The following is a 288,358-nucleotide window of genomic DNA, read 5'->3' as shown; positions in this document are numbered from 1 at the left end:
ATGGAAATCAGCAAATGTTACTACTCAGGCTTTTGCTTATTCTGGTTTTGTTGTTGTTCCTTTGTTTTCAGAATATGACTATTGAATATTTACCAGCATACCACTGAATTTAATGGTACCTACTTAGAGACAAAAATAATTCAAATCAGAATCACCGCAAAATAGTTTCAGTAATCATGGTGTTTGTAATAGTGTTGGTATTGTTATTCTGAGATTGTCTTTTGTGTAGTACAGGATAAACAAATGAGTAATTATGTTGCTACTCTTAAGAGCTGGGATTTTGGAGAGTGGGAGAAAGAAGACACAAATATAAGAAGAGATTAAGTTAAAAACACTTAGTACTAAATTTCAATTGGAAATATCTATGTGAACACAATTTTATTTTTATCTAACATAATCATGGGAGTGGAATCAGCAAAATCCAAACTGTGGAAACTCTAGGGCAAACCACAATTTCTTCAACAAAAATAATAACAACAAAATCACAAGACAAATAAAAAGAAATGGAAGAGGGTATCTATTGATTAAAAGAGACGTAAAAGATATTTAACTAATCTCACTGTATGAACTCTTTTAGATCTTGATTCATACCAAAAAAAAAAAAAAGGAAAGAAAGAGAAGAGAATGCATTCCTAGGACAATTAAGGAAACAGATACTGACTGAATGTCAGATGTTATTAAGGAATTTCTATTCTGTGATTATTGTGTATTATTTTGTGTATTGTGATTATGTTTTAATAGTGTAGTCCTTTTCTTTTAGAAATACATTCTAAAATATTTACATATGAAATTATATTATTGATATGCCTAGGATTTGCTTCAAAATCATCAGGGGTAGGAGTAATAGGAGGAGCTATAGAGAAATAAGATTGATCATAAACTGACATTTGTTGAAGTTTAGTGATAGATACATAGGCGGTTAACATATTAATTATTTACTTTTGTATTTGTTAGGAATTTTTCTTCAAATGCTTTTTTAAAGATGAAGATTCCTACACTCCTATGTCTCCTAGATTTTGCCTTTCCCAAGTTTCTTTAAAAATATAAACATACTTTTATTGAGATAAGTTTCTGGGTATGTTTTTACTGTTATCATCTACTAAAAATTCTTTACTAAGTGCCTCATGTGTGCGTCTCAATTTAACAAAATTCACTTATCACCAAACACAGACGTAAAACCATATTGAATTAGTTAGGAAAAACAAGTTAACTCAATAGAGTCAATTTATAGACCAAAAGGCAGCTATTAACGAAATGCTTAATTAAGAACCACAAACACTTTCCAATCAGCCATCAAAGCTTCTTACAAAGTCACATGCCTTTAACAGGGTGATTGCTGCTATATAACACTACATAGGCCCACACAGAAAGATTCTTAAAAACATCTGGGATCCAAGAACATCTGCTACAGGTGAGCAAACAGAGCCTCCATAAAGCCACAGAATAGACAAAACAAGGTGACCGACCCGAGGGGCACTTTTATGAATAGCCCTTTAGGAAGAGGCATAGACAACACTCCTACCCACTGTGCATTTCTCAAGAAAATGAAATCACATAGAAGTACAAAGAGGCACCAGCCAAAACCATCCCCATTTGCTTTGGGTGTGAAATATCCTTTCCCAATTCAGACAGACAGCAAATATTTAACAAGGAAAGAAGAGAAGCAGGTGCAGAATTTGGGCCCTCGGTAAGGACTCCTCGCACCTTTTTGAGTCAGCGGTGGGACATTTAGGTCAATGACCTTCAGACACAGGTAGTGCTTTTGATGATTATAAAAAGTGGAAGCCATTTTAAGAGGAGATCCAACCCTGGCCCTGGCCCCAGAGTTAAAACCAAATACAAAATCCACACACCATAGTAAGTTGGTGGTGAGAAACCTTGGCCACAGCTGAGGTAAAGTAACTCAAGTAAACCCTCAAAATGTCCTGAAGACAGACTTCAGGTGAGAATCCACAAGGTGTTGACTTTTGGAGCTCCTAGTTGGTATTTTGAAAGCCTCAAGTCATGCAAAGAGAACAGTTTTCTGAATGACTCCAAACCAATGTCCCCGCAGATATGTCTACTGGGCCACCTGCATCAGAACCACTTTGAGGTAATGTTAAATACAGACCGTCTAAATCAGAATGGCAAGCATGACTAAGGAACCTGCACTTTTAATAAGCCCCCTGAGTGCCTTTTCATGACCATTAAAATTTGAGAACCATTATATTAGACCAGGCTTGAACAGTAACTGTTGTTACAGGTAGCAAAATGCACGACAGCAGAAGCAAAGGCTTATCATTTTTCCTTTATGTACAGTATGTGTAAAATCATTTTTAATCACATATCTCAGATCTATAAAATTTGGTGGGAGGATGGAAGTTAGGTTTGGGGGTTATTCAGGGTCAGAGACTCTCCCAACTCCCTGTCTTCTAGATAGATTTCTTGTCGTTCTACTCCTTGAGTCATCCAGGTTAAGAGTTCGTGTTCATAGAAGGACATTCTGACACATCATTTTTATTGATTATCTATGGTATAGAGTATATTCAAACCCATATTTAAATATTCAAGGGTGCATTCTTTTTTTTCCTTTTTTTTTTTTTTTGCGGTACGCGGGCCTCTCACTGCCGTGGCCTCTCCTGTTGCAGAGCACAGGCTCCGGACGCGCAGGCTCTGGGGCCATGGCTCACAGGCCTAGACGCTCCGTGGCATGTGGGATCTTCCCGGACCGGGGCACGAACCCGTGTCCCCTGCATCGGCAGGCGGACTCTCAACCACTGCACCACCAGGGAAGCCCTTCAAGGGTGCATTCTTGTTGCCTGCTATGGAGAGATTCAAACCCTCACCCAGATCAGTGAGGGCTAGCAAGAATCTAGAGCAGGACTCAAGTGCCACTCCTCAACTGTATGGCTTTAGATGGGTCACCTCAACTTTCTGAGCATGTTCTCCATGTTTAAATTGAGAACAATGAAAATATCTACCAGCATGTTATGAGGAGTAAGTGAAGCACTATATGAAAAAGACTTTTGAAATCTGCTTAATACCAATTGAGCATAAATTGTTACAATTACTCATTCGTCCGATAGCATTCAGTCATGTAATTAATACCAAGCATCTACTGTATGCAGACTCTGTGCTGGTAGGCATTGGGCTCTTGCCATTCAAATAAATCAAACGTAGTACTTACATGACTATGACAGACAGGGCGGGGTCCTCCACCCAGAAGGGGTTTTTGAAAAGGACAATAGAGAGAATTGTTGAGCTGGGAGAGGGGCACACTGAATGTTATGTTTGCTCTGTCCATCCCATGGGGAGGACAGTCGATACAGCATAATCTGTCCCCCAAAATCATTTATCCTTAGGACGCAGAATGCTGTGGCAGATTCTGGGTCAAGATCTCTACTTGTGGAAACTTGTAGGGATCCAGCTTTGAAATCAGCAAGTGACTAGAAGAAGAGAGTGTACTTCCTTTCCTGGTCTAGGGATTTAAAAGAAAGCACTCTCTCCTCATCAGTTCTCAATGGGCAGTTTTTCTTGACTTTTCAAAAACCATCTTGTACAATTGACCCTTAAATAACACAGAGGTTGGGGTGCTACTCTTTTGTACCCCAAAAATTCAGAGTCAAAAATCTGAACTTATAGTCAGCCCTCCCTACACTTGGTTCCTCCGTATCCCTGGTTCTGCATCAGTGGATTCAAACAAGCCAAGGACTGTGTAGTACCACAGTACATAGTTATTGAGAAAAGTCCACGTATAAGTGAACCCACGCAATTCAAACCCTTGCTCTTCAAATGTCCACTGTGTTTCTATTTATCAGGAACCAGTCTGTGTGGGTGATGTGACTTTCCTCTTCTTCTCCATTGGAAAGTGGATATAACCGAGCAAGGTGGGCTCAGAGAGGTCTGCTTGGTTCGCCGCAGTGCCCAGACCTCCCCTTTCCATATCCTTTGCCACCCCTCCTTCTCCCTTTTCTCAAAGCCCTGTATCCTGAATCTGTCCTAGCAGAGGGAGAAAACTGATAAATCACTAACATGATTTTGGTTTAGTTTACTGTGTTACCTTTCATAGTGCTGTGTGTGATTTAAAAGAGGAAACCAAAGGAACGTACAGATCTTCTGCGACTTACGATAAACCCATCATAAATTGAAAAAATTGTAAATTGAAAGTGCTTTAAATACACCTAACCTACCATACATCATAGCCTAGCCTAGCTTAAACGTGCTCAGAACACTTACATAAACCTACAGTTGGACAGAAACATTGAACACAAAGCCTATTTTATAATAAAGTGTTGAATATCTCATGTAATTTATTGAATACTGTACAGTACTTAAAGTGGAAAGCAGTATGGTTGCACAGGTACAGAATGGTTTAAGTGTATTGCTTGTTTACCCTGCTGATCACATGGCTGACTGAGGGCTGTGACAGCTGTCCTGCCCAGCATCGCGAGATGGTACCACGTACGGCTAACCCTGGAAAAGATCAAAATTCAAAATGTGAAGTATGGTCTCTACTGAATGAGCTGTGCTTTCACACCGCCATAAAACAGAAAAAGTCGAACCATCCTAAGTCAGAGACCATCTGTATTCCTCACAATGGAATTTCCGGAGGGGATTTCTGGGGTGGCGGTGGGAGAGAGATGATCCCCAATCACAACGGTGAGTCACTATGCTCACACGTCTGGAACTCAGGGCCAAGCTGCTCGAGTCTCACGCCCTGGCCATGCTCGGTACTTCGTCTCCCTGAGGTGCTACGTAGCCAGGCATGACTGTCGTTGTTGACCCTCGGTCATTTCTTCCTTCAGGAAAAGCCAAAACTTGCCATCCTCCCTGGAGCCCTCCCACCTCTGCCTGATGAAGAACTACTTTTGGCTTCCTAAAATCATTAAGAATGACATAAACACATTGGGCCTGGCACTGGGAAAGGGAAACACTGAGAACATAAGTTGTTACCCAGGGACAATGGTGAAACTGTCTTACCCCCCTGGGAATTCCCCTAATTCCCACACCTCTTTCAAGACTTAGCTCAAATCTCATCTTCTCATGGGGTCTGCCCAGAGCAATCCTATTGAGAACCACACCTGTTCCCAATTATTTTTTTTCTTTCTGCCATAACATTTATCAACATTCAAGATACAGTAAAATCTATGTGCTTATATTGTCTATTGTTTACGTCTTTCTTCTTCCATGGGTTGTAAGCTTCATGAGGGCAGGAATATTTATTTTGTTCATCAATGTATGGCAAGCAAGCGTGCCTGACACATAGTAGGTGCTCAATAAATAGTTGCTGTTACTATTAATAATATAATAGATACAATATAACTACATTAATAAGCAGATTGAATTACAGTTGACCCTAAAATAACACAGGTTTGTACTGTGTGGGTCTATGTATACACAGATTGTCTTCCATGGTGAACGCTATAGTACTACACCATCCGTGGTTGGATGAACCCAGGGGTGTGGAGCCTTGGGTATGGAGGGGTGACTCTAAATTACACACGGATTTTTGGCTGCATGGAGGGACAGTGCCCCAACCACCACATTGTTCAAGGGTCAATTGTAATGATATAATTTAAATTCTTATAATAATAATGGTTGTGTGTTGTTGATGGCTAATCAGTATATTTTAAAAGCACAGCTGTTAACTGGAGAGGTGAAGGGGCGGGGGGACCCGCCCTGTGCTGGGCACTGCACAGGCATCCATGTTTATTAATACAGAGTTCCTCATCCCCACAGAATTTCTAGAACAAAGACCTTTAACTGACAAGACCCAACCTGACAGTCAGTCCTAAAGCTTGGCCTGGGTGGCAGCAAACAGGAGAGCTAAAACGTATTGATACCTCCTCCCTAAGACTCCTGGAAGTTCCTACAGGGATAAAGAAATGCTGCCCCACTGGACTTACACCCTATGTGCCCCCCTCCACCATTCCATCCTTGGTTCATTAAGAAAACCTTCAAGGTGTTCAGAAACTCCAAGTAGCTCTTGATCGGAAAGGCCTAGGGAGTTGCCATCTGTTCACCAAGGGCCCTGCAGCAGGCCTGGACGCAGCTCATGAGTCCATCACCACCTGCCATAAAGTAGATAAATCCAACATGGTCTGGGCCATTAAAACTGCATTAAAAACAATACACATGAGCAAATGGAGCCCATGAGACAAAAGCAGGGTTGCTGGAAAAATCATCGGCTCAGAGCAAGGGACTGGGTTTGGCCCCTGCATATCACCAGGCCTTAGTCAGCCCCAATCACTCAAATCCTCCTTGTCTCCTAAAATCTAAAACAGTAGCCTCAGCACTTAGGATCCTCCCGCCTTCTGAGATGGAAGGCAATCTGTCCTGGAAAAATTCCAGAAGGGCATACACTCAATCGTTAACAACAGTCACCTCTGAGACAAGAGCTCATAGGAGAAGCGGAGGGGCTGCTTTTAAACTCATGCACTTCTGAATTTTATAAATGTGTCAAAACAAGCATGTATTAGGGTGGAGGTTGTGAGGATGAGGATACATGGGCCAAGTTTTATTGCTTTTGTAATTAAAAAAAAAAATCTATCCTGAGTCTCTTGTTTTAGGAGTTCTATATTGGAGGATGAAAGGAGACAGACGTGCCGTGATGTATGTAAATTCTCAGGGAGAGACAGCTCCAGCCTGCTCCGGTGGGTAGCCTGGAAAACACATACCTCATCCGCTCGGGGACCCCAGAGCCACGTCATCCCGGAAACCAGAGTCTCACCTCTCAGATGGGGCTCCACACCTGGGATTCTCCTGTGTGTCTTTAGCCTCTACGAGCCACATTCATGTTCACTTTTCAAACAGTCTACCCCAGAAGGCAGCCTGCTGTGTCCTCTGCAAGTCAGCCTGCCCGGGACTAGGGCTACTCCCAGTCTATCTCAAATGATCCTTTGTTTGCAGGACACCCAGAGTTCTGCTGAACAAACTGGTTTAAACCCTCAAGCCTTGTTCCGACGGGATATAGCAAAGATATTTATGAGAAGTAGCGTCTGGAGGCAAGAGGAAAATGTGGGTAATAGAAGCAGAGGCTTCTGCCTGTGGTGTGGAGCTAGACGTCTGCCCCAAGACCAGGCGGGGAGCTGGGCCATGCTACATGGGCTCCACAGAACCACAGTGGCCCCCATTCAAAAAGCCACACCCCGTGGCCCAGAGGCTCCGTGCTGAGGGCACCTTCTCCAAAATGTGGCAACTCAGACGTGTAACCGGAAAGAGTGCATTTCCCCGTGGTGTCTGTGACTGAGAAGGAGGTGAGACTGGCGTTGCACAATGACTTCCAGAGTTGGAAGTGACTATGGCGTAGATTCAAAGGGTGATTTAAAACTGGGCTTCACAGAGTCCCCGGAGTCAGGGCCGGCATCTCAGGGGACAAGGGTGAGGCCAAGGGGGTATCTGAGCTGCCCGTTCTGCCTTCTTCGAGTGGTTCCGTATTTACCTGTTTTCTATCTGACTTCTGCCCTGTGAATGCCAGACAGCCTTGTGGTCCACCCTCAGCATGGAGTCACGTTCAGAGAAACAGCTGTCCATCAAAACTATATAATCCAAAGCAATACAAATCTCTACTCAGCCTCTAAAGAAAAAGCCAAAGGGGTAAAATGCATTCCTAATGAGCGCCAAGATATCTTTCAAATCCATCGCTCCCCATCTCTGCTATTCTCAGTATCCTCTACACAGATGGCAGCTGCTTCCTGAAATCTTACTCTCCTTCCTACTCCCAAAGCCAGACCGAAAACTTTCCATGACATGAAGCCTGTATGGTTCACCCCCGCCTCCCCCTCCCTTGTCTTCTCCATTCTGTATCTCAGCTTAGTCGCTCTGGCTCCACTGGCTGGGGTTTGGGGGTTTCCCCCCTTGCCCCATACCGGAAAGCCCAGACGTTAGTGCAGGGAGTATGAATCCTTCTTCCTTACAAGGCAGGGAAAATGGAGACAGGCTATGAATTCTAATAGAGTGGGTTGTTTTTTTCTTTATTGTTTCGAGATCCTGCAGAAAACTTCATTTTTAAAAGGATGCCACTGATCCAGTCCATTCTAAGTGGAGCCTCTGTGAAAACTCTAACTGGTAATCATCCTGCCTCTATACATTCAGCAACAAGTTTATTACTTCACAAAGCAATATGCACAATTTGGGGCCAGTTTTTATTTATGAAAGGTCTTCCTTAGCCAGATTTTTGGTGGGGCTTGTGGTCTGGCCAAAGGTCCTCTGCTTGAAAATATTTCTCTCCATCAACCAGCAGAAATGTCTCAAGTCTAAAGTTCCCACACTGACTTCCCAAAGACTGGTTACATATAAATATATCCCCTAAAACAGGTAAACCCTTCAGTCACTGATACCAACCTCATTCTCTGAACTCAATTCTCAAATTAGCCGGTCAGGCAAGCAGCCATACCTTGAGGCGTTCTATGAGGCACGAAGAAGAAGATGCCGAAGTGCGAGGTGACCAAGAGGCAAGGCCCAGAGAGAACACACAACAAGGTGGAGGAGGAAATGAAGCAGTGGGAAAGGACAGGTCCAGAGACGGGCCTGAGCCCCAGCCCCCAGAGTAACAGGCCCTGACCCACCAGACACGGTGTACTTTTTGTTTTAATTTTTAAATTTTTTATACGATTTTAAAGGCTACTTTCTATTTACAGTTATTATAAACTATTATCTATATTCCTCATGTTGTCCAATACCTCCTTGAGCCTATTTTACACTCAGTAGTTTGGCCCTTCTACTCCCCCTCTCCCCGCCACTGGTAACCACCAGTATGTTCTCTCTCTATCTGTGAGTCTGCTTCTTTTTTGTTATGTTCACTAGTTTGTTGTATTTTTTTAGACTCCATATATAAGTGGTATCATACAGTATTTGTCTTTGTCTGACTAATTTCACTTAGCACAATGCCCTCCAAGTCCATCCATGTTGCTGCAAATGGTAATATTTCACTCTTTTTTATGGCTGAGTAATATTCCATTGTGTATGTATACCACATCTTCTTTATCCATTCATCTGTTGATGGACACTTAGGTTGCTTCCATGTCTTGGTAAACGTAAATCAGGCTGCTATGAACATTGGGGTGCATGTATCTTTTTTAATTAATGTTTTTGTTTCCTTCAGGTATACACCCAAGCGTGGAATTGCTGAGTCATATGGTAGTTCTTTTTGTAGTTTTTTGAGAAACCCCCATCTTGTTTCACACAGTGGCTGCACCAGGTGTACTTTTGGAGCGAAGACACGTCCTCAACAAGTGCTTCAGCTAACTCACTAACTCTTCTCTCTTCTCTAACAACCCCACCTGCCAGCTTCCTCACCTGGTTCCAAACACCACCCCCATCCTGTTATCCCTGCTCTGTCTCTGTTCCCACCTGCTGCACCTCTCACCTCCTGGTGGGCTCCAGGGCCTTGCCCTGACCCAGCCCAGACTGTGCCCAGAACACAATAAGCTCTGGCTCTCCAAGCCTCTCCCCTCCACCAGGCCTAGTCGTCTCCCACGTGTCTCTATTTGCTCCTCATAGCTAGACCTCGTGTCCCCTGACTCTGATGAACTTTAGTTACCAAACAGTTTACCCAGGAATCCTTTCCCTGCCTAGCATCACAAAACCCCACTGCTGAATCCTGCATTTAGAGAGTGAAAGGGCTCTCTAAATGTGTTCAGTGAGGGAGTAAGTAAATGAATTATGAGTAAATGAGAAAAAGTAATGAGAATAAATGAGTGAATGAATAAATGAATGAATCATTGAATGCTTTATAAGATCTGGCAGGGAATGTTGTGAAAACTACCAAATAGAGGTTCCCTTGAGTGACACAAGTGTTCACCAGTAACAACAATAGAAAATATCTTAGGAAGTTAATGTCCTTTATGTAGCTGTCCTTGGAGCCCTATCTGACTCCAGGATCTATGGACATTCATTGTTTTTGTCCAATTGGCATCCATTCCCTTTCTTCTGATTTTCCTTGGGGATGGGATATCAAGGCACCCGTGACAAAGAGATGAGCTGACGGTCTGACGAGGCTGTGCGAGCCTCTCCCCTCCAGGGATTTGCCTCTTGCATTGAATGACCCAAGAATTGAAATAATTGGAGCAAATTCCTCCAGAAGGCTGTGTCTTGCAGAGACCGGCCAATCGTTTAAGAGGCAGGGTGGCACCATGTGCCCTGGACCGAACAGGGATCTACCATTTATTCTCCATGTGTCTTTGGATTAGAGTTACATAACTCCTCACTGCCTCAGTTTCCTTTGCTGTATAAAAACAATATGCAGGGCTTCCCTGGTGGTGCAGTGGTTGAGAGTCCGCCTGCCCATGCAGGGGACACGGGTTCGTGCCCCGGTCCGGGAGGATCCCACATGCCGCGGAGCGGCTGGGCCCGTGAGCCATGGCCGCTGAGCCTGCGCGTCCGGAGCCTGTGCTCCGCAAGGGGAGAGGCCACAACTGTGAGAGGCCCGCGTACCGCTAAAAAAAACAACAAACAAAAAAACAATATGCAATGCCCATACTGGTCTTCTTAGGTTCAGATAAAGATTCAGACTCACAAGACAGCAATAGGCTCTGCACTTAGCATCGGTTTCTTCAGAAGCATATCAGATGTTCCTCTTCAGCCCAAGAGCCCTTGCAGTAGTCTACACAGTACATTTCAGGTACAAGGAGCCAGGATCCACACCAAACGGGACAGCTCTGGCTTAAAAAATTACAACCTCCCCTCCGGGAGCTAGTAGTTCCTATGACAGTTCCTTAGGCATAGCTTGCAAGTCTATACATTAAAACATGCCAGTTGCAAGAGGCATGGGAACCCAAAACGGTATGTGTAGATCTCCCTGTGTCAGAGCCAGTTACCGATCAGGGGTCATTTTTACCATAATGAATGTTGCCTGGCATTAGGGTTGACAAAAATCATTATATCTCGTCTCCAGAGTAGCAGTTAAGCAGCTAACCTAAGGTCAGATTTCCATATGCTGCAGGACAATTGAGTTTGTGAACCCTTTCACCCACAGGATGATAATGGTACCCACCTCATAGCATTGCTGTGAGGGTCAGATGAACTATCCCCTGTCCAGGGCTTAGAACAAGGGCTGGAGCCTATAGTAAGCCCTCCATAAGTGCTACTGTTACTGTAGATTTCAAGAGCTGCCTGCGTCTCCCTCCTTTCCAAAACACGATTCCAGTTGTTTTTTTTTTTTTTTCTTCTCTTAGCCATCAGTAATCCTTTCAGTAAGTTAAACTTTTGCTTCAGTTAACCAGAGTACCTTTCTACTGTGAGTGATCAACTCTGGTTACCCCAGACAAAAAGGAGCCTGTCTGACCCAGGTGGTCTAACACGACCTGGCTCTCACACCCTCCCCTAAGTGCCAGGTTTCTAAAATGACCCCATGAGAGCCTGAAACATCCAATGTCCTTCTGGCCCACGGTGACCAGAGCCTAAGGTGCTTTTGTCGTCAAGGATGAAAAAGGAAGAAGTGTGTTACTGGGCTTCCCTCCCTCTGAGATTTCAGGTCACTGTGTCTACTAGTGACTTGAAGGCAGAATGTTGTCAGAGAGCACAGGTCTAGGAGAGAGCTGCTCAGAGACGGTGAGCTGTTGGAGCAGCTCATTAGGAAGAGTGAAAACTCAGGTAAACAAGACCAGGATGCTTCCCCTGGGTGACCCTCGGCCAAGCACAGACCTCAGTCCAGGGAGAAGTCAGTTACAGTAACTCTGTCCATAAAGGAGACACACCACAAATGTCACGTTCGTTTCTTTCTCTTGCCATTCAGTGCACAGGAATGAAGGCGTCAGCAGATCTGTGTCCCTCCATTTCACTGAGGTAACTGGTGCAGAAGCAGGATGACTCACTTGAAGACATTTCTCCTCCTGTCTCCTTTTCATGGTCATGGTGTCTGGGTTTTGAATTGATAATTCCTCCCCTGGTCCCAGTTTCCCCAAGTCCCTTACCTCCAACATCCTGTGTCAGGTCTGGCTTCCATCTTCCTGCTTCTGACACTCAAACAAGTAGAGCGAGAAACCAATGCGGCTTTCCTGTCCTGGGTCTGGTTGGGGGACAGTAACTGTATTTCTTATTTAAAGCAAGTTTTCATGCCTGCTCTCTGGGTCTAAGGAACATTGCCTGAGAAGATGACTTATTTAGAAAAGGTGAGAGGAGAAAAGGATACAGAAAACTAGCACGTGTCTTGATACAAGCTGAGACTCCACTGCCATCTTTCCCTTCAGAAAAAAGTCAACCAGGTGAAGCCCACCTGTGCAGCCCACCCACTGAGCTCAAATTTCTTTGTGCCACTGTCCTTCCTGGTATAGATGAGTGCTTCACAAGTGCCAATCATTTTCTTTGTACAGTTGTCCTTCAGTATCCCCGGGGGATTGGCTCCGGGACCCCCAGGCAGGTACCAAAGTCCATGGATGCTCCAGTCTCTTATATAAAATGGCGTAGTATTTGCATATAACCTACACACAACCTCCTCTACACTTTAAATCATCTCTGGATTACTTATAATACCTAATACATTATAAATGTTATTTAAATAGTTGTAAGTACAGCCTAAATGCTATGTAAATAGTCGCACGTGCATAGCAAATTCAAGTTTTGCTTTTGGGAACTTTCTGAAATTTTTTTCCCGGATACTTTTGATCTGAGGTTGGTTGAATCTGTGGGTACAGAAGCCCCGGATACAGATTGCTACCTGTTCTGTTAGTTACCTATTTTATTTCAACATTATTTCAAACATGAATTCCTACTCACCCTCTCCAAACTCAAAAGAGTCATGCAATCACAAGTTTAATGTGCTATTTGTATTATTTCCTTAACAAACACTTAGAGAATTCTTACAGTACCTCAGCTCCCACTCTAAGTGCTTTATAAATATCAGCCCATTGAATCCTCACAACAACCCTATGAGGTAAGGGCTGCTGTTATTCCCATTTTACAGATGAGGAAATTGAGGCTTAGATTGATGAGGAGGGAGTCACACAGTAATTAGGAGAACTGGGATTGTTCACCCGGTAGGAGGGCTCTAGAACTTGAGTTTCACCTGAGTTAAACTAAGTTAACCTCTATGCTATTTGGCTATATCTATTTTAAAAACTATTAAAAAGTTTTCATTTTGATTCATACACTGCCTAAAATCATCTCATGGACCACCCAGTGTTATATACCTCACTTGGAGAAGCATCAGCTGAGTGGAAAAGAACGCTGGACTCAGAGAAGACTTAACTTCAATTCCTTCTTCACTACTTACTTGCTGTGTGGCCTTGAGCAAATTTTCTGACCCGTGTAAGCCTCAGTTTCCCCACATGGTGACTATAGACAAGAATCCCTACCTCTCTCACCAGTGGTTGTAGAGACTAAAGAAATCACACCATTGCAAGTGCTGTGGGAAACATTATGGTCACAAGTCAACATCATCCCCTCTGATGATGAAGAAATATTTAAAATTAAGGAAAGAGTGCCCCTACTTTTTCACTACAAGCAGCCCTCGCTGGTTGGAAAATATTTCAAATAAAAAGTAGATCCTTATGTTCCTTTGTGTTGCAGAGGTTGTTGCTTCTGCTGTCAGTCCAAAATAAATTATTTCATGAAGTAAGGTCTGTTTATATTATTCCACTACCTGATAACTTCCTGTGTATAACATTCAAATGTGAGCATCTCAGCCAAAGGCCCATAAAGCCATTTTCCCTCACACTTCACACTTCACCGTGCTAAACATCTGCTTTTCTTGGCCACCTGAGCTGATGAGTTTCACTTTGCACCACGGTGAGGTCCAGGTGTCAGGCGAGAGCCCAGACATATTCTCCCCTCATTGCCTCAAGAGGGGTCTGGTTTATAGCCCCATTTCCCCCACAAGAGCTGGAGGGGGAGGGAAACACTGCAGCTGGGCGTCATTACCCTCAATCAACGGCCATGACATTTTTTTTGAAGGTAGCAGGCAGGGCCGAAGAAGGTTGCATTCTCACATTTTCAGCCAGGTTGAAGCTGTGGCCATCTGGAGAGACGGATATGAGTATAAATCTCAATGAGGGAACTTTTATTTTTCCTTCTTTGGGAGCTCCCGCAACTTAAAAATTCCTTGGGTCCTCACCCTGGGAGGAATGTGTTTTTTAGACAGAGCCTGTGAATGTGGACAGGGGTCTGATCACTGTTCCTTTTTGCTCCACCTCATTATGCATATGGATTGAGAATAAGGAAGGCAACACTCATGGAGTATTTTGATATCCTGGTAGGGACCGTCATCTGTGATGAATCAGTGAAACCCCAATATCACAGACGCCCTTTGGGGGGATCTCCTACCTGATTCCAAAAACCCTTAGGTATCAAAGGACTTCTTTTGAGTCCTGTGTCCATTTTCACTGTGGGGAACACATCTCAGTATGAGAGAACTTCACCTGATAACTGATCACCATGAAAGGAGAGGCAAGATACACACAGAGGAAACGTCTCCTAAATCCTGCCTGGCTTGTCCCTGTGCCTCCGTCAGCCAAATCAGAGCCTCCTAACATGGAAAGAAAGCAACTCTCTTATTGAAACAATCTGGATCGTCTTTTGAAGGCCAGAGCTTATTAAAGAAATGATTCAAAACATGTTGCCGCTACACCAATACACTGATATCCCAGGCACGGCCCTTCACAGCTTTTGTACTTAATAACATGGGGAACTTCAGGGTTTGATAACACCTCAAAGGATGGTGGTACAAATGGAAAATGAACGAAGAGCACAAGCTTACATTCTCTCCTGAAAGGGGTTTGCACACAGGGCGCCCTCTGTCTGACGCATTTCCCTGCTTACAGTCAGATCCCGCAAGGAATTGTCCTCAGCCACCTCCATTGCCACTAGAACAGATCACTTTTTTTTTTAATGGTCCAGGTTGACTGTAAATAACTGTATTCATTTAATTGCTTGGAATTTTCTCTTCAATCGCCCCTTTATTGCAGGAATATATTAAAAATGTATTTTTAATATTGCCGTCAAAATGTGACCTGTCCTTACCTGTATACAATGAAATACTACTCAGCCATTTGCAGCAACATGGATGTAACTAGAAATTATCATACTAAGTGAAGTAAATCAGAAAGAGAAAGATAAATACTATATGAAATCACTTATATGTGGAATCTAAAATATGACACAAATGAACCTATCTACGAAACAGAAACAGACTCACAGACATAGAGAACAGATTTGTGGTTACCAAGGAGGAAGGGAGGTGGGAGAGTGATGGACTGGGAGTTTGGGGTTAGTAGATGCAAACTATTACATATAGAATGGATAAACCACAAGGTCCTATTCTATAGCACAGGGAACTATATCCAATCTCCTGGGATAAACCTTAATGGAAAAGAATACCAAGAAAAGAATGTATATATGTGTATAACTGAGTCACTTTGCTGTACAGCAGAAATTAACACAACATTGTAAATCAACTATACTTCAGTAAAAAATACCTAAAACAAAAAATGTGACCTGTCCTTCCCACATCTCCCAATATCACTCACTTTATCAGCCCACCCCAAGCACCCTTTTCACTACTGTATTTTATGTTCCCAGGCTATGGGCCCAGAGAGCATCCTGTCCCTCAAACCTTCAGCCTTTAGATTCTATCCACCTTTCTTTTTTCTTTTTTTTTTTTCAATTGTAGCTGGAAGAGAAGCACCAATTTTTTTTTAAGATGTTGGGGGTAGGAGTTTATTAATTAAATTATTTATTTTTGCTTGTTGGGTCTTAGTTTCTGTGCGAGGGCTATCTCTAGTTGTGGCAAGCGGGTGCCACTCTTCATCGCAGTGCGCGGGCCTCTCACTATCGCGGCATCTCTTGTTACGGAGCACAGGCTCCAGACGCGCAGGCTCAGTAGTTGTGGCTCACGGGCCTAGTTGCTCTGCGGCATGTGGGATCCTCCCAGACCAGGGCTCGAACCCGTGTCCCTTGCATTAGCAGGCAGATTCTCAACCACTGCGCCACCAGGGAAGCCCTGTCCACCTTTCTTTACTAGAGTTGCTGCTTCAGGCACTGTGTCAAACACCTTCCCACCCACTCCTTCATTTGATCCCCAAAGCTTTATGATAAGCAGAATGCCCCCATTTCACAAGCAGCAAAACTCAGGGAGTGGGGGTAACAGAACTTGTAGCGGTTGACCCAGGGCTTACAACCGGGTCTTCTCCAAGTCTCGCATGCTCTCTGTTAAATAGAGAACTTCAGCTCCTCTCCCCTCTGCTCTGAGCTATCTCAGCCAGCATCATGAGTTGACTTACTTTCCTCTCTGCAGGAAGTGTCCTCTCTCCATTCTATCCACGCTTAGAAGTCCAGCCTCCCTGAGCTCCTCCCTCTGTCTCCTTTCCTATCACAGCCAGATTCCTGAAAAGCCAGCCACACTCTTCCCACTGCTCAATTCCCATCTGCTGTTCACTCCTTTGAAATTGCCCACCAAAAAGACAGCTTCATTTCACTGTTGGTCTTTTCCTTTATTTTTACTATGTTCTGATTCCATCCAGACCTCAGCCAAACAAGCATATGCTGATTCGTATGCCAAGAGGAGATATACTCAGATACACATCCTTATCCACAAAATATTTAAAGCAACTTACTAAATATTTTTCTGGGTCTTTATTTTTTTCCTTTTAATTGTTAAGCAGTTCAAGCTACCTAGAAGAAAGGACTATGTCCTCTTGTTTCCAGTGGTGGGCCTCAGGACATGAATGCAATCAAATTAGAATCAAATAGAATTCAAACCACTTCTACAAAACAAAATCAACTGCACTTGTTCTTCAAATACCAAAGCTTCCATAACTTCAGAGAACAAGAGTAAGAAAAGTGATGTTATTTAGGAAACAACAATTTTTTGCAAGCTAGCTAAGATTACATGGAAGTCCCATTTTCCATAGATGGAGGAGGGATGGAAAGAAGAAATTGTTAGCTCTGTTAAAAACTTGAGTTAGGGCTTCCCTGGTGGCGCAGTGGTTGAGAACCTGCCTACCAATGCAGGGGACACGGGTTCGAGCCCTGGTCTGGGAAGATCCCACATGCCGCAGAGCAACTAGGTCCGTGAGCCACAACTACTGAGCCTGCGCGTCTGGAACCTGTGCTCCGCAACAAGAGAGGCCGCAATAGTGAGAGGCCCGCACACCACGATGAAGAGTGGCCCCCGCTTGCCGCAACTAGAGAAAGCCCTCGCACAGAAACGAAGACCCAACACACCCAAAAATAAATTAATTAATTTAAAAACAAACAAACAAAAAACTTGAGTTAATTGTGTTACCAGGAATGGGGTGGGTGGGTGAAGCACTCTGCTGCTTGGCTGGTGTGAGTATAAATTGGTAACACATTTTGGGAGGAAAATGTATTAATATATATCAAAATTTAAAATGCATATACTCTTTGACCCAGAAATTCTACTCTTTTAGAACTAATTCCACAGGTTTACTCATATCTCTGCACAAAGAAAGGTGTGTTGTAACATTGTAGCATTTAAAAAACGAGGCAGCTTAATATCAGATGAAATGATCTCCAAGATATGATATGCAAAAAAAGGAATATGCAGAACAATGTGTATAATGTGCTAATGTTTGTGAAGGTAGGACACACACACACACACAGCCTTGCATTTGAAAAGACTATAGACCTATAAACAGACACACATTTGGACTTGAAAAGACTGTCTCTGGCTGCTTGTACCAGAATATTCTCTTAGCACTTGTTTTGGCGAGGGGACTGTAGACCTGGGGTGGGAAGAAAACTTTCTTTCCCTCTAGATTTTTATGTGCTGACTTAAAATTTTTGTTTGTGCAAGCATTAAAGCAAGCATTAAGCTTTTTTTTTTTTAATTTTTAAACAAAAAGAAAATTTTTAAAGCTTGGGTTAATTTAAACATCTTTTTTCCCAATTAAGCGTTAAGAATGACTGTAATTTAAACACTTTAAAATGCAATTTAGTGGACTTCCCTGGTGATCCAGTGGGTAAGACTATGCGCTCCCAATGCAGGGGGCCTGGGTTCGATTCCTGGTCAGGGAATTACGTCCCGCATGCATGCCGCAACTTAGAGTCCTCAGGCTGCAACTAAAAAAGATCTCGCGTGCCACAACGAAGATGCCACGTGCCACAACTAAGACCTGGTGCAGCCAAACTAAATAAAAAATAATTTTTAAAAAATGTAATTTAGGGCTTCCCTGGTGGCGCAGTGGTTGCGAGTCCGCCTGCCGATGCAGGGGACACGGGTTCGTGCCCTGGTCCGGGAAGATCCCACATGCCGCGGAGCAGCTGGGCCTGTGAGCCATGGCCGCTGAGCCTGCGCGTCCGGAGCCTGTGCTCCACAACGGGAGAGGCCACAACAGTGAGAGGTCCGCGTACCGCAAAAAAAAAAAAAAAAAAAAATGTAATTTAAACATTTTCAGTTAAGTGTGAAGAGTTGCTGTAAGATTTGAAAGGCATGCGTGGGCCGACTCTGAACTGAGGTGTATCACAGCCACAATCTAGGATGAAAGAGAATGTTCTGTTGCCTCCCACTGGTTTTGAGTTTCACTGTCCTCAGAACTTTTAAATGAAGTGTTGCTATAAAGAAGGCACAAATTACTTAATCCAGACAAAGAGCCAGAGTCTCATTAGTGCATATTCGGTTCTCCTTGGTCCTGCAATGGTCATCAGCTATACACAGGAGATGTTTCTAGGGACAGTCTCATTGCTCCGTGAAATACGTTTCCGTCTTCCAGGTTCTGGGTCTCTTTCACCAGCCACAGTCCAGTCTGTCTTTATATAGCAGGTAGAAGGAGGCATCTTCAGGTCAATAACGCTTAAGTCAATATTACTCCATCATTTCAGCTATCCCTTCAAGCTCTCTACTCCCAGCACTCAGTTGCTAGTTTATGGTACCAGGACAAGTCCAGACCTTCCATTTCTGGCTCAGAATAACTGCTATCTTCCCTCAGGAGTCCCCCTAATCTGACATCTTCTCAGCAGTCAACCTCACACCCCAGGAGAGAAGGGGAAATTCTGGTGACAGGATCGCCTGAGCCAGGGGTCCCCAGCCCCCAACCCGTCCACGGCCTGTTAGGACCCGGGCTGCACAGCTGGAGGTGAGTGGTGGGCAAGCGAGCGAAGCTTCATCTGCCGCTCCCCATGGCTCCCCATCGCTCACATTACCGCCTAAACCATCCCTCCCCCTGCCGCCCGGTCCGTGGAAAAATTGTCTTCCATGAAACTGGTCCCTTATGCCAAAAATGTCGGGAACCAATGCCCTGCGCCATCTAGGAGGCACCAGAAGACAGCCATCAGCAGACATCCTGGGACCTCAGGCAGTTCTGAGGTCCTCTTAACAGCTATTATTGGAAAGGTGAATTTACAGTAGCCACTGTTGCTGAGTGGAAATAAATCTTTAATAATCAGAATACAGCAGTGGATTGACACTTTGGTTCTTCTGGAACAGCCATCCAGGGATATTCCAGCCTTAAAGTTTTATCAGTTCAAGCCAAAATTGATGTTTCCACCCCACCGGGGAACACTTCAGCCCTTCTTCTCTTACAAGCAGAAGTGGACGTGAGAACAAGTGGCAGGTGAGGACCTGGCCATTGCCAGGTAGCCTGTGAGTGAGTGACCACTGAGTGATTGAGAACCTTCTCTGTGTCTCTGTCGCAGTCTTTCTTTACCACTAGTCTTTCTTTACAGCAAAGACTAGTCTTTCTTTACAAGTTTCCTGTAGGTGTGGTAAATCCAAACGCATGGTTCTCAGAAGCTATAAACTCTCGCTTTCTCTGGGCACCAAGCAATCTTAGAATGTTAAGATGCTTTTAACAGCCCACTCTTCCTTCTCAACTTGAGCTTCTGACATCGATCAAGAAAAGGAGACTGGGCTTCCCTGGTGGCGCCGTGGCTGAGAGTCCGCCTGCCGATGCAGGGGACGCGGGTTCGTGCCCCGGTCCGGGAATATCTCACATGTCGCGGAGCGGCTGGGCCCGTGAGCCGTGGCCGCTGAGCCTGCGCGTCCGGAGCCTGTGCTCCGCAGCGGGAGAGGACAGACCCATTTGCCCTCCTCAGTCTTGTTATGTGCCATCAAAATGCACCTAAAAGTATAAAAACTAGTTATAACCACAAATCACATCTGGCTTTTAAACAATCTCTAATGCACAGATTTAATTTAGCCACACTTTGTGCCAAAAGAGTTTGGATGGTTTTTAAAAGAAGGTTTGTTTCTTCTTCCTCCCTTTCTTCAGACTGATGTGTTCAAGTTCCATGGTGCTAAGACCTCGAGTTAAGTGAACTACTGTTATTCATGATGGATTTTCAAAAATTCAAGTGCAAGAGAGAATAGAAAGCTCTCCACCAATGTCTGCCTGTTGAAGGAAGAGGAGAAAAATGAGTAAGCAGACAGAGCTTTATGATTCAAAGCAATGGCTTGTGCTAAATTCTTCATAAACAGGTAAATTCTCAAGGGTCACCTTTCAACCCCAAGACTAGAGGTTGATCTTGTGTATGACTACTCCTAGGATTCATGATTCCATGACTCAGAAATACCAGCCCGTTTCGGGCACATTGCTTCCCCCACCAATATCTATGTCTCCATCTTTAAAAAGCACGAATTTCTTTCCTATTTTTACCACTCAACCTCAAACGGCCTCGTCTGGTCTGAGCTATGAGATCAACAAAAACTAGTCAGAACTGACGTTTCAGATGTTGTATTTTTCTTTTCTATCTTTGTGAGAATGCTCTGGTGAAAGTAAAGAACATGTGGTCTCAGAAAACCATTACTGTGTAGGGTTTTCAGTGCACAACTCTCAGAGTGCTCCTTTCACAAAGACGGTCCTCCTCGTCCCCCTCCACATGTCCAAGTCCTTCCCACCCTCCAAGTTACATTAAGGACTGTTCTAATGACACTTCTTGCCCTAAGACCCAGCAAAGAGCCAGCCCCACATGAGCACTCAAAGGACTGTGGAAGGGTGAGGCCATGCTTTTCTGGTCTTGAGGGAGCTGCAAGTCATAAGCTTTCATGTATCCACAGGATGCAGCTCAAGGTAAGGCAGAGGTTAAAAAAGATGACCCTTAGGTTAATAACATTTGGTCTAGGACTTCCCTGGTGGCACAGTGGTTAAGAATCCACCTGCCATTGCAGGGGACACGGGTTCGAGCCCTGGCCCTGGAAGACCCCACTTGCCGCGGAGCAACAAAGCCCATGCGCCACAACTATTGAGCCTGCGCTCTGGAGCCCGCGAGCCACAACTACTGAAGCCTGAGCGCCTAGAGCCCGTGCTCCACAACATTCTGAAGCCACTGCGATGAGATGCCTGTGCATCACAACGAAGAGTAACCCCCTGCTCGCCGCAACTAGAGAAAAGCCTGTGCCCAGCGACAAAGCCCCAACACAGCCAAAAATAAATAAATAAATAAAACTGTTAAAAAACAAAACAAACAAACAAAAGGGCACCTGGTCTAAAGCTTAGCTGTAACTCTTTTCTGAGGAGGTATGTCCACTCACAGCCTGTGGTTAAACACCCTTTCCCGCTTATCCTGAAGGCTACCCACAGACGTTTCATCCTGGCTTTTTGCAGTAGTTTGAAGAGGAAGTTACCGATCAGCTTCTTTTCCTCAAAGTACAGTCTGTTTCCCAAAACAAAATGTTATTATTAGATAATCAAACATATATGAGTGGAGAAAAAAATTGTAAAAGACTTTGAAATGGTTCCAAACCACTACAGGTTGCCTTCCATGGAAAACTTGACATTGTGGAAGTGTACACTTCCAGGTTATCTGACTTCACTAGGCCTCTGTGCCTTTCACTGACTGAGCTATTTTTATAGCTCTGTAAGTTGTGGATAACTGATGGTAATGCAAATGATTCTTGTCCATAGACATGAAAACGAATTTTAGTCCCTGAAAATACAATTGATTATTCTCTCCTACTGTGGAATGAGCCGGTTTTGCATCTACTTGTAAATTCATTGCTGCATTATTGCCCGGTTTCTGAATTCTCCTTTGAACCAGTTATAACATCTTACTGGTGCCCTCATTCATTATTTAAATAGCATCACTAATCCATGTTCAGTTTGCGTCTGAGATTCATGATGATATTCTCTTTTGAAAATTATCCATTAACACAAGTAATCCAGAAGACAGTACAAAACTTCTCTTCACTTTCCTCACTGAGGAATCCACAGAGTCCTCTCAGGTGGGCATCAACGAGCCCCTCCTTCTCTGGTCTCTATCCTTGTTCTCTGCCACACTTACCCCTAAAGTCTCCTCATTATTTTTAGTCATTTACAGCCCACAATGGGCTCCCAGCCAGCCAGTTCCATCTAAAGGGAGGAGAGAAGAATGCTCTGATTCTTCAGTTTCCTCAGCATATAACAGCTACAGAAACAATTAACTTTTCTATCGCTAGTGTTAATGAGACCCGAACTTCAGTGTGTTACACTAACTTCAATTTTCAAAAATTACCTCTAAGAAAGAGGGTGGGAAGGAAGGGCCTAAAACTGTGTTCTGCCACTCTGTATTACGTTTCTTTTCCTGTTAAAAAGGTATGTTGCTGTAATAACTTATAAGGGCAAAGAACCTGAAACAGAATATATATATTTAGCTGAATCACTTTGCTGTACACCTGAAACTAACACAACATTGTAAATCAACTATACAGCAACAAAAATGAGGAAAATAAAGAGATGTTGCTAATTTATCTTTCCACCAATGAAGATGGTTTCTGTGCATCCACTCTGCTCTTTCATCCTGTTTCTTTCACGGCTCTCAATCAGTTCTGTGAAACAGTAATTGCGCATTCGCTCCACGGCAGGCAGCATTCTATTTTCTGGACATTCACAGACTTCAAAGGGCTCACAGTTTTGAGAGAATCACCTGCACGTGAATGAAGAGTCATAAAACAAGACAGCAGTGTGGCAATTAATAAACCTGTACACTTTCAGGGTGTCTGTCATGAAGAAAATGACCAGCCTGTAGCAACTTCACACAGCTAAAGGCGGAGTGGAGCACTCAAGCCTAAGGTCCTTGGGTTTTTTTTGTTTGTTTGTTTTTTGCGGTATGCGGGCCTCTCACTGTTGCGGCCTCTCCCGTTGCGGAGCACAGCCTCCGGACGCCCAGGCTTAGCGGCCATGGCTCATGGGCCCAGCCGCTCCGCGGCATGTGGGATCTTCCCGGACCGGGGCACAAACCCGTGTCCCCTGCATTGGCAGGCGGACTCTCAACCACTGCGCCACCAGGGAAGCCCTGTATTTTTTTTTTAATTTTTATTTTATATTGAAGTATACTTGGCTTACAATGTTGTGTTAGTTTCAGGTGTACAGCAAAGTGATTCAGTTATACATATACATATATGTATTCTTTTTAGATTCTTTTAAGCCTAAGGTCCTTGATTTCTTTGGCATTAATTTGAATAAACCCAACCATCTCAGACCAGAACCTATCTGAACACAGAGATCAGGTACTTCAGATGGCTAACTATCAAGTTACTACTCACAACCCAGAAAATGCCACTGCTGGGACTTCCTTGGTGGTCCAGTGGTTAAGAATCCACCTACAAATGCAGGGGACATGGGTTTGACCCCTGGTCGGGGAACTAAGATCCCACATGCCGCAGGGCAGCTAAGTCCACGTGCCACAACTACTGAGCTCACACACCTCAACGAGAGAGCCCATGTGCCACAAACTACAGTGCCCATGTGCCCTGGAGCCCATGCACCACAACTAGAGAGAGAAAAACCTGCACGCCACAACTAGAGGGAAGCCTGCATGCTGCAACACAAGATCCCGCATGCCTCAACAAAGATCCCGCAAGCCGCAACTAAGACGATACAGATAAATTAATTAATTAAAAAAAAAAAAACAGAAAAATGCCACTGCTTAGTTTGCCTTTCAAGATGACAATTCATGACATACAGGATTAAGAAAGCTATCTTGCAGGGCACGTGAATGATTGGGACACTCTGCATTGAGACTTCACATTTTGGGGGGCAGTTCTGGTTGGGGATGCCTTTCTAAAGTGAGTGGGCAATTTATTCCTCCGACCTCCAAGAAGCTTCCAGAGTTTGTCATGCTTTATGAGTCATTTTTAAAGTACATTCTAGACCTCTCTTCCTTTCCAGTCACTCAGGCTTCACTAGGCTTTTGAACTTTCTGTTTCATTACAGTACAAACAACTCTACCAGCCAGCCTCCCGCTTCTCCCCTCAGGCTATGCGGAATTATTCATACCCAAGGTCTAAAGAGGAACATCCGCATGAAAGGAAAACAGACTAAGGACTGAAAACAAATTAGCAACCAAAACAGCCTTCTCCCTGCCTGTCACTGAGAAGGCCTTTGGTGTCTCCTCCCAGAGTCAAGGGGTTTTCTGAGTCGAAGATTAAAGGATACATTTTCAGGGCTCGGAGAACAGACTCCGTGAAATGTATATTCACCGGAGGCAACCCGGACAAATTACGCATCTGCAGAACCAGGGCATGTCTTCAGCTCTGCAGCGGTCTCCACGTTGGATTAGCCTGGCGTGAAAGTTTGGTATTCTGCACCCACCAGGAACAGGCCAAAAAGCACAGTTCATATTTTCCTTCATGCTTGGATAAGAAGAAAGGAAAAACAAGGAAAAAGCTAGATAAGCCAAAGAGAGATAACTCTCTTTGGGTGAGTTGTAAAACCTTATCTTAAAGCAGTAATTCTCAACTGGGGTGATTTTGCCCCACAAGGAAACATTTGGCAATGTCTCAAGATATTTTTATTGTCAAAACTGGGGGTGGGAGGTGCTACTGGCTTCTAGAGGGTAGACAACAGAGAGGATGCAGCTAAACACACTTTAATGCACATGGCTGCCCCCCCGCAAGCAGGAATGATCTCATCCGTGTGTCAGTAGTGCTGAGGTTGAGAAACTCTGCCTTAAAGAGACTAAGCAGTGAAAACAGAATTTTTACAAGGCTTCTCCCTCTCTCTCCCTCTGTGTGTGTGCACGCACGCACGCGCGCACACACACACACACGCCTGGCGTCACGCATGTGCAACACGTGCAGATTCTCAGACCCCCATGCTCAGAAGAGTCCCTGCACTTGATAGAATCCTCTGCTGTTGCCATCTTGAAATTATTAATAATTTTGAATGAGTCCTTGCATTTTCATTTTACCCTGAATCCACAAACTATGCAGCAAGTACTGGTGCAGATGCACGTCACCTAGGAGAGTCAGTCCTTTACTGCAGCAGAACCATATGTTCTCCACAGCACCCCCTTTTCACCCCCAACATTCCACTTCAACATAGCAGTGCACGTTATTGTTCTGTTTTTTTTTAAAACCCCTGTTTGGCGTATGGCAGAGCTGAAACTTGAAAATATACCCATGTCGTGGATTTCAAAATGCCTGCAGTTTCCCCTCTTTCCCATCAAACTGTCCAGGAAATCCACACAGGGCACCAAGGGGCAGGCAGTGAATTGTGTGACATAAATAGACATTTTCTCAAGGAAAAGAAGCTGTAGGGACTAGAGAGGGTGTTCTTTCCTGCAAGGGCAGTAGGGCTCTGCTCCAATAACCCTTGGAGAGAGGACAAAAACAACCCAGGGCAAGCATCTCACTACCTGTAATCAAAGTCAGCTTTCACATCTATCTTCTTCTTGTGAGTCATAGAACATACAATGTTCTCCATTTCTAACAAACCTTTGAATATGCTTAAAATGCCCTATTCAAAACCTCAGTGAGATAAGACCCATCACTTTGCTTCTTATTAATCGCCTTTAATCTACTCCCTTAGGTCCATCAGCAGCAAATTACTGAGCAGCTGTGAAGGGGATGGAAGATCCTGTCCACAAATAATCTTGTTCACTTTTCCAAATGGATCCTTTAAAATGTCCTGTTTGTGAGATTATCTGCCATGCTTACGTTTAATAAAAAATAAAAAAAAAAAAACCATAAGAGCAACAACAAATTCAGTTTTTGATACTGGACCAGTCTGAGGAACCCTGCCGAAGAGGTCCGGTTCCCTTCGTAGAGACCTGCACGATGCGTCTCTGCTGCCACCTACTGATGACACGTCCAGCACAGGCGTCCATTAGCATCTGCTACTCGGGAATCTGCCTGAGCGCTTTAGAACTGCACTTGCAGAGTAAATAGGCTTTGAAAACGACATTAAAGCACAAATCACAGTGGCTGCCACATTAGTAAACAGTCGAGACCATCAATAATAATTTCCAGGTTTGCAGGCAGTCTGACTTAAAACCGTACAAACAGCAGAATTCAACTGCGTGGTCTGGGAGCTTGGAGCGGCGGGACTCGGGAGGGACCCTCACAAGGACTGTGGGAAAGGCCGAGGGAGAGTCCACAGGCTCTGATCGTAACAGCTTGAAGTCTTCAGAGATTTTTTGTTTTTTATCTGCTCCTATGGAGGAGAAAAGATCAAGAGCCGTGAACCCACTTTTCCAGGTAAAGTAGAAATATAGTCCATCACCTGAGACACGCCTAGCTCTCCTTTCACCTTTGTACACAGCAACCCAGACCAGATTTGCAGTAATAGTAATGATAGTGATGAGGTAGATTCCACAAAGGCACAGACTTGATTCCACTCACTGCTATATTCCCACAACTAGAACAAAGAAATGGTCATAGCTGTCATTTATTGATCATATATTTTATGCCAAGTCCTTTACCATTCTTATCTCATTTCGTCTTTGTAATAACCTATGAGATATCTATTACTATCCCTGTATTATTGATGCAGAAAGTGATATTAAGCAGACTTTGTAATAGCCAGACCAAACAGGGGGAATATTCGTATTATATTACCGGTGGCCCACGGGGAGGTGACTGCATCATCATAATAAAATCAGTTACGAGTAGTTACTTTGTGCCAGGACGGTGCTCAGCATCATCTTATTTACTCCTAACAACAGCTCAGAGAGACTCTGCACTTGCTGTTCCCTCTGACGGAACTAGTCATCCTTCAAATCTTTGCATGATTGGCTGTCACTCATCCTTTACATCTCAAACGTCCTCTCTCAGAGAAGACATCCCTGACTGCCTTATGTAGAGGGGTCTAGTTCTGCTCTATCTCATCCCTGTTCATTTTTACAGTCCTTATTGTAATTTGTAGTTACCTTGTTTATTTGTCTACTCTTGTCTTCCGTCTTAGAGACTGGGTTTAATGTTTTCTTTATAATATACTTATAATTAATTAAACATTTGTTTGTAATGAAAGAGTGAATGAAAACCCACAGAAATCCCAACATTTCGAGACTAGTTAGGAAGGGATCTAGCAAAGGAGACTGAAAAAGAGCTATATTCCTGAAAACATCTCCAGAAAAAAAAATTAATGGGAACAATAGGATGCCAGTGAAGCTGTGAAAAACCTGACAATGATTTTTTATATTTTACTGAACGAAAACAATAACAATAGCACGCAAAGCAAAGAGATTATCAATAACATTTTGCAGAACTGAAATTCATAATATTGGGTATGACATAATTAATTTCCCCACTTGTTATTCTAGTTTGAATTCAACATTTGGGGATTTCCCTCACATAATTCTAAAGAGATGCTCATAAATTTGTTCTGTCTGGTGTGAAGGTAATATGAATCAAAGAAGCACTTTTCTTATGGGTGTGGTTCTCCATCCAAAGGTTGGATGGTTTTCTAATATTGACTATCTCAGAGTCATTGGGTCACTTTTCCCAAGTTATGACCCACAGAGGCTAACAATTCATGTATATTCTTCCAAAATTCTTACTGTTGCAACAAAAAGAATAGAGTATTGTAGCCTCAGTTGTTTGAGGATAGCAATGAGGAAGGTTGTCCATACTTCAATTAAATGAGAGGCAAGGAATGAACGATGGAGGAAAGGAAGTAGTTGGGCAGATGTCCTGGAAGATTTAGATCTACAACTGCCCAAGTACCTGTTTTTTATCCCTCCATCGTGCCTAACCATGCGGAACCATACTGTCTCAAGATTCTGACTCAGGAGGTCTTCAGGGAGCTTTAGAGATCTGTACATTTGTAACTCCAGAAACATTCTGACATGAAGTCAAGTTTGGAGAAAACCTTTGTAAGCCAGGCACTGTGAAAAAAAATCGAGTCACAGAAGTAAAAAGAGGACCAGGATTTGGTGCCATCCTAGAGGAATTCCCTTCTGGGAGCAATAGTTTTGTAAACAAGTATTTCAATGCAATATGATAAACATTGTGAGCACGTTGCTATGAAAGTACAGAGGGAGAGCTGTCTCCGAGTCTGAGTCATACTTGTTCTGAAGAATGAGGGAATTCTGAGGACTAATGGAGAGCAAGAGCTCTCCAATGTTTGCAATTTTCTATGTTTCCAAATAACTTTTAGTGATCTGTCTTTTGAGAGAGAACCCTCTTTACCACCCGTCAACAGATCATAGAGAGTTTGAAACTGGTCTTAACTGGCCCATGTACCTTTAGTGCTCAGTTTGCTACAATTATAATGATAATGAAAGGAAGCTAAAAGGACCCGGCAAGTTTTGTTAAATGGTATCCCGGACTATATACTATGTGAAGGAAAACCAACTTGCCATGGTTGGCGTGGGGGGTTGCCTGGGGTTGCTACAGGAGGGATCAGGGACTTTAATACAAGTAAGGAGTGATAGGTAGTTTTGAAGATAGGAGACAATAAGAATTAGCAGAATCAAAACTCTGACACAATTTGAGCTTGCTATAGCAAGAAAGTCTAACCTATTCCGGTGTTCTCTTCTCCGTGAGACGAGCCGTTATATAGGCTTAAACAGTGTTAAAAAAAAAAAAAAAAAAAAAAAAGAATTAGCAGAGCTTTCATTTAAAAATATTTGGGTTCTGTGAATGTAGTGAGATCTCTAGGGAAACTCTTACAGGGGTATTTTCAGGTTGGAAGTGCCGGCTGGAGGGGACCTTGTACTATCCTTGACATTGGACTGTGTGCTTCCAATTGTGTACCAGTTTATAGCTTCCCAGGGATCGCAAGTATATCCTGGTTGTTCTGAATTTTTTTATAGAATAAAATGCTTTAAAATATATACACATTTACAATACACACAGCTATTATAAATCTATCTTTAACTAAATTTAACAGTAAAAAGCTTTTGAAAATGTATATGCGGGGTTGGTCTTCAGAAGAGAATTAGCTATTCAGACATGCAAGCAGAAATCAAGTTGAAGAGTACTGTCATACAAATACTTTTTGGAAATAGAATTGGGTTTGAACCAGACTGTACCATCAATTAGCTGCATCAATCTGGGCAGTTCCCTAGCCTCTCTGATCCTCAATTTCACTATCTGTAAAATGGAGATAGTAAAACCTGCCTAAGAGGAAGATTAAGGCTAAGATAATTATGTAAAGTTTGGTAGTTTTTAAAGTGATGAGATAGTTCACGGGGTGTGGTTTACTAGTCTTTCTACTTTTGTGGTAAAACTTTTTTTAAAGTGAAGAGTTTTGGTTTTTTTAAGTGAAAAACAAGTAATGGAGACAAAACCATGGAGGCAGTAAAAAGATCAATGGCGGGACTTCCCCGGTGGTTCAGTAGTTAAGAGTCCTGGCTTCCACTGCAGGCGGCACAAGTTCGATCCCTAGTTGGGGAATTAAGATCCTGCATGCCTTGAAGGGTGGCAAAAAAGAAAAAAAAAGGCCTAGAAAACTTAAGCCTTCCATCAACCTTCAGCCCCCACCATCCATGAAGCCTTCCGTTGACCGATGGGCCTCAGTAAATTCAGCACATGAACATGCTTACAAAAAACAAAAAAACAAAAGGGGCTTCCCTGGTGCGCAGTGGTTAAGAATCCACCTGCCATTGCAGGGAACATGGGTTTGAGCCCTGGTCCGGGAAGATCCCACATGCCGCAGAACAACTAAGCCGGGGCGCCACAACTACTGAGCCTGTGCTCTAGAGCCCAAGAGCCACAACTCCTGAGCCCATGTGCCACAACTACTGAAGGCCGCACGCCTAGAGCCCGTGCTCTGCAACAAAATAAGCCACCACAATGAGAAGCCAACACACCTCAACGAAGAGTGGCTCCCACTTGCCACAACTAGAGAAAGCCCGCGTGCAGCGGGACCCAATGCAACCAAAAAGAAAGAGAGAAAAAATTTAAAAAAAAAAAAAAAAAAGATCAGTGGTCACCAGTCCTTAGGGAGGAGAGAGGGATGAATAGCACAGAGGATTTTTAGGGCAGTGAAAGTACTCTGTATGGTACTACAATGGTGGATCCGTGTCATTGTAAATTTGTCCAAATGCGTAAACTGTACAACACCGAGAGTGAACCCTCATGTAAACTATGGACTTTGGGTGATAATGACATGTCAGTGTAGGTTCATTAGTGGTAACAAAGGTACCACTCTGGTGGGAGCTACTGATAATGGGGGAGGGTGTGTGTGGTGGGGGGGAGGGAGTGTACGGGAACTCTCTCTACACTCTGCTCTATTTTGCTGGTGAACCTAAAACTGCTCTAAAAAATAAAGTCCATGAAGAGAAAAAAGTCCATAATGCCACCCGCAACCTGACCTACTGAGTAATAAAGGCAACCATTAGGCATATATCTGATTATGATTTTCAAATAAATGCCAAAGGTGGAAACAATCTGGGATGTCACAGAACTAGAATAAGAAACAAATAGGTTTGAGGGAAACTGGAGTCTCTTTTCCAGCAAAAACTGTTAGATACAAAAATGATCTTATTTACAAGCCCCGTGTGGTTAGTTGACATTCATACCTCTTCATCTTTCCATTTTCTGCCAATTGTCAAATGTTCTCTAGAAAAAGACAATTTTTTTTTCTTAGTTTTTCTTTAATTGCGTCTCCTCACAGAGGCCAGGGGAAATCTTGATGCTAACAGACAGCAGAGTGAGTCAACAGTGGCATCTAGTGTTCAACCATATTCTTTCTGCAAAGCCTCTGGACAGAGATAGGAGAATCCATGCGTTCATTTAAGATGCAAATCTGTTACTTTTAACCAACTGAGATCATTGAGACCTGAGCATTTACAGTGCTGTTTCTACAAATGTTCACAGGGAAAGGACGCAGGTCGTCCTAATTCCAGAGACACCCAACATCTCAAAGCCTTGGAGCACACCTCAAGCTCAGGAATCGGTCCATCCCTTCTGCCTCAGCCTCCCCTCTGTCCCACGTTCAAAGACAGGATGGTAAGTCTGAGAGTCCCAGAGGTGAGAGCCCAGGGTGATTGTTTAACAGCCTTCTCTTGGAGTAAATTGAATAGATCTTGTTAACTTGGGGAAATAATCCTGGTTTTGCATTAACTTTATCTTGACATCCTGAACTCCTCAATGAATAGCAAATTCTGGGGGGAATGATTTAACCTATTGCATTCTATAAATAAGGGGCTATTTTTTAATCTATACATGCCAGTGGTTTTCTTTGTTTTTCCAGGTTTATTGAGATATAATTGACATCCAGCACCATATAAGTTTAAGGTGTACAGCATAATGATGTGATTTACATACATCATGAAATGATTACCAGGATAGGCTTAGTAAACATCTATCATCTCGTATAGGTACAACGTTAAAGAAATAGAAAAAAAATATTTCTTTTCCTTGTGATGAGACCAGTGATTTTCAACATTTTTTTTTTTTTTTAGTCGCAGTGGAAACCTTTAGGGGAAAAAGTGAAATATTGTTTGGAATGACAATTTACAAAGCATAGATAAATTTAAATAAAACTAGATAAGATATAGCTGCTCCATTTAAAGCAAGGCTAGGTGGAAGAACGGGATCCCCAGTTTTCAGGCTTCCTGAACCCTACCCTTCTCTCTGCCACTCCCTCCACATCCCTTACTCCATGCCTACCCCGACCCCAGCTTCTGGGGCTTTTCTGTGGAGCCCTAGGTCCTCCCAACACAAGCCCTTTAAACTTGAATCTATTTCCCCTAGGTGACAATTGACAGAAAGTTACCTGCAGACCTACACTAAGGCTACAATGTACTTTAATACAGGTAAAGATGGAATTTACTTAACACAGAAAACTATGAAGGAGGCTGGGCAGCATTTTATCAGTTGGAAAGATAAGCTTCCCTTTCTTTCTATATCCATGTAGGTGCCCTACCCTCATCCTCATGCTTTTGCTGATAGCACCACATCTTTGGATGAGGATGCCATCAGGTCCATCGAGAAACTCTCCTTTGCCAACCTTCTGGGACATTTTCATACCATTCTGTTCCGCCTCCCCCAGCACCCCCCCGCCAGGGCTATCTGCCTGTCTTCTCACAGGAGCCAGTAATTAGTGACAACGCAAGCAAAATTCTAAAAGTTTACTGGAAGGCGAGCCAATGGTCAGCGTCCCAAGGTCAATTTCCCAGAAGTAACATCCCCCTAACAGACCCATGCGCCAGGCCTGTCTGCGACATATTCCTAAAACTTTGTACCTTGGAGTACATAGTTTCTCTATAATTATCAATTCATTCACTAAGAAGGTATACCGGAGCATCTTCCAAACCATCCAAATCAAAAGATCGGCATTTTTATGGTTGGGAGTCATTTATTTTTCTTGATAATGAAATTAAAAACATCTTCTAAACAAGAAACTGACAGCCATATCTTACAACTGAAATGTCATGTGTATGGGTTCATCAGAAAATAAAGTGAGAAAAGTTCCTCTTGGCCCTTTTCACTTGCTCAAAACAAGCATGAGCACTTGGTAAGCTCTATGTGACAAATGCATTGTCATTTCTACTCAAAGTTTATTAATGAGCGTTGACACTGAGTGATTTCTGCAAGACAGGATTTCTTCTCAATACCTTATCTTAGGATCTCTCAGCCTCAGCACGATTGCCATCTTGGACAGTTCTTTGCTGTGCAGGCTGTCCTGTGCATTGCAGGGTGTCTAGCAGCATCCCTGGCGTCTTATCCATTAGATGTCAAATGCACGTTCTCTAATTAGGACAACAAAATATGTCTCCAGACATAGCCAGATATTCCCTGGGGGACAAAATTTCCCCTCTCCCCGTTGAGAATCACTGCCTTGTATGAATTAATTGTACAATTCTTGCAAAAATCCCTATGAATTAGGTTTACTTCTCCTATTTAACAGGTGAGGAAAGCAAAATTTGCATAATTTCCCCAGCTTTATACAACTGGACTCAGTTTAGAGCCCAAGAATCCAACTCCAGAGTGCGTGCTCTCATCTACTCTGCTATATCCTCCTCGAAATTCCTAGTCTGCTTCCTGCCCGGGATCAACAAAAATCTCAGGCGAGTTGGCAAGTTCCCTGCTGCTGCTGCAATCTTGTGAAGACTTGCTGGCCCTTCTAGAGACTTGTGCAGTGAAAAGAAAGACAAAATTTAAATTTGATCACGTTCAGGTTTGCCGTAATGTGTGAAACTATACTCCTCAGGCCTTGTCAGCTTAGAGGTTACTATAAATTTACAAGAGCAGTCACCAAACAAAATTTCTCTACCTCCATTTCAACGCACTGTGGAATTCCACCATCACCTTTAAATGCCTTCCAGACTCTTCCGGTTCCCCTCCACAGCTGGAGCCGTCACAAGTGGGATCTTAGTAGATGCTGCCTGTGTTGATCACTTTCCCCGCATGAGCTCACTGAAACTTCACAACAAGCATTTTACCCATTTTCTGTAGAGAAAATTGAGGATTAAAGCAGTTGAGTAACTTGTCCAAGGTCATGTACCTTGTTAGTGACAGAGCTGAGGTCTGAATGTTAAAGCCTGTGCTTTTAACCCTTAAGATGTGCTTGTCCCCTTGGCCACCTATGGTGTCACCAATCTTTGTGGTGAAATTGCAGCTCTCCCCACCCCTCTCCGCCTCTGCAGAAGCCACAACCAACAGGCTAAGACTATGGCCATTGCTGTAGAAGGCACCAACCTTGCATAGAGAGCTCGTTCTTATGAGCTGTCAATGCCACTGGTGTCAACATTGCAAGCATCTCCCAGTGTCTCACGGGGGACACAGAAGATAGCTTGTTTAGTCTTTTCCTTTTCTTTTTGAATCTCCTCACTTTAAAATTCAAGTATGATCCTAGAGTGGGAAAGAAGAAGGGAAATGTCAGTGGCAAACAGAGCGAAGCTCAGAATGCCTCCCCTCCATCATTGGTCCTTTGTCCTTGAAACAAAGTCTGCCTCTTGACTCTCCTCCCTCAGGATACAGCCTTCCTTCATTCATTCTCTCAACCAATATTACTTAATATCTTCCATACACTAGCCACTCTACTAGGCACTGGGAATAGATCAATGAGCAAAGGTAGATGTGGTGCCTACCAGCTTCATGGAGTTAGCAGTTTATGGAGTAGGCAACCATTAATCTAATAATCACATAGCCAAATTCAAGATGATGGCTCTGTTAAGAACCATGGAAGAGGGACTTCCCTGGCGGTCCAGTGGTTAAGACTTTGCCTTCCAATGCAGGGGGTGCTGATTCGATCCCTGGTGGTGGAGCTAAGATCTCACATGCCTCATGGTCAAAAAACCAAAAACATAAAACAGAAGCAATATTGTAACAAATTCAATAAAGACTTTAAAAATGGTCCACATCAAAAAAATCTTTTAAAAACCCCAACAAAACCTATGGAAGAAAAGTGCATGCTGCTCTAATATGATGTATTTTACAGTGGGTCTAAGCTAATCTGTGGGCTTGGGGAAGGCTTCGTTGATGAAGTTGTATTGAACTGAAACATGAAGATCTGAAGAATGAATGGAAGGTAGGAGCAGACAAGCTAAGAGGGAGATGGAGTGCAGGGAGCTGGAGAGTGTTCGAAATAAAGAACACCACGCGCGCAGGCTGAGAAGTGGGAAGAGCGAGCAAAATGCTTTACGGTTTCCACTACTAGAAGGAGGCCATTGGAGCCGGCTTGCAGAGTGAAGCTGCAGAGGCAAACATGTTTAGGATTTTGAACTTTTTCCAAAGGATATTGCTTTAAGCAGGAGAGGACATGAACCTATTTGCATTTTTAGAAGATCACTTTGCTATGAAAGAATAGAAAGGAAGGATGAAGAAAGGGCATGAACTATTTGCAGAATATAAACACGTTTTTGGTGGCAGCTTTCCTGAAACAGATACTGCTGATCGCCCACTTAATAGCCATACTCCCCTTCTTGCTAACTCACAGGATTCTACTGTTTTGTTTTTTTTTTTTTTTGCAGTACGCGGGCCTCTCACTGCTGTGGCCTCTCCCATTGCAGAGCACAGGCTCCGGATGCGCAGGCTCAGCAGCCATGGCTCACGGGCCCAGCCGCTCCGCGGCATGTGGGATCTTTCTGGACCGGGGCACGGACCCGTGTCCCCTGCATCGGCAGGCGGACTCTCAACCACTGAGCCACCAGGGAAGCCCCAGACTTCTTGTTGAGTAAGACAAATAAGGCCTTATGTGTGGGGTTCTCTATGACTCACAGCTGGAGCATTAGGGAAAAATAAAGGAAATGTGAATAAAGTATGGACTTTAGTTGATAATAATGTATCAGTATTGATTCACTAGATATGACAAATGTACCATACTCATGTCCAATGTTAATAAAATAGGAAACTGGAAGTGGGGTATATGGAAACTTTCTGCACTATCTTTACAATTTTTCTATAAATCTGAAACAATTCTAAAATTAAAAGTCTACTAAAATGAATATTCCCAGCCTCCATGCTAATCCTACAGAATCATACTATCATGAGTGGAACTCAGGTACCTTCATACCCTCAAGTGTGAAAACTACTAGTATAGGCCTAATCTAAGATCCCTGCTACATTTGAAAGGCAAGACCCTTTAGGCCACATTCTTGGCTGCCATAAGGAAAGATGCAGACTCTTCAACAGACAGGGGTATTCAGGATATCCAAGAGTAAATGTTCAGCTTCTAGAACAGAGCAGGTAATTCCTTTTTTGTGTGTATTTTATTAACACCAAATGCCTTTGGATGGAAATCACTAGTTCAGTGTTTTGCCCCCAGATTGAATCTGAACCTCTGCAATAATGATGCTAATAGAGTTACCTCTAATAAAATATCTGGACTGCATTTTTGTGCTTCTATCATTAATAAAGGAAAACATTTGGTGACTTAATTTGTCTTACTTCTTTACAAATGACCCAATTTCGTTCCTTTTTATGGCTGAGTAATATTCCATTGTATATATGTACCACATCTTTATCCATTCACTTTATTATATCTATTCACTTTATCTATCACTGGACATTTAGGTTGTTTCCATGTCCTGGCTATTGTAAATAGTGCTGCAATGAACATTGTGGTACATGTGTCCTTTTGAATTATGGTTTTCTCAGGGTATACACCCAGTAGTGGGATTGCTGGGTCATATGGTAGTTCTATGTTTAGTTTTTGAAGGAACCTCCATACTGTTTTCCACAGTGGCTGTATCAATTTACATTCCCACCAACAGTGCAAGAGGGTTCCCTTTTTTCCACACTGTCTCCAACATTTATTGATTGTAGATTTTTTGATGATGGCCATTCTGACCAGTGTGAGGTGATACTTCATTGTAGTTTTGATTTGCATTTCTCTAATAATTGGTGATGTTGAGCATCTTTTCATGTGCCTTTGGCCTTCTGTATGTCTTCTTTTGTAAAGCAATTTTATTCCAATAAAAAAAAAAGGAAAAGAAATAATTTTTCTTACTTCTTGGCTCCCACTGTTACCACCATAATCTCTTGGAGTAAACGAGTAACAAAACCAATATTTATAAAGGTTTTCCATGGCTCTCTGAAAATTTTCATCAGGCTTGAAAGAGCAAAATATTTTCTGTAATGGATTTCTGATGTGAGTATACAGAAGTGCAGTCATTCATTAGTTGAATTCAGATATATCAGGATCAAATTATAGTGCAAAATGTAGCAATACACGCAGCGGGAGAGGAAGGCAGCATGGTGACACGGAAAGAAAGTTAAACCAGAGATCAGAGGCCCAGGTGGTAGATGGTGGTGCAGTTACTTGCTAGCTGTGTGGCTTTGGAGAAGTAATCTGGACTCAATTTCACATTAGCAAAATGAGCAGTTTGGAATGGATGACTTGTAAGACCCCTCTGAGCTCTGGAATTTTGAGTATGGAATCTCAAAGCCAGGAGTTAGTCTTACACCTAATAACACAACATTAAGATTGTATTTGTAAATTCAAAATAATTCATAACTAATAATTCAGAAACCAATCACAAAATATAGGTGTAAAACTTCAGCAGTCTTAATCCTTGAGAATTATATCCCACACAATGAATTAAAGAGACACAGCCAGTATCAAAGCCTATTTAAAGATGCCCTTCAATTCATTTTGCCACTATCGTGGATGCTGCCAGGTGAGACAGTGAAAGCCCCCGGAATGAAAGCTGACAAGTAGAGAAAAGCAAAGCCCATAAAACAAGATGTTTTAAACATGAAGCAGGTGTTGATGTTTATTTATACCTGGTTGCTTTATAGACTGACATTGTTACAATTTCAAAGTAGGAGTTGTCCCCATAGACAAAGGACAAAGGAAACAAATAGACCAGTCACAAAAGAAATAAAAGTGGTAAACAAGAATACGGAATAATGTTCACCCTAACTAATAAACAGACATGCAAATTAAGTCAACAAGGAGGTACCATTTTTCTTTCTTTGCCAATTTTTTCCCGGTATACCCCTGAATGATGACAAACATATGGTGAAACTATATTCTCATACATCGTTGCTAGAAAGAGCATAAATTGGTACAAACCTTTTGGAAATATTTCATGATGTACATAAAGTATGATTTAGATATTCATGTTTTGATTCTGTAATTCCACTAAGAACACAGGACAAAGCAATGTACATGAAGATGTTCATTGCAGAGAAAAATTGGAAACAACCCCTAAATGTCCAAAAATAGATGAAAGATTGTAAAATTTGTTACATCTACTCAATTTAATATGCAGCTTTGTAAAAATGATGCTTCCAGAGGGTACTTAGTAACAGAAAATGTTTATGATCTGTGAAATGTGGTAAACTGTCCTTTCATATATGTATATACATCTTTGGCTAACACAATATTTTTAAATTTAGTAACCAGTATTTTTAAATGGATAAAATTTACATAAAAATCATGTTTGTTTGGCTCTTGCCAAAAAATCAGAATAACTGGCAGAACTGAGCCCTTTTGCATGACAACAATCATTTGGAGCTAAGTAATAATTGTTCCCTTTTTTTTTTTTTTAAGGTAAGAAGTGGATTTATTTAGAGAGAAATACACTCCACAGAGTGTGGGCCATCTCAGAAGGTGAGAGGCTGTAACTGTTCCCTTTAGAGTAAGGAACACAACTCTCTTTGGTCCACAGTCCCTACCCAGTTACCCTTGGAGGCATTTGAGCTCATGAACCCTCACCTAAATTTAATAATCAGGATAGAAAATTGTACATACAAATTGCAAAGATGCACATAAAAAGTGAACCCTCCCAAAATGTTATAAATGATTATAATAGAATTCTAGTATTATGGTTGGTTTTTTACTATTTTTAAATTTTCTGCATTACTTTTATATTTTTAAAAGAGGATAGTAGTTGACCTAAGTCACTGTGACCTTTCAGCAGATGCCCAGGCTTTTAGTAAATATCAGTGATCTCCAGCAATTACAAGAAGAAGGTGAAGGTGATAGGTCTCATCTCCCATAATCTTGCAACCAAGTGAAAGCAAATCTTAGCTCAAATTCTTCTAAACATACAACACTCATTAACCAGGAATTATGCATCTGCTTCCTGTAATCCCAAAGAAGTCCCCTTCTTTCCTTTCTCAGAACCCACAATATTGAAATAAATGTTTGAAGGAAACTTGAGTCAAAGTTTCATTCTTAGGCAGACACAACAGTGTTCTGATAACCAAATCAGACAGCTTGGTGTCAGGCCTTTGAAGTAGGCAGACAAAGGTGCTCTAGCCCTTCAGCACGTCTGGAAACGAAATTGAGCTATTTGTAATGAGGTGGATAGACCTAGAGCCTGTCATACAGAGTGAAGTAAGTCAGAAAGAGAAAGACAAATACCGGATGCTAACACATATATACGGAATTTAAGGGAAAAAAATGTCATGAAGAACCTAGGGGTAAGACAGGAATAAAGACACAGACCTACTAGAAAACGGACTTGAGGATATGGGGAGGGGGAAGGGTGAGCTGTGACAAAGCGAGAGAGAGGCATGGACATATATACACTACCAAACCTAAGGTAGATAGCTAGTGGGAAGCAGCCGCATAGCACAGGGAGATCAGCTCGGTGCTTTGTGACCGCCTGGAGGGGTGGGATAGGGAGGGTGGGAGGGAGGGAGACGCAAGAGGGAAGAGATATGGGAACACATGTATATGTATAACTGATTCACTTTGTTATAAAGCAGAAACTAACACACCACTGTAAAGCAATTATACACCAATAAAGATGTTAAAAAAAAAGAGATTCTTAACACCTTCATCCTGCAAAGATGATGGAGGCCAGTCAGTCTTTCCTGTTAACCACTTACCCTACTACTCATTTCATAAATGGAAAATCATTCCTAACACACTTTACGCAACTTAATGAATTTTCTGGTATAAATTTTGATAAAGATGATTGAAATGATTAAACAACCATCTTGGAAAGTAGGTTCCTGATTAGGATACTTCAAATGCTAAATACACGTCTCTAGGATATTTGATCAACTTTACTTACACATTTCACACTACTAATGCGGAAGAATTTTTAAAGTAAATTGCTACCTAAAAACTACAGCTTTTGGGGCTTCCCTGGTGGCGCAGTGGTTGAGAGTCCGCCTGCCGATGTATGGGACACGGGTTCGTGCCCCGGTCTGGGAAGATCCCACATGCCACGGAGCGGCAAGGCCGGTGAGCCATGGCCGCTGATCCTGCGCGTCCGGAGCCTGTGCTCCGCAACGGGAGAGGCCACAACAGTAAGAGGCCTGCGTACCGCAAAAAAAAAAACACTACAGTTGTTGGTTTTTGAAAGAGTACTGATTGATTGGTCTGTGCTTTATTTAGCTCTTATAAATCTCATAATTTTACTTTTGTTCCTTTTATAATATATTATATATATGTATATATACATGTATACAAAATACTGTTCTTTCTAAATTTAATCTCACTAAATACTTAGAATATAGATGAGTAGCAAAATCAGATATATCCCATTTAGTTACTAAATGATTAAAGGATGAGAATCAGTTAAGACTTGGTTCCCTGACTCAGTTCTCCACAGCCCAGGTTTCTAAACCCATAAGCTAAGAGAGATGAAAATTGAAATACCATATGTCCATTTGTAGTCTGTCAAAGCAAAATATAGAATAATACTCTGGAAGCTAATAATAACACTCTTTGAAACATTGTAAATGAAAGTTCAAAGTGGCTGGCCATTTTCACTCTGTACACAGTAGTGATTTGGAAATTATGGGTATATTCCTTTCAATGCAACTTACTCAAATTCAAACAGATTTCTTGTGATGTTAGTAACAGAAAGTGACCTGAGAGAATGGATAAACGCATTAATCCAACAGAAAACAAGCCATCTTTGTGCCACGATCCCTCTTTGATCATTGGGGAATAATCACATAAACTAGTTTCTGCTGTTGTCAATGCGGTCCTCTTCCAGAAGTTACTGACTTTAATTTCTCAGCTAAATGAAAGTTAATTTCATGATGATCTTTAAAAATGATTTAACCACTTATGTTAAACGAATTTACAAATAACAACAACTACCTAATTAACATTTTTTAAAATAATGCCCAAATACCAAAGATAAATACATATTTAATATATTTTAATGACTCATAATGAAATAATATGTATTTCAATAGATAAATGCTCCAGCACTAATGGAGAATCACTATGAATGTGTTGGCTACAATTGCAGACTTGTGTATTTCATTGTTGACTCAAGATACTGTCACGATGGGGTTTCCTGAAGAAAAGACTCTGAAATGGAGATTGGCGTACAAGAAGTTTATAAGCAAGTACCTACGGAGGAGAGAGGAAAGGCAGGGTTGGGACAATTGTACTGAGATGTCACAATAAAGGCCTCAGTCAATCTAATGGGGAGCTCTAGAGCTAGGATAACTCTTTCTAGCCCTGCAACAACTAACTAGTCAGTAGAGGCAGGATGCCCCTAACAGGGGAGCGGCCTTGGACAAGGCAGCTCTCACTGGTTGAGGTCAATTCCTACAGAGACCCGGCTGAGATCTCAGACACCAACACTGCCAGAAGCTGAGGAATGAATAGTTCAGTCCCAAAGGGGGCAGACCCGAGCAGTACTCCACATCATCTGCTACAGTGCATCCCTGTGTTGCTTGGATCCACTTGCCTTTTTTTTTTTTTTTTTTTTGCGGTACACGGGCCTCTCACTGTTGTGGCCTCTCCCATTGCGGAGCACAGGCTCCGGACGCACAGGCTCAGCGGCCATGGCTCACGGACGAAGCTGCTCCGTGGCATGTGGGATCTTCCCGGACCGGGGCACGAACCCGTGTCCCCTGCATCGGCAGGCGGACTCTCAACCACTGCGCCACCAGGGAAGCCCCCACTTGCTTTTTATGGCACACCCTGGGAGAGGATCCTCTGGGAGTCTGGGGCATTTCTTTTCCTGAAGAAAGGCTAATTGAACAACTTACAGCCCCACTGCTACAGCTGGTCTCAAGGCCACAGTAATACGTATCATCTCTCTTCTAGATTCCCTAACAGTACTCCTCGAAACTGTCAAGGTCATCAAAAGCAAGGAAAGTCTGAGAAACTATCACAGCCAAGAGGAGCCTAAGAGAACATGATGACTATATGCAATACAGTGACCCAGACAGGATCCTGCAACAGAAAAAGACATGAGGTAAAAACTAAGGTATTGGAATAAACTATGGACTTTAGTTAATAATAACAATAATGCATCAATAGTGGTTCATTGGATGTGACAAATGTACCATGCTACGGTTTGATGTTAATAATAGAAACTTGATATGAGGCATATGGGAATGCTCTGTACAACCTTTGGAACTTTTCTGTAAATCTAAGACTATTCTAAAATTAAGAGTTTATGTTAAAAATAACAGAGAAAAAGTAGATTGTTGCTAGATTTTGCACTCATGCCTTCGTGAGTCTGACAAAAACCCAACTCGTGATAAGCAGTTTTTCAAGTAATGTGTAATTATCCCTTGCAAATGGCATGGCCTTACTCCAGAACCCGAGGAGTCTGTGTTGTCATTCTCCTATTGAGTTTTCCATAAATTCCACATAGCAGCTTTTCTTATCACTGACTTTTAATACTAAGGGGTCCGCAGGTTCCTATGATACAAGCGTCAAGACACTTGGCCATAGCCTGGACGTGCTTTGGAGCCCTTTCTTGCCCTGGACCTCATTCAGAGCTAGCAGCTTTTCATCTCCCCCAGTTAAATGGGATGGAGCAGTATTTCTAGGTGACAACATAAGCCTACCAAGCATTCTGCTGGCTCCGTAGAGGTGGGAGGTGTAAGATGAAATAACTCAACCTTTCCTTTGAGGGGATGTTTCAGCCTGCCACAGACCAATGGACCCCTGAAAACTTCACCGAAGTGACAGGCCCCTGAGACTCTGTACAATTTCTCTCATCCTTTGAAGTGCATGTCTTTCCTTAAGGTCTCCAATGCATTTGCCACTTGGTACTCATCGGATCTAAGGTTACCGATATAGTAACCGATGTGATATTCTGCAGAGTCCACATGGTCCAGATCCTTTGGGGCTATAACAGACGGCAGGAGAGTTTAGACAGCTCTGGAGCAATACCGTAAATGTATACTGTTGTCCATCTCAAGTGAATGCAAACACTTTCTGACCTACCTTTCTGATGGGTACGGGAAGAACGCATTTACCACATCAATAGTCCCATTGTTGCTGAGGCTTGTTACTTTATTCTCACAAAGATCCCATCTCTAGCTCAGCAGCTGCAATTAGGGCTACTGCTTGGTTGAATTTTCAATAATTCACTTTCATTCTCCAGTGTCCATCTAGTTTTAGGGCCAGAGTGGTGAATTAAATGGAATTATAATCAGGACCAACACTCCTGCATCCTTTAGGTCTTTAAGGGTACTAATCTCCGTCACCTTTCTGGAGTGCAATATTGATTTTGGTTTACTATCTTGGCCAGGGGGTGAGGCAGTTTCAGAGCCTTTCACTTAGCTTCCTCATTAAGATGGTTTTTAACCCACAGGCCAAAAAATGAATGTTGGTTGTGCCGAGTCCCAAGTATACTCAGCCCAATAATTTATTCTGGAACTGGGAAGGTGACCACTGGGTAGATCCATGAACTCAGTGGACCTACTGTGAGTCAGAACTGGGGTAGGACTCCATTTATTATTTGAATTCCATGTACCCTCCTTCTAAATGGCACACTGTAATGACACTCTTGTCCTTGGGTATCAATGTCAACTTGGATCTTGTGTCCCATGTCTTCAGAGTGTGTGTGTATACTCCTTTCCCCAGTGTACAGTTATCTCAGCAAATGACCATAGGTCCTTTAGAGGCAGGACTAGGGGAAGCAGTGCCACATACACTTGCAGTGGTGTTTCAAAGTCTTCCTTCTTGGGGATCTAGTCTTTCCTTTAGTCAGTAGTTTCTGGGTCTAGAAAATAGCCAAGGTCTGGAAACTTGGCAAGAGATCATAACTACTTATTATGTGGCTGTGGCTGTGTCCTATCTCCTGATCCTCCATCCTTGAGATCTTTCGACAGTACAGCCTCAGCAATACTCTTATTGGCTACCCATCTATTTTGCCCCTAGGGATGCCATGATCCATCAACCATCTCCAAATCTCTCTGCAAGTAACCCTCAGATCTGGCCATTTCTTATGATAATTGTGTCCACTTGTCTCCTGACAGTGAAGCATTGCCACTGGGCCCCTATTCTGCCATCCCCATTGTTACCAGTGAGCCCACTTCTGGAACACCCTCTGGCCTACAGGGATACTACTGAGTTTTCAGTGATGCTGGTGACTCCTCACCAAAGCATTCTTTATCACTTTGGCCAGTGTGTCCACTGTGACTTCCTGGGGTCTCCTTTAAGAAAACATAAATACTTTATTATTTGTTGCAATAATTTTTTTATTGCAACAAATATTATTTGTTGTTTCATGGAATAGGAAATCAGGCGTTCTATCTGCTAATTACAGGGTTTTCCCCCTGGTGCACACTAAAGTAACTATTAATATAAAATTTTCCATCCATCTACCACCTGAAACTGCCCTGCAGACACACATGAACCTTTGGATCCCAGTTGTGCTGAGCACCTTGTGACCTGAAGTGGTCATGTCAGTCACCCTCAAGTCTCTCTCATGTACTCCTCAATGGATTTGAGCACAGATCTGCCCCTTGACTAGCTTTAGAATGATGGGAGGTCCTTAAGCCCATCTATCTCTCAGCCTCTTTACCCTTTAATTTAAAGGAATTATGGAAAGAGTACCTGTTCCTTCTTAATTCTCAGAAATATGACACACATTCAGCTGAAAAGTAAACACAGAAACCTTTTAATCCTTTGCAAGGCAAATTTCCTGGATAATTCTATGAGTTTTTATAATCATAGAGACAATTTTATCCTTACTTATTCATTACCAAAAATAAAGACTATGGTTATAATGTATTCTCCATAGATGCAAACAATCTCATCTATTTTGACACCAAAAAAGGGCAGAAAGACAAAATACAAATTCCAAAGACAAGGATGAAAACAATATGATTTTCAAAGTTTTTTATTTGTTTTGGTTTAATTTATTGTTTGTTTTTGTTTGTTTGTCTCACTGTTTGTATGTTTATCTTGCAAGAGCCTATAGATGTGAGGGAACATATCTGCAGGCTAATTTTAAACAACATGAGAGAGGTACTAAGTACTAAATAAAACAAAATAAAAAATGTCTTTTTTATTTTAAAAAATAAAACTTTTAGTTTACTTATTAAACTAGGAAGAATATTCCTGAAACATGTGAGTTAAATCGGTCTGCAAAGCATTCATAAATGGAGAACATGTATCTCCTCTAACAAATATTTTAAACATTGTGTTCACTACCAAAAGAGCTAATCAGGGTAGGGAAATTGTGAAGTCACAATCCCCCGTGCAGACTAAATACAAGTTACTTTTTAACTTGAAGTCAGAAAAGTAAAATCTGTAAAAGTAAAAATATTGCCATTGTTCTCAGCAGTCTACTGACAAATACGACAAGCTCTCAAAGTCTTTTCAACAAAATGAACCCTGATTTCGTGGCAAGCTCCTTGCTTAGGTGGCAATTAACTTTTTTTTTTTTTTTTTTTTGCGGTACGCGGGCCTCTCACTGCCGTGGCCTCTCCCGTTGCCGAGCACAGGCTCCGGACGCGCAGGCTCAGCGGCCATGGCTCACAGGTCCAGCCGCTCCGCGGTATGTGGGATCTTCCCGGACCGGGGCACAAACCCGTGTCCCCTGCATTGGCAGGTGGACTCTCAACCACTGCGCCACGAGGGAAGCCCGGCAATTAACTTTTGAAACTGGGCTGCTCAATCTGTGGATAGACGCAAACTGTATTGACAGAATTGCTCCACTTTGAAAATCATTTTCAGGATGGAAGCAAGTCCAGCAATGACCTTCTTCAATGCAACACTGCCTGAAGAGTTGCTACTGCTGCTGCTGGTGCCTCGCAGGGCTAAGCCCCAGGCTGGCAGGGCGAGCACTGACCCCAGTGCACTGTGACCACGGGCTCTCCGTGCCCACTCTGGGTCCTGGGGCTGAGGCCACGCTGCATGAGAGATCCCTGGGCAGGTGCAACTCTCAGTCAACAAGCTGGAAACAGGTTAAAGAGAAGAGAAGACAGTAAAGGTCAAATAGATGCTATCCCAGATCAAATATCAAGGGCTTGTGGACTAGAGCTGGACAATATGTAAAAATGAGGTAACCAGATATCAATAACGTTGAGAATTCAAGATGCTTGTACCACAGCTGAAGACACAGCTTTTCACATGGAGCTGCAGGAAGTTCTGCTTGGGAGCATTCTATTTAGGATTCACTTCTGAGCAGCACTCCTAGATAGTCCTCTTATTTGGTACATCTAAACTTCTGAATAATCTCAAAATGATGCCTCCAACACCTCCAAGGTTCTGCAGGTGCTTCCAAATCAAAGGAAGGTCTTGTCACGCCTGGTATTATTTTGGTGTTAGCCTATATTATTTAAACAATTATTTAACAATTATTTAAAAATTGGTAATCCATATTTGGGCTCAATGATAGCTCTATTAATCTTATTTTATTAACTAGAACATCCTATTCTCCCAATAGGATTAGTGGCTAGAGCTTATTGTACAACCAAAACCAAAATGGGGGCAATGGGTTCTTGGAATCTAATCACCCATGATGAAATATCCCACTGACCCACTCTCTGATGCAAGATCACCAGGGCGTTTCAACGCAGCCTCAACTTTCATATAGTCAAGTCCTCATGATGAGCAGATATCCAAACGCTTAGACTTTTGTAGGACTCAGAATCCTTTTTCTCTTAGCTAGCCTCTTCTTGCCCATTTTCTTTTACACGCATCTGTCCAACTTTGGTAGGCTGTTGAGTTCCAGTAAGAGAAATCCCATTCTGCCTCGTAGCCTCTCCCTTAGGGACTTGGAAAGGGAAGGTAGTGCAGTCCTTTCTGGCCATCTGCCTGGCATGGGACCCCAGGCTTCTTGGGGTACGTCTGACTGGCAACTTTAAAGAATTCTTCCGCAGCATCGAGTGCAATGAGACGGTCCTGCCAAAAAATTAAAAATACAAATGTTGTCAAGATGGGAACCAAGCCATGTTCGTGGGAAAACCAATCTAAAAACTACAATATCCATCCTAGAAATAATGATGAGTGTGTAAAACATTTATTAAATTTTTCCCAACAAATTGAGAGACACTCCTTAGCCCTTACTTACATTATCCAAGAAACATTCCACTGCTCTTAGTGTCCTTTCAAATCATATTTCAATCTTAGGTTATACACACAATATTTCTCACATCTCTTTGACCTAGAAATGGTTCAAAAAGCTGACTGCACAGCTAAATTGGCTGAAAAATACAGACAGATTCTTGAACCACAATGCAAGTCTCAGCCAGTCTAAGTGCAATCCAGAAACCTGAATTTTTAAAGCCCTCCAAGTGATTATGATGTGCTGGCCACTGGGTACCAATGCATAAGATGCCGGAATCGTCTGCCATACCTCATACCATGGTGGAGCTGGTGGTGTGAGAATGCTGAGAATATGGACTAATAGAGAAGCAAAACTTTAGAGCAAAATCAGAGCAGGTGGAGAAAGACATCCACTTACCACAACAAAGAGATATCTCTCCGAAAGCTCCCAACCGGTTGGGAAAATATTGGTCTCTTCAGCCAGTCTCAACAATATCTCCCGAGCCTCCCTTGTGTTTCTAGAATCACTGATAGTGCTGAGTTTTGTCACTGACAACAAAGAGTCTACTTCCTTTTGAAAACCTAAGGTAAAGAGATTGAACCCTCACGTTAATTAGTCACAAGGAAATGATGGTCCTGCAGGAGATTAAGGGACAACAGTGGATTAGAAATATGAGAAAACTGAAGCCCAAGGCACCACTGCCTGTGCTGCTTCCCAGCACAGTGAGGTTGGTGGGGTCCTTAATTAAAATTCCCTTGCGATTTCTTCTTACCAGGTTTTCTTTGTTAACTTTTTCCTCCGAGTTAAGCCTCAGATACTCATCCACTGACTGCCTGCTGCCCCTTTTCTTGGTTTGGAAACACTTCTCCCACTCCCCACTCTTCACCTCCTCCCCTGTTTCCTGAATTCCTACTTCCCCTGATACCTGCACAATGGTCACCTTCAGGCCCTACTTCTCCAAGCCCAGATTGCCTTCCCCGGGGCAATATGGCTGACTGGTTAAATTACTTACTGCAAAGGTCTAAAAGACTCATAGATTTACCCTTCCTGGGATAACTTACATCATAAGGAGGAGACTATGAAGTCAGGACAATACTGGGTGAGTAAAGAGGGAGAGTTCCACCCCACCCCATCATATCCCAACTAAAGCAACAGCGGCTAGCAACTTGGTACCCCACTTTTGAAAGGTTATGATGCCAAGGTGTCATGTTCTCTTTCAAAGCAGAAGGACTGAGGACTTCAAAATTGATAAATTCATTATTCTAAAACATGAAAACAAGCTTACTTTGTAATGTGAGGACCATGTTTATTGTATCACAACCCTGGAAGATTTAAGAAAAATCAATACCCAATATCTACTCTAATACCACAGGTATTTTGCTGTCTCTCTTACAAATAATATTTCTCCCCATCTGCCTTACCTTATAAAGCTATGATTAACTGGCCAATCACTCCCACATAATGCAATCAATGTACAATGCCCAAAAAAGTCAATGGTGGTGCCCATATGATTCCACTGCCCTATGCTACTTGATACTGAGGACAGATGGAGTAACACACGGCAAAATATGTCCTCAAGACAGGGTCTGGTGATAACAGAAACATCAGATATTTATCTGAGGATACAGGGAGGACGGGATTGGGAAAATAATTAGTACACAGTAGCCTTAATCAGTCAGTTACTGACATTCCTTTCATAAAAACCATGCTGGAGAAAGTGAAGAGGAATGCTCACAACTGGATATTTTTACCATTTCATAATCACTTTCAGACTCACCTAAATCTTCTAAAATGCGTTTCCATCTATTTCTCACTTCCCTTCGAATCTGTCGCAGGGTGTAGATATCGTAGTTGAGTTTTTGCCACTCCTGTAGGAAAATAAAAATTCAGTTTTATTTTTACATTTTGGCCTAAATCCCTAATCCCCAAAGTTAAGCTGTTTAAGCCTGTGGTTCTCCTCTTCACTAATCTTCAAAACAAATCCCAAAAGAACAGAAGGAGATGGGAAGATGACATCAACAGGAATACATCAGCTCCATGTCTGGAGAATCTGCTGTATACCAGGTGATATGACACATTACATAAATTATCCTAATTAAACTCTTCACATTACCTATTCTTTCAACTTCAGTGATAACACCTGTAAAGTAGGGATAACAAGAGTGAACATTCCATTTAAGATAGTTATAAAGATAAAAGGTATAAAAAAACCTTTATATATAAAATACCTGCACACAGTGAGCACCTAATAAAATCTATGTATTACTGAAGCCATTTTATAGATAATGAAACTGAAGCCAAGAAAGGTTAACTGGTTAATCCAGTATCATCCAGCTAACGGGTATCAGAATTGGTGTTTGAATTCAGATCTTACTCCAAAGTTCATGAGAAAAATGACACACAGAGATTTCCCTGGCGGGCCGGTGGTTTAAAAATGGTCCATATCAAAAAAAAAAAAAATCTTTAAAAAAAAAAAAGAAAAATGACACACAAAGAATTTGTGTCTTTCTTTGTTATCAGAATAAAGCAGACCTGAAGTAGATCCCAAGTTTCTTGACTTCCAGCCAGTTTCTTTCACCATATCTCAGCATTGTTCTCATTCATTTATGTTCCCATTATAGGATGAATCTTTCAAGCATTCAGCAGAACTATTAAAAGATTATCATTCTGAAAACTTCAATCTTATGAGTAGTAGGTCCCCAAACAGAACTTGAACCTTTCAGGAGCATCAGAATCTTTACTGAGCTAGGCATTTGTTTTAAATGCCATGGAAATTTGTTTTCAAGGAGACTTCTCTATCGAGAAGGGTCATTTTATAGAGTATACCTTTTCCTCTTGGCAAGAGCATTAACCACACAAGTATCCTAACGCACAGCTTAAAAGAACATCATTTTAAATGCTCAATTCTGACTCCACTAACCGGAAATGTTTCAATGATGCCATTATTTCCCTACCAAGCTCCTTTTAAGGCTTGCCTCGCTCATCCCTAATCAACTGTCATGACTGGTTAAGAGAAATCAATTTAGCTGCCATTCCCAAACATTTATAGATACCACTTTGAGAAAGAAAAGCTAGCAAAATAAAGCGCGTTTTGTTATGATTGCATTTTAGATCTTGGATCTGAAGATACAAAGGCATCAAAAAGTCATGGATTTCACAAGACTATAATTCAAAAAGATACACGCACCCCTCTGTTCATAGCAGCACTATACACAATAGCCAAGACGTGGAAACAACATAAACGTCCATCAGCAGATGACTGGATAAAGAGGATGTGGTACATATATACAATGGAATACTCCTCAGCCATAAAAAGAATGAAATAATGCCATTTGCAGCAACATGGATGGACCTAGAGATTATCACACTAAGTGAAGTAAGTCAGAAAGACAAATACCATATGATATCACTTATATGTGGCATCTAAAATATGACACAAATGAACCTATCTATGAAGCAGAAACAGACTCACAGACAGAGAATAGACTTGTGATTACCAAGGGGGAGGGGAGAAGGGGGAGGGAAGGATTGGGAGTTTGGGATTAGCAAATGCAAACTATTACATATAGAATGGATAAACAACAAGGTCCTACTGTAGAGCACAGGGAACTACATTCAATACCCTGTGATAAACCAAAATGGTAAAGAATATGAAAAAGAATGTATATATATGTATAAATGAATCACTTTGCTGTACAGCAGAAATTAACACAACATTGTTAATCAACTATACCTCAATAAAATGAATTTTTTATAACAAGGTCATGGATTTCAGCAATTTTCTAGAAATCAGGAAGTGGTGAATCTGAGTACTCTTTCCTGGTCCTCTGTTTTTGACCAAAGGTGTGTATACACATGTGTTTGCATAAGTGTGCAGTGGCTGGGGTCAGGGATGAAGCCTGTGACACTGGAAGGCAACGCTGACTGCGTCATCTCAGAAATATGCAATCCTGACCTCATCTTCAGCACCATGTTAAAGCACTCCTATCTAATGCCCCGCAGACTGTGTAAGTATTCAATACAGTATTGCCATTTTCATTGGATGGGTCATTCAGTATATACAGCATTTTGGAAAAGAGGATGGGTGTCAGAGCCAGACTTCCCAGGTTTGAATCCCAGCTCCATTATTTATTAACAGCCTAACTTCGGGCAAGTTCATAACCTCACTGTGTGTCAGTGGCCTCATCTGTAATATGGAGATAGTAACACTACCTACCTCTCAGGCTTATTGTGAGGACCAAATGCTTTCATGCAAGCCCTGAAAATGGAGTTTGGTGCACATTCTCCTCCAAAGCAGTGTAGGCACAGTTAAGAAACAGTCTTCCAAGACTCAGGATGATTTCTATTATGAGGATTGAGGACACTATACATGACATTAGGCAGTACCTCATTTGTGAGGACGTCCAGAAGAAAATTTTCTCTGCTCTTGACATTAGGTAGGATTTCACTTTTCCTAAAAAATGTTTCACTGTTCTGAACATTGTGAATTTTATAACTGATCAGTTTCCACGCTTACCTGAAAATGTCGAGTCCTTTCATGGAAAACATATAGGATTTTTAAAGCATTTTTGAATTATCAAAATTTGTACTACTTTTTATATCTTTATGTTTTTTCTCTTTTCTCATCTTCTTCTAGTTTGTGCCCTCATTGTATTTTCATGTACGTTACCTTAAGTCCTTTTTGATTAAAAAAAAAGACTATAGGGCTTCCCTGGTGGCGCAGTGGTTCGGAGTCCACCTGCCGATGCAGGGGACGCGGGTTCATGCGCCGGTCCGGGAAGATCCCACGTGCCGCGGAGCGGCTGGGCCCGTGAGCCATGGCCACTGAGCCTGCGCGTCCGGAGCCTGTGCTCCGCAACGGGAGAGGCCACAACAGTGAGAGGCCCGCATACCGCAAAAAAAAAAAAAAAAAAAAAAAAAAAAAAAAAGACTATAAATAAACAAAAGATTACACAGAGCAGCACTGTGCTTATTCTCAAAGAAATTCGCCTCAGACTTGATTAGAGACCCACACAGTCAATCCACAGATGAGATGCTTTACATATTCACACAACCTTAAATGATGTAACATACCACTAGGTGGCTTCATTAACTTGCGATTAAAGGTCTCTCCTATTTTTCTTTTAGCTCCTTAGGCTGATGCCTCAGAACTTCTGTCCTGAAGGAAGTGTAGCCAAATCTCTATTTTTCAGAGACCCATTCATCACTGGTAATCCAGGCTTCAGACTTTTTTTTTAATCTTTCTTTTCTTGCTGTCCATCAGTTATTTTGCTATTCCTAAACACTAACACGGAATGTTATACAAATCCATTCTGTTTCAGTGTCTGTTCCTCTGATAAACTGTTAGATGGTGAAGCAACGATGTAACATTTTAAAATCCGCTAAGGATGGATCCACACACGATGCACGTGATAAGTACCTGTTAGGATTAACAGAACGAAACGCTGCATTTCATAAATCCATATTATAACTGTCTTCTTTTGACAGAATAGTCATGGATTGGATAATCATATATGAAAGTATTTGAAAGTTCTGTGCAAAATTTAAAGCTCTAAAACCAGAAGAAGCTTGGGCAGAGTTTTAACTAAGTACTGGCTTTTGAAAAAAGAAATAAGAGGGGAATTTGAACTCCTCTTTAACATACGATCCCAAAGGACAGAATCTAAATATAGCAAATGAGAAACGGTGATGAACAAAATCTTACCCACAACTAAAGAAACTCATTTATTCCCTGGTATTAGAGAAAAGCAAGTCTTATGATGTCCTTCTACATTTTAAAAATTGTACCAATTTTCTTTAGACAAACAATTTGAAAATAACAAGTTAAATATTCTTCACAAGTGACTTGATGCTCAAATCTATTAGACATCAGAAGTTAAGCTCTTATTTTAAAAAAATCTTTGTTTGCTCGTAATTTCTGAAGTAATACATTGTGGTCTTTGTGATGCTGCAGCCCGAAACTTTTAACAATGAATACATTAGCAGAGGTGTAATAAAAGAAATCATGCAGATTTAATTTCATAAGGTACCTGGGAACCAAGTCAAACTGAAAAAATGTGATTGAAAACAAGTAACTGAAGATGCTTAGCTTAATTTTTGAGGTTTTTTCTCCTCCCTAGTTGTTGGCCAAATAAGATCAGGGTTGCTAGATAAGAAGGATGAGGCCAAACATGAAAGGAGAACAAAGCTCAACCTCCTGCCACCATCAGGAGCTCGGTCTCCTGCAGCTTTCCATCCCATGAGCTTGCCTTGACCTTGAGTCGGGATCATTTTCTCACGCATAAAATTAAAACATTTTATTCATACCTACACTGTGTTAGTGTGAGGTTGTGGAAACATAGCACAATCAAAAAGTACTCTTACTTCTTGTTAAAAAGGTGATTTATACATTTAAAGAAATGTATGCTAACAATAGGTGACATATATATATTATTTGTTATATTCATATTTATGGTTTATTAGTGAAAGCACACAGATTAAATTCAGTAAAGCCAAAAGGCACATAGAGTGGAGTCCAGGAGAGACCCAGGAACAGGCTTCCAGTTGTCTCTCCCATGGAGTCATATAGACGGTACTTAGTTTTCCTAGCAATGATGTGTAACAATAGGTGACATATATTTTAAAATCATCTTATACTCTTAGGAACAACTTCAAGAGATTAATTTATTTTTAATTATAAAAATAATATAATCACATAGAAATAAAAATTCAAAGAGAACAGAGGGTATAAAATGAAAACTAAAAGTTTACTTTCTCATTCTCTATTTTTGCCTTATTTTAGAAGTAGTTACTTCTGAACATTTTTTTTCTTCCTCCTCCCCTCCCTCTCTCTTCTTCTTCCTCCTTCTCCTTTCTTTTCTTCTTCTCTGGTAGCTACTTCCATAACTCCTCCAAATATTAGGTTTACACTTCCAATCTCATATGCATTGACTTTAAAATTTCTTTGTGCTCTCTGCTATGGACAAAGAGAGCTATTTAGCTCTTCCCTCTCTCTCTCTCTCTCTCTCATTGCAAGGGAGACAGGACAAGTGGGGACACAGATTCTCATTAGTCTTTGGACAAATCACGATCTATCCCCTGGGGCTGGTACACTGTGGCCCCAAACAAAATCTGGGTTCTAGTAGCAAAAAAGAAAGATGTGATACAGACACTGGGGCAACTGATCTGTCTGCCACGAGCAGACATTTGACGTTTGCTTCTCCAAGATATATTTTCCCCTTCTCTCATCAGTCTGTCAAGTTTACCCCAATTTTCCTTTAGAGAACAGTTATATTCTCAGCTCTAAGACTGGACACTGATTGGCTTAAGCTAATCAACTCAACCTTGCAACATATTAGAACCAACAGGGAATATTTTAAAATACCAATGCATGGGATCCACCTCCCAGAGCAATGAAATCAGAATCCTTTGAAGGGGTGCCAGGCTTGAAATCCAATAACTTAAGCCAATCAGCATATCCTATTGGCTCAGGTATGGGCACAGTACCCAGTTCAAGCCAAGGAGAGGCAACAAAATCCATGGGGCTTCTGGGATGATAGGGAGTGGTGTTCTCTCCTCCCCTGGAGGATGGGGTGTGAGGGTACAAAACCGAGAAACGGTCCCATCACTTGTACTACACTGAGAAGAGCCAGCTTAAAGAAAAATCAACATTCAGAAGAGGACAAAGACGAAAGTATCACATAGAGGTAGAGCCTAAGGCCATCCTGGGCCTCAGGATCAAACTTCATCTGAAGTCAGTCCTGTTTCTGGAACTCTGTTACCTAAGCTAATTCCATTCTGGTTTAGACAACTGGAGTTCTCTTTCTGGTCCTTACGTCTGAAAGATTCACGTTATAAAGCCCACTCATTGAGTACATACACAAAAAGGTAATTATAAATAGAGCACAAAATATTAATCTCATATTTTCCCACCTCTAACCCCTGGGGAAAAATGTTCAGCATATCGAGCTGTTTAGCTGGGAATGGATATGGCTTACAGAGAATGCAGTATTAATGGCTCTACCTAGGGTTCAACCTTTCCGTCCCAGGAGTGACTTAGGCAATGACACAGATATAACAGCAGTCCTTTTCTGCATCCAGGGATTGCTTTATGGTGCCTCCCCTGAATTCTGTCCACCAGAGCAGAGCTTCTCAACTCTCACAAGACTGTTGCTATAACAGGGGAAAGGAGATGGCGTATACCTCATTGGCTAATTTCTTCCAAAAATCCGGAGGAGAAGGGTCTAACTATCATTTGCTTAACCACTCAACTTCCTTAATTGCAAAGACATGTTGAACACTTTTGGCTGGATATAATGATCTATTCAAAGTTAACTTTTGATTCATAATAACTTTCAGCCAAAATCTATTCACCACCCGGAACCCAAGCATTAAGATGATCATGTCTTTTGTCTTTCTTGGATAGTGAAAAGCCATCTTCAGAGGAAGATGCTCATATCCAGGCTTAAATCTGCTTCATCTGCTTTATTTCATACCCTCAAACCAGATCATCACAAACTTAAGTTTAAGGAACGGTCCTTATTATATTTGATCTGCATAAAAACCCAGCCAAGAAGGTCTTTCCCAAATTTTACATGAAGTGAGGTAACTTTCCCTACGTTCAACTGCCAGTAGCAGCCAAGTCAGAATTCAAATCTAAGTACATCTAATTCCAAGACCCATATACCCTTAATAAAAGGAAATAAAAGCGTAACTACTTATTGTTGCTTCCCTGACCCAGCTTCTTTTTCCTTATGCATTTATTGTTTGTTTATTTAAGTTAGGTAATACAGTCATATGATTCACAATTCAAAATGCACTACAGACTGTCCCTCAGCCACCAGTGTCCTCTCCACAAGTAATAAATGTTACCAATTTCTCCGGTACCCTTCCATTTTTTCTCATAAATGGTAGCAAACTATACCCTGCACTTTTCACTTAATAATATATTTTAGCAATCATTCTGTACCAGAATATAAGGTTCCAGATACTTCTTTAACTTGACTTTTTGACCGTCTGGTATAGACAGAAACAAAATTACAATAAACATATATACTTGTTTTATAGAAAATGGTCTCGTAAAAAAATTACAATATTTTCCTAAATGTGCCTCAAAAGTAGAAAATGCCTTAAGACATTTTTACTTCCTAGTCATTCTTTCTAACATCACTATCAAAAAGTACCAAGTAAGGACTTCCTTGGCAGCCCAGTGGTTAAGACTCTGTACTTCCACTGCAGGGGGCACGGGTTCGATCCCTGGTTGGGGAACTAAGATCCTGCATGCCATGTGGCACAGCCAAAAAAAAAAAAAAGTACCAAGTACCCACATGTATCATACACTGTATACATCCCTTTGGGAATTCCCACTTCAACTCAACACTGACATTAAAAGAAGACTCCATACAATTGTGGCTATAATAACACTGTATTGCAAAAATTAAACATCGAAATCAGGGAACTGCAAAATGAAGAGTAACCAAATACTTTTACTTGAAAGTGATAGCTTTTTGGTAAAATGAATTCTTTGAACATTGTAACTGTTATCTCTTCCCTTTCAACTTTCACTAATTCATATCGTCTTATGCTACTCTCTATTTAAAATGAAGAGAGAGTCTCCAAAAGATAGAAAAACCATATTGACTTCTTCTCCCATTTTGCTTTCTGCTTTCCATTCTGCCTACAGCTTTCTTTCATTTTGTAGGTAGTGGGAAATTTCAGATAAGTAAGAGAAAGACATGTACTACATGGGAGGGTGGGAGGTATATCTGGATTTTAACAGGCCCCTAACAGGTTCTCTCATGTTTGCTTTTCACAGAGAAATGTGAAATGGATAACGCAGGCGCGGGTAGTTTTGCAGCTACTGAAGAGTACTCAAAACTGTTGATGTCAGCCTGGAGGAAGGTTTTTAATAATGCAGGAAAGGGCTCGGGGTTTCCGTTTCAGGGCCTAGTCATTTTTATCAGTGACTTCATGAGGTCAAAGGTCACAAAAGTAGCAGAGATAACTAACCCACGGAATGTGAGAATCAAGGTTTGAAACATATAACAAATAAGGCCTAGGACATTAAAAACTGTAGGTCGAAATTTATTAGCAGCAGTTCATGTGGAAGACACATCCTTGCATCTGGTCCTTTGGCTATGTTGACATTTTTCAACCTAAGAATCGGATGTATTTTTATTTGCTCCTAATAACAAGAACTAATAACTTTATTTATTCCTTAGTCTGCTAAGCCTTGTTAGTGTTAGTAGAGCCCCAGAAAGAAGATCAATGTTGGAAGGAACGCTCTATCCAGAATGAAGGTTTTGCAAGATGATGAGCTCTCCATCACTGGGGCTGTAAGCTATAATTTCTATACTTTGGTAGAAATGTATAATTTATATTTCATAACTTCTAGAAATTTATAAATTGTATTTTATACTATATAACTTATAACTTCTAGAAATATATTTCTATAGGCTCTTTCAACATAATATATTCTTTCTGTGTCACCTGGAAAAATCCAAAAAGGATCTGAAGGAATTTACAACAAGAGAGAGAGAGAGAGACAGAGAGCACAACAGACAGACAGATAGATAATATTTACAGAGGACTTACTACTTCCCAGATACTGCTCTAAGCTCTTTATATGTATTTACTTAGTTAATTCTCATAATATGACGTTACTCCATGAGATGAATATGATTAGAACATCTGAAGAACAAGGGAACCGAGGCTCAGGGAGGTGAAGTGCTTGCTCAGGTGTGCACTCCAGTAAGTGAGGAGCTGGGATTTCAGGCCCAGGCAGTCTGGTTGTAGGGCCAACACTGTCCACACTGCCCCTTCAAACTGGAAGGGAGGGGGTGTGTGCGCAAGGTAGGAAGCGAGGGAAGGACGAAAGAGCAAATACTTAGAACAGAGACCGACCTGAAGGAGGAACTAAGAAAACACCATTGAAATCCTTGAAGCAAAACAAACTTTTCTAGAAGCAAAGTATTCCCAGGCTCTAGCCAAGACTGCAGCCAGGTCCAGGAACGTCCTTCCCCACGGCTGACTCCCTGGGACGTTGTGCTCCGGTCCTTCCTTTGGGGACTTCGGTTCTGCTTCCCCTCCTCGGAACGGGTGGAAGGACCTCAGCCACCTCCCACTTTCCCCACCCCCGCTCCACAGGCCCTCCCGTCCACCTGGCTCCAAGTCATCTCCGAGGAGTGAGACAAAGGCAAAACCACTCCCTTCGAGATGCGGACAGGGTGGGCAGCTCACTGCCAAGGTCTGAGATTATGAAGACAAAGTTGAAAAGGTGAATGTTTGGAACCGGGCTGTGCTTGTCTGCAACAGAGGGAGCTGTGAAACTGCTCATACTTTTCTGAAACTAAGCTCCAGGCTTCAGGACTGGGGAAAACCCTGGGTTTCTTAGACTCACCTACCTACTGGGTGTTTCCTCTGCTCCCTCCCTTGATGCCCCGTCGCTCATTTCAGAAGGAGACCCCTGGAAAAGTCCCCGGAGAGCTGGCGGCCCTCTCCTCCCAGGCTTACAAGATGACACGGTCACAAGACGCCTAGTTCAGAAACCCAGCCAAGGTCCCGACGGCCACGGGCTCAGGCGACCAGCTGCAGTTTCCCTGGCTCTCGTGACGGGCTTCCACCTTCCAGAGTTGAGCAGCTGGTACCTTTGAACAAACACCCGAAAGCTTGAACCTCAGATGCCGAAGCCAAGAAAAAGAATTCTGCAAGAAACTAGCTCCCTCTCCCTGAGAGGACAGCTGGTTTCACTGACGCACTAGCCAGGAAGCCCTTCCCTTTACCCCGAGGCTTCCTCAAATGCCACGTCGTTCTCCACCCTCCCTTCTTTGCCACGTGGCTTCAAAGGGAGCTTCCATAGCTGTTCTCACTTCCTCCTCAGCTCCTTACTCACCAGTCCCTGGCAATCGGCCTTTCAGATCCGCAACCCATGGCAAGTGTCAGAGTACTGTCCCCACCTCTCAGCTCACTAGTGACTGAACACGGATGTCCTTTCCTAAAGCACTGAATGCTGATGGCCTCCCCTTCTTCCCGTGCCTCCCCAGGTTTCTGCGGGAGAGGTGAAAAGGAATGAGCGTCTACTAAGTACCCCTCAGGACACTTAGTGGGGTGGACGTTAATCCCACCATACTTGGGAGGAAAGGTCTGGTGCTTCCCTGGAGTCAGCCAGCAGGAGGTCTGAGATTCCGACCGTTGCCTCTAAGACGCCTCTTCCAGCTTATCTCCCTCACCCTTCTTCTTCCCTTTGCAGGATCCTCTTCTTCCTCTGCCTCTTCTTTTCATGCAGTCCTTTCCCAAGGCTCTGTCTTGGACCTTCTCATCTCCACCTGCCTGGATAATTTCCCCTAACTCCCTAGCTTCTGTTGTCACTACTTCCCTGCCGGTGACTCCCAAGTCTCCTTCTGTTGCCCTGACCCCAAGCCTCAGCTCCAGGTCTCCAATGCACCCCTTCTGCTGGACACCTCCACATGTGGATGGGAGGCTGACCAGGCCACTCGACAGAGCCCAATCTGACTCCCCACTGGCCTCCACCAAGCCAGTGCCCGCCCTCTGACACTCCCGACGTGGTCATCTGCTACTCACTCCCCTTCCATCCCACCTTCCACATCCAAATCCGTCACCGCATCCTGCTGCTTCGGCCTCTGTCACAAGATTCCTGTCTTTTCTCTCCCCACTGCCGCAGGCTTCATGGGACTGAACGGCTCCAATAAAGGTCCCTCTGCTTCCAGAAGCTAACTCCTCCAGTCTCCTCCCAACCAGCTATCTTCCCAAAGGTCAGACTGGGTCATTTCCCTCCCAGAGAACTCCAGGGGTGCCCCACCACTTACTGAAAATTTCAATCCTGGACAGGACCCTCCATCTTGACCCTGTGTGCCTCTGACCACGTTCACTCCCGCCCGCGTTTCACTGCCGTCTCTTACTCACTCTTCCAGGCTCAGCTCAAATGCCACCACCTTGAGAAGCCTTTGCCTTTCTTACCAGTTGAAAGTAACTGTCGCTTCTTTTGAAATTCCTCGGCCCCTTTATGGGAACTGCTGTGGAGTTATTTACTGTCGAGATAGTTATATAGGCATTTGTAACGTCTCTTTTACCGCTAGACTGTGGGCTCCATGGATACAAGAACCTGGATTCCTCCACGTTGTATATAGTCCTCTGTACACAGCCGGCGTCCCGATGGGTTGGCTGAATGCAAGTGAATATGACAATTCACGGAAAGGCCACCTTCTGCTGGTGACTGAGTGCCTGCTTTGAACCTAGAAAGCAGCACTACATTTATCAGGAAAAGCCACGTGGCTTCTAATCCATGTGTATTCTGAACAAGGCAGGTTTATATAATCAAGATATTTTGATCCCCATATTTTTGGGAAACAGAATAAATTCAAGAATGATGAAATAAAACAAAATCATCCATTCACCTCTCCTGCTCTGTGCTGATCAAGCATCTGATATTTGAAAAGTACTTTTCACGGGTCTCTTTAAATAATAACAGATATGGAGGCTGCACTGCGAGGCAGGCACCATCCCGGGCCCTCTACACGTGTCCTTCCTTTCATTAGAAAATCCGACGAGATGGGTTTATGGATCCCTTTCTAGAGACGTGTTAAGTGAGACCCCAGGAGGCTAAACAACTCAGCTGCAACCTCACAGCTATTAAGTGGGGAACCTAAAATTTAAACTCAAGTCTGTCTGACTCCATAACCTATGCTCCTCCCAGCACCCTAAGCTGCACCAATTAGGCCCAAATTTAGCCCATTCCATTGTCCTTCCCTGTCACCAATGTGGAAACTGGGACACAAAGAAAGAAATGGAACACAACGTGCAGGGACTTTCATTCCAAAAGCAGCTCTGGCATGCCACTTGGGTCCAAAGGACGGACAGGCCCGCCCTGCTCTCCAGCTGCCCCTGGCCACGCACCAGTCACTGCCCAGCAACCAGATCCCAGTGTGAGGGGCCGGCGGGGAAGGGAGGAGAGAGGAGATCGTGCAGAGGAAGCTCAGAGCTGGTCTGGACAGTGTCAAGGCCACCCACCCCAGAGAGGCATCCTCTGTCTGGACCGGAAAAGCCCATTCTCTCCGTCCTCCACGCATGGTGTATGAGCAGGGAAGGTGGGATGGTATCTCACTGTTCCTACACAGCCGCTCCACTCATTCGCCTTCTGCTCTCACCTCGGCCCAAATGGCACAGATCAGATGACAGAAAGAGAAACTCGGCGTATTAGAGGATAAATCACAGACCAGACGAACCTTGCAGGAGGAAGTAGTAGGGACTGGAGGCCAAGGAGAAGCCAGTGCCCGGGGGTCTGCAACTTGGTCCTCGGGAGCTCCAGAATTTGGAGGACCCTCCAACTGCTCTCAACATGGCTTGGCCTTATTGAGACAGGAGGTTAGGGGACAGGGCACGACCTTTAAAAGAATGACATAGCTGTTGAGGAGACAACACGAACTGGTTAGCATCTACTAGGCCCAAGATGGTGGAAGATTCCACTTCCAGTAGACCTGGAGCCTCATCATATGCTCATTGTAATACGTCGGCATATGCTAAGTGACACACCCACCGGCACCATGACAGTTCTGAGGTGGACCATAAAAGGCCAAAGAGCGGGTGGTGGCCCAATTCCTGGAAATCTCCACCCCTTCTCCAAAATAGTTGGAATAATCCACCCACTTGTTAGCCTGTGAAATTACCCAGCCCATGAAAACTAACCACCCCCCGACACCCCGGGGCCTCTAGCCTTCTGAGACGGCTCATGCTCTGTCTATGGAGCGTGTATCTCCCTAAATAAACCCGCTTTCCCACTTAGTTCTCGGGGCAGAGCTCTCTTGCCTGCCCGCGTGTATCCTTCACGAGCGTCCTCTATCACGAGCGTCCTCTATCAATAAATCCACTTCTTGCCTGTCACTCTGCCTCTTGCTGAATTCCTTCTCTGCTGAGACATAAAGAGCCTGAGCCCCATTGAGTCCTGTGACCAGGTGTGTGGTTTCAGCTGGGAGATTGTGGGTTCGAGTCCCCGCCTAAACCAGAGATTGTGGGTTCAAGTCCCATACAAAGGAGTGCGGTTAGAAGATTGTGGGTTTGAGTCCCAACTGAGATGTAATTGGGCTCGAGTCCCAATCTGAGGTGTGTAGTTTCATTATTGCTTCTGCCTGGACATGTCACTACTCTGGAACACGCGCACTACAAAAGGCCCGTCTGTTGGTAACTAGGGCCTACGGAAAGGAGCATTTTCAGTTGGGAAGGTCAAACTCTGCTGTGGTTCTCTCTCCCAGCCTTCTCAGACCCACCAATCCAGTGAGAGAAGAACAAGCCTGTGGCTTACATGTTTGCATCTGGGTCTCCTCCTTACTGACCTTCCAGAGCTATTCACTTGCCTTTTCTCTGAAGCCCAGGGAAAGCTGGGCCTTAGTGGGGTGAGCCTGCTTCACTGACCACTAGGCTCTGAGAACCCCACCCCAGATGCTCTAATACTTAAAAGATAATAAAGTGAAACCTGACTAAAGTCTAGCCGTTTGGGCAGTTTGACTCAACATACCATGCAGAGCCTCAAACCCCAAATATCATCCTGCAGGTCCTGCTTGAGGCGCCTCGGAAAGGCACATCCTCCCCTGGTTGCTACTGCAGTCCCACTGCCTTTTGTGAGCTCCTGTGTTATGACCTAGAACCAGAGCTCGAAGTTTGACCTAGAACAACTCAAATGTAAATACCAAGTAATGCTTTTCCGACTCTCCCTGCTTATTTTTATTCCACAGCTCCGCTGGAGTTCTGGAAACAGCCTGTTTTGCAGCCAGAGGCCCCTGACCTAATTCTTATCTGGTTTTAACCAGATTAAAGCCAAGGGATAGCTCGCAGCTCCGGCTGGGAACCCTGCCAGCAAAGCCACGGAATGGGGCTGTTAAGCAAAGAGATTTCAAGTCAGTTTTGCCGAATTTGGGGGGTTCCAGCCCACGTACGGCTTTAGCGATGGGAGAAGAGCCAAACTCAGGATGTGATTTGGCTAACGCCGCCAGTGGGAAGAACTGGGCCTTGATGTTTTCCTGTGATATCGTCATTCCTAATCAATTCGCTGGAACCCATTCCCGATTCTGCTGCTCAGGCCACTGCAGGCAAGAGAGACAATTAGTTGCTGTCACCAAAGGCAAAGGATAATAAGATTAAATTCCTGTTCATGGAGAGGAAAGGGGGACTTGAATTTCTGGCAAGATAGAAACAGCCAATTATTTTAAGCATGTACCGTCAAGGAAGGCTGCTTCTTCAAAGTATGGAGGGCAAGTTTGGACGTAACAATGGACAGTCTGAATGCAGAGTCTAGAGGACATCTCAAAGGTCTGTCTACCTCTCAGCATCCAGCCCTGGGCTGTGCAATACGGCAGCCGCTGGCCACACATGGCAAGTCAGCAGCTCAAGTGTGGCTCGTCCAAACCGAAAAGTGCTGTACAAATGTCAATACACACTGTGGCAAAGTTTGCAAACGGATGCCTCTTTACCCAGACCTACCAGAAAACACTCTTGCGTGTGTCCTTAAGGACTACAGGTTCTTTCCAGGTGACAGTGAAGCGGGGAGGAGTCACTGCTCCTATTATAGGTAGTGTGTCTTTCACTGTCTAAAATGCTTTCGTACCCATAATCTCATTGAACTGATAGCTACACCAAGATAAATGTATTACTTTTAAAAGACCTCCAAGACAACAGAAAAATATATAATTTGACAAAATAAAAACCTGAAACTTTTAGTCATGAAGAAAAAATAATAATAAAAAGGCAAGCAAAATACTGGAAAAAATGTTTGATACAAATACAGCAAGGGGTGAATACAGAAAGAAAAATCATATTAAAGAACAGAACCCGTCAAGAGATAATTCACAAAAGGATCAGTTAAGAAATAATATCCACCCTTCAAGAATTCTCAGTGAATATTACTCAGCCATAAAAAGGAACAAAACTGAGTTATCTGTAGTGAGGTGGATGGACCTAGAGACTGTCATACAGAGTGAAGTAAGTCAGAAAGAGAAAAACAAATATCGTACACTAACACATATATATGGAATCTAAAAAAAAAAAAAGTCATATAGAACCTAGGGGCAAGACGGGAATAAAGACACAGACCTACTAGAGAATGGACTTGAGGATACAGGGAGGGGGAAGGGTAAGCTGGGACAAAGTGAGAGAATGGCATGGACATATATACACTACCAAACGTAAGGTAGATAGCTAGTGGGAAGCAGCCGCATAGCACAGGGAGATCAGCTCAGTGCTTTGTGACCACCTAGAGGGGTGGGATAGGGAGGGTGGGAGGGAGGGAGATGCAAGAGGGAAGAGATATGGGGACATATGTATATGTATAACTGATTCACTTTGTTATAAAGCAGAAACTAACACACCATTTTAAAGCAATTATACTCCAATAAAGATGTTAAAAAAAATTCTCAGTGAAACAATGAATATTTTCTTGTTGTCCAGCCAAATTATCTATTAAAAATAAAAGAAAATGAGAACGTCCAGTGCTGGGAAGGGTGTGGTGAAAGGGGCTCTTTTGTATTAAGACTGAGAGTTACAAAATTGGTGTTACTTTTTTTCCTCAAGGATAGTGAAAACTATTTGGCGGTATGTATCAGAATATATAAAAATGGGTAAAATCTTTAATCCATGAATTCCAGTTCTAAGAATCTATCCTAAGGAAATAATCTCAAGTGCAAAAGAGTGAATGCAAATAACGTGCTTTAAAGCATTGATTATAAACACAAAAAAGGTGATGAAAAAAGACTTAAATGATATATTAGTGATCAGTATTAAAGCAGACTATATATATTTATTACAGCATATATTTTTTTGAAATAGTGTGTATATTCACAATGATATATATATACATAATATACACATATACATACACATAATATATATAATATATAATAGTGTATATACATAATATATGTATAGTATACATATGTATATATATTTCATCTCAAAAAAAAGCAGAAGAAAAATTCAATGAAACAGTATAATAGGGGCTTCCCTGGTGGTGCAGTGGTTGAGAGTCCGCCTGCCGATGCAGGGGACACGGGTTCGTGCCCTGGTCTGGGAAGATCCCACATGCCGCGGAGCGGCTGGGCCCATGAGCCATGGCCACTGAGCCTGCGCGTCCGGAGCCTGTGCTCCTCAACGGGAGAGGCCACAACAGTGAGAGGCCCGCGTACCGCAAAAACAAAACAAAACAAAACAAAAAAACAGTATAATAGTGTTTTTTTTTCTCCTATACTTTCCAAATTTTCCACAATGGTCATATACTTCTTTTATCAGAATAGAAACTTTAAAATCCCCAAGAAGGATTATTTTTAAGGGCTTCCTTTGTTAACGTGACCGAGTATCTGATTACCTCAATAACAGAAAACTCTAGTTATGGCTATTACTGTAAATTGAATTTATTTTTAAAAGTATTTACTGTGTTCTGGATGGCAATGCACAGACCTTAGCTCATCTGATTTCAATGAATTCTGTTAAACTGAAAAGCCTGTCAATAAATCTGCCAAGTTCCTGTGTATGTCGCAATATTTAGCCGCAAACACTGCTGCTTCTGTGAGGCATGTACTCTGTATTCAGGAGCTCTGCCAGCTTCACAGAGGAGGAGGACCTGGGAGACAGAGCAAGGACAAGACGATGACCAGGAAGGGGGTGTGATGCCCTCGATACTCAGCAGAGACACAGGAGAGAGGAAGGAAGGAAAGAAAGTAGGAAGTTATCATTCGCTTTTAAAACTAACAACCCCCCAAATCTGAAAGTTTCCTATTTTTTTAACCAAAATACTTCTCATTATAGTGATAATGCTTTTTGTAATTACCCTTCCTCCATACTTTATCACCAGGGAAACAAATTATAGTTGTTCTTCCTCTATTCGAAAGCTGTCAAGCTGTTTATTTCTGCCTGACCCCGACCGGTCCTTTTCACCTTCACCCCCCAGTAGGAAGGACTTAAACAGCTGACCTGTGGTCCATTTACTGACTCTGTGCATGTGTGTGTGTGTGTGTGTTGGGGGGTAGGGGTGGATAAGCCCCCCCACCACAAAAAAAAGGAAAGAAGGCAGGTGACCCTATCTAATTTCTTTATCAAGTGAACCTCCAGGTAACTAGACTAACGATATTTGCTAGGAAGAAGCCTTGACTACAGAATGCCCTTAGCAGGATGTCTCTGCCCAAAGGAGGACGTGGACTCAAGACACCCAGCATCTTTGGGGTAGAGACCCTGGAGAATGCCACATATTCGACAAAATAATGAGAAGTATACAACAGAGCTCTTTCATAATTTGAATGCTTTGCACTGTGTGAGGTAACCCAGCGGACCTGATTGAGACTCATCTAGTATTCTGAGTCAGAGGTGCAGGCCCTGCGGGGACAGGGGCCCTAGGGAGACATTCTCAGGTCCCAGACCTCTCTCTGCTTCTCCTGAGCCTCTTGGTCGTCTGTGTCTTTGACAGTATTAGTAAAGCTTGATACTGGGTATAATCTGTGACCCATGTGCATCCGATTTGACAGTCTGTGTTCTGCTCACTCCACCTCTCCCCCATCACTTGATTCCTACTTTGTAATTTTTCGATATTTTCATTGTCTACTCCAGACCTTCTCTAAACTATCTCTATCCTTTTTAAGACATGTACCTGGAAACTAAACCACTTCCCTAATCACTCCAAGCACATCTCCAGCATATTATACCCCTATGACAGAGTCACATTGACCCTTTCAAAAGAGGCACAAGGGACTTCCCTGGTGGCGCAGTGGTTAAGAATCCGCCTGCCACTGCAGGGGACACAGGTTTGAGCTCTGGTCCGAGAAGATCCCACATGCCACGGAGCAAGTAAGCCCGTGTGCCACAACTACTGAGCCTGCGCTCTAGAGCCCGTGAGCCACAACTACTGAGCTCACGTGCTGCAACTCCTGAAGCCCGCGCGCCTAGAGCCCGTGCTCCACAACAAAGGTAGCCCCCGCTCGCCGCAACTAGAGAAAGCCTGTGAGCAGCAACAAAGACCCAGCACAGCCAAAAGGCACAAAATGCTTACTCTCTCTGTCACCTGCCAATGACAATAGGGTTCCTGTAATAGTTGGAAGTTATTATTTAGATTCAAGCCTTGTAAAACATTTTCCTTACAATTTCAGCATCTCATTTGCTGTCCACGTTTTACTCCCCTACAATCTTCAGTGGAGCCCCCAGATTCCACCTCCCCCACTCAAGTGTTTGGAGGTTACCCTGACAAAGCCTCAAGCATGACGTAATGCCGCGGCCTCAAGGCAAAATAATTGCTTAAGTGGAAGCAGTCCTGTAATTGCCTGGAAACTCACTGGTTAACGCATGGGTTATAATTACCGCAGTCTTTACTGGCTATTATAGACACATGGATGACCCTTTGCCGAGCCCATCAGGAAGCTGCCTCATGAATCCTACATTCAGCAGCCATTTCCAGTTTTCAAGACCTTTCCCCTGTCAGTCATCCGCCTTTATCCTTATCAACGTGGCAGGCTTTAATTAATTCCAACAAAGCCCCTAAAACAATTCCTCTGCATTTAAAATCCCCGAATGGGAAGGGAAAACAGTGCTGTGGCATTAGTCCATGGTACAGTTAACAAGCTTAGAAACTGCAGTTATTTTTTAAAATTTTGACTGATCTCACATGATACATAATTGTATAGGCATTTTTCAAAAGAAAAGAATCATCAGTAATTGAAAGATGTTTTGCACCCCGTAAATGAAAAGGCTAGAAGAGTCTCTCCGTTTCCAAAGAGGATGTCTTCTTCCAGAGTATCATGAAGCAGTGGCTATGGGTTCCCCCCCTTAAGGGGGTTGGTTGTGTAGCCTTGTTGTATGAAAAATTAAATTCACACAAGCATTTGAGCCAAGTCTACTGTGTGCCAAACCAAAGGCAAAGCATGGCCTCAAGCCAGATACTAAATATTTTAGGGTTTACAAGACATAAGGTCTCTGTCACAACTACTCAACTTTGTCACTTGTAGTACCAAAGCATCCAGAAAATACACATAAACAAGGGGGCGTGTCTGTGTTCCAATAAACCTGGATTTGGCCCCTGGGCCACAGCTTGTCTAGACTGTGGAGGAAAATGTGGGGTGGAGGAATCAAAGCCACCTGATTTACTCTCAGATATGCCCCCATCCCCATTCCCATATTGAGTGCATCTCACTCAAAGGGCGTGAATGAGGTCTGGATCTTTAAAATGCAGACACCCAGGACTACAGCACAATGTTTCTTGGGTTAAAAGCCACATTACTGCTCCATAGTTCACAAGCCTTTAAGTACAGAGACTTTTAAGACCATGTCCTTCACATCTCCCTCTGGCCTGGTTGAGAAAACAGGCCCAGAGAAGCTGCGTGACCTGCCGAAGGTCACACAACACATTAGTGGGAAAGTTAGGAGACAGTAGTAGAGCTGGGTCTGAACCCCAGGAATCCTTTCTGCTGTGCCCCATTCCTCCTTGGACTCTATGAAATAAGCATCTGCTTTTGTGTTGAATACCCACTGCCAGAGCTCCAGGTAACAGAGTAAAGAAGATGAGCTTTCAAACTTGTTTCTGTGGGAGAGTCATTTTTCCAAATGATACCTCACACAGAACCCCACCATAAAAGATATGTGAAAAGGAACGGTGCCCCTCTCTCTCTGCCAGACCCCACTCAAAGCTTCTGAGGCAACTTGAAGGGATAAGGATCAAGGAAACCAAGTAGTTCAAATGGGATTTGATTTATCATCTACTCTCTTCTCAGCACCTCTGGTTTATAGCGTTCTCCCTTACAGCCCTGCCCAAATACCCAGGGCCCACCACTGCAGTGCCCCCCTCTCCCAACCTCCCCCTCCATAGCCTGTAACTGAAACGTATTAAACCTGGAACTCATTCCTCAAAAAAACGAATTTGTGCTGACCTATTTATGACTGGGAAATTAATTTTTTGCTAAGACATAACTGATCTATCTCTGATAAGAATAATGTATTATTGCTACCAGATATCAAATTTGAGTTTTAAAGGGGCCTTTAGTAGGTCAACACAGTGTTTCTGAAATTATGTTGGGTGGCTTTTCCAAAGATGCCTGGGGGACGTCCTGAGATGGGGAATCTAGGTTCTTGCCTTTACTTAGACCAAGGCAGCTTTAATTTGATCAGTTTTCTGGTAGATTTCATTCGGGGTGGGGTCAGGGTTCCAAAAATAACAGAAAAAAGTTTAAAAAGCACACATATGCACCAAAGCACGGACCCAGGTCAAGCTCTCAGTCATGATGCCAACATGAAAGCTATTTTAAGGGTGTCAAGAATTGTGAAGCATACAAGATTTGACTAACAAGCTAATACGGTCTGGTCTCCTGTCACAGTTTCATGGGTGCTGGCAAAAGACATGAGACTCCAGGGTCAGAGACAAAGGACTCGGCAATAGCAGATCAGCATTCTTTTTTTTTTTTTTTTAATTTACATTTTGGCTGCGTTGGGTCTTCGTTGCTGCGTGCAGGCTTTCTCTAGCTGTGGCAAGCAGGGGCTACTCTTCGTTGTGGTGCGCAGGCTTCTCATTGCAGTGGCTTCTCTTGTTCCGGAGCACGGGCTCTAGGCACGCAGGCTTCACTAGTTGTGGCTCACAGGCTCAGTAGTTGTGGCTCTGGGCTCTAGAGCACAGACTCAGTAGTTGTGATGCATGGACTTAGTTGCTCCACGGCATGTGGGATCTTCCCAGACCAGGGCTCGAACCCGTGTCCCCTGCATTGGCAGGCGGATTCTTAACCACTATACCACCAGGGAAGTCCCCAGATCAGCATTCTTCATGCCAGATCCCACACAGTAATGGGAAGAGGGCCAAATGATGCCTGCACGTACATCATTTGCACGTGGAACCCTAAACTCAGGGGACCTGACCTTTTAAAATGGGATAGGCCTGCCTGCCTTTTGCTCCAGAGGGAGAACTAGCTATACATGCTAAGGCTGCTCACTGTAAAAACACCCTTGAAAAGACAGTCCAGACAAAGGGCAGACAGTGCCTCTGCCCACAATGCATGCAGAGACCAAGAGACCCCTGGAGACGTATCTCCCAACAGGGAGCGGGAGGCATGGTGTAAGGCCAGGCCTGCTCAGGACTCCCAGGGAATGTGAGCTGCCCAGATCACAAGTAACCGGGCCAGAGGAGAACAGATCTTGCAAAGGGACAAATAAGCATTTTCTACTTGATTAGTTCAAAAGAACTCCCCACCCCTCTTAGAACAAACTCCAAAACCCTCACTGTGCCTACCGGGCCTTCGTGGTCTGGTCCTTGCCAGTTTGCTCAGGGTCACACAGCACAGCTCCTTCCGTTGCTCTCTCTGCGGCAGCCACACGGGCCTCCTTGCTGTCCCTGGCACATACCACGCTCATTCCTGCCTCAGAGCCTCCACACTTGCTGTTTCCTCTGCTTGGGATGCCCTTCATAAGGCTTATTTCCCACCTCATTCAGGTCTCTGCTCCCCAGCCCAAAGTCACTTTCTGTCCCTTCATATTATCTTATTTTTCTTCAAAGTGCTTATCACAGCCAAAATACGTATCTTCGGCATAAGGATTACCCCAAAATACGTATCTTCGGCATAAGGATTATTTTGAGCTAAAGGCAATCAAAACCCAGCAGATTCAGGAAAAGCTCTTTACCTCCCTCTCAACTGCCTAAATTTATATTGGAAAGGGGGCCTGTATCCATAATCATTTTTTATCTGGGAAACTTATCTGCATAACAGGGAAACTTGTTTTTCAAACATCTCCTCTGCCTTCCCATGAATGGCTTTCCTCCCCTTGGTACCCCTGGACGCCTACCCCTTTTCTTAGCTCAGGATGTTACAGAAGCCTCAATTATGTCTTCACATCTTTATGGGAATCCTGTATATACATAATTAAGTTTGTTTTTCTCCTGTTAATCTGTCTTATATCAATTTAATTATTAGACCAGCCAAAGAACCTAGAAGGAAGGGAAAATTTTTCTGCCCCTGCACGACCTACATTATAGTTATTTGTTGTCTGTCTCCCTTCAATAGAATGTAAACTCCCTGAGGGGAGACTCTTTCAACACACTACACCCACAGGGTCTACATCTGACCACCAAACCAAGTAAGTATTTTTAATCCTATCAATGGCGTGCCTACAATTAACGGGTTGACTTGTGTCCCCGCAAAGTGTATATGCTAATGTCCGGTGCCTCAGGATGGGACCTTATTGGGAGACAGTGTCTTTACAGTAGTAACCAAAATCATTAGTAATGATCACTAGGGTGAGCTCTAATCCAATATGATTGGTGACCTTTTAAGAAGAGGATGTTTGGGCTTCCCTGGTGGCACAGTGGTTGAAAGTCCGCCTGCCGATGCAGGGGTCACAGGTTCGTGCCCCGGTCCGGGAAGATCCCACATGCCGTGGAGCGGCTGGGCCCGTGAGCCATGGCCGCTGAGCTTGCGCGTCTGGAGCCTGTGCTCCGCAACGGGAGAGGCCACAACAGTGAGAGGCCCACATACCGCAAAAAAAAAAAAAAAAAAGGAAGAGGATGTTTGCCAGATACAGTGTCAGCTGCCATGATTGGCTAAAAAAGCAATAGTGCCAACTGCAGTTCACACAATAGAAAACCATCACTCTGAAACATTTCAGTGCGTGTCTTTTGCTATATAGTCAAAGGTGCTTTCTATCCCCCAAACATCACTTTAAAGCAGGCAAAAGATACATACCATGTCATGGATTAAAATATGAAGGTGAGGACGGAAGCATCAATGAAATGCTGTGTTTTCGAACATTCAGCGATTGAAAGCCTAGATACATTTGGACCTGAGTGAGTTCCTCTCAATGACTAAATCTTACCCAGCATCGGCTGAGACGTTCCCTTTAAAGACAAGCACTAGCTAGCTCGGTGCTTTGTGAACACCTAGAGGGGTGGGATAGGGAGGGTGGGAGGGAGGGAGGGAGACGCAAGAGGGAAGAGATATGGGAACATATGTATATGTAGAACTGATTCGCTTTGTTATAAAGCAGAAACTAACACACCACTGTAAAGCAATTATACTCCAATAAAGGTGTTGAAACAATAATTGCTACGATTTATGTCAAAAAATAAAAATAAGAAATAAAGACAAGCACAGAGAGAGGTGAAAATAAGAGCAAGCAAAGTGGAGAAAAGGATGGATGAAAAAGCAGGTTCGGCTTGTTTCCCCACCTGGGTGTTTTACAAAGCCCTGCCCTCGACTGGAAGACAAGTCAGGAGCAGGCAAAACAGGAGAGGAAGAAAAGACCTTTCCAAACTAGGGCAGAGGAACAGGCAGAGTGAGTGGTAAGAACGGCAGCCAGTGTTTCAACATCAGCAGAGGATCTGCCAGCTCGAAGGGGGATTGTTTCTCAAATGCCACCCCTTACCTGCCCTCAGATTGCTAAGCCATCCAGGCACCCCTGGCTAGTTGTCCACATTCGTGTGCAACTCAAGGGTGTTCTTCTTGTGCTTGATGCTGACTGCCAGCTCACGCCAAGGTCCACCCCTTTCAACAATTCAGGCCTTGGGCCCCACAAAATCCTTTGGGACCAGAAGCAGTCTGGCTCATCCAGTGCCTTGGCCTCCACCCTCAGGGCCCTCATGCAGGACCCTGTCCCTATCCCAGGAAATCTCACACGGCAAGTTTCTGGCGGTGTTTGCAACGTGATGAGGCTGCTCCAATCCCAATTCAGGAAAGACCGAAAATCACAGTGACGATAGGCATGAATACATCTGGAAGCCCCGCAGGAAACCACTGAGCTGAGCTGCCCTCTCTGCTCGGAAAACCTCTCCGCTTCCTCAGATTTCACCAATGATGATAAGATTGGGGTCCCAAGTGCCTCCTTAAATCATTCATACTCTTCACTGAATTCCTCTGGTTTTGAACTAACACCTGCTTCTTTCTAAGTTCCAGTTAAGCTGAGCCTACACAGAGTAAATGGACATTGAATTGGGTGGAAAGATGGGAGAGAAAGTGTTAGTGATGGGATACTTGGAGAGGGCTGGGGCAGGCTGATGAGCCGCCAACAAAGGGGACATAGCCGTAGGGTAACATGAGAAGAACCCTGGGAGGGGGCCCTCCAGAAGTCAATGGGGGCCCCAGAAAGGCAGGGAGAGGGTTCTGCAGCCTTCTGCCCATTTTGCAGGTGACAGTACATCCTTGGGTAGCTCAGTCCTACACCAGACAGTCCACCGCATCCTGACACATCACCCCTTCCCTCCAGACGTCTGCCTAGAGAAGCAAATGGATGATGGCTTAAAAGCATGGCCTACAGTCATTTCCCAGTAAAAAAAATACGGAAACCGCGCTGACTTCCGATAGACAGATGACAGTCTATGCAATACAAGATGACAGAGGTCATTTTTAAAAGTATTTTCGCCGACTGTCAAAGCCAGGCTGGAAGAGCAGGCACCCTGACCAGTCCTTGGTCAGAAGGTCTCTCTTCTTACGAGCTGTTGCCGTTCCCACTCATAGCTTTCCTCGGAGTCCTTCTGTGCTGGCAAAGAGACAGGGACCAACGGGTAAAAGCATGTCCCTGAGTACGTCCTGTGTTTAACAACAAACTCAACGGCAGGGGGGGTTTATCTCCACCCCTTGTACCTGGTTTCAAAACTTCCTGGTAAATTCGCCAAGGCTGGCAAAAAAAGTAAGAATAAAAATCAGTGCCAAGAGACAAGTACACTCAGCTGCACAATGAAACAACAAGTATCTCTGAGGACTTCCTCCTGCTCGCCCCTCCCTGGTGACCGCCCAGCACCTGGGCCTGGGGAAGCAGCACGAGCATGTGGATCTTCTGGTTCCTGGAGCTACAGCCAGGACTGACAACACGGGGTGCAAACACACACTGCCCACCTGTGTGCGGCCTCCTAGCGCAAACTGCATCCGTGTAGAAGGAATGAGGTGAACGGTGGCTCAGGTCCACTGAACCTGGCTCCAAGCTGTTTATGTTTTTAAGCTTTGTCTATGCTTACTTTACTTTTTTTAATATTTTAATTTTATTGGAGTATAATTGATTTACGATGTTGTGTTAGTTTCAGGTGTACATCAAAGTGATTCAGTTATACATATACATATATTCATTCGTTTTTAGATTCTTTTCTCATATAGGTTATCACAGAATATTGGGTAGAGTTTCCTGTGCTATACACAGGTCCCCGTCAGTCATCTATCTTATATATAGCAGTGTGTGTGTGTTCCTCCCAAGCTCCTGATTTATTCCCCGCACCCCACATTTCCCCTTTGGTACCCATAAGTTTGTTTTCGATATCCGTAAGTCTGCTTCTGCTTTATAAATAAGTTCATTTGTATCTTTTTTTAAATTAGATTCCACACATGATTGATATCATATGATAACTTGTCTTTCTCTGCCTGACTTACTTCACTTAGTATGATAATCGCTGGGTCCGGGCTCCAAATTACTTAATAATAACAATGACAACAGCAACGTGGTAAACAAGCTTGGATGTGACTTTACCTCACCTCTCTTCTAATTCAACAGGACGATTATTTCAAGAGGGTAGACTCAGTTTGTATTCATAAGCCACCTGACCTGTCTCTCCTATCGCAAAACCATCAGAGGGCGCAGCTCCCTCCAGGGCGGTAAACAGCATGGTGTCATAATCATGTGACAACAGGTACCCAGGAACTGGGTACCTAAATGGAAGGGTGGTTTCATAGCAAGAAAAATACGGTCTCCTTCCAGAACACTTCGGCGATTTTAGGACTGAAAAGCCACAGATCTGGGCCCCCATCAGAACCGGGCAGGTGCTGCCATTCCCCCTCGGCATCCACTCAAAACCAAAAAGCTGTACTTATGGAGGACTCCTCGTAAGCCTTCAGAGATTCCCCAGCTGAGCACATTCACACCGTGGAGACCCAGCGCACCAGTTTCCAGGGCTCTAGCGGGCTCTGTGCAATTAAGAGCCATTTTCAGTTATTCTAAGATGAGCAAAAGACCAATCAAAGGAAGAGGCGGGGGCAGGGTGGTGGGGAGGGTGGGGAAGAATCGAACAAATACGTCTCTGTTAATTACCATGTGAATTCACAGGCAGCTGGAGGGAAGGCGAGCTTCAGAGAAAGAGCCTGATCTACTAGATGAATCTTATAATGTTCAAAAGATAAAACACCAACTGACTGCTTCATGCACATTCTGCCATTCAGTCCATTTGGCAGGATTCCTCAAAGTGTGCTCCAGTCCTCCTAAACTAACTCTCATTTTCTCTCTCTTAATCTCTCTTTTTCTCTCTCTTCCTCCCTCCCTTCCTCCTTCTTCCCACCCCTTCCCCTTTCTCCAACATACCCACACTAAAACAAGACAGATTAGAAAGACCTAAGGCAACAGCCACCACAAAGTGTGCTGTGAAATAATTATTTTATACGAAGTATATGTATACAGAAGCAATACACACATATAGTCTAAAATTGCTTTCAAACAGTACAGAAGACCATAAAGTTAAAAGAAAGTGAAAGTACCCCTTTCTCCATCCACTTCTACTCCCCAGTGGTCACCAAGGCTAAAAAAAGTTCATAGGTAACCTTCCTACGAAGAAATCTTATTGCTGTATATTAGCATACATATGCTTTTATACAAATGGGATCTCTTTCTACACAAATGGGATAATATTATACATGCCCACTTAGCAATAGATCATAACTATCTTTCCAAGCCATTATCTATAAATCCTACCCTGTTACTTTTTAACCAGTACCTTCATCAAATATTTTTATTTCCAGATTTTTACTTTTCAAAACACTACTGCAGAGAACGCATATCTTTGTTTAACTGTGTGAGAATATCCATAGGATGGACTGCAAACACTGGAACTGCCGGATGAGTTAATATAACTTAGATTCAATATTTAAGCTACTCCAGGGACTTCCCTGGTGGTCCAGTGGCTAAGACTCCGTGCTCCCAATGCAGGGAGCCCGGGTTTGATCCCTGATCAGGGAACTAGAGGCCACATGCCGCAATGAACACGCGGCACAGCCAAATAACTAAATAAATAAATATTTTAAATATATATATATTTGGGCTGCTCAACCTTAAAAGAATTTCAAACCAGTGAATGGGGCCAAAACAACTGTTGCGAAAGCAAAGGAGCTATTTTGATCACAAGGGATGCCACTCTGAGGCCACCACTTCCCCTGGGCTCTCTTGGGTCTCAGCCAACAGGAAAATGTAGAACTGTACTGAACGCTGCCACAGGCTGGGCAGAGATTCCTCAAAGCGCAATAGCCTCATCAGCTTCTATGCCTTCAGTCCAGCTTTATCTATTAAATAATAAATCAAGAAAATGAATGTGCCTTCAACTGGAGAGGTGTAGCTGTCCATGGGCAACAGAGATGATGTCATTATTGGATTGGGGAAATAGTCAAGAGGTTCCAAGGGAGAAAATGGGAGAGTAGGACTCGCCGGGCCTTGGCAATGCATTAAATTCTACTGCAGTAATCCACAGATTATTGCACTCGGACTGAAATGTCTAGAGAGCCCTATCTTCCACTGCTAATCTGCTGGCTCTGTTTGGATAACTGCCTAGCCCCTTCAATTTGAGCCTTTATTCGAAATATCTCCCTTGGTCTCAGTCGCAGATTCGTCTCATATTACACGGTTCTGGATTTCCCTTGATTCCATATTCTGCTGCCTGCCCTCCCGAATCCCTGCCTGTGTCCAGTTCCTGAAGCTACAGTTCACCTGGGGGTGATGTTCAGAAACCTCTATCTACCACCATCAAGGGGCAGGGTGTCCTAACCAAATCACAGGAATAGCTTTATACTGGAGATGAAAGCACCAGGTTATCACATCTGGAGGCCAACAGCAGTTAACACTGTGTATGTAATATACTTGGAGCAGCACCGGGTACACAGTAAGTGTTCCATAGATGGCAGTTGCCATCGATCTCTGATCCCTCTTTCCCAGTCACCTTCTAGTGTGGTCACTCGTTTCCTTTACGTATTTCATTATAGGGGAGAGGCTGGACGGACCGGTCAAGTTTATGGCCCATCAAATGGTTACGTGCATTTGAGTTTATACGGCAGTCTCTTGCAAATTTGATGAGCGTTAGTAAAATCCACTATGATGGTTCATTTTATGTTCCAACTTGGTTGGGCCACAGTGCCCAGATATTTGGTCAGTCATTATTCTGGATGTTTCTGTGAAGGTGTTTTGTGGATGAGATTAATATTTAAATTAGTACACTCCAAGTAAAGCAGATTACTCTCTATAATGTGGGTGGGCCCTACCTAATCACTCGAAGGCTCTAATAAAACAAAGATTGGCCTCCTCTCTGCAGGAAGGAATTCTGCCTTTGGACTTGAATTGCAACTATTCCCTAAGTCTCCAGCCTGCTGGCCTCCCCCATCAGATTCTGAATTCACCAAGCCTCCACAATTTTGTAAGCCAATTCCTTTAAAAAAATGTAAATAGACAGATGATAGATAGATAGATAGATAGGGATGACAGAATGATACAGATAGATAAGATAGAGAAATAGATAGATATAGGTATAAGTATAGAGATAAAGAGCTATAGAGATACCCATAGTATCACAAGCCTGTGAGCTTTGCATGAACAACCAACCAGGCTCCCTCACGCACATGCCCATTATGTTGACCTAAGATAGTTGTGAAACTGAAAGTGGGTCCTTATTTTGATGAAACCAGAAATTCTAACTTAATGGCAATAGAAATCAGTTCGTCCTCCTATTGAATTGAGAGGCAGGGGATGTAGGAAGAACAGAAAAGAGTTTTCCACATTGTTGACCCTAAATTAACATCAAGACTAAAAAATATTAGACTCTCAGGGATACAGAGAACTGAAAACACTCATTACAAACCAAGCCTGCCTAATTGAACATTAGACACATTGTTTTTAATAAAATTAACCAATAAATAGACACATCAGGCAGAATTTGAACTTTTGTTGAAACAAATCCTGTATATAAAATAGCACAGATACATTTGAAAAATCAATCACACACTGTTGTTTTCTAAAGAAGGAAATAAGTTGGAAAGTGCCTTTTTTTTTTCTATAGAGTTCTTTTACCACATGATTATTCCTGCTCACATTTAAAATAAAGGACAAAGAAAATCATTCAGTTATCTGCCCTAAATCCTCAGATCCTTCTAGCTTTCCTTCTCTACCCCAAAGGGAAGGCATCGAACCCTGAATCAGAAGCCCATTTCTGGACACTATCAAGAAGAAACCTCTTCGGGTCTCTCTCTCACTGTCTTTTTTTTTTTTTGCGGTATGCGGGCCTCTCACTGTTGTGGCCTCTCCCGTTGCAGAGCACAGTCTCCGGACGCGCAGGCCCAGCGGCCATGGCTCATGGGCCCAGCCACTCTGCAGCATGTGGGATCTTCCCGGACCGGGGCACAAACCCGCGTCCCCTGCATCGGCAGGCGGACTCTCAACCACTGCGCCACCAGGGAAGCCCCTCTCACTGTCTTTTAAATAAATAACTCATCAACATCAAAAGACTGCTGTGGAAATCCAGGCAATGCATGGAGGAGGCACCCTGACTCTATGACAGGCAGGCATTTCTGATGACCTCACTTGTTCTAGAAAAAGCCAAAACTATCACTGGGTAGGTCACTGGAGGCTTAACTTGGTATTAATCCCTGTGTTTCAAATTTACAACTAGTCAACTATAATTTAAAAAAAATACAACTCTTGAGGCAGCTTTACGGTTTCTGTTTCTTCTCAGGCCCAACTGGTTTATGCAAGTTGCAAAAAAAACGAATGGAGAGATAGAATTCCTTATCAGTGAATTATCCTGCATATGCGCGCCAATAAACATGTGGTCTGCCTTCTGGAAATCCACCATCACAAGCACAATAACTCAGAAAACCCAGAGGTGCAGCAACCTGTTACTGCAACAGTGAAGTTCTAGTAATGGAAAGAGATGGCCAGCTCCCTGCCCTTCTCCTACAGGCATGGCATCTTCCTGGAGGTCCCCAGTGCGTTGTACACCCTCTCTGTCACTGACCTGTCAGTACTCCCAAGGTGTACTATCTACTATCTTTCTGGGGCTCCAGGGGAAGAGGGCCAATGAGGACAGAACCTAAAGAGCAGTAAAAGAACCAGGGCCTGGCCATTACATTTTAGTATATGGATGCTTGGAAAAAACAGAATAGAATTCAGGTACAAAGAGCTCCCCCAGTTTTCTGACCTATTTCCCTTCCATGGACAGGCAGCTCAGAGGGAGGCTCTGTCAAGATATCAGCCTCTTCCGGGTTTACATCCCTAAGGCTGATATTCAGTGGTGGTGACTGGCCCACAGTTTCAACTGTCTCTACTCCATGTGGATGTGAAAACTGATCAATATGAAGTCATCAGCTGTTTTATTGATCAGTTTAGAGGTTAAGAAAGGTGATCTTAATAACAAGTGTTGGTGAGGATGTGGATAAATTAGAACTCTCATGCCTTGATGTTGGGAATGTAAAATGGTGCAGACATTGTGGAAAACAGTATGGCGGTTCCTCAAAAAATTAAACATAGAATTACCATATGATCCAGCAATGCCACTTCTGGGTATATACCCAAAAGAATTTAAATCAGGGACTCAAACAAATATTTGTACACCCACGTTCAGAGCAGCATTGCTCACATAGGCCAAAAGTTGGAAGCAACCCATGTGCCTGGTGACAGAAGAATGAATAAACAAAATGTGGTTTATACATACAATAGAATATTATTCAGCTTTAAAAAGGAAAGAAATTCTAACACATGCTACAACATGGATGAACCTTGAGGACATTTTGCTAAGTGAAGTGAGCCAGTCACAGAAAGACAAATATCGGGCTTCCCTGGTGGCGCAGTGGTTGAGAGTCCGCCTGCCGATGCAGGGGACACGGGTTCGTGCCCCAGTCCGGGAGGATCCCACATGCCGCGGAGCGGCTGGGCCCGTGAGCCATGGCCACTGAGCCTGTGCGTCCAGAACCTGTGCTCCGCAACGGGAGAGGCCACAACAGTGAGAGGCCCGCATACCGCAAAAAAAAAAAAAAAAAGACAAATATCGTATGATTCCATTAATATGCAGTACCTAAAGTAGTCTAATTCACAGACAGAAAGTAGAAAGGTGGTTTCCAGGGACTGGGGGAAGGGGTTATAGGGAGTTACTGTTTAATGGGTATGGAGTTTCAGTTTGGGAAAATGAAAAGTCCTGGAGATGGATGGTGGTGATGACTGCCCAACAATGTGAATGTACTTAATGCCACTGAACTGCCACTACAACATGGATAAAATGCCAAATTTTATGTTATTTATATTTTACCACAATTTTTTAAAAAGGTGATCATATATCCAGGCTTGTCTAGGGCAGCCCCAATTTATATCTTTGGCCTGCACTACTCCATATGAGCACCCCCCTTTCTTCTTAGTTAAGACCTTGTGACTGTGTCCCAAACTGGACAATAAAGAGTATGATCTCCCCGAGTTTAAATGACTGTTCAGTGTCATCTCAGGACATGGCAGAGCTATGACTCTCACCCGCAACTGTCTCATTCCAAAAGGCATGTTTTTCAGCACCTCACATGCTACTGAATATCTAATGATTTTCCCCTTGCCTGCATCGTTTTCTAATATTTGTTGTCTCAACTCTGTTGGCTTACACAGAGCTTTGATGCGCTACCTACTCGGTAAGAAACATGGATTACCTTAATGTTAATATCCAAAAATACTTAGATATTTTTTTAACGTTGAGGGTGGGCAAAGAATAGAAAAGAACCTCACAGACAGACAAACAATGTCTTCCGGTGGAGTCCAATAGATTTTTGTACCCAGAATGGTGCCCAAGGCGTTAAAAATTCCCAAGCAGCATCACCTAGAGGATGTTACACGCACTGCCCAATACAGGTTGATACTAAATAGATACTAAAGTCGTCCACTCGGTGATTCAGTCGGTGCAGGGTGAGTAATGGTTGACAAATACACAGACCAGAGCCGCTGCTCGGCAGGAAGTTAACACCCATTTGGTAACTTTGTCTTTGACCAAAAAGATTCCACTGAGACTCTTTCTAAGCTCAATAGAGACACGGGGGCAGCGTTTCCCATCATACAGGCTTCCAGGTCATACAGACTGAACTACGATCCCAATTCCCCCACTCCAACACCCTGGACAGAGGACCAAAAGCCTCTGATCTTATGTGTCACAATCCCTCTTTCACAGGGGTACTGTGAGGCTTCAGTTCTTGCCTGGAACACACGCATTAAGCCGCATGCTACTGCTGAGAACCCAACATAATCCTCCATAAGTATTATTACCCAGAACACAGAGGGTAAGACGGCTTGACTCTCAGATCCTAACGAGTGTTTTTATTCTCTCCCCCTCTAACCCAAACAGTCACTAACAAAGTCAAATAAAGAATGGTTGCATTCAACAATCTGGATCATCTGGACCCCAAACAAAAAGGCCTTTTGAGAAGCCCAGAATGATCTAGAGAATTGCTTCAATTTTCCACTGTTACTTTGCTCCTTCACGCTTGGCGTAAAACTTGCAGTTCTATCGCCAACCATGGCCAGTGTTCACCCACTTACAGAGAAGTCAGATGGCCTGACCAGAGCGAGCCTCGTCCAGCGAGTGGAGACTTGCTAAGACGGAGCCGTGCAGAGCCCAACCGGAACATCCCACCTCCAAGCGCTGCAGAGCGATGTGGCTGGTACCCGCGCTCTCTCCCACCACCTCACATCCTCCAACCAAACATTCCAGTTAACTCTGTTTTACCCTTTGCTTTAGTACCAGGGATATGACAGGCTAAGCCTATAATCCAGACATTGCAAACAAACCCCTGGGAACTTCTGCTGCTATCTTAAACATTGCATAGGAACTGTTTACAATGCCTGGCAACACTACGCCAGCAGGGAGTCCTGACACACAGGAAGAGCAAACAAATTGTAAACCAGGGACATTTTATGTTTTTGCCTCTATAGTTTTAAAAAATAATAACATGCAGCTGTTCCCAGGGGTTCAGCAGAGGGAGGTTCTCAGGTTTTCACAGCATGGCTTGAGCCACACAAGCATCTGGTGTTCACATGGTTCCTGCCAGTGTATAAATACTGCTTTGCTCAGTGACAGGCGCTCATCATCAGAATGACAAACATTTCCGAGCATGCAATTACTTAATAGCTTTAAAAATAAGCCTAGAATTTCTATCACCGATTATGTCAAACAAACATCACCTATTTTGAACCAGCATAGTCCTTAAAAGTGTTTATGAAAACGATTTGATTTTCAGCACTTACATTCTTAATTTTATTTACTTTTTATTTTTGGCTGCGTTGGGTCTTCATTTCTGCGGGCGGGCTTTCTCTAGTTGCAGCCAGCGGGGGGCTACTCATCGCTGTGGCCTCTCTTCTTGCAGAGCACGGGCTCTAGGCACGCGGGCTTCAGTAGTTGTGGCTCGTGGCCTCTAGAGCACTGGCTCAGTAGTTGTGGCTCACGGGCTTAGTTGCTCCGCGGCAAGTGGGATCTCCCTGGACCAGGGCTCGAACCCGTGTCCCCTGCACTGGCAGGTGGATTCTTAACCACTGTGCCACCAGGGAAGCCCAGTACTTACATTCTTAATCAAAAATGTAAAAGCCTTCTTTAACAGAGTAAAAATCTTGAAGCCATGCACGAACTCCTGAAAGAACTATTACCGAACCTTCAGAAGGGGCACCAAATAACACGTCAGAGAACACTGAACAAAGAGATGAAGGGATGGGGCTTCCCTGGTGGCGCAGTGGTTGGGAGTCCGCCTGCCGATGCAGGGGACGCGGGTTCGTGCCCCAGTCCGGGAAGATCCCACATGCCGCGGAGCGGCTGGGCCCCTGAGCCATGGCCGCTGAGCCTGCGCGTCCAGAGCCTGTGCTCCACAACGGGAGAGGCCACAACAGTGAGAGGCCCACGTACAGCTAAAAAAAAAAACAAAACTGAAACCCTGGGTTGCAGTCTTAACCATCTGTACTCACTGTGTAAATGCATAATTTGGGAAAAGTGTATTATGACTGGGACCACTTCCTGAACTGCAATCACGATCCCCAAACCAAACATAGTTCTTATTCCACCGATGTGAGAGTCCCTTTCATATCATTGGTTTCAAAAAGTCACAGAAATAGGCTTTGGACAGATTCTGTTCATGCATTTTGAAAGCTACATGGGATCACAGACAATATCTAGTCCCCTCTAACAATTTCGATCGTGGTGCTCATTATATATTTTGTCTCTGGATTCATAAAGCCCAGATTCAAATCCTGACTCCATACCTTCAACTGTGTGGCCTTGGACAAGTTGCTTCAAATAGAAATAATAACGGCACCCACCTCACAGTTGTCGTGTAGAGGACTTAATTAATCTATGTCAAGTGGTTGAACAGTGCTTGTCACTGTTTTCACTATTATCTTGGAGGACAAGATCGTTCAATGTGAATAGAATTATTTATACAAAATAAGTAAATAAGGCACAGTGATATTTCATTAACCATTATTAAGCTCCCTAGAACAGAGTGCTATGTGAAGTACAACTACGTTGATGAAAATGAACATAAGGATAATGATGTAGTGACATGATTTTGAGGTTGTTTACTATTTCTTCGGTATGCAGGCCTCTCACTGTTGTGGCCTCTCCCGTTGCGGAGCACAGGCTCCAGACGCGCAGTCTCAGTGGCCATGGCTCACGGGCCCAGCCGCTCCGCGGCATGTGGGATCTTCCCAGACCGGGGCACGAACCCGCGTCCCCTGCATCGGCAGGCGGATTCTCAACCACTGCGCCACCAGGGAAGCCCAATGTTTACTATTTCTTAAACATAAAGTATTTTACAAAGTCAAAGACGAGAGCAAAATTTTTTCACTACTTGGAGATCTGTAAATGCATCAGTTATTCTGCTGACAGTCTTCAAGCTTTTGAAGGCTTGTGTAAATAAAAGTGGATTATATTAGAATTAAATAATGTTATTATTTTATTTTCTGACACTGCAAGTAATTTTAAGTTCATGCCTTTGCTTCATTATTTGCTCTCCTATATGTCTTCTTTTCTGATTTTTTTTTCCAATTTGGGACAACACAGCGAATGTAGCTTTAACTATATTTGCAGCCCTTCCTCCACCAGCTCCAGATTCAGAAAGGGAATGTAGGCAGTGCACACACTGTTTTCAAATTACTCTTCATTTTTCATAGAATTCCAAATATGGACGTTCCTGGGTCTTTCACGCTATTGCTACTCAAGAAAAAACATAATGTTCAGTTCTCCTTAACGCCTTGCTTGAGCTTCTAAATTGTATCATGCAAAAATATCTAGGGTTTCTTGTTCCTTAGTAGGTGGAATTTGTTTTTCCCTCAAAACTAAAATCCTCCGTTTTATTAAAATTTGTACCAATTTTACCCTGCATGAAAAAGAAAATAAGCAATATGAATGTTCAAACTTAAAACAACCCCAGCTTCCCCCTTCTACCTTTTAAATCAATGGTGAGTTCATTTTTCAATCATACTGAACAAAATAACAATAATATCAAGTAGTAGTGGTCCTTATTGTAAATGTTCCTTATATATCAGTAGCCCATAAACGTATTTTGTTTAGCTGACACACTTTTTTAATGTGAGCTATCATTTAAAAATCTGGACATTTTATATGTAAGTTTGGATTTTTAGCTTCTCTTAAAAATCCAAAGTTCTGGCAATTCCATCCTCAGCATGGCAAACAGCTATCTGGAGCTTAGCAGCTGCTCCTCTTAAACACTGAATGAACTCCCAATGCTAGTGAGTTTTGCACCCTGAAGTGTTTTTCCTAGGTTCCCCCAAGAACGAAGCACTGTGACAATTCCAACATTTTAAATACACACATACTCTTTTTTTTTTTTTTTTTTTCCGGTACGTGGTCCTCTCACTGTTGTGGCCTCTCCCGTTGCGGAGCACAGGCTCCGGACGCGCAGGCTCAGTGGCCATGACTCACGGGCCCAGCCGCTCTGCGGCATGTGGGATCCTCCCGGACTGGGGCACGAACCCGCATCCCCTGCATCGGCAGAAGGACCCCCAACCACTGCGCCACCAGGGAAGCCCCACACATACTCTTTGATCCAGCAATTCTACTCCTGAAAAAATAATGGCAGGGCATACAAGTATATATGGATACCCACTGTAGCATTGCTTCTGCTCCTAATAGCAAAAAACCTGAATCAACCTAAATATGAATAGGGACTGGCTGAATAAATGATAGTGAATTCATGCAAGAGAATACAAGAGAGCCCCCAAAACCACTAAGGTAAATCTACACATGTTGAAGTGAAAATATGTCCAAAATATATTATTAAGTGGAAAAAAAGCAGGGTACAGAATGATATGTAATGTATGATCCAATCTGTGGGAAAATGAATAGATATATTAATATCTATATTCTAATATTCTAAGATATATTAATATATGCTTTTTATATGCATTTCAAATTTTTGGAAGAAAATATATGAAACATTTTTTAACCATGTATATATATGATGTATGTATGTATACATACATACCTTAAAATATATATTTTATATATACCTTGTGTATGTATATGTTTTTTTTTTTACACCTGAAAAAAAAAGGAGCACCATGAACGGAGACATTTCACATCATTTCATGTAAAATCATCATCATCACATCTTCATGTTATTGACCTGACGGCCTGTCCTGGTTGCAGAGTTCCTCTAGAGTTAAACTCGACTTCATTTCTTAGGCAAGGAGAAGAAAAAGCCTTTGGGGCGGGATGAATTGGGAGATTGGGATTGACATATATACACTAATATGTATAAAATAGATAGCTAATAAGAACCTGCTGTACAAAAAAATAAAATAAAATTCAAAATAAAATCTCTGGGGATGGGGTCCAGGAAACTTATTTTCAAAGTAATTCTTATATACGCTCAAGTTTGAGAATCACTGTTATAAAAAGTTCCCAAAAATGGGACCTGTAGCCATTTAAAGTAGAGGTAAAGTGTAAGACAGAGACATGATCCGTGCCGCTGAGAAGTTTACCAGTCAAACTATGTACAGAACATTTTTACATCTGGAACTCACTCATTGTACACTACTCCATTAAATATGAATGTGAGGTGCTGTATATATACATGTTACACAGCATTAAATGGCCTAGATGACGAAGTAGTGGTGTACTTGTATTCAGATCAAGAAGAGGTTTTCTCCAACATATTGAGGAAAATATAGGAGAAAAGACATTGCTTCTATGCTTACTTATTTCTTCTGTACCAGAATAATAGAGGATTGAATTTCAGCTAATAAGAAAAAAAAAAAAGAAGAAGAAAAAGCCTTCTGGAAGGCCCTTCACACAGGTCCAAGAGCAGCACAGAAGTGACACGGTGGCTGCTTTGGAAGCCATGCTTATTCAGAGCGCTTTGCAGCTCACGTTGCCTCCTCTACTGCCTTTTCAAAAGTAAAGACAAACAGGGCGGAGAGACAGGAGCTCCTCCAGAGACAGCTGCCAGGCTCAGGGCAAACACCCTTCAAGCCCCTTTCACATCTGGCCTGAGGCCCTGCGGAGACAGAGAAACGTGTGCTATATATATGTATATCACTTCCCTATTGCTGTCACAGCTTTGCACAGAGTGGAGAAAGAAAAGGAAGAAAAGAGAAGAACTAGTTCCATTCTCACCAGCAGAAACCCTAACTGGTCAGCCCAATACAGCAGGGTAAGGATTAGCACTTCCCATTAAAGGGAAAACAAGGTCATGCAAGAATTCCTGTCCATATGCTCAGGAAGGGCAGCCAGGATGGCTATTCCTGGCCTGAGCAGCCTTTATGATGTCCTTTAAATGTTACCAGTGGAGGAGGGGATAGCAGGGGGGAAGCCAGGGGTAGCGCAGTGCATGGCCACTAATATGTTATGCCTCTGACTTAAGCGCTGTGATGGATATCTAGCAGGAGTTGTCCCTACTAGCACTCCACACCCAAGAAAGGATGCTCATCAAAGCCACTGCGGGACTCTCCAGCCTACTCTTGCCCCAGGCCTCAAGAATCAGAGGCAACTGTCATTCCCCGCCTCTCAGCCCACCTCCAACCCCCCAAAGGCATCCCAAGTCACACCAGAATAAAAGGACCGGGACACACGACTCTTCTAAAGTTATCATCTCCTGCTAACGCATGTTTTCGGGGGAAAAACAGTTAACAATTCCCCCGCAATAAACCTGCTCCCATACATACACACTCTGGTGCTTTTCTTCATAGCCTAAGCCTGAGATTTTAAATGTCTCTGTTCTTCTCAATTACTATACGATACAAAGGAAAACATAAAGTGATATCTAATATAGGCATCTACTCAGAACTAACAGATGAACACAGAAGTTAGAAAACTTAGGTTGTATTACTTGGAAAATGATACACATAATATTATATTGTATTATGATAGTACTATAATACTACATTTGGAATAAAGGAGAAAATAAAATATCATCCCTTTTGCTGTTTTCTCTTCATTTATGAAGTTGTCTCCTTCTCAATATTCTGGTGTTCTCATATCAATGACTTTGATTAAAAGTCCACTAAGAGTGGTTTCAAGCCTTATCACAAAAATCACCTCAAATATGGCAGATATGCTGTTTGATCCATAAGCACAATTTAAGAAGATACAAACAGAAAAAACAAAAAAACAATTCAGGCCCCATTAATTCAGAAGTAGTGATGATGCAAAGTACCTCTCAACCTTCAGTCTGAATCTTTAATGGTGGCTTGCTAAACAGTTGGAAAGATTAGAGATGGACTGGTTAAGCCATTTAAGACCATAAAGTATTTTCACGATCTGAACAGCACTGCCTTGCTGTTTCCCTACGGCTGTAATTTGTATCATTAAAGTAACAATTAGAAATCAGTCTTATCTGTGTATTAAACAGGTGTACCAAGACCAGCTAAAATTAGCAACTAGATGCTGCTAAAAGACCTGCCCTACGTTTCACACATCTCATCCTTCATTCTTTTCTCTATTCTAAGCTGGTCTTCTCCGTTATTGCTGTTTTTCACTGGACATTATCACCTGTGCACAGCAAGATCTCAAAAGGTGCTTACCTCTGAATCTTTGGCCTGTTGATTACGAACAACGATCAAATTGTAGAGGATCCTGTCATCGTCTGCCTCTGTGTGGGACACGTCATGAGGCACACTCCACAGATTCTTGTCATCATCCCTCGCCAGCGTGGCTCCAAAGGAAGAATATGGATTATCGCTATGGGATAAAAGAGGGGGTATAAGGGCTTTGTAATATATATTAAATATGATATATACATCATATGTAGCTAATATATAATATAAATTAAAATGTATATAATATAACATATAAATATATATATTCCTAACAAAAGAATCTGAATTGTCTTTAATAATTAAGTATAACACAATAGAACAACAAAGAAATCACTTTAAAAACCACAGCGGGACTTCCCTGGCAGCGTAGTGGTTAAGAATCCTCCTGCCAATGCAGGGGACACAGGTTCGAGCCCTGGTCCAGGAAGATCCCCCATGCCGTGGAGCAACTAAGTCCGTGCGCCACAACTACTCAGCCTGCGCTCTAGAGCCTGCGTGCCACAACTCCTGAAGCCTACGCGCCTAGAGCTCATGCTCTGCAACAAGAGAAGCCACCGCAGTGAGAAGCCCATGTACCGCGATGAAGAGTAGCCCCCGTTCACCGCAACTAGAGAAAGCCCACGCACAGCAATGAAGACCCAGAGCAGCCAAAAATAAATAAATAAATAATAAAAACAACAGAGGACAGATACAACAGGATACCTGGGCAGAGGAAATTTTACTATGTTAAGCGTGAAATTTAGCACAGAGTACCCCAGCAGCTAAGAAAAAAAAAAAAAGAAACAAAGAAATCCAATGGGGAATAGAATTCTCATGATTAAAAGAAGAAAACAATTAACATGAAGAGATGAACTTTTTACTGGCTCTGAATTCAAGGAAATGCAGTTAATGTAGAGTGCAATGGTATGGAGTATCTGTCAAATTCCCTACAACAAGAAAACTAATAAATACGCACATCCAAATACTTTCAATAAACAATATGGGATGTTGCGTAAGGATTTCAGGAGCCCCGTGTTGTATATCTGTCTCATGGTTTACCCTCTATGAGGCAGTATCCATGCTCGGGCTTAGGAGGAGCTGAGTGGCAGAGCATCATCCCTAGGACATGCTTATACACAGACCTGGTAAACTTCCGTGGGACTGGTCAGGTAGGATCATGCAGGTGTTATCCCCATCATCTAATGATATGCATGAGGCACTGACCCCATGTTAATTACAGGGCTCAATAAAATTGTGAGCAACACGGACACGGTCCCTATCCTTGGACCTCACTAGAGGGAAACACAGTAATGAATGATCACGTGACTATATAATTAAAAACTGTGAGAAGTTCTATAAAGGAGGAGTTCAGGGAGCTGTGAGAGCTAGCGAGGGTAGCAACAGGCAGGCATTGTGGAAAAGGGGTGCTTGAGCTCTAAGCTGAAAGACAAGAACAGAGTTCCAAACAAAGGAAATGGCATGTTCAAAGGCCCTGGGGTGGGAGGAAGCAGGATGTATGCATGAGAAGAAGGGGGATGTTGGCTAGTGAGTGAAAAAGAAGCTGAGGAGGCCGTTGGGGCCAGATAGCCCTGGCTTTGTAGGCCGTGTTTTCTAACATTCTTCAGAAATGTGGTCTTTATTCCTAAGAACGAGGTAAGATGAGGAAGGGTTTTAAGCAGGACTGTGATGTGACATGAACAGTATTACATCTTGAAAGATCTTTCTGGCTAAAGTGTGGAGAATGCCACAGAGGGGTGAAGAGTGGACTTGGGGGATTCATTAAGATGCAGCTGAGGTAACTCAGGTGAGACAGGATCGGTATCAAGATCAGAATGACAGCGTGCAGCTGCAGAAAAGTGCATTATCTGGGAGCAGGAGAGGGTAGAAGCCCTCTGGCTTTTCACCTGTGTGGTGAGTGACGCCCTCGTCTGAGGCAGAGCTAGGATGCCCCACGGCCAAGGGGTGGCAAACACATCTGCAGGTGTGACATGAGTGAAGAGCAAATCAGGACAGACAGTGGATACCAGATAAGCAGACAGCACCTGGGAAGGAGGGATGAGAGTAACTGACAGCTGGACTGAAGGTGAATGTTAAGGTTTAAACAAACATGAAATACTCAGAAGTTGGCACTAAGGAGATCTTGCCACTGAAAGCAAAGTCCTGGTCACGAAATTGGGGCTCAGCACAGGAACCCTCCCATCAAGGGAAGGGCTCCAGTGCTTGAGTGATGGGGTACAGGTCAGGCTTGAGAGAGCCAACCACGGCCCACTTGTGAAAACTGGGGAAAAGAGGGGATGGGATCTTGGAACCAAGGCCGGCAGGAGGCCAGCTACCTAAATGGATGCTGGAAAGCGCTTTTTAAATCCCTCTAGCTGAGGTTCAGAAGTGGAGGGTCTGAGACTGGGCAGTGATCGGAGTTATGGAGAAAGAGTGACTTACAGGGAACCAGACACAGCTCGACCACCGTGTTCTCAGAACTGCCGGGTTTTCCCTTAGCCGCCTGGCACCGCAAAGGCTGAAGTACAGAGAGACCCACTCCTCTTAAGAATGATAAGCCAGTGAAAGAGGAGGCGAATGAGGCCTTGGTGCCCACATGGGCTTTAACGAGCACGTCAAACTCATTCATTCATTCATTCAGTTGTTTGTTTATTCAACAAGTGTATACTGGTGCCGGGATGGGTGCTCTGCAGACTCGAAAATAAAGAGCACATTGTCCCTGCTGCTGGTGTGACTATAATGGAAGGAGGTAAGTATTTTTTCTTCTTAAGTGCAAACAGGAAATTGTAGGAACAGGGAAGGAGTGACACATTATGTTTGATGAGAAGGAAGTTCGAGAAAGGTTTCGCGGAGGCGACGACATCTAACCCAGACCTAAGGAGTACACAGTCTTTCCTCAGGAAGAGAAGCATGGGGAAAGGTGTTCCTGGCAGACGGAACACCACCAGCAGTGTATGGAGGCTTAAGGTGCCGGCAGGGCTGGGGAATTCCAAGTGTTCACGCAGGCCCAACCACACAGGCCCAGAGGGAGGGAAGAAAAGGTGATTTGGGGTCAGACTGAGGATCTGCTGGAGTTCAGCCTTTGTTCTGTGAATGGTGACCAGTTATCAAGGTGGTTTTGAGCCTTGTCGGGTCTGGGTTTTACAGAAACAGCCCTGGACAGAGAAGGAACAGAGAGATAGCTTAGGAGGCTGTCACAATCAACTGTCACAAGAGGGTAGGTGTGGCTTTCCTGCCATGTTCTTTGAGTTCCTAGTGTCAGGGGGCCTCAGGACCACTGTTGGGGAGGAGTGGGGCAGGAGATGGGCAGGGCTGCCCGGGCAGAGAGAGAAGGAAGCCGCTCTGTTTAAACCTCATTTGTTAGAGTTACAAGGAAGATTTCTTTGGGGCATAGGAAAGGTGGAGTTCTATTGATAAATAAGTACAGGTTTAATTCTAAACGTTTCAAAATACTGGTTGGGGTGAGAGTGAAGGAGGGTGTGGGCTCGAGAACAAGAGGGGGGAATAGCTGCGAGAGGATGGGTTCCAGCAGCATCACAGACTCTCAGACGTGGCCGCCTGAGACGGTGATGGGTGGCACAGAAGTGGGAGGAGAGGAGTCAGTGCTGACCGTGTGAGGGCGATGCCTTTCCCTGGGACGGCTCGGAGGAAGCCAAGGCCGACCTGCAGGCCTGCAGGACGTGCAGACAGCAATCAGGATCTGGGCTTAGGAGTGAGGACAGGGCGGGAGATCGAGACTTGGGAGAAATGCTCGTGCATTTCCATCACTGCAGAAGCCAGGGGATCAGAGGAAGCGTCTGGAAACAAGCAGGGAGTGACGAAAGGAGCAGGGGTGGAAAGCAGACTGGAGAGACCAGGGGAGCCCAGAGAGAGAGAGAACACTGGGACAAAGACGAGTTCCCAAGAGCAGGCAGCACTGCAGTGTCAGGGCGTGAAGAGTATTAACACCAACTTCTTTTTGCCTAAATAGATTTTGCAGCCAGGGATAAACCACACGGTGCTCTACCCAAGGGCCTCCACGCTCCATCCCTCCTGTCATACAACCATCTGAGGTCAGAAGGATGGATGACGCTACCGCCCTTTGCAGGCAGGAACAAGCCTAACAAGTTGTTTCACTTCTCCCGAGACAGGCAGCCAGAGGACAGTCCCCCACAGCACGAGGTCCTCGATGGGGCGTCTCCAAGCAGCCACGGTCATGAGACTGAATCCAAGTGCTGTGACGGAGATACACCCACAAACGCATGGGCTCGGCAAATTCCCCTGGGGCTTCTCCTCAAGGCATCCAGACCCCGGGGACACAGCTCTCACCAGGAGCTGCAGCCACTGGCTGCTGACACCACAGCACACATCCCTCCTGGGTCCTAAACCTCGAGTGCGTTCCAAAACCGGTATTTTATTTTTCCCTAAGTTTGTTTCATCTGTATGAGTCTTGTCTCTTCATCAAGTTGATACGTTCCTCTAGGGCAGGGATTGTACCCAGTATTTCTTTCACATCCCACATCACCTGGCAGGAGTGGGCACAGAGTAGCTGCTTTAAAAGTATTAAGTATCCAATACTTAAATGGAACAAACTGAGCTGTGATCCCGACGTGCTAAAGGAAACCCCAGACATAGCTCAGTAAAGCTTCCGTAGACCAGGAGGTTTAGACGTTGGCCGGTACCCACCTGAATAATCAGGCATAGACAACATTTGACCAAGAATAAGCTATCTTGGTCCCTATCTACTTGATAACCCACAGTTTCTTTTCATGCTTTGAGAAGACAGCCGCCTCCCTGGTCAGTTGCTCCTACCCTCTCACAACCAATCAATCAATCAATCAATCAATCTCTCTGTCTTCTCTTTTTCTCTCTACTCCCCCCACCACCCCCATACACGTGTCTCCAGCCAATGTTAAACAGTAGCTTCTCATCCTTAACTTACAATTGCTGTAGGAAGGTCAGTGTCGGGCCTGTGTGGATGTCTCCAGACAGGTAGTGCCTCCCCAGCTCCCCCTAATTAGGGGCAGTGCTCCCCTGAAACAGTGTGAGCAATGACTCTCACCCAGGGTGATGCTCTCAAGCTTGGGGTCTAGGCTGCTGTCCTCTGCAGTGCAGCCCCGACTCCGCTTGGCTGCCTACCTCACCTGGACCTCGCTCCCACCACCTTCTTCTCATCCGTCAGAGTTACAAGTCAGGGTTCTTTGGGGGCACAGACATGGTGGGGTTCACTGCTAAATAAATCATTAATAATTTCACCAAAACACCAGTCAAGGTGAAAGTGAATGAGGGAAGGACCTGTCAGACCAGCCTGGCTCCTGGGATCCCTGGTCCCCATTCCTTTTGTCCTGCTCCACCATCCAGTCAAGGCAGCATCCACTTTGTTGGGGTTTTTTTCTTTTTTTTTAAATTTAATTTTATTTATTTATTTTTATACAGCAGGTTCTTACTAGTTATCTATTTTATACATATTGGTGTATATATGTCAATCCCAATCTCCCAATTCATCCCACTACCACCACTGCCCCCCCACCCCTCTTTCCCCCCTTGGTGTCCATACGTTTGTTCTCTATATGTGTGTCTCTATTTTGAAACTTTAGGATGAAGAAGAGACCAGAGCAAAGAAAGGCCTAAAGTAAACAACTAAAGAAGCAGCTTGGGAACCTCTGTGCTCCTGAAACTGTGAAGGACTGTGGGACCTGTGTAAAGAAAGCTCCGTGCAAAGGCCCTGGGGTCTGAGCCCGAAGCCCCGGGGGGACAGAGGAGGGGGAAGAGGGCACTGAATCGGAGCTTCACTTTCCCTCCCTCCCCCATATAATGACCTCTAAAAGGTTCTGAGGAAAGTGAGAGTGGCCGTTTTGCCCCCGGCCACCATCTGCTGATGATAAATATTTTATTAACCTCGGGCATTTGAGAAGCGGCTCTGAAGTTACACACAAGCGAAGCAGAGGCTGCTTTGACTCCCAAAAGGTAGGATAAGCAAAGTCTCAGGTTCCACCCCCAATCCCACCTAGGGCGCTGGACCAAATCACTTGGGAATCTTTTCTTTCAATACCATCTAGGGCTAAAAGGAGACTCCAGGCTTACAAACACTGGACTCCATGCCCGGGGACTGCATGCTAAGTGCCACTCAGCATTACAGCTGCTCACAAGGGCTTCCCGTGAGTCCTCACTACCAGCAAAGGACCGTGTATGAAAGCTTCTGGAAAGCCCCACAAAACACGCACTCACAGGCCGGCTGCTGAGGCCAGTGGTTCCAGTGACTTTACTGCTCTCCCCACAGACAGGCTGGGCGTCAGCCCTCACTGGTCCAAGACTGAAGCTCTGACAGTGAAGAGAGAACATCTCCAGTAAACAGCAAACAAAGGTCTCAAAAAACAGACCCCAGAAGGCTGTTTAGTGCGACCCCCTTGACTACCTAAGGCCTCCTGTCTGATTCCCTACTAGGAACTGGCCTGCCTCTTTGCCCCTGGCTTCTAGACTTTTCCCCTCCTCCTTCTGTGGTGACTTCCTGGTGAAGGGGCAGGAGAAGCGAAGGTCCTTACCCTCTCCTTCTTTTTTTTTTTTTTTGCGGTACGCGGGCCTCTCACTGCTGTGGCCTCTCCCGTTGCGGAACACAGGCTCCGGACGCACAGACTCAGGGCCATGGCTCACAGGCCCAGCCGCTCCGCAGCATGTGGGATCTTCCTGGACCGGGGCACGAACCCGTGTCCCCTGCATCAGCAGGCGGACTCTCAACCACTGCGCCACCAGGGAAGCCCTAGCCTCTCCTTCTTTTACTCCCTCCTCTATTCTCTGCCTCCTCTCTCCCTCCTTTCCTCCCTTCCTTCTTCTCCTCCCTTCCTTCCTCCCTCCCTCCCTCCCTTGTTCTTTCCTTCCTTCCTTCACTGCTTCCAAGACAGATACTCTGACCAAGTTAATTCAATGTCTAAACATTATTTAACCCCAAGTCTAAACATCGGTCCATAGATTCTGGAGGTTTTCTCATTGTTAACTACCAAGGCTCATCATGACTTCCTTCAACACCAGGGGCATCAACCTTCTCAAAGTACAGGAAGAAAAACTCTGGGTACTTTTCTGGCCCCTCTCCCTGACATGTTCCCACCCTTCATGCCTTCTCATCCCAAGGCTGAAACAGAGCACCGTGTGATCACGCCTTTCATTCATTGCTTTAAGTGCTTTAACGCCTTGAAGATGGTCCTGACAAGAAGTCTGTGAAGTAGGAAGGGGAAACATGATTTTTATGTCTCCCAGCTGAGGAAATGCTGGGGGCTCAGGAAGATTAGACTCAGCCCTTGGTCTCTTCCCTGTTTATATTCACTCCCAGTCATGTCACACCAGTCTCATGGTTTTAAATACCATCCTCTCGAGGAAGATTCTCAAACCCATACCTGTAGCCCCAGTTCAGACCTCGCCCCCAAGTCCCAGACTCCTGCATCTACCTGGCTTCTTCCCATCTCCATATGGATGGCTAGTAGACAGCTCCAGCTCAACATGGTGGACCAAGCCCCTGACCTTCCCTCCAAACCTCCCCACCAGCAGCCTCCCCACCCAGATGATGGGAAATCCAACCTTCCGATAGCTCAGGCCAAAATCCTTCAAGTCATCCTTGGTTCTCTCATCCCCAACATCTGATCCAACAGAAAATCCTATTAACAATACATGAAACAAATACCCACCTCTACCACTACCCCTTCCCAAGCCAAGGCACCTGTGTCTTGCAAAAGAATTCCTACATTTTTTTTTCACTGATCTACCTCTTTCTGCCATTGCCTCCACCAATTCGCAGTTCTTAACACAATCAAAGGGATCCTTTTAATATGTAAATCAGATCATGTCACCCCCTTCCTCAAAACCCTCCAGTGACTCCCATTTGACTTAGAATATAAGCCAAGGTCATACAATGGTCTATAATCACCTCGTGACACACCAGCCACTCTGGCCTCTTCGCTGTTCCCTGAACCCACCAGTCACACTGCCGTTTCGGGGCCCCTGCACTGGCTGCTTCTTCTACCTGTAATATTTTCCCCCAGAAGTCCATATGCCTCACTCCCTCCCCTCCTTCATATCGCTTTTTAAACATCCCCTCCTCGATGAGGCCTACTCAGACCAACCTATTTAAAATAGCAAGCATGCTCCCCTGCCCCTGCTCTACCTCCACTTCCATGAGTTCTGTATCCCTGGGTTGGGGGAGGTGGGGGGGATGAATCCCCTGCAGATACTGAGGGACAACTGGACTTATTTATCCTCTAATTTACTTATTATGTTTACTGCTTATTGTGCCACAACCCCCGCCACGCACGCACACACACACACTCTACAATAAAAGCCCCCTGAAGACAGGATCTGTATCTCTTTTGCTCAGTGATGTATCTGGAGTACTTAGAATAGGACCTGGCACTTAGTAGATGCTCAATTTGCTGAATGAATGAACTGCAATTTCCCAACTTCACAGGGCTATGAACGGTAGAAATGAGGCTGGAATCGACTCTCCAGACAAGTTCTTAACATGTTTGAACTGCTTAAATTCATGAAGGTGGGGCTTAAGAATCTTCCAGAGGAAGCAGACAGTAAGTACATATGTTTACGTCTGGTGGTGATCTGGGCTCTGAAGGAATACACGGTGACTAACGGACAGAGCAAGGGCAAAGAGTACTGTTTTAAAGAGGATGGTCAGGGAAGAATTTTCTGATAAAATGACTTTGAGCAGAGACCTGAATCAAGTGAGGGAGTTTCCCAGACACATAAGTGGAGAAAGAACCTTCTAGGCAGGGAGGACTCTGAGACAGCATGTGCTTGGTGTATTTGAAGACCCAGGAGAAGGCCAGTATGGCTAAAGGATGAATAATTTCCCCTTATGTGCTGACTTTAAAATCGAAACCATGCGTAATAGCCCCGAACTGGAAACCACCCAAAAGTCCACCAACAGAAGAATGGGTGAACCAAAGGAAATATACCATAAAGCAGTGAGAACCACCAACTACATGCGCCAACTTGGATGGCGAGAACATACACAGTTTGATCCTATGTATGTAAAGTTGAAAAGCAGGCAAAACTAAAGAACATTTTTAAGGTGCATATATAGGTGGTAAAGCTATCAAGAAAAGCAAGGAGATGACTATCACAAAAGTCTAGATACAATCAGGGGTGAGAGACGTGGGGCTGCCGATAGCTATCTCTTGCCTTGGGTGGCGGTTACAGGAATATCCACTTGATAGTTGTTCTTTACACTGTACATATGTTTGTATGTTTTCAGTCTCTGATATACAAACACAAAACTTTAAAAGTTAAGGAACAAAATAAGTGAGAGACAATTCAGTAAACTCTTATTCCTTTCCAGGGAGTACAGGGGTACCTTAGATACATACTGTCTCACCAAAATTATTTCCTAAAAAAGACACCAAAGAATAGAGTGCACAGCATGTTATTGGTACAAAACGAACATGTATTAACCAGACTGAAAAGGACTTCCACTGCCAACGTAACAAGCTATTTTACCCAACATTTAAGCAGAATTCACTTTTTAAACAAAGGTGTAGTGGCAAGATCACTTCAAGATATCTAGAGAATAAAAAGTTCCAGGAAACCTAGATCAAAGGATATGTACGAGAAAGAAATATCTTCTCAGGAACTTCCGATGTCACCAAGACTGACTAACACAACACAACTCACAAAAAGGGAAGAAGGATGGTGGGGGTTGCCTGGGAAGCAAATCTTTAAAAGTCATCCTCAGGGCTTCCCTGGTAGCGCAGTGGTTGAGAGTCCACCTGCCGATGCAGGGGACACAGGTTCATGCCCCAGTCCGGGAAGATCCCACATGCCGCGGAGCGGCTGGGCCCGTGAGCCATGGCCGCTGAGCCTGCGCGTCCGGAGCCTGTGCTCTGCAACGGGAGAGGCCACAACAGTGAGAGACCCATGTACCAAAAAAAAAAAAAAAAAAGTCATCGTCAGATGAATTCTGAGTCATACCAAGATGAATTCTTGGTAAAGTGTGTACCTCCTACTTCTTGACCTGAGGCCCAGTTTCTGGGAACAGCATGCAAGACCCTCCCCCATCTCTCCTCTGTCTTTCAAGAAAGTTAAAGTACAACTCTTGGAGTGGATTCTTCCAGCCAGGAGCACCTTCCTGCAACAGGAATCCTTGATGCCTCTGCAGTCACTTCCTAAGAGTCACTGCCTGGCCCAGGGCTACGGGCCTTGGAACAGGGCAGTGCAGAAAGACCTGGGTGAGTTAGCTGCATCAGCTCAGGTAACCCAGCAGCAGATTACGGGATAAGAGTCAGGCCATCTGGGCCCCAGTCTGAGAGATCCCACTGACACTAGCATATTAGTCAACATTTTTTAAAGCCTTCCAAAGGTAGAAGACAATTTGATCAGCTTGGAGGTCATGTGAGTCCACATGGTGAAATGAAAGATTCTACACATGTGAAAGATTATTGTCCTAGAGTTGATTCTGATCACCTCTTAAATGTCTTCAAGCCATGACCCTTCTTTCCCACTGGCCCCTGGCTTCACAGCCTTAAGACAGAAAAATAAGCCAGTGTCTCTGGACCCCAAGCTATAACAATTCAGGGCAGGTCTCAGACTTCAAACACCATGTCTAGAACACACCACATAAGCAGCTAGATACACACCTCCCTGCACCCTAGGAGGGCTCTACTCTTTCTATGGAACTGAAGTAGAATAGGACTTGAATTCCAGCTCGGCCATGAGTGCCCCTGAGCAAGCTACTGAAGTTCTTGGGCCTCAGTTTCTTCTGCTGTCAAGCAGGGATTACAGATGTAATTACAATCCAGCCTCACTATTCCCAGATTCCATATTTGCAAACTGGCCCACCCACTAAAATGTATCTGTGATCCCCAAATCAATACTCGTGGTGCTTTTGCAGTATCCGAGGCACAAGTTCTCATGTTTCCACTCTTGTACTGGGAACAAGTGTCCTTTTTGTGGTCTATTAGTGCCACGTTTTTTTGCATTTTTGTGCTTTTTGTTGGTGATTTCGCTGTTTAGCTCCCAAGCATAGTGCTGAAGTGCTAAAACAACATGTGTTAGATAAGATTCATTGAGGCATGAATTATAGAGCTATTGGCTGTCAGTTCAACGTTAATGAATCAACAATATATATTTAATAAGGTGTCTTTAAGCAGAAACACACATAAAACAAGGTTATATACTGACCAGTTGATGAATTGGCTCTCAGGGACCTAACCCTGGATTTTCCCCTTGGAGCCATGATTCTTTATTTCAGTATTCGCAGTGACCATAGACTGTAACTACTATGACTCACAAGAACTGACCATACCTCATAGGGTTATGGAGAGGATTTAATTAATAGATATAAAGCACTTATGACAATGACTGGTACGGCATAAGTGCTACAGACAACCTATAAAGGATCAGCAGAGACTTTTCCATAAAGACATTCTGTTTGGCATTTCAGCTAATAAGGGTCTTGGTGCTCTGGCCGGGTGTCAGGACTGAGCCTCTGAGTGGGAGAGCTGAGTTCAGGACATTGGACCCGAGACCTACTGGCCCAACGTAATATCAATCGGCGAGAGCTCTCCCAGAAATCTCCATCTCAACGCTAAGATCCAGCTCCACTCAACGACCAGCAAGGTCCAGTGCTGGACACCCCATGCCAAACAACTAGCAAGACAGGAACACAACCTCACCCATTTGCAGAGAGGCTGCCTAAAATCATACCAAGTTTACAGACACCTCAAAACACACCACTGGACACGGTCCTGCCCACCACAAAGAGAAGATCCAGCCTCATCCACCAGAACACAGGCACCAGTTCCCTCCACCAGGAAGCCTACACAGCCCACTAAACCAACCTTACCCACTGAGGACAGACACCAAAAACAACTGGAACTACGAACCTGTAGCCTGTAAAAAGGAGACCCCAAACACAGTAAGTTAAGCAAAATGAGAAGACAGAGAAATACACATCAGATGAAGGAGCAAGGTAAAAACCCACCAGACCAAACAAATGAAGAGGAAATAGGCAGTCTACTTGAAAAAGAATTCAGAGTAATGATAGTAAAGATATCCCAAATCTTGGAAATAGAATGGAGAAAATACAAGAAATATTTAACAAGGACCTAGAAAAACTAAAGAGCAAACAAACAATGATGAGCAACATAATAAGTGAAATTAAAAATTCTCTAGAAGGAATCAATGCAGAATAACTGAGGCAGAAGAATGGATAAGTGACCTGGAAGATAAAATAGTGGAAATAACTACTGCAGAGCAGAATAAAGAAAAAGAAATGAAAAGAATTGAGGACAGTCTCAGAGACCTCTGGGACAACATTAAATGCACCAACATTCAAATTATAGGGGTCCCAGAAGCAGAAGAGAAATAGAAAGGCTCTGACAAAATATTTGAAGAGATTATAGTTGTAAACTTCCCTAATATAGGAAAGGAAATAGTCAATCAAGTCCAGGAAGAGCAGAGAGCCCCATACAGGATAAATCCAAGGAGAAACACGCCAAGACACATGTTAATCAAACTATTAAAAATTAAATACGAAGAAAAAATATTAAAAGCAGCAAAGGAAAAGTGACAAATAACATACAAGGGAATCCCGATAAGGTTAAAAGCTGATCTTTCAGCAGAAACTCTGCAAGTCAGAAGGGAGTGGCAGGACCTATTTAAAGTGATGAAAGGGAAAAACCTACAACCAATATTACTCTACCCAGCAAGGATCTCATTCAGATTTGACATAGAAATTAAAACCTTTACAGACAAGCAAAAGCTAAGAGAATTCAGCATAAGCAAACCAGCTTTACAACAAATGCTAAAGGAACTTCTCTAGGCAGGAAACACAAGAAAAGGAAAATACCTACAAAAAACCCCCCAAAACAATTAAGAAAATGGTAATAGAAACATACATTTTGATAATTACCTTAAATGTAAGTGGATTAAATGCTCCAACCAAAAGACACAGACTGGCTGAATGGATACAAAAACAAGACCTGTATATATGCTGTCTACAAGAGACCCACTTCAGACCTAGGGACACATAAAGACTGAAAGTGAGGGAATGGAAAAAGATATTCTATGGAAATGGAAATCAAAAGAAAGCTGAAGTAGCAAATCTCATATCAGACAAATAGACTTTAAAATAAAGACTATTACAAGAGACAAAGAAGGACACTACATAATGATCAAGGGATCAATCCAAGAGGAAGATATAACAATTGTAAATATTTATGTACCCAACATAGGAGCACCTCAATACATAAGGTAAATGCTAATAGCCATAAAAGGGGAAATCAATAGTAACCCAATAATATTAGGGGACTTTAACACCCCACTTTCACCAATGGACAGATCAACCAAAATGAAAATAAATAAGGAAATTTAAGAAAATTGAAATCGGATCAAGTATCTTTTCTGACCACAATGCTATGAGACTAGATATTGATTACAGGAAACAAACTGTAAAAAATACAAACACATGGAGGCTAAACAATACACTACTAAATAACCAGGAGATCACTGAAGAAATCAAAGAGGAAATCAAAAAATACCTAGAAGCAAATGACAATGAAAACACGATGGTCCAAAACCTATGGGATGCAGCAAAAGCAGTTCTAAGAGAGAAGTTTACAGCAATACAATCCTACCTCAAGAAACAAGAAACATCTCAAATAAACAACCTAACCTTACACCTAAAGCACTTAGAGAAAGAAGAACAAAAAAACCCCAAAGTAAGCAGAAGGAAAGAAATCATAAAGATCAGATCAGAAATAAATGAAAAAAAAATGAAGGAAATGATAGCAAAGATCAATAAAACTAAAAGCTGGTTCTTTGAGAAGCTAAACAAAATTGATAAACCATTAGCCAGACTTATCAAGAAAAAAGGGGAGAAAACTCAAATCAATAGAATTAGAAATGAAAAAGGAGAAGTAACAACTGACACTGCAGAAATACAAGGAATCATGAGAGATTACTACAAGCAACTATATGCCAACAAAATGGACAACCTGGAAGAAATGGACAAATTCTTAGAAAAGCACAACCTTCCAAGACTGAACCAGGAAGAAACAGAAAATATAAACAGACCAACCACAAGCACTGCAATTGAAACTGTGATTTAAAATCTTCCAACAAACAAAAGCCCAGGACCAACGGCTTCACAGGCAAATTCTATCAAACATTTAGAGAAGAGCTAACACCTATCCCTCTCAAACTCTTCCAAAATATAGCAGAGGGAGGAACACTCCCAAACTCATTCTATGAGGCCACCATCACCCTGATACCAAAACCAGACAAAGACATCACAAAAAAGAAAACTACAGACCAATATCACTGATGAACGAAGATGCAAAAATCCTCAACAAAATACTAGCAAACAGAATCCAACAGCACATTAAAAGGATCATATACCATGATCAAGTGGGGTTTATCCCAGGAATGCAAGGATTCTTCAGTATATGAAAATCAATCAATGTGATACACCATATTAACTAATAGAAGGAGAAAAACTATATGATCATTTCAACAGATGCAGAAAAAGCTTTTGACAAAATTCAACACCGATTTATAAAAAACTCTCCAGAAAGTAGGCATAGAGGGAGCTTACCTCAACATAATAAAGGCCATATATGACAAACCCACAGCCAACATCGTTCTCAATGGTGAAAAACTGAAACCATTTCCACTAAGATCAGGAACAAGAAAAGGTTGCCCACTCTCACCACTAATATTCAACATAGTTTTGGTAGTTTTAGCCACAGCAATCAGAGACGAAAAAGAAATAAAAGGAATCCAAATCGGAATAGTAAAACTGTCATTGTTTGCAGATGACATGATACTATACATAAAGAATCTTAAAGATGCTACCAGAAAACTACTAGAGTTAATCAATGAATCTGGTAAAGTAGTAGGATACAAAATTAATGCACAGAAATCTCTTGCATTCCTATATACTAATGATGAAAAATCTGAAAGAGAAATTAAGCAAACACTCTCATTTACCATTTTTGTAACAAAAAGTATAAAATACCTAGGAATAAACCTACCTAAGGAGACAAAAGACCTGTATGCAGACAACTATGAGACACTGATGAAAGAAATTAAAGATGATACAGAAACAGATGGAGAGAAATACTATGTTCTTGGATAGGAAGAATTAACATTGTGAAAATGACTCTACTACCCAAAGCAATCTATAGATTCAATGCAATCCCTATCAAAGTACTAATGGCATTTTTCACAGAACTAGAACAAAAAATTTCACAATTTGTATGGAAACACAAAAGACCCCAAATAGCCAAAGCAATCTTGAGAAAGAAAAACAGAGCCTGAGGAATCAGGCTCCCTGGCTTCAGACTATAATACAAAGCTACAGTAATCAAGACAGTATGGTACTGGCACAAAAATAGAAATATAGATGAATGGAACAGGATAGAAAGCCCAGAGATAAACACACACACACGGTGTGGAAAAAAGGGAACCCTCCTGCACTGTTGGTGGGAATGTAAATTGATACAGCCACTGTGGAGAACAGTATGGAGGTTCCTTAAAAAACTAAAAATAGAACTACCATATGACCCAGCAATCCTGCTACTGGGCATATACCCTGAGAAAACCATAATTCAAAAAGAGTCATGTACCACAATATTCATTGCAGCACTATTTACAATAGCCAGGACATGGAAGCAACCTAAGTGTCCACTGACAGATGAACGGATAAAGGTGATGTGGCACATATATACAACGGAATATTACTCAGCCATAAAAAGAAACGAAATTCAGTTATTTGTAGTGAGGTGGATGGACCTAGAGTCTGTCATACAGAGTGAAGTAAGTCAGAAAGAGAAAAACAAATACCGTATGCTAACACATATATATAGAATCTAAAAAAAAAAGGTTCTGAAGAACCTAGGGGCAGGACAGGAATAAAGATGCAGACATAGAGAATGGACTTGAGGGCACAGGGAGGGGGAAGGGTAAGCTGGGACGAGGTGAGAGAGTGGCATGGACTTATATACACTACTAAATGTAAAATAGATAATGGGAAGCAGCCGCATAGCACAAGGAGATCTGCTTGGTGTTTTGTGACCACCTAGAGGGGAGGGATAGGGAAGGTGGGAGGGAGATGCAAGAGGGAGGGGATATGGGGATATATGTATACGAATAGCTGATTCACTTTGTTATACAGCAGCAACTAACACAACAATGTAAAGCAATTATACTCCAATAAAGATGTTAAAAAAATAAAAGGATCAGCAGAGCTTGATGGGAAGGCGCACATCACAACTTCAATCTCTTGCCCACTTCGACATGCTGGTGCAGTATGACTCACGCGGAACCATTTCTTTTTTTTTTTTTTTTTTTTGGCTGCACGGCACGGCATGTGGGATCTTAGTTTCCAGACCAGGGGTCTAGGGATGGAACCCGCTCCCCCTGCAGTGGAAGTGCGGAGTCTTAACCAGTGGACCGCCCGGGAAGTCCCAACTGAACCATTTCTTTATCATCAGGAAAATTCAATTCTGTTGCTGACACTCACAGGCCCCGATCAGTTCCTCCTCTGAACAGCCCCTCTTTATGGGCATAAAACAACCATCAAGAGCAAACTGAGGTTTTATTTTCTTTTCCCCTAATGGGAATTCCAGGCACTGGAGAAAAATAAAACACTGACATCTGTTCTCCGTTCACTGCCCACAAATGTGTGCATAAATTCTGTTATTAGGAATGGAAGCTGCAGGTGGGTATTGAGAAGAGCAGGGAGCAAAACAGATTTGGAAGATTGTTAGGTTCACTTAGGCAGCTGAAGAGAGAGCCACAAATAAAAATTCAACCATGATTTGCTCATTCTTTCCCTTTCTTCTTCTGCTTTTGAACAACTGGACACGTGATGCTTATCAGTTATTAATAGCCAATAAGTCAGAGAGTAAGAATTATACTCCCCTGAAAAGTTCCAAGTAAGCCTCGTGGAAGATGCTTTAGCGAGTGACATTGACACTGCACTTCTTTCCATTTTAGACTTCTCCAGGCCTCTGATGTCCATATTGTATGGCATCTGGTGATAGACTTTCTAGTGGACAGAGGATTTGGGCATCTCTCTGCTTAAAGATGACTGCAGCTGTGCCTCCAGAATCACATAAATTCAAGGGGCACAACTCATGCTTAGGTGTGGATTTTTACAAGGCAAGAGAATGCTTTCATCACTGATGGAAGAAAGCTCTGCTATAAAAGTGAAATAAAAACCAATGCGTGGGCTTCCCTGGTGGCGCAGCGGTTGAGAATCCGCCTGCCAATGCAGGGGACACGGGTTCGAGCCCTGGTCTGGGAAGATCCCACATGCCGCGGAGCAACTGCGCCCGTGAGCCACAGCTACTGAGCCTGCGCGTCTGGAGCCTGTGTTCCGCAACACGAGAGACCGCGACAATGAGAGGCCCGCGCACCGCGATGAAGAGTGGTCCCCGCTCGCCGCAACTAGAGAAAGCCCTCACACAGAAATGAAGACCCAATACAGCCTAAATAAATAAATAAATAAATTTATTAAAAAAACAAACCAAAAAAACCAATGCTTTGAGCTCAAACATCTTCCCAAAAGTACCCTGCAGTGGTTGACTAGTGTCCCCCCAAAAGACATCTTTCAGTCCTAATCCCCAGTTCCTATGAATGTGACCTTATTTGGAAATAGAGGCTTTACAGATGTATCAATAGTTAGTTAAGCATCTTGATACGAGATCATCCTGGGTTTAGGGTGGACCCTAAATCCAACGGCTGGTATCCTTGTAAGAGAAGAGAAAAGAAGATTTGAGACCAAGAGGACAGAAACATGGAGGACGACGGAGGTAAGGACTGGAGTTGTGCTGCCACAAGCCAAGGACACCAGGAGTCACCCAAAGCTAGAATCCATGTCAAATAGAATTTCAGCTGACACAAGTCCACAGAAAGATGAGAGTCTGCATCAAGCCTGGAACGGCCCTTCAAGGCTGTATCTTAAAGTTGGATCTCTCCATTGGACAGAAGAAGAAATTAAAGTTCTAGGAAGTTAAGAGAGTTCCCCAAAATCCCACAGCCTGTTAACAGATGAGACGAGGACTCAGGTCTCCAAACTCCCCCTGGGCTTGGCTCTCAGGGCCAGGTTGCTCCTACAACTAGGTAGAAGAATTATACTAATGAAGGACATGGAAGAAGGGCAGGAGAAAGGGGCCACAATGGGCAGGAGCTAAGGCTAGTGATATCCACCAGTGTCTAATATATAAATATTATCAGTTAATGTTGGACACTGATAGTTTTCTGAATTTTCTGCAATGCAAGGCATGGACTCTAAAGTCACACAGACATGGATTCAAATTCTGCCTCTCTGACTTATCAGTTGTGACTTTGAATTAATTATCTGAATACTAAGCCTTGAGTTCCTTATCTATAAAATGGGGATAAATAACACCTATCTCATTTGGTCATAGCGACAATTAAATGACAGATTGTATGTAAAAAAAAAAAAACCAACTACATACAGTACGCACCATTTATATAAAGTTAAGAAGGCCAAACACAGATTCAATTTAGAGCTCACCTATGCTGGGGACGGGGTGGGGGGAGCGTGCAGTCACGAAGGGATACATGGGGGGCTTCCACTCTACGGTTAATGTTTTTTTTTTTTTAATATTTAGTCATTTATTTATTTTTGGCTGTGTTGGGTCTTCGTTTCTGTGCGAGGGCTTTCTCTAGTTGCAGCGAGCGGGGGCCACTCTTCATCGCGGTGCGCAGGCCTCTCACTGTCACGGCCTCTCTTGTTGAGGAGCACAGGCTCCAGATGTGCAGGCTCAGTAGTTGTGGCTCACGGGCCTAGTTGCTCCACGGCATGTGGGATCTTCCCGGACCAGGGCTCGAACCCATGTCCCCTGCATTGGCAAGCGGATTCTTAACCACTGAGCCACCAGGGAAGCCCAATGTTTTCTTAAGGTGTGTGGTGCTGGGTATGTGGGTGCTTATGCTGTTATTCTTCATAACATTTTGTTTTAAATACATTTCTTAAAATTTACACATAGGAAGAAATTAACGGCTATTATAATTTCTATTAACCCAAAAGTATTTATTCAGTTCTTACTTCATGTGGGGGACTGTGCAACACAATAGCGAATGCTAAGGAAAGATTCATGCCCCCCCAATCTAGATTAGAACCTCCAGTTTGGCAGGGGTTGCAGCACCCACCTTATAAGTGTAATAGTACCAAGCAGAATGCAGTAAGTGACTTGAGGGGTAAAAAGAAAAAAGAGACACCATAACTGCTTGGAGAGACCTTCTAAGACTTCATCATACAGGGGGCAACTGAAATGTGCCTTAAAACCTGAGTAGAATCTTCAGCAGTAGAGAAAACAAAAAGATGTCTAGCTAACAATTATGCCATTAACAGAGGCACCAGAAGGGAAACCAGAATGATTACACAGATCACGGGCACAGAGACTAGAGAATGTGAAATCAGAGGCCAGGGAAAGAAGAAATGAGAAATAAGGCCAGGATGGTCAGCACAGGGGTACTCGTGTACAGCCAGGAAACAAGAGCAGATTTCTTTCTCTTGAAACTTTCAAAAGAACAGTTTTCATGTAATCATGCAGGGGAAAGAGCGAAATCTCAGGATGAGTGGGAGGTGAAGAAGGAGGTAGGGGTACAGCTGACTATGCTTTAGAGACATTTGCACCTGCTGCAAAGGACGGTAGCTAAAGAAAATGGCAATATCAGGATGAATTTTTAGTCAAGGGAGGCCCCAGCATACTTCCAGAGAAAGGGCAAAGAAAGAACTAGTGGGACATCTAAATATACAGATGCAAACCAGACAAGCGACCGCCATTCTCTTTCACATACAAGGTTCCAGAAAAAGCAAAAGGAAAAAGGTCAAAAACACAAGTGGCAATGTCAGATTGGCAAATGAGCTGAGATTAAAAATTGGTTTTCTTGAACTAACGAAGAGTCCCTGGTCCATTTTGGAAAAGGACTACAGGTGATCAGGCACACAAATGACCACACCCCTTCCAGGCACTATTACCTTGGGGTATGAAATAAAACTTGAAAACCACTGTTTTACCATAGAATAAAGGATTTAGCTGGGGGGAGTAGATATCTGTACAAAACCTTTTTTATAAATGAAAAAAAATAACATGAAGAATGAAGTTCTTAATAAAAAATAAAGTTAAGACCATCTGACCATATCATTTCACCACATCAAGATTCCAAACCAGCCACTATGGAAAATAGCCTGGCAGCTCCTCAAAAAGTTAAATGTAGGGGCTTCCCTGGTGGTGCAGTGGCTGAGAATCCGCCTGCCAATGCAGGGGACACGGGTTCGAGCCCTGGTCTGGGAAGATCCCACATGCCGCAGAGCAACTGGGCCCGTGAGCCCCAACACTGAGCCTGCGCGTCTGGAGCCTGTGCTCCGCAACAAGAGAGGCCGCGATAGTGAGAGGCCCGCGCACCGCGATGAAGAGTGGCCCCCCGCTCGCCGCAACTAGAGAAAGCTCTCGCACAGAAACAATGACCCAACACAGCCAAAAATAAATAAATTTATTTTAAAAAAAAAAAGTTAAATGTAGAATTTACCGTACGACCCAGCAATTCCACTTCTAGGTATATACCCAAGAGAACAGAAAACATACGTCCACACAAAAACTTGTACACCACTGTTTGTAGCAGCATTATTTATAAAAGCCAAAAAGTGGAAACCACCCAAATGTCCGTCAATTGATAAATAAAATGTAATATATCCATACAATGGAATATTACCCAATGACAAAAAAAGAATGAAATGCGGATACACCCTACAGCATGGATGAAACTTGAAAACCTTACGCTAAGTGAAAGAAGTCAGATGCAAAAGGCCACATAATGAATGATTCCCTTTGTACAAAATGTCCAGAATAGTCAAATCTCTAAAAACAGAAGGTAGGTTAGTGGTTGACTGTGGGGAGTTGGGGGGTGGGGGTGAGTGGCGGGGGGGGGAGGGCAGGAAGTGACTGCCAATGGATATAGTGCTTCTGTTTGAACTGATGAAAACGTTCTGAGTTAGATAGTGGTTACGATTGCACAGCTTTGTGAATGCATTAAAAAGCACTGAACTTCACACTTAAAAAAAATTTCAAACTAGACCTTCCAATGACTTGGGCAGGAAAGAACATGCCGGTACACACACACACACACACACACACACACACACACACACACACACACACACGTCACTGCTCCACACACCCATTAATAGGCTGCTCTTCCCAAATATTATACTGAAATGATGCCAGAATGACACTAAACAACAAAAGACCAGTCCACCCATATGCACATGCTCAGAAGAATAGCAATGATGCTTAATAATAACTAAAATTCATTGGCTGTTTACTATGTATCAGGCACTGTACTGAGCACTTCACATGGATTAGCTCATTTTGTTTCTCACTTCATCCCTTTGAGGTATTACCATGCCCATTTTACAGATGAGGAAATTAAGGCACAAAAAAAGTTTCATAACTTGTGCCATGTCACCCAGTTGGAATTTAACCCCAGGCAATCTGATTCATGAGCACTATGTTATTCTGCCCCAACTGACTCTGTCTTCTTAAATCACTTACAAAATTCACTGACTTACAGTGTAAACCAAGGCAGGGGAGGGTTGAGGTTTTAATACAACCAAAACTGGGCTTCCCTGGTGGCGCAGTGGTTGAGAGTCCGCCTGCCGATACAGAGGACACGGGTTCGTGCCCCGGTCGGGGAAGATCCCACATGCCGCGGAGTGGCTGAGCCCTTGAGCCATGGCCGCTGAGCCTGCGCATCCTGAGCCTGTGCTCCGCAACGGGAGAGGCCACAACAGTGAGAGGCCCGCGTACCGCAAAAAAATAAAAATAAAAATATTTTTAAAAATAAAACAACCAAAACTATCATCTTAAATAGCAATTCTGGAAAGAATACTGGAAAGACCCAAGGCTCTGAGAATGAGACCAAGCTGAGAGCTGTATTTCATGTTACTATGAATATTGATAAGTTGACTGTAAAACCCAAGCATGAAATTCCAGATTGTTACCCACTACTTTTAAGACTCATGGTAGATTACTGGGTTTCTCCCTGCCCGCAACAATATAATAATCTAAGTGGGAACACCACTGCAAGAGCAAACAAAAACATTGGGTATTGTGTGTATGACTTTATACATAGAATACAAACAGGACATGTTTACATACATGTGTGCTCACTAAACAGTGAGGGGCAGATGGCAAGTTCTAAACCCTATGTTATTGGAGAGGAAGATGAATAAGGGTAAAAAAAATCAAAGAAGACTGCTTGAGGAGACCTTGAGAACTAGCATTTAGGAAGGGGCAGAAAGAATAAAGGTCACTACTTGAAGCAAGCTTGGAGGGAATAAGGAGGTTGGATTGTTCCTAGAGCAGTAAGGATGCCTGTATGATTAAATCAAGGAGTGTATAGTGTGTAATGTACCAGAAAATAATAGTGGACAGGAGGGAAGGGGTTATGTAAGATCTCAAAAATCAAGGTAAAATGTTTGGACTCGATAGAGTAAGAAAAGGTAAATCATGCTTTTAAAAAAGTTGTGAGGGACTTCCCTGGTGGCGCAGTGATTAAGAATCCATGCAGGGGACACGGGTTCAAGCTCTGGTCCAGGAAGATCCCACATGCCGAGGAGCAACTAAGCCTGGGTGCCACAACTACTGAGCCCGTGTGCCTGGAGCCCGTGCTCTGCAACAAGAGAAGCCACCGCAATGAGAAGCCTGCGCACCGCAATGAAGAGCAGCCTCGTGGCAACTAAAGAAAGCCCTGAAGACCCAACACAGCCAAAAAAAAGTTGTGAAAGCTTTATCATACTAGTTGCATACTTCATAACAAACACTGGCTTCCACGTTTGCTTACCCAACTCTGGAGTTCTGCCTCATCTACTATTTCCTAATTTCATTTTAAATATTTTGTTTCTGTCATATCTACCTCCAAGTCATGCCCTAGTGAAACCTTAATTTCATCAGAGTCAGGATATAAAATAATTGCTTACAGTCACCGCCCTGAACAAAGCTGTGTTGGATGGTGCCTTCACAAAGCCACTTAGCACATCGCTAATGTGCATTAAATGTCCTCACACTTCATAGCTTAATCTGTAATGAATCAACGTCCCAGTGAATAAGCTGTCCCTTGAGAAAAATATGTACTTTTTTTTAATGTGAAAAGTATTGCCTTGCACTCAGTCACTGCGATCGTCTTCTTTCAGTAATAAAATTGAATGACAACGTATCCAACTTTTTTCCTGGGTGAAACAGAAATTCACAGTTGCCCATTTCACTGAAACAGAAATAGGCAGTCACAGTTGTATTTAATCGGACCCCTATGCAAACTTCTCTCCCCTACTTCTCTGCGGGGTCACTGCAACCCGAATTCTTGCCGTTTTCCACAGGCTTCCAACTTGGGTCTCAGGTGCCTCCGAGGATCTGTGCTTTCAGGCAAATATTTTACCCGAGGAACAAACCCAAGGAGCAGGATCTCCTGTAAGGAACCCAGGGGCTTAGTCTGCGCCTCAGTGTGACCTTAAAGCAAGCGCACGTCCCCAGTTCTGACGAGCACACGAGTATCCGCACTCCGCGGCGCCCGGCAACGGTCAGGGAGCTCCAGATCGCGGCCGGGGCGCGCACCCACCTGACCAGGGGCTCCTTCTCGGGCACGGCGGGCTCCTCCAGGCACCCGCACGGGCAGCAGCAGCAGCACACGGTCCTCAGCCAGGCCCTCAGCCCCATGGAGAGCGAGGTGCCCCGCCGGCGCCGGACGACTCCGAGGAAGCCGCGGCGGCGGCGAGCGAGCGCGGCTGCGGCGCGGCCACCGGACCGGCGTCCAGGTGCGGGGACAGTGGCGGCCGGGGCGTCGCGGGCCGGTCCGTGCGCATCACGCTGCGGCCGGGGACGCGGGCAAGGCGGGAGGCGCCTTCACGGCCCCGGGGCTGCAGGGCCGCGCGCTTTCCTCCACTTGGGTTTTGTTTAGGGCGCGGGTTTTGTTGGGGCTTTTCTTCTCTCGCTTTAATTCCCCGGGCGCAAATTGGGGCGCATGCGTTCCCGAGACGCTTCGCTGCTGCCCTCTAAAGAGGAAGCAGGGACTCCAGCCGCCAGACGGCAAAATCCGAGGGCACCGTGGGGGACGGGGCTGAGGGAAGGAGGGGCAAGCCCTCGAGTCACTGAGCACGAGGTTGGGCTGGATCTATTTATACGTTTTATTGGCCTCGCTCCCCGAGGAAATAAAAGGTCCTCCTTCCCAGCCCCACCCTTGCCTTCAAAGCGGAGGTTAGGGCAAATTTTTAACATGTCAGTCCCACAAAGAGTAAAAGTTAGCGAAAGAATAGGGGTGATGCATTACAGAAGTGAGTTTTTTTAAGTACTATATTCACAACGAACTTTTAAAAATCGTTTTCAAGTCTCCCAGTCCTTGAATAATTCCCTCAAAAGAGGCAACCTCTATCATCAGTATTTTGCGACTTTGCAGAGCTATTTATGTGTGCGTGTGTGTGTGTATATTTACTTACCCTTCTGCACACTTGTAAGTATAGGCACCCATAGTCCTCTCCCTTTTTACCCCAACAGTGGCATACTCCACACATTTCTGTCCCTGACTTGTTTCACTCCTTTTACGATGGAGACTGTTCCACCCACTACATGTATAACTTCCTCTATCGTTCTTTGCATTTATGCATTTATGTAGTTGCATTTATGTAGCTGATGCCCTTATGTTATTTTAACCAGATCCTTATGAATGGACATTTAAGTTCATTCCAGCCTTTTGATATTAAAATAATGCTGCAGTGAATATCCTTTCACTGTGTTTGGATATGTGTATCCCTGCAGTGACTGTCCTTTCACTGTGTGTTTGGATATGTGTATCCCTGCAGTGACTGTCTTTTCACTGTGTGTTTGGATATGTGTATCCCTGCAGTGACTGTCTTTTCACTGTGTGTTTGGATATCTGTATCCCTGCAGTGACTGTCCTTTCACTGTGTGTTTGGATATGTGTATCCCTGCAGTGACTGTCCTTTCACTGTGTGTTTGGATATGTGTATCCTTGCAGTGACTGTCCTTTCACTGTGTGTTTGGATATGTGTATCCCTGCAGTGACTATCCTTTCACTGTGTGTTTGGATATGTGTATCCCTGCAGTGACTATCCTTTCACTGTGTGTTTGGATATGTGTATCCCTGCAGTGACTGTCCTTTCACTGTGTTTGGATATGTGTATCCCTGCAGTGACTGTCCTTTCACTGTGTGTTTGGATATGTGTATCCCTGCAGTGAATATCCTTTCACTGTGTGTTTGGATATGTGTATCCCTGCAGTGAATATCCTTTCACTGTGTGTTTGGATATGTGTATCCCTGCAGTGAATATCCTTTCACTGTGTGTTTGGATATGTGTATCCCTTGAATAAATACTTGGCAGCTGACTTTCTGGGTCATAGGTAAGATGCCTTTTTAAATTCTGATGGATCTTGCTAAATTGCCCTCCAAAGAGGTAATTCCCATTTACACTCTGACCGGCAACATATGAAAGGATGTTTCCCTAAATCCCCACCAATACTATGGAATTTTCATCTTTGTCAATCTTATTGATTCAACAAATATTTACTGAAAATCTGTTATGTGCCAGGCATGCTCTAGGCTCTGGGAATACAGCAATGAACAAAAGAAACAAAAATCCATACTTTCTTGGAGCAAACATCCTAGTAGGGAAGTTCCACAAACGAAACAATACATTATTGAGTGCGTTAGAAAGTGGTATGTACTATGGAGAAAAATAAGGCAGGGAAGGGGATAAGAAGTGCCAGGAAGTTGTGTGTGTGTGTGTGTGTGTATGCGTGTGTGCTGGGGAGAGGGGTGGTGGCTGCAGTTTTAAATGGGGTGATCAGGGAAGACCTCCCTATATGGTGACACTTAAGAAAAGACTTGAAGATGATGAGCAGGGCTTCCCTGGTGGCTCAGTGGTTGAGAGTCCGCCTGCCGATGCAGGGGACACGGGTACATGCCCTGGTCCAGGGAGATCCCACATGCCGCGGAGCGGCTGGGCCCGTGAGCCATGGCCACTGAGCCTGCGCGTCCGGAGCCTGTGCTCCGCAACGGGAGAGGCCACAACAGTGAGAGGCCCGCGTACTGCAAAAAAAAAAAAAAAAAGATGATGAGCAAGCTAGCCCTGATTTCAAGGGGAAGAGCATTTCAGGGAGAGTGAAAGCCGTGTGCAAAACCCCAGAGAAGAGAGAATCAACAGCAGGGTGCCTAAGAAAGAGCAGGGATTCCAGGGGCCCTAGAGAGGAATAGGCCAGGAGGAAGAGTAATAGGAGATGATAGAATGTGGGGCCTTTGGGGACATGGCAAAGACTCTGGACTTTGTTCCATGTGAGCTGAGCAAACCTTTGGAGGTTTTCGAGTAGAGGGAGAGAAGTGGTCGACCTAGATGGCCACAGGATCCACTGGTTGCTGTCTTGAGAAGAAACTGGGTGTCAAGGGCTGTTTTAGGGAGAGGCAAATGGAGGCCATTCTAATGACCCAGATGACCATGATTTGGACCAGGGAGGAAGCAGTTAGAGGTGGGCAGAAATGGCTGGACTCTGAATGGAATTTGAAGACAGAGCCAACGAGACTTATAACAGATTGGAAGTAAAGTATAAAAGAAAGAGAGGAGGGAGTTCAAGGGTTGGGGCTTACAAGCTGTGAAAGTCGAACTGTCACTGATTGATTGTGATAAAGGACGTGGGATAGGCAGGCTTGGAGGGCTGAGGAGGAAGAGCAAGAGTTTATTTTCAGAAGTGTCAATTCTCACGGGCAGTGTGTTCATTTAAAAGTGTGTTACAGGGCTTCCCTGGTGGCGCAGTGGTTGAGAGTCCGCCTGCCGATGCAGGGGACGCGGGTTCGTGCCCCAGTCCGGGAGGATCCCACATGCCGCGGAGCGGCTGGGCCCGTGAGCCATGGCCGCTGAGCCTGCGCGTCCGGAGCCTGTGCTCCGCAACGGGAGAGGCCGCAACAGTGAGAGGCCCGCGTACCGCAAAAAAAAAAAAAAAGTGTGTTCCAACACGTAAGCTTATCCTGTTCTGGCTACATTATGAGGCTGAAGGAACTTATCAAGTACATATTCATTGAGAGGCTGGCTACTGAGAGTTAAGGAAGGATAAGAGAAGGTCCCCGAGGGCTCTGACTTAGCTGGGGAGACAGGATATGGACCCATGATGAAAAGTTGAGAGGACATGACAGAGTACCAGCTGTCAGCAGGCAGCACAGGGCTGTGGTATCAAGCCCAGCACCGCGTCATTTATCATTTGCAACTGTGCCAGGATGGAGTACTATGTACTATGTTCTGAAGTTGGATTTTGGATTTGAGTTCACCTACCTAGGTTCAAGTAGAAAGTGGGCCAAGGGGTCTGCCAGCAAGAAGATGAAAGCTAGGGTCTGACGGCTTCTGTTAACTATTGGAGCTGGATTTGTTGAGAATGGAGAAATTAGAGAAGGCATTCAGCTCTTGGAAAATACAGGTACTCTGCCCCTTTACTAACCTTGATCTTAGACAAGTCACTTAATTTTTCTGAACCTCAGTTTTCTAATTTGTGAAATGGAGATGATGAGTCGAGCCCTACCGACTAGAAAGTTGTGAGACTCGAATGAGATCATTTGAAAGCCATAAAGTACTATAGAAATAGCAGAATTCAACACAGTTGACTAAATCCAAATAGTATAGGCCTGTTGAGCAAATGTCAGTTCCAGTACTACTTGGCTTACATATGACAGTATTTCTTTTCACGTTTGTACCTCTGCCATGTGTGGGCATCTTTCACGTGGTGGGTTTCAGACAAGATATTTCTGGAAAGCCATAGAACCATGTCTATATAACAAACTTGCTCAGGAGGTTAACGCTCTCCTTTGCTAAGGACCACATGTAGTGTTTGCCTGCTCTAACGACTTATGAATATTTTCTTTTAAAATTAATGTTAAGTGTTAAAACTTATAAATGAAACATTCCTCTAAAAAATTGAAATATTACAATTAAGGTTCCCTCTGATCACAGTCCTGTCTCCTTTCTAGCCTCCTCAGGGTAACCGTATGCTACAAACGTATGCTACAAACCTTTTTCAGTATGCTACAAACCTTCTTCTGGACACACATACACATAGGTGCCCCGTGATGTATACATAGCATCATTGTGTATGTTGTCATTTTTTTTCTGGCTGCGCCGCACAGCATGCAGGATCTTATTTCCCTGACCAGGGATTGAACCAGCGCCCCCTGCAGTGGAAGCGCGGAGTCTTAACCACTGGACTGCCAGGAGAATCCCTATGTTGTCATTTTTGGTAGTGAGGTTGGTTTTAATATACAAGGTACGCATTTATCTACCTGCAGGCTTTCTCCACTTAATAATATGTCTTGGAGATCTAGCCTTATTAGTACACATAATACTACCTCATTCTTTTTAACTGATGTGAGTATTCTATTTATTAGTTTTCTAAGGATTATTATGTGTGTTTTCAAAGTATTCATCTTCCCAGAAGTTAAATACCTTCATGATTTCTGGTTTTTGGAAACTTAAGGAACGACAGCCTACCAAACCCCGCAGCTTTAGCTTGCAGGTATCTGAGACCATATTCTGTCACCCCCATCTCCCGTTTCGGACTTCACTAGCAAGAGAGCAGCAAGCTTTCCTTTTTTTAGAGTGATGCTAGATTGTTCCTACAGCCTGAGTTGACGCCAACACCACCCACCACTGGCAGCAACATCTGGCATTTACCAAGAGCCCTTGGGCACCCGATGTCAGGGGAGCGGCAGTCCCCTGAGGCAACTGGTGACTCATAGACCCATTAGCTGTCTGTTTACAAGGCAGAACTGCCAGTCTACAGTTTCAGGTTTCTCCGTGGCAGGGAAAACTCTAGAGTTTGCTTTGAAAACAAGTAGTACAGTTTGAAGTCCTCTTTGAGAACTTACTGATGACTTCTGAGCGTTGGAGGAAGAACGGGACGGGAAAAACTAGAAAATCAAAATTCTTAAGTTCCAACACCACATCATTAGTGCATTCCACAGAAAAGCTATGCTTGCAGCAACATAGCACAAGCTGGTGTCATTCAATTATTCATTCAACATGTATTTACAGAGCCCAGTACTAGGATACAATGGTGAACCAGAATGTAGATTCCGTTCATGAAGACGGGGACTTGGTTCTTTGCAATATTCCAGCATCTAAAATAGTACAGACCTATCAGAGAGACTTACTAAATAGAAAGATACACTGTATCACAACTTCTAGAACAGTGCAGGCACGCGGTAGACACTTAATAAATGTGTTGAATAAATATGTGTATGAAAACAGAAAAAGAGCTAGTGAATGCAGAGTTTGTATTATGCCAATTTCTGAAGTCTATTAATGAGCTGCCCAAATCCAGTAGAGAGTTAAAAACCGTTGTCTTCCTGAGAGAAAAAGGACATCTTCTGAAACAAGCCAGCACCCCAAGCCAAGGCCAGCATTATCACTCTCCCCAAGGGGCCCAAGATGGCCAGCCCACATGCCTCTTAGGGGACTCCAGAAAGGTCCAGAGACAGGACTGGATGTCACCAATGTAAAAGCCCGCCAAGAGTCCCCGTTGGTCTCTTATTTCTGCCTCTGTAGTATGCCTCAGCCCTCCTTTTGGTAACAGCTCTTTGTTCTCCTTTGAGGAACACCCCCCTCCAATTCCACGAGTTGGGCAGACAATGAAGGCACTCCCCCCATCCCTCAGCCCCTGACCCCCAACAAGGGATGGGCAGGTGACCAAGATGCGCCAGCCCAGATACTCCTCCTGAAATTTGCAACTTAAGGGCAAGGACCCAAAGATGGAAAATGGCTTGAGTTGAGATATGAGTTATTCTGGGGACAGCATCTTGAAGAGGAGGTCCAACAGCAATGGGCGTTTTCATACCTGGAACTTTCCTCTTCCTGTATTTTCCAAAATCTAGTTTGTCTAGCTATTTAGTTTTCCCGTCATTCTGTGGGTTACTCCATAACTTGATCAGTACATTTTTTTTTCTTTTTTTGCTTGAGTAAATAAGAATCAGATTCTGTTGCTTTCAGAACTAAACCCATACAGTCCCACTGCGGGAGCTTACAAGGCAAGAAAAGGGTACTTGTGATGGGGCGGGGTAGGGGGAGAGGGAGAGAGAGAGGGAGGGAGAGAGAGAGAGGGAGGGAGAGAGAGAGGGAAAGAGAAAGAGAGAGGGAGGGAGGGAGAGAGAAAGAGAGAGAAGGAAAGAGAGAGACAGAGAGAGAGAGAGGGAGAGAGAATTATGAAAGAAGAGTTCGCTCTCAAGCCAAGCACAACAATCCAGTTTGATTTAATCAGGTGAGATTTTTTTTTTTTTTTATCAGGTGAGATTTTTATTTCTATTTCTCTACTTGGCTTCTTCCTGAAGAGAAACAGATATTGTCTGCCATCTGCAAATCCTTCAGTTTTATCACTCTGTGGTTTCCCATAATGCAAAATACTTTCTAAATTTTCAAACTATTTTTATTTGGTATAGTTTGCTGGTCAATTTCACTTCCTTCCCTCCTCCCAAATGTATACTCTGAGAAAACCTTAATGATCAGTTCTTGTTCCTTCTTTAGTTTTAAGCAACAAACATCTTGCGTCCTCAAAATTTACTAAATAACTTCATACTCAGGAATGTCTAACCTTTTCAAAGGATGCCCTTGGAGAGAATAAAAACACATAAAGTAAGCTAGAACAGGTATAAAGCATATGGAGAGGATCTTCAAGAAAACTGGATTCTTTTTTTCTTAAGATTTATTTATTATTTACTTATTTACTTTATTTATTTTTGTCTGCATCAGGTCTTAGTTGCAGCACGCGGGATGTTCGTTGAAGTATGCAAGATCTTTCAGGATCTTTCGCCGCGGCACGTGGGCTTCTCTCTAGTTGTGGCACGCAGGCTTCAGAGCACATGGCTCTGTAGTTGTGGCGCGCGGGCTCCAGGGTGCGTGGGCTCTGTAGTTTGCAGCACACGGGCTCTCTAGTTGAGGCGTGCGAGCTCAGTATTTGTGGCGCGCGGGCTTAGTTACCCCTCGCGGCATGTGGGATCCCAGTTCCCCGACCAGGGATGGAACCCACATCCCCTACATTGTAAGACAGATTCTTTACCACTGGACCACCAGGGAAGTTCCTGAAAACTGGATTCTTATAGTCCCAACATGAAGGGAATCTAACCCTGCTGTGTGTCAACTCCTTTTTTGTCTAGATCTTTGTGACCTCTGTGATAACCCTCTGGGTATTAATCAGCAACTAATTGTGAATGACAAAAACATCACTCAGACTAGTTTAAGTATAAAAGGAAATTTACTGGCTCAAGTATCTGGAAAATTCAGGAAGTGATGCTAGCTTTAAACATAAATGGATCCAGGCACTCAATAAGGGTTGGTCTCTGCTAGAGATGGAATGTTTGTGCCTCTCCCAGACTCATATGTTGAAACCTAATCCCCAATGTGATGGAATTTGAAGGTGAGGCCTTTGGGAGATGATTAGGTCATGAGGATGGAGCCCGCATGAATATGATTAGTGCCCTTATAAAAGAGGCCCCAGAGAGCTCCCTCACCCCTTCTGCCATTTGAGGACACAGTGAGAAGATAGCTGTGTATGAACCAGGAAGCAGGCCCTCACCAGACATTGAATCTACTGGTGCCTTGATCTTGGCCTTCCCAGCCTCTAGAACTGTGAGAAATAAATTTCTGTTGTTTAAAAGCCACCCAGTCTATAGAATGCCCGTTACAGTAGCCCAAACAGACTAAGACACTCTCTTATCTTCTCTGGGTCTGAGTTGGTGACACTCACAGGCCCCTGGTAGCCCTGGATTTCACCATCTTTTCTGCTGATAATCTCAGCAGAAAGAGAACAGCTCCTTCCCAGTTGATCAGCAGGCCTGGGCCCAACTTTAATTGGCCTGAATTTTCAAAGGGAGAAATACACCTACTGAGTCTCATGTACACTCCTGCAGTGCTCAAGTGAAGAGGAACGGGGGAGACAGAAAAAGGAGGCCAATTGTACTAAGAGTGGGAGAGCTTCCTAAGGAAAATCAGATGGAGCGACGAAAAAAGGGAATGGATGCTGGCAAGGAAAAGCAACATATGCCAACTACACTCAGCAGCGGCAGCTGCTGATGCTCTCGTCCAAGCACGGTCATGTGTGCCATACAGAATGGACAGAAAGGGCTGCACAAAGAAGAGCCACTCCATGGTTCCATCAGGTCCAATGCACAGAAACTCAGAGCACAGGAGCTGTCTGCCAGAGGGACTTCAGTATCCCACTGCAGTCCCTGAAAATGCAGATGGGCAAGGGATGAGTTCAGCAATTCTACTCCCAAAACCAAAGAGAAAAACAGAAATTACTTTACTGGCTGTAGAGGAACTCTCACATGAGGCTGTGGCACAGGCAGAGTTTCTCAAAGGGTGATCTTAAACTCCTGCATTAGAATCCCTAGGGGTGCTTACTGAAACTCCAGACTCCTAGACCCTAGTTGAGATCATCTGACTTGTAAGCTCTGGGGTTGGGGCCCCAGAATCTGCCATTTGATCAGGCTGCCAAGCAGGGCTGGGACTGAGGTGCAGCTAATGAGGTGCTTGGGGTGCAGCAGTCAAGGGGGTGCTCACTCTGGGGTCAACCCTGCACCTGTGCAACACTGAGAGCAAGCAGGTCCTTAGGAGTTCCACCCTAGCCCCTCACTTCCCTCACCCTAGTCCTGGCCCTGCTCCCAAGGCTTGGGAATTCTGAAGCACACTGTTATAGACTGAATTATGTCTGCTCCAAAATTCCTTTGTTGAAGTCCTAACCTCTAGTACCTCAGAATGTGGCTGTACTTGAAGATAGGGCCTATAAAGAGGTAATTAAGGTTAAATGAGGGCATTTATCCAACATGATTGGTCTCCTTATAAGAATACGAGATTAGGACACAGACACAGACTGAAGACCATATGAAGACAAAGGGAGAAGACAGCCATCTATGAGCCAACCTCAGAATAAAATCAACCCTGCTGACACCTTGATCTCGGACTTCTAGCTTCCAGAACTATGAGAAAATATATTTCTGTTGTTTAAGCCACCAGTATGGTATTTGTTATGGCAGCCCCAGCAAACCAATACACATACCACGTTTGAGAACCGGTGGCAAGGCTGTTGAGAGCAGGAGCTCTGCTATCATACTGCCCCTTCTGTGGCTGCAGTCAGGATTAGGTGAGATAATCACATAAAGCACTTCATACAGTTTCATGAAAAATGGGAAGCAGGCACCCTGTAAATGCTAGCTATAATCATTGTTGTTAATAAAACATATGTACTTTAGTCAGCTTCTAACCCATCACGTTACACAGCCAATTGTGACCACCTAAAATTATTCAACTTAGCAATACTTATTGGGTGTCAACTTTATAAACATAGCACTGTGCTCAACCTCTTCTGGAACCAAAGATGAAAAATGAGCAGTAGTCATCTTCAGAGCGCTACCAAGAGTAAAAACTGGAAAATTATGAAACTGAAATGTCCATCTGTGCTGCAATGCACCCATCATTTTGATTCCTGCAATGTGCCCTTCCTTAACTCACTCCTGACTTTTCCATGTTTAACAAGACTGCCATGCCTAACTCCTATGGGAGTTAGCTATACTCCCATAACTAACTATCCTGTCATACCTTTACTAACTATACCCCCATAGCTAACTATCCTGCCATGCCTGCCTATACTCCCATAGCTAATTATACTGCTCCCTCTGACAATATTCCCACATCTAACTATACGTTTATCTAACTCTACTGTCATAGCTAACTATCCTGCTACAACAAACACTTTTCAGATGCCCAGAACAGCCTCAATTCTCACATCTTCAGATGTGATATGGACCTTTTCCCACCTCTGGAAAACTACCTCCCCCTACAATCCCAAGAATTCTGCATTCTCCAAAGTCTCTCTACATTCTACCTAACTAAATTAAACATAAACCCAGACCCATTAATCATGCCACATTTATTCCTAATTCAATTAAACTCACCTTCATAAACATTTATTAAGCATCTGCTGTACACAAGGTGACACAAAGTTTTAAAATAAAAGACATGCATAAAAAACTATAATAATGGAGAAAACATTACCACCGTTCATATTTGCTATGAAAGGCCCCTAAAGGTTTGTCCCAACTTACACCCAGATCCTACCAATACGAATGTTAATAGACAACAAGAATTATGCCAATGGGTTTTTAGTTTCCCACTCATTTATAGTACTTCTTTCTCCATAACACTCACAGGGATGCAGAAACAGGTCAAAACCCTGGAAATTTTCCATGCGAGTTCTACAAATGTAAAAGGACCAGGTAAATCTTCCCCTATAAACCCTCCTGTAATTCTCCATGCTGCCATCTCATGGGCTTCCGTTGTAAATGAAGTGCAGTTTCTTCGGAGATGGGACTAAGGATCTGACATAGGTTAGAAAGCTTTCTTTCACTCAACACAGGGAAAGTTGCTGCAGCAACAAAGCCTGTGCAGACTGAGATCTTAAAGGGCCACTGCAGTACTCAAATTGGAGGTTTAAACAGGCTCGAGGCTGAACTCTAAACCTGTCAGGGCGCTGCTAAATTGAGCAGTAAGCCCTCCCTTCTCTTGACTAGCATAAGCCAAACTGCACAATTACTGTCTAACTCTTTCATTTGATCTCATTAAGCATTGCTACTTGATTTATTAGCTTGAAAACCATGGAAAAGAGCAGAGGCTATTACATATATTTCCTGACTCATCTAAAAGGAGTAATTTAAATAAATGATTAAAATGGAAGCGTTTTGGGCTTCCCTGGTGGCACAGTGGTTGAGAGTCCGCCTGCCGATGCAGCGGACACGGGTTCGTGCCCCGGTCCAGGAGGATCCCACATGCTGCGGAGCGGCTGGGCCCGTGAGCCATGGCCGCTGAGCCTGCGCATCCGGAGCCTGTGCTCCGCAGCGGGAGAGGCCACAACAGTGAGAGGCCGCGTACCGCAAAAAAAAAAAAAAAGAAAAAAGAAATCTGGAATCATGCATTGGGTTTCCAGGGAAGCAGATTCTGAGATGGAGTGAGCTTACAGAAGGTTAGCAGGAATTATTTGTGGCTTACAGGAGGCCTAGTGGGGAGTACTCACAGGTTATAGGAGGCCTAGTGGGGAGTACTCACAGGTATAGGAGGTCTACAGGGGAGCACTTACGGCTTGCAGGAAGCCTACTAGGGGGCACTCGTGGCTTACAGGAGGCCTAGGGGGAAGCACTCATGGAATCAACACCTGTGGAAGGGAAGGGAAGAAAAGGGAACAGGGCTGGGCTTCAGCCAGCCCTAGGGGAACTTCATGGCTGAGCGGTTTGGGTTGGTAAGAGAGGGCTGAGCCTTTCTACTCCCATGATAATCAACCTCTGGATGAGGGCCACCTGGGAAGGGAACATGACCTTGGCTAGGGCAGCTCTCTTCAGCTGAGGCGGTCCAGCAGGGGGCTGACAGATGAGGGCTGTCTGCTGGCAGCACTTCTAGTAGCCGGCCCAGTAACTCTCCTCCTGAGGGAGGATCTGTGTGGCACGTCATAGCATCCAATGCCCAGCAGCCCCTAGACCTAAATGCATCCCTGTGGTTGTTCCACGAGCTCAGAATTTCCTTCCTCTGGAAATGCAGGAATTCTTTTATCAGATTACTTTAAAATAAAATAGGCTGAACTTTATGTTTTTCCTTCCTTTATTTTACTGTGGTAAAATATGTTAAGTCCTCCAGGCATTATCACAAAATCCTTCTGCTCTTAGGAGGGAACATTCTAGAAATCAAGGCTCAGAGAATTCTGTCCAACAGTGGAGGCAATGCCACCTATGTTAAATTGATTAAAAATACATGCTGCAATTTGGATGAACCTCAAAAACTTACGGTAGGTGAAGAAGGCCAGACACAAAAGGTCACATGTTGCATGATTCCATTTACATGACATATCCCGAGTGGGTAAATCCATAGGGATAGAATTCCACCTGGTTGTTGCCAGGGCTGCAGGGAGGAGAAATGAGGAGCAACTGATTAATAAATATAGAGTTTCCCTTTGGGAATATTTTGGAACTGGATAGAGATGGTGGTTGCAGAGCACTGTGATATACTAAATGCCACTGAATCGTTCATTTAAAAGTGGTTAATTTTATGTTATGTCAATTTCACCTCAGTTTTTTAAAATGAGTTTTTAAAAAAATCATCTTCTTTGGAGGCAGTCTGTTATATTAAAATTAACCCTCTACTGGAAATTCCCTGGCAGTCCAGTGGTTAGGACTCTGTGCTTTCACTGCCCAGGGCCTGGGTTCAATCCCTGGTTGGGATTGAAAAAAACAAAAAAAAGAAAGAAAGAAAAAAAATTAACCCTCTACTGTAGGAGCCTCCCGCTTTTGAGTAACTGGATATTACCAAAACATTGTAACTCTGTCCTCAGAGTAAATTTAGATTACATAAGGCAAGTCAGGTAAAACTCTGTATTTAAAGTCAAGCATCCTACTCAAGTAGATACTGAATAGATACAAAATTATGTATAACTATAAGCAACTGATTTAAACGGGGCAAGTAATTTCTGTTTACAACTAAAGGATATTTTCCTACAAAAGGAGTTTGGAGTATTGTGATTAATACAGCCTTAAAAATTTTTTGAAATAAAAATAATGTTCAGATATTTCAGAATCTCCAAAATGATTTGGAAAGGCACACTTCAAACAAACAATTTTTTTAAATACTTGATGAAAAACATTCATCTTTTACTGGTAAAAACATGAAGAACTGCATCTGAATACTTTGCTTTAATATGTCTGGTGTTTGGTGACAAGAAAGACAGAGTAACAGTGTAAATATATTTGTTTGAAGCTAAACGTTATGTGAATTAAGCTATATTTAAACAAATAACTCCCTTTACCCCTACGACCACTCCACCACTATTACCCAGCATAGTCTGAAATTCATAAGAGAAATTTAACTTTGAAGTAAAAGGAACAGTCCAAAAGCCATGAAACAGTTAAGATACCAGGACCTTCAAGTGTCGATTTAAAATATGCCTAACAGGGACTTCCCTGGTGGCGCACTGGTTAAGAATCCGCCTGCCAATGCAGGGGACACGGGTTTGAGCCCTGGTCTGGTAAGATCCTACATGCCGTGGAGCAACTAAGCCTGCGCTCTAGAGCCCATAAGCCACAACTACTGAAGCCTGAGTGCCACAACTACTGAAGCCCGCGTGCCTAGAGCCCATGCTCCCAACAAGAGAAGCCACTGCAATGAGAAGCCCACACACCGCAACGAAGAGTAGCCCCCGCTCACAACTAGAGAAGCCCGCGCACCAGTGAAGACCCAACACAGACATACATACATACATACATACATACATTAAAAAAATACGCCTAACAGCAAAAGTCCATGTTCTAGGCAAGTGAGTGTCAAATCAATTATCCTCTCCCCCATCCTCTCTGATAAAAGAACCATTTATAAATTTCATTGTTTTTCTAAAGCATTCCAAATTTGAAGTTTCTGTACAAAATACTTTCTGAATTTCAAAACATATTTAAAACCTATTATATAATGAAATTTAAAATTTTAATGTTTATCTGAGTTTTCAAGAATGCAATTTTCTTTTTTTCTCTTCAGTACAGTTATTCCAGACTAAAAATTTTAAATTTGAGACATGGCATTTTGAATTCCATACAAGAATTTGTATTTCTGCACTAAAACTAACAAGCTAAAGTTTCATGTAAATATGATATAAAACATGTGCTTTATATATTTTTTTAAACATCTTTATTGGAGTATAATTGCTTTACAATGGTATGTTAGTTTCAGCTTCACAACAAAATGAATCAGTTATATATATATACATATGTTCCCATATCTCTTCCCGCTTGCGTCTCCCTCCCTCCCACCCTCATGTGCTTTATATTGAAATAAACTACATTTGAAGTGTGTTATGTTTGTAAACCAAAGTTGTCTTTTAGAAATTGACTCCAAAAAACTTAGTCCAAAAATATATACAAATCAACAGCAAAGTTTCCACTTGATCTTTCCAGGCAGGATTTAAATGTGTCATATCTTGATGTTTTCCCAGTTATAGTGTATTAATTTAATTCTGCTTGATCTTGATATATTCTGGATATTTTCTCAAATATACTTGAATTTTGAAAATTTGAATTTGTATAGCATCATGGAAGGTGATATAAAGAAGGACTGAGGCTGCTAAGTTAGGGCAGCCAAGGCAAATGATTAAAACCAGGCAGGAAGTGTAATAAACAATTCCCACTGCCAAGAGGCTGGCGCTCCAGGTCTAGCAACTCAAACCTGTTTGCAGGTGTAGAAACTCAAACTTGTTATCCAGCTGTCCAAAGTTCTCAGAATTCAAGGATGCTGAATTATGTTCACAAACTCACCAGAAATTGAAGGATGTTGTCTAGACTTACATAAAACTCTCAAGCACGGGACTTCCCTGGTGGTATAGTGGTTGGGAATCTGCCTGCCAATGCAGGGGACATGGGTTCAATCCATGGTCCAGGAAGATCCCACATTCCGTGGAGCAACTAAGCCCGTGTGCCACAACTACTGAAACCTGTGCACTCTAGGGCCTGCGAGCCACAACTACTGAGCCTGCATGCTGCAACTACTGAAGCCTGCATGCCTAGAGCCCATGCTCCACAACAAGAGAAGCCACCAGAATGAGAAGCCCGCACACCGCAACAAAGAGTAGCCCCTGCTTGCCGCAACTAGAGAAAGCCCACGTACAGCAACAAAGACCCAACGCAGCCAAAATTAAAATTAATTAATTAATTAAACTCCCAAGCTGGCTGAAAATTCCTATGGGCCAGAGCAGGCCATTAGCTCCCTTTAGCAAAGCTGCCCAGAAAATCAAATTTTTGAATTTATTTTTGGACATGGTTTTGGAGGAAAGGGAGATAGATGGTTTAATGAATTTAGCACTGAGAGTCTGATGCATCCTTCTGCAAAAGAGGGATGTATATGCCAAGCAAAGTGAACATTTGTAGCCCTTGGATGGGGCATGTGCCTTATGGCTAGTGGTAGGTGGGCACTACTGTTGGTGGCCACATGGGGTTTTCTTACACTACCACGGTGGATCACTCTCCCACTTTTGACAGTGATATATGTTTTTCTGTTCGCATTAATATTTTCAGTCAGATTAAAATTAACTTTCTGTGAAATGGCAGGACATTTGGAATCTACCCTAAAATACTTAAAACTCAAGTAGGGGAGGGGGCTTCCCTGGTGGCGCAGTGGTTGAGAGTCCGCCTGCTGATGCAGGGGACACGGGTTCGTGCCCCGGTCCGGGAAGTTCCCACATGCCACGGAGCGACTGGGCCCGTGAGCCATGGCCGCTGAGCCTGCGCGTCCGGAGCCTGTGCTCTGCAACGGGAGAGGCCGCAACAGTGAGAGGCCCGCGTGCCGCAAAAAAAAAAAAAAAAAAAAAAACTCAAGTAGGGGAGAAAGACAGATTTGGAAAAATATAGATCATCGTTAAAGCTGGGCAGTGGATATTATTATATTATTCTCTTTACTTTAACGTGTGTTCGAATAGTTCCATTAAAGTTTTTTTTTTTTAATTATTTCTTGATGTCTTGGTTCTGGTCTTTCTCAGTATACTGCATTGGGCACAGGCTCTAAAACTAAACTCCTTTAGTTCAAATCCCACTTCTGCCATTTGCTAACTGAGATCTTAAACAAGTTACTTGATCTGTTTGTACCAGTTTCCTCATTGTAAAACACTGGTACTGATGAAATCTACCTCATGTGGTTTTCATAAGGTTAAAAATAATATCATGCATGGAAGGTGCTTGGCTGTGTCTGGCATATAGTACTAGCTCAATAAATGCTACCTATTATTATCTATCACGTACTGATTCTATAGTTTAACTTTGTGGGCATTGTATTTCTACTCTCCAATATGAGCTCATAAGCCAACTACAAGGCCCATTCCCACACACACACACACACACACACACACACACACTCACACACACACACACACACACACACTTTGCTAGCTCATCAAAATCTGCTCTTCTGTATTCCACTGAAATCTCTGTAGTTTCATTCCTCCAAGTAAAATAGTAAGAACTAATTAAAAAGAATCAGATAAAGGCACCCACCCTCCCGGTCCCCTAATCTCCATCCCAACAATACAGGAGAACGTTGCTCCATCTCTTCTTCCTCCCCTCCACAGTCAATCCCACTAACACCAAATCCAGACTCAATGCCTTACAGGTGAATCTTCCTCCCGGAAGAAATAGACTATTCCTCTTGGTTCATCTGAAAACAAGAAGCTGAAGAAATCTAAGAAAACAAGCTTTGATATACAGCTCTGACTTCAGAACATTAAAATTACAGGGTAAGGAATTCTGAATTACATCTACTCTGAATCACCCATAGAAATGACTTTTTAAAAATCTTTGCTATTTAAGTCCACGATGATTATTAGCATTTGAAAGAAGGTGACTCTGTTGAGTCACACTTAGAACTATAAACTAAATAAATTTGTGCTTCAGTCAGGACAGATGAAAAAGAAACTGAGTGATCAAAACATGCACGTGAAACCAGGAATATTGTTTTTACTTTGCTGATTTGTTCGAGTTGTTCCACATTTACCAATTGGATATCATCTTCCCATTCGATACATGAACTCAAGTACATCAACGCTACCAGAATAATTGGACTAGAGTCCATCTCTGGCAAGCCTCCATGTGTACTCAACTGACTTGTGCTGGAGCTGACTAATTGGTAATATTGACTAAGCCAGTGTGGGAGGCTGGCCAGGAGCGTGTGGGTTATGTCCAGGGTCTGCAGGGCAGAATTCAGTTTAAGAAGCAATGGCTTTGTACCACTAAATACATATTCCATATTGAAGCTGAGCTTCCACGCCCTCTGCCACACCTGTGTACTCCCATAACCACTGGCTGTCCAGTGCAAATTGCCTCCTGTTTCTCCCAAATAACCTTTATTTATAACTGACTAACTCTTGTCCATGTTACCCTCTACCCAAGTAATTAATGAGACCATTTTTATTTTATAATTTTTTATTTTGGGAATTTCTAAACTTATCCAAAGGTAGAGAGCACAGTAGCATTAGCCATATAACATATAATGTATCTGCCACCTTGCTTAAACAATTATTACCACGCTTCCAATGTGGTTTCACCTGCTTCCCCCCCCACCACCATTTTTTTCTAAACTGGAGTATTTTAAGGCAAATCCCAATACCAACATTTCTTCCCTAATGGGTAAAGGTATTTTAGAAAAATGTAACTGCCATGCCATTAGCACATCTAACAAAATGACCAGTAATTCTCTGACATTACCTACTAATACCCAATCCATATTCAAATTCCTCAATTGTCTCAAAGCTGTCACAAGAGCAAGTAAGTGGTAGAAGCTGGGATTTGAACCCAGGCAGTTGGGACTCCAGCAGACCCTAAAATCTATAACTCACGGAACGAGAGAGTTCACCAAGAGCTCTGCATAAACAAGACGAAAAGACAATCCTCAGAATGGGAGAAAATATTTGCAAACGAATCAACAGACAAAGGATTAATCTCCAAAATATATAAACAGCTCATGCAGCTCAATATTAAAGAAACAAACAACCCAATCCAAAAATGGGCAGAAGACCTAAATAGACATTTCTCCAAAGAAGACATACAGATGGCCAAGAAGCACATGAAAAGCTGCTCAACGTCACTAATTATTAGAGAAATGCAAATCAAAACTACAATGAGGTATCACCTCACACCAGTTAGAATGGGCATCATCAGAAAATCTACAAACAACAAATGCTGGAGAGGGTGTGAAGAAAAGGGAACCCTCTTGCACTGTTGGTGGGAATGTAAATTGATACAGCCACTGTGGAGAACAGTATGGAGGTTCCTTAAAAAACTAAAAATAGAACTACCATATGACCCAGCAATCCCACTACTGGGCACATACCCAGAGAAAACCATAATTCAAAAAGACACATGCACCCCAATGTTCATTGCAGCACTATTTACAATAGCCAGGTCATGGAAGCAACCTAAATGCCCATCGACAGACGAATGGATAAAGAAGATGTGGTACATATATACAATGGAATATTACTCAGCCATAAAAAGGAACGAAATTGGGTCATTTGTAGAGGCATGGATGTATCTAGAGACTGTCATACAGAGTAAAGTAAGTCAGAAAGAGAAAAACAAATATCGCATATTAACGCATATATGTGGAACCTAGAAAAATGATACAGATGAACTGGTTTGCAGGGCAGAAATAGAGACACAGATGTAGAGAACAAACGTATGGACACCAAGGGGGGAAAGCCGTGGGGGGGTGGGGTTGGTGGTGTGATGAACTGGGCGATTGGGATTGACATGTATACACTGATGTGTATAAAATTGGTGACTAATAAAAACCTGCTGTATAAAAAAATAAAATAAAATTCAAAAAAAAAAAACCCAAAACAAATGTGGCCAATGGTAACTTTCACAGGTACAGCATCTAGCCCCATGGCAGCCATGAAAATGCACTGTTTACATCTCCTGCCATGGGGAACAGAGCTGACTGACAGCTCCAGCTGCGGCACCGGTGGATCCACCACTGCATTTGCCCTTGGGCTGCTCCCACCTAGACTGAGCACAGCTAAGCTGTTAATTCACACCCATTCCTGAGAGACCAATGGGTGACTTTGGCCCCAAAACTTGGGCAGCAGATGCGTCAGCCTGGTGGACACTTCCTCCGACTGTGCGGCGGTCTGAGACTCTTCCTACCCAGGCCTCCTTCCTTCCCTCTCTCCTTCACCATTGTCAGAACTTCATTATAGCCACATTCAGGGGTGGCCCTGTAAGACAGTGGAGTGGGAAAAATCTTTCTCAGAGGCAGTCTGCAGGCCGTGCAGCTGGTATCCACACTGGAAAAAAGGAAGCCCAAGGTGAGAATGTACAGATTCCTGCACAGTGGCCCAAGGTCTGGTTCTTTGGCCAAGAACCTGGAAGGAAAAGGACTGAAAGATTGGAAACCAGGGGGTCTGAGGTAGAGACATATGGATAAACACAGAGGAGTGGGCACAACGTTTTTTTTTCTGTCTCACACAGTAATGCTCCCCAGAAGGCATCCACCATGGAAGAGGCACAGAACAACCAAGCAGAAAAGAAGACTCAGCCCATCAGTGTTGCTCGGGCTTCCTCGTCGGCCACCGCAGAACTGGCACCATGGGCTCAGGGATGGAGGAAAGCAGAAATCCAGCATGTAACCCCGATTACCCAAGGCCCATATAGTTAGTGCTGCCTCTGAATGTCCAATCTGTCCACACAGAGACCAACGCTGAGCACCGAGATGGCACATTCCTCGTGGTGAACAAGCGCTGCTGGACGGCAAGTCGACACGTGAGCCAGTTATGGATGTATTGCTTCTCTGCTCCTTGAAAATGGATCCAGGCCCTTTACGTAGCTCCTCCTTTGCCAGCTAGCACCAAAGCTTTGTCAGTAGAGGGCGATGGAGAGACGCGGGAGGAAAAGGGTTTTGCTTCTTGACTCCTGTACTGCCCGCCACCTGGCAGCCCCCAGGCAGCAGTGCACCTTGGCCAGCAGCTGCAGCAGCTGCCCCCCCCCCCCGGCACCCTAGAGGGCAGATTTCTAGCAAATTCCACCAGCAGAGCACCACAGATGACGAGTGACTTCTCTGCCATCCAGTGAACCACAGCCATGCCCTCCCTCAGCCCTTGGGCGGAGGGGTGCGTGGATGGGCAATTCTCTTTCTATCAGCCCTGTATAGCTACTCCTTCTGTCTACTATTCCTGTATCCTTTAAAGTTCTCTTTACTTCCTACTAGCCAATCCCCTGTTAGAGTTAATAATTCTTTATATTAAACTTTCCCTGTTCAAATGATTGCATAGTATCTGTGTCACACCTTACAGTGAGAGAAGTGGTAGATACCATTCCAGGTAAGAGTTTGCCTTTCCTGTTCACAGGAACTCAGACATCACTGCTATCTAGGAGCTTATATAAGATGGGATCCACAGGTGTGGAATCCTGTGCCCCAGCTTCCAACCAGGTGATCAGAGTGGATCATGGAACCATTGATTGTGTCACACCCCACATTTCGAGAAGCAGCCAGCCTCACAGAGGACTACAACAGCCAAGGCACAGCTGAGGTGCCACCCACCATCTGAAAGGATGGAGAACTGTTCTTCAGGACGCGTGTCCCCATTGGCTTTGGGAACACACTGGGAACTGAGGAGTGGAAGAGGGAGTGGCTCTACTTGCCATCGCTCCCTAAGATCCACCATGGGACTCTGTCCTCCCCGTCCCTGCAATTCTGGGCTCTGCGGCGTTGGAGGTCCTTGTCCCAAAGGGGCAACTCTTGTCAAGGGACACAGCAAGGTTCCATTAAACTAAACTGTGTCTGATTCTAGGGCACTTTAGACTCCCTGTGACCAGGTACCAGCTGGTGAGAAAAGGAGTTGCCATCACCGGCAGAAGGAGTCAGAGCTGCTCTTCTACAGTGGGGACAGGGAGGGACAGGGAACCAGGTGACCCACTGAATGCCTCCTGATACCCTTTTGCCCCACTGTGACTGTGTTTGCGCACGTGTGGCAACCGTGGCTACAGTCCAAGGTGTTTCCTGCCCATTCCTCTCTTCCTCCTCTTTTTTTTTTTTTTTTTTGCGGTACGCGGGCCTCTCACTGTTGTGGCGTCTCCCGTTGCGGAGCACAGGCTCCGGACGCGCAGGCTCCGCGGCCATGGCTCACGGGCCCAGCTGCTCCGCGGCATGTGAGATCTTCCCGTACCGGAGCAGGAACCCGTGTCCCCTGCATCGGCAGGCGGACTCTCAACCACTGCGCCACCAGGGAAGCCCTCTTCCTCCTTCTTTTACAAGTCTCAGACTCCATCACAGTCTGAAGGCTGTGGATGCCTTCTCAGGCTCCCTGCCCTTTACGCTCCACGGGCACATTCCCCAGAAGTCTCAAGCACATCTTACTCTTCCCTGGCATCTTCTTCTCTGAGGACCTGAACTAACACAAGCCACGAACCTAAAGAGCAGTGTGTGTGGAAGGGGGTGACAAAGGTCACCTTATCAACAACCTCTTTTAACATGATTATAGAATTGCTTTTGTTTTTCTCAAGATGTCTTTTTCTTCCTGTTATATGCCTTTAGTACCATGACCTTATCCTCTGTAGCACCTAAAATAATGGAGAATTCTATGCTGGAGAGGAGAAAGGGAATCCTCCTATCCTGCTAGTGGAAATGTAAATTGGTGTAGCCACTATGGAAAATAGCATGGAGGTTCTTTAAAACAACTAAAAAGAGAGCTGCCATATGATTCAGCAATCCCACACCTGGACATATATCTGGAAAAGATGAAGACTCTAATTTGAAAAGATACATATACCCCAATGTTTACAGCAGCACTATTTACAATAGCCAAGACATGGAAGCAACCTAAATGTCCATCAATAGATGAATGGATAAAGAAGATGTGGTACATATATACAACAGAATACTCCTCAGCCATAAAAAAGAATGAAATAATGCCATTTGCAGCAACATGAACGGACCTAGAGATTATCATACTAAATGAAATAAGTCAGACAGAGAAAGACAAATATCATATGACATCACTTACATGTAGAATCTTAAAAAATGATACAAATGAACCTATTTACAAAACAGAAAGAGACACAGAAAACAAATTTATGGTTACCAAAGGGGAAAGGCGGGGATAAATTAGGAGTCTGGAATTAACAGATACACACTAGTATATATTCAATATCTTATAATAACCTATAGTGGAAAAAGAATCTGAAAAAGGATATGTGTGTGTGTGTGTGTGTGTATGAAACTGAATTGCTTTGCTGTACACCTGAAACTAACACAACATTGTAAATCAACTATACTTCAATAAAAATAAATAAATAAAACAAAAAAAGATTATTTGGGAATTTTAAATTTCTGTGCGTATTTTTTTTCACTACTGAACTCCCACCATAATGCTGAGCACATAGTAGGGGCTCCAAACTATTAGCTGAATGAATGAGTCAGGCTGTTCAGGAACATCCAATCTACAGCAAAATTTACCAAGTGCAGTAGCAGAAGAACATTATTGACAAGACATTACTATGACACACACAGAAATCCTGGAGAGCAGACTTATATTTCTAGAGCACAGATAATGATCAGCTGTACAGTGACAGTCGAACAAGAAGATCTAATAAGGAGCTGGAGCTGAGTTTAGTGCTACGTAGGGCAGCCTCCATGTCTTAAACAGAAATAAGCAAATGTCAACCTATGGAGATATAAGGGGTTGTCAGCAGTCACCAACACGAAGCAATTTGAAAAGCAAGCCCTGCTTCTTCCATCTTCCGCACCAACCTGTGCCGGGGCCACAGGTTGTAATTCTTAGAAGCTTGTAATTCTTAGAAGCTGTGATGTTATCATCTCCAGAAGGCTACTGTTAAAATGTAGTCTAGGAGGAAAGGAAGATTTCTGATCTTTCCACATTCACAGAATGAGGACAACGTTTAAGTGAACATGGGCTCACTCTCAAGGGTGGCCTTGCACTTGTTCACTTCTGAGAGTGAGCACCTCCTTACATGGGGCCCAAACCAAGGCAGCTCATTGGCCTCATCCTAGTCCGAGACCTGCTTGGGATGCTGCAAAAATTACAGATTCTGGGCCCCCCACCCCAGAGCTTGGTCAATCATATACTTTGAACTGACTGTTACTGATAAAGAAACTGCTTCACTTCAAGAGGGAATAAGTCTCTTTAAAGAGGTTTGATTAAGAGGAGAAATGAACATACAGAGTTTGTAGGTGGCACGTCATAAATCGGGACTGATTGCCAAAAAGGATAAACTGAAGGAAGAAAGCAGAACCCTAATACAACTGCATAAATTTTAAATAAAAAATTTTTTTGCGTAAAAAGGAGAAACATGGAGAAAGAGGAATCTTTTGCTAAGAAATCAAGACACATATCAAGCACTGCAAAAAATACTACTTGTGACTTTATTTTTCTTTTTAATTAAGAGGGTTTACACAAAATTGGCTTCATGAACAAACCACACAGCAATAATTACATAAAGCTTTACTGATCCAAAAGCATTATATCTGCCACCAAAAATGATTCTTTGTATATTTCTGTTGTAAAAATCATAATGATGCCACAATTTAGATTTACTGCCTACCTTTACAATTAAATATTAAATCCTTTTGGGAGATCATGATACCCCTACCATTAAATTGAAATATTTCACTTTTCAAATACCATTCTTAGAAATAAAAAGTATAATCATAAAGTATGTTAACTTCCATTCCTAAAAATTTTTTTGATCACAAGCTAAAGGGCATTGGTTGGGACTTAAAAATGCATTTATTTCAGGAATAGTTTTTGCATAGATGTAATTGATAACATTAAAAAATCAGAATGTAAGTTTTCCATACAGATTATATGTTCCTGTAAAGTATAGAAGTGCATTGTTGAGATGTTAAGGTATTTGGGGACAAAGGACACTTCCATGTTTCCTTAGCCAAGAGCTTGCCTCTTTGCTTAGAAGACTCTTTAATCCTTTTGACAAAAGAAAGGTCCCCTACTCCCTCGGGCCAGTTGTCATGATCTGTTAAGTAAGTGGAAAACCTCAGGTCAGACGCAAATCTATTAACCTCATTAGTCCTCTTAGTTTCCACCAAACCATTTTGTCATTTTCCCTGGTTCACCCCTTTTCTCAGCAAGAAAAAAGAAATTACTGGGACGAATGGCAAAGGTTTTGAAAAAAACCTCAATTTGAATCCCATCTCCGCCACTTAGTAGCTTTTGTAGAAGTTACTTCTACAGATTTGGAGAAGTTACTCTTCCTGTGCCTCAGTTTCCTCATCTATTAAAGGGGATAACAACATCTATCTGTTAAAGTTGAGAGAGTTAATGTGATTCCTATGTACAGTGCTGGACATAATGTAGACATTCAATCTTACGTCCTTAATAATAACATCTTCTAAAACATGCTTACTTTGTACCAGACACTTAGAGTTGCCCACACCCCCAGCAGCCAGTCTCCCATCTCCTCTCTCCAACAGCCTCAGTTTCCATTTAGAAAACCATGAGGTTCTGGGGAAGTGACCCTACTCAGATCAATGACTGATCTAAGTCATAAGTGCACTCTGTTCCCCTGGCTGGGGTTAGTGGTTGAGGATGGACACTTGCATAAGCTGGTCCCAAGCAGAGGGAGTCTCGGAATTTGGTTAGAAATGCTGAGACAAAGTCATTCCCTCCCCTCTGTCTCTGTCCAGGTGGATGTGAACAAAGAAGCCTGTAGCTGCAGGTGCAGCAGGCAGCCATCCTGCTACCAGGAGAGTCCATCTTACAATATGGCCAACATCATAGCAGCAAAAACAGAGGGAAAAGGAAAAAAATGCCCTTGATGAGATCACTGAGCTGCAGTCAAGTCTCACCTGTTATTTGAGACAACAAATTCCTTCATTGCTTAAGCCAGTTTGAGTTGTAGCTAAAAGCATCCTATCTGACACAGGACTTTAAACATGCATTAACTAATCTAATCTTCCCAACAGCTGATGAAATGAATACTATAAGGGACCTCACTTTATAGAAAAGAACATGAAGGCTTCCAGAAATGAATTTTCCCAAGAACATCAGCTAATAAGGGTATAGCCAAGCTTCCATCCCAGGCATTCTCACTGCAGGGCTGGCAATCTCACAGAAAACTTTAGAAGGAAAGGCTGACTATGCCTGCTCATTATTTGGGGGCAGTATATTCTTAAAAGATGGGTGTGGCTGCTTTTTTCAAAAACTTAAAACCTGTTTTTTGTACTGATGAAAAAACTGTGTTAGAATTACAAAAGAAAACCATTTCACTGGAGGCCTGGAGAAGCACTCACCTCGAGTTTTTTTTTCTTCTTTAAAAAGGAAAAACGATGTACCTCACTTTAACAAATACTGACTCAACTCCACTGGTGAGGGAAATGGAAAGATTTTCCCCCCACCCTTGCTACATTAAATACTATCAGAAAACAATACTGTATAACCATGTAGGCATTTCTGTGTTTCCAAATGAGATCCTTAAAGCCACAGTATCTTATGCACATCACCACACTGGTGCTATTAGTAAAGAAATATACAGGAGGGGAAAATAATAAGTAATATTACAGATCCAAACTAATCAGTGATTAATGCAAAGAAGGTCTGAACCCTTGATAAGACTATTAGCACATAAAAGAGTAGGTTGAAAAGAGTAGGTCCCTGATGTTAAATTCAAGTACACATATGTTACATCAACCACATTTTAATTCACTAGCAGCCATTTAATCAACTATCTTTAGCAACAGTTCAAATACATTTGAATTTCATATTCTTTTCTACATTTTGGGAGTGATTAGCTTGGACATGCCTTGAATCCATGGATGTGTCTTGTCATTTGTTAAATCAGGATGCTGGACAGATTTTTTAGGACCCTTCCAACCCCCAAGTTCTATGGTCCAGCCATAAGATAAACACATACACACAGATATTTGTGTGTAATATCTACATTTGGATGAGTCTTATAAAACTGCTGTTTTGTACATCAAAAATGAATGAACACGGCAAATTCATATGGTTTCATTCAATCTATAACGCAAAGATAGTATAAAATAGCACCATATCATCCCTCCCCACCTAACAGGTCTGATTCTTCCGCTCAGATACACAAGCCACTTACTGGAGAAACAAAGAGAAGTTCACTCTCAAAAGTATGACACCTTCTTGCCTCCGTTCTATCTCTTCCTTGTACGTATATACTCATATTGAGAGTATTTTTCAAGGTTAAAATTTACCAGCCTATGCACACACAAACAACTTTTTTAATATGTAAAGCTGTGTGCTATAATATATTCAGATATTTTCTGGACTAGGAACACTGCCTTGAAAAATCATATGATGGGCTTCCCTGGTGGCGCAGTGGTTGAGGGTCTGCCTGCCAATGCAGGGAACGCGGGTTCGTGCCTCGGTCCGGGAGGATCCCACATGCCGCGGAGCACCTGGGCCCGTGAGCCATGGCCGCTGAGCCTGCGCGTCCAGAGCCTGTGCTCCGCAGCGGGAGAGGCCGCAGCAGTGAGAGGCCCGTGTACCGCAAAAAAAAAAAAAAATCATATGATAACTATAAATATTTTGTACATTTTTGATGTTCTACAAGAAAAAAAAAAGCTTATCTCTTAAGTACCTAAAGAACTTTTGAAAACCTGAACAGAAGAAGGTGTAAAGTGAGTGACTACTCATTTCTTAGCTGCTCACCTGGTATCTCAAATGAGTGTGTGTACAGAGACTGGCCCCCATCCACATCCACCAAGTGTCCGGTGATAAAGGAAGCTGCAGGAGATAGCAGGAAGCACACCAAGGTGGAGACGGAAGCACACACATGTATACGAAACATCAGATACTCCTCATTTTGGGCTGTTTCACATTCCCGAGTAAACGCATCTGAAGTTACAGGTCTGTATCTTGAATCCTACAGCCTAGAATGCCAGTCTGTGTGTGCTATAACCTGAAGGTGCATAGACAGACACCTTTTTCTATTTGAGCATCATTAAAATTAGGTACGTGACTAGGGTGAAGGCAAGATAAAAAGAGCCTCGGACAGAGTCAAACGAACTACACAATGTGAAGTAGCCAAAAGTGAACGCAGTGCTCAGTGTCTGCTCTCTCCCATCTCAAATAATTCAGTTCTTTGCACATTCCTCATTGTTTTTGCGGTACGCGGGCCTCTCACTGTTGTGGCCTCTCCCATTGCGGAGCACAGGCTCCAGACGCGCAGGCTCAGCGGCCATGGCTCACGGGCCCAGCTGCTCCGCGGCATGTGGGATCTTCCTGGACCGGGGCATGAACCCGTGTCCCCTGCATCGGCAGGCAGACTCTCAACCACTGCGCCACCAGGGAAGCCCCCACAATCCTCATTGTTTCAACACCACCACATGCCTTTTATAGTTTTCTCGCTGAAATAGTCATTGTGTCTGTATAACAATAAACTGGCTTTCTAGTTTGTTTAGTCCATGGTCCTTTTAGGCCCAAAGCCCAGCAACTCAGAGCTTTCTACCAGAGGGACCTAAGAATCCCACTGCAGCCCCGAAAAGTACAGATAGGTAATTGATGAGTTTAGCAACATCTACTTCCAAAACCAAAGAGAAAGACAGAAATTATTTCACTGGATGTAAAGGAACTCTCAGATGAGGCTGTGGCACAGGCAGAGTTTCTCAAAGGGTGATCTTAAACCCCTGCATTAGAATCCCTAGGGGTGCTTACTGAAACTCCAGATTCCAAGACCCTACTTGAATTGCCTGAATTGGAAGCTCTAGAGTTAGGGCCCCAGAATCTGCCATTTGATCAGGTTGCCCTGGGACTAGGGTGAGGCTAACAAGGTGTTTGGGGGTCAAGGGTGCAGCAGTTAAGGAGGTGCTCACCCTGGGGGCAGACCCTGCACCTATGCAACCCTGAGAGCAAGTGGGTCCTTAAATATTGTGTTTGTACCTTGCTTGCCTCACCCCAGTCCTGGGCCTGCACAGAGCACTATGGCATGTTTGTTTACATGGCCCTGCCTCTCTGAGACTCTGAGACCCTGGAGGGAAGCATAGCCTTCTCTCCATCCTTGTATCGCCAGCAGCTATTACAGGACGGCACTGTCGAAAATGGAGACCACTGGCCATATGACACAACCAAAGCATTTCCATACCGCTCGTCTGAATTGAGATGTGCTGTAAGTGTAAAACCACACATCAGGTTTTGAAGACCTGGTGTGGAAAGAAGAATGTAAAATAACCTCATAAATAATTTTTATAATGATTACATGTTAAAATGATAATGCTTTAGATATACTGGGTTAAATAAAATATATTTCTAAAACTAATTTCACTTCTTTTTAAAACTTTTCCTAATGTGGCTATTATGAAGTTTAACATTACATATGTGACGATTATCACATTTCTATTGGACACAGTTAGTATAGAATTAATAATTTATAAGTTCCCATATTCCTGGGGAAGGGCTGATGGGGCCTAGTCACAGGTGGCCATCAGAACTAGTTTTACCCTGTGTAATCAATCAATGACAACTGGCCCTGAGAACACGTTTTGTTAGTCAACCAATCAGTGAGAGCTCTTTGACTCTGCAAGTTAGCCAATCCGGAAGACTCAGTCCAATAAGCTCCCTTCTGAGTGTCAGCCAAACAACAACCCTCTCACCCAAGTAACCATGGCTTCTAGAAGTCTGCAAATCTCTAAAACCATACTTCCCCCCAAGGGGGGGGGAATAAAAAGCCTCAAGAGTCTACTCCAAGAGACTGTGGCTGACCAGCAATAAATGTGGTTTTGTGCTGAGTTTTGTTTCAATATTGAGCAGTGGCTCCATCCTTTGGCAGTGTTTAGCATAAAATAACTACTTAATAAATGCTGACACAGGGAAAGAATCTTTTTGCACCTCTCTCCCTCAAATAAAGGGATTTTTCATTGCCTAGCTCTCAATACAGTGTTTTGCCAACAGACTAGGCACCATTAAATAATACTGAATTGGACTGAAAGTACCTGTGAGGTATTAATAAAAGACATAAATATTCATGACACCGGATTTACTTTTGGAACTCAACATGCAGGTAAAATGAACTAAAAAAATTTTTATAATTACCAAATTGAGCACTATTATAATACCTTCAGATAGATTCTTCCTAACTTTCATTTTAATGGAATCCATTTGACAGATGAACTTGAAGTACTAAATCGGGCATGTTGTCAATCAATAAACACTACAGGAGCCTAGCAACTTGTATCCACGTCATCTATGTGGGTAACACCTCTTTTAGCTCAGTTATCTGTTTACTTTCAGCTCTGTTTATTAAAGATCACAGGGGTTTTATTTTATTATTTATTTATTTTTATTGGAGTATAATTGCTTTACAATTGCTGTTCATTTTTGCTGTACAATGAAGTGAATCAGCTGTATGTATACCTATATCCCCTCCCTCTTGGACCTCCCTCCCACCCCCCCCACCCCAATCTCACCCATCTAGGTCGTCACAGAGCACCAAGCTGAGCTTCCTGTGCTTTATAGCATGTTCCCGCTAGCTATCTATTTCATGCTTGGTAGTGTACATACATCAATTCTAATCTCCCAATTCGTCCCACCCTCCTCTTCCCCCCACTCCCGTGTCCACATGTCCGTTCTCTACATCTATGTCTCTATTCCTGCCCTGCAAATAGGTTCATCTCTACCGTTTTTCTAGATTCCACATATATGCGTTAACATACAATATTTGTTTTTCTCTTTCTGACTTACTTCACTCAGTGTGACAGACTCTAGGTCCATCCACGTCTCTACAAATGACCCAATTTCGTTCCTTTTTATGTCTGAGTGATATTCTATTGTATATATGTACCACATCTTCTTTATCTATTCATCTGTCATTGGACATTTAAGTTGTTTCCATGTCCTGGCTATTGTAAATAGGGCTGCAATAATAAGTAGACTTGGGTTTGAATCCTAGTACCATGACCTGAGTATGGCCTTAGGCAAATTACTGAACCTCACTGGCTCTTGATTTCTTAATTTGTAAAATGAGTGTACAGGGTAAGTATAAGCCGTCTGAAGGGCCTGCCAAGTGCTGCGCTCCCTTCTAAGAGACGTTGAGGGCACCGCAGAAGTCCTGGCAGTTCCTTTTAAAACTACAGCTACACTGACCCTCCTGACTCAGTCCCAGGAACTGTCACTGAAAAGAAGACAACTCACTGATAAGCAGTTCACCAATAGCCTGTTGTGAAAGTTCTGCCCCCAAAAAGGGCATTAGTGATTAGCTGGGGCAATCAGAGTAGCTTGGAAACATGACCTCGGGATGCTAGGACCCTGTCAAGCAGAGGCTGAAACGCTCTCCTTATTCTGCAACTCATGGCAATTCATCACCTCTTCTTCCCCTTACAAGCAAACTTTTTGAAGGTATTACCTACGTTAGTCACAGCACGGTTGGCAAAACCCTGGGCATATCTAAGAACTTTTCAGGGGATTTGCGACGTCAAAACTGTTTTCATAACCATACTGAGTCCTTATCTATCTTTTTCACTGTATTGACATTTGTCCTAATGGTGCCAAAGCCGTGATGGGAAAAATGGCTGCAGCCTCAGCACGAACGTGAAGTGGTGATCATTATACTAGCAGTCATGATATACGTCACCAGCAAGCACTCCCGGTGGGAGGAAGTCTCTTTCACTTTCAGATGTCCTCGATGAGCACTGAAAATTATTAATCATATTAATCTCAACTACTGAGTACATGTCTTTTTAATATCCTGTGTGACGAGGTGAGAATCACACCTTCAGCTCTTGTGCTGCACATGGAAGGATAAAGGTTGTCTCAGGGGAAAGAACGTGCGCTTGAGCTACGAACCGAACTAGTCACTTTTTTTACGAAACATCATTTTTTACTTGAAAGAATGACTAACAAGCTATAGTTATTCACACTTGGGTATTTGGCAGACATTTTTTTCAAAAAATGAACCGAGACTGCCACTTCAAGCAGCTGAAAACAACTGACAGTGTTTGTCAATGACAAGATTTGAGCTTTCAAGTAAAAACTAGAATTTTGGAAAAGTTGTACATGTCACTGTGAGTTTGACAGTTTTCTAATACTTGAAGATTTTTCAGAAGAGATTGGTGGTGATATTAACAAATGTGAACTTTTGATACTGTATCATGAATTGTGTGTCAACATTTAGAAGATGTCTGTAATTCAGTGAACGCATATTTTCCAAAAGACCAATGTCTGATGTTACAAAATCATCTATGGGTGAAAGACCCAGTAAAAGTGCAAGGAATACCAAGGAATTTTAATGTAACAGAGTAAAAAAGTTCACTGACATGGTTTCAGATTCCACATTGCAATTAATCTTTAAGAAACTGCCACTTGGGGCTTCCCTGGTGGCACAGTGGTTGAGAGTCCGCCTGCCAATGCAGGGGACACGGGTTCGTGCCCCGGTCCGGGAAGATCCCACATGCCGCGGAGCAGCTGGGCCCGTGAGCCATAGCTGCTGAGCCCGCGCGTACGGAGCCTGTGCTCTGCAATGGGAGAGGCCACAACGGTGAGAGGCCCGCGTACCGCAAAAAAAAAAAAAAAAAAAAGAATGAAATAATGCCATTTGCAGCAACATGGATGGATCTAGAGATTATCATACTAAGTGAACTAAGAAAGAGAAAGACAAATACCATATGACATCACATATATGTGGAATCTAAAATAAAACACAAGTCAATATATCTATGAAACAAAAACAGACTCACAGATATAGAGAACAGATTTGTAGTTGCCAAGGGGGAGGGAAGGATTGGGAGTTTGGGATTAGCAGATGCAAGCTATTACATATAGAATGGATAAACAACAAGGTCCTACTGTATAGCACAGGGAACTATATTCAATATCCTGTGATAAACCATAATGGAAAAGAAAATGAAAAAGAATATATATCTGTATAACTGTCACTTTGCTGACAGCAGAAATTAAATACAACGTCGTAAATCAACTATACTACAATAAAATTAAAAAAAACAAAGATAGATTTGCTTTACCTCCTTGTCATTACAGATGTTGCATTTTATGGGAGTGACTTGAGCCTGGCTGGTAGGAGGCAGACAGGCCTTCAGTTCATCTGCGGCAGATTTTAATCTATCAGACTCACGGGATGCAATGACCACATTAAACCCTGAGGAGACAACAGCCAAAGAACAACTAAATATGTTTTCACTGGTTGTCCAAGTTCTGAAAGTAATAATGTTTAGAAAATGTTCCATATGTTCTTGTAAAAACAGATGAATTAGGACTTCTGCATATGGTCAAGATGGAGTAATAGGAACTGAACTTACCCTCCAGCCCAAAACAACTAAAAAACTGAACAAAATATACGCAATAATGATTTCCAGGCACTGGATATCAAGTAGCACAGGCTAGTGATCCCAGAGAGTGAACACAAACAATGTGAGCCCTATTATTATTCCAGATTGCTGCCTAGAGAGAGTCTTCAGGCTGCAACATAGGGAGGAGGAACACATGCAGAGCCCAGCAGTCTCCTGGGTAGAAGAGATGAAGTTGGGAGTCCAGGGAGGCCAAGACAGCTAGATTACACAGGGCACAGAGAGAAAGGAGGTACACAGGGGGAGAACTCCAGAGATCCGTAGAGTTCCCTCAGATCTTCAGCTGAGCACTGATCAGTACATACGAGTAAGGAAACAATCTGAGGCTGCGGAAAGATTGTTCCCAAGCTCTAAAAATTTTCAAACTGTTTCCAAGTAACTTAATTGCATCACAGAACAAAGTTCAGCAATATTTATAAGAATACAAAAAAACTAGCCTGCAACAAGGTAAAATTCAAATGTCTGGCATCCAACAAAAAGCCACAAGACCTACAAAGGAGCAGGGAAATACAACCCAGAATGAGGAGAAAAGCAAATTAATAAAAACAGGCTCTGGGGCTTCCCTGGTGGCGCAGTGGTTGCGAGTCCGCCTGCTGATGCAGGGGACGCGGGTTCGTGCCCCGGTCCGGGAAGATCCCACATGCTGTGGAGCGGCTGGGCCCGTGAGCCATGGCCACTGAGCCTGCGCATCCGGAGCCTGTGCTCCGCAACGGGAGAGGCCACAACAGTGAGAGGCCCGTGTACCGCAAAAAAAAAAAAAAAAAAAAAAAACAGGCTCAGGAATGGCACTGATGACATAATTAAATAAACCAATGATAAAGAGAAAAATATTAAAAGCAGCCAGATGAAAAGAACACAAAAAAGACAAGGAAGACAGAACACTTCTTTTCAGAAACAATGCAAGCCAGAAGATAGTGGAATATCTTGAAAGTACTGGGGATGCGGGTGGCGGTGGGAGTTTTGGAACCTAGAACTCTTATCCAGTGAAAATAGCTTTCAAAAGTAATGGCAGGGCTTCCCTGGTGGCGCAGTGGTTGAGAGTCTGCCTGCCGATGCAGGGAACGCGGGTTCGTGCCCTGGTCCGGGAAGATCCCACATGCTGCGGAGCGGCTGGGCCTGTGAGCCATGGCCATTGAGCCTGCGCGTCCGGAGCCTGTGCTCCACAGCGGAAGAGGCCACAACAGTGAGAGGCCCGCGTACAGCAAAAAAAAAAAAAAAAAAAAAAAGTAATGGCAAATTAAAGACTTATTCACACATACGATATCCAGAAGAATTCATTAAAGTAGACTTGCACTACAAAAAGATTAAAGGAAGGTCTTCAAACAGAAGGACAATGATACCAGATGAAAATCTAAATCTACAAAAGAAGAAAGAGAACTGGAAATGGTAATTAAGTGAGTAAATAAAGTAAATATGAAGTCTTTTCTTATTTCTATTCAATTTCTCTAAAAGGTAGTGATTGTTTAAAGTAAAAATGATATCAGTGTATTGTAGGCTTTATAACATAGGTAGAAATAAAATGTATGAGCATTTAATTGTTACACAATGTCCAGGAAGGGTGAAGTAGAAGTATCCGCAGTCCTTGTTTTGCTCAGCTCTAATACACGCTAATTTCAGTTACCTTAGTTTAAATAACACCAGACCCCCAACAACACTGTTCAGATTCCAGTTACCATGGCAGATTAACTGTGAGTAATTGCATAAAATATAAACTGTACCACCAGTACAAATCCACAGACGAGCATGCGAATAACAGATGCACGTCACTGTCAGTGACTAATTGTTTCACTTCTTTCACTGTCTGTAAGTGATTGGCCACTGTGCATCTGTTCAATTCGTGTACAGACGGCAAAGAATGCAGTTGTGTTGCCTCCTTGTCTCCCAATGATAAACCCATGTGACATTTTACAAAACCAATGACTGAAGGAGAGACTGGCCAACAAAGGTGAAAGTGCAACAAAGAAATAAAAATTGGTAACACTGAAAGTGAAATTAGAATTGTACATAAATGGAGTTATAAAAGGAAGAGCTACCCATGGGAATGCTGACACTCCACCAGTGCTTTCCTTAAGTAAAAATATTAAGCTATGAGACACTGGACTATTCATTTATCTTACTAAGTAATCCTGAACCTTATTGCTCATTGTTGCCTCACATGTTAGTTTATCCTAAAGAGAATGCTTCCTTCTTTTCATGTACAAATATAAAAAGCAGAAATACGTGCCAAGACAGCCTTGAAACAGAGAGAGGGAAGAGCCTCACCACCTCTGGGAAGCTCAGATGTATATGGCAGATTTAAAGCGAACTATATTGATAATCACAACTATGTTGACGACCCTCCTTCCTCTCCCTCACTGAGCCCAGGTTGGCAGCTCCTTCTACGTGCTCCCATATCCCTGACCTCACTCTAATACAGCATTTAAACCAGTATTGTATGATAATTAAGTCTCCCCCCACTCACTATCATCTCCTGGAGGTCTGGGACCCTGTCATTGTAATTATTACACTCACAAACAGTCCACATTCAATATTCATGTATGGAATAAATGACACTTAGAAAGGTAAAGAGTAAAACGGCTCTCTGTTTGACCACAACCTTTCTAGTTGTACGTGATGAGGTAGCTTCTGCATATTAAAATAAGGCACTTTAAAAAACTATTTTTCAAGATTAGGTTATAATTTAGTGAGTTACAAATGCAGACAACTTTTGGAAATTCTGATAGGCAATCTGAGAGATTTATAAAGCAAATATTAAAAAGATTCACCATGAATTCCTTGCAAGACAAGACTAACTTTAAAATAGAATTCAACTTATCAAAATTGATGTATAGGACTTTCCTGGTGGTGCAGTGGTTAAGACTCCGCCTGCCAATGCAGGGGACACAGGTTCAAGCCCAGGTCTGGGAAGATTCCACATGCCATGGAGCAACTAAGCCCATGTGCCACAACTACTGAGCCTGAGCTCTAGAGCCCGTGAGCCACAACTACTGAACTGGCATGCCACAACTACTGAGGCCCGCGTGCCTAGAGCCTGTGTTCTGCACAAGAGAAGCCACCGCAATGAGGAGCCCATGCACCTCAACAAAGAGTAGCCCCCTCGCCACAACTAGAGAAGTGCGCAGCAACGAAGACCAAACGCAGCCAAAAATAAATAAATAAATTTATTTTTAAAAATTGATGTATAATTTTCAACAAAGCATATATTATACTGTTAGGATAACCGTTATTCCTTTCTTCTGTTTCCAGGAGGAAGCTTCTACTCCCAGGTGGGGAAAGAACTGAAATACACATTTCTAGCCCAGGTCCAACGCTCAGCCAGGTTTCCCTGAATTAGGAGGAATAGCTAATCTCATTCATAGAATGGAAAGGAGAAACAAGTTCCCCTGGATTAGCCACTGCCTCTGCCCATCACCTTTTCTCTGATCTTTCTGCCTTAAAGATGGGCATTAACTGCTCTGGTTCCCAGAGCAGAGCACAGGCTGACAAGGCATGGAAATCTGACATCTACAACTCTTCCTGAATCCACATTAAGAAGTTAAGCCTCATTAAAAAAAAAAAAATCCTCAAGAATACTAAGGTGATTAATGCCTGACTTTGTCCAAGGCCTCAAATAAGAGATATAATGAAAATATAAATAGGATTATTCACAGGAATTATCGAATTAGAAGCTTACTAAATTATCACTAATTACTATCTGAACCCTGAAGGCTTCAGGAAAGTTATCTAATATTAGCAGAGCTATACTGGGACACAACTTTAAAAGGCTATTTATTTTAACTGCTATATAAACTTGAACCAGGGGGCAAAAGTATTACAAGCTGGAATGCTGCAGTGCTGGGTAGAACTAGAAACCTAAATTTCCATTAAAGGAATGGTTAAATAAGTTGTTACATATCCATACAATAGAATACTATATAACTTTGAGAAGAATGAAGTACTACTATATGCACTAGCATGGAAAGAAAAAATTACAGAACAGTAAGAATACTACAGTCACAGTTTTGTAAATAACAAAATACACACAAGTGTATATGTGTGCATGTGGGTGACTCATAGAAAATCACCAGGAACGGGATTTAGGAGATGGGCAGAATGGGAAAGCTCATTTTTTTCTTTTATATACTTCCATACTACCTGAATTTATTGCAATGCTCTTATTTTATAATAAACTAGAAAATTATTAGACAATATCCTTCTCCTCACCCTTACGCTAAATGATTTAGATGGACTTTTTTTGTTGTTTATATGAGTTGCTAGAGAAATTCAGAAAGCTTGATAAACTTACTTAGAACAAGGTACAGAAGTAACTAGCAAATAATGAGTTATTTCCACATCAGAGGCATTTGTAGCCAAATATATTGCTTTTCTGCTTGGGCTGATACTGATTCCTTTCAATCTTCAACTCAGAGTGCTACATGTAAGCGCCTTCTAGGTCCCTGGTGTTGATAAGAGCCTAGTCACCAGAGCAAGAAAGAGTGCTGTCTTGCCTCACAATTTCCACTTGCAATTCCTACTTTCATTTCACCCACTGTCAACAGAAAGAGAATGACTAACTTAAGGACAGAGACAAAGATTTAGCTTGAATTCAATGTGAATGGTCTTAGGTTCAATATTCTTTGATGGAATCAGGACTCCTCTGGTCTAAGAGCATCTGTCAAATAGAGGAAGAGGGTTTCAATTCTGTTCCCTACATCCTGCCCTTGTGAGCTAGGGCTTTCAGCATCCTCTCAGAAAAGGGACAGTCATCATTGGATGTGAAAGACATCACAATAATCACTTTAAAAAGCATGCCTCGGGGGTTTCCCTGGTGGCGCAGTGGTTGAGAGTCCGCCTGCCGATGCAGGGGACACAGGTTCGTGCCCCGGTCCGGAAAGATCCAACATGCCGCGGAGCGGCTGGGCCCATGAGCCACGGCCGCTGAGTCTGCGCGTCCGGAGCCTGTGCTCCGCAACGGGAGAGGCCGCAACAGTGAGAGGCCCACGTACAGCAAAAACAAAAACAAACAAACAAACAAAGAAAGCATGCCTCGGACTTCCCTGGTGGCGCAGTGGTTAAGAATCCGCCTGCCAAGGCAGGGGACACGGGTTCGAGCCCTGGTCTGGAAAGATCCCACATGCCGCAGGGCAACTAAGCCTGTGCATCACAGCTACGGAGCCTGCACTCTAGAGCCCGCGAGCCACAACTACTAAGCCCGCGCGCCACAACTACTTAAGCCCACATGCCTAGAGCCCATGCTCCGCAACAACAGAAGCCACCGCAGTGAGAAGACCACGCACTGCAGCGCGCAAAGAGTAGCCCCCGCTCGCCACCACTAGAGAAAGCCTGCGCGCATTAACGAAGACCCAACGCAGCCAAAAATAAATAAATAAAATAAATAAATTTATTTTTAAAAAGCATGCCTCAAAATCCAACTTGTAATTCACACCAAAAAATAGGAGCCTTCTCACTGGAAACTGAATTGGCTAACATTTTATTTTATTTGCCCAATTTAGGTTTCTATAACAATTTTCAGGAAACAGCCATTAATCCTGGAATAAAAAAATAAAGCCGAGCAAGTCAGAGTAAAAATTATTTGTATACTCTTTCACTGAAGGAAATGCATTTCCAATACATTACTTTTTTTTTAAGTACATTGGAAGGTTGAACCAGGATCTGACCAATCTGCTGTGAAGCCTGGTATCTGACCTTCACAGAAAATGATAACCGATTCTACTTTTCTAATGGATTTCCCTGAACAGGGTTAGAGTTTTGGTGTTGGAAGTAAAGTGGGTAGTAATGGTGATGAAGCTACACCAGGGTCAGATTAAGAAATGCTAATTTTCTTTTTTTTTCTTATTAAGATGTATTTTTTCCTTTTTTTCAACATACTTTTTTTAAGTTCATATGCTGTGCCGGGCATGAGAAACACAATGGTAAGCAAAGACAACTTACATGTTCATTAAAAAAATTTGAAAAATGAGTACAGTTTAACCACTCATCATTCAAATCATTTCCAGAAAAAGTAGTTGCTGATAACAATATTACAAACTTCTTTTCACTCTTCTTCTGCATATATATTTTTCATTAACAATTAAATTGGAATGCTATATTTTGTTTAGAATCCTGATTTTTTTCAATTATATGGTATGCATTTGACAACAAAATCTTCAATAGCAAGATGTTTAAATAGCAGCATATTTCATTGTTACTGATTTAGTCTTTTCCCTTATCATGTTTCACTATTCAACACTACATTCTTGTACACAAATCCGTGCTTGTCCCTGATTATTTCCGAAGAGTAAATTCCTGAGAGAGGAATTACTAGGTCATACAGCACAAATACTGTTAATACTTTTGGATTTTTTTTCCCAAACTGACCTCTAGAAAACTTGTAATAATTTACATTCTTGCCTGCCTTCTCACTTCCTCATCAACACTTTCATTTTCCCCAATGTTTTAAAATTCTGTTAAAAAACCAATGGCACCTTTTTATTGCTATATTTTGCATTTCATTGCCAAAAAAGTTGACTATTTTTTCATATACTTACTGCTTTTTTTTTAGTTCTTGATTTAAAATGCTTGGCCCATATCAGAAGCCTATCTTTCTATCAGTTGTTAGATCTTTTCCTTATTTATTTATGAGATCTCTTTATATAATAAATTTGTTGTACATTGTAAATGTTTTTCTTCATGTTCCTTCAAACTTTATTCACATATATTTTTTAATTTAATGAGGATATACACCTTCATATTTATCTATTTTCCCTTTTGTGGTTTCTTTCCTTGTTTATTGCTTGTCAAGTCCTCCCTTCACCCAAGTTAAGGTAACTATTACAAGAGATTCGAGAAGATTATATGATGGGAGACTTTTACCTTTTCCAGTTAAATGAAGTCTTCCCATGTTTCCTAATCATTCATTAGGCAATAAATAGAACTTATTTATTTATTTATTTATTTGGCCCAGCAGCACGGCTTGTGGGATCTTAGTTCCCCACCCAGGGATCCAGCCCAGGCCCACCGGCAGGAAAGCCCTGAGTCCTAACCACTAGATCGCCAGGGAATTCCCTAGAAAGAATTAATTTTAAATTCACATCCATAATTAGTTCCATAGCATGATTCCACACGTCTCCTTAATCCCCACCTCGGACACAGTATCTTTGGCTCTAAATTTTCCCTTTAGTTTACAAATAGTGGTTCATCATCCACCGCTTCTCCACAACTTTTCTTAGAACTCTCCTCTCTCCACTCTCCCTCGCGGTTTAAATTTCACCCACAGCTACACTTCCTTTGCTTTGCAACTTCACGCTCTCCTAAGTCCGCCTCTGGCCCCCTGGCTCCCGACTCCAGGTTCCGCCAGCTTCTAAGGCTCTCTCTCTCGCTCTGAGTAACCTAGCCCAGAGGCCTGCTCACGCACCTAGATGCAGGAGCTCGGTCGCGATGGCCTTTCCGATGCCCGTACCCCCGCCGGTGACGATGGCCACTTGATGCTGCATCAAGCCTGCTGCCAGGCAAACTCACGGCCACGGGACATTTGAGTGATGAAGCGTAGGCCAGGTTAAGTCAATGGGCCCACGCCGCCTTATAAATATGCCGGACATAGGGCTCACGCCGACGTGACCGCCCGGGCCCCGCCCCGCCCCGCCCCGTCCCGCCCCGCCCCGCCCCGTCCAGTCCACTCGCGCTGCCTCGCGTCGCCCCGCCCCTCTCCATAGCCCCGCCCCACCCCGCGCGGCCGCCTCAGGGGCTCTCTATTCTCCCAGCGCAGAACCGCTCCCCCAAGGCGGCGTCCTTACCGTTCAAACTGTCCGCCTGCCTATCTCCCCGGCACGTGTAGGTGAGATTCTTTGTTCCTTGTGTGTGTGTCTGTGTGTGTGTATGTCTGTGTGTGTGTGTGTGTGTGTGTGTGTGTGTGTGTGTGTGTGTGTGTGTTATTTCGATGCTTTGGGGAAAGGGAGGAAGACAAAAAGCGGGATTGTGCTCTATTTTGAAAAATTCAATCCTCAGTGCTATAGCTCTCACGGTTAATTAAAATTAAATCTCCAGTGCATCTGGGTAAAGAGAGGCTGCAGCTCGGGAGCCTCCCGTATTGCCTTCTTCCTTGCTGCGCCCGCCCGCATTGGAAGTCCAGCGATGCTCTGGCTCCAGCTGCTGTGTGCAGCTGGCTGGGAAGGAAAGGGGCAACCTTAGCTGAGGACGGAGAAATCCGGCTTCATCCTCCGGAAGGGATGGGAATGGGGGGGGGAGGGGGGAAATACAATTGTAGTTATCCAGAGAACCAAGATAATAAATGATTTTTAGAAAAAACTCAAGCCCACCTCCACCTCATCTCCCTCTCCTCACTGAGGAATGAAGGGAAGAAGGAAACTTTACCAGATTTGAGATTTGATACATTTCTGCTGGGCTGCATAAATTGATGAGTCCAAAAGATCTTTCCTCGAAGGGTGTATGCTTCCTGCAAGAATGCATCTGTAGGTGTGTGTTTGAGATCCTACCCTCTAGTTCATTCCTTATGCAGGGGAGCGAGCCTCCTGAGGATGGGGGAAATTTCTCATCCGTGTTTTGGTGCCCATTAACAGTGATTTATTATTCAAATGCTCCATCTTGCTTCCTGCTGTCAACCCACCAGAGTGGGATTACACCTGGACTAGCCTGGGGAGACTTTGCCTGAGAACTTGACAAATCTAGGGAATATGTCAGGTGCTGTGGTCTTAACAATCCAGGCAGGATCATGTTTCTAAGTCTGTTGTCAGAGTGTTGCAGGAAGGGGGACCCTTTCCAGGGCCTGAGAGTGGGCTCTTGTCTAACACTGGGAAAAGAATTGTTGGAGGAGACACATGTGCTGACAAAGCAAGAGATTTTATCGGGAAGGGGTGCCCGGGCAGAGACCAGTAGGGTAAGGGAATCCAGGAGGACTGCTCTACCACGTGGCTCACAGTCTCAGGGTTTTACGGTGATGGGGTTAGTTTCCAGGTTGTCCCTGGCCAATCATTCTGACTCAGGGTCCTTCCTGGTGGCTTCCACATCACTCAGCCAAGATGGATTCCAGCGAGAAGGAATCTGGGAGGTTGGTAGGACATATGGACTGATGTCTCCTCTCTCGTTTTGACCTTTCCTGAATTCTTCCAGCTGGCGGCAGCTTGTTAGTTCCGCGTTCCTTACCAGGACCTCCTGTTTAAGATAACTCATGCAAGTGGTTACTCTTGAGCCTGGCCAGGGTGGGTGGTTTCAGTCAGTGGTTCCCCTAACAAGAGTACTGTATTTTCCCCAACAAGATATTAAAATAATGTAAAAACAAACAAATGCCATCATTCTTTTGTTGGGTCCACCACTGAGTTAGAGTGAATTGGAAATGGATCTGGTTGAGAGTGGAATCAAACATCACTTCCTCCCTGTTCCTCCATCCCCCTGCCCTCCTCTGACCTCCTCTGAGAAACACCTCCCCCTCTGTCTTTGTTGCTGACAGATTCCAATCAACACTGCTTAAAGAAGGGAAGCTATCTCTTCCACTTCTCATTTGCTGGATAGTTTATCAAGGAATCACTTCTACTAACTCAGTTCTAAGAGGTTTCTTATTCCGAAAAATTCCAGGCTTTCTTTCTTGGGAGGAAGGAACAATTTAAATTTCTTTCAAAGGTACTTTTCTTGAAGATCTAATTAAATGTGATTTGTGACCTGGTCTGGACTTGGGGATTTATGGAACTCTGCCAGGGCGGGTCAACATGGGCCTGGCTGTAACTGCAGCCTCTGTGTGGTGGCTGAGTGGCCTCAGAGAGGGATTCTGCAGTCCTCCAGTGAAAAGGTGACTGGACTGGCTTCAAGCCAGTTTTGCTTGCTGAGGATGGCAAGGAGCCATTCCTCAGCCTCAGGGAAGCTATGAGCAGTCAGAAAGCTCATTTTCACAGTCCAAAGAGAGCCTGTGATTAAGGGAGATGTGGAGTCTCTTCAAGAGATCTTTCGTTAAAAAGAAAAAGGCGTGTCCTCTCTGCCCCTGCCTCTGACCTCAGTCAGGGTTTGAATGTCTGCTAACCCCGAAAGGCCTGGAGGCACAGGAGTAGTTCTGCCTCTCGAAGGCTCTTTGTTTCCAGATTTTAGCTCTCACTCTTGGTTGAGCCCTCCCTTCTCAGGGCATCCGTGCCCTGCTGCAATGACTGTCCCTTTGGCCAAATCAAATACTACCTGGCACTCTGCATCCCTGCCCCCTTTGTCCTGGGGAAAAAGGCATCACCATGGCTGTGATCTTGCCACATTCCCACTCTGTCATACCCCTTAGCACTCCCTCCATTCATCTTCTGAGATGCTCTTGCTTCTCACCCATCTTCCACCCCTCCCCCACCCCATCTGCCTAGTAACTTCATTTTCTCCCCTTCAGGAAGCAGCTGCTGGCTCAGATTGACAGGGGCCTGTGGGATTCTCAACATTGAGACAGAATCTCGGTGCTGAAGGAATATCAGTGAGGCATATCTAGCCCCGCCTGCCTTGATGTAAAAGCAGTCCTGAGCCAACTTATATAAGTAAGATTCTTAACCAGTTCACAATATTCAGCCAATATTTATTGAGCACGTGTCTATTCTAGACATGGGGGTTACGGTACAGTGGACAAGATGGTTAGGTGTCCCTGCCTTGGTAGAGTTTATGTTCTAGGATGTACACATGTTGGTAGTTGGGGGTGGAAGGAGTATGTGTGCCATGAGAGGTAGGACAATAAATAAACAAAAGATCAGACAATAAAGATCAGATCTAACCGCCCTTACACTAAAGCTACTCAATCAAGCTCCTTATACCCAGCTACCTTCACTATCGGGAAATATTTCCTCTGTAGACAGTCAGATGCTCCCGAGATGATGAACCAGCCTCAGTATGGGAGCCTTTCAGGACCAGGAGACAAGAGAAATGCTGCTCACAGGACCACAGAGGAAAAGGCTGCAGCCTGACTGTGCTCACAGTCAACCACAGCAACGGGCTGGAAGCTGCAACTTCTAAGCTGCCATCCCATCATCGTTCCAATCACTCGATACTGGTCTGAACCAAATTTCCTTTCATCTTTGCATTGGTGAGACGGTCTCTCTGGGAGTGGCTAATAGTAATTTTCAGTGGTAAAATGGCAAACATTTTATTTCCTGGTGGCCTAGCACCTCTAATGGTGGCAAACCAAGATGCTAATGGGGGAGTTTGGCCACCCCAGACAGGTGATGTGTAGCCCTCTGAGTGACAGATACACAAGTCAGAAAAGAACTGGAAGAACAGCAGGGCTGGAGCAAGGCACAGCTCACTGTAGTAATCGTAAATGAACTTGAAAATGATGATTCTTTACCCACTTAGCCCCGGTTCAGGTGCCCTGGAAGAGGCAGATGTGTTAATAGCAGTGAAGGTGCAAAAAGTCAATTCCTAATTGTACTTAGTTAAACCAGTGGAGCAGGGCACCCTAATTTGGAAGCATTATAAGCCAGAGACAGCAGAATGGCAGCCTATCTATGATTTGTTTTGGTTGTTTGTCCACGTGGTAATTTATTTAAATTTGGACTAATTGCAGTAATTAAAATCAGGAACTTTCTCATGAAATTTCAGGCAACCCATACCAAATGGACCTGAATTTCTCTATGAAAGCAGTTGGCTTGGTGGGAAGAAGAGAGGAGAACAGTAACTTGCTATTTCAGATGAGACCTGAGTGAGCTTTATGTTTACCACAGCCCCCACCATTCCCTGTGTCCAGTTGCTAAGGCTTGGTGTCATTGCCATTTATTAGCTTTTTCCAGCCACTCTTCATCCATATATGTTACTTGCCTCCCTGCAATTAATCTGAGAGCAGAGGCTTCAAAACTCCCTGGCTTCTCCACCTACCAAGCCCACAAGTTCTGCTGAGTATCTGGGTGGGTTTGGAGAAGGCCCTGGATCAGGTGTGCTTCAGTGACCACCTAGGAACAGAGAATCATGAACAGACTCCAGGGAAATCATGCCTGATGCTGAGAGGTCCATGAAGCAGCAGTGAGCCACCACTGTGGAGGTGGGAGTGGGAGTTAGTGACAAAGTGACAGGATGGGAGCAATGACCAGACTTCCTGCTGATGACTCAGCTCTACCAAGGCACTACACCTGGGTAGGTAAGTTCATTTTGTGGTGTTGTGAGTTTGGGGGTGTTCACTGACTGCTTAAGACCTGTTGGGTTTCTTTTAATAAAACTCTAGAGGAGTACATAGGCAGCTAGTGTGATTGAAGCGTTGGAGTTATTCATGAGGGAGATGGTATAGCCTAGGATGGCAGGACAGGGAGAGGCCAGATCACACAAGTCCTTAGGACACATGAAAAGTTTGGATTTCATTTTATACCAATGGGAAGTCACTGGAGGATTTTAAGCAGAAAACGGCCTGATTTTATGTATGGTTTCAAAAGATCTTTCTAACTGCTAAGTGGAGAATTGATTTGAAGACAGCAAGAGTAGAAGCCAGAAGATATGGAGCATTTTTAGAACCTTAGTAAGAGATGATGGCCTCTTAGACCAGAGTGGTAGCAATGAAGATGGGGAAAAGTGGTGGATGCATTTAAGAATTATCTGGAGAATTTTCTGCAAGGGTGGCTTAAAACCAGTTATTTTATGCGTAAGTTCCAGAGTCTGAGTATATACTTTAAAACCTATTTTCCCCCCCAGAATGACTGAGGAGTCAGAGCTAATGGTGGATTGAGGTTAACAGTCTGCAGTATCACATTCGTTAATAATCTTTGGACTGGGGGTGGAGGTGGAGGATGGGCGAAGCCTACCTTCCAGGAAAAAGAGCAGAGTTCTGTGTCTTCTCTTAATTCTATTGACTAAAACCTTGGAAACTAGAGAAATTTTCTTCCTACCCTCTCTCTTATGATATGTAAAAGAAAGGAGAAATGTTCAAAACCTGCTTCGCAGCTCAAATGCTAACAGCATAATAAAGTGTACAGAAATGAGGAAAATAATTAAGCCTTCCTCTCTTAACCCTTGTTCACATCATATTTACAAATAGGCATTTTCCCTTCCCCTTTGCCTTACCGGGTCAACAAGTACGTACTGAGTATCTGCTACATGTCCAGCCCTGGGGTTTTCCCATTAGAGGTAAAGAAGTGTAAGACAGTTCCTGACTTCTAAAATTTTATAATCTTCAGTAGGGAGATGAATGAAAAATCATGATGCCATTCATAATCGGTTCAAGATGATATGAAATGCTGCATAATTAAGCATAAGAGAGTATGGTACAGATGACAAATACTACTGGAATACAGAGTAGGAGAAGGCAGAAGAAAGGGATTGGAAACTAACATCTATGAAGCATCAACTCATACTAGGCATTGGACACTCGAACACTCATGTCATTCTCACCTCCCTCCTACAACAACAGGATTGGGGTCGAGGAGAGACATGTAGGCTGGGGTGGTCACAGAAGGGAACATGAGTGAGTGAGTCTCTTGAGCCAGGCTTGAAAGAGGTGGAGAAGAGTGAAGAAGGTGAAGGAACCGACATAAGTAAATGTGTCAACCAGTCATGTTATGGGGAATGGGAAAAACTGCTGTGGAACCCTAGGATGGAGCATGAATATGGAGAGCCTCAAACACCAGGCAGACCCCTGTGATATATTTTAGTCAGAAATGGCAAGATAGTGATGATTACTGGACAACATAAAAATATCTTGTGTCATTAATCACCGTTTAAAACGGTAGAGGAAGAATTCTGAAATGGAAGGCAGAGGAACTTACGTGGAGGAAGTAGTGTAGGGGCTGTATCCTAGCATATGGTGGTAGTAGAAATGGAAATGAACACATTACCAAAGAGTCCATAGGAATGAGTGGCAGGACTTAGAGACTGATTAGTAATAGGGACATAGGAATATATCCTTAATATAGGAGATGGCTTCATCAAAGACAGCCCTAGAGGTTTAAGTATAAAATCTGGGGTAAATGTTGGCAGGCAGCAAAGCATGGTAAATAAAACATGGGCTCTGAAATTAGCAAAGCTGAGTGTGAGTCACAGCACCATTACTATGTAACCTTGAGCAAATTACTGCTCTGCATGGGGATAATAATAGTACCTCCTTCCTTGGTTTGCTGTGAGGATTACACAATAATGATTATTGAAAAGCACTTAGAACAGCACCTAGCACACAGTCAACATCCAGTAAGTTTTAGGTATTACTATTATTAAGTCCAGATGTCCTCATCGCAAAATAGTGCTTGTTCTGTTAGGAATTGTGCACGTTAGGCTTAACTCCAGTTCTCTCACTTCTTTATTTAACATGGAAGAGCTTAATAATGTCAAGTGAGGACATTAGAACCTACTTTATCACAGAAAGCTCCTGTATTCTGGATCTTCCCATTTTTAGAACATCATGTGCTCTTAGAGACGTCACCAAATGAATTTCATAGTCCAACAAGCTCCATGCATAAGAATGTGAAGGTAATGGTACTTATTTTGTTCAAACAGGCAAAGTCAGGCTGTGAAGATTTAGTGAAACCTTAATTCCACCTGTGGGCGTTTTCAATTCTGTCGCTGAGCACCTCATTTGTTTCAGTCACTGGGCTATGTGCCCAAGATACAAAGGTGATAAGACCCAGTACCCACCTTCCATCCAGTGGGGAAACAGGAAAGAAAATTAACAATTAAAGGATGAAGGAGAAGTATTTAGGTGATGCTTGGACAATGGAGGAGAGCTACCTGCTGAGAAGGTTGCTCAGACTTCGGGGAGTTTTGCCATTTAAAGAAATGTGATAGAGTCAGTCTTGGTACCTGGTAATACAGAAGGTGCATCATATTAAGACGTGGAATTTGCTTCAAACTGAGTGGCATTTAGCGCCTAGTTAGATTTTTGTCTGTTTCATAATCCTCCTCATTCCCCACCCTGCCCTGACTGGGCCAGTCCACTAAACGTTGGGGCCATTTAATACAAATAAGAGGAGAAGTTTTATTGTTTGGGAGACAGAGACACGAAAGAGTGTGCAGGTGGCCTTGAAAGAAAGGAAGTACTCAGCACTGAAACAAAATGAAGATTTGAGAATTGGGAACAAAAGTAACAAAAAGCTGGCATCCTGGAGTTACTGAGGGTAAACAGTCTCCGGGTGCCTGGGGCAACCGAACTGTGAGTAGAGTCTGCTTACAGTCTACTACAATTCTCAATTATAAGTACAGTTATTTGGAAATTAGGACATTTGTTTGGTAAATAATTCAGAAACATTTCATATCAGTAGAAGCTGCCACTGTTCTCATTAAAGAAAGGTATTTAACAGTATAATTGACAATAATGTTATATAACAATGGCGCCACTTGCCTCCTCCACTAAGTTTAAAACTGGGTTTGTTAAAAGCACATGAGGGACTTCCCTGGTAGCGCAGTGGTGAATTTGCTTGCCAATGCAGGGGACATGGGTTCGATCCCTGGTCCGGGAAGATCCCACATGCCGCGAAGCAACTAATCCGTGCGCCACAACTACTGAACGTGCGCGCCTAGAGCCCGTGCTCCGCAGCAAGAGAAGCCACTGCAATGAGAAGCCCACGCACTGCAGTGAAGAGTAGCCCCCGTTCTCTGCAACTAGAGAAAGACCGTGGGCGTCAACGAAGACCCAACACAGCCATAAATAAATAAATTTTTTTTTTTTTAAAAAAGGCCCATGAGAGTATTCTGGCTAATAAATAAAGAAGAAATGAGAGAAATAGAATGTCATCATTTTTGTAACACCTAATGAACGAATGGGTCTGGCCGATAGTCATCAATGGCTACTAATTTCACGGAGTCAAGCAGATATTAGCTACCTTCTGATGGAAATACAAAACACCATCTATAACATCTTGCCAAAACAACCAACCAACCAAAAAAAATTCTAACCCAAATCTGAGTAAGCCTCTTTATTTAGCTACCAATTTATAGGAAATATGTGGTTCAGAGGAACATACTATGGGGGTTGCAATCCTCAAGATCTAGGCTATGAGAATCTGCAAGGTAAATGACCTTTCTTTAACAAATAAATAGAAAGGAAAAGGAAAAAAAAAATTGGTTGGGGAACATATGGACCTGTTCCGTCCAATATAGTAGCCAGTAGCCACATGTGGCTATTTAAATTTAAATTGGTTAGAATTCAATAAAATTTAAGATGCATTTCCTGGGGAATTCCCTGGAGGTCCAGTGGTTAGGACTCCACACTTTCACTGCCGAGGGCCCAGGTTCAATCCCTGGTCGGGGAACTGAGATCCCACAAGCTGCTCAGTGTGTCCAAAAAAAAAATAATAATAATAATAAAAATCATTTCCTCAGTTGCACTAGACTCATTTCAGGTGCAATGGCAGAAAGTTCTATCGGACAGCGCTGCTATAGACAGAGGTGTGCGATCTGTTTCCATTGCATAGATCTTATTTGAATCCTAATTCAAGAAAATAGAATTTAAAGTTTTAAACAGGGAAATTTGAACTGACCAGATATTTAATGATATTAAAGAATCGTTTAAATAATTAGGTGCGATAATGGTATGGTGATAATCTCTTTTTAAAAAGAGAGTTCTTATATGTAAGAGGTACATGCTGAAAGAGATACAGATGAAATGAAATGATATCTGACATTTGCTTTTTTTTTTTTTTTTTTTTTTTGCGGTACGCGGGCCTCTCACTGTTGTGGCCTCTCCCGTTGCGGAGCACAGGCTCCGGACACGCAGGCTCAGCAGCCATGGCTCACGGGCCCAGCCGCTCCGCGGCATGTGGGATCTTCCCGGACCAGGGCACGAACCTGTGTCCCCTGCATCGGCAGGCGGACTCTCAACCACTGCGCCACCAGGGAAGCCCTGACATTTGCTTTTAAATAATATGAGGAGATAAAACAAAATTGGCTACTAATATTTTGATTATTGTTGAAATTGGGTGAGAGGTACAGTAACAATTCATTCGAATTATTCTCTTTGCTTTTATAAATGTTTGCTACTTTCCCTAATAAAAATGTTCTCATTTTACATGTTTGAAACGTTCCATAATATAATAACATTTTTTTAAAAGAAGCAGACAAGCAGCTACCTGTTTTTTTGGCTGTGTTGGATCTTCGTTGCTATGTGTGGGCTTTCACTAGTCGCGGCGAGTGGGGGCTACTCTTTGCTGCAGTGCGTAGGCTTCTCATTGCGGTGGCTTCTCATGTTGTGGAGCACAGGCTCTAGGTGCACAGGCTTCAGTAGTTGTGGCAGCAGACTCAGTAGTTATGGCTTGTGGGCTCTAGGCTCACAGGCTTCAGTAGTTGTGGCGCACGGGCTTAGTTGCTCCGTGGCATGTGGGATCTTCCCAGACCAGGAATCAAACCCACGTCCCCTGCACTGGCAGGCAGATTCTTCACCACTACACCACCAGGAAAGTCCCGCAGCTACCTGTTTAAATGCGACTGGCTGGGTATTTGCTAAGTGGCACCTCTTTAGCAATAGCACTCAAAACATTCCGTTCCTCTTAATGGCTCCATGTACCAAAAACACAGACCGATCAACTTCTTCCTTAAAAGATGTTGTATAGACTCTCTTCTCTCCCACCTCTTTTTACCTGGAGAACAAGAGGAGAAAAGTGTTGCATGAAAAGTGTGCATTCTTTCCACTGGTCTCCCAGAAGGTGATAGTATGGATCCCAGCCGTTCTGGGATCTTGGGCCAACAAGAAGCCAGGAGACAAGTGTCTTTATAGAATATCAGAGAAGGCATGGTTAGTGGAGTTGTGCCATTGTTGGGTGGCTTGTTCAAAGTTGCATTCAACCATTTGAGTATAGTTGTAATGGCTGACCCAATAGCCAGAAGCCTGGAGTGCTGGTGCCCACCATAGCAATCTCCATCTATGGTGAGAGGAAGAATGGTCCTTAATCTGTCTGTAAGGCTTCCTCTCCCAACTTCCTTATACTTGGCATCCCCCAGCTAGATTGATGAGTTTTGCATAATATATGCAACACAAAATATGGCAACACAAATAATATTTTATTAACAATGATTCATTCCTGTAAAAGTATTTCCATAGCACTCCCAAAATAAACTTTTATGAGAAATAAAGGGGGGCAAAGGCTTCTGCCAAGTTGAGGACCACTTCCTAAACCCCTCTCCATCTCACCCTATTCATTCCCTGTTGATGATTTTGCTTTCCTATCTTTCAAGTGCAACTCATCGTCGGAACGTCTTTGCATAGCCCCATCCTGGAAGAAGCTCTGTGATGTGTGGATCGTGAGTTTGCTCAAGCAAATTGGACTCTTTACAAGGAATAGCTAGATTTGAAGACTAGGATGGAAGAGCCAGCACCAGTGGAAGGCCAGGGCCAGCTCCCAAGCCCCCACCAGGGCTCTCTGAGGAAAGCCATGGCAGCTGCCCTGGCCCTTGATGGGGAATCCACACTGGGTCGCAGGAAAAAGAAGAAGAAAGAGTCCCGCCCAGAATCTATTATCATCTACCGGTCAGAGAGTGAGAAACTGGATGAGGAGCCTGGGGAATTAGAAGGTGGAGATCAGCCTAAAGAGGAGGAGGGAGATGATTTCCTAGACTATCCTGTGGATGATGGTAAGTCTCTCTGGGGCCACCTACTTAAAGCCACAGGAAGGAAACCAAATGAGGATCCTCCAGAAGACAGACAGGCATTTGCTCACTGACGTACTTCTTATTGATACATTTCTTCTCGCAGTGTTGCAGTCTTCATTCAACAAATCGATAGTATTTGTTGAGCATTTATTATGTTCTCTTCTAGGTGATACAGAAGAGATCTCTGCCCTTTTGGAACTCCTTGTGTAATGGAAGAGACCGATTTATACACAAAAAATAGTAATACAAGACAACCATGCTAACTATTTAATACATGTAAGATAAAGAAACTAATATTTGACTTTCATAATAATCAGGAAAATGCAAATTATAACAATGAGTTATCCTTCACATGTAGGATGGCCAAAAATTGGGCAAAACATGATAACATCAATGTGTGGAAATCGATATATTCTCGTATACCTCATGTGGAAGAGGAATCCGCTTCAGGGAAATCTGTCAATATCTATTAAATTTAAAATTCAAAATATGCATAGCCTATGTCCAAGAAATTCTCAGTATCTACCTCATGCCCATGTGCGTAAGGAAGCATGTATAAGAATGTTTGTTGCTCTTAAGGAAACTGTGGAGTGTCCATATTAAGTGTCACTACACGGCAATAGATGGATGAGGTAGATCTCTGTGTCGATGGTCACCCCTAAGACATATGCCCACGGTGAACAAGATGAGCAATGCCCCTGCCTTCATGCAGTTTACCTTCCAGTCAGGGGAAGACAGACAGCAAAAAGTCAGCAGATAAGAGACAATTACAGGTAGTGGTATGGGTTCCAAAGACAGTAAACCTCAGTGATGGGAAGATGAGCAAGTGAGGGAGGCGGGTGGAGGGAAAGATTGCGTGGTTGGGGATGCCTCTCGGAGGAAGGGACGTTTGCTCTTGAGGCAGGCCCATTCTGTCCATGTACCAGCCAGGGGGCTAGGAGTCCACAGGGCCTGGGGGACATGCCAACCGAAAGCCTATACCCTCCTCCCATCCTCCACTTCTAGACTACACTTCACATACTAAGGACTGTGGACTTTGCTGTTTCACTACCTGCAATCTCACTGCTGGGATGGCCAAAGAGTGGCTGTTTGGTGAGGGTGGTGGTGATGGTAGTGATGATAGTGGTGGTGACGATGGTGATGCTGGTGGTGGTGACGATGGTGATGCTGGTGGTGGTGACGATGGTGATGCTGGTGGTGGTGATGATGGTGATGCTGGTGGTGGTGGTGGTAATGCTGGTGGTGGTGGTGGTAATGCTGGTGGTAGTGGCGGTGATGCTGGTGGTAGTGGTGGTGATGATAGTGATGCTGGTGGTGGTGATGGTGGTGGTGATGATGGTGATGCTGGTGGTGGTGATGCTGGTGATGGTGGTGGTGGTGGTGGTGGTGATGCTGGTGGTGGTGGTGATGATGGTAATGCTGGTGGTGGTGATGATGGTGATGATGGTGGTGGTGATGGTGGTGATGCTGGTGGTGGTGGTGGTGATGATGGTGGTGATGGTGGTGGTGATGGTGGTGATGCTGGTGGTGGTGGTGGTGATGCTGGTGATGCTGGTGGTGGTGATGCTGTTGCTGGTGGTGGTGGTGGTGGTGGTGGTGATGGTGGTGATGCTGGTGGTGGTGGTGGTGATGCTGGTGATGCTGGTGGTGGTGATGCTGGTGATGCTGGTGGTGGTGATGCTGTTGCTGGTGGTGGTGGTGGTGGTGGTGGTGGTGATGATGGTGATGCTGGTTGTGGTGATGCTGGTGATGCTGGTGGTGGTGATGCTGGTGGTGATGCTGGTGATGATGCTGGTGTATTTTTGTTGGGGAATGTGTGTATGTTGTGCGTGTGTATGTGTGGTGCCTGTGTGTGTACAGAATTTGGATATGAAGGCTGGGATGTCCACCAGCATATGAGGAGGACCCTCTCAGAGAAGCATGGGGTTAAGAATGAGGAGAGAAGAGGGGTGGGCTGCTCATCAGTATAACACACACACAGCACCACCTTTACACACAGTAGCTGATACTCAGAAACAGTATTTTCACAGCACTTGTAAACTAGAAATAAGGTCACTATGAAGTAGTGTCTGTGGTAGAGTTCCTCACTCCCCTCCATATCACAGACATGATAGAGGCCCAGAAAAGTGGAGAGAGAATGAGAAACAAGTTTAACCTGCTTCAGGGCCCTGATGTGAGAGTTTACCATGGGAGTACTAACCCCTCCCCTGAGGGAGACCCATTCAGTCCATCGTGGAAACACTGATTTCGTACCATGTCAGGGTGTACCGTGTCAGGGGCTATAATAATGGACATTCTTGTACTCAGCTCCAGTCTCAGAGGATGACACTCTGATGAAATGTCTACTCTTCTGATCTTGACTTTCCCCTTTTTATGCCCTGCAGGTATGTGGAACATGCCTGTGGACAGCCGCTATGTCACATTAACTGGGACCATCACCCGAGGGAAGAAAAAGGGGCAGATGGTGGATATCCATGTCACGTTGACAGAGAAGGAGCTGCAGGAACTCACCAAGCCTAAAGGGTCTTCAAGGGAAATGGCACCTGAAGGCAGAAAGGCCTGCCAGCTGGGAGCAGACCGTGGGCCCCACGTGGTCCTCTGGACGCTGGTCTGCCTGCCTGTGGTTTTCATCCTCTCCTTCGTGGTCTCTTTCTACTATGGCACCATCACCTGGTACAATATCTTTCTTGTGTACAACGAGGAGAGGACCTTCTGGCACAAGATCTCATGTTGCCCCTGCCTCATTCTCTTCTATCCAGTGCTCATCATGGCCATGGCCTCTTCCCTGGGCCTCTATGCTGCCGTGGTCCAGCTCTCATGGTCCTGGGGAGCATGGTGGCAAGCTGCCCGGGACATGGAGAAAGGCTTCTGTGGCTGGCTGTGCAGCAAACTGGGTCTGGAAGACTGTTCTCCCTACAGCATTGTGGAGCTGCTTGAATCTGACAATATCTCAGGCAATCTGTCCAACAAGGATGCCACCCAGGAGGTAGAAACATCCACTGTCTAAACTCCCAACAACTTACTTGATTCTCTGGTCTCAGTAGCCTGTATATCATCTTCCAATTTCAGAATATTCCTTCTTTAAATTATTCCTCCCCCGCCTTCCCCCGTACACAGTTCTTCTGGAAAATTTTAGCTCACACTGATCTGTCCTACCATCTTGTTGGTTTCCAGGAGGGCGGAAAACAGAAAAGCAATCTGTGCCCAGATAGTCCATCCAGTGGATAAACTCTTCTTCATTCCTTGACCTAAGATGACCATTTTTCTGAGACAAGGGAGCTCAGGTGTGTGTCAGTTCAGGAGCTTGGAGGTGTTCCTGGTGCCTGGAACCCAGGGGAGATGTGACTAAATGTGACAGGGAGAATAAGGAGGCTCACGGGAGACCCAAGTCCACCAATAAGATAATAGATAGGGATGGAGTGAAATATTTAAGAAGCAGGCTGCAACAGTGTAGCAGAATGTAAAGATATGTGTGTATCACTTAGATTTTGATTTATATATTAAATATAATTAAAATCCAAATATCAGTAGTTTAAACAAGATAGAGGTCTGTTTCTTTCCTGTATAGAAGAAGTCTGGAGGCAGACCATCAGGGAAATTGATGAAGTCATCAGAATCCCAGGCTTTTTTTATTCACCAACCCTCACTGCCTTTATCCTCAACACCCAGTGCTGACTACATCTCCAGTCATCATATCCCCGTTTCGGATAGAACAGAGGAAAGGGCAACGAAGAGCACATACACCCTCCTAGGCTAAGGCGGCTTCTCAGAAGGCCCCCTCAACGCTTCTTGTATCTCATTGGCCAGACGGTAGTCACATGACCTCACAAGCAAGAAAGCCTGGGAAATGTAGTCTTTTGGCCGGGCAGCTATATTCTAAATGTTTGGGTTCTGCTAATTTAAGAGACAAGGAAATAATGGCTATTTTGGTAGGCAAGTAAGAATCTCTGGCTCACAGTAATTATTTAAATACATTCAGATCCAAAACTGCGAGTACAGTTTTATTTATGTATGTATTTATTTATTTATTTAAGCCTAAATATTACACAGAGAATTTATACATAGATACTAGCTAAATATACTATGCATAAACCACACGTAGATATTAGCAACTCATGTATGTTGCAATTAAATATCTATAATGCCATGTGGTTTCAGGTTTTTTAGAAAGGAAGAGTGGATAGTTGAATACAATTATATCATAGTAGCATAGCTTTCTTCCCGGTAGTGAAGGTGGGCCTGTGTGGTGATGTTTAGTTTAATGTACAGATGAAAGACTGCAAAGGGAGGCATTGCATCTGTCAGACTTTCCCCCAGCAAGGTCAGCAGCCCCAAGCACAAGAAGACAGTTAGCTTTGTGTGGTTTGTCAAAACTCACTCAGAGCTTTCTTCTCACAGCAAACACAGTCTTTGCTGTGCTGAAAAGCTTGGGTCTTCATGGACGCTGAGGGTGTAAACCAGATGGGTCCAGATTAATAGATTCTGAACTTTAAAAAAATATTCCTGAGGGTCTCTTTCCAATTTCAAAAAAATCAAATCCTAAGATTTTGCAGATTTTGGAGGTTTGAGTCCTTATAAGAATAGCTGGTGCCCTATTCATGGTTCATGTCTCAGGAAGAAGCTGTTGAAAGAACTGCTGTGAATCAAACCAGACGGGTCAAGCAATGCTGTCCCACAGAAGGCCAGGACATTTGCCTGATGCACGGTGCTGTACTCCACCTTCAGAGGAAACCCCTCCTTTTTAAAAATAACTATTATTAGTTTGAGAAAAAAACAACAACTGTGTCCAACACGTTTGAAGATAATGTTGGTGCTCTCTGGTGCTTTTACAGAGATATAAACAATTGAAATGAAGACAAAGAAAATAAAAATAAAATCAGATTAACGTTTGCTCACTTTGTCTTTGAGTTTCTCCAAAATTGCTTTGAACGCTACAGTTTTCAGAAAAGGTTGAGCGTGGTGACTATTTTATATATGTATAATGATCTTAATATGGGTCCTTATGTCTTGACTCTTCCCATAGACCACCAATTTATGAGGATTCTGTTTAGCTGGATTTTTTCCACAGATCACAGATTTACCTAAGCTTACATTAGGAAGTTGCAGCCACATTTGTCACATTTTTTTCGGGGGTTAAGGAAACAAATGGCCAAGGCGAAAAACAGTCATGATTAGGACAAGGATAAGATGTCCCTGGCAGAATGAAGGAGGGTGGGGTCAGGGTAAGGAGCATGGGATACCTAGGTGAAGTTGATGTAACCCTCACCCTGATTGGGCTCGCCACCTAGTGGAAGAAATAGGCTCATAAAATAAAATCATTTCAAAAGGGCTCAGAGATGTATGTAAAAGCCTAGACCTGAGGAAGGAAAACTTAACCAAACAGACCTAAAGCAATCTCATCCTTGCTGTCAGCAAATACCTAGAGAATTTTAGAGGAGAAATTAGAGAGTTAAATGCCATACTTGAACATTCTGTTAGCTCATAGTTACCTACTCTTCATGGTGAATATCAGGAAGGAGGACTATGCTTTCCAATTGCTCTGCAGCCATAATATTCTGAGCTTGGTAAACCATGTCTGATCCAGTATGATGATGCCAATGTTCCCAAGCCATCTTGTCCATCGACATTAGGCAGCGCCCTTCATTTCAAGTCCAAGGGGACCAAAACCTCTGTTATCCATGATTTCTAATAAAACAAGGTTCTAAATCTTAAGAAGAACTAATTTTAGATGACTTGAAAGTTTCATTGTGTCATTGATACCAGGCCACCTAGGGCTTAAGTTTTACAGTGTTGCAAATGATTAGTGGCCAACATCAGAAATTTTACCCTCCTTGAATGTAAATTGGTGCAGCCACTATGGAGAACAATATGGAGGTTCCTCAAAAAACGAAAAATAAAAATAAAATAAAATAAAATAAAATAACAAAAAATAGAACTACCATATGACCCAGCAATCCCACTACTGGGCATATATCCAGAGAAAACCATAATTCAAAAAGACACATGCACCCCAATGTTCATTGCAGCACTATTTACAATAGCCAGGACATGGAAGCAACCTAAATGTCCATCAATAGAGGAATGGATAAAGAAGATGTAGTACATATATACAATGGCATATTACTCAGCCGTAAAAGGAATGAAATTGGGTCATTTGCAGAGATGTGGATGGACCTAGAGACTGTCATACAGAGTGAAGTAAGAGAAAAACAAATATCTCATATTAACACATATATGTGTAATCTAGAAGAATGGTATAGATGATATTTGCAAAGCAGAAATAGAGATAGACATAGAGAACAAACATGGATACCAACGAGGAAAGGGGGGGCGGTGGGATGAATTGGGAGATTGGGGTTGACGTATATACACTATTGATACTATGCATAAAATAGATAACTAATGAGAACCTACTGTATAGCTCAGGGAACTCTACTCAATGCTCTGTGGTGACCTAAATGGGAAGGAAATCCAAAAAAGAGGGAATATATGTGTACACATAATGCTGATTCACTTTGCTGTACGGTAGAAACTAACACAACATTGTAAAGCAACTATATTCCAAGAAAAATTAATTTTAAAAAAAGAAAATTTCCCCTCTTCGATTAATTTAATTACTAACATGAGCCTGTTGAAATACTTTCTAGGCCCAAGATGAAGCCACTCCTGCCTAGGTGCCACATCAGCAAACCAAAACTTAGGTCACTTTTGCATCCCTTTACATGTTCTGCTTGACCAGAAATGCAGTACAATCGTCCCTGGCATCAGTGGTGGATTGGTTCTAGGACCCCTGTGGAGACCAAAATCCACAGGGATGCTCAAGTGCCTTACATAAAATGGTAGTACAGCCGGCCCTCCATATCTGTGTTCTCCATCCTCAAATTCAATGAACCAGGGGTTGAATTTGATCTGCAGTCAGTTGAACCTGCAGTTGCCCAACCCATGCATATGGTGGGCCGACTGTATATCCAGTCAGCCAACCCCCAAACAGCAAGGCAGCTCGGGCTCTATACTTCTTTCCTTGTTCCTTCTTGCTCCAAACAAGCCTGACTATGTGGCCGCAGCCAATCCGATATTTTCTATTTTTCTCTTCCTTATTCGTTATTATCTATCCTGTAAAAGCTTCCTGCCTTTGTCTCATTTTGTTGTCCTTTGAATGGAAACAGTCTGTTTCATAAAGTGTTAAATAAAATTTGTATCATTGAAATTGTCTTCTTTAATCATTTTTAACAAGCATTTTACATGTTTTTTTAATGGTATTTTAAAATCACATAGAATATGGTACATCACCACTCACATCTTTCTGGGATATAAACTTTTATTTCATATTTGTACCACATTAAGATTTTAAACTAATTTTTCCAATTGCCCATATAAACATTGTTACACCTCTGTCAGAACACAAAGCCTGCACATTTTTATTTTGTATAATGTTCATGAATTCATCACTTATGTAGTTCACTCTCAGAGCAATATCAAACTCAAACACACTTCAGCAACTTCAATTGTAATTTCAAAATAAAATTCTTGACTTGCTTTTGTTAACTACTCTTAAGGGATGCATATTCTACACTACAGCAAGAGTTTAAAATATCCCTATTGTTTCAGTTATCTCTTGTTGCGTAACACGTAAAACTTGCTGGATTAAAATAACCGTCATTTGACTTATTTGCTGGTAATTCTGCGATTTGCTCAGCGCTTGATGGAGATGACTGGTCTCTACTCAATCTCTCTCTAATGCTGGGACAGCTCCCTTGGGGATGCAGCACCTACTCCCAAGATGGCCTCACTTGCATTTCTGCCAAAGTGGTGCTGGCTGTCATCTGGGTGGGCCCCTGGGGCATTGGTGCTCAGTGCTGGTATCAGTTTGCTAAGGCTGCCATGAGAAATACCATAGACTGGGTGGCTTAAACAACAGAAATTAATTTTCTTATATTTCTGGAGGCTGCAAGTTTGAGATCAGGGTGCCAGCATGGTTGAATTGAGCCTGAGGAGAGCTCTCCCCTTGGTTTTCAGATGGCTGCCTTCTGCATATTCATATGACCTCTTCTTTGTGCAAATGGCTGGTGGGGTTGTGAGCAGGGAGTCAGTGCAAGCACACTAACTCTCTTTATAATGGCACTAATCCCATCATAAAGGCCCCACTCTCATGACCTCTACTAACTCTAAGTACCTCCCAGAGGCCCCATTTCCACATACCATCACATTGGGGGTTAGGGCCTCAACATATGAATTTGGAGAGGACACAAACACATAACCCCTAATAGTGCTCCTCCACGTGGCTTCCCACATGGCTAGGTTGGGCTTTCATAGCATGTAGTCTTATGGCAGTCAGTCTTTATATATGGTATCTGGCTCCCACTAGAGTGCAAAAACCAAATCTGCCAGGTACTCTGAAAGCTTTGGTCCAAAACTGGCCCAGTGTCACTTCCACCACATTTTATTGCATTTTAAGCAGGTCCTAAAGCCAGCCCAGATTCAAGGGAAAGGGACTATATAAGGATGTGGATGCTGGGAGGCATGGCTATTGGGGGCCATCCAAATAATGATTTTCCTTTTCTTATTTCATCCATTTCCCTCATATGCCACAGTGGCTCCCATGCACTTCTCTTTCTGTCCAAAATGCCCCTTCTCCTCTACTAGCCATAGCCCATCACCTCTTATCTTTACCCTTTCCACCTAATTCTGTATCACACAAATCTAAACCAATCCTGAACTGACAGGCTGAAATGGAACCAAAAAAGTCAGAATCCTTTCGTTGTGGAGGAAGAAGGGAGTCGCCATTTACACTGTCACATTGGTAATGTTTGTCCCTCACCCTTGATTAATGGAGGCCCTTTGCCAGGAGAAGCAGTGCTTAAAGTCCATATCCATTCTCAACACCATCGCTGCCTAGCTGTCTGGAAGTGTATGATCCTAAAGACTTCTATAAGGACAGTGGAGAGATGCAAACAAGCACACGCACTAGAATTTAAAAAATTTTTCCCAGGAAACAAATCTGTATTGGAGGGTGTGTAGTGTGAGAAAGAGAGGGGGGAGGGGACAGAGAAAGTACAAGAGGAAGAGAAAAAAAGGGAAGGAAATAGAGACTAAACACAAGATAAAATCATGGGCATAAAGCATAGACATTGCCTTCACCATGGTGGGTCTCCAGTAATTCTATTTACCTGTCATATGAAAAATACTTTAAAAATAATATTTCAGCCTTAAAAGAACTCCTTGAATCGAAAACTAGATGAACCCTCTAGGCTCTGAAAGCACCGTCTGAAAGTGTCTGACTCTCCTGGCTTCAGTGTGTTTATAACTTAGGCTCCCTCAAGACCCCTCCCTCCTCATGGCCTCTCCACATCTTTCCAGCTGCAGGCCTGCTTTACCCAGGTCTGATTTTCAAGAGGGACAGAAGCTGATTGGACTTAATGTTCTAGGCTGGCAGACACTTTGCAGGTTCCCAGACCCTTCGTCCAGTCAGCTCTCAGCTTGTGGGTCATCTGGTGCAGAAAAGAGCCTTTTCTGTGTAAGGTTCAACTTGGACCTGCCTCCCTCAAAGAGTCAAGGGCTGCAGGCTGGACAGTTTCCTTTGAAAGGGGGTGGAGCGACTGTCAGGCACCGAAATTGATAGCTGCCATTTCTAGAACATCTCCCTAGATTCGTTTTCTGGAATTAAACTTCACTTCTTCCTTTCCAAGCTAGCGACGCTTCGAAGTATTGGGAGATCGTTAGCAGACGGTGTTTCATGCCTCCAGGCCTTTTTACATCCCATCTCCTTTCCAAGGAAGAATCTTCTTTCCACTTTTGATTGCCTGGAAAACTACTTTTCCTTCGGGAGTTGGATCTAAGGTCATCGCATCTGTCGTCTTTCATTATTTTTAGAAGAAGAAACAGAATTTTAGGGAAGTTAAGTGACTTTTTGGATTCATGCTCATATTCAGGGAAATCTAACTCCAGATATCTGACATAAAACGCTGTAGGCATTATTCTCAGTGTGAGAAAAGGGGAATGAATCTTTCGGAGAAATGATTCCTAACTCTAGCGATTTGGGAAGCCCGAAGACCACACAGCTCCTCAACAAGGGGAGAAACGCATGGGCTCTGCGCATGCTCAGAACGTCGACGTACAGTTTCCCCGCCCCTTCCGGCCTCAACGGAAAGCGGCTCTTCCTGCGGCCCTCCAGCTCCGCGTCCGGCGGAACTGAGCTTCGGCGCCGCAGGTTCCCGCTCGGAAGAGGCGACCAAGGCGCTTGCGGAATGTCAACATGGCGCGGTCGGGGAATAAGGTAGGAACATCTGTAGGCTTGGGCCTTGCCTGTGCCGGGGGTCCAGAAGCAGGAATCATGGGATCACGGTGGTGCCAAGGAGTGAGGAAGAGAGATCCCGGTGGTGGGCTGGATCAGTAGGGCCGGGGTCGAGGGTTGCGCTGTGAGAAAAGCTGGCGGTTTGGTGTCTTAAGGCGGGAATTTGAGCCTCGCGCACTCCCCACCCCCGCCGCCTACTCAGCCCTTCCATCCTCTCACTTCCTCTCCACCGGTCCTCATCCTGCTTTCCATCCCACTCGGACCTCCCCTCCGTACCTCTCTATCCCAGCCTACCCCCGATTCCTCCATTACTTCTGAATCTGGGTTTTAAAACCTGTGAGAATGGAAGTTAGCCACGAAACAAACCAATCCCAGAGGCCTGTAAAACTTCAGAGAAGGATTGAGTAAAATGACTTGAAATGTAAAACGTCTTATTACCTCTATAATAATCTAATATTTCGCATTTACTGCGAAAGCTTACTCTGGTGAGGCACTGATCTAACGCTTTATTCCGGTCTCATTTAATCTTCACAACAAGCCCATGAGTTGAAAACTTTTATCCCCAATTTACAGGTGAGAAAACCGAGACCTAAAGAAAGTGAAGTGATTAGCCCAAGGTCACCCAGTCCACAAGTGGTAGAATCTGAATTTGAACACAGGCTTTCAGCTTTCAGAGTCCAGGAGAATGTCTCTCTTGCTAGGAATCTATGACCCTCAGTGACCCAGGTTAATAACATGATCAATTTTTAAAATGGCATTTTCAATATAGGCAGAGCGTGGTAGTTGTCTCTGAAGGGTCTCTAGAGGGAGGTGTGTTCCAAGGACTTGTTCATTCATTCATCCATCCATCGGTCTATCCATCCATCTATTCAAAACTAGGCCCTTTATTAGGCATTTGGTATACAGATAAACAGGATAGGAGTTGGAGCAGCTGATCCCTAGTCTTCTCCACTCCCCATAGGGAAATGCTGATTAAAATGATTATGAACATATGCCACTCACCTCCTTTATTCCTTTCAGCTGCTGAAAACTTTCAGGGCTAATGAAGCAGCTGTTTATGGCAGGTGGACTTGCAGCAGAATTCTAATAGCCTGTATTGCTTCAGTGTTTAAATGAAGGGTTGCCATGCTGCTCAATTTCTTTCTCCTGGTTTTCTTCCTGCTACCAGAAGGGAGCTTGCGGTATTACGTAGACCATTCTTCTGCTTCCAGATAAGAACTTCCATACTGTGAAACCCTTTGATGCCATTTTTTGGATACCTGATTCCTGGCAAAGGACCTTTAGTCCTCTGATTTAGAGTTTTTTGTTCATAAAAGTAGCTTTTATGAACATATATTAAATAGGTGCAGCAGTGTATTTGGGGACTCTTAACTTTTTAAAGGTTCTTATGCTCAGAGCATTGAAACTATGGGATGTAAATTTTATTCTCAAAGGAATTTTGTAGTTTTTTACCACCCTTTCTCCAAACATACTATTTATAATCTAGAACTCTCTTAATATTAATGCATTATGTTTAATTCTTTGTAAACTAGGGGAAAACTTAAATAGTCTTTCCTTTCCGTGTTTTGCCTTGCCTGAGATGTAACCAAATTAGAGATCATCTATAACGTCCCTGATAGGAGCTCATCTAGGTTTTTCAAACAGTTTTAGGCTCAGGAGATCATTGCTTCATAAAACAGTAGCTCTTTCATTTATTACTTCTAAATATTATTTTTTCTCCCTTAATATGGTGTCAATCTGGTGTCAATCTCTATAGCTTCCATCTGTTTATCCTATTATCTCGTGGAGCTTTTTATAACACAGCTGTCAACTATTTGAGGATAACAGTCAGGTTCCTCTAAATCTTCTCGTCTGGTTCAAATAACCAGTTTTTCCCACCTGTTCCTTAGGTCACGTATTCTCCAGATCCTTCTCTAATCTGCTCATTTCATGTTCAGTTGTAATTAGTGTTTCTCATAAGATGTGATGATCAGAACTGCTCACCGTTTGTTAAGTGTGGTCTGATCAGTACAAAGCACAGGTGAGACTGTCAGTCAATGTCAAAGAATGTTAACTCTGGAAAATACCTTAGATCTCATCTAGTCCAACAACTGCTTCCTGCCTCCACAAATTAACAGTGAATTTAAGTTACATGCCCAAGAATTTAGCTACTTGGTGATAAAGGTGGGACTGGATCCCAGGTCTCCTGGGATCTAGTTTAGTTTTGTTTTTTTTTTAAACCATAAAACCTGTCTTTTCCTTCCTTAAATTTACTACACCATTGATAGGACTGAAAATATTTTGGAGGATGGAATGGGGTAGATGTGGGGAATGTACTCCTGTAGCCATGTCGTACTGGTGACATTTTATAATGTCATTTTATAATCCACCCTGAAATTGACTGCTATTTGTTCAGGTCTCCTCCAACCCAATTCAGTTAAACCTTGGTTGCCAAATACAGAACTTTACATGTATCCATTTTACTTTTAGTTTACGTTTGCCCTATTTCCTTAGTCCCCCTACATACATGATTGCTAGCCAGTGACCAGGTGTCTGTATTTATGTGGTTTCCTCTGCCTAAAACTGCCCTTGTTCACATGACCAACTCCTACTCATTCTTTTTTTTTTAACATCTTTATTGGAGCATAATTGCTTTATATGTTGTGTTAGTTTCTGCTGTACAACAAAGTGAATCAGCTATATGTATACATATATCCCCATATCCCCTCCTTTTTGAGCCTTCCTCCCACCCTCCCTATCCCACCCCTCTAGGTCGTCACAAAGCATCGAGCTGATCTCCCTGTGCTATGCGGCAGCTTCCCACTAGCGATCCATTCTATATTTGGTAGTGTATATATGTCAGTGCTACTTTCTCACTTCATCCCAGCTTCCCCCCACCCCGACCATGTCCTCAAGTCCATTCTCTACGTCTTCATCTTTATTCCTGCCCTGCCACTAGGTTCATCAGTACCGTTTTTTAGATTCCATATATGTGTGTTAGCATATGGTATTTCTTTTTCTCTTTCTGACTTACTTCACTCTGTATGACAGACTCTAGGTCCATCTACTTCATTACAAATAACTCAATTTCGTTCCTTTTTATGGCTGAGTAATATTCCATTGTATATATGTACCACATCTTCTTTATCCAGTCATCTGTCAATGGACACTTAGACTGCTTCCATGTCCTGGTTATTGTAAATAGTGCTGCAATGAACATTGTGGTACATGTACCTTTTTTAAAAATATAAATTTATTTAGTTATTTATTTTTGGCTGTGTTGGGTCTTCGTTGCTGTGTGTGGGCTTTCTCTAGTTGCGGCAAGGGGGACTACCTTTCGTTGCAGTGCGCAGCCTTCTCATTGCGGTGGCTTCTCTTATTGCAGAGCACGGGCTCTAGGCACGAGAGCTTCCGTAGTTGTGGCATGCGGGCTCAGTAGTTGTGGCTCACAGGCTCTAGAGAGCAGGCTCAGTAGTTGTGGCGCACGGGCTTCGTTGCTCCGTGGCTTGTGGGATCTTCCTGGACCAGGGCTCGAACCCATGTCCCCTGCATTGGCAGGCGGATTCTTAACCACTGCACCACCAGGGAAGCCCACATGTATCTTTTTGAATTATGGTTTTCTCAGGGTAATCCCAGTGGTGGGATTGCTGGGTCATGTGGTAGTTCTATTTTTAGTTTTTTTAAGGAAACTCCATACTGTTCTCCAAAGTGGCTCTATCAATTTACATTCCCACCAACAGTGCAGGAAGGTTCCCTTTTCTCCACATCCTCTCCGGCATTTATTGTTTGTAGAATTTTTTGATAATGACCTTTATGGTTTTGATTTGCATTTCTCTGATGATTAGTGATGTTGAACCTCTTTTCATGTGTTTGTTGGCACTCTGTATGTCTTCTTTGGAGAAATGTCTGTTGAGGTCTTCTGCCCATTTTTGGATTGGGTTGTTTGGTGTTTTGGTATTGAGCTCCGTGAGCTGCTTGTATATTTTGGAGGTTAATCCCTTATCAGTTGCTTCGTTTGCAAGTATTTTCTCCCATTCTGCCTACTCATTCTTTAAGGTTCACCCAAGGATCATATCCAGGAGGCTTTTTCAGCCTCCTTACCCGTCCTCTCTCCCTTCCACCAGCCTTGGGTGGATGCCCCTCCTGTGTGCTCTCTTAGTGTCTACTGTATACCTCGGTCATGGAATATTGTGCTGGTATCATTTATGTGTCTGTGCCCCCTACTAGAATGGATTTGGTGTCTTAGTCTTCACTTTAGATTCCCAGTTTACAAACTGATTCAAATTATTGGAGTGTATCATTTTAGCATATATAGATTGTGACAGTCACCTATTGCCACCAAAATGCTTTATAACAAACTACACCCCAAGTCAGTGGCTTACAACAAAAGCATCTGTATTCATACTGTGGGTCAGCATATCAGTTGCATTTGGTTTGATGTATAATATTTTTGGCTGAGCTGGGTTGGACTTAGCTCTAGCCTGCAGGTTGTTTTCAGATCTACTCCCCATGGATTTGTGCTCAGGCTCAGGCCAGGGGAACAGCAGCTACTTGGAGCATGCTCCTGTCCTGGCAGATACTTTCTAGCTTTCAGGAAATATCAGGACTATTTGAAATTTCTCCATAGTGAAAATTTATGTGCCTTACATACACTCTCTAAGTAGAACACCTCCCTTCCCTTTATCATGCATACCCTGAATATCTATGGGTGAAATAAGTAAAGGACATCTCTTTTTCTTTTTTTAATGACCATTAATAACATTTTCTCACATGTTCTTTGGGACTTTTTTTCCAGGCAGCTGTGGTGCTGTGTATGGATGTGCGTTTTGCCATGAGTAACTCCGTTCCTGGTGAAGAATCCCCATTTGAACTAGCAAAGAAGGTGGTGACCATGTTTGTGCAGCGACAGGTAAGATTCACATTGGTCTTGAGCTTGTAACTCGTCGTTTAACTGCTTGTTACTTCCACTTAATAATGCAAGATGCCAGCCTCTTTATGTTGTCCACGCTCAGTGTTCTGGGGAAGCTGAGGGGTTATTCTTCCATGTACTCATATGCTACCACTGGAGCCTGATATGTTTATCTTTTCTCGTTTTGGCTCCTCCACTGGATATTACAACTTTTATCAGAAGCAAGAGGCAATGTGATGTTTAAGTGTGTAAACTCTAGAGCCAGATGGCCTGGGTTTGAATCCTTGCTCTGCCATGATACTAACTTTGCAATCTTGAATAAGTCTTTCAACTACTTTGTGCCTATTCCAGTTATCGTTTACTGGTTACAAACTACCCTCCCCAAACTTAGTGTCTTAAATGACCTTAAAAAATCACCTCTCACGGTTCTGTGAGATGACTGGGCGTGTGATTGGGTGGTTCTCTCTGAGGCCTCTTGTGCAGGTGTGCTCACTCGGTGGCTGGCGCTGAGTCACCTGAGGGCTCGGTGGGGCTATACATACATCCAAGGTGGCTCACCCCTGGAGCTGGTAGTTATGCCTTCTGGGGGCTGTGAGCTCAGCTGGGGCTGTCGCCCAGAGCCCTTACCTGTGGCCTCTCCACGTAGCTTGGGATGCTCACAGTATAGCTGTTGGTTCTAAAAAGGAGTGTTCCAAGAGTGGGTATTCTAAGAGACCTGCTTATGTGGCTTTTTATGACCTACCTCTAGAAATGCCAGGTCATTTCCACTGCCTTCTATTAGTCAATCAGGTCGCTAAGCTATCTCACATTCAGTGGGGTGGGGAGGGGGCGGGAATTAGAGTCCTCTATTGTTTTAAGGGGTAGCCTCCAAATACAGGGAGAGAAGGAATGGATGGAGGCCGTCTTGAAGACTCTCTACCACGGTGCCTCAGTGAATATCTCTAAGATAAAGTACTTAGTACTTGACGTATTGTAAATGCTATATGTGTTTTTATTATCATTATTACTACTGCTACCATTATTATTAATTTCTGCCCTTTCTACCTGGTCTGACTGCTACTTTTGCGAAGTCCATGAAGTCCTTCATTCACTACTCCTTTGGACACGTCTGCTGTTTTTTCTGGGTGTTGCCTTTTCTACTGGGCACTGTTACCTCCCACCTGTCATCCTAGATTTTTACAAGTTCTGATAACCTGGAGTCCTTAATACCTCAAAGAAAATGAGGATGCTTCTAAGCCCATTCTTGGTTATAGTAATTTGTGTTGGTTGTATTCAAGTAGTGCTGCTGTGCCCTAACGTAGTATAGATTTTTTTTAAAAAAGGGAAACAGTGCTTTCAGTTTTTATTTTTGGCTCTGCCCCTCGCATGGGAGTTGAAGTGAAATCTGGAAGGCTGGGAGACAAAACCTGGTGCCGCTCCCATGCTGCATTCAAATTTCCTCCCCTCTCCTGACTGAGGTTTTGTTGTCGAACAAGATTACCTTGCCTTAAGATGAAGTCTTGTGCAGGAGGCGGCTAGAATTCTAGCTGGCCTGCCGCACTGGTGTGCTGGAAATATTTGAACCCCAGCAGCTGGGACCTTCCCTCCATGTACAACTGGCAGTTGCAGCTGGAGTTGTTAACAGACTGGGGAATTTAACAGACCAAACAGGTGAAGAATGACAGAATTCCATCCTCTGCCCATGCAGTGTTCTTTTTACTGATACAGAAGGCTTCTGTTAATAAGTAGGTGGGAACAAGGCTGCCTTTTGTGTCGCATGCTATTTCTTGTTTTCATATTTCATTATGGAATGCTTCATAAAAGAAGCAAACTGAGAATAATATGATGGAAAACGGTTTTCCCATTGTCTAGAACTACAACAGCCCTAAAGTTTTACTATATTTGTTTGATTTCTTTTTCTTTTTTTTTCTTAAAAAATAAAATGTTAACTTAAAGCCCCTGGTGTATCCCCTCCCAACCCTTTTCTTTCCTCTTCTTCCCCTCCTTTCCTCAGAATTTTCATAGTTATTACTGCACATACTTTATACCTTGGATCTCAGTGTATCTATAAATAATATTTAGTATTGTATGAAGCTCTCAAAAGTGTATGTAATAGTATTATTCAGTACATATAATTCCACAACTTATTTTTCTCAGTCTTTTGTTTTTGAGATTTATTCATGTTGGTAAACATTGAACAAATTTATTCATTCTTTTTTTTTACTAGAGTGTACTATTGCATTGTATAAATATTTTTCAGTGTGCTTTTGCATTCTTCAGTTGATGGATAGTTAGTTTTCAGATTTGCCCTGTTATAAACAGTGCTGAAGTGAACTGGAACTTTCTTGTCTCTTTGTGTACATGTGCAGGAACTTCTCTGCAGTATATATACCTGTAAGTGAAATTGCTGGGATATAGAATATGAATCAGCAATTTATTTTTAATCTCTGTAAAATTTAAACTTTGTATAGTCATTCCAGAAAGACAGACTAAAATCGTTTCAAATGATACATAATTAGTTTTCACTGGGAATTAGAGTCTGATTTGGGTGGAAGCAAATCAAAGAAACCAATCAAGAGCAGCTACTGCCCTCCCATTCCTCCACCACAAATTGTGCTGAAAGGATGGGAACTGTAGTCAATGAAAAAGTCTGCTTAGAACCTAGGAATTATCATTGCTTATCAGTCCCACGGAGCAGTTAGCCCAATATTCTATTGTTGACGGTGGCCCCAGGGACCTGCCATAGGGAGGTATGGTTGTCTTGCTCCCTGAAGGTTAGATATCTAATGGTTTTCAGGTGATATTGTATGATTGCAACCTTCTAACCTGCTTCTCTAGGTGTTTGCTGAGAGCAAGGATGAAATTGCGTTAGTCCTTTTTGGTACAGATGGCACTGAGAACGCTCTTGCTGGTGAGGGCCAGTATCAGAACATCACAGTGCACAGACACCTGATGCTACCAGATTTTGACTTGCTGGAGGACATTGAAAGCAAAATCCAACCAGGTTCTCAACAAGCTGACTGTATCCTTTTTGATCCAGAGAAGACTCTTAAGAAATTTCCTTTAATCTGGGGAATTGTAATCTAGTTTGGTGAGGTTTTCTAAGAGTCCTAGCTCTGAGTATGTGGATGTTTTTGGCTCTGAGGACACGGAGGTGATGTGTGTTGGGACTGAATGTGAAATTAACTAGGTTGGGTTGGGTGCCTGGACTCCACGCCCTGTAGTAACTTGCTCCTCTGCACTAGTGACATTGAGAGGTTGGGAGGTATCAGAAGGGGGTATATGTGTTGACTATGTGTAGAGGGTTTGGTGGTGGTGATGGTTGGAAATGTTTGGACATAGAGAAGCTATTTTTAGAAGAGTATAGCATTAGCATTCTCCTAGCCTTCCTGGATGGAGGATAATTGTATGCCAAAAATCAGACTGATACCCAAACTGTGAGACTAACAGTTCCTTCCACAGGTGCCCTGGTTTTAAGGGGTCTTATTTTTCTAAACAGTGGTGCCATCCCTGGTCACTGGGAGGTGCTGCTGTGCTGGGAGTGACTTACAAATGCTACATTATGGCTCACTTCATGTGTAAGAATGGACTGTAATCACAGAAAATGGGTTCTAGATACTGTAAGATGGCATCATAATTTTTCATTAAATGAGCAGAATATGTCAGATTACCTTTTGGTTTATTTCATTTTTCCTGTTTATATGTTTCAGGAAGTGTACTTTGGTTTATAACATATATGAATATATGTTAGTGAAATAGACTTGGAAGAAGGGCACTTGGGCAAGTACTTTTAAATCATCACACCGTCAGCCCAGTGTCCACAATTTCCAGCATTGTAGATTTCACTGGAAAAAAGTGACATGTTCTTGGGATAAAGGGACTGTTTGGTGTTATCTTCTGCCCTTAACTAGCTGAGTCCTGGATGCCCTCATTGTGTGCATGGATTTGATTCAACAAGAAACTGTGTAAGTATCTCAACTGAAGAGAGCTGGAAATGAGCCTGTCTGTGTGGAATCAGACCATTTGGAAAATGAACCCTTGCAAGGCTATAATTGTAGTACCTAGGAGAGTTGCTTGTATGTACCTCTGTGGAGGCTGGAAGGGGATCCTTTTTTATCGTAGTGACCACATCTTTAACTGAAGTTAAAGTTAGGAAATCAGAGACATACTATTTCCATAATGCTCAGAAATTTTGCCTAAGATGTTCAAAGCATGAGTCATGACTGGGTTGGTTATGTGTTTAATAGGAACCTAGCTGAGCATCAGCAGCACACGGACTTCTGGAATGTAATCACCTTTGTTAGCTGGAGCTAGATTCATTCCTTACCCTTTTTCTGCTTAGTGACCAAGTACATTTGAAGTTTAGGAAATAACTCAGGAGAATGATTCTTAACATGCTAACTCTCTCTTCTAGAGGAAAGAAGTTTGAGAAGAGGCATATTGAAGTGTTCACTGACCTCAGCAGCCCATTCAGCAGAGATCAGCTGGGTATTATAATTCATAACTTGAAGAAATCTGGCATCTCCCTGCAGTTTTTGTAAGTCCATAAGAATAATATTTGCAGACAGATCTTGTGCTCTTATAATGCAGTGATAGGACCCCTTCGTAGAGCACTCAGTTCTCAAGAGTCCTCTCTGCTCTGAGTAAGAATCTGTCAGATCACTGACTTCAGCCAACGTTCATTGATTACTCTCTTGTGTTCCAGGAACTCTTCTGAGTTTTGATGATAAAGGGATGAAAGTCACAGGGAAACCTGGGAGTTTAGCTCAGTAGCAGATGTTTGTGCTGTTCTTGGACCCAAAGAATTGAGGCATTAGGGGAATCTTTTAAGGATATTCAGTGCATCTCCTGCCTGCATAGAAGACTTTACCCAAACAATTACCAGATTGGTGGTGTCTTTTCTTAAACAGCCTAGAGGACTGTGTCTTAAAGACAGTAGATGTTTTTAGGATAGAGAGGAATGTCAACTTGGGAACGATTTTAAACACGTATGCTTATTTTTAACTCTTTTTCAGATCTAAAGGATACACACACATTTATAAAATGTAATTTGCTTGTGCATATTTACAGATGAGGTGTACAAACTTAGGAGGAAAATATTTTTCACAATTTGTTAGGGAGAGAGTCCCTCCTCCCCCATTAACTTGAATTTCCCCTCCAGGCACTTACTTTATCTTATAGCCCTAACAGAAAGTTCTTTCCACTACATTAATCCTTCCTGCTGCATCTGAAACCTGTTTTTTCTTGTCCTATTTTTGGTAAAAGCAGAGTGGTAGTATAGAATGTTGAATTATTAGGGACACTCCTTTTTCGGATTGAGAGCCCTACCAAGAAGCCTCCAGCTCTGAGTGGTGAGCCTGCAGCTTCTTTAAAATGCCTGCCATGGAGAATTAAGAACCTCTCTTGCATGTACGTACCTCTTAAGACTGCTGAGGGGCAACTCCTTTCTGTAGAACTGTAGAAAAATAGTTCAGAATAACCCATCAAGCTGATACTTGATAAGGCGGTACTTCAGAGAAATTAAGTGCTTTTTAAGTGACTCTTCTTTTCTCATTGAGTTGAGGTTTTCTCAGCACTTCAAAAGCCCAGCTCGGTTTCTGCTCCCTGTTCATAATCTCAGATGCCTTTACATCCTTGACACGTACTGCACTTCTGTCAATGTCATTGGAAAGGGCTACTTTTTTTTGTATGAGCAATGCTGTAAAGCAAGCTGAAGACAACATAGCCTTTTCTTCCACTTGCTTGTTATTTGACTGGTTGTGTTTTTTTTTTTTTTTTTTTTGGTTGTGTTTTTTTCTTGGGTAATACCCTTCTTCCTTTGCTGCAAACTTCTAGCATGCGAAGTAAGAGTTTTTGCTCTTATTGTTTGGTATATCCCATGTATGGTGGATTGTTCTAGTTGGACTGGACCTTCCTGACCCTTCATTTTCATGTTAATCGTCCCTTCTTCTTGGTTGATGCTCTGGAAACAGCAACAGCCTGGTGCAAACCTGACGTGCCGTACCCTGCTTGCTGGAAGCTCTTTTTCATGTAATGCAGGACATGCACATCTCTCATGCTAAGAATACATAGAAAAAACGGAAACATGAAGCTCTGTTTTGATGATAACAAATGAAATGATAAAGGAATCACCTTAAAAATCCACATGGGGTAACCAGCAGGTAATTTTTTTTTTTTTTTTTTTTTTTTTTGCGGTACGTGGGCCTCTCACTGCTGTGGCCTCTCCCGTTGCGGAGCACAGTCTCTGGACGCGCAGGCTCAGCGGCCATGGCTCACGGGCCCAGCCGCTCCGCGGCACGTGGGATCTTCCCGGACCAGGGCACGAACCCACGTCCCCCGCATTGGCAGGCGGACTCTCAACCACTGCGCCACTAGGGAAGCCCCCAGCAGGTAATTTTGAATAAACTGAAAAGATCGCTGAATTCAACTGTTTGGGTTTCCAGGGACAAACTAGGGTGACATGCTACGGTGGAAAGAACCTTGCTCTTTCAGTCAGATGACTGAGTCTTTGCTCCGTCACTTATTAGCTTTATTAGCTATACAGTTTTGGCCAAATTATTTCATTTCTGTAGCTTCCATTTCTTTTCAGAAAATGGAGGTAGAAATCTCTATCCAACTAACACATAAGGATGAAATAAGATTGTTTATATAAAAACATTTATAAAGTGTCATGTAGAATATTATCATAAAATGTGTTTGGTTTGTTTACTTTTCAGTTTGTATATTGATTATTGAATATTCCCATGACTGGTAACCCCACTCTAGTTTTAGTCTCATTTCAGGCAAACAACTGGAGTGAAACACAGGAACAAAATTGGTTTTACTTATTTCTAGCAATTAACTGGTTTCTGTATAGGAATTCTCTATCTGAAATAATGATGACGACATTGTTTGAGTTTTAAGTATTTTATACTCTTTCTCTTATTAATCTTTATAATAATCTTGAGAGATCATTAATGGGCATTTGTTTGTTTATTTTTGTCTGCCTAGAATGTCACCCTGCCTTTTTCTAGGAAGCGTTCCTTCCTACTTTTTAACCTAATGGCTTGAATGAGAGCTGACATCTAGATCTGGCTCCTAGGCTACCACTAATTCCTGGTCTTTTGAATTGGAGAGTAGAGGGTTAAACCCTCAGTCCCTCTTTGGTAGTGGAGTTGGGCATTATGAGCTTGAAAGTGTTCAGAAACAATGTGGAGGAAGCCAGTCTGAAAGAGCGGGGCCAGCATAAAGGAAAATGAAATATGGAGATAGAGAGTGAGAGGGTCACAGAATCCTTGTGGTGTTTGAGACTCTGGGTCTAGTCATCCTAAGGCCATGTGCAGCCTTGCCCTTTCAATTATTTTGTTATGTTAAGCCAATAAATTACCCCCATAAAAGCCAAACCAAAGAGACTTTGGTCACTTGAAACTGATAGAATATTGGTCAAGGTAGATAGTGCCATTTGATGGTTGAGAAATGTAAAGCTCAGAGAGGCTGACTGACCATTTTCTCCTGGCTAGTGAGTGACAGTCACAGAATTGGAACCCTGTTTATTATTTGGCTTCAGGGCTTTTCTTCTTAAGTACTGCTGGTCTTTTCCTGACAGTTTGCCTTTCCCAGTTGGCAAGGAAGATGGAACTGGGGACAGAGGAGATGGCAACTTGCTCTCCGACCACCATGGGTCCTCCTTTCCTCCAAAAGGAATCAGTGAGCAGCAAAAAGAAGGTATTCAGATGGTGAAGAAGGTGATGATGTCTTTAGAAGGTGAAGATGGGCTGGAGGAAATTTATTCCTTCAGGTAAGACATGAAAGCATTGTTTACAACGTTCAGTTGTAAGCATATTAATTTTTCTTCTGATCAGACGACTCCCTAATGCTTTTCCTTTTCTGGGCCACTTTTGAATTAGCAGTTATACTTCAGTATTTCAATTTTTATTAAAGAAATGGTGCACCAGCCCCTAATCCCATTTTTTGAAGTTTGCATGGTTGGTGCAAGATTTCTTATTTATTTCCAAGACTATGTCGGTAGAGTTTGGAAATACATAAATATAACGAACGATTTAACAAGTCAAATTATAAAAGATGAGGTAGTAGATTTCTTCTTTATGCCAAGCTTGGGGCACATTTCTTGGGCCCTTCCTTGTCATACACCTAAAAAACATTCTTAATTATAAAATGTGGTGTCAGGTCTGAGATAATACTTAATATCCTCTAATCTTCTGATTTAGGTTTTAGGAGGCAGTATACTATAATATAGAGATTTTTTAAAAAAACTTTTGGTCTCAACATAGTTTGGTCAGGCAAAAACAAATCAAAACAAAGCAAAACCCCCAAATATTAAGAATTTACAACCTGTTTATTCCATGTGGGCTTTGTAAAGGCAAAATGATTTAAGAAATGTGAAATCCCTGAAGTACCATATAACGATTAGTCAAGCTACTTTTTTTGGCCATCCAATTAGAGACTGGGAGAGATGATCTCCTTTATCTGTATTATTCTTGGTTGGAATTGGATATATATTTTGATCAAAGAACCTGAGACGGGTCCATAGCATCTAGAACGGTGTGTATTTGAAGGGCCTGATTTGGTAAAAGTGGCAATAGAATACCACACTGTATGGCTGTGGAGTTTCAAATCCTCAGGGATACTGCTACTTAATGTTAAAGAATTAATTCCAGTTTATTAATAAACACACAAAATACAAGCATTTTAAGAAAAGTTCTTAATTGAAGTAGAGGTTCAGTTGAAGTAAACGTTAAACAATTAGGATTTTTTTGAGTAGCAATAGTGTGTATCTGCTCTACTTTTTATTCTCAATCACAATTTTCAAATATTTCTGGTGAGCTATAATTGATAAGCAATCAGCCTGCTTTTCTAAACATAGATACTATTGAAAAATTGCAGGTAAATGGGAATTTTGGAAATTGAACTGTAATTTCCCAAGGGGTTGTCAAAGGAGTCAATGAAGAATCCTGTAAAGTGATGTTTCTTTGCCATAATATGTGTTCTAATTGTAATACATGCAAATATGTGTTCCTAAATTATTTTTCTTTCAAATTTGGATATGGCTTTCTCTAACATGGGAATACATGTCTAAAGCTAACATATTCACCATGATATTGTAAAGAAGAATTATAGGCCAATAAAATTACCTAGAAAAGTTTCTTTTCCTGTAACATAGCAAGGAGGGAAATTACTATGTGCTGTCCTAGCCATTTGAAATTACTTTGATTTTAGGTCTGCCATGAAGGTGTGGATCAGAACTTTGCCATCTGATACAGTAGCCATTATCCACATGTGGCTATTTAAATTTATTAAAATTAAATAAAATTTAAAACTTAGTCCCTCAGTCATAGTAGCCACTGAGTTAAAGAGCTCAGTAGCCTATTGGACAGGAATAGTTAGAAATAGAATACTTCCCTCATTGCACAAAGTTGTACAGGACAGCCCTGGACTAGACTTATCCTCATCTAGAAGACATTAGAGGAAGATAACTTGACTTGTAATTGGGGAGCTTCAAATCTGCAGAACTCATCCAGTTGTTCTCAGATGTTACATATAAGAGGCTGGTCTTTAGAATTTCCCCTGGAACAGAATCCAAACCTCTTGATGGTTTTAGACGTGACTCATAATCAGACTAGCAATGTCCTATGAGACAGGTTAGACCTGGTTTCAGACCCATTCATTCCTCAGTGAATACAAAGCCAAGGTGTACCGTAAGCTTTGGAGCAGGGTATCAGGTAGAATATCTACTATTCATTGTAGATTATTTCTGAAAATTGGAGTCTCTTGAGGCCTCTTTGTCCATAACTCTGGATAATGTCAGATGATCCTTAGTGAATACCACAAATTCCACCTATCTCCTATGATTTTCTCTGTTGTGTTTGATTAGGAACCAGATGAAAATAGAACTGATCTTCACTAGTATTCAAATGAAGTAGCCCTCTGCATTGTGTTTGCTACTTCCCAATTCCCTTTCCGTACGCAGTGAGAAACCTAGAGTTACCTGCTTTAAGACTGAGTGTGGACTGCTAAATTCCTTTATCCCGTGGAGAGTCATTATTTAATTCTCTCCACTGTGTGCATATACTTACCATGTCTTTTATTTAAGAGAATGGAAATGAGCTAAAGAATTGCAGGGTTGTGAACAGTGACGATACAGGATGGAGCCCACCCTTTGATATCTTAGAGCAGGGCTTTTTATCCTCAGGTCCAGGGAGCTGGTGTGTGCAAACACATTTATGAATGTGCTTTTATCACATCCTCACAGTGTCCTTGGTCCTGAAAAAAAAATGTTAAGAACAACTGGCCCAGTTGAAGAAAAGATTGAATAGGGGGAAGGTAAAGATGTTCCTTTTCACCTATCAGTAAAGGAATTCAACACCTTCCTCCTAAGCCAACTCATTTGTATTCCGGCTCTCTCCCAACTGATGGTCGCCACGAGTTTTCCTTGCCGTCCCCTGCTGTTCCTCTCTTTATGATCAAGCATCTCACTTCTCATTCTAGACAACTAAATGCAATATCCAGCACAGGTTAACATTTTTAAAATTGCTGCTTTCATAATACATTTTTCTTTATTAAGTGAGAGTCTGAGACAACTGTGTGTCTTTAAGAAAATTGAGAGGCGTTCCATGCCCTGGCCCTGTCAACTGACCATTGGCTCCAATTTGTCTATAAAGATTGTGGCTTATAAATCGGTAAGTGGTAGGTGCACATTTTTAAAGAAATGTTAGCAGGCAGACAAATATGCTTATATAAGGAACTGACAATTCGTGTGTGGGTTATTCAAAACCATAATTACTGCTTCTCTAACTGCTCTCCCTGTTCATTTCATCTCTATTTAGCTTTTATGTAAAAGGCATGCTAACAGAGGAAGCTTTAAGAATTGTCTATAATAGGGACTTCCTGGTGGTCCAGTGGTTAAGAATCTGCCTTCCAATGCGGGGGACACAGGTTCGATCACTGGTCAGGGAACAAGGATCCCACATGCCACAGGGCAACTAAGCCCGCGCACCGCAACTACTTTAAAAAAAAAAGGAAAAAAAAACAAATGGTCTATAATAGGGGTTGATTCCCTCCTTTTTCTCTTTCTCTCCATTGACAGTTGATTGTTAATCATGAGTTTCAGGTCTTTCTCTTTTTGTTTTTTAAAGAAAGAAAATGAAATGCATTAAGTTGTATCATTGTGGTATTATAGCAGAAATACAGATACACACCAGAGTTCAGTTCAGGGTTTTGAAAACTCAGTCACATCTAATTTAGTTGTTAATGATCTGGTAGTAACAGCATCTAAGAAATATCAAAAGATGTTGACTTGTTACTGTGAAATGGCCTTTTGTAACATATGTACATTTGTACGTAATAGTATATTTTCAAAAATGAGTTGCTTTTGGTAATTATTTGATGAAATTCCGGTTTGAGTATGAGTCTTGGATCCATCCCTCCGCATGACCTTCCTTGTCTTTTTTCTTTAAATGCACAAAATAAATATATAAAAACATTTAAATATATAAAATGTACAACATATACAAAAACATGTTGTTTTATATATTCAAGTGTTTTTTTTAATATTCAAGGACTTAATTCGAAAACACCCTACATGCATGAAAACCATGGAGGTACTTCAAGGCCTAGAATAGGGTCCCTGGGAATGAGAATATAGTCTCTTTCCTTTTTTTTTCCTAGTTACTTTTTCATATTTCCTTATTGATTTCTGAGTACTGATAGACTGCTTTCCCCTTTCTTGTGTGTTGGGAAACTGTGGTAACAAAATGTAGGGCTCTCTTTTGTTAGACAGTCTGAGGGTTTTGTATAGAAGGTGTTTGAATGTATACAAATATTCATATTTATCTGTGGATTACCCTTGGGGGAAAATAAAATGTAGAAAGAATTATAAAATAAACTAAAATTTCCACAGTAGGCAAGAGACAACAAACCAATGTAGCTGGAGTCATTGTTTTGGATTTTTTTCTGTAAAGCAGAGAGTATATTAGGTTTTCATCTTTTGTCCATCTGAATCATAGCTTTCCTCGTTTTCCCTTTATTTTTCTTTTGGAAATCAGATTCTACAAGAGAGAGTTAAAAAGTGTTGGACAGTTGTGGATGCAAGAACTCAAAAAAAAGAAGATATACAAAAAGAAACAGTTTATTGCTTGAATGACGATGATGAAACTGAAGTTCCAAAAGAGGATACTATTCAAGGTATTATTATGCCAGTGAGAGTTTCACTTTTGCCTAGAAAATTTTCTTCAAGATGATAGGAGGCAGGCTAGGTTTTGTATTATTATTTGTCTAGAGACACAACTATATGAGGGGATCATGAGACACTGGCTCCTTTAGGTCATCTGTCGGGTCTCAGGCAGGATGGTTCCGAGGCAGGAGTATACTCGGGCATTCAGTCTCTCTGGGTTTTAAATGTCTCAAGTGACAGGACTTAATACTTGGCTTTGTTTTAAAGTTTGAAACTCACTAGCTAGGAAAAGGCTTATATTAACATGGCCGAAGCAAATTTTTTGTTTACCTTTGACTTCCATAGTGATCATTTTTCTTAGTGCCAATTTCAGGTCTTATATCCTGCCTGTTTAGCTCCCTTAAGGTAATTTAGGGGATAAGAAAAATTATTTGTGTTTGTTATATTGCTTTATGTTCACTAGGATCTTTAGAGTTGTACTTCATATATCTGTACCCATTGGCTCTGTGTAGTGTATTTAGATAGCGTCTCTATCCAGAGAGCTTAGAAGCTAGCTGAGGGTGTCTGAGTGTTCAAGAGCTAAAATGATAAGATACCAAATGATGGTTAAGTTAGAAACCAGAGTCTTTATATAAATTTATCACCAGACTATGTGCTACTCAGTATAATTTTAATTTGCAAGCCTTAAAAAAAATTCCTTTCATCTGTGGCACTGCATTGCAGTATTTGCATATTTATATGTTTTGCAGGGGTCTTGGCGGGTGGGAGAGTGATTAAAGGTAGTGGTGGTCATGACCCCTTTCTTTCTTCTGATGGATTAGAATGTAATGAACAACCCACAATCTCTACTAATTCTTTAATTCAACTCAATAGTATAGTGTGGTTAAGAACAGAAATTTTGGAGTCAGACCTTGGTTAGAATCATGGCTCCATTACTTGCTCGTCATTTAATCCTCATATAATGACTGGCTCATAGTAGGAAGAATAGCGTGATTAAGGGCATAAGACCAGGAAAGCAGAGGGCCTTCTCAGTGATACCAAGTAGTTGGGTAAGGTGTATTGGGCATATGCAGATTCGTACTCAGGGTAGTATCTAAAAGACAATCTGCATTTTCTCTTTTAATCTTCACAACAACCAGTGAAGTAGGCACTCTTGTTTCCATTTTACAGATAAGAGAATTGAGATTGAAAGACATTCGTTAACATTTGCAAAATCTCATAGTTAACAAGTAACAGAATTTGAGCCCAGGGCTGCAGGAGTCTGTTTCTACATGCTATTCTGAATTAGGAAGGGCTTTGAATGATACGCTGAAGAGTTTATGCTTGATTTTGAAAGCGACATGGAGCTGTTTATAATTTTGAGGAGCAGAGTGTCATGGGGGCTGTGTTTTAGAAAGATTAATAGGACATCTGGGTATAGGATGGATTGGAAGGAGAAGGGACTAGAGATGGTACCAATTCTTTCGGTTGCAAGCAAAGAAAGCAGCTCTGGTTGTCTTAGACAGAAAGCAAACATATTGGTGGAGCAAGGGAGAGTGAAGAGTTAAACATTGTTTCAGTTTGAAGAGCATAGATGTGCAGCTTTTCTCTCTTACCTTTTTGCAGTTACCCACATACTTCCTTTGCCTGTCTTCCACTTTCTATCCCCTAATATGTAGAGTTCTCTTTTTTAGATAGAGGGACTAGTTTCTGTGAGCAAAGGACTATGGTCATATTTGTAGTCTGTTCTCTACTTTTTGCCATGTACAAAAGTTACAGTTATTGATTTGCCCTGTAAAAGATGAGCCAGAAAACATAAGGCAGTTTTAATTAGAAGTTTTAGGTTACTCTTAAACGATTCAAGTAAGATGTCTGAAAAAACGTTGGGTTTAGATACCACTCTTAATCATGTGCCATACATTTCCCTCTTAACTTCTTGTTGAAATTTTTGTTTATATCACCAGCTTTTATTAAAAGACATATATGAAAATAGAAATGCATTTCTTTTTAATTAAATACATGGCATGTGCAGAGTGAGGGAACTAATAAACACTGGATCACAGAATCTGCCCCCAAACACAAGTTTCTTTGTTTCTTGGAGTAAAGATGCATATGCTTTTCCTTTTCATCTATGCAAGGTCATAATCCTTGGATTTTGATGATCTTTCTCCCCATTAAACATATAAGGCTATATAGTGAAAGGGCATGACCTTCCATAGGGCAGAGAGGCCCTGGAACAGGGTTGGAGTTTTTTTAAGGAGCCAAGAGCCTATATCTGTAATAACCTAAGTAATCAAAAAGAAAAAAAATAGACAATCCAATCCCAGAAATAAAATAAATTTAAATGCAGAAAAATATCCAGCTTGTCAATTGAATGTTTCTAAATAGAAAAATTTTGGCTTCTTCCGTTAGGCATTTGTGTATCTCCAGCATCCATTTTTGAGAACATTTTGTTCTGAAAATCCTATGGGCACATTTCTCTGTGGGTCTCCAGGTTTCTAAATAAATGTGTTCTTGTTATTATGTTTACAAGTCATGATTGTACTTTAGTCAACCATGGTTTATCTTTGGAGGATAACTAGGACATTGCATTTGCTACATTCTTCCTTCTAGGATGGATAATCATTAAGGTAACTAGATTGCAGAATATGCTACTTAAAAAAATGTAATTAGATTTTAATTGTCTCTGTGTCGTATATGTTTGTGGATCTGCCGCTTCTTTTTCTGCAGTGATCACAAGGGGCAGAAATTTGATTCCGGCAAACAGTATATGGAGGCTTGATCCGGGGTGTGCATGTATCGTTAATGTATGTATAGGGCCAATTTCAGCTTGTAGAAAATGAGGCCCCATATGCTTAACAGATGCTCTTCTCTTGTTCTTTAGGGTTCCGTTATGGGAGTGATATCATTCCTTTCTCTAAAGTGGATGAGGAACAAATGAAATATAAATCGGAGGGGAAGTGCTTCTCTGTTTTGGGATTTTGTAGATCTTCTCAGGTAAAGCACGTATTTGCCTACTAATTGTAAACAAAACAGATGAGCTTTTTTCTCATTATTTGAGATGGTGTGCTTTGGATTGGGCCTGTTATTTATAATATGTTGTTTTCACTTTTAGTTTTTCTAAAATGTAGTCTGGCGTGCTGCTATCCTTGATTTTTGAAGGTTAAAAATCAAGAGGTAGAGAAGTTGGCATAAATCAGAATAGATTCAGTGAAAAGTCACTTCTTAGCTTTGGTGTCGGTCATAGCTCATAGTAGCCTTAAAGAACCAGCATCCAGTTCTTTGCTATTGTATTGCTTTCTCTAACTGTTACGTATACTGGAGTGTTTTACAGGAGTCAGGGTCAGGGTCTAGCTGGGTTTTGAATGACCGTAGATCTCTTAGAATATCATTGATTTATGCTAGTCACCCTTCTTCTCAACGCCCAACAAAGAGGTCTAGGATGCAAAACTTGTTCATTAGTCATATGTTTTTTAGACGGCAATACAGATGTACAAAAGAGACACAGCGGAAAATGCAGTAACTTATTGAAGGCTGTGGATACCATATACTATCCAAGAAAGGGTCATTAAAGATTCCCAGCAGTCTTAGATGAAATGTTCTTGAGGTAGGCAACCAAACAGAAGGAATAAGTAGAAAGTGCATCTTTTCAGGCTCTATAGGGATGAAGAGATTTTTGTTGGTTCTAGAAGAACTCAAGTGAGAATTAAAATAAAAATAAATATAACCCAATATACCAGAATTAAATTTCTTCATGTTGCTCCAGCATGCAGTCCCTGTATAATTCAGTGTTAGAATAATTCAGTGAGGTGGGGAGAATGTTTTCCATCATATGCTCAAACTGTTAGATACAGAATAATTCAGTGAGGTGGGGAGAATGTTTTCCATCATATGCTCAAACTGTTAGATACAGTTTTAAGACTCATAAATCAAAAATTGAGAGTATTTACTTAAGGTCGATACAGTTAATGGTGAGAATAAATACCTTTTGGAAGTTGCGTATCTCTTAACAGTTCTCTAACAAATTACACTAAATGTGCTTTTCTTTAAAATTATTCACTTTGGGAGGTATATAAACTTAAAATTTATGGTTCTTAATGTTGGTGCTTATGAGTCTTTTCAGTGAAACAGAACCTCCATTCAGACCTATTTGTAGAAACTGGCTTATTGGGAACTGGTTCTGCCTAATTCCAGATAGGCAGAAAAGATCTATCCAAAACTCCTATAACTGTAATTTAGGACTCAAAAAACTGAAATCATCTGTGCCATGGTAGGTGTGGGGACCTATTTAGTTAGATGGCAAAGCAAGAAAAAGTGAGCTGAAAAGGTACGTTTTCCATTTTAAAAGATTTTTATTGACTTAAAATTAACTTTTAAGTCATGAAGTGTTTTCTAAACCAACTTTCTATTGTTTTTAAGCTCTAAATTATTTTTGTCTTAAGTGTAATATCAGACAGGTACAATAAAGATAGTCATAATAGCTACCATTTATTGAGTGATTATAATATTATAATCAATATACTAACCACTTTATATAAATTCCCATTTAATTCTTATTACAGTCCTCTCAGGTAGGTGCCGTGATATGTATTTTATACACTAGGATATTGAGGTTCAGCGCTGTTAGGTAATTGGCCCAAGGTCCCCAGCTAGAAGGTGGTAGAGATGGGTTTTGAACCAGATCTCTCTGACTCCAAAGCTATGCCATTAATCAGCTATAATCTGCCCACCAGATAGACAGGCTCATTTTTGAATAGTCTAGTTTTTACATACCTGCTTTTGTGTATTATGTTAACAAATGCATACACGTCATCTTAAGAACAAGGTTTTTCCATATCAACTAAGGTAAAGTATAAGTATGTAACTTTTAATAAACTAGTAATTAGCTTTAAATTAATAAGATCACATAGTTTTCCAGATTCCCTTAATCTGAGGGACACTAATATTTCTGGATTGAATTAGTGTGAAACTTTTCATAATATAAAATAGGTTTTTCTTGGTTTGGAATTTTTTTTATGAATTACTCTTCTCTTTTAAACTTTCTGGAGTCCTTTCAATTTGCCTTCTTCCATGTTGTCAGTGTTCTGGGTATCTAATTATAGGATGGATAAGAATTTAGCCAGAATTTCCCCAAATGTCTGGCTGTCCTTTGAGAAGTCATTTAGGTGCATTAGGAAAAGGTATCATTAACTGTTCTTGAATCAGTCAAGAACTATTACAGATTCTAATAGGAGGGCAAATAAATCTATATGGATGTAGCAAACCGAAAATATAAGATTATTCCCATATTTTTTCAAATAATGGTTTTCAGATGGAGAATGGAAGGGAAGATGGAGGTATTTGGCTTATATGGGCCTCACCCCCACACCTTTGGGACTCAGTTTTCCTGAGCTGCTGTTACTGTGAAAGTGCTCACAATTTCTCAGCTTAGAGGTGGGAAGGCAGAAAAAATATTTGAGAAGCATTGCCTCTCTTACAGCACATTCTTATAAATACGCTCCAGGCTCAAGATGACATAGATCAAAGAGAAGTTGATCTTGGTTGTTAGAAGCAGGTGGTTATAATATTAGGAACTCTTAGTATTCATCTTCTAGTCTTTGACTCCTCTGATACTGTGCTAGGTGAGTAATTTAAAGGACACATGGTACTCCAGTCTCTTTGCAGTTCATCAATGCCTTGTCATTGCTCTTAGGATGAAGTCCAAACCACTTAACTTTGCTCATAAGAGACTTCATGATCTGATCTTTGCTAATCTCACTCATCTAACTTTTCAGCTTTCCCCCTTGCGCTGTGGCACTGCACTACTCCAAAAGCAGTTCCCCAAATGCCCTATGTGTTTATGTCACTCCAGACTTAATCACACTATCATCTCTGCTGAGGACACTTGTGCCCAGACTTTCATCTTAGTTCCTACCCATCCTTTAAGTCTTGACTTAGGTGTCACCATTTGCAGAAGCCTTCGCTGACACCTCATGACTAAGATAGCTGCCCTTCTTATGTGCTCTTGTAGCACTGAACTATAATACTGTGCTCTTGGGGGCTGGTAGCACTGTCTGGTAATACTCCACCGCAGTTAATTTCATATTTATCTACACTCCTCAAGACAAGGCTACATCCTATTCATTATTGTGTTTATAGTGCCCAGAACAATGTTTGACATAAACTAGGCACTCATATATTTGTTGTGTTTAAGTGATTTGAACCTCAAATAGTTAGTTGTTTCTAGTACCTGTGAATGTTTTCCGGTAAGAGCATTTTGAATGTAATTTCCTAGTAATGTGTGGCATTATGGTTTTCTGTGTTACTTATTTTGGATCAAAACCAGTTCTCTTCCTCACTTCCTCTTGTAGGTCCACATGAAATATTTTATGGGAAATCAAGTTCTGAAGGTCTTTGCAACAAAAGATGATGAGGTGAGTTGACAGTAGGTCTTTGAGGTAATGCTGTAGAATTGAATTGTCATTTTAAGTGAGTTGTTTGGGGCTTTTTATAGTTTAAAATGACATTAATTCTTCCAATAGTAGTGGGAAAATTCACTGACCTTTAACTCTGAAAATGGGGAAATGATAAATGTATTTGTCATAGCATGAGCACAAGGCCTGAGGACATAGTTCTGCAATTGGAGATCAGGTGAGTATTAAAAACAAAAACATTTGAACAAATACATTTAAGTATGGGGATCTCATGGTCACAGGTTCAGGAAGGTTGGGGTCAGGTAAACATTTTCATAAACAGAACATTTAGTGCTGGCTTAAGCAACCTGAAGATGAGCTTCACTGACTCACGGGACTACTTCCATCATTGAGAAATTTGTCTTATCCCCCTTACCTCTTTCTTTTCATTATTTTCTTACATCCGCAAGAGATTCTGTTTTCAGGCTGGTTTCTGCCTAGCTAACAACCCGTGACTCTTGCATCCTACACCCACACCTGCCCTCTCTATAAATATTTTCTATGTAGTCTTCAAGTAAGAACTTGTTATTTCCTTGGAGATTTTGATGTTAACTGGAAGATTACCATCCAGTGTCTGTTTAAGACTACTTAGATCTCCATGTTCCAGAAGTTACTTGCATTTGCAACTGGTAAACTGGATGTAGATGGCTTGTTTGGGGTCGGGGGAAGGGTGATGATATAAGTGATCTAGTCCTCTTTTTCTCCTCACTTCTGAAGGGTAGCTGGCTGCTGAGTTAGTGAATGGATATGCCATTGTTCTATTAGAACAGTAAAATTAAGAGAAGAAAATGCTTGGCTTCCGCTCAGTGTTAAATGGATTCATTAAAGCACAGTAGGTGTACGTGAATCCTCAAATTTGAGAATCCTAGTTCATGGATTTCTCCTGAATCAAATCCTAATGGGAATCAGGCAGTTCTAGTATCTATTGTCAACACAATTTAACTGCGTTTTTCACTTCTGCTGAGGTTTTAACTCCAACTTACTGTCCCTTTACCCAAAGAAAATTCTGATCACTTCATGTGATTGCTGGGTGTGCAGTAAGGAAAATCATATCACAAAGCTGTGCTGACACATATGATTCTCTAGACTTGCTAGCTCAGGTCAGGGCAGCATTGTGACTTGCATAATTCAAATCCAGCCTCATACAGACCCTATAGATCACAGGGTCACTTTGAGTCACTAAAGAAAAAGAAACTTCATCTACTGATGGCAAAGGGCTACTCTTTGGTGTCAGTTCTTGATGTCATAGTCAAAGAATAATATTAACTAATTGGGGCTATGAGATAAGCAGGGGAGTAAAGAAACTATGTCATATGAGGACTTTGAGTAAAAGATTGCATGGAGAAGACTTGTGTAGGTAGGCAGGGGAGTAGGAGGGATGAGAGACAATAGCCTTCTTCAGATACTTAGAGGATTATCATATGGAATAGAAACTAAACTATGCTTCCTACCAGAGGGTAAATTGGAACCAACAAGTGGTCATTTTGTTCAAGATGAAGAATTATTTTATCAACAAAGATTACTGTCTCCAGATGGATTGGTTCCTTGTGAGATGGTCAGATCCCCATTCCTGTAAGTTTCTAAGCAGAGTCTCAACAATCAGATGTTAGGAAGGGAATTCCTTCATCATGTAGGTTGTTAAACTAGATGAATACTTTTGTTTTTCAGCTCAAATATTCTATGATTCTATGAATATATTCCTTTTTAAAAATGTTTTCTCTTGGGCTTCTCTAGTGGCGCAGTGGTTGAGAGTCCGCCTGCTGGTGCAGGGGACACGGGTTCGTGCCCCGGTCCGGGAAGATCCCACATGCCGCAGAGCGGCTGGGCCCGTGAGCCACGGCCACTGAGCCTGCGCGTCCGGAGCCTGTGCTCTGCAACGGGAGAGGCCACAACAGGGAGAGGCCCATGTACCGCAAAAAAAAAAAATGTTTTCTCTGGTCATTAGCATATAATTTTTTTTGTATGGAGAATCTACATTTTTATGTGCTGGTTTTCACTATGTGGAAGAGAACGGGAGAAGAGAAAGGGAAGGAAATGGAGCTTTAGTTGAGTTTCCCACAGGGGTAATATGGTGTTCTAGCTGCCATTCCGGACCCCATCCTTCCTTCTTTTCTTTTTTTTTTTTTTTTTTTTTTTTTTGCGGTACGCGGGCCTCTCACTGTTGTGGCCTCTCCTGTTGCAGAGCACAGGCTCCGGACGCGCAGGCTCAGCGGCCGTGGCTCACGGGCCCAGCCGCTCTGCGGCACGTGGGATCTTCCCGGACTGGGGCACGACCCCGTGTCCCCTGCATCGGCAGGCGGACTCTCAACCACTGCGCCACCAGGGAAGCCCCATCCTTCCTTCTTTAAGTATCCCAGTTGGTCCTATCAAAGACACCTAAATAAAAACTTGCAAACAAATTGAAAGTAATCTCTTCTAATCACTTCGTCGTCGTGCTTATCTGGCCTCTCTTATGGGACTTGTTAGAATATATACATTCTGTACTTGGTACACATCTCATTTCTGCTAGTAAAGAAGCTCAGTGAGATGAGGGACTCAACTGTGTTTTCTTACATTGCCTAAGGTAGTGCTTAGCCAAGAGTAGGCACAAAGTAAATATTCCTTGAATTGAACTGAAAAGGTAATCAATCTGTCATGAAATCTGTAGAGGATTTTGATGACTAGGTATTGATGTCATAGGTTTTTAGTGGAGGAGATGGGAATACACATAGCTAACTTTGATAAGGGTTAGCTGTAACACTGAGAAAAGTACAAAGTTTTTGGGGAATTATGGAGAGGGAGAGAGCTGAGTGAAGCAAATCTGAAATGGGGAGCTTGTCAATTTACTGGGCCTTGAAAATGGGTTAGAAGCTTGAGAGCCAGAGATTTGGAGAGAGCATTCTAGTGAGGAGGAAACTGTACAAGCAAAAAGCTACCGAGGTGGGAGGGTACAAGACTTGCCCGTGAATAATGATCAGCTCTACCGAGGCAGGGATAGAGGAACCCTTGGAGGTTTTTATGGAAGAGGGTGACGTGATCAGCTCTAGGAACAGGGGAGGCAGTGATGGAACAGAACAGATAGAATTTGAAAGACGGCATAGAGGTAGACTTGGTAGAGTGTGGTGAACACTTGAAGGTGAGGGACTGTAGGCAGGCATCATCAGCTGTAGGGCTTCTCATTTGGTTGACTGGGAGGTGGTGTTAGTGGAAGCAGGGAGCACAGGAGGAGAAGAGGGGGAAGACAGGAAGCTTAGTTTTGGTCATGGATAGTTTGAGATACCTAAGGTATAACTGTACGAGTTATCTACCAACTAGTGGGCGATATAAGCCTGGATCTCGGGAGAGTTTTTTTTTTAATCTTTTTTAAAAATTTATTTATTTATTTTTGGCTGCATTGGTCTTTGTTGCTGCGCATGGGCTTTCTCTAGTTGGGGCGAGCGGGGGCTGCTCTTCATTGCGGTGCGTGGGCTTCTCATTGCGATGGTTTCTCTTGTTGCAGAGCACGGGCTCTAGGCATGCAGGCTTCAATAGTTGTGGAACGCAGGCTCAGTGGTTGTGGCTCGCAGGCTGTAGAGCACAGGCTCAGTAGTTGTGGCGCACGAGCTTAGTTGCTCTGCGGCATGTGGCATCTTCCCAGACCAGGGCTCGAACCCGTGTCTCCTGCACTGGCAGGTGGATTCTTAACCACTGCACCACCAGGGAAGTCCCTTGGGAGAGTTTTAAAGCTGAATATACAGACTTTTGATTCATCAACTCATGGGACTGGATAAAATAAATAGTCGCGAAAGTAGAGTTTTAGAGTGAGAGGAGGAGAGAAAGGCCAAGAGCAGAATTTCAAGATTAGTTGGAAGAACAGAAGAGCTGGGGGAGGAGTGGTGTACAGAAGTAGAATAACAGGGCAGAGTGTTGTTTCTGAAGCCAAAGAAGGAGAAAGTGTAGAGAAAGAGGGGTGGTCAGGTGCTACTGATAGATCAAGCAAATAGAATGCGGACTAAGAGTTAGGCAATTTGGAGATCATGGGGGACTTCAGAGGATAATTTCAGTAAGGAAGTGGGTCAGTAGCTTGATTAGATTGAAGAATAATTGTGTTCTAAGCAGTGAAACAGCAAGATTATTATTTCATGAAATGTAAAGATGAAGGGAAAGAAAGTTATAGATCCTAATTTGTGGAGAGAGGGGCAAAGAAAGGTTTTGTTTAGAGTGAGGGTGTGAATTCAGAGGAGAAGGAAAATTGAAGGAATAAGAGAATATAACGAAGAAAAGTTCCAGAAGAGGTTCAGTAAATGTGATTAAATGCAGATGTGTACAGTGTAGCCTTAAAGTGGTTAGAGGGGCACTTAAAATCTAAAACAGGAAGAAAGCGAATAACCATCTTGTAAGTATTGTGCTGTGAAAATCCTCACGTGTTTGATATGTGTTAACGCATGCATCTTTCTTACTAGGCGGCAGCAGTTGCCCTTTCCTCCCTGATTCATGCTTTGGATGAATTGGACATGGTGGCCGTAGTTCGATATGCTTATGACAGAAGAGCTAATCCTCAAGTTGGCGTGGCTTTTCCTTATATCAGGGACGCCTATGAGGTAAACCTGCAAGTCTTTTATTCATATTAATTTTTTTCCCTTCAGTTCCTTTATTCTAAACAATGCTTCTCAACTGTTAACGTGCATGAGAATTACTTGGGGGATCTTGTTAAAATGCAGTTTCTGATTTTGTAGGTCTGGGGTGGGGTCCTGAGATTCTGCATTTCTCACCAACTCCCCCGTAATGCTGTTGCTGCTGGTCTGTGAACCACACTTTCAGATGCAGTGGAAGGACATGAATTATAAGAGGATGCAAAGAGCTTCTTATTAAATCAAATCAGTAAACATTAACCGTGATCTTCTGTTTGCCCAGTCCAGGGACCTTCTCTCCATTCTCATCCTTCTTGACTTCTCAGAACCTAAAGGGAGTACAGATTACCTCCCTTTCTACAACAGCCTTTAGTGTGGATAAAGGTTGAGGGTGTGATTTTCTTGTGATCCTGGTGAAGTTCCGTTTTCCTAGGGCTCTCCTGTTTAAAATACAGGTCTAGATCCCTCGCCATTTCCCGTTTCTCAGAGAACTCACTGTAGCAGAAATGGAACGAGAAGGCAGATATCTTGACTTCCACATCAGCTTGCCAGTCACCTTGACTCTCTCATTTGTTGTGTTGGTCATGCATTTTGTAGGTATTCTTTGATAGTCTTTCTTTTAAGCGTTTCTTTTATGTTTAATATTCTTTGTACTGTTTGCAGTTGTGTACAGCTAATCACAGAAATCGGAACACTTTATTCTCCATGTCCCAGACTTGAGCCGTCCGATTTTTGAAATCCTTTTGTTGTGCCACTTTCACAGTGTTTGAGGTCAACTTTAAATTTTTTCCATTAATTCGGTTGTTTCTGTTTTTACCTCCACTCTTTCTCATTAGTGTTTAGTGTACGTACAGCTGCCTTTCATGGAAGACTTGCGGCAGTACATGTTTTTATCCTTGAAAAATAATAGGAAATGCACTCCCACAGGTGAGTTTATTTCCATTTTGCTCACTGATTGGCTCTAAACACAGATTGTTTTGGGGAAATCACCTGCCTTTAGTCATGGTTTGGGGCTAGGATTTCACAGGGTGGAGTTACAGTTGACCCTTGAACAACGAAGAGGTTAGGGGCACCACTCCCCCCAGTCGAAAGTCCATGTATAGCTTTACAGTTGGCCCTCGGTATCCATGGTTCTGTATCTGCAGATTCAACCAATCTCAGATTGTGTAGTAATGTACATATATACTTATAATCCACATATAAGTGTATCTGAGCAGTTCAAACCCACGTTGTTCAAGGGTCAACTGTAGTTGGATTCCAGTCACACTCATATATGGTAATGATGAAGGGGATTTTTTTCCAGTAGCAGGGATAGGTTTGCTCCAAACGTTGTCTAGTTTCCCCCTTCTGACTTAGAGCTTGTATCTGGGGAGCAGCTTGCTGGAAATGGATGCACATTCTTTAATTGTGAGCAGAAGGTTTGCCCTCTACTGAAGTGAACTGCCATGTGGTATCAAACCTGTGACTAGTGTCCTATGTAAAATATGATGTGACTTTAACCAAAAAGTGACAGTACTATAGATGCCCTTTTCTCTTTGCCCTTTCTTCAGAGTTTACGTTATCAGTGCAAGTCCTATTCCAGGAGTTACTGGGAGCTTAATGAGAAGAGGTCTTTATTAAGCATCTGGCTGCAAATGTCAGGGTGCTACCCAGAGTGATTCTCACACACACAGATCCTGTCTTCCAGAAATCTCACAGTTTACGACAGTTATCGCAAGATGTACCAGTGGGCTGAATGTAGAGAACATACCAAAAAGAACACAGAATGATGAGTAGATGTTTTAGTTGACAAGTTTAAATCTGCATCAGTGTAGGATTAGGGAATTGTGAGGTGAGTCTCAGAACCGGGTGCCCTCTGTACATTGGGAGCAGTGTGCAGGGCAAAAGCTAAGAATCAAATGGGCCCCTAGGGCTTGTATCTTTACCTTCCAGAAATGAGTCTCTCTGCATCACGTGGAACCAGGCATGGGCTTGAATGTGTAGAGAGTGCCAGCATGTTACAGTATTCTGTCTCTTCCTCTTGGTAATTCCAAACTTTAAATGAGAAGAACATTTAAAGAAGAGAACTTTGTTGAGAGATTACCTTATAGATATATATCACTCAGGATCTAAAACATTAAATATTTTTCGATCTGTTGCTTTATATTGTGTGAGTTCTGTGACATTTTTGTTTGCATTTGCTCCATTGGAAAAACGGATCATTAAAATTGTTTGGCATATTTCCCAAGTCAGCATTTATGTAGGGGTGTGTAATGCCAGCGTAGTCTGGCCTGATAGTAGCCTGTCATAGCAGATGGAAATCACCAAATATTCACCCACACAGGTACCACCTGCTTCCTATTACCGGGTGGACCCTGCAGTAGTCAGCTTGAGATGGTGCCTGAAACCTCCCTTGGAAACTCCAAAAATGGGATAGAAATGTCTCATGATAAATATCTGTATGCTTGTTCATTTTGTAGTAGCTGTCCAAAAGGGATGTTTGAAAAGGTGAAGAATAGAAGCATAATGAACTTTTAGGAACTGCTTACTCTTTTCCGCCTTTTGCCTAGTGACAGTGAATGATCCCAAAATAGCACTTCGGTTTTAATAGCTGAACTGCTGTATGAATCAGCAGAATGAAAGTTACACATGGCAGTTTAGGTAGAAGCATTTTTGGGAGAGTTGCCTTTCATCCACATTGCTTTGGGCTGTGTCGTTTTCACTGACTTGGTAGATTTTTATTGGGGAGAACTTGCTTCCTATCTGGTATTAGACATAAAGAAGAGGACGTCATGTTTCTGCTCTCGAGATCCTTAGAATTTGAATGGAGTGGGGTAAGACATGTATGCAGGACTTTTTCCCAAAGAAGACATACATACGCGTGGCCAACAGACACATGAAAAGATGCTCAGCATCACTAATCATTAGGGAAATGCAAATTAAAACCACACCTGTCAGAATAGCTATCATCAAAAAGACAACAAATAACATGTGTTTGCAAGGATGTGGAGAAAAGGGAACCCTTGAGCACTGTTGTTGGAATGTAAATTGGTACAGCCACTATGTAAAACAGTATGGAAGTTTCCCAAAAAATTAAAAACTAGAACTACCATATGATCCAGCAGTTCTACTTCTGGGTATTTTCCCAAAGAAAACAAAAACACGAACTCAAAAAGATATATGCATGCCTATGTTCATTGCCACATTATTTACAGTAGCCAAGGTATGGGAGCAACCTAAGTGTCCATCAATAAATGAATGGACAAAGAAGATGTGATACACACACACACACACACACACACACACACACACAGAGAATGGAGTATTACTTAGCCATAAAAAAAGAATGAAATCTTGCTATTTGCGACAACATGGATGGACCTAGGTGAAATAAGTCCAACAGGGAAAGACAAATACCATATGATTTTACTTAAATGTGGAATCTAAAAAACAAAACAAATGAACAAATAAAACAGAAACAGACTCTTAGATACAGAGAACAAACTGGGGGGTTGCTAGAGTGGAGTGGAGTAAGGGGATGAGTGAAATAGGTGAGGGGGATTAAGAGGTACCAACTTCTAGTTATAAATAAGTCACAGGGATAAAATGTACAGCATGGGGAATATAGTCTATAATATTGTAATAACTTTGTATGGTGACAGATGGTAACTAGACTTATCATGTTGGTCATTTTGTAATGTATAGAAATATTGAATCACTACGTTGTACACCTGGAACTAACGTAGTGTTGTAGATCAATTATACTTCAATTTAAAAAAAGATTGAAAACAAAAGACATGCACGCAGGTCTGTGTGATTAGTGCCATGAGGTTTGTGAGAGGAAAGAACTCATTCTGACTTGGGGAGACTGTAAAGGAATCCACTCACTCTGGTCCAATGGCGTCTTCCTGTTAAGTTGGTATACTCTGGTACAGGTAATGTTAAATCCTTATAAAGCTAATGCTTCATTTCCAAAGGCATTTTCCTTTTCTTTTTTAATGTTATTCTCCTTTGCCAGTTACCAGTTTTTTTAATGTCAACTCAATGAATACTGAGTATTTTGAATTAGCATATGGAAGGTGGGTTTTGTATGGCTCTGGTGCATTTTTCTTGAACAAACTCTTTTGCTTTTGATAGGATATTCCACTATCAAAAGTTCATTAGAGCTGGGAAGTACCTAAAAGACCAGCTACTCTAAATAGCTCTCTTTGCAAATAAGAAAACCGAGGCTCAAGTAAAGAAATGATTTGCATAACTAGAGAGTATTTTTGGCAGGGCCAGGACTGAATATCCTGCCAGTATTGCTGTGAATATCTGTGAATGGAAAGCATTTGTTTTGGAGACTAATGGAGGTAATCATTATTTCCTTTTGCTGCTCTGTTTATTCTTGTCTTAGAGGCGCAGTTGAGTGCTGTTGATGCTTTGATTGACTCCATGAGCTTGGTGAAGAAAGATGAAGAGGAGGGCACCATTGAAGACTTATTTCCAACCAGCAAAATCCCAAATCCTCAATTTCAGAGATTATTTCAGGTGAGAGAGGAAAGGTGAACCAGTCATACTTTTTTTAGATGAAAAGAGAGCTAAGTGAAAAGTTAGGGTAATTGGCTGGTCCCAATCAAACTGAGGGCTCAGTTGCTCTGTCTATTTAATGGAAGAATAACACCTTTCTCTACCTACTGAAAAAAGATAAAAAAAATACTCTGAGCTTTTAGAAAGAAAGAAGTAAAGTTAGGATGTTTTTAAATTTTTTTCTGGGAGAAGGGTAGATTTTTTTTTTTTTAACAGGAGGGCTAAATAAAAAGCAGATTCTTCTTTTATGCTTTTTACTGGGTTTCTTCCTCTGTTTTATGTGAATGAGGCTTTTCCTTGTTTTTTTTTTTTTTTTTTAAAATATCCAAATAGGAGGGGGGTTTTTATGAACTGTGTAATATGTAACCACTATTAGGGAAGAAGTGTTAGAGGTCAGAGAGGTTATAGTATGAACTTATTAAAGAGTAGCTAAAATAAAGAAAAATATAAATTTCTGAGTCTTGGTACAAAGGAATTAGAAGATGGACATTGGATTAAGGGAAGCTGGGTAACTTGACAAGAGAGCTGATTTGTGTGAAGGAAGGGGAGGAATGGACCAAGGATGAAGTGGTAGGGCTATCCCAACCCTGGAATAACCTGATGAAAGCAGGACATAAGCTTCTCTGAACCCCACAAAGGTGAAAAAAATCACAAGCAGCTTTGCCAGGCAAACTTTTCCCCTCGGGGAATGGAGGGCCTACTGCTGTGGCAGGTGCGGGAGGCGGGGAGGTGGGAAAGGAGGCTGCATGTTGGGGAGTTCCGTGATTGTCCCTTTTGACTCATTTCTCAAAGCATCCTTAACAAACTCAAGTCCGTGTTAGGGCCTGTTGTGATTTTGAGGGATCTTCTACTCAGAAGAAACTGCCTGGTTTTTTGATGGTTGTAATTAAAAAAAAATCTTTTTTTCTAAAATCAGAACTATGAAGATTAACAGGTCAAGACCTGACTCAGTGAATACTTTCGTATTCTAGGTGTAATCAAGTATAAATTACTTGTATACATTTCTTTGCGGTTTTTGACAAGTGGACTTCAAGACATGAAGGCCTTTGCCATTTGTAGAGAAGGGAGGAGCAGACTAGTTGGTGTGGAAAGCTTGCAAAAACAGGTCACTATGGTGAAAAGTAGAAACTTCTAATACTTGGCAGATACCAAGGGTAGGTACTATTATCTTCAACAAATATTTGTTGGATTAATGAACAGATGCAAGCCATAAGTGCAGGCATTGTTATCTTTTTTTTCATTATTATCTTTTAAAGCTTTAAGAACTGGCAACTTTGATTTTTACAACCTACCGACTTTGTTTTCTTTTGTAGGGGAGAGTTTTTCTTTTTTTTCTTTTATTTTTTTTAATATCTTTTTTGGAGTATAATTGTTTTACAGTGTTGTGTTAGTTTCTGCTGTGTAGCAAAGTGAATCACCTATATGTATACATATATCCCCATATCCCCTCCCTCTTGCATCTCCCTCTCACCCTCCCTATCTCACCCATCTAGGTGGTCACAAAGCACCGAGCGAGCTGCTCTGCCTATGTGATGCAGCTGCTTCCCACTAGCTATGTATTTTACATTTGGTAGTGTATATATGTCAGCGCTACTCTCTCACTTCATCCCAGCTTACCCTTCCCCATCCCTGTGTCCTCAAGTCTGTTCTCTACATCTGCATCTTTATTCCTGTCCTGTCCGTAGGTTCATCAGAACCATTTTTAATTTTTAGATTCCATATATATGTGTTAGCATACAGTATGTGTTTTTCTCCTTCTGACTTCACTCCATGTGACAGACTCTAGGTCCATCCACCTCACTACAAATAACTCAATTTCGTTTCTTTTTGTGGCTGAGTAATATTCCATTGTATATATGTGCCACATCTTCTTTATCCATTCATCTGTCGATGGACCCTTAGGTTGTTTCCATGTCCTGGCTATTGTAAATAGTGCTGCAGTGAACATCGTGGTACATGACTCTTTTTGAATTATTGCTTTCTCAGGGTATATGCCCAGTAGTGGGATTGCTAGGTCATATGGTAGTTCTATTTTTAGTTTTTTAAGGAACCTCCATACTGTTCTCCATATTGGCTGTATCAATTAACATTCCCACCAAGAGTGCAGGAAGGTTCCCTTTTTTCCACACCGTCTCCAGCATTTATTGTTTGTAGATTTTTTGATGATGGCCATTCTGACTGGTGAGAGATGATACCTCATTATTGTTTAGATTTGCGTTTCTCTAATGATTAGTGATATTCAGCGTCCTTTCATGTATTTGTTGGCAATCTGTATATCTTCTTTAGGGAAATGTCTATTTAGTTCTTCTGCCTGTTTTTGGATCAGGTTGTTTGTTTTTTTGATATTGAGCTGCATGAGCTGCTTGTATATCTTGGAGATTAATCCTTTGTCAGTTCCTTCGTTTGCAAGTATTTTCTCCCATTCTGAGGGTTGTCTTCTCATCTTGTTTATGGTTTCCTCTGCTGTGCAAAAGCTTTTAAGTTTCCTTATGTCCCATTTGTTTATTTTTGTTTTTATTTCCATTTCTCTAGGTGGTGGGTCAAAAAGGATCTTGCTGTGATTTATGTCATAGACTGTTCTGCCTATGTTTTCCTCTAAGAGTCTTACAGTGTCTGGCCTTACATTTAGTTCTTTAATCCATTTTGAGTTTATTTTTGTGTATGGCATTAGGGAGTGTTCTAATTTCATTCTTTGACATGTAGCTGTCCAGTTTTCCCAGCACCACTGATTGAAGAGGCTGTCTTTTCTCCATTGTATATTCTTGCCTCCTTTATCAAAGATAAGGTGACCATATTTGTGTGGGTTTATCTCTGGGCTTTTTATCCTGTTTCATTCATCTATATTTCTGTTTTTGTGCCAGTACCATACTGTCTTGATTACTGTAGCTTGGCAATATAGTCTGAAGTCCTGGAGCCTGATTCCTCCAGCTCTGTTTTTCTTTCTCAAGATTGCTTTGGCTATTCGGGGTCTTTTGTGTTTCCATACAAATTGTGAATTTTTTTGTTCTAATTCTGTGAAAAATGCCATTGGTAGTTTGATAGGGACACTGAATCTGTAGATTGCTTTGGGGAGTATAGTCATTTTCACAATATTGATTCTTCCAATCCAAGAACATGGTATATCTCTCCATCTGTTTGTATTGTCTTTTTTTTTTCTCTTTAAAAACTTTAGCGGGCTTCCCTCATGATGCAGTGGTTGAGAGTCCACCTGCCAATGCAGGGGACACGGGTTCGTGCCCCGGTCCGGGAGGATCCCACATGCCACGGAGCGGCTGGGCCCGTGAGCCATGGCCACTGAGCCTGTGCGTCCGGAGCCTGTGCTCCGCAATGGGAGAGGCCACAACAGTGAGAGGCCCACGTACCGCAAAAAAAAAAAACTTTAGCAAAATTTATTTGCATACAGAGTGCTCATTAAACTTTTTTTTGCTTTTTCATTAAAACAGTCCACACCCTCTGTTGACACTGGTTTCTGTTGTTCTAAGTACTTGAAAACAACAAATGGCATTTTCTTAATTAAGAGAATTTTTATTAACACAAGTTGCCTTTGCATGTACAGTCCAGTTTATTGAGGTTTTGTCCTGCGTAGGCTCAGAGTGGGAAGGTCTAATGTTCTGCTTCCTGGCAGGGAAGATGTTTGTATCATCTTTAATTTCTTTCATCAGTGTCTTATAGTTTTTTGCATACAGGTCTTTTGTCTCCTTAGGTAGGTTTATTCCTAGGTATTTTATTCTTTTTGTTGCAGTGGTAAATGGGATTGTTTCCTTAATTTCTCTTTCTGATTTTTCATTATTAGTGTATGAGAGTGCGAGAGATTTCTGTGCATTGATTTTGTATCCTTCCACTTTAACAAATTCATTGATTAGCTCTAGTAGTTTTCTGGTAGCATCTTTAGGATTCTCTATGTATAGTATCATGTCATCTGCAAACAGTGACAGTTTTACTTCTTGTTTTCCAATTTGGATTCCTTTTATTTCTTTTTCTTCTCTGATTGATGTGGCTAAAACTTCCAAAACTATGTTAAATAATAGTGGTGAGAGTGGGCAACCTTGTCTTGTTCCTGATCTTAGAGGAAATGGTTTCAGTTTTTCACCACTGAAAATGATGTTGGCTGTGGGTTTGTCATATATGGCCTTTATTACGTTGAGGTAGTTTCCCTCTATACCTACTTTCTGGAGATTTTATCATAAATGGGTGTTGAATTTTGTCGAAAGCTTTTTCTGCATCTATTGAGATGATCATATGGTTTTTCTCCTTCAATTTGTTAATATGGTGTATCACATTGATTTATTTGCATATACTGAAGAATCCTTGCATTCCTGGGATAAACCCCACTTGATCATGGTGGATGATCCTTTTAATGTGCTGTTGGATTCTGTTTGCTAGTATTTTGTTGAGAATTTTTACATGTGTTCATCAGTGATATTGGCCTGTAGTTTTCTTTTGTGACATCTTTGTCTGGTTTTGGTATCAGGGTGATGGTGACCTCGTAGGATGAGTTTGGGAGTGTTCCTCCCTCTGTTATATTTTGGAAGAGTTTGAGAAGAATAGGTGTTAGCTCTTCTCTATATGTTTGATAGAATTCTCCTGTGAAGCCATCTGGTCCTGGGCTTTTGTTTGTTGGAAGATTTTTAATCACAGTTTCAATTGCAGTGCTTGTGATTGGTCTGTTTATATTTTCTGTTTCTTCCTGGTTCAGTCTCGGAAGGTTGTACTTTTCTAAGATTTTGTCCATTTCTTCCAGGTTGTCCGTTTTATTGGCATATAGTTGCTTGTAGTAATCTCATGATCCTTTGTATTTCTGCAGTGTCAGTTGTTACTTCTTCATTTCTAATTCTGTTGATTTGAGTCTTCTCCCCTTTTTTCTTGGTGAGTCTGGCTAATGGTTTATCAATTTTGTTTGTCTTCTCGAAGAACCAGCTTTTAGTTTTATTGATCTTTGCTATCATTACCTTCATTTCTTGTTCATTTATTTCTGATCTGATCTTTATGATTTCTTTCCTTCTGCTAACTCTTAGGGTTTTTTTGTTCTTTCTCTAATTACTTTAGGTGTAGCATTAGGTTGTTTGAGATGTTTCTTATTTTTTGAGGTAGGATTGTATTGCTATAAACTTCCCTCTTAGAACTGCTTCTGCTGCATCCCATAGGTTTTGGGTCATTGTGTTTTCATTGTCATTTGTTTCTAGGTATCTCTTGATTTCCTCTTTGATTTCTTCAGTGATCTCTTGGTTATTTAGTAGTGTATTGTTTAGCCTCCATGTGTTTGTATGTTTTACGGGGTTTTTTTCCTGTAATTTATGTCTAGTCTCATAGCAGTGTGGTCGGAAAAGATACTTGATAGGATTTCAATTTTCTTAAATTTACCAAGGCTTGATTTTTGACCCAACGTATGATCTGTCCTGGAGAATGTTCCATGAGCACTTGAGAAGAAAGCGTATTCTGTTGTTTTTGGATGGAATGTCCTATAAACATCAGTTAAGTCCCTCTTGTTTAATGTGTCATTTAAAGCTTGTGTTTCCCTATTTATTTTCATTTTTGATGATCTGTCCATTGGTGAAAGTGGGGTATTAAAGTCCCCCAGTGTTATTGTGTTACTGTTGATTTCTCCTTTTATGGCTGTTAGCATTTGCCTTATGTATTAAGGTGCTCCTGTGTTGGGTGCATAAATATTTACAATTGTTATATCTTCTTGGATTTATCCCTTGATCATTATGTGGTGTTCTTTGTCTCTTGTAATAGTCTTTGTTTTAAAGTCTGTTTTGTCTGATATGAGAATTGCTGCTCCAGCTTTCTTTTGATTTCCATTTGCATGGAATATCTTTTTCCATCCCTTCACTTTCAGTCTGTATGTGTCCCTAGGTCTGAAGTGGGTCTCTTGTAGACAGTATGTATATGGATCTTGTTTTTGTATCCATTGACCGTCTGTGTCTTTTGGTTGGAGCATTTAATCCATTTACATTTAAGGTAATTATCGATATGTATGTTCCTGTTACCATTTCTTAATTGTTTTGGGTTTGTTTTTGTAGGTCTTTTCCTTCTCTTATGTTTCCTGCCTAGAGAAGTTCCTTTAGCATTTGTTGTAAAGCTGGTTTGGTTATGCTGAATTCTCTTAGCTTTTGCTTGTCTGTAAAGGTTTTAATTTTTCCATCATATCTGAATGAGATCCTTGCTGGGTAGAGTAATCTTCGTTGTAGGTTTTTCCCTTTCATCACTTTAAATATGTCCTTCCACTCCCTTGTGGCTTGCAGAGTTTCTGCTGGAAGATCAGCTCTTAACCTTATGGGGATTCCCTTGTATGTTATTTGTTGCTTTTCCCTGCTGCTTTTAATATTTTTTCTTTGTATTTAACTTTTGATAGTTTGATTAGTATGTGTCTTGGCATGTTTCTCCTTGGATTTATCCTGTATGGGACTCTCTGTGCTTCCTGGACTTGATTGACTATTTCCCCTCCCATGTTAGGGAAGTTTTCAACTATCATCTCTTCAAATAGTTTCTCAGACCCTTTCTTTTTCTCTTCTTCTCCTGAGACCACTATAATTCAAATGTTGGTGCATTTTATGTTGTCCCAGAGGTGTCTGGGACTGTCCTGAATTCTTTTCATTTTTTTTTCCTTTATTCTGCTCTGCAGTAGTTATTTCCACTATTTTATCTTCCAGGTCACTTATCCGTTCTTCTGCCTCAGTTATTCTGCTATTGACTCCTTCTAGAGAATTTTTAATTTTATTTATTGTGTTGTTCATCATTGTTTTTCTTCTGGGTCCATGTTAAACGTTTCTTGTATTTTCTTCATTCTATTTCCAAGCATTTGGATCATGTTTACTATCATTACTCTGAATTCTTTTTCTGGTAGACTGCCTATTTCCTCTTCATTTGTTTGGTCTGGTGGGTTTTTACCTTGCTCCTTCATCTGCTGTTTATTTCTGTGTCTTTTCATTTTGTTTAACTTACTGTGTTTGGGGGCTCCTTTTCACAGGCTGCAGGTTTGTAGTTCCCATTGTTTTTGGTGTCTGCCCCCAGTGGGTAAGGTTGGTTCAGTGGCTTGGGTAGGCTTCCTGGTGGAGGGAATTGGTGCCTGTGTTCTGTTGGGTGGGGCTGGATCTTGTGTTTCTGGTGGGCAGGGCTGCGTCTGGTGGTGTGTTTTGGGGTGTCTGTGAACTTAGTATGATTTTAGGCAGCCTCTCTGCTAATGGGTGAGGTTGTTTTCCTGTCTTACTAGTTGTTTGGTGTGGGGCGTCCAGCACTGGAATTTGCTGGCCACTGGGTGGAGCGGGGTCTTAGCAATGAGACGGAGATCTCTGGGAGAGCTCTGGCCGATTGATAATTACATGGGGCTGGGAGGTCTCTGGTGGTCCAGTGTCCTGAACTCGGCTCTCCCACCTCAGAGGCTCAGGCCTGACACCAGACCGGAGCACCAAGACCCTGTCAGCCACACGGCTCAGAAGACAAGGGAGAAAAAAAGAAGGGAAAATCAGTCAGTCAGTCAATAAAATTTTTTAAATTATTAAACTAATATAAAATAATTTAAATAAAGAAAGAGAGCAACCAAACCAATAAACAAATCCACCACTGATAACAAGTGCTAAAAACTAAACTAAGGTAAACATAAAAATCAAAAACAAATCAGTTGCAGACAGCAAACCCAAGTCTGCAGTTGCTCCCAAAGTCCACCTCCTCAATTTGGGATGATTCGTTGTCTATTCAAGTATTCCACAGATGCAGCATACCTCAAGTTGACTGTGGAGATTTAATCCGCTGCTCCTGAGGCTGCTGGGAGAGATTTCCCTTTCTCTTCTTTGTTCGCACAGCTCCTGGGGTTCAGCTTTGGATTTGGCCATGCCTCTGTGTGTAGGTCGCCTTCAGGCATCTTTTCCCATCCAGACAGGATGGTGTTAAAGCAGCGGCTGATTAGGGGGCTCTGGTTCACTCATGCTGGGGAGAGGGAGGGGTACGGTAGTTATAACTGGAATGCGGGGCGAGCCTGCGGCGGCGAAGGCCAGTGTGACATTGCACCAGCCTGAGGCACGCCATCTGTTCTCCCGGGTAAGTTGTCCCTAGATCACAGGACCCTGGCAGTGGCGGGCTGCACAGGCTCCTGGGGGGTTGGGGGTGTGGACAGTGACCTGTGCTCGCACACGGGATGCTTGGTGGCTGCAGCAGCAGTGTTAGTGTTTCATGCCCGTCTCTGGGGTCTGAGCTGATGGCCGCGGCTCACGGCCTTCTTTGGAGCTCGTTTAGGCAGTGCTCTGCCTTCTGTCGGCAGACGGGGAAGGAATCCCCTCTCCTCGCGCACCACAAAACAACAGTTTCTTGCCTCTCCGGCACGTGCAGACTTTTTCCCAGACTCCCACCCAGCTAGCTGTGGCGCACCAGCCCCCTTCAGGCTGTGTCCATGCCACCAACCCCAGTCCTCTCCCTGGGATCTGACCTCCGAAGCCGGAGCCTCAGCTCCCAGCCCCCGCCCATCACGGCGGGTGAGCAGACAAGCCTCTCGGGCTGGTGAGTGCTGGTCGGCACCGATCCTCTGTGCGGGAATCTCCCCACTTTGCCCTCTGCACCCCTGTTGCTGCGCTCTCCTCCGTGGCTCCGAAGCTTCCCCCCACCACCCCCCGTCTCTGCCAGTGAAGGGGATTCCTAGTGTGTGGAAACTTTTCCTCCTTCACAGCTCCCTCCCTGAGGTGCAGGTCCCGTCCCTATTCTTTTGTGTCTGTTTTTTCTTTTGCCCTACCCAGGTACGTGGGGAGTTTCTTGCCTTTTGGGAGGTCTGAGGTCTTCTGCCAGCGTTCAGTAGGTGTTCTGTAGGAGCTGTTCCACATGTAGATGTATTTCTGATGTATTTGTGGGGAGGAAGGTGATCTCCGCGTCTTACTCCTCCGCCGTCTTGGAGGTCCCCCTTGGAGAGTTGTTAACATGGCCTGTCTGTATAAAGAAGTATCATTGCTAGGGTATGTATAAATTGAATTCACTTTTTCTAAAACAAATATTTATTGAGTACTAACAATGTATCAAGTGCTGGTGATACTATGAGCTCATTACCTGAAAAGACCCCTCCAGAGGAGTGAGAGGAGAAGAGAGAGAGAAAACCAATAGGCACAATAGTGGTGGGTACAAAATACTGTGGGAATAAGAGGAAAGAGAGATTCTTGCAGGTGAGTGACTTCAGGAAGATTTCATTTAGGAATAAAGGCAATGTGTGATGTGCTGTGGGCATGCCAGGCAAAAGAAGTAGCACATGCAAAAGCAAGAAAACACAAAGAAGTGTGATGTATTTAGGGATCCACAAATAGTTCCATTTGGCTGGAGAATAGGCTCTATGGGAAAATGGTGGAAAAGGTAGCAGGTAGCAGACAGGTCATGAAGAGCCAGTAGTTTTTATTTTATCCTGTAGGCAGTGGGTAATCACTAAAGGATTTTGTCAGCAGGCGGGTGACATGATTTTTAGAAAATAGGTCTGATGGTGGCATGGGAAATGGACTAGAGACCAGTTAGGAAACCTGCAGTGGCCCCCAGGAAGACTTGAATTAAAGCAGTGACGGAGAGTGGAGAGGAGAAAATTTAGAAGGTAGAGTAGATAGGACTTAAGGGATTGGATGGTGGTTGATGAGAAATAGGAATTGAAGATAACAGGATCCTAGCTTGGATGACAGGAAGGATGACATCACCATTAATTATGATAAGGAATATAGAATGAACAGACAGAAAAGGTAATTCATGTATTCTTGCAAGTGTTAAATTTGAGTTATCTGTTGGCTGTCCCAGTACAGACACTCAGTGGGAAGTTGGAAATAGGGGTGCAGAGCCCAGGAGAGCGTTCAGGACTAAATGTATAGATTTGAGAGTCCTCTTCATTTAGGTAGAAACAGAAGTGAATGAGGTCACCTGGGAGAGTCTGTTGAGTGAGAAGGAGGGAGAATGAAGTCCTGAACACCACCATGATTGGACAATTAGGGATAGACAGAAAAGCTGCCAGAAATGAAACAGTGTTCCTACCTCCAGCCTCCCCAAAAGGTCAGAGAGACAGAAAGAACTAGAAGAGTGTTGGAAAGGAAAGAATCACAAATCAGACGTTGCACAGTGGTGAAGAGAGCTGAGCCTGGCAAAGGGCCTTTAGGGTTTGTAGTGAAGTCTCTGATGACTTTGAGGGCCCAGTGGGAGTAGAGTGATGGGGCGTTAGCCAGATTACAGTACCTGTAGGAGAAACCTTTACTGATGAAGGGAAGAGAGAGAGAGAGGATCCAGGAAGCTACAGGAGGATGTAGGACCCAGGAAGACTTTTTTTTTCCTTTTAAAATAGCTATAACTAAGAGTAAATGAGCTGGGAGTAGGGGGCAGAAGGAGGGAGAGGTTAGTAATCAACTTGTTGGCAAGATGTTAATTTAATTCTAATTTTGGAAAGAAATACTGAAAAATATGTCTTTTGTCAAGTGTACGGTTAATACTGCCTTTTAAATAATTGATACTGGGTTGCTGAAATCAACATATTAGTAACTTACAAGCTAGCCACCAGTGGCCTGCAGTTTTTCCTCTAGTCTTTTTCAAATTGTAAAAATCACATCAAGGAAAACAGTTGCTTAAAGGAGAAATTAAGTAGTTTGAGGACTGAGATCTCAGCTTCTCAGCTACTAAAAAGTGTCACTTTCTCATAACCTTTTTTTTAAATGAATTGGAATTTTTTTGATTGAATTTTTATCCTACTTAGCTTTATCTAAAATGTGACCTTTAAAAAAATATGAGAGGATGATGCTTTAGAACATCTCTTGTGGGTCCCTTATTACTGACTTATGGGTGATGACACTATTTGAAAGAATTGCCTGGAATTCAGAATTCTTTTCCCAAAAATGTCACTTGGATATCACAGATAGAATCTTCCAGAGTATTTGCGAGGTAGTCTGCTATGTTGGGTGTTGGATTTCTGCTTACGTCTTTAGGGCTTTGTAAGCTGTTTTTGGTATTTTATTATTTTTTTTAATAAATTTATTTATTTGTTTATTTATTTTTGGCTGCATTGGGGTCTTCGTTGCTGCATGCACGCTTTCTCTAGTTGCGGCGAGCAGGGGCTACTGTTCGTTGCGGTGCGCTGGCTTCTCATTGCGGTGCCTTCTCTTGTTGTGGAGCACAGGCTCTAGGCGCACAGGCTTCAGTAGTTGTGGCATGTGGGCTTAGTAGTTGTGGCGCACGGGCTTAGTTGCTCCACGGCATGTGGGATCTTCCCAGACCAGGGCTCGAACCCATGTCCCCTGCACTGGCAGGTGGATTCTTAACCACTGCGCCACCAGGGAAGTCCTGTTTTTGGTATTTTAATAACTGACCTGAAGGTGAGTGCTGTGAATTGCGAATTATGTATTAGAAGGTTGGGGTAGATTCACAGGTTTGGGATCTTTGTGGTTTCGCCTTTTGCTTTTCATTAAACAGGCCTAATGTCATTGATGCTCCAGGGAAAGTAGAGTAATTAGGGAAAAGAAAGCAGGAGTCAAAAAAAAAGAAAGCAGGAGTCAGCCTCTGAAACAATGAATTTACTAGGAGAAGGAAGGCTTGGGGTTGGTCTCTTGAAATTGGGAGCAGAACATGAAATTTCTAGAGGAAATTGCTATTTAATACATACCTCAGGGTTTTCTGAATTTGTAGAACATTGACTCTTTGATGACATTTACTGTTTAAGCCCAAGTATCTTTATTTTTTTAGAACCGAAAAGTCTAGCTTCCATTTTTACAGGGTACGAAAACAATCCATGGAGTAGTTTAAATCATATACCTTGTGATATGAAACAGTAATTTTAAAATCGCAGGAGCTATTCAGCTCCATTTTTTTCTTTCCAATTACTAACATATAAATTGTTCAAAGGTGGGAATAGGAGCCTTGTTCTCCAACCTAATTTTGGAATTATCTGCTAGCAAGGGGAGTAAAACATCAATGAATTGAGAGTTTCATTTTTTTTCTTTTTTTCTTAACGGTTATCTCATTTTTTTATTACATTCCTGCACTGCTTTTAGAATACTTATTTTTCTGGGCAGATAACACTACTGCCAAGGCCTGGTAGTCTGAAAGCAGTATCAGTGATTGAATGGGAGTGGCTTGCGGTCCGGATCTCCACCTGTGTGAGCAGCGGAGAACCTGCCCTGGCCTTGGTCTTGGCCCCACTCCTGGTGCTGCTTCCTGACACCTCTGTCACCTCTTCTGTAGAGTTCTGAGAAAGAGCGCTTTATTCACTCAGCCAGTACCTTTTAGGTGCTTATCATGTGTGGGGTGCTCTTTTCAGTACTTGGAATTCAGCAGTAGACAAGACAAACAAGATCTCTACTTTCAAGGGGTAAGTGGAGGTAACAAACAGATAAACTAAAAAATTGATGAGATAGTTTTAGATAATGATAAATACTATAAGAAATATAAGACAAGTTTAATGATAGAGAATGACAGGGTGGTAACACGGGGGTAAAGGGCTCCTTCATACGGTGTCAGGGAAATCCTCTCAGAAGAGATGATAATTTAGCAAAGAACAGAATGATTTTAAAAAGGGCCAGCTCTGTTGAGATGTAAGGGAAGGCAGAAGAGGCTGAGGGAGCGTTAAGCACAGGACCCAAAGTCTGGAGTGAGCTGGCATGTGCGTGAAGCAGGAGGAAACCAGTCTAACGGGGCGGCTGGGGTGAGCAAGGAGGAGGGAGGCATGCAGGGGCTGTGTTAGGGTTGACTTCAGGATATGGAAAGCAACTTGTGTTAAGATGACTTGAGCTGCAGTAGAGCCGTGAAAATGGATGCAGGGAAACCAGTTAGGAGGGGATTGTGGTAGCCCACATGAGAGGTGATGGTGCCTGGACAGGAGTGGTAGAGTGGAGATGGACAGAAGTGAGTAGATGGGTGGAGAATAGCCCAAGCTCGGCACTCGGGGGAGTTTTGGGACAGACCAGTAGTCTCATCTCTTCCACAGTGTTCATCCTGGGACTCACTGAGCATGGGCACCTCCCCTTTAGCATCTGATTCATCCACCTTAGGTTGTCTTCTAAGGTTGTGCAAGGGAGAAAGCACAGCATGCTGAAGGGAGGTTAAAGGATTATAACCAAAAAGTTATCATCGCAGATTGTCAGAGGCTTTTGGAATTGCATCTCAGGGAACCTCGTATATCCTCCAGGTAGTCAGAGCAGTGGCCTCTTTTTATGAGATGAGGCTCCTTTCCAGGAGGGCTTCAGCTGACGGTGCTGCTAGGCTTAGATCTGTTTTACAGTTGCTTTTAGACATTACCAACGTCCTGCTAACCAAGGCGGTTCTGGGTCCACCGTCTTTGCTGTCTTTTACATATGGTAGGAATCCCATAACCCTCCCAAATTAAAGAATGAGGATCCGTGATCAGAAGAGTGTAATGAAGCTGTGTGTGATGTCTACATCTGCATTTTAAAATCCTTATGCCTTTTCCACAGTGTCTGCTGCACAGAGCTTTACACCCCCAGGAGCCTCTGCCCCCAATTCAGCAACACGTTTTGAATATGCTGGATCCCCCCACTGAGGTGACAGCTAAATGTCAGGTTCCTGTCTCTAAAATAAAGACCCTTTTCCCTCTGACTGAAGTCCTCAAGAAAAAGGACCAAGTGACTGCTCAGGACATTTTCCCAGATAAGTGAGTACTTGATGGAACTATGTGTGACGCTGGAACACAAAGATTGGTTGTGGTCTTAGAGGGGCTGTGGCATTAAGGGTTGCAACCTGGGTTTGTGGAATCACAAAGGTGGGAGGAAGAAACCTTTTGCTATTTGAGCCTTGCATTGGAAATCCTGGTTTCTCACATCTGTCCACTGTAGATATATTTTATCCTTGTGCACCTAGAAATTAGAGCTACCTTTGGGGTTGTTGACTTTTTGATCAGCATCAGATTCTTGATGAATTATATATATAGGAAGACAAACAATCTTTGAATATCTAAGACTGAATTTTAACATTTTTAAAGTAAAGGGCTGAGGATGAGAGAAGAGGGGTAAAAGTCGTAAGGTTTTTCGTTTTGGAGGTAAGGTGTCAGGAGAATATCGGTGAGATTTTGGGAGGGAAAATGGGAAGGCGAATGAAAAACCTGGCCCTCGTTGTGCTGTTACTGTGTTGATGTGCTTGGATATACCATTAGTGAGGTGTAGTTTAAGGATTGTAAAATGGTTTTCATATCCTTAGATCAAGCTCTCAGGTAGCTATTAAGTGTTTTTTCCCCACATCAAGTCTGTTTAGAATTATATCAGTTTCCATTCAAAGCAGAACAAAAACAAACCTTAAGAAGCTGTTCTTATCCAGAATTATTTGGGTGTGTGACATTGATTTTGCCAGGTTTTGGTTTTATTATTGGTGACTTTTCCTCCCAAATCAAAAGGATCTACTCATTTCTTTAGGTTGCATTCCAAGATCCAGTTTTAGATCACAGTTTTTTTCCTTTTTCTTTGATTTCCTTCCCACGGCTGTGTCTGCATTGACAAAGTAAAGCTTGTATTTGTAAATACCCCATTGGACCAGTATTGAGTAATTTCCAGAAACCTTCAATTTACAGGGTTCTGTAAATTGTTAATTTAGTGAATTATCTGCCAAGTTGAAAAGACAGGTTTGCATTTTCGGTGGCTTTTTAGAGGTTAATACCCTAAACTTTGTCAGAATTGGGGGGAAAAGAAAAAAAACCAATCATGGGATTGAAAGATTCTCTCATGTGCATTTCTAACACATCCTGGAGGCTTTTATGTTTCTTTTTAGTCTGTCATGCCTTCTTCTACATAGGAAGACTGTCACTAAAAATCTACTTCTGCTTTCCTCATCTACCTAGATCCCTCTGGATTCGTATCTTAGAACAGTTCAGTAAAATTCTGAGTCCTTTTCTTCCCATGACAGCCTTGCCTTAGTCTCTTCTGCAGTCATATGGCTGTTCCCTCTCTGTGTATTAAAGCTCCAGTTCATGATCTTGATTACCTTCTGGTATTGTGGGAAAGAAGTGGGCCATTTTCTCCTCCTCCTGCTGATTAAACTGTAAATTAGCTGGTTAAAAAAAAAATACCAGCTAGACCCAGAAGGCTGTTCTGTGATTTGATCCCTGCTGTGATTACACCTTCAGCCCTGTTCCCGTCTCTCACTTTCAGGAAGCTTGAGCCTGCCAGGCTTCTTGTTCTCTGCCCCCATAATGGGTTTGTTTTGCCACACAGCCAAATTAGCTGTGGGGGGCCGGAGAATAATCTTGCGCACACACACCTACGCACACCCCAATTCTCTACTCTTCCTTCTCAGAAGTCTTAGTTTTTAAGAACTGCAGAAATGACACATTTAACAAATATTTATTGAGCACCTCCTATATTCAAGAATGACTGAGTCCTTCTGCAGGGTTCTTACAGCCACTCAATTTTTGTGATAAGGCTCCAATCAGCTTTACAGGTGGTCTCCCTAAGGGAAAGAAGGATTGCTGACAACCAGCTATGTTTTTGTGTATATTCAGCATCTCCGTATCCAGGGTACATACTTCCAGTATACAGATGAGGGGCTGAGGTGGGGGGAGGGGCACGTGTCTGTTCAGGAAGTGTCAGAGGCCAAGGGAAGACCTCTGAGCTAGGAGTCTCTAGTTTTCATTCCAGCTTTTTCACTCTTGATCTAATTTTGTTTAAATAATTTTACCTTTATGAGAGTTCCTTCATCTAAAAACAGGCTCATCGTAAGAGACATTATAACAGTAAAATCACAGATATTAAAGGACTTTAAACTATTTGGAGGGAAGGCAGTAGTCAAAACCCAGAGCAGTAATACTGTCATCAATAAAAACACTGAATATTTGAAAAGATCTACTATTCATGCTGAACCTGTTCAATCCCTAGTGTTGAAGTGATTTCTTCAGTTCAAGAGGGTAAAAGCACCGTCTCACACTGCATTCCCAAAATGCACTGAATATTACCCTCATCACAGAGAAGCACTGCATCCCTTAATGTTGCTGGACACCCTTGCAATGAAAGTAGCATCTCTTGGACAGGACTTACATGAGAATAGGGACATCTGAGGTCTGATCCTGCCTATGGAACTAATATGTGATCTTGATTTCTTTTTATCTCTATATGCAAATAGTGTAAAGTTTTCTACTTTTTTCAAGTCCCCTAAGACCCCAGTCCCTACTTACTGTCAGAGTCCAACCTCACCTGGTTTTACTGGCTAAGACTTTAGACACCAGGGTCAAGATAGTGTGAGTTGGTCCCCTTGCTCTGCAGTGTGACCTTAGTTGCAAGTTGCTTATCCTCCCTAAGCCTCAGTTTCCTCGTGGGTAAATAGGGATAATAGGAATATCTGTCTCATAGAGTTGTCTGCAGGTTAGTTGAGTAATATATGCTGTTCACTGTTCACTGTTGTCACCCTAGAATGGCACAGTGCCGAACACATAGTAAGAATATAGTGTTTGTGAAGAGATGATTTACAAAATCCTAGTCCTGTCCCTAGCACATTTTCAACAACTACGGCAGTGGCGACGATCATGATGGTGATTTCACAGAGAAAACAGAGGCCAGTAGGCGGGAACGTCTCAGTTTTCTGGCCCATCTTACCTAAAAACATATCTGTATGGCATCTGCCTTTACTTCCTTTTTTCCTGCCTCAGTGGAAGAGAGTACCTCATCCTGTCCCAAGTTAATCCTTTCACCTATGTCCTGGGATGCTATTTCTGTCCCATCTGGTACCTCAGTCCACTGATAATTTCTTCCTTCCTTCTGTATCTTCAGCTTCTCCCTCTGTACCAACTCCTTTCCCTCCACACATTAACATTTTATTTCTTTCCTCTAAAAGAAAATGAAGTAATTCCCTCAGTTTCCTCTCTCTAATTACTACCTGTTATCATCATCTTTCCTTCCATAGCCAGGCTTATTAGCAGAAGAGCCTGTACTGCTTCTTTTCCTAGCACTCACTGGCTCGGCCTTCTGCCCCCACCACTGCCCTGAAACTGGTCTTCTAAAAGACGACACTAACTGGGCTTCCCTGGTGGCACAGTGGTTGCGAGTCCGCCTGCCGATGCAGGAGACACGGGTTCGTGTCCCGGTCCGCGAAGATCCCACATGCCGTGGAGCGGCTGGGTCCGTGAGCCATGGCCGCTGAGCCTGCGCGTCCGGAGCCTGTGCTCAGCAGCGGGAGGGGCCGCAACGGTGAGAGGCCCGCGTACCGCAAAAAAAATAAAATAAAAGACACCAACTGCTGGATTTACTTAAACGTGGCAGTCCTTTTCTTTCGTTTTTTTTTTGTTTTTTGTTTTTGTTTTTTTGCGGTACGCGGGCCTCTGACTGTTGCAGCCTCTCCCGTTGTGGAGCACAGGCTCCGGACGCGCAGGCTCAGCGGCCATGGCTCACGGGCCCAGCCGCTCCGCGGCATGTGGGATCTTCCCAGACCGGGGCACGAACCCGTGTCTCCTGCATCGGCAGGCAGACTCGCAACCCCTGTGCCACCAGTGAAGCCCTCTTTTCTTTCTTGACCTCTTTGTGGCACATGACATTGTCAGTTATCCTTTCCCTCTTGAAACTCATATGTCTTCCTTAACTTCAGATTCTCCAGATTTTTCTCTCTAAACCTTTGACGGGCTCCCTCTCAGATTCCTCTGGGGGCTGCTTTTCTTCCCCCACCAACCTTAAATGTTGATGTTTTGTAGGACTCCTCCTCTGAAAGAGCTGACATTTATTGGACATAGGTGTGTATTATCTGTTTGCATCCTTTTGACCATCTTATGAAGTAGATTCTTTTATTCACTTCATCTTAAAGCTGAGGACACTGAGGCTTAGAGGAGATAAGAAACTTCCTCAGTATCACAGCTGGTTAAGCGATGGAGATGGATTTAAACGCAGGCAGTTTGACCCCAGGGCTTACATTCTCAACGATTATGCCAGACTGCACATCCTAAGACCTTTATTATCAATATATCACATATGGGTCTCCAAAAATAACTAAAAATCTTGTCTATCCTAATATACTTCCATCTTATCCACTGGATCTTAAGTGTCTACAGATAACTCAAGTTCAGTATGTCCAGAAGTGACTTCATCACCTTCTTTCTCTTTCCACACTCCTTTCAACCCCCTCTTCATTGCTGTGATTCTCTATTTCAGTGAATGACACCTAATTTCCAGGGAGTCATCCCTTTTCTTCACTCCCCACATCTAATTGGCTTACCAAGTTGTATTAGATTTACCTCAAGTTCACTCCTTTTGCTTCAGGTTAGTACAGTGGCTAATAGCATTGATTTGGATCAAAATCCAAGTATTTCTTTTTTAATTTTTTTTCTTTTCATTTATATATTTATTTATTTTTGGCTGCGTTGAGATACGCAGGCTTCTCATTGCGGTGGCTTCTCTTGTTGCAGAGCACGGGCTCCAGGTGCGCAGGCTCAGTAGCTGTGGCTCATGGGCTCGGTAGCTATAGCTCGTGGGCTCTAGAGCGTAGGCTCAGTAGTTGTGGCACGCGGGCTTATTTGTTCCGCGGCATGTGGGATCTTCCCAGACCGGGGCACGAACCCGTGTCTCCTGCATCGGCAGGCAGACTCGCAACCCCTGTGCCACCAGTGAAGCCCTCTTTTCTTTCTTGACCTCTTTGTGGCACATGACATTGTCAGTTATCCTTTCCCTCTTGAAACTCATATGTCTTCCTTAACTTCAGATTCTCCAGATTTTTCTCTCTAAACCTTTGACGGGCTCCCTCTCAGATTCCTCTGGGGGCTGCTTTTCTTCCCCCACCAACCTTAAATGTTGATGTTTTGTAGGACTCCTCCTCTGAAAGAGCTGACATTTATTGGACATAGGTGTGTATTATCTGTTTGCATCCTTTTGACCATCTTATGAAGTAGATTCTTTTATTCACTTCATCTTAAAGCTGAGGACACTGAGGCTTAGAGGAGATAAGAAACTTCCTCAGTATCACAGCTGGTTAAGCGATGGAGATGGATTTAAACGCAGGCAGTTTGACCCCAGGGCTTACATTCTCAACGATTATGCCAGACTGCACATCCTAAGACCTTTATTATCAATATATCACATATGGGTCTCCAAAAATAACTAAAAATCTTGTCTATCCTAATATACTTCCATCTTATCCACTGGATCTTAAGTGTCTACAGATAACTCAAGTTCAGTATGTCCAGAAGTGACTTCATCACCTTCTTTCTCTTTCCACACTCCTTTCAACCCCCTCTTCATGCTGTGATTCTCTATTTCAGTGAATGACACCTAATTTCCAGGGAGTCATCCCTTTTCTTCACTCCCCACATCTAATTGGCTTACCAAGTTGTATTAGATTTACCTCAAGTTCACTCCTTTTGCTTCAGGTTAGTACAGTGGCTAATAGCATTGATTTGGATCAAAATCCAAGTATTTCTTTTTTAATTTTTTTTCTTTTCATTTATATATTTATTTATTTTTGGCTGCATTGAGATACGCAGGCTTCTCATTGCGGTGGCTTCTCTTGTTGCAGAGCACGGGCTCCAGGTGCGCAGGCTCAGTAGCTGTGGCTCATGGGCTCGGTAGCTATAGCTCGTGGGCTCTAGAGCGTAGGCTCAGTAGTTGTGGCACGCGGGCTTATTTGTTCCGCGGCATGTGGGATCTTCCCAGACCAGGGCTTGAACCCATGTCCCCTGCATTGGCAGGCAGATGCTTAACCACTGTGCCACCAGGGAAGTCCCTCAAGTATTTCTTTTTAATAGTGGTTAAAATTGGCAAGTTGCTCTGTGCCAAGTTGTGATAACAAATACCTGCCTTTTAGGAGGCTGTTTAGGAGAGTGGTTAAAAGTCCAGAGTTGGCTGTGGACCCCTTACTGAGTGCTTTAGACAAGGTCAGGCCCTTTTGAGCCTTGGTTTGCTTAATTGTAAAGGGACAATAACAATAGCTGACTCGTGTGCTTGGCTTCATGACCGATGGTGAGTTAGTTCTTACTAGCATTGCCCACTGCCATTGCTTTTATGTAGGTTTCATTTTAGGCTGCTTTACTGAGATAACCCCTTGACTGCTTCCCCTAATTCCAGTCTTAGCCCCTTCCCATCCATTCTGCATTCTGCTATCTGAGTGATGTTTTTAAAAACAAATCTGATCACATCACTCCCTTGCTTAAAATTCTTTAATGCAGTGATTCTTAATCTGTGTGTGTTTGTGTGTGATGGACCCTTTGGATAATCTGATAAAAACTGTGAACCTTCTCCCCAGGAAAATGCCCTAACATAATCAATTTTGCATGTAGTTTTAGGTGGTTCACAAATTCCTTGATGTCATCCTTGGATGCCTGCTTAAAAACCTTTGCTTTCATGGCTTTCCATTACCTTCAGCTTAAGACCAAATTCTGTTACACCAATGAGAAAACCCAGATAAGCAGAAGGAAGAGAAATGTCTGTCCAGCTACCTGGAGAACCACTTTCTTTCCTCACAGTTTGTGTCTACAATTTAGATATTTTCTATCCTCATCTCTCACTACTTCCCAGCTTGCACTTCATGCCCCAGCCCAACACAGCTACCTGCTTTCCTCTCAAAGGGATGTGTTGCTTACCACAATATTTTGTTAATTGCCTGTTTATATATTCATCTTTTTTATTTGGCTGAACTTCTTGAAGGTGATGATTATTAACTTTTATATATTTAGAATCTAGAGCCTAATTTAGGGGTCCACACATAGTAAGTATTAGGTAAATGTGTGGCTAAATAAATGAATTACAAGATTTATACTCGGGCTTCCCTGGTGGCGCAGTGGTTGAGAGTCTGCCTGCCGATGCAGGGGACACGGGTTCGTGCCCCGGTTCGGGAAGATCCCACATGCTGCGGAGCAGCTGGGCCTGTGAGCCATGGCTGCTGGGCCTGCGCGTCTGGAGCCTGTGCTACTCAACGGGAGAGTCCACAGCAGTGAGAGGCCCGCATACCGCGGAAAAAAAAAAAGATTTATACTCACATATGAACGAAAAGGAGAAGAGGAGAAAGAACAACAAATTATCCAGGGTCCCAACATCCAAATGCAGCAGCCGTTAACATTTCTGTGTCTGCTGTGACCTTGCATGGATAATGTGTACCTTCCAAAGCTCAGCTCCCTCATAGATAATTTGGGGATGAGAGTCATTGTGCTTTCCCACTTCAGATAGACATTATGAGTTTAATATATGTAAAATTCCTAATTAAATCCTGTTAAATGATTCAATCTTGAGATTATTAAACATATTAAATTTTCACTACTTTCTGCTATTTTCTGGACTTGTCTTTACCTGCCCAGTTCTGGCGAATTAGTATATATGTCTCCTTATTCTTCCTTCTCTAGAATCTTATTTGGGAGGGTTTAAGAAATTCTTCATGTGCTTCAACCTTGTATTCTCACGGAACTTAGCATAGTGCTTTGTATGTTTAATGCTTCTTAATACCACTATATAAGTTAATTTGTATTTTTGGAAGAGAATAGGTGAATAGTTGATATGGTACTTTTTGTTGTAGTGTTCTCCTGAGGAACAAACTGAAGATCAGAGAGAACAGTAACTTACTAGACTCTAAACTCTAGACATACAAAAATTAATACACAGTCAATACCTTCAAGAAGGTGTAAGATTCCAGGGCTAGCCAGTGGCAAAACTGAGACTAGAATCTGGGTCTTTTTCCTCCAAATCTTCAGCAGTACCATGTTGTCTTTCTCTTGGGAAGAACCGGCAAAGGTTAACTGAAGTGGCTGTGACTTTTTTTTTTAAAGAACTCAAATTCTGATAGAATTTCATGCTGCCTCAGGTTTGTGCATTTTCCCTCCATTTTTGCACCAAGGCTTTGTGTGTTTCTTATTCTCCTTGAAGGAAAGGGCTCTGAATGACTCACCCCTTATCTCTTGTTTACTTCTCAAAAGGAAGAAGGCAAGTGGTGAATGGGAAAGATGTCAAGTAATAAAACGTAATTCTTGTTTGTAAGGCCGTAATGATTACTTTAGTTCTTTCATCTGGCTGTAAGAGGAGATTCATTATTGAAATATCATTGAATAAGCTAACTTAGGTCTTACTTTGCTTTATTTTTAGGATAACCTCTTCAAGCCTCACTGTTTGAAAGTTGGGCTTTTGAATAAAAACATCACATTTAGAAATAGTTACTAATAGTACTCTTAGTTACTAATTTCCCTTCTCATTCAGCCATTTCTTGATAGCTGCTTTTGCCCCAGATTGATTATTTGTCTGGGAGAAAAATCTTCATAATCTCTTGTGTTCAGCATCTTAAGGGAGATTATGGGCAGAGTCTTTGGATTTTTTTTCTCCTTTGCAATTGACTTGACCTCCTTTTGACTTTAGGCAGGCTGTTAAAGCCTGCTTGTTACTTGAAGCAAGATGTTTGATATACTTCCTCTTTCCCTTATCACACAGATGCTTTTGGACTCTGTTAGCGTATTGCCCAAGACAGAATTAGGTTTATAAAGGCACAGATTAAACGTTTTCTTTTGAAAGTGGTTTTTTATAGTTTAAGACTTCTCTAAGAGCAAGCTCTTGCATGTTTGAGGATTGTCTAGTAAGTTTTGACAGCTGTAAGTAGAAGCTTATAAAGCTCTCACATACACGATGAAGAAGACAGGTTATTAGACACAAAGGTCTTCTATGTACATGGAAAGCTAATAGCTATCAATTCTCAGGCAGAAACTAGCAAATAATAACTGAAGGGTAAATGGGTTTCATACTGAAATGCTAAGTCCATTATCTGTGCTTGCGGTTTCATCTTTTGAAAGGGCTTTGTGATGCAGCTGCTAATTCTGATTTCCCTACTGCTGGAAACAAAGCCAGGGCTGCTCCAGTCAGGCTGTCAAGGGTCCAGAGGGTGGGAAAGGGAGGCAGCCGTTTGTAAAGGAGGACTAAGTGCAGCTGCTTATTTTTGAGTCTTGAAAAATAAATTTATACTTTTCACATTAGCAATTCTGGGTTTTGTATTGTTTGTTCAGTTTTAAGGGGAGAGAAAAAAAAAAACCCAAACATTTATTTATTTTCCAGCCATGAAGAGGGACCCACCTCTAAAAAACTGAAGACCGAGGGAGATGAAGCCCACTTTAGTGTTTCCAGCCTGGCTGAAGGCAGTGTCACCCGTGTAAGCAGAACTTGTCGGGTGTGCTCCCCTCTTTTAGGAAGGTTGGGGCTTGGGGAGATTGCATCAATTTTTGTTAGTCTTTTAACGTAGCACTTTCCTTGGTCCTTTCAACATATAAGCCATACATGTCCATCCCACACTTTTTCCTTTAATTATTGTCAGTGAATTACCTATAGAATTATTTATATTGATATATAGTACATAGAGCACTATATAGTATATAGAGCGTGAAACATCACTTTCGCAGAGTTTTTTTGGTAACTTCATTTTGCAGCTTTCTGTTTAGTCACAATGGTAGGATAAGTGGGGGGGGTTAATGATAGGAGTCTTAATCTCCAAGTATGTAAGCTTTAAGAGTATAATTCTCTTTTTTCTAATATACAACTTCATAACAGTTTTCGCTCGTTTAGGATTTCCCCAAACCAGGTATCCTTTGACACTTGAGATCTTCTTTATTTAATGGGATGGTTTTTGGAACTTGGAACATATTGCCTTGTTTTAAGTGGTATTATTTTGAATCAGTGGATCTTAAAAATTGTCCCTTACTACTAGCCAAATATACTAGGAAGAATAGCTAGCCCTAGGGCATACCTTTTCCCCACCTGAAAAAGTAATGCTCTCAGAAAAACGGAATGTCTGAAAAATGATTTGGATTTTATTTCAATGTCTTGTAGTAAAGGAAAAAACATCATGACCTTATTTATTCTGGGAGCTTTTCTGACTGCTATATACCAGAGTTGACTGGAAACTTTAGTACATTTTGTACCAACATTTCCCAGCCGTTGTAGAATCCCATTGTCTTCTCCCCCTCGAGCTGAACTTAAGCCCTATTAAGGTTGGGATCAGAAGGTAAAAGACATAGGTATGATCAGAAAGTGCCGTATAGTGTGGTAGAGCTTTTCTTCTTTGAAACTTTGCCACCTAGCACTGATTGGCTTTTACTCTGGGGGACATGTTTAGTTTGGGCATGTTTGAATAGTCTACCAAAACTTCAATGCCAGAGGGTCAGCAGCAGCCCCCAGGAAGGACAGTTCAGTGAATTAAGCATCAGGCTGTTATTTCTCGTGTCATCTTAGTGGAACAAAAGTATTCCGAACTGACCCTGCACTGCAGAATCCTCCCGTTCCTAATTGGTTGGGTGTCAGGATGGACAGGCAGTCTGCCACATAAAGCCTTCAAACTGGGCCGCCTGGTGTCTTGGGTGCCTTGGGTCATACTTCTGACCCATCCGGAAAGAAGTCAGTTTGCATGAGGAGAGGTAAGTGAAAATACGGACAGAGGACAGCCCTTTGACCACAGGAATCCACTAGCTTTTAACAGATCCGTAGAAATGAAAATGAACAGAAAAGGGCCTTCACTTTGTCTTTGCCTCTATTTTATGAGAACACACTTATTACATTAAGCTATCTTGTCTTGCCTGGGTGCTGCCAAAAAGAGAAGTGACCTGCAGTTTCATTGTCTGTGGGTGTGTTCTAGGTTGGAAGTGTGAATCCTGCTGAAAACTTCCGTGTTCTAGTGAGGCAGAAGAAGACCAGCTTTGAGGAAGGTAAGAGATGTGCTGTAGGCTTTGCAGTTAAGGAAAAGTGGTTAATTAGGTTAACTGATTTAAGCCTAGACTAGTAAGTGTCACCTTTGGTCATAATGCCTTATATAGCCGTTTTCTTTCCTGGTGGATCTTTGTGACTGTCCCTTGTTAGTAAGCTCACCGAGGTAACATTATGAGCGCAGGAGGGTAAACTCAGCTCAGGGCTGCTAAACAGAGACGAGCTAATTTGTAGGTCTCCCTGTTAAGAAAACTGGGGGCCAGAATCTTGGAGCTTTTAGTTCCACTTCAGTGAAATCCTTTGGGAATAAAACGTTTTTGTGTCATATCTTCCTATTTTCTGAGACGTATAATTTTTGTTCTCTCCTAATAAGAGTTTCAGCCCCTTGACAGTAATCTCGGAAAGACCTTACTGCTGCCCTTAGATTTGATCCTTCTGAAATTGACCCTGTCCTCACATTTTTCTTTTCAGATATAACCTAGAATTCCATTTAGGCTTGAGCTGATATTAAAACAGCTTTGAGGGATGGATAGAGGGTCTCAGACTGACATTCATTCACTTGATTGCATTCAGGTTCCTGTTCATTCACCTTTAATGAATGGCAGCTGGCAATTGTAATCCTGCAGGTTTCTGTATATAACAGTATTGCATTCATTATTGCTACCCAGGGTCAGGACTGCGAGCTGCCTTCTCTGAGTGTTTATGTTCATGTGTGCACAGAACCTTCTCTTCCAACTTCTTGGCATTTTGGGGGAAATGAGTCCTAAATGCCTAGAAACACTACAGCTTTTTAATCATCTATAGTACCTAGCGTAGGTCTAGGGGCCTTACCGCTTAGAGTGTGAGAATCCTAGCAAGATGCCTAGACTTCCTGTGCTGTTGCCCAAAGGCAGTTATAACCAGCTGAGAGCATATAATCTGCCAGGCCAAATCTTGTTGGTGGGAACACAGAGGCCAAGCCCATGAGGATTTCCTGAGGAAGACCAGCTCCATCCTCATGGTAATCTGCATTCTTTTAGGTGGGGTGTGTACGTTTTGTGTTCTGAGAATGGGGAAGAGCTTTTTGCCCTGTTAAAGACTGACGTATAGAAGAAAACCTTGAGTTTTAACATAAAACAAAACTACATATAAATAGAAGGAGGAAATCTAAAATTAAAGTGACAGCTTCCAGAAGGATTGGGGGAAACAGTACTTCAGAATTTCTCTCCTTCTAATACTGGGTTAATCAAATGAGGCTTTCACAGCATTGAACCTGTCTTGTCTCTTAGGCTGCATATTGTGACTGTGTGTTTGGAAGGGGGCAGAAACACCGCTGTGACAAGTCAGCAAACTCGGTCATCTATCATGGTGGTTGTGTTTTTGAAGACAGATTGAGGCCTTCTTATCTTGTGATGAAATGTTATGGATTACCTCAGCCAAAGTCAAAGGTCGTCCCTTTGGAAGTAATTGGTCTTCCTGGTTGGTGTAGGTGTGATCTCTTCAGGGACCTAATGTAGCATCATCACCATTATAAAGGCAGCCTACTAGTTAGTTCAGGTCATTGTGCTGGCATCTACTCTTTGTCTCGGTTATTCCACATAGCGGTCCTGCAGAGTCACGTGAGCAAGTGGGGAAAATAGTAGAGCTCCAACAGCTGGCGTCAGAATTTTCTGAAAAAGAAAGTTATGTTTATTGGGAAAATACTTTGATAAGTCTTTGGGGTAGAGACTGAGTCTGTGTCCCCAGGCTTGGTTGTTGGCCCGTGCTGGGGTTCAGAGGAGGGGGAAGCTGCTAGCACCATAGAAGGGGAAAAACTGGAGCTAGTTCAGGAGGGAAGGGGGTGAGGAGAACAGGTAAGAGGGAGAGGAAGTGAATGAATTTACGTAAGGGCACAGCGTTCTGCAGTACGTTCCCAGCTCATGACTGCAGATACTCGGTGTCAGTAAAACTCTGGAATGCTTGGCTGGAGTGCTCCATCTGGGGAAACTGGTGAGGAGGCAGTTTGGGGTCTGAAAGTCCTTCAGGCAGAGCAGAGAAAGCTCCTGAGAGCACCAGAGGCCAGAGTCTAAAGAGGTCATGAGAGAGTAAATTCCTGAGAATTTGCTTACATCTTAGGAAAACAGTGTTTCTCCTAGACTAATTGGGGATTTAAAGCAGTCTTGCGAAAATAACAAGGGCAAGTGGCCCCTCGATGGCATATAGATTATAATAGGTATTATTATTCCCATTTTATAGGTGGAAAAACTGTAAAACTGGAAGAAATGAACTTCCCCTCCAAATCACACAGGGATTCAAATCCATGTCTCCTTCAAATACTGGATTTTTCTACCTAGCAGTACTATTTCTCCTGATTGCTAACGCCTTCCTTTCCTACACGCTTCTTTGTTTAAACGTTATAAGGTCAAGCATCTCAAACCTTGTGCCCATAGATAGGATTTTTGATGAGTAGACGGTTCTTTTCTGTTGAACGTGACTGCGAGCTGGCACGTTGTAGTGCTGTGATGGTGGATGTCCCTCTGTACCTCCATCTGGGACTTATCAGTCAGAGATCTCCAGTGACCTCACAAAAGCAGACTTTCTGCAGAGCTGCAAGAAAATGGGACTGCCCACTTGTTAGCAACTAGTTCTGTTTCATGGTCCTAAATTGGCTTCCCTTTTTTGCTTCAAGCTCCAGAAATTTTGTTTCTTCATTACTTTTCTACCTTTGTTCTTCTACTTGGATATCTCTTTGCTAAGCTCTTTGTGAGCCAGGACTCAGCTTGCAAGCCCAAGGTACCCCTCCAGACTTAAAGCTGCCTCCCTGGTATTGGTCTTCTAGAGGCAGAAGCCCTTCTCTTCTCTCTAGTGTATCTGTTTTTTAAATTCAGTTGCCAAAAGCATGATTAATATTAGATAGTTTTACCCTTAGTTAGAACTTGGCCCTTTCACCAAACTAAAATATGGGTGTAATTCCTTTTTACCTGTACTAGTAGCAGAGTCATACTGAGAGTATTGTGACCCTATCCCCTTGACATCAGCAGTAGGCAGCTACACATTTTCTTATCTAGTTTTTGGTGTGAGGGATGTTTCTTGTCCTACGATTATTGGCATAGAGTAGATAACACTGAACCCCAGGAATGTGTTCTTTCTGTTTGTTGATGCTTCTGTAAGATGTCTTTGATTCTCAGGTGTTCTTCTTTTTCTGGTCCCTTTCTTTCTCCCTCACTACCCACCCACTCTTCTATTACTACAGTTTTAAAATAGAAAATTCTTGACCACAGCTGTATATATAATAATAATCATCGCTCAGTTGTGAAAGTGGGGTTGTTTCCCTCACATAGTATTCGTAAGCACATCAGCACCATCATCTGTGATGTCTGTTTTGTGTAGTTGTGGATTATTGGAGAACCTGAGTCCACAGAGTTCTCAGAGACTCCTCAGCAGTGACAGGGTGGCAGAGCTCTGTTCCACCAAGCTGAATTCACAGGAGCCTGATTGGTTGAAAAGCCAACCTGTCAAGAAAAGGCATCCTAAGTAGAAGTGGTATGGACTCCTATTCGGGGTCTGCTATTTAACATTAGGTTAATGTGCAGTGAGTGTAATGTGCACACATCCGTTTGATAGATGATGATGACTTTATTCTGTGGCTACTGAGATATTTCATTTTTCTCACATCTCTTTCCTCTCTCTCGCTTTGTTTGGATCACATCTCATCCTCAAGTCTGCTGCCTTTGTTCTCTAACCTATCTTATTCTCATACATCAAACAACATCCTTTCAATTTCAAAGGACATTTCTTAAAATTCACTTCTGCAAGATCTCCCAAAATTAGGCAGAACGTTATTACCACAATTAGTAATAAAGTTATATTATTCAGCAAAGTCAAATAGATAATTTTTTTCAACTCTGTGGGTAGAGCAGTTTACTTACACACATTATATGATTTTCTGCCATGAATCAAGACTAACCTGTGGATTCTCAAGAGTTGGGATCTAGGAGAAGTTTCCTCTGTGTGTGTGTGTGTGTGTGTGTGTGTGTGTGTGTGTGTGTGTGTGTGTGTGTGTGTGTGTGTGTGTGTGTGTGAGATGTATTTTCCTTTTTTAATGGTGTATTAATCTTGGCTATGGATTACGTAACCTATTAAAGCTCTTTCCAGATAAACATAAGAAGATAAAAATATGGCCTTTATTATTTTGCACAGAGCTGGTAAATTTAAGAAAAATAACCTCCGTTAAATACCTTGAACGTCTTGAAAGAAGGATACTAAATACAAACAGAACTAAAATTTTAAGTATCTTGAGCTGTATAAAAGTTTTGTTTTGTTTTTTAACAGTTTGACATACTTTCTTAGTCCTTTCCCAAAATAGCAGTGATCCATCTAATCACAAGAGAGAAAATATATGATTACATATTCTAGAGGTTTAGTCTATACTTTTATATTTTTTATTAACTATCTTGTTCTTCACTGGCTTTCTTTTTAACTTGTCTAGTTTTAAATTGTTAAACTCCAGAACTTGATGATCCAGGCTTATTTTACACCTCACTTATCAATGACAAGTAGTCTCATTTGAAAACAAAAATCAGTTTATTTGGAATTGTAAAGGATACCTACTAAAAGGGTTTGTTATTATTTGACATGGTAATTGTGTGTCAGTGACCCTTAGGGTCTTGTTCATCTTCCGTGTGGCATGGATTGAGGCCCAGAATAGTTGAGATGACTTTCCACGGATTATTGCAAATATGCAGTCAGATTCCAGAGAGCCAATTCTTGGCCTCTTGTGGCTTAAACATCTTCATTGGTTGCTTACATTTCATTAGACAGCACAGCACTGCTCTGAAGCTTACATTTTAATATAATAAAACTCATTAACCAAATAATTAAAATGAAATCATTGAAATGAAGACAAAAAGAAAAAATAAAAAAGACATGGCATAGAAATCAAAGACCGTCATATACACACCACCACCTTATAAGTAAGTGTTTTCAGTTTTCACAATTCTCCCTAAAAGGCGTCTGTCCATTCTTACTCAGCTTCTAGCATCTTTTCAAATTCCTGTCAATCTGTAGATCAGAATATCTCTAATTACAGAGTATGGCTCTTGTAAAATGCAGCCTGGCTGTCTGTTAAAAAAAGAGAGCGTACAAATCCTGTTTGCTATAGGTAAGCTCTCTGTGAGCACCAAGATTTCTTCCTGAGAGCATTAAAGGACGCCTGTATGTGATACACGACAGCATTTTCATTCTCCCAGTGTTTTGTTTTCTCATGCCAGGTGGTAAAGTTGCTTGCCTTAAACCTGCTGAGTATTTTTTTCCCTTTTTATGTTAAAAATAGAAAGAATATTTTTCCCTCTGGCTGAAAATTTGGAACTCATATGAATGCTTTCCCTGTGTCAGAACAGCTAGAAGAACAGAGTCCATTCAAGCCTGCATTTAACATAGTGACCCACTGGCTTGCTTTGATGACCCGTGCCAGCTGCTGGAAACACGGAATTAAATGATGGGTGCTTTGGAGAAAGGGTGTGTTACCCAACTTGCTGTTGGAGTTCACCCTTGCAGAAGTGCTAATGAGAATGATTTGTGAAGCAAAAAGCTGTTGAAGTACTTACTCGCGGCAATTTGGTTTTTTCTTTATTGCCTATAAATTATGGTGCATTCATGGTGCATGGTAGATCACTGTCATGCAGGGCATTGCACCTGGTTCTCCTTGAATTGGAGAATTGTCTTCACGATTGTTTCTTAAGCCCAGCTGGTTGATAAAGGAAACTGATTTCAGGTTGTGCTGATGTGCAAACTGCTTCCATCAATGACTTAAAGTGACTGCTTGTGGCAAACAGCAGAAGCTCTTAACCAATTAAGATGTTTAGGAAAGAATGTTAGGCTTTTGTTAAAATAGTAACTAATGGGCTGAAATGTGTTAAGAGGAACCTAGAAACAGCTTGGAGTCCCATTTAAAGGCAATAAAAGTATTTTGGTCCCCTCCCCCTTTCAAATTATAAGCGCAGGGCAAAAAGTATGCTTACACAGAAAGAAGTGGCAGGTATAATTTGGTACACTTAGTCCTGTCTGTTCCCATGTCTACATAAAATTTTTTAAATGGCATACTAGTTTCTTTGGTCAGAAAAGGGAGAGAAGTTTGGTTCAGATATAGAACACAGTTTCAGCAGGGCTTGAGAATATTATTAGTGTAGATATCCTTAGACATAAATTAACTTTTTTTTTTTGCAGTTTCTTATGGACAGTTGCAGAAAAATCTTTAGTTAATAGTTATGATTAAAGACTCTGCTGTGGATTGAATTGTGTTCCCCCCAAAATTCATATATTAAAGCCCTGACTCCTCATGTGATGGTATTTTGAGATGGGGCCTTTGGGAGGTCATTAGGTTTAGATGAGATCATGAGGGTGGAGCCCTCATGATGGGATTAGTGCCCTTATAAAAAGAGACACCAGAGTTTGCACTCTCCTCTTCTCTTTCTCGCTCTTTTCTCGCTCTGTGATGTGAAGGTGACTGTCTGCAAGCCAGGGAGAGAGCCCTCACCCAAACCTGACCATGCTGGCACTGGCTTCCAAACTGTGACAAAATAAATTTCTGTTGTTGAAGGCAGCTAGCCCATGATATTTTGTTGTGTCAGCCTGAGCTGACTAATAGAGGCTCATTTTCTTTTCCTTTGTCAGATTAAACTGCTGAAATCCTGTATTTTATCTCTTTATGTCTTTTAGTGGTAATGAGATGCAACTGTAACACTCAAGCTAGTCACTGTATTTCATTGGTAGGCCATTGGAGTCAGGAGCCATTTCTTATATGAGAACTATCTAACTATAATTCTCTTGCCCTTGGAATCTTGTAGTGTTTCCTTGGGGCATTGAGGATAAGATTTACTGTGTGAGCTTTTCAGCAGTTATTCTATAAAAGAAACATCTAGTGTCTCCTTTCTGTCTGTGGTAAATCTCCACAAATCTCTCAGTTAAATTGCACTTATTTATTGCCAGTTTTTAAATAGTTCATTGAAGTATAATTTTCTACTATAAAGTGTACTCATTCTAAGTGCAATTTAGTGATCCTTTATAAATGGAAAAGGTTGTACAGTCATCACCACAACCCTGTTAAAGAATTTTTCCTTCAACTCCAGGAAGTTCCCCATGGCAGTGTGTAGTCAGTTCTTTTTTTCCCCACCACCACCTCAAGCAACTATTTTCTGTCTCTATAGCTTTGTCTTTTCTGGAAATTTTACGTAAATGGAATCACTCAATATGCAGTGTTTTGCATCTGACTTCTTTTACTTAGCATAAAGTTTTTGAAGTTTGTCTATGTTGTAGCATGTATCAATAATTGACTTCTTTTTGAGCTGAATAATATTCAGTTTTAATGAATATGCCACAGTTTGTTTATCCACTCGCCCATTAATGGATATTTGGATTGTTTCCAGTTTTTAGCTATTACAAATAATGCTGCTATGGATATTTGCATACAAGTCTTTGTATGTTTTCAGTTTTCTTGGGTGGGAGTGGAATTGCTGAACCATATGGGAAGTTTATGTTTAACTTTTTAAGAAATAGCCAAACTCTTTTCAAAAGTGGCGTACCATTTTATATCCCCACTGGCAGTGAATGAGGGTTCCACTTTCTCCACATCCTTGATAACCTTGTATTGTCAGTCTTTTCAGTTATAGCTATTTTAGTGCGAATGTGTCAGTGTATCATTGTGGTTTTAGTTTGCAGTTTCTTAAAGACTGCTAATGACGCTGACCAGTTTTCATGTGCTTATTAGCCATTCATATATCTTCTATCTTGTTTATCATGTTTTTATTCTTCTATGGGCTGTCATATTGTTGTCATCTATAAGAAATCTTTGCCTAGCCCAAGTCACAAAGATTTTCTCCTGTGTTTGCTTTTTAAAGTTTTAGGCCTGTAATTCATTTTGAGTTGATTTTTGTAAATGAGTATTTGGTAAGTGTGTAGGTTCATTGTTTTTCAGAGGGATAACTAATTGTCCCAGCACCGTTTGTTGAAAAGACTGTCCTTTTCCCATCAAATTGCCTTGGCACCTTGTTGAAAATTATTTGACCATAAGTGTAAGAGTTTATTTCTGTAGTCTTTAATTTAATTACATTGATCTATGCCTGTCCTTCACTAATACATTGCTTTGTTTACTTTAGCTCTATAGTAAGTTTTGAAATACTGTATCATAAGTCTTCCAACTTCGTTCTTTTCTAAAATTGTTTTGGCTAATCTAGGTCCTTCACATTTCCATATAAATTTTAGGATCAGCTTTTCGATTTTTTAGGGATTTTGATAGGGATTGGCATTGAGTATATAAAATAATTAAGGAAGAATCTCCATCTTAACAATATTGAATTTCCTAATCCATGAACATGGATTCTTTTTCCATTTATTTAAATCTTGTTTACTTTCTCTCCATAGTGTTTTATAGATTTTAGTGTACAAGACCTGCACTTCTTTTGTTAAATTTTTGCCAAGTGTTTTTTAATTTTTAATGCAATTGTGAATGAAATTTTTAAAAATTTATTTTTGGACTGTCTTGCTAGTATATAGAAATATTGATTTGTGTATATTGGCCTTATATCCTGCAGCCTTGTTAAACTTGTTTATTAGTTCTAGTTGTTTTTATATACTCTTTAGGATTTTCTACTTACAGGATCATATTGTCTGCAAATAAACTCAGTTTTACTTCTTTGTTTCTAACTCGTATGCTTTTAATTTCTTTTTTTCTTTTTTTTTTTTTAATTTTACTGGCTGGAACATCCAGTACAGTGTTGGGTTGGCTTTCAGACTTTCACCATTAGTATGATGTTAGTTCTGAGTTTTCTCAAATTCCCTTTATCATCTTGAAGAAGTTTTCTTCCATTCCTATGTGATTGAGAGTTTTTATTGTGAATGAATGTTGAGTTTTGTCAGATGCACGTTCTACATCTATTGAGATGATTATGTGGGTTTTATTCTTCTATTTATATGGTATACTATATTCATTGATTTTCAGTTGTTAAACCAGCCTTGCATTACAGGGGTAAATTCCAGTGAGTCATGGTAAATAATCCTTTTTGAATGTTTCTGAATTCATTTTGCTAATATTTTGGTAGGATTTTTGTGTATATATTCATGAGCGATACTTTTCTGTAGTTTTCTTGTGATATCTTTGTCTGACTTTGGTATTAGGGGAATACAGGCCTCATAGAATGAGTTGAGAAGTATTCTTTCCTCCTCTTCAGAATTGGTATGATTTCTTCTTTAAACATTTGATAGAATTTGCCAGTGAAGCCTTCTGGACCTGATTTATTTGTGGGAAGCTTTTTAAAACTAATACAGTCATTTTACTTATGATAGAATTAGTCAGATTTTCTATTTCTTCTTGAGTCATTGGTGGTAATTTGTGTCTTTATATGAATTTGTCCATTTCATCTAAGTTGTCTAATTTGTTGGCATAACATTGTTCATGTTATTTTTCCCTTACAATATTTTTAAGTTCTGTGGTTTATAGTTATATGCCTGCTTTTATTCCTGATTTTGGTAATTTGTATCTTCTGTTTTCCTTGGTCAGTCTAAGTAAAGGTTTATGGGCTTTGTTTCTCTTTTATAGAAGATCCTAACTTTTAGTTTTATTGATTTTCCTCCATTATATTTTTTTAAAATTTCATTGATTTCTGCTCTGATCTTGATTATTCCCTTCCTTTTACTTGCTTTGGATTTAATTTGCTTTTTTTCCTAGTTTCTTACACTGGAAGTTTAGATTACTGATTTGAAACTTCTTTTCTAACATAGGTATTTAAATCTATACATTTTCATCTAGCCAGTTCTTTAGCTGCACACCATGAATTGTGATAACGTGTTTTCATTTTCACTCAATTAGAAATGCTTTCTAATTTCTTTTGTAATTACTTTGACCTTTGGATTATTTAGAACTGTGCTGGATTATTTAAGACTGTGTTGTTTAATTTCCAAATACTAGGAAATTCCCAAATTTATTTCTGTTGCTGATTTTTAATTTAATTCTATTGTGACTGGAGAACATATTTTGAATGGCTTCAGTCCTTTTAAATTTATTGAGACTTGTTTTATAGCTTAGCATATAGTCTGTTCTGACAAATGTTTCATATGCCCTTTAAAATAATATGTATTCTGTTGTTGCTAGGTTGAGGGTTCTGTAAATGTCAATTTGGCCAGTTTGGATGATAGTTTTTTCAAATCTATATCTTTGTTGATGTTATGTCTAGTTATTCTCCATGATGTTTTGAGTATTGAAGGTTATTCACCTTGAGACCTTGTGGGCTATTAAGACCTTTATAATTTTTGCCTCACCTAGCTAAACAAAAATCTAGAAACCCAAGTGAATTTCTAGAGTACCAATAAAGAAAACATTGTCAGTTCAAGTAATAGAGTGTATTTTAAATAAAGGTCTTCAGGTATTGGAGTTTAAAAAAAAAAAACTTAGATGTATGTATCACAGGATTATGTTTGTGTTTCAGAATCCTCTGCTTCATGGGAGGAATTCATTTACATTAGTAAATGACAAGCTTACTCAGTACAGGAAAAACTGTGGAGATTTCAGGAACTTGCTGGCAAGTCTTAGTTCAGTGTTTAAAGATTGGGAAAATTCATAGGTTCATTGCTCCCTCCTTTCATTTGTTTCTTCTTTGGTGCTCTTTTTCTCAAGCATGGGTGTATTTTGTTTGATTCATTATTTGCCTCATACATAAGTTTGGATTATCCCAATTATCTCATAATTGTCCCATTTCTAATTACTCTTAGATGGACTATAATGAAGCCAGCAGGACTTACACATTGGAATTTTAAATGTATAGAATTACAGGGAAGGTTGAATCTACAAACTAATGATAAAATTTGCCTGCCACAAATCTGGTTCAAATTGGTAGACTATCCTGAGGATGGTGGGTGAAATTAAATGATTTCTAAGGTCCTTTTTCGTACTCTCCTTTAAGTATATGAGTAATAAACAGAAGGAAGTAGGTGGAAGAGAAAAAATAAAACAAAAAAGAAATAAAAGGATCAGTGAAATAGAAGGGTCCTGAGTACCTGCCATCAGTAAATGTCAACCCATGAAAAATGTCTTCCATTTAGAACTCACTAAAAATACAAACAATTGTTTATTGTTAACCTATGTAATAGTCTCATATGTTTCAAGATGATTTAATTGCTTCTTTGGCTTCTCATTAAAAAATAAATACATGCTCATTGGAAAAAAATCAAATAGTGATTCAGTAGTACATAAAAAGGGGAACTCTCTTCATTCATTGTCCCCCTCTCTTCCAAACCCTCCTCATACCCACATTCTTTGTCTTGCTTTCTCTCACTTCATAGGAATAACCCTGTTAATCCCTATTAATGTTCTATATCATAGTCAAGATGGTTAATTGTTTTAGTGTATGGTAAATTGAGGTTATAGCCACAGGCAGTACATTTTAGAGAACCTCCCATTCCTCATGGGATCAAGCATCTTGACCTAAGAGGGAAAAAAAGAGCTTACAACAAGATGGGATGGGGCCAATTCATACTTAGTAGGTGACAACAACAAAGATGCCTGCATATATAGTCATGATAATGTGGAAATGATATCTTAGCCACACATACCTGCATACATCTTACATAGCCCATGACTCTTTGTCTATGTATTTTCTCTTTCCATAGAGCTTTATTTTAACCATTTATAACGCTATAAAATTAAGGTAAAGGGTGGTGATCAGAATTCTAGACTGTCCATTCCCCCATTCAGTGATAGCCAGTTCTGAATACACAGTGTATGGGTTTAAATTGAAGGAACACAAAAAGACATCTTCATGTCTTTTAGACATGAAGCTTTTAGAGGAGTAACTCAGTGAGGCCTTGATCATTTATTCATCCATTCAGCAAATGGTTGTTGAATGCCTGTTATGTGCTAGTCATTGTGGCAAGATACAGACAATAAACAAATAAAATCTATGTTCTAGGGTTGCTGTAACCAAACTGGCTAGCTTAAAACAACAAAAGTTTATTTTCTCTCAGTTCTGGAGGTTAGAAGCCCAGAATGAAGGTGTTAACAGGGTTGGTTCTATCTGATGACTTCTGAGGGAGAATCCATTCCGTGGCCCTCTCCTAGCTTGTGGTGACAGTGAAATGCCCAAGGTCGCGAGGCCCCTCCACAAGACCACCAGAGTCGAGAGTCAAAGCCAAACGGCAAGGGTCATTTATTGCAGGTTCGAACCTGGACCTCCGCGCACTCGTTGCCGGTGACGCTAAGAGGTCCTGGCGGAGTTTAGTACAGCTCTTTTATAGACCGGTACAAACATAGTCGCCGATTGGTTGACTTTTAAACAAAGACACTAGTCGCCGATTGGTTGACTTTTAAACAGAGACACTAGTCGCCGATTGGTTGACTTTTAAACAGAGACACTAGTCGCCGATTGGTTGACTTTTAAACAAAGACACTAGTCGCCGATTGGTTGACTTTTAAACAGAGACACTAGTCGCCGATTGGTTGACTTTTAAACAGAGACACTAGTTGCCGTCTGATTGGTTGGACGGTTGCGGGTGGGGGGGGGGTCAGCAGGCGTAATTACAGAAGCGAGAGCGGCTGGTTAAGTTTCGGTTTCCTGAGGTTTTGTTTCTTAATTGGAAATACTTAAGGCGGGGCCATGGTCGCAAAAAGAAATAGTGCAAACAGGAGGACTGATACAACCCTAGCAGTGCTGCGGCCTCCACCAGCCCAACGGCAGGGCGTCGGGAGGCTGTGCGTCCAACTTCAGGCGGCGCTCCCAAATGTGGCAAGCCCAGCGCCGCGCCCTGGAATGGTCCTTTTTCGGCCCTTCCCCTCCGGAAAGAACAGAAAAGAAATTCCAGGAAAAGCACAAATTGAATGCAGGGCGTCAACTCAGTCCTATTCTCACCAAACTAGAACATAGCCCCCTCAACAGCTGGCAGTCCTTGGTGTTCCTTGGCTTGTAGGTGCATCACTCCAGTCTCTGCCTCACCTTCAGTTGGAGTTCTGTGTGACTGTGTCCAGATTGACCTCTTCTTATATGGACATCAGTCATATTGGATTAGCTCACCCCCCTTTATGAACTCATCTTAAATTGATTACATCTGCAAGGACCCTATTTCCAAATAAGGTCACATTCTGAGGCTCTGGAAAGAACTTGAATTTGGGGGGGAACACTGTTCAACTCATGACAGCACTATAGAGAAAACTTAAAACAGGATAGTGGGATGGTGAACGCTGGGGTTGTGAGGGGCTTGTGATTTTATGTAGAGGATCAAGGAAGGCTTATTGCTTGGTTATCATTTGAACAGAGAATTGAGGAAAGTGGAAGATAGAGCCTGGTGGATATCTCTGGGGAAAGCCTTGCAGACAAGAGGGAGCATTGCCCAGAAGCATCAGGGAAACCAGTGTGTCTGGAGAAAAGAAGCGGAGGTGAGATCAGAGAGGTATCTGTGGCACATATCACATAGGGCCTCCTAGACCTTCTGCTTTTACTCTGAGTGAAATGGGAAACCACTAAAGAGTTCTAAGTAGAGGATGATCTGATTTAAAAGGCACTCTGGCTGCCGTGATGAGCACGGGCAAGGTTGAAGTAGGCAGATGAGTTAGAAGGCTACTGCAGTGATCCAAGTGAGAGAGGTAGTGATGGAGGTAGCGAGAAGAGGTCAGACTCTCGATATATTTTGAAAGTAGACTTGGCAGGTTTTGCTGACAGTTTGAAAATAGGATGTGAGAAAAGGAAACAAGTCAAGGGTGATTGTTAAGTTTTTGGGCCTGAGCAACTGGAAGGAATTGGCATTTACTGAGAAGGAAAAGACATACTAAGTTGGTTATATAGGTCTTGACTTCAGGAAAAAGTCCTGGGTTATAAATATAAATCTGGGAGAAGTCATCATAGAGATGGTCTATAAAGACATGAGAATGGGTGAGATCCTTAAGTGGGGCAGAGGTGTGGGATCTAGGGCACAGGTGGAAGGGGTAACTTAGATAGATGCACACACAGATAGTTCATCCAAGCCAATAGGAAGGATGCAGAGTATGGGTATAGAAGCAGGTGGGTTGACCAGTTTGAGGAAGAATTCATGGAAGAGGCTGGCATGACCTGAGCCATAAAAGGCTGGATAGGAAAGGGCCCAGAGAAAGGTATCCCAAGTGAGGCAACAGCCAAAGTGATGGGGTGTCCTAGTGCTATGAGTACTAACAGGACTTTCTCCAGAAGTAGGGATTTTTGTTACTGCTGTTACTTTGTCTCTTGGGTTTACTGTTGATGAGCATTTCTGACCACTTTGTACCATTTCTAAGTTTCTTCTAATTTTAATCACTTTCTAATCCAGTTGTTTCATATCTGTCTTTTTCTCTCCATCCTAAAAAACACTAATTTAGGCTTTCATTATTTTACCATTGGACAGTTATAGCATCCTATATTAATTACCCTCAAAGTTCTTCTTGTTCAACTCATCCCGTATGTTGGTACAGATTTAGCTTCTTATAGCACAGATCTGATTATGGGTCAGCCCTTCTTAGTCACTCTCTGTTTCTTTGAAATTAGTCCCCCAGCCAAGACTTTCCACAACCTTGTCCCATCCCACCATTCTAGACCCATATTTCTACAGGTCCCCTCTGTGCACCCTGTACTCAAACCAAACTGTACTCCCGCTAATACTCTTGGCTTTCCAGCTCTTCTGTATGTTTGCTCGTGATATTTCTTCCACAAAGAATGTCCATTCTTTTTTCTCACCCTCAAATTTCCTCTAAAGAGATTCTTGAGGTTTAAGAGCCAGTGTATGCTGGGTTACTAATGCCCAGTGGTAGTTTTATTGTAATACGATTCATTATCAAAGATGCTGCTGCTGGTCTGCCATCAGTGGGACAAATAAAACCTCTATTTATTTTTATGCTCTCTGAGTACTGCCGGTTAGTAGTAATTTTTTTGTTTCCATCACTGTCTTTAATAATAACGATTTGAATTTTTGAATTACAGCAAAACTAATCCCCAGGTTCTCTGTATTGATTTATAAATCTTAGCCTCATCGAAGAAGAAGTAGAGAAAAATAACATTTCTGAATTTGAGCTCTAGAATATTATACAACTTGCTTCACAAAATCAGAAAAAGATTTTAAAAAAATGAAAGAAAATAAATGAGGGGTCCTTAAGGAGAGATACAATATAAACACAGTACATCATTATTTACCAATATTCAAGAAGATTTACTACATGGAATATGGTTTGAAAATTTCTGGTACTTGATATTTCCATTTAAGAATGAGTCAAATTCTTGAGGCATATTGTAAAACAGTGCTGGATGTTTGCATCCAGCTGCATCCCCTCCTCCATCATCCACAAAAGCACATTCAACTAGTGGCCGCCTGCTTCTCCCCTTGCTGAGGAGTCTGACTCATCACTCACTGCATCTCTTCAGCTAATCCATGAATTTCAATTTCATTCAATTACCAACTTCTAATTGGATCTCATTGCCAGATTGGTCTGTTCCAGAGCATTTTCTCTTGGCTGCACTGTTTCTATGGCTACTTGGTTCCTTCTGCCAACTTCCTGTATTAGTTTGATGACATCCACTCAGGTCTGAAGCTAGACAGATACTATAAAATTACTACAGCACTACTGTCATCTTGCATTCTGCCTCCCTCCTACCACTCATCCAGAATGGGATCGAGTCTAGATGGTGTTCTGAATTCTGTATCACTTTAGTATTTAGTAAATTATCATATTTTAGTATGGTTCACCAAGTTTTAGAATTTGTTTTAGGACCTTAGAAAATTACGGAAAAAGAAAAAAAAATCTTGGAGATGCTCTTTCTCTGCCCTCTCCACTCCCTACTCCCAACCTCAACGCACACTGCCAAGCATATAGCATGTGTACATTACATAAATGAGCTAAAAAAATCACTTCCTCGAGCGCTTCCCTGGTGGCACAGTGGTTGAGAGTCCGCCTGCCGATGCAGGGGACATGGGTTCGTGCCCCGGGCCTGGAAGATCCCACATGCCGCGGAGCGGCTGGGCCTGTGAGCCATGGCCGCTGAGCCTGTGCGTCTGGAGCAAAAAATCACTTCCTCATTTGATGAAAAGAACTTCCTTTAGTTTCTTTCTTATGTTAGCATCATGTCCCAGTTTTGCACTACTTTAAGTGCACTCCTTTCTGGAAATGGAGGAATTAGACTAAAGAGTGGATGTTCCTTGTTCTTAACTTAAGTGCTATATGCCCTGTAAATATGAGCTAATAACCTTCAGGTTTTATGGGACATGTTCAGTGGGTCTTTAATAGTTAAATTGAGTGTTTTTAGTAAAAAAATTAAAAGACCATAGAATGCCATGAAACCCACCCATTGGCCAGCAAACTTAAAAATTTCCAGCTGACTTGGGAACAGGTCTGGTCTTACACCCAAGTTATTTAAGATGAGAAATATTATTCATCCAGAATGAAAAAGACTTGTCATAATGTTCCCTATATAAACTCGTCTTGAAGCCAGTGGGCTGAACCAGATGCCATTATTTTAGTTCTCATTAGCTTACACTATCACCTTTTTTTCTAGAGTGAGCTAAGACCAAGAGACCTTCAAAATCTTTCTTCCTGTGGCTACACAGTAGGACTCCAAAAATAAAACAAGAGAGATATCATAGTCTGCAGGATTGGAGTCTAACAATAAAGGTTTTGCATTTACTCTGCTCCTGTGCCTGGGGTTTTAATTTAACACATCAATGAAAAGTTAGCATTTAAAAAGGGGGGAAAACACCCAGCAGGACTTACTTTTATTAGTGCAGTTTGTAAGAAATGACTGCATTTAATGAGAAAGTTGTTAAGCATGGAAAAAATGGGCTGTGACTAAACTTATGGAGCTTAAACGTTGAGGTTTTAATTGAGTTTTTTAGTTATTGGTAAGAAAAATAATAATAATAATTTAAAAAACCAGGGCTATATCTGTACTGTTGAAGTGGTCAGTGCTTTATATACCTTCGTACAATTTCCTGTGCTACTGATCATGCATAATATTACTGCTGTGGTATTCTCTGTCGTATCTACTGACTTTTTCTGTTCTTAAAAGGGGGGCAAAGAATCTAGCACAACAGTTTCTAAAAGGGGGAAGGGTGGGGCAGAGGCAGAGTGCAGGACAGAGCTGTGTCTACTCCACAGTCCACCTGCTTAAAAATAAGACAACAATTGAATTTCACTTTCAGGTTCATAAAGCTTATATTTTTTCCCTAGTTCTGTTTCTTTTGTTGCCACCAGTGATTTATTTTCCCCTAGTAAGCAGATTTCATTAAAGAGTGTAAGACTAAAAACGGGAATAACACCAGACCAAGGAGCACAGACATTCAGGACAAATTCTTGGTATCTTAGATCCAGACTCTTTTGGAAATGGAAGCAGAAAGGGTATTTAAGAAATAAATCAGCATAAAATGTCATTTAGAGGGAAAATATTTAGAATACCTTTTTTTTGTACTTATATTTTCAGAAGTGCATTTGCTCCTGAAAGGACATGAATACCACGGGAAGGGTTCAGTCACTTCTAGTTACTCAGGTTTATCAACATGGTCCACACAATTGTGAGAAACCTGTTGACTGTGTTTCATCATGAACCTGAAGGAAAGGGAAGTGTATGTAGCTCACCCTTCCCCTGTGTGCACCAGCTCTGGGGGGAGGACTGGGGCAGGTCCTGCCCCTGCGGGTTGCATTTTCCAGGCTCCCACAGCTGCTAGCTTCCTACTGGGTTCAGCCAGTGTGAGAGATTGGGGGGAAGTAAGGAAGGAGGGAGAAGCCAGGATATTTCTCTTTTTCCTTTACCGAGTAGGGCAGCAGCTCCAAGTCCTCCATGGTTTTGGCTCCCATAGGACAGGCCCCTGAACTTTAGTTATTCCCCCTCCCATTTCTTTTCTGCTCTGTTCTGTTCTCCTCCACAGTGCCAGGGGTGCTAGGAGCTTCTTGCTGTTCCTAATCTCTGGGTTACAGCACCCATTCTCAGTTGGCTTAATAGTTCTTTATCACCCGTGTAACAGTTGCCTGCATTAAATTTCCTGGTTAAATATTCAGTGATTTCTGTTTTTCTGGTTGGACCCTGGCCAATAATACACGAAGCCTCTAACCACAATGGCCAATTTATACCCTATAGTAAAGAGACACAAAGAAGCTTCTTTGTGACAGATTGCTGTTTCTGTAACCTTTATTAAAAACACAGACTTGTTTTCTTACCAGGCAAGTGTTTCTTGTTAAGTTTTTGCTTTAAAACAGTGATTGTAATTTACATGTGGATTTAATTGGCGGCAGACTGGACTACTTGCTTAGATTTTTATTTGCTACTGATAGATGTTATTCCTTTTAATTCTCTTAATGACTGATCTGATCATATACTTATTTGATTTAAATGCTTGATCTTTATTGTCACCTTATTTTGTTTTATAAAGATGCCATTGACTATGTAAACTGTTCGACATTTAAAAATGATTTAACTACTGACATCTGCAAAATGTGCACCTCTTCAATAAGTAAAATTCTCATAAGGCATTGATTGAGATCATGAGAAGAATTAAACTGGGAAACATCCTGAATGATGCCTGGGCTCAGCAAAATCATTTGAGATGGTTTTCCAGTCCTTTATATATAATGTGTGACAGCTGAATGAACCCACTGCTCTTTTGGCTCTGTACGATGGAGGGGAAAACCCACAACAAATGACTTCCTTTCACTTTGCTGGAAACATCTTTGCAGAGAACAGAGGGAGTAAGTAAATGTTAAGTCAGAGGCCAGCAAGCACATGGCCCCAGATGTTTGTGACTGCAGCAGGAAGGGAGATGACACATTTTGTAGGACTTTGGAAGGTGTTGAATGTTTTCTCTAAAGAGATTAAACAAGGAAACACTGCCATTTTCCTCTTACATGACACTTCTGAATCTCGATAACATTTTAATATAACATTAAAGTATTATTGTGTTGACTCATTTTATGTATCGACAGTCTGTACTCCTGTCAGATGCTGGCTTAATATATAATGTCCCTATTATAAACCTCAAAATCCAGAACAGAAACTTTTGAAATCCAGAATAGACATCTTGTTTTTGAAAACTTCTTGAGATAAATGACAGCCTTTGCCTGACCTGGTATCCTAAGACGGATGGCCTTCCCAGTGGCCATTTCTTATTTTACCTGCTAATGAGTATTACTGAGGCTCTGACTAACTCTGAAAAGCATTTTGGTGAATTATAATTAGGGCTGTGATTTACTGAGTATGAACACTGACAGGCCATTCCTTAACCCTATAATTGATGTAGAAGCAGAGAAAAGCACCCTGATGATCAGCATTTCCTGTATGAGGAGCAGGGGGAAAGGGAGAGTCAAAGTACATTATTTTTTTAGCCATTTCTGTGTTTTACTTTTATTAAAAATGGCAGGGAAATGCCACCAAAGTTTGGATGAGAGGTCCCTCATCCACATCCCATTCTGATATTCAGTATATTAAAGCATCATCCATCACATCTGTTTACTGGTGTTAAATGATTCATTATAGTCAGTGAACCACAAAATAGTCTAGGTAGAGGGACAGAATTCAGAACTATGGACCAGACGCACAGGCCATGTAACTGAGTATTCCTAGAAGGGCAAAACCTGGTTCTGTGTATTCATTGGATTTATTAGAAGTTTGGATATGTTTATCTAGTACCTGCATTCCTGAACCTTCTGGAGGAAAGAACAGAACAGTCTAACATGTAAATAAGAAAGCTAAATCCAGATAGGCCTGCAAATACATAAAGACTTCATTCTTAAATGGAAACTGGTTATTGGGACTCCTACTTCTTTTCTTTGTATCTTTTCTTTTCCATACTGTTATTGCACATGGATTTTTGGCTTTGCACTTGCTTTATTTTAGTTTCTTTTGAATATTTTTTTCTATAAGATGGCAACTGTGTGTGTGTGTGTGTGTGTGTGTGTGTATTCCATCATATTTCAAGATAAAAATGGGTCTGGAAGCTGTGTTTTTTGCAAAGCCATTCAGCAGTCTCTAGTTGTTTCATGGGTTCCTGGGTGTAAGGACACCCTAAGTTTCAGTACTTAATCTTTTGTGCTCATTATACTCTTTCTTGCAGAATTTATATAATAATTATACATAATATTATTTATGTAATACTTTATAACACAGTAGACAATTCTCCTCTTCAAATAATTTCTTCTCTCAGTATCTGTGTTGCCTTACCCTCCTTTTTCCCGTCTCCCTGACCATTCCTTCTTGGCCTCCTTTGTCAGCTCCCTTGCCGCTGTACAACCTCTAAACGCTGCAGTTCCTAAAAGGCTTGTTCTTGAACCCCTTTTTTCCTACACTTCCTCTATCCTGCCACAGGCCCCTTGCACACATTGTTCGTCCTCCTTGGAACTCCCTTTCTTCCCACCTCCTCTCCTGTCTAATTCTTCCTCCTCCTTTTTCTTCTCTACTCCTGTCCATGGACTCCATGTGCTGGACCATGCGCTTTTCTCCAGATACACCCTGTGCTTCCCCACCTCTCTTCTTTTTTCAAAAAAAATTATTTATTTTATTTATTTATTTTTGGCTGTGTTGAGTCTTCGTTGCTGCGTGCGGGCTTTCTCTAGTTACAGTGAGCGGGGGCTACTCTTCTTTGTGGTGCGCGGGCTTCTCACTGCGGTGGCTTCTCTTATTGCGGAGCCTAAGCTCTAGGTGCACAGGCTTCAGTAGTAGTGGCTCACGGGCTCTAGAGCACAGGCTCAGAAGCTGTGGCACACAGGCTTAGTTGCTCCGTGGCACGTGGGATCTTCCCGGACCAGGGCTCGAACCCGTGTCCCCGGCATAGGCAGGCGGATTCTCAACCACTGTGCCACCAGGGAAGCCCCCACCTCTCTTCTTTATACTTTTTGCTCACTCTGTTTTTTGCTGTCTGATAGCCAAATTCTGTTTTTCATTGCCCAGCAAAAATGCCATGTTAATTCATGAAGCTTTCTTTTAATCACCAAAGATTTTTTAAAATTCAGAATAGTTGATATATTTCCGTACCACTCACAGCCCTGTTCACATTTACCTCCTGTTACTATTTTTTGTGTATATGTATTATATCCTCTGTTAGACTGTAAACTTCCCAAGGGTAAGGATCTTATCTTCAACTTAATTGTATCTCCTATAGAATGTAGCATAGCATTTTATATGTAGCAGTTACACAGTAAATATGTACTAGGCTAAATTAAAATAATCACTAAATCAAGCAAAGAGAAATATTTACATTATAGCTTGCTGAGACTCCTTATTCACATTTCAGAAGAAATGAGAAACTTGGCATCTCCGGGATTACTGCCCTTGGCCTGTAAAGGCTCTTATTTGTGCACAGATATGAAACGCTGAGTGAACTTCACATCAGACTGTCTGAGAAAGCAGACTGCTTGAGTGGTATAGGAAATATCAAACATTTCTGTTACTTCGCCTTTCCAGGCTAAAAAAGGGAGATAGCTTCTATTGCTTTGAGTTTCTTGTTGATGGTTTTCTGCTCTGCTTACTAATTAGGGCTATTTACCTTGTTTAAAAAGACCCATCCAAACATTCCTTCTCTCCTTTGAATTGTAGTTGGATATTAATTCACTGCTGGCGGATACATTGGTAAAGATTCCTGAAATTGCAGGGAAGTGTTTCTTTAATCCCTCAAGTTGGTTAAGTACTTTATTGTAATAGAGATCATAATCTCCTAGTTGGTAGAAAAGATGAAATGGGAACTGGGGCTGTTTTCTCTTGCTGCAAAATTATTATATTAGGAAATACCTTGTCCAGCTTTTAATCCGTTTCACATGCTGCAGGCACCGCATTTCAGCTCTTTCATAAGGCATTGAGCAATGCTCAGGTCACTGCGATTCAGTTAGTGGCCTTGAGCCTTCATAGGCAAGCCTTGAAAGTAGTTTTCTTTAGTACTGCACGCACACACATTCGTAACTATGAGAATGCTTGGATGAGGCCACGACAATGGCAGACCTGCAGTATTACAATATCTTGACCATTCAGCACAAACTGCTGAACAGCCAGCTAGCAAGCAGTTTCAGGGGACAAGTGAGAGTGAGCCTTTAGGCCATGACGGTGCACATCTCCTTGGTTTGTTCCTCCACACAGATCATAAGTGTCTATTGTGATCTGATCAGCAACTTAAGTTCCCTGATGACTTTATGCTTTTATTTTCCTCTGCTTTTTTTTTTTATGAAGAATGTTTATTTTTTTGTTTATGAGGTAGTCTCAAGTTGCAAACTACCTTGGAAACTATAACATTATCAACGCATTTCCTCTTCCTATAGCATTTATGATGTTGCTTGCTGACCATTATTGTTAAGTATTCATGGCTCTGTAGAGTGCTGAGCAACTTAGAGACTATTCAGATTCAGCTAAGGGCAGAAGATATGTAGCAATGATTTTCCATTCTAAAAGGACTTTATGAAATTAAGATGAGAGCTGGTCCTTTCTAATTTGACCTTTGATTAGAAGAAGATGGAGTGTCCCTGGCTCATTATTTTTCATTGTGCGACACTGTTTGACATTTATCTTGAGTGGAATTAGGGGAGGGAATAGAAGATCTATTTTCTATGACTGTATCAGGAAAGGCAGTTGTGAAATACCCAAACGACCCCTGAATTGTGGGGGGAAATAAAAAGCAGCAACAGCTTAGTGTTTGAAATGCCAAAAGGAGCATTTAGCTATAATTCTAAGCATTTTAGAAATTTTATTTCTTGTCAAATGTCAATAAGTATTATGCAGACTTTCTAAATGTAGACTTTTGAAGTCAGTGTTTTGCATCTCATCTTTCCTTCCCATCCACCCCCTTACAAGAAAAATGGGTTTTGTGCATATGGACCGCGAGGCTTTTGATCCATAACACATACTTACAAGCACAAAAGAGCGTACATTCTCTCTAACAAGCATCACTCAAATCAAGGAAAATAAATTTATTGTCTTATGTTCTAGCAAGTCACCAGTTAATAAATCACATTGAGCAGTTTTTGGATACTAACGAAACACTGTATTTTATGAAGAGCATGGACTGTATCAGAGTCTTCCGGGAAGAAGCCATTCAGGTAATGCTATCCTGTGTCCTCTTCCTAACCAGTTGGTCACCACCAGAGGGGGGAGACATATAGCAGCACCCCACGAATAAGCCTGGGCTTTGGAAATACTCATCCTTACTGTGAAGAGCAGCGTATGCCAAGGAAGTAGAAATGACTAGCTCATTTTGCTATTGGTGTAATTTCTGAGGAGGAATAAAGATGTGTGGGTGATGGGATCTTTTATCCCTGGGAGTTAGCTTTTTATTACACTCTGTAGCCCTGGCTTTATGATTTCTATTTAGGGAGCCAATGAAATTTCTATTGTATTGTATTATATTTGGCTAACTATTTTAGGGAAATGGATGGAAAAAATATAGTTGTGTAATTATTGAGAAGGATTTGATGAAGACAGAAGTGGGGATCTGAATGCCAGGAAAAAAAGAACACTGAAAATGAATAACTCAGCACTCCTGTCCCACCTTTTGTGGGGTTTTCTGTTTGTTTTAGTAGGAATATTAGAAAACGCATCTAAAAATCTTCCAAATTATTTCTAGGCTTTTATACATGAACTCTAGATAAGAGTAAGTTGAAATTAGAAAGTATATTTTTAAAGTAGGCACGGTTGTAGTGTACATTAGTTTGTATGTGGGTGCTTATTACATATTTGCTGAGTAAATGAACAAATTACTTCTTGAATTGTTTAGGTAGTTACAAAGAATGATAAGAAAATGAGAAAATTGTTCAAATTAAAATGGGATAAAAGATTCAGTGGTAGATAATCCAAATTCCCTACAGATCAAAAAAAACAAAATTTTGGCAAAGTAGAGTTAGTATAAGACTAAGGATGACTCAGTCAGGTGGAGAAAGATTTGCTTAGATGAAAAGGTAGTGAAAATGGTTTTTTACCACCCTACCCCATGCCCCCCCGCCAAGGCTGGATGGAGTGTCTGATGACGCTTCTGTGCGCTGTTGCCACCACATGTCCTTTAGAGTACCAGGTCATTGGATTCCAAAAAAGAGAGAGAGAGAAGGAGATGGAGGAGGACCCAGAGAGACTTTAGAGACATACCAGTCCATCTTAATGACCTTTTTAAACTAAAAATGTAAAAAGAAAGTAAGTTGGGAAAATGTGACTGGTTATTTGCTCCTGTTATTAATTTTTTGTGAATATTTTAATAAGTCTCTATATTTTAGATATTGCATACTGAAATATTTATAGATGAGCTAATGTGATTGAAATTTGCTTCAAAACAATCCAAGGGTTGTGGGAGAAGTTGAGGGTTATCGATGAAACAAGATTGGCCGACTTAACAGTTATGGAAGCTGGGTGATGGGTACACAAGCATCCCACTAAATTACTCTGTTGACTCTGTCTATATTAAAACTTAAAAAACAAAGTACCAGGCCACCAAAAAAACTGTGTGGCTATGGAAATTTCTACACCTTCAACAGATGGAAAGATTTCTGGCTCCCAGCAAATGAAGGTGAAATTTGAAATGCCAGTTTCCCATTTACCAAAGAAGAACATTTTATATATTTTTAATAAATCTCGTGGATTCTTGTATATGTGCTGCTTTGGTCTGGGGATGAAGTACGTTTCTGTATGAGCTCTGACCTGCCACCTCCTCTGCCTCCACATGCTACCACAGTTTTCAGAAGAGCAGCACTTTAACAGTTTCCTGAAAGCCCTTCGAGAGAAAGTGGAAGTTAAACAATTAAATCATTTCTGGGAGATTGTCATCCAGGGTAAGGTGTCATTTATCTTTTTATCCAAATATTTATGCTATTTTTTTCTAAGTATAAATTCTAAATATAAATTATATTGTGTGATGTGTTATATGAGGACCTGATAACTTTCCATGTGGATTTGGGAAACGCTCAGGATTCAGTGAACTAAAAATTTTGCTTAATAAGCATAAATACAAAGTGATAAATAATAAGTAAACATATAAGTCCCATCTTAAACTCGTTATGCAGCGTGACCCTTTCAGAGATTACGCCTTTCTGTTTGATGAGTAAAGAAGCTGTGCAGGCAGACATTGTCCCCTTTCTGCGATTCTTAGACCTGTCAGTCCTGCTGGATCCACAGCACTTTCACTGACCTCCCCCACATTTTCCCCTCCTCCACCTTTCATTGCCGTGTTCTTTGGCTTTCCATATCAGCTGACCAGCATCTTCATGCACCAAAGCCATTCAGTTCCTCACTTACAGTGACCAATGCAAATTACTCGTAGAAAGAGGGCAAATCTTTCAATTTTAGGCTTGGTGTTTGATTTCCGTCATGTCCTTTGCCCATTTTCTTTAACCTGACTTGATTTTCTTTCAGAACCCAAATATAAGAGGTTACCTATTAAAAGTACATATTATGAAAACAATGATACTGCAAAGTATGAAACTTTGTACTTGAAGTAGAGCCCCCCAAATTAGTTTCAACCTGTCTTTCTATGCAAATTCTGTATAAAAGGAGTTGCATTCCTATCTATCCAGCTTCTAACAGGCAGCTTTTCATCACTCAGGCAAGCATTTCTCTTACAGTTAATTTTTCAGCCCTTTAACTTCTACACTCGGGAGCAAAAGCTATTAGAATAGGTGGTGAGTGGGGCTTATTCAAATCGCTTTTGTGTCCCTGCTGCCGACCCAATAGATGAAAGCGATTGGTTTTGGTATTTATTGAATGCCTCTAGCATATTGCTTGCTGAAAAGAAACTTGTAGGACACACACAAGATACATATTTTCTAAGAGCCTATAACCTATTGAGAGAATACACATGACCTGTGCCATTTCTAGGTGCAAATGGATGTTAAATGCATGTGCTTTTCTGAAAGTGTTTCATGCATCAGCCATTTGAGGCAGAAGAAAATCTTAGGAAAAAGAGAAAACTAAAGGGTAAATTTTCTATCCTTGATTTGCTCTCACTGAGCTAAACTCGATGTACTGTGCTAAATGATAGACAAGGCCATTCATTGTAAGAGCATGTTTCCTCCTGACCTTGGCTCTCCTGCCATTCCGTCAATAGCCAGTAACACTACTAGAAGTCAAAATGTCTGCACATTCCCATACCTCATGGGTTGGGACCAAAGTATAGTCATTCAGTTTTCACTTATTTACTGAGCTCCTGCTATGTACTACATTGAGGGGAATATAAAGATGAATAAAGCATAGTCCCTGCCCTAGAGAAAAGTATAATCTGTTAGGAGGGGTAAAATATGTACGAATAGTTATACAGGATACGATATGATGAGAGCCATTTCAAAGGGATAAACAAACTGATCTGAGAGTTCTAAAGGGGAGAGTCAATCAAGAAAGACTGCACACAGCTGGTAGCATTTGCGATGTGCCCTTCATTTTATATAAGCAAAAATAGGAGAAAGGGTAATGGAAGATGGGAGGAGCAATGTGAGTTGAGTGCCTTTAATAAAGTTTTATATTTCTTATAGAGAAGAGCACCTTTATAGTTCTAAAGATCTCCAGTGCAAAGATGGGAGGAGGTGTGGTGGAAAGGAAGGTGGGATTGGGATTGATTCTTTGTACTTGAATTTTACTCTGTGAATTACTTTCTAGATGGAATTACTCTGATCACCAAAGATGAAGCCTCTGGAAGCTCTGTTACTGCTGAGGAAGCCAAAAAGGTATTGAGGGGTAGCTCCCTGTCTTTAGATGAATTATTGCAGTGGATATTATTTTCTTGATGCCCATTCTTTCTTTTTTGTTTTTTAAATTTCATTCATTCATTCATTCATTTATGGCTGCGTTGGGTCTTCATTGCCACGTGCAGGCTTTCTCTAGTTGCAGCGAGCAGGGGCTACTCTTAGTTGCAGAGCACGGGCTCCAGGTGTGTGGGCTTCAGTAGTTGTGGCTCGCGGGCTCTAGAGCGCAGGCTCAGTAGTTGTGGCACACGGGCTTAGTTGCTCCACAGCATGTGGGATCTTCCCGGACCAGGGCTCAAACCCGTGTCCCCTGCATTGGTAGGCAGATTCTTAACCACTGCGCCACCAGGGAAGCCCCGATGCCCATTCTTTCTTGAAGAAGTAAAATTCTAAGGGTAACTAGATTAGTGTTTCTAGAACTCAGTGCCTCTAGAGTTCCTGGTCCATAGTATAAACCACGCTTAACCTAGACCCTGGTTAAGGCTAGGAAACCTATCCAGCCCAGTGATTCCCACCCAGGCCACCTGTTAGTCACCTGGGGAGCTATTTTAAAAGAAAAATTACTGATGACAGGTGCCTCTCTCTCTCCCCTGAGGTTCTGTTGGTTTGAGATGTGTTTTGGGCATGATTTTGAGTTTTTAAAGCCCCTCAGATGGTTGTGATGTGCAACAAGGTAGAACGATAGTGGTATTCTAACATAAGGCATATCTAGGTCTTTACAGTAGAGCATCCCATGTATGCGGGCCCCATGATCTTCATATTGACACAAATGGTCAATATGCTTGGTGTCTTCCTGCTTGATGTATGAGCATTGAATCTGATTTCAGTTATGAGTCAAAAACATAGCTATTTAGCTCAGTAGTCTTTCATTATACCTCAGATTTGTGGTGCAAGTTTAATGAAATTAAATTGAGTAACTCAAAAGTATATGGTTTGTAACATTCAGTGTCACTTATAGTCACTGGTTGACCCAGCCCTGCTAGTACCACACCTGGCATCTGTCAGTTATGTGCTAAGCCTGTGCTGTTTGCTAGGCACTGTGCTCGATGATAAGACAGCACTCCGCCCTCTAGAAACTCAAACAGCTGGTTATAAGGTAGTAGAAGGAAAAACTGGAGACTCAAAAATTAACTGCCAAGCTAAGGGAGAGCTTGGTCTGGGACTGGTGGACAGTAATCTAAGGAAATGGCAGAAACAAGGCTGGAGATGTTCATCTACGGCCAAATTCAGGCCAAATTTTAAATACCTTGAATTTTCAGCTCGATAAATGCACTTGGAAAAAACCATAATATTGTTTGGCAAAGGAGTTAGAGTATACAAGAATTTTTATTAAGCACTTTGCCTGGCAAAAGCATTTTGTTAAAGAACAGATATGGCCCCCGCTTTCAGGAAGTAAGATCCCAGAATTTAAAAAGCATACTCCATGTTGTCTCCTTAGATAAGCTGCCCACGGCCCTGGATCCTGGGATAGGAAGAGCCTGGGCGAACAGAGGCCAAGCCCTCTGCACTGTTAACCACAGTCCCCATAAGAGTTAACGTCCAGTGAGGCATACACAGTAGATGAATATTTATGAAGTATGATTACGCAGAGGCCTTTTGCTTAATTTTAAACTTCATAGTAAGCATCAGTTAATGAAGGTTTCCAGATACTTGAGGTGCTTAAGTAGCAGCAGCCATTTTCAGAGAAAGGATGTGAGGAATTCTGCCTCCTCGCCACGACCAGGTTGGGATTAGAAGGCCACGTGGACTGCTATATAAGAGTAGAAAACATCACTCGTCTTGTTAAATGTCTTTTGGCGAGATGGGCTGATGTTAGGGCCTAAAGTGAAGCTATCCATCCTCATGCTTCAAAGGGAAATAATTGAATTTTTTTTTTTTTTTTTTTTTTTTTTTTTTGCGGTACGCGGGCCTCTCACTGTTGTGGCCTCTCCCGTTGTGGAGCACAGGCTCCGGACGCGCAGGCTCAGCGGCCATGGCTCGCGGGCCCAGCCGCTCTGCAGCATGTGGGATCTTCCCGGACCGGGGCACGAACCCGTGTCCCCTGCATCGGCAGGCGGACCCTCAGCCACTGCGCCACCAGGGAAGCCCCAATAATTGAATTTTTAAACCAGGATTAAAAAAAAAAAAAAAACATACTCCAAGGTGCTGATTATTGTCTCAGAAGGGGTTCAGTGGTGTCTGTAGCTCCTTCTGCCACAGTCAGGACTGAGTGCCTTGGGCTTCAGAGTGCCACTTAAGTGGTTCTATTTCTGTTTGTTATTTTATACAATGGCATGATAATCTTTCCCCCTTGAACTAGGATGCATCATTCAGGACTCTTCAGAGAGACAGAACCAATAGAATGCGTGTGTCTGGTGTCTGTGTGTGTGTATGTATGGGGGTGGTGGGGACTGATTTATTTTAAGGCATTGGCTCACACAGTTGTTGGGGCTGGCAAATTTGAAATTTGTAGAGAAGGCCAGCAAGTTGGAAATTCAGGCAGGATTTCTCTATTACAGTCCAGAGACAGAATTCCTTCAACTGATTGGATGAGGCCTACCAACATTACCAAGGGTAACCTTCTTTACTTAAAGTCAGCTGATTGTAAATTTTAGTCGCATTTACAAAATACCTTTACAGAAAACTCTGGACTAGTGTTTGACACAGCAGCTGGTCACCATAGTGTAGCCAAGTTGACACATAAAATCACATAGGGTGAAAGCTTATCAATCAGTTTTTGCTAAACAGGTAAAATAAGTCAAGGCAAATAATTTTAGTCATTGCATTAAAAAAAACCCCTATCATCCAGGTGAGAATTGAGTACACATTACAGTTTGGGGAGGAAGAGGAAAGCACTGACCTAAAAAAGGTAGTCTTTCCTCCCAGCAGTACCTCTTAACCAAAGGTGTCACAGCTAAGTGACTCCAGAAAATCAGAAAAGAAATCTAGGAAGGGACAGTGTGCTGCTTGCAAGTGTCTGGGGCTTAGTCTTTGTTGCAAATGCAGTATCATCTTTGGAATTTAAGGGCACAGAGCCTAACCATCAGGAATTGTAATGTCTGGTAATGAAGCTGCAGAGAGGAGTTTCAGTTAAGACTAGATACGGGCTGGTGTCCTTACATGATTCTAGTATCAACAGAACTGATTTCAGTTGGTTGCAGTTTAAGACAACTCTGAAAACATCACCATGTTTGAATAGGAAGAAAACATGGTAAACAGCAGAGTGGAGCCCATTGTTGTGATTCACGCTCAGCGCACACTCTGTCCTGTCTGACTTGCAGTTATGCTTTTGTGTCTGCTTCAGTATCACATGAACCCTTCATTTTTTTTTTCAGAATGAAAACTTAATCCTTTATATTAAAAATATTTTTAAATGGCCCCTGTTGATTTTTGGAGAGAAATGTGGAAGGAAAAGTGTACATACAGATGATAATGGGGAGCATTAGTGAGATTCTGGCTCAAGGAAGTTGATTCCTTGTGGTTTTAATAGGGGAGACATGCTTCAGCTTTTTCTCCTGGGTAAGTTATGGAAGTGTAGTCACTTTTGGCCATACACTAAAATATTCATTTACATTTTCTTCAGAGCAAGTGTTTTTATTTATTTATTTAAATTTATTTATTTATTTTTTGTTTTTTTGGCTGCGTTGGGTCTTCGTTGCCGCACACGGGCTTTCTCTAGTTGCGGCAAGTGGGGGCTACTCTTCATTGCGGTACGTGGGCTTCTTACTGCAGTGGCTTCTCTTGTTGCAGAGCACAGGCTCTAGGTGCGTGGGCTTCAGTAGTTGTGGCACGCGGGCTTAGTAGTTGTGGCTCACGGGCTCTAGAGCGCAGGCTTAGTAGTTGTGGCACGGGGGCTTAGTTGCCCCGCAGCATGTGGGATCTTCCCGGACCAGGGCTCGAATCCGTGTCCCCTGCATTGGCAGGCGAATTCTTAACCACTGCGCCACCAGGGAAGTCCCAAAGCAAGTGTTAAGTTTGGCCACTTACCAAATAATCACTTAAGGAAACTTGGCTATAATCAGAGATTGGAGAACAGTCCTCATAGTCCATTAAAATTCTTTCAAGATATTTACCATAAGTTATTTAAAGTTAGCAACTGTCACATTATTGCTATTAAATGTTGATGATTTGAAAGGAAATAATTATTCAGGATGTCCATTTTAAATGAAAGTTAAATCATAACTTTACACTTGTACGTCTTAAGGAGAGCTGTTTCCCTCCAGTGTATTCTAGAAATATGTGGATTTTATGATTCTTTGAGAAATATAGGTACGTCAGCCTTGCTGCAGAAATAGAAAGTTCTTTCATGACATAAGCGTAGACAGTCACTTTTCTTTTCAATAACTGATACCTCTATTTCATTTCAAAGCCTAGACATAAATATTACCCCTCCTTTTCATTCATGTTTATTGTCATTATAACCTGTGAATTCTTTCATTTAACTTTTCTGTTTCTAGTTTTTATTGTTAGACATGCCATTAATGTTTGATGTTTGATAAGGTCTTTTATATTTTTTCCTCCAGCTTTATTTTATTTATTTATATTTAGTGAGTTCACATTGGTTTATAGTGTTATGTACATTTCTGTGGACAACATTATATTTTGACTTCTGTATACACTACAGCATGCTCACCACCAAAAGTTTAGTGTCCATTCATCCCCATACAGTTGACCCCCTCTACCCATTTCGCCCTCCCCTCATGCCTTCCCTTTTGGTAACCACCACTCTGTTCTCTGTATCTGTGTGTTTGTTTTTGTTTAGTTTGGTTTGTTCTTTTGTTTTGTTTTGGTTTTATATTCCACATATGAGTGAAATCATATACTATTTGTCTTTCTCTATCTGACTTATTTCTCTTAGCATAATACTCTCAAGGTCCATCATTCAAAAAGATATATACACTTCTTTGTTCACCGCAGCATTATTTACAATAACCAAGATATGGAAAAACCTAAGTGCCCATTGTTGATGAATGGATAAAGATGTGGTATACATATACAATGGAAGACTCCTTAGCCGTAAAAAGATGGAAATCCTGCCATTTGCGATAACATGGGTGGGCCTTCGTAGCGCCTGTGCACCCTTCTTCCGTCAGCTCATTTCACAGGGTGTGGCTCTGTGGTGGGTAGGAGGTGTGCCTGTTCATCCTGGCACATTCCAGGAGCATCTGGGAACCACAGTCAGTGAGAGACCTGGACTTGTGAAAGGTCGAGATAAGCTGATTCTTCATTTGAAGTTTATCTTCTTTATTAAAAAAATGTTTCTTTTAAGTTTTTCCTACTAACCTGGGTTAGGGATAGAACAGTGGTTCTCAGCCAAGGGTGATTTTGTTCCCCAGGAGACATTGCCATTGTCCAGAGATTCTGGGTGGTTACAGCACGTGGCGTGCTACTGCCTCCTAGTGGGTGCAGGCCCCCACAACAAAGGATGCTGCTTCTGAGAAGCCCTGGGCTAAAAGAATTTAAACAAGTCAGAGCCTTCACTAAGGCGGAAGATACTGGCTTAAGTTGTGTAGAATTTTATTCAGCTGGAATAAATCCTCATGATCTCCTAGCTGAGTTTTTATTTCTTAAAACTGAAAGCTTACAAGGAAGCCTGATAGATAAAACAGAGAAAGGTGATGCTTCTCACTTGATGGGCAGTGGGAGTGGCAAATTGTCCCATGCCCACAGGACTTGGAAGAACCCTCAGGACCTCAAGGAACAGAACCTGAAAAATACTGATCTAGTCCAAACTCCTTATTTTATATATGAAGAAACTTACGGCTGAGACGTAAAATGACGTGTCTGAGATCTCATAGTAAGTCACTGGCCAGGAATCCAGTTGTTGGACTGACCCCCAGTCCTCCATTCTTTTTACTCCATATTAAGAGCACAGAGGGGAAAGAGGATTTCTTCCCATGGCTTTGGAATATTGTTTCTCACGGGATTCCAGGATGCTGAGCTATGTCTAAACAATCATTTGATACAAAATCTGTGGGGGAGAAAGCATCATTTTAGCACTTGTTTTCCTTATAGCTGCCTAATCTAGCCTGCTTTTTTGTTGTTGACATTTATTGATTTTTCCATCGTAGCATCACAGATGCTCAGTGCTTAGTGATCTGGTCATTTTCTAGATGCAGTCTAGAGATTTGAAGTTGATTTTCTCGGTGTCTCACAACAAGTTCATGGCTAGCTGAATTGCCTAGAGCCCAGACCCTGGATTCCCACTATAGTCATCTCCATGCCTCCGCCTTAGAATGCCACCAGCCGCATGTACATAAAGAAAAGAGGCTCATGCTCCCTCTTTCAAAAGAGATCTCCAAAACCTTGTGAAGGATTATAAGATAAAATTTAGGAATCATTTCTTGAGAACAGTTTTCTCTCACTGCCGGCCGCTCTTGGACCCCATGACACTTTTCTTTGGTCTTTTCCACTTTCCTTTTCTGCCTTAAATCTCTAGTGTAATTGTTCTGGATGTTAGTATGAGAAAAGCGATAATTAAAATATCACAGTGTTACCTTATATTTGTTTAGAGCTTGATACTTTTAAGATACAATTAAAACTTTTTTTTGAGGTGGAACATACAGTAAATGCACAAATCTTAAATGTGTACACTGATAAATTCTTACATGCTCATATATCAGGGTACCCACCACCCAGGTCAAAATAAAGAGCATTTCCAACTCCTCAGAAGGCTCCCTGATGACATCTGTCACTTGAGAGTCATTTTGCCTGGCTTAACCTTCACATAATTGGAATCATGCCTTTTATGATTCATCCATGATGTTAAAATTGTTCATTCTTTATTATAGCTAGGTAGTATTCGCTTTTATGGCTATACCACAATTTATTCATCCATTCTCCTAATGATGGACATTTGATTGTTTCCAAACTTTGGGAATTGTGAATAAAAATGCTGTGAGTATTCTTATACCTGTCATTTGGTAGACATGTGTTGGGTGTATTCCTAGGAATTGGAACATAAAATCTACAGTACCACAAAGCATTTTTGTATGCTTTATTTTACCTGAGGAGCAATACAACCCCATGAAATAGATAGGGTCAGTAGTAGTATTCTCATCTTATTTTTGAGGAAGACTCAGTTATAGGGAGGCCAGGCGGCTTGCCCAGGGTTACTGAGGAACGGGCAGTGCTTAGGTGATGGTTCTTTCCTCCACACTAGTTTGCAGGATTTCTCTGCTGCACTGTAGTGCCTTTATAGCATGAAAATAGCATTAATGATACCTAGGTGTGTGTCATTTTAGACAAAATACATGCAAGCAGATTTTCATTCTTCCTCATGCTTTTGTGTATCTGGATTATGGGTGATTCTTTGGAATCACCTGAAGGTGTTGGAATAAGCCCGGTGGAAGCCATGTGTTTTCAATTTGGGGATTGGTAAGGGTCTGAGGACAAGCTGATTTTTAGTTTTTAGTCTTATGGAGGAATAGGACTGGAAGCTTCTATATAGAGGTTATTGATGCCGTTTCTCTGCTTGTGGCCAGGATTGTATTTCGGTGTACCTGAGAAGTAGTAGTTTATCCATTTCATAAAGATCTCCTCAGTTCATAAAGAACCTCAGTAAGGAGGTTCTTTCTTGGTAACCCCAAGTAAATGATGGTGGTTTGAGGATGGAAGACTGTGTCACACAACGGTTCTTTCTGTTTATTCTCTGCTTTTTCAGCATATTGCAGAGAGAAAGAACATAAGAAAAGTCAAGAGTTGACTTGTGACCCTTTCAGCTGCGTTCAGAGAACCTGTTGCTTTTATTGAGAAAACAGGCCAGTCGTTGAATTCTCTGCTTTATCTCTAGCTTCCCTGTCACTGCACAGCCTGGAAATTACTTGTAGTTAAAAACTCTGATGGTAAGGAGTGATATGATATGTGTAAGAGATCAGCCTCGCTTGGGGCTTTGGGGAGGATAATGGATGGCAGCCCAGCTTTTAGCTGTAATTTGCTTGAGCAGAAATGTGAAGCAGATCTGTCAGGAAATCAGTTGCAGATGTTTAGCACTTGATGGAAATGGAAGTTTGTTTGCTGCCGTTCCTTTCTTCCTAGGAGCTTGGCCTCATCTCAGAGACATGCCATTTGTGTTTAATTGTATATACCATGGTCATACTGTGCAGACAGTCCTATCTTCATTTATCCTGTAATTGCAGTGTGAAAGGGGCTTTTGCAGGTGAGGAGGGAATGGGAATTAGAGCTTTTAGAGGCTGCGTGCCAAAAAAATTAGGAATTTTCTAGATTCATCAATAAATACCTACCATGTATCAGGTTTCTAAGGGATGATAAAGGCATAGTGGACTACAGAAACACTGAGACCATGGAGCTTGTGTTTGAAGGTGCCGGTCGTTTGTAGCCCCCCACAGGCGTATGGTAAGACACAGCTCTACCTTTTATTCACTTCTTACCAGCTGGATAAGTCTTTGTCCTTTGCGCTGGTATTCTTGCTGCAGGGAAAACCATGTGGGGGTTAATGATCGTGAGTAGGAGAGGAGAGGAACAAAATAAAAAATATTTTTTAATATTGATAATAATTAGAATCATAAGTAAAGATTAATTTGGGCATCTAAGAGCAGGGTTTAAGCTTTAGATGTAAACCATATGCAAATACAGTATGAATTTCTTATTCATGTATGTCTATGTGGCCCTCAGATATCTTTATTAAAAATCAACCAGAATAAATAGAATTAATGATATGGATGCTGCGTTACAGTTCTGTTCCAGGCTGTGTGCCCACTGCTAGCATTTTCTGTCCCCTAAACTGTAGATGCCCAACGCTGAACACAGTCCAGTTCAGGGTCAACAGAGGGCTATGGAAAGATTTGTAAATGTCCTTAGAAGAAGAAAAATTCCTTAATCGCTCAATCAAAATTGAAGTTAATGAATGATGAGATGGTTTTGACTGAGGAGGAAAAAGTCCAGGAGGGATGTTGAGTCAAAAACAAACTGTCAGGGACTTCCCTGGTGGTGCAGTGGTTAAGAATCTGCCTGCCAATGCAGGGGACACGGGTTCGAGCCCTGGGCCAGGAAGATCCCACATGCCACGGAGCAACTAAGCCCGTGCGCCGCATCTACTGAGCCTGCGCTCTAGACCCTGAGAGCCGCAACTACTGAAGCCCACGCACCTAGAGCCTGTGCTCCACAACAAAAGAAGCCAGCGCAATGAGAAGCCCGTGCACCGCAACGAAGAGTAGCCCCCGTTCGCTGCAGCTAGAGAAAGCCTGCGCACAGCAGTGAAGGCCCAACACAGCCAAAAATAAATTAATTAATTTTAAAAAAACCAAAAAAACCTGTCATGGCCATGTCCAAGGTGCTAGCAAGGCCTATTTATAGATCTTAGGTTTCCGAGGCCTCCATTATGTCCACTGTACCATAGAAATCACAGGGATATATAGGGAAAGCGGTTCTTGCCATGCTTTCATGTCGAGAAAGTGAGGGAAGTGCGTACGAGTACACCTTTCCTTCTTGGGTGGAGCTACTACAGGAGCATGTGGGCCGAAAGGCTCGCTCACTGCCTGCAGGCTCCATGCACACTGACCCTGAGGGATGCTTGCCGGGAGAGGCGTGCCTCGCCTCCCACCTCCCCTTTTAAAAACACTCACTCCTGCAGCCTTGTCTCTGCCACCATGTTATGTACTTGTGCTACAAGAAGATCAACTCTGGTGTGAGGATGGATAAGTGGTTCATAGAAACTAGCTCTTAGATGCAGTTACCACACACCTTAAAGGATAAGAGTCCCCACTGCTATCTCTTGGAGGGACAGGATGGAGGGCAGGAATGTTCAGATAGTCTTCAAGGGCACTCACTACCCTTTTAACATCTGAGTTGCATTCCTAGATGCTTGCAAACTTCAATTCAGGGCCCTTGCTTTTCTACGTAGCTGCCTTTTAGAAGTTCCAAGTCTACAACACTGATGCTAAGCAGAAGTGTACACTAGAAGTTTTCTCATCCACCTTCCTGTTTTCAAACAATTTCTAATAGAAATTTAAAGATTGCCAGAAAAAGAATTAAACAATCTCCCAAGCTCACCCATTTTTGTGTTTCATATCTCTAAAAGAAGTCCTTCCTTTTACCTTTTTTGTCCTCAGTGAAACTGAGGAATAGATGATTATAATCTTTAAGTCCAGACACTTGATTCTTAATGCTCTCTTCAAAAGAGGCAGAGACATACCTGTTTGGGGTGTTTGGTTCTCTTCTGAACCCTCAGGAGCCCACATGCCCCCTGTGGAAGCAGAAATGGGAATATCTGCTGTCCTCTGTGCCCTCTGCGTGCTCGCTGCCTTGGCGAGCCGTGTCATTTCCTCCCTCTCGTCAAGAACTTTCTCTGTGACTAGTTAGTGGACTATTCAACCTCGCAATTGGTCCTCTCATCCAGAGCCAAATGAAGGGGCGTACGTCAAGATGGTGTTTCTTTGGGGCCATTTGCATGCGTTCCTCCATTAAAGGAGGCAAAAACGTCCTTTTGGTATTGTGCCTAACTTCTATTCACAGTTTCTGGCCCCCAAAGAGAATCCAGATGAAGACACAGCAGCTGTATGTGAGGAAGGTGGTGACGTGGATGATTTGGTAAGTACTTTTAATATATAGCAGGTGTTCTAATGCTTGAACTTGCCTAAGCTGTAAATACAGCCACAAAGCCTGCTTATCATAGACTTGCTTCTTATTCTCTTTTTTTTAAAATAGATCTTTATTGGAATATGATTGCTTCACAATACCGTGCTAGTTTCTGTTGTACACCGAAGTGAATCAGCCATATGCATACACATGTCCCCATATCCCCTCCCTCTTGAGCCTCCCTCCCATCCTCCCTATCCCACCCCTCTAGGTCATTGCAAAAGCATCGAGCTGATCTCCCTGTGCTATGCTGTTGCTTCCCACTAGCTAACTATTTTACATTCGGTAGTGTATACGTGTCGATGCTACTCTCACTTCGCCGCAGCTTCTGCCTCCCACCCCATGTCCTCAAGTCCATTCTCTATATCTACATCTTTATTCCTGCCCTGCAACTAGGTTCATCAGTACCTTTTTTTTTTTTTTTACATTCCATATATATGCGTTAGAATGCAGTATTTGTTTTTGTCTTTCTGACTTACTTCACTCTGTATGATAGACTCTAGGTCCACCCACCTCACTACAAATAACTCAATTTCATTTCTTTTTATGGTTGAGTAATATTCCATTGTATATATGTGCCACATCTTTATCCATTCATCTGTCGATGGACATTTAGGTTGCTTCCATGTCCTGGCTATTGTAAATAGTACTGCAGTGAACATTGTGGTACATGTCTCTTTTTGAATTATGGTTTTCTCAGGGTATATGCCCAGTAGTGGGATCACTGGGTCATGTGGTAGTTCTATTTTTAGTTTTTTAAGGAACCTCCATACTATTTTCCATAGTGGTTATATCAATTTACATTCCCACCAACAGTGCAGGAGGGTTCCCTTTTCACCACATCCTTTCCAGCATTTATTGTTTCTAGATTTTTTGATAATAGCCATTCTGATGGGCGTGAGGTGATACCTCACTGTAGTTTTGATTTGCATTTCTTTAATAATTAATGATGTTGAACATCTTTTCATGCGCCTCTTGGCCATCTGTATGTCTTCTTTGGTGAAATGTCTATTTAGGTCTTCCACCCAGTTTTTAATTGGATTGTTTGTTTTTTTGTTATTGAGCTCCATGAGCTGTTTGTATACTTTGTAGATTAATCCTTTGTTGTTTCACTTGCAAATATTTTCTCCTATTCTGAGGGTTGTCTTTTTGTCTTGTTTATGGTTTCCTTTGCTGTGCAAAAGCTTTGAAGTCTAATTAAGTCCCATTTGTTTATTTTTGTTTTTATTTCCGTTACTGTAGGAGGTGGGTCAAAAAGGATCTTCCTGTGGTTTATGTCAAAGAGTGTTTTTTCTGTGTTTCCCTTTAAGAGTTTTATAGTGTCTGGTCTTACATTTAGGTCTTCAATCTATTTAGAGTTTATTTTTGTGTATGGTGTTAGGGAGTGTTCTAATTTCATTTTTTTACATGTAACTGTCCACTTTTCCCAGCACCATTTATTGAACAGGCTGTCTTTTCTCCATTGTATGTTCTTGCCTCCTTTGTTGTAAATTAGGTGATCATACGTGCATGGGTTTATCTCTGGGCTTTCTATCCTGTACCATTGATCTATATTTCTGTTTTTGTGCCAGTACCATACTGTCTTGATTACTGTAACTTTGTGGTATAGTTTGAAGTCGGAGAGCCTGATTCCTCCGACTCCGTTTTTCTTTCTCAAGATTGCTTTGGCTGTTCAGGGTCTTTTGTGTTTCCATACGAATTGTAAAATTTTTTGTTCTAATTCTGTGAAGGATGCCATTAGTAGTTTGATAGGGATTGCATTGAATCTGTAGAGTGCTTTGGGTAGTATAGTCATTTTCACAGTCTTGATTCTTCCAGTCCAAGAACATGGTATATTTCTCCGTCTGTTTATGTCATCTTTGACTTCTTTCATCAGTGTTTTATAGTTTCCTGAGTACAAGTGTTTTAAGCAGGTTTATTCCTAGGTATTTTATTCTTTTTGTTGCAATGGTAAATGGGATTGTTTCCTTAATTTCTCTTTCTGATTTTTCGTTGTTGGTGTATAGGAATGCCAGAGATTTCTGTGCATTAGTTTTGTATCCTGCAACCTTATCAAATTCATTGATTAGTTCTAGTAGTTTTCTGGTAGCATCTTTAGGATTTTCGATGTATAGTATCATGTCATCAGCAAACAGTGACAGTTTTACTTCTTCTTTTCCAATTTGTATTCCTTTTTTTCCTTTTTCTTCTCTGATTGCCATGGCTAGGACTTCCAAAACTATGTTGAGTAAGAGTGGCGGGAGTGGACATCCCTGTCTTGTACCTGTTCTTAGTGGAAACGCTTTCAGTTTTTCACCATTGAGTATGATGCTTGCTGTGGGTTTGTCATATATGGCCTTTATTACGTTGAGGTAGTTTCCCTCTATGCCTATTTTCTGGAGAGTTTTTATCATAGATGTGTGTTGAATTTTGTCAAAAGCTTTTTCTGCATCTATTGAGATGATCATATGGTTTTCATTCCTTAATTTGTTAATATGGTGTATCACATTGATTGATTTGCATATATTGAAGAATCCTTGCATCCTTGGGATAAATCCCACTTGGTCATGGTGTATGATCCTTTTAATATGTTGTTGAATTCTGTTTGCTAGTATTTTGTTGAGAATTTTTGCATCTATGTTCATCAGTGATATTGGTCTATAATTTTCTTTTTTTGTGATACCTTTGTCTGGTGTTGGTATCAGGGTGATGGTGGCTTTGTAGAATGAATTTGAGAGTGTTTCTCCCTCTGCAATTTTTTGGAAGAGTTTGAGAAGGATCGATGTTAGCTCTTCTCTAAATATTTGATAGAATTTGCCTGTGAAGCCATCTGGTCCTGGACTTTCGTTTGTTGGAAGATTTTTAATTATGGTTTCAATTTCATTACTTGGGATAGGTCTGTTTATATTTTCTAGTTTGTCCTCGTTCAGTCTTGGAAAATTGTACCTTTCCAAGGATTTGTCCATTTCTTCGTGTGTACATTTTATTGGCATATAGCTGTTTGTAGTCTTCTCTTATAATCCTTTGTATTTCTGCAGTGTCAGTTGTGATTTCTCCTTTTTCGTTTCTAATTTTATTGATTTACGTCCTCTCCCTTTTTTTCTTGATGAGTCTGCCTAAGGGTTTATCAGTTTTGTTTATCTTCTCAAAGAGCCGCTTTTAGTTTTATTGATCTTTGCTATTGTTTTCTTCATTTCTGTTTCATTTATTTCTGCTCTGATTTTTGTGATTTCTTTCCTTCTACTGACTTTGGGTTTTCTTTGCTCTCCTTTCTCTAGTTGTTTTAAGTGTAGGGTTAGATTGTTTATTTGAGATTTTTCTTGTTTCTTGAGGTGAGATTGAATTGCTATAAACTTCCCTCTTAGAACTGCTTTTGCTGTGCCCCATAGGTTTTGGGTCATCGTGTTTTCATTGTCATTTGTTTCTATATATTTTTTAATTTCTTCTTTGATTTCTTCAGTGATCTCTTGGTTATTTAGTAGGGCATTGTTTAACCTCCATGTATTTGTGTTTTTTACTTTTTTTTTTCCTGTAATTGATTTCCAGTCTCATAGTGTTGTGTTCAAAAAAGAAACTTGATACGATTTCATTTTTCTTACATTTTCTGAGGCTTGATTTGTGACCTAAGAGGTGATCTATCCTGGAGTATGTTCCGTGTGCACTTGAGAAGAAAATGTATTCTGCCACTTTCGGGTGGAATGTCCTATAAATATCAATTAAATCTATCCGGTCTATTGTGTCATTTAAAGCTTGTGTTTCCTTATTTATTTTCTGTTTGGATAATCTGTCCATTGATGTAAGTGGCGTGTTAAAGTCCCCTACTATGATTGTGTTACTGTCGATTTCTCCTTTCATGGTTGTTAGCATTTGCCTTATGTACTGAGGTGCTCCTATGTTGGGTGTATAAACATTTATAATTGTTATATCTTCTTCTTGAATTGATCCTTTGATCATTATTTAGTGTCCTTCCTTATCTCTTGTAACAGTCTTTATTTTAAAGTCTATTTTATCAGATATGAGTATTGCTAGTCCAGCTTTCTTTTGATTTCCATTTGCATGGAATATCTTTTTCCATCCCTTCACCTTCAGTCTATATGTGTCCCTAGGTCTGAAGTGGGTCTCCTGTAGACAGCATATATGTGGGTCTTTTTTTTGTATCCATTCAGCCAGTCTGTGTCTTTTGGTTGGGGCATTTAATCCATTTACATTCAAGGTTATTATCAATATGTATGTTCCTATTACCATTTTCTTAATTCTTTTGGGTTTGTTTTTGGGGGTCTTTTTCTTTTCTTGTGTTTCCCGCCTAGATAAGTTTCTTTAGCATTTGTTGTAAAGCTGGTTTGATGGTGCTGAATTCTCTTAGCTTTTGCTTGTCTGAGAAGCTTTTGATTTCTCCATCGAATCTGAAGGAGATCCTTGCTGGGTAGAGTAATCTGGGTTGTAGGTTTTTCTCTTTCATCACTTTAAGTATATCCTACTCTGGCCTGCAGAGTTTCTGCTGAAAAATCAGCTGGTAACCTTATGGGAATTCCTTTGTATGTTACTTTTTGTTTTTCCCTTGCTGCTTTTAATATTTTTTCTTTGAATTTAATTTTTGTTAGTTTGATTAATATGTGTCTTGGTGTGTTTTTCCTAGGGTTTATCCTATATGGGACTCTCTGTTCTTCCTGAACTTGGGTGACTGTTTCCTTTCCCATTAGGGAAGTTTTCAACTATAATCTCTTCAAATATTTTCTCAGACCCTTTGTTTTTCTTTTCTTCTTCTGGGACCCCTGTAATTCGAATGTTGGTGCGTTTAGTGTTGTCCCAGAGGTCTCTGAGATTGTCTTCAATTCTTTTTCATTCTTTTTTCTTTATTCTGCTCCTCAGCAGTTATTTCCACCGTTTTGTTTTCCAGCTCACATATTTGTGTTTTAATGTCTAACATACCAGCAGCTCTCTACACTATTATTTATTGCCATTATACTTGTAATCAGATAAGTAATTTCATAATGGATGTTCCTGTGCTCTATGGTTTTTTAAGTTTATTGTTCATTCAGTTTAATCCTGTCATTGAAGGACTAAAAAAGAGCTGGGAAGGCTATTCCTGTAGCAGCAAAATGTCATAATTTACTGAAATTGCTCTCAACCGAAATAAGCAATACAATGTGCGATTTGTGTGGGTTGACAAATAAAAACAGCTTTTAAAAAGCCTAGTTCTTAAATGTTCTCAGTTAACTTTATGTAAACAGAATAGGCTGATAGGTATTTGGGGATTTCTGGACCTTATCACACTGTGTCTGGATGCCTGGGACGCTGTGTAGAGTATTGGCTTTTGTATCCATCTTTCATGTGTGGAAACTTCCTGCCCTTAAGCCTCACATGACAGCAGTCCAGTAAAAACTTTCAGCCGTTTTGTGGAGAAGTTCTTAGGATTGAAATGAAGAGGTACTTAGAATTTAACTCCTAATTTAGTTAGCAGTGAGTAAGTGTGCAAGTCCATGCATGCCACCAGTGAAGAGAACCATTGTCACTACGGTTCTCTCCCCAGAGAAGCAGTGTTCTGGAGTTGGCCTGCTTCCTCTCTAAATTTGTTGTTCGTGTTTACAGCTGGACTTGATATAGCTCATGGATGTGTGGGGAATCTACCAGAGTTGCTGTCACTGTGGTGCTGAGAGTTCTATACAAAACAACCTGGAGGAGGTCATTCGAGTAGAACCGGAAGATCTGGAGATGGTCCCTGCATATTATATAGAAGTGAATCACCTAATTCCCTGTGGAATGAATACAAACGTATATAAGGGATAATTTAGACCCCATACAAGTTAATAAAGAGTCATTATTTTCTGATCGGTGTATTCTTTCTTTTGTGGTCTTATTGATCTCAGTGTATTACACACGTGCTTTGAAGTTCCTGGAAAATGGATTTCATCCCGATCTGGTATACTGTTGAGGATTGCAGGCCTCATGAAATTATCTCATGTAGAATGATGGCATGGTCACTGGTGAGTTTCTCAATACTCCCCATGAGGTCTAGTCCATTGTCTGATCCTCTTACAGCATCACAGCTTATTCTGATCAAATGGTGACATTAGTTTCTTACCAACAGAAATCTGGCTTTGGAAAATCATGGCCAGCTTTTTTTTTTTTTTTTTTAAGCATTTTAGTCATCACATTACTTTGGCTGTACAGCAGGGTGGGAGGGGGAGCACCGTTTCCCTGTGTACCCATTTTAAGCAAAGTTACGATGATGTGCTCATGAAGAAAGGATGCTATTTTGACCCAGCCTCCGACATATCAGTGAACCCTAAAACAAAAACAAGCAAACAGGGCTTCCCTGGTGGTGCAGTGGTTGGGAGTCCGCCTGCCGATGCAGGGGACATGGGTTCGTGACCTGGTCCGGGAAGATCCCACATGCCGTGGAGCGGCTGGGCCCGTGAGCTATAGCCGCTGAGCCTGCGCGTCCCGAGTCTGTGCTCCGCAACGGGAGAGGCCACGGCAGTGAGAGGCCTGTGTACCGCAAAAAAAAAAAAAGAAAAAAAAACCCACAATAACTGAGAGATTCATCACCAACAGTTATTTGGTCATTACACTCTACTTGCAGGTCTCACAGAAAGTTTGGTTGTGTTAAAACACTTCTTCCTTAATTTCCCCATCTTTCCCAGCTCTACCCAAGTCTCCTTTCCTATCTCTCTGGATGATGTTTCCTTTCCTATAATAAGAAAATAAGAACCCCTTTTTTTTTTCCTATCCTCATTTCTTCCCCAAATTCTAACTTCTCCTTCCTTGGTGTCACAAACTTCATGGTAGCCAGGCTCCCATATCCTCAGCAGCCCCATAAATAGTCATTGACTCACTTTATTTTGCGAACATTAAAGGCATCAATGATTCATTCCTCCTGTGGACTGCTGCTAATTACTAATTGCAGAAGAATTCTTCAGTACTGTGCTGAGAATTAAAAACCCTCTGTGCTTTGATTGAAAATGGAACTCCATGAAGAGAGAGGGGAGCTGTTTACTCTGGGCCTTTAGGACGTCTCATTATACCGTGCACACTTCAATCAATCTTGACAAACAGTTTGCCCATTTAAAGCAACCCCAATGAAGGATATCATATCTTACTGTCCAGTTGGATAGTTGAGGCCCAGGGGAGCTTTGTGACTTGGGCAAAACTGAGACATTTGTCAGAATCAAGAGGGCAAACTTTTTTCTCTAAATTCTTCGTTATTTACATCAGATCCTCCTGGCAGTATGAATCAGTTCCATGAGTATGGCCTCATAAGCATCCCGTGTCTTCGACGGTTTGGGGAATCCTTTCTCGGAAACATCAGTCCTTCTGTCAAACCAGGAAAAGTTTGCATCAGGTTAGTCCTTTGTGATACTTTTGATTTATGTTATACACAGTGGGATTATTTGTGCTTCCCCTAACTCCACTTTTACCTAAGTTATCTTAATACCCAAAAGAAGAAGCAAGTTTAACAGACTAGGGAGAGAAAGGACTAAATTAGCCATGTAATTTCATGTGGGCAGAGTATCCGTGCTGTGTGGACTTGTTCAGAACATACTGTTTTGAGTAGGGGCATCATGTTTTAGATGAACACACCAAGGTCCCATTTCCCTGAAATGAGATGTGCAGATCCGTAGAACTTCTAGGTGTTGTGCCTGCCGTGGCCCCAGAGAGCAGCACGCAAGATGTCATCATTAGTCAGCTGCAGGCTAGTCCCCGGAAGGCCACTAGTCCCACACATGGTAGGCTTGTGTGGGAATTGGAAGCTGCTATCGGGCCTGGCGCCTTTGGACCTCTGTGTCACTAACATTCACTGACTTGCAGAGGTGGTAGAGATAAAGGAGGGGACTCCCCCCCAGTCACCACCCAAATGTGCTGCCCCCCATTAAAAGCCACTGTCTCAAATGTTGGAGTTTGGTCCTTTGCCAATTAATATATGTATAAAATTTAGAATCTTGAAAAATTCCTTGGAAAGCCATGTTGGGGATAGGCCGTGTCTTACCTAGTCCAACTTGGGTTTTGAAAGTAAATGAACACATATATACTTCTATTTTGAATATGCACAGTGCTAATGACTGGGTTTGCAGCTCATTTTGATTCAGACAACACTATGATGCAGTCCACTATCTCCCACTGGCCTCACTATATTGTTCTCCCAGGTATTCTAGGTTCAGAACACAAGCTGGTAGCTCAGTCCAGAGTAGAGGCCGTGAGGGGACATGGTGTGGGTGAGGAAAGGACACTAGGCTCACCCTGATCCTGGATTCGTGTTCTCCCTCTGCAGCTCACTCTGTGGCCTTTTCAAAATGCTGAACATATTACCTGCCTTCCAGGCTTATTAAGGAAGAGCATGCTCGTGAAAGTACTTTGTAAACTATAAAATGCTTTACATGAATAAAACATTATGGTATTATGAAAACTCAAAGTAGAAGGAAGGCATGGGCAGAACTTTTTAATAGGTCTGCCTTCTGTCTTTATTTCCATCTTATTTCTTGCAGAACCTTGAGTGTTCCAGTCTCTGTGTGATCAAGGTAGGGTGTTAGGACCCAGGGTAGGTTTTTTGTTTGTTTGTTTGTTTTTGCAGTACGTGGGCCTCTCATTGTCGTGGCCTGTCCCATTGCGGAGCACAGGCTCTGGACTCGCAGGCTCAGCGGCCATGGCTCACGGGCCCAGCCGCTCCGCGGCATGTGGGATCTTCCCAGACTGGGTCACAAACCCGTGTCCCCTGCATCGGCAGGCAGACTCCCAACCACTGCGCCACCAGGGAAGCCCAGGTTTTTAACAGTTTACTTAGGAGTTGTTGTCCTGGCCTAATTCACAGTGTCCGCTTTCACTCTCAGAATGTCCTCCTAATACGGAGTATGGATTATATGGTCCCCCTGGGTGTTGATCATATTAAATTAGTATCAAAACCAGGGCCCAAGCAATGGACATACCCTGCCCTGCGAACCGCCCCTCTCCTGTTCGTGCCCTGCTGGAGCTAAATACACAGGGAGCAAACAGCAAGGTGGAAATCAGGGGCAGCTGGGTTGTAGCTCATGGCCTGTGTTTGTAGCCTGCCTCCCGCATCCAGATCTTGCCACCAGCTGGCTGCCAAGCCTGGGGCAGAGCAAGAGCATCCTGTTGGGCCCACTCAGAAAGAGTAGGGCCAGACTGGCCGCCTGGAGGAGAGAAGAAATGCATATGAAGTTTAATGTACTTACAATCTATCGGGGCTTTTAATGACCCCTAATAAATAAGGTCGAGTCACCAATCACATTGGTAAGTCTTCCTCCCAGCAGGCAGCAGGCAGGATGGCCTGGGAGAAGGCAGGACCTTATCACTCAAAGGGGGTTCACAGCTGGCTTTGTAGGAGCTGCTTGAATAAGGGGAACAGGTGCTGCCCGGGGTGTAGAGAAAACAGCCCCAGACACATGCCCCTCTCCCAGCCTCATGTGTATATTCCCCAGGCCCATGGCCTTTGCACTGTGGCATGTGGGGTGGGTGAGGACCCTGACGGGGGGTCTGACAGACCTGGGAGGAGTCCTTGACTATCATGTCTTAGCTTGGGTGAGTCTCTGAATTTCTCTAAGCCCCTCCCAGAGTGGTTGTTAGGATTAGTGAGCACATAGCGTGACGGCAGGAAGGGGAAAGGGGTGTAGGAGGAAGATGACATCATCACGGGGAAGCTTGGGGAACAACAGAAGTAGTGGTAGGGTGTTCTGGGTAATTACCAGCCTCCCTTTGGATAAATGTTGTGTTGTAAGTGAGGGCAGAGTTTCAGAGATGGAGGAGGGTGAGGAGAAAAGAGTGGTCCAGCAGCTGGCAGGGAGGGGAAATTTGGGAGTAGGGAAGCACAGGCATCTGTGGGGCACGTTGTTCTTAGTTTTTTCCCGTGTGGGGTGTGAGTCTTCACATCCCCAGTAAATATTCAGTGAAATCTCTATTTCTCACTAGTGTGTTTAGAGTTGGTTATTTTAGAGGATGCGTATAACTGTGATGAACTCTGACCTGCATCAAGGAGGGCAAGGGTGACATAGGCTGCCCACGGAGAGTCCAGTCATCTCTGAATTACGTGGGTTCGTTCCTTACTGCTGAAACCTGAAATTAGTCAAATGTGAGTAACAGCGAACTCTACTCCTTAGGTCACAGTATAGGCCCCCATGCCCCCAAGCTGTGGTTTCATGGCCAAAACCAAACATCTGTGTAACAATTCCCCTTCCAGGAGTACGAACGAAAATGAACTCTGTTCTTGAAAGTAACAGCAAGCAGATAACAGCTTGACCAGGACAGCACAGAAGGCAGTGTCTGTGATACCTTTGTCATTGCTCCTAATTTAAAAATTGCATTCCCGGCTGTTGGGCTTGAATTTGATCAAATGAGGGAAACTGAGACCAGATCCAACACACCATCGAAGATGCAGACGCATGCCACGTGGCCACGTGCCTTTGTTGTGTATTTCACAGGATGCTATGTCTGTCCATAGTGTTAAGACTGTGCCCTGCTGAGGGGTCTTCAGCGATTTTGAAAACAGGAAAGAGATTCCTCTCCCTATTCTGGTGGTCCACCCACTTGGATTAGAAACAGTCCTGCCCAGAGAGGCAGAAGGAAGGGCATGGTGAACCTCTGGCAAATCCAACCTGAAGTAACGTGTGCATGGCTTTTTGCTGTCCCTGCCCTAGCAAGAGTAAAAGGTTGAAAAATGTGTCCGTTTCTTACTAGTCTGCATTGACAGAAGCTGGCAGAGGATGGGGGTTAAAGGAAGTTATGAGGCATTTCTGCTGCCAGGTGGTATAATACCCTAGTCCCACCTGGGAATGTGTGATAGGGGTTGGCAGAATCCAGCAGAAGCTATCCTAAGGCTGACGTGTCATTTCTGCAGCTTTAGCAGCACCCAAGAACCCTGTTTGTCAACACCGAGTTCCTGTGGCCTGCGTCCCAGTGTTTGCCAGATGAGGTGAACAGAATAGAATGTGCTCACCTCTGAGAAGATTAGAGTCTATCTTGGACCAGACATGAAGCTGAGGCACGAGCCCTATGCAGAGTAATACGGAAATACCAGTCCCCTCCTAACTTTTTTTTTACTAAAGGGGAAATATCGTCCAAAACTAACATATCTGTGGCTCGAGTGTTTCACAAGTGGATGGAACTGAGGCACTTAGATGCGAGCTCTACCTGCCTCTGCCTGAGGGCTGCGGGGCATGAGCGGTGGGAGAAGGCAGGCCATCCCAAATGCCACACTTGCTGGTCTTCAAAGGCAATGGGAGAGATACGGGACTCAAAAAAGGAAGAAGGGGCTGGAGTTCTTGGAATTCTTCAGAGTAACCTTGGAAAGCAGCATGCTTGTTTCAGTCATTCATTTAAAGCAAACCAGCTGCATCGTTTCGATCATTATTCACAAGGTTTGACCAGAGGTGACTTTTCACTGTTTCCAAACATCAAGTGTACTCAAAATTTGTAGACCACTGCAGAAATCCAAAGGATGAATTATAGGCTCCAAAGACAATTTGAGAAGAAGTTTTACTCAGTGGCAGCATACATATATTTTGGCATAAACAGCTGAAGCATTCATTTCAAAGGAACCTTGTTCTCTAAGCAGCAGGAGGCTTGCTAGGGCTTGTGATTATTTAAAGGGATCTATGGACTTGTCCCTGGAGATAAAGACTCAGCCTCCCATCCTTCCCTCCATGTGATACCAGCAAACGAGAGGCAGTGGGAAGGGCAATGTGAACTCTGGAGAACCCAAGAAACCAGATGGGCCCAGCAGTCCGTTTCATGGAACATTTTCAAGTGTAGTATTTCTTCACATCTAAACGCCATTAATTATGTTAAGAAATGGAGAAAAGCCAGTGGCCATTTTAGTTTGCATCCTAATCTTTTTAATGTTAAAATGCTACAAAATACGTAGGAGTGATGAAATAACACACCTACCTCTTGCTCCCCTCGCTGGTGTCACGGCAGGGATGCAAGTCATAATAGTCAGGAGAACTTTAGGCTGTGAACAATGGGAACACCAGCTAACACTGGCTGAAACAGAGCAAGGCTTTATTCTCTCCACGAGCAAGAAGTGCAGTATAGGCAGCTGCCGGTGATTCCGTGGCCCAGGAATGTCATGGGGAAGACCAGTTCTTTGGGCCTTTTCCTCATCTTGTTCCCATTCAAAGCAGCAAAAAAGGTAGACAAGGCAGCACCAGCTGTGGCTGCCTCTTTATAAGGAAAGACGGGGGTGGTGCTGAGGCAGCCGACTTCTTTGGGTGAAACTGTGTCACATGTCCAATTCTCGCTGCAAGGGCACCTGGGAAATAAGAGCATCTGTATCGTTTCAGGCATCCTAACTGGAGACAGGTCAGGGAGAAGGGGGCAGAAGATGGATGTTGGGTTCGCCAACTGGCCGCCTGTCACTGGTTCCTTCGCATAATGGCTGTAAACTCAGAGAAGTTGCCTCCCCGTCTAAACTTCCCTTTTGCTCTACGTATGGTAATTGGTGGGTTTGTCTGAGATTTAAAATCAGTTGATTGAAGTAACACTTCCAACAGAGTAAACCAGTAAGTGTTGGTAAATTCCAGTCCCCCAGGCCTCCTGCTCACCATCCTGCATCTTGTGTCACAGCCCAAGACTCTGCAGAAGTCTCCGGGTGGAGCCGGGACGGTTCCTGCCATCTGTCCAGGGCCTACCGTGGAGGCATGCCGTGTCCCTCCCACGCCTGTTTACTCTCTACACCAGAGCCTTGGGCAGTGCTCTGAGGAGTGCAGCCCCTCACGCACCATGACCACTGGCCCGAGCTTGGCAGCTGTGGGAAATTGGGGGCCAGGGAGGAAGGAGTGCAGACGTGAATCCAGGGCTTCAGTCGTCTGCAGAGTCTGTGCCGCTTGGTGATTCCACAGCTCCTTTTTCATTCCTCCTGTCTCCGCAGAAGGCTGCTTTTTAATTTCTACCAAATATCATGAATAAGAGCCCAACCTGGGATCAGACTGCCTACATTTCCAATCCTGCCTCAATCATTGCCTGGCTGTGTGACCATGGCCCACTTAACCAGTCTCCGCCTGTTGATGCAGCTGTCAGACAAGGCTTACGTCCACCATGCCTAGCTTCCAGGGTTGTCAGGATGAATGAGGACAACCCACATAAGATGCTTGGCACGCAGTAAGTGCACAGTAATACTTCCCATTACTATCGGCCCCTCCACTTCTGTATTTCTTCCTCCTCCCCACCAGCATCTGTCTGGCTTTAAAATGCCCTGCTCTGCCTGCTTCGACTGGACACCCGTAACCCTCTGTGGATTAGCTGACAGGAACAATGCTCGGAGGGACAACTCCATCTCCGCCCTTAACTTGCTCTGTGTCCCGGATTGAATCACTCCAACAGGCCATCTGTTTTCTTCTGCAAAACGGACACCTGCCTCTGAGGGATGGTGGAGCAGAAGATGAAGAATGGGAAGCTCTCTAAGAGAAAAGGACTCGAGGGCATTTTGAGTTCTGGCTGGGCGGAGACGTGTGTGCACGTGCATAGGCACGTTTCCGAGTCTTGGAACCTCAGCAGGTAGGTCAAATCGCAAGGCGTCACTTCACCTGGCTCCTTTGTTTAAAGCCTTCCCTCCAAAAAATCTACAAACAATAAATGCTGGAGAGGGTGTGGAGAAAAGGGAACTCTCTTACACTGTTGGTGGGAATGTAAATTGATACAGCCACTATGGAGAACAGTATGAAGTTTCCTTAAAAAACTGAAAATAGAGTTACCATATGATCCAGCAACCCCACTACTGGGCATATAGCCTGAGAAAACCATAATTCAAAAAGATACGTACACCCCAATGTTCACTGCAGCTCTATTTACAATAGCCAGGACATGGAAGCAACCTAAGTGTCCATCAACAGATGAATGGATAAAGAAGATGTGGCATATATATACAATGGAATATTACTCAGCCATAAAGAGAAACGAAATTGAGTTATTTGTAGTGAGGTGGATGGACCTAGAGTCTGTCATACAGAGTGAAGTAAGTCAGAAAGAGAAAAACAAATACCATATGGTAACACATATGGAATCTAAAAAAAAAATGGGTTCTGAAGAACCTAGTGGCAGGACAGGAATAAAGACACAGACGTAGAGAATGGACTTGAGGACACGGGGAGGGGGAAGGGTAAGCTGGGATGAAGTGAGAGAGCGGCATGGACATATATACACTACCAAACGTAAAATAGATAGCTAGTGGGAAGCAGCCGCATAGCACAGGGAGATCAGCTCGGTGCTTTGTGACCACCTAGAGGGGTGGGATAGGGAGCCTGGGAGGGAGACGCAAGAGGGAGGGGTATGGGGATATGTGTATACGCATAGCTGACTCACTTTGTTATACAGCAGAAACTAACACAACATTGTAAAGCAATTATACTCCAATAAAGATGTTAAAGAAAAAAAAAAAAGCTTTCCCTCCCCTTTTTCCAACTCCCTGAACCCTGATCCTCCAACAGCACCAGAGTTAGATGCCTTTTATGGGCTACGATGATCAGTAGAGATGAGAGGTTTAATCACCACTCATAAACTGCCGTGCACCCACCGGCAAAGGGACGCAGGGGAGTGCACGATAGCCGAGAGGACTCAGGAAGGTTCAGGGCTGAAGGCTATAGTGTGTGTGTGTGTGCATGTGTGTGTGTGTGTGTGATGGTAGAGGGGCAAAAATCATCCCTTGACTTTACATGCATAATATATGTGTGCACACAGATTCAAACCCTCTAGCACGTACCTACACACGTATACTCACATGTTACACACACAGGGCATAATCCTTTACCCAGAGTGCACCCAGACATGCACATGTTCCCTTGCTGGTCCACCACATTCATTTCCGAGGGCAACGTCTCATAAGGAACAAGTCGTAATGGGTTAGGAGCCCACCTTACCCAGTAGGACCTCATCTGAAGTAATTACATCAGCAACAACCCTATTTCCAAAGGAGGTCACGTTCTGGGGGTAAGGACTTCAAGATAGCTTTCATGGGGACACAATTCAACCAATAGCGGCCACTGAGATTATTATGTCTTCAGAGAGTAAACGTGTAGAGTTAGAAGAGGAGAGGTGTGGTACAGAGAGGAGGTGGGTTGAGTTGGACACACACACACACACACACACACACACACACACACACACACACGTGAGCAGGCCTCTGGGGAGTTTTTATATCTTCAGGTACCTAGATCAGCACCAGAAATATAGAAGGGATGCAATAATTTTAGTCCCCTTCTTTCTATAAATGTAAAAAAGAGTGTGTGTCTGTGTGTGTGTGTGTGTGTGTGTGGTGCCTTCGCTCGATGAAGAGGTGATGAACATTTGTCCATCTTGTGTGAGTGTAAAGGGCCAGAGTGAACAGTGAAGAGAGAGTATGTGTGTCTGTATTTATTGATAATATAAATGTGAAACAAACCGCAAAGTGTTCCCTGGGTGTTAGCTGTTGTTATTGATAAGTATGTGTCTTTGTAACCTTTTATTCATGAATTCTTTGTTATGAGGACAGAGACCACGTGGTCAGTGTCTTATTTGGCCCAGGCATGTGACCCTACCACACGCTTGCCCTTATGGGCGTATGTGGGACACGGGGCTCTTATCCAACTCCAAGGCTGGTGGGAAGGGGTGCCTCTTTCCAGCTACCCCACATGCAGGTCCCACTGCCCACCCATTCCCTGACATGTGCCCTGGGTTCCCTGTTTACAAAATTCAATTTAATAAGCATACATTGAGTGCCAGCTCTACCCAAAACACTGCTGGGCACTCCAGAGATTAGAATGGGAGAGCACATTGTTGGTCCTTCAGAAGTTCACAGATAGCCAGAATCCACAAGGTGAGAAAGGCTATAAAAGGGACCAGAAAAGGGCTTCAGACACTGAAGGAGAGATTGATTTCAGTCTTGGTAACTGGGGACACTTTCTTGGTGGCATTTAAGATGGACCATGAATGGAACAGGAATCTAATGGGAGAGGGGCAGGATGCTGAAACAGAGGACACAGCAAGAGTTCAGACCAGGCCCCGAAAAGTGTAAGGAGTTTGGCTTGGCTGGAGGGTGAGGCGTGTTATGGAAAATGGCGAGCAGTCAGACAGCAAAGATAGGTCAGGGCAGTTATTGTGAGAAGAGCCGTATTTTTCAAAGGAAAAATACAATCGGATGGGCACTTCAAGGTTGTTCTGGCAGAGAGGACAGAGAGGATGCAGGGACAGCCATTGGGAGGCTGGTGGAATAGCGTCTGAAAGAGAATGAGGATTGAAACCAGGGCATTCCCCGAGGGAGTGGAGAGGAGGGATGGCCCAGAGCCTGACCCCACTGACAGCCATTTAGTGGTGGGAATCTGTCTCCCCTCCCGCTGGGGTCCTGAGATTCCTGGAAAATCGGAGCCCACTGTCAAGGGCATGTGTCTGTCTGCCCATTTCGGCCCACTTGTCAGGCTGAGTTAGCTCATCCCCCAGCCTCTTCCCTCTCCTCCTCTCAGAGCAAGCCACCAGCTGCTCACTGCCCCACCTTGACACACCTGTCGTTCTCCCTCCTGCCTCAGCCTTGTCCCTCTCTGACCTTTTCTCCCTTTTCAGAAAAGTGCTTCCAACTTGGCACCTCCTGTTTTCTGCAGCCTCTGGCAAAGCTCTTGTCTGTGTCACTTTGCCTGTGCCCCATGGAGCAGGAAACCCTGTGGAACAGAATAACTATAGGCTGTAGGTATGCCAGCAGGTATGCAGGTATGCCAGCAGGTAATCAGGTATGCCGGTGTGCCCCTGCACCTCTGTCCTGTCTGACTCCAGGCTCCTGTCCCCCGGGACCCACACTTTGGGAGAAGTGAGGTAAGCATCACAGACGCTGCTCATTGGGAGGCTTCAGGCAGGGCTGCCCACCCCTGCTCCTGGTGCAGTGCTTCCGAACTTTGCTCTACCTTAGAATCACCAGAGGAGCTTTAAAAACTCCTGCCACCGGGGCCCCAGGCCCTGCCGATTGAATCGCAATGCAGGCACCAGGCATCGCTAGTGTTTAAAGATCCCTCACTGATTCCACATGTGGCCAAGTTTGGCACCATCTCCTGGTGCCTCCCTCTTCCTCTTGGCAGTATTTCGCTCTAGACATGGGCTAGGGACACTGGCAGAAAGGCTGTCTGGTCACTCCTTCCCGTTTGGCTTGGAGGCATTTGGTCTCGATGCATCTCAGGTCTACCAGGGACAAAGTAGGGATTCTTCTTTGTCTCTTTCCCTCCTCACCTCTCCCCTTTCTCTTTTCTGCCTTTTCTCCTCCCAAATCAAATCCTAGTCAGTAAGCAAGAGTATCCTCCCTACTGCACAGAACGAAACAATAATCCCCCGAAGAAGCACAGGGAAGAATGTTCACGTCTCGTCCCTGCCTCTTCTGTTCTGACTTCTTTAGGGTCATCCGATAAAAGGAAGCTGACTCTCCCCCAGCGCCAGCCTCTGCCTCAGTTAATACTCCCTTCTTCCATTCCCCCAACAATGGTTTTTATTTGCTTATTTGTGTTTTAAACATTAGAACCCTTTCCTCAGATGAAAGCCTGTACAGAAGCTTAACATGTATGACAGACAAAGGTAGGGCTGGTCTGGTGGAGAAGACTTGGGCGGTGGCCTGGCGGGGTAGCGGCGGGGAGAGCAGTGGGCTGGGAGGGGGGCCCCTGGGCTGGGGCTGGCTCCACACGTCTGCAGTTTCCTTATTTGTAAATTCGGAGTGTGGGCAGGTGAGGGCTTCCTGGCTCTGTTCATACACACTTGAACCAGAGCAGCTCCTTCTCTGTGTTCCTTACTGGGAGTCTCTGTAAGATACTGTTTCATCAGAGGGTTCCATGACTTTTAAAAAGTTCAAAAACACTGGACTATGTGAAGGCTTGAAGGACACTTCTTAGTCTATTTTCACTCATATTTTCCACGAGCATTTATGGAGGACTTACCGTGTGCCAGGCACTGTTCTAGACACGTCAATAAACAGACATCCAAGACGGCCTGTCCACATGCTCAGGGAGCAGGCACTGGGGCTTTGAGTTCAAACCTTTTATCACAGGAAATTTTCCTGATTGTTGTCACATTTCCATACAATAAGTCAAGTACGAATCTCCAAATGGCCTGTAAAAGAAACAGACGCAGAGAGGTGAGGACTTTTCCCTACAGTCCCACGGTGAATGTGTGGGGAAAGCAGAAATTGAACTCTTAAGCCAACTGAGTCAGCGTCCCACCAGGTGACCCCAATTTCCTGCCCGTCCTCTCTCTTAGCCATACTTGTTAGGTACTCAGCCTGACACCCACCCCCAACTCGTCTCCCAGCCATCTCGCCATCAGTACCAGAATCACAAACACCTGCTAGAAGCAACCAAGTATACACATGGGTTAATTCAAGGTCATACCTGATTCCAGGACATCTGGGTCTTCATTCTTCATTCTTCTTTCCTGATAGTATGCGAGTCTCACGTGACAAGCTGTCCAGAGGAGGAAGAGCTCTGCTTGGGCCTGAGGCCTTTCCTAGCAGCCTGGCTTCATACACAGCTGGCAGGACAAAGAGAGGGAGGGAGTGATGAAACCATCTCCACGTGGAGACGGAAGTGGGAGGAGTTCACTGTGCCTGAGCACAGGGGTCAAGAAAAGAGAGGGGGAAACTCAAACCCCAACACTCCCTGCTCCTGGGAGGAGTAGCAAAACCCTTCTGTAAGGAAATCTGACTTAGGGGATAACCCCACTTGGGGTATTTGAGGATCTGGTTCATCATGCTTCCTCTGCTTAATTAGACTGGGCTTCACAGGGAAGGAGACTCTGCAGGGAACACAGAGGAGAGAAAGGCAAAGGGACCAGCCCACGAAGACCCTGCTCTCTGTCTCTGGCGTCGGTCTCTGTAGGATCCATCAGAAATGATGGGCTGGAAGATGCTCCAATTAACTGCCTTCCGGCCCCGAGATGGCACCTCCATTGCCAGTCAAAGTTTTAATTAATCACATGCCGGCAGATGGGCTGTCATGGGCCCCAGCAGCCAGGGTAATGAACTCATTTATTATCAGGCTCCATCAGTGGGAGGCCGTCCAGGCTTCTGGGAAAAGAATAGACGCTCCTGACACCAAAGCCCAGGATACATTCAGTTTGGGGAAAGTCTCTGGAAATGCTTTGGTTTCAGACCATTCACTGGCCCTTAACAAGACGGGGAAGGTGTAACATGGAGGGGACCTTGATAGCATGGTACTTCAGATGATGCCGGAGGCTGGCCTGGCCCTCTGGTACCCCCTGCACCTGACTCGTGAAGTGAGGGTGACACCGTGGCAGGTATCCTTAAGCAGGGGCACACCAGGATGCTTTGACACAGCAGTGCTCGGAGGTCCAGGCTCATGCCCTACAGGCGAGTTGCTGCATTTTACGTCCTGCGCTGTCTCGTTCATTCTCCCCAGTACCCACACCATGACCAGTGTTTAATAAATGCTGTTGAATTAATGGAAAAATGGATAAATGAATACATAAGTGTGGGGTGCCCAGCATGGAAGCTACCGCTATTTTGTAAAAAATGGTTTATTGAGCCCAGTGAGGTCTGAGGTTCTAGGCAGCACCTGACATAGGAGCCTGGATCTTGTCATAGACATGGTTCTTGCTTTGGGGGGGGGTCACAGTATACCGCCGGCAGGACTGGGACAGACAGAACACATAACAAGGGTGGCCAGAAAGTGGTCAGACAGTGTCACAGCCAGAAGGGACAGTAAGAATACCTGGTCCATCCCCTCCTTGGCCGAGGACCAGCAGAGGGGACTCGAAGGTCACTCGCCTAGTTGGCGGCATAGCGGGGCCTGGAACCCAAGTCTCCTGAGTCCTACCCCTCTTCTCTCAGTGTCTCCAGGCCACCTGAAATTCCTTCTACAACCTGCTCGCCTGGGTCACTCACAGCGGCCTGCCCTGTGTCCAGCTGACCCTGTCCCCCTGCTGTGCTTATCCTGCCCTTTGTGTTGGCATTTTTGTTTTCTTCTGCAGAATCCCTCCCTTCTCTCTCTGTAGTTTGTATGGGGCAGGGGGACAACACTTTGCCCAGTACCCACACCTTCTGCTGTAGCCTGAACTCAGAGGGACTGATTAGGCTGGAGCCAGGCCGCCCATCTTCATGTGTGTCCACACTTGGGAACAGGCCTGGGCCTCCCCACCTGTGAAAAGGGTCGGGGTGTCTGCTGTGCCCCGTGGTACACATCCCCCTCTTTGTTGAGCGGTGAACAGAGTAAACAGGGCTGTTCTATTGGGCTTGTTTCCTTGGGGCATATCATCATGATTATTTCCTGGTGCAGAACAAAGATGAAGTGTACTTAGTCCCTGCTGTGAAATCAGAAACTCTAAAAGAAGTTAAGTTTCTCCCAGAGTTGGCACTCTGTGGCCATGGTACTAAGAGAGGAAACAGTAACAGTTTTCCTCTGCCTACTATGCGCCAGTCAGATTTAATGGTGACCTGCCGAGAACTTACTTGGTTTGTGTTTTGTCAGAATGACAGCAATCACTTCCATGGCACTAGCTGTGCCAGGTGCTGTGACAAGCACCCTACATACTTCAGTACATATTCCCATTTGGGAAGGTGAGGCCTAGGGAGACCAAGTAACATTTCCAAGTTCACGTAAGTAGTGAGTGGTGAAAGCCAGGTTTAGATTTAGGTAGTCTGGCTCCCAAATCTGGGCCGTTAGTCACTTTACTACATGCTCTCCTGAGAAAGACAGCCCAGTGAGCCATGGTTGATGTTTCCCCAGCTCCTAGCAAAAGAGAGATGGACAGCTGAGGTTTTAAATTCAGCCTGCTCAGAAGCATGTTCCCATGCTCAAACCCTATTGTTGGGAAAACAGAATGAATGCTTAGTGTTTCAAAGGCTTTTCAGAACTGGAAAGAAGCTTAGAGCTTGCAGGTTCTACAGGGCCGGATGCCTGACTCTGCCCCAGTGCAGTGCTTCCAGAGAAGAGAACGGCTGTGTGTAGGACTGAAGGAGGGACCCTGAGAGCTGGGCAGGTGCTGCAAAGTGCCAGGTAAGGAAGAGTTAAGCTGCTGCCCTTAGACAACACACAGCCTGTCTGTGTGTGGTCTGTCTTGTAGAGACATGAGCACAGAGAGATCATTGTCTCCACAGTTGAAAACAATGGAAACGTGTGATGATAAATGAAAATTTTAATCTTCTTTTGTGCCAGGGACAGTAGGGAATGGTAAGGACTGTTGGCAACGGTAGCAAATACCTCCCCTAAAGGAACCCACCCTGAAGTAGCCATGTGGGTATATGGACTGATGGTCATCATACTTGGGTTTTGTGGGGGGTTTTGAGAGAAGCTCTATATTTTTCTGTGAAATATCCTGATTTTTTAATGTGGGCTCCAAAGTCTGAGATTTTAGGTTCACTCGCTGCCCCTGGGTTGTGGCTTGAGGAATGCACTGTGGAGGGCGGAGTCCTGTGGCGTTACCTCAGGTCAACTTCATCGCGAACCAACAGCTCCAGTTGGGAGAGACCCAGCACTCTACATGGCCCTGCGTGGCGCATGGGACAGCGGCAGGTGGCTGCGGAGCCCCTTTGAGGACTCTGTAAGTCCCAGGGACAGGGAGGATCCCAAAAGGGTGACACTGAATTCCTACTGATTAGCTTAATGGGTGGCTTTTATCTAAACTGGAGGAATATGGGCTTCCTGGCGGCGCAGTGGTTGAGAGTCCGCCTGCCGATGCAGGCGACATGT

The 288,358-nt window shown here is 42.5% G+C and overlaps 4 protein-coding genes and 1 non-coding gene across 7 annotated transcripts; 3 read left to right on the top strand and 2 right to left on the bottom strand.

Moving 5' to 3' along the window:
- The first annotated feature begins 28,536 nt into the window (after positions 1–28,536).
- Positions 28,537–28,639, top strand: LOC132522497 (small nucleolar RNA SNORA28). The gene has a single exon (XR_009541239.1). It is a non-coding gene; the product is annotated as a small nucleolar RNA SNORA28 (small nucleolar RNA).
- Positions 28,640–45,207: 16,568 nt separating this feature from the next.
- On the bottom strand, positions 45,208–111,776 carry MREG (melanoregulin). 2 transcript variants are annotated; one of them, XR_009541073.1, is made up of 6 exons: positions 111,292–111,776; positions 87,676–87,832; positions 48,461–48,551; positions 47,101–47,264; positions 46,174–46,538; positions 45,208–45,911 (listed from the first exon to the last, which is right to left on the bottom strand). XR_009541073.1 is itself a non-coding variant. In XM_060152162.1 (5 exons), the coding sequence occupies exons 1-5, from the start codon at positions 111,387–111,389 to the stop codon at positions 46,404–46,406; spliced, it is 645 nt and encodes a 214-aa protein (XP_060008145.1). In that variant the 5' UTR covers positions 111,390–111,776; the 3' UTR covers positions 45,208–46,403. The 2 variants fall into 2 exon arrangements, 1 of the variants encoding a protein (XP_060008145.1); XM_060152162.1 differs by having other exon boundaries at positions 45,208–46,538.
- A 22,977-nt stretch (positions 111,777–134,753) lies between these two features.
- Positions 134,754–151,267, bottom strand: PECR (peroxisomal trans-2-enoyl-CoA reductase). Its single transcript, XM_060153171.1, has 5 exons — positions 151,165–151,267; positions 150,972–151,070; positions 143,237–143,370; positions 137,934–138,147; positions 134,754–135,267 (listed from the first exon to the last, which is right to left on the bottom strand). The coding sequence occupies exons 1-5, from the start codon at positions 151,265–151,267 to the stop codon at positions 135,098–135,100; spliced, it is 720 nt and encodes a 239-aa protein (XP_060009154.1). The 3' UTR covers positions 134,754–135,097.
- Positions 151,268–154,548: 3,281 nt separating this feature from the next.
- TMEM169 (transmembrane protein 169) lies at positions 154,549–166,926 on the top strand. Its single transcript, XM_060152161.1, has 3 exons — positions 154,549–154,607; positions 161,663–162,058; positions 164,461–166,926. The coding sequence occupies exons 2-3, from the start codon at positions 161,788–161,790 to the stop codon at positions 165,081–165,083; spliced, it is 894 nt and encodes a 297-aa protein (XP_060008144.1). The 5' UTR covers positions 154,549–154,607; positions 161,663–161,787; the 3' UTR covers positions 165,084–166,926.
- A 5,362-nt stretch (positions 166,927–172,288) lies between these two features.
- On the top strand, positions 172,289–272,537 carry XRCC5 (X-ray repair cross complementing 5). Of its 2 annotated transcripts, XM_060152159.1 has the most exons (21): positions 172,289–172,349; positions 177,142–177,255; positions 180,073–180,256; positions 181,151–181,199; positions 181,649–181,771; positions 184,820–185,011; positions 187,796–187,910; positions 189,276–189,414; positions 192,267–192,379; positions 195,733–195,795; positions 200,256–200,393; positions 201,260–201,350; positions 204,799–204,932; positions 218,375–218,571; positions 227,900–227,993; positions 229,470–229,539; positions 252,427–252,536; positions 254,156–254,252; positions 256,069–256,136; positions 266,607–266,681; positions 272,298–272,537. In XM_060152159.1, the coding sequence occupies exons 1-21, from the start codon at positions 172,329–172,331 to the stop codon at positions 272,310–272,312; spliced, it is 2,202 nt and encodes a 733-aa protein (XP_060008142.1). In that variant the 5' UTR covers positions 172,289–172,328; the 3' UTR covers positions 272,313–272,537. The 2 variants fall into 2 exon arrangements, with proteins under 2 accessions (XP_060008142.1, XP_060008143.1); XM_060152160.1 differs by lacking the exon at positions 195,733–195,795.
- Positions 272,538–288,358: the final 15,821 nt, after the last annotated feature.

The sequence above is a fragment of the Lagenorhynchus albirostris genome, chromosome 6, assembly GCF_949774975.1.
Source record: "Lagenorhynchus albirostris chromosome 6, mLagAlb1.1, whole genome shotgun sequence".
NCBI classification, from domain to species: Eukaryota; Metazoa; Chordata; class Mammalia; order Artiodactyla; family Delphinidae; genus Lagenorhynchus; species Lagenorhynchus albirostris.
The sequence above is the reverse complement of the archived record's forward strand: the minus strand, read 5'-3'. Positions and strand labels throughout refer to the sequence as shown.

Excerpts from the sequence above, each read along its gene's own strand:
- MREG (XM_060152162.1), bottom strand. The coding sequence starts at position 111,389 with ATGGGGCTGAGGGCCTGGCTGAGGACCGTGTGCTGCTGCTGCTGCCCG. Across the intron at positions 87,833-111,291 it reads GAGAAGGAGCCCCTGGTCAG|CGATAATCCATATTCTTCCT; the intron begins GTGGGTGCGCGC and ends TTTATCCCATAG. Across the intron at positions 46,539-47,100 it reads AGAGATATCTCTTTGTTGTG|GACCGTCTCATTGCACTCGA; the intron begins GTAAGTGGATGT and ends ATTTTTTGGCAG.
- PECR (XM_060153171.1), bottom strand. The coding sequence starts at position 151,267 with ATGGAGAGGGGCGGGGCGACGCGAGGCAGCGCGAGTGGACTGGACGGG. Across the intron at positions 138,148-143,236 it reads ACATCTGTAATGACAAGGAG|GATTCAAGATACAGACCTGT; the intron begins GTAAAGCAAATC and ends TCTAGGCTGTAG. Across the intron at positions 135,268-137,933 it reads ACACTCATTTGAGATACCAG|ATCATGACAACTGGCCCGAG; the intron begins GTGAGCAGCTAA and ends CTTACTTAACAG.
- TMEM169 (XM_060152161.1), top strand. The coding sequence starts at position 161,788 with ATGGAAGAGCCAGCACCAGTGGAAGGCCAGGGCCAGCTCCCAAGCCCC. Across the intron at positions 162,059-164,460 it reads AGACTATCCTGTGGATGATG|GTATGTGGAACATGCCTGTG; the intron begins GTAAGTCTCTCT and ends TATGCCCTGCAG.
- XRCC5 (XM_060152159.1), top strand. The coding sequence starts at position 172,329 with ATGGCGCGGTCGGGGAATAAG. Across the intron at positions 177,256-180,072 it reads CCATGTTTGTGCAGCGACAG|GTGTTTGCTGAGAGCAAGGA; the intron begins GTAAGATTCACA and ends CTGCTTCTCTAG. Across the intron at positions 187,911-189,275 it reads AGATTGTGGCTTATAAATCG|ATTCTACAAGAGAGAGTTAA; the intron begins GTAAGTGGTAGG and ends TTTGGAAATCAG.